General features: G+C 42.5%; 8 protein-coding genes, 1 long non-coding RNA gene and 1 pseudogene across 23 annotated transcripts; 8 read left to right on the top strand and 2 right to left on the bottom strand.

The window, feature by feature from the left end:
- The first annotated feature begins 19,649 nt into the window (after positions 1 to 19,649).
- LOC139533639 (acetylcholine receptor subunit gamma-like) lies at positions 19,650 to 29,563 on the top strand. 2 transcript variants are annotated; one of them, XM_071331838.1, is made up of 11 exons: positions 19,650 to 19,885; positions 20,369 to 20,502; positions 23,276 to 23,320; positions 23,533 to 23,642; positions 23,839 to 24,098; positions 24,349 to 24,549; positions 24,993 to 25,107; positions 25,228 to 25,342; positions 25,563 to 25,770; positions 27,759 to 27,892; positions 28,144 to 29,563. In XM_071331838.1, exons 1-11 carry the CDS (start codon positions 19,804 to 19,806, stop codon positions 28,309 to 28,311), a joined length of 1,572 nt encoding a protein of 523 aa, XP_071187939.1. In that variant the 5' UTR covers positions 19,650 to 19,803; the 3' UTR covers positions 28,312 to 29,563. The 2 variants fall into 2 exon arrangements, with proteins under 2 accessions (XP_071187939.1, XP_071187949.1); XM_071331848.1 differs by lacking the exons at positions 27,759 to 27,892; positions 28,144 to 29,563 and adding an exon at positions 26,947 to 26,993 and having other exon boundaries at positions 19,676 to 19,885.
- Positions 29,564 to 31,519: 1,956 nt separating this feature from the next.
- LOC139533628 (phospholipase D2-like) lies at positions 31,520 to 61,969 on the top strand. 2 transcript variants are annotated; one of them, XM_071331825.1, is made up of 24 exons: positions 31,520 to 31,619; positions 33,895 to 34,048; positions 34,207 to 34,337; positions 36,036 to 36,178; positions 36,349 to 36,442; positions 43,835 to 43,900; positions 43,986 to 44,044; positions 44,178 to 44,423; positions 46,912 to 47,055; positions 47,188 to 47,271; positions 47,634 to 47,712; positions 49,064 to 49,174; positions 49,349 to 49,567; positions 49,705 to 49,879; positions 50,003 to 50,121; positions 50,286 to 50,402; positions 50,534 to 50,638; positions 51,036 to 51,124; positions 56,092 to 56,205; positions 56,428 to 56,474; positions 56,815 to 56,949; positions 57,713 to 57,866; positions 59,759 to 59,876; positions 60,014 to 61,969. In XM_071331825.1, the coding sequence occupies exons 2-24, from the start codon at positions 33,907 to 33,909 to the stop codon at positions 60,236 to 60,238; spliced, it is 2,916 nt and encodes a 971-aa protein (XP_071187926.1). In that variant the 5' UTR covers positions 31,520 to 31,619; positions 33,895 to 33,906; the 3' UTR covers positions 60,239 to 61,969. The 2 variants fall into 2 exon arrangements, with proteins under 2 accessions (XP_071187926.1, XP_071187918.1); XM_071331817.1 differs by lacking the exon at positions 31,520 to 31,619 and adding an exon at positions 31,838 to 31,997.
- A 7,348-nt stretch (positions 61,970 to 69,317) lies between these two features.
- On the top strand, positions 69,318 to 103,722 carry LOC139533609 (misshapen-like kinase 1). 5 transcript variants are annotated; one of them, XM_071331767.1, is made up of 32 exons: positions 69,318 to 70,394; positions 73,035 to 73,100; positions 73,549 to 73,731; positions 73,919 to 74,029; positions 74,182 to 74,272; positions 75,126 to 75,256; positions 75,331 to 75,385; positions 77,717 to 77,795; positions 84,451 to 84,626; positions 85,338 to 85,407; positions 85,582 to 85,795; positions 86,973 to 87,080; positions 87,673 to 87,759; positions 88,105 to 88,284; positions 88,597 to 88,767; positions 89,212 to 89,475; positions 93,988 to 94,067; positions 94,594 to 94,697; positions 94,807 to 94,907; positions 95,222 to 95,245; positions 95,442 to 95,593; positions 95,834 to 95,951; positions 96,136 to 96,252; positions 96,426 to 96,537; positions 96,844 to 96,999; positions 97,217 to 97,360; positions 97,612 to 97,746; positions 97,914 to 98,014; positions 98,145 to 98,294; positions 98,610 to 98,769; positions 98,867 to 99,006; positions 99,144 to 103,722. In XM_071331767.1, the coding sequence occupies exons 1-32, from the start codon at positions 70,338 to 70,340 to the stop codon at positions 99,225 to 99,227; spliced, it is 3,921 nt and encodes a 1,306-aa protein (XP_071187868.1). In that variant the 5' UTR covers positions 69,318 to 70,337; the 3' UTR covers positions 99,228 to 103,722. The 5 variants fall into 5 exon arrangements, with proteins under 5 accessions (XP_071187868.1, XP_071187894.1, XP_071187887.1 ...); XM_071331793.1 differs by having other exon boundaries at positions 69,319 to 70,394; positions 89,320 to 89,475; XM_071331786.1 differs by lacking the exon at positions 87,673 to 87,759 and having other exon boundaries at positions 69,319 to 70,394.
- A 2,482-nt stretch (positions 103,723 to 106,204) lies between these two features.
- On the bottom strand, positions 106,205 to 114,493 carry LOC139533600 (guanine nucleotide-binding protein G(I)/G(S)/G(T) subunit beta-2-like). The gene is made up of 10 exons (XM_071331756.1): positions 113,630 to 114,493; positions 110,200 to 110,307; positions 109,853 to 109,891; positions 109,504 to 109,610; positions 109,304 to 109,367; positions 108,737 to 108,899; positions 107,912 to 107,978; positions 107,541 to 107,742; positions 107,144 to 107,360; positions 106,205 to 106,826 (listed from the first exon to the last, which is right to left on the bottom strand). Exons 2-10 carry the CDS (start codon positions 110,254 to 110,256, stop codon positions 106,720 to 106,722), a joined length of 1,023 nt encoding a protein of 340 aa, XP_071187857.1. The 5' UTR covers positions 110,257 to 110,307; positions 113,630 to 114,493; the 3' UTR covers positions 106,205 to 106,719.
- A 20,395-nt stretch (positions 114,494 to 134,888) lies between these two features.
- On the top strand, positions 134,889 to 140,389 carry LOC139533592 (uncharacterized). The gene is made up of 2 exons (XM_071331744.1): positions 134,889 to 135,890; positions 138,607 to 140,389. Exons 1-2 carry the CDS (start codon positions 135,239 to 135,241, stop codon positions 139,356 to 139,358), a joined length of 1,404 nt encoding a protein of 467 aa, XP_071187845.1. The 5' UTR covers positions 134,889 to 135,238; the 3' UTR covers positions 139,359 to 140,389.
- A 5,117-nt stretch (positions 140,390 to 145,506) lies between these two features.
- LOC139533548 (solute carrier family 12 member 9-like) lies at positions 145,507 to 166,496 on the top strand. Of its 5 annotated transcripts, none has more exons than XM_071331706.1 (14): positions 145,508 to 145,884; positions 146,390 to 146,649; positions 146,857 to 146,991; positions 158,086 to 158,223; positions 158,414 to 158,713; positions 158,869 to 158,976; positions 159,622 to 159,733; positions 159,870 to 160,027; positions 160,139 to 160,221; positions 160,314 to 160,438; positions 160,643 to 160,835; positions 161,114 to 161,288; positions 163,905 to 164,051; positions 164,262 to 166,496. In XM_071331706.1, the coding sequence occupies exons 2-14, from the start codon at positions 146,448 to 146,450 to the stop codon at positions 165,116 to 165,118; spliced, it is 2,733 nt and encodes a 910-aa protein (XP_071187807.1). In that variant the 5' UTR covers positions 145,508 to 145,884; positions 146,390 to 146,447; the 3' UTR covers positions 165,119 to 166,496. The 5 variants fall into 5 exon arrangements, with proteins under 5 accessions (XP_071187816.1, XP_071187807.1, XP_071187800.1 ...); XM_071331689.1 differs by having other exon boundaries at positions 145,520 to 145,552; positions 145,766 to 145,884; positions 159,870 to 160,221; XM_071331715.1 differs by having other exon boundaries at positions 145,507 to 145,884; positions 159,870 to 160,221; positions 160,784 to 160,835.
- A 662-nt stretch (positions 166,497 to 167,158) lies between these two features.
- LOC139533577 (E3 ubiquitin-protein ligase RNF144A-like) lies at positions 167,159 to 179,165 on the top strand. 2 transcript variants are annotated; one of them, XM_071331733.1, is made up of 4 exons: positions 167,159 to 167,232; positions 177,718 to 177,784; positions 178,099 to 178,144; positions 178,449 to 179,165. In XM_071331733.1, the coding sequence occupies exons 3-4, from the start codon at positions 178,118 to 178,120 to the stop codon at positions 178,947 to 178,949; spliced, it is 528 nt and encodes a 175-aa protein (XP_071187834.1). In that variant the 5' UTR covers positions 167,159 to 167,232; positions 177,718 to 177,784; positions 178,099 to 178,117; the 3' UTR covers positions 178,950 to 179,165. The 2 variants fall into 2 exon arrangements, with proteins under 2 accessions (XP_071187834.1, XP_071187828.1); XM_071331727.1 differs by lacking the exon at positions 167,159 to 167,232 and having other exon boundaries at positions 177,539 to 177,784.
- A 27,083-nt stretch (positions 179,166 to 206,248) lies between these two features.
- LOC139533542 (retinal guanylyl cyclase 2-like) lies at positions 206,249 to 217,631 on the top strand (annotated as a pseudogene).
- A 4,484-nt stretch (positions 217,632 to 222,115) lies between these two features.
- LOC139533534 (uncharacterized) lies at positions 222,116 to 226,592 on the top strand. The gene is made up of 3 exons (XM_071331660.1): positions 222,116 to 222,467; positions 224,603 to 225,619; positions 225,739 to 226,592. The coding sequence occupies exons 2-3, from the start codon at positions 224,612 to 224,614 to the stop codon at positions 225,748 to 225,750; spliced, it is 1,020 nt and encodes a 339-aa protein (XP_071187761.1). The 5' UTR covers positions 222,116 to 222,467; positions 224,603 to 224,611; the 3' UTR covers positions 225,751 to 226,592.
- A 4,840-nt stretch (positions 226,593 to 231,432) lies between these two features.
- Positions 231,433 to 241,475, bottom strand: LOC139533530 (uncharacterized). Of its 4 annotated transcripts, none has more exons than XR_011666804.1 (4): positions 241,120 to 241,475; positions 233,919 to 237,312; positions 232,914 to 233,393; positions 231,433 to 232,629 (listed from the first exon to the last, which is right to left on the bottom strand). It is a non-coding gene; the product is annotated as an uncharacterized lncRNA (long non-coding RNA). The 4 variants fall into 4 exon arrangements; XR_011666806.1 differs by having other exon boundaries at positions 241,222 to 241,475; XR_011666785.1 differs by lacking the exon at positions 241,120 to 241,475 and adding an exon at positions 237,425 to 240,800.
- Between the last annotated feature and the right edge of the window lie 1,123 nt (positions 241,476 to 242,598).

The raw sequence follows: 242,598 nt of genomic DNA, 5'->3' as shown, positions 1-242,598 counted from the left end.
CCGCAAAAACACAACACTTTTTTAACTATAGTAAATACTACAGTTTTTAATTAGCATACAGTGGCTTGCGAAAGTATTCACCCCCTTGACATTTTTTGTCACGCCCTGACCTTAGAGAGCTTTTTATGTCTCCATTTTGGTTTGGTCAGGGTGTGATTTGGGTGGGCATTCTATGTTCTATTTTCTATGTTTTTGTATTTTTTTAGTTTTGGCCGGGTATGGTTCTCAATCAGGGACAGCTGTCTATCGTTGTCTCTGATTGGGAATCATACTTAGGCAGCTTTTTTCCCTTTTGTGTTTGTGGGAAGTTGTCTTTGTGTGGGATACTATAGCCCTCTTAAGCTTCACGGTTGTTTTGTATTGTTTATTGTTTTTGTTGGCGACATTATCCAAATAAAAAGTAATGTACACTTACCACGCTGCGCTTTGGTCTTCCTTCAACGACGGCCGTGACATTTTTACTATTTTGTTGCCTTACAACCTGGAATTAATATATATTTTGGGGGGGTTTGTATCATTTGATTTACACAACATGCCTACCACTTTGAAGACGCAAAATATTTTTTCTTGTGAAGACAAAAAAACTGAACAGGGCAATACTTTTTAGAGCCACCTTTTGCAGCAATTACAGCTGCAAGTCTCTTGGGTATGTCTCTATATGCTTGGCACATCAAGCCACTGGGATTTTTGAAATTTCTTCAAGGCAAAACTGCTCCAGCTCCTTCAAGTTGGATGGGTTCCACTGGTGTACAGCAATCTTAAGTCATACCACAGATTCTCAATTGGATTGAGGTCTGGGCTTTGACTAGGCCATTCCAAGACATGTAAATGTTTCCCCTTAAACCACTCGAGTGTGGCTTTAGCAGTATGCTTATGGTCAGTGTCCTACTGGAAGGTGAACCTCCATCCCAGCCTCAAATCTCTGGAAGACTGAAACAGGTTTCCCTCAAGAATTTCCCTGTTTTTATTGCCATCCACCATTCCATCTATTCTGACCAGTTTCCCAGTCCCTGCCGATGAAAAACATCCCCACAGCATGATGCTTCCACCACCATGCTTCACCGTGGGGATGGTGTTCTCAGGGTGATGAGAGGTGTTGGGTTTGCGCCAGACATAGCATTTTCCTTGATGGCCAAAAAGCTACATTTTAGTCTCATCTGACCAGAGTACCTTCTTCCATATGTTTGGGGAATCTCCCACATGCCTTTTGGCGAACACCAAACATGTTTGCTTATTTTTTTCTTTAAACATTGGCTTTTTTTCTGGCCTCTCTTCCGTAATGCCCAGCTCTGTGGAGTGTATGGCTTAAAGTGGTCCTATGGACAGATACTCCAATCTCCGCTGTGGAGCTTTGCAGCTCATTCAGGGTTATCTTTGGTTTCTTTGTTGCCTCTCTGAATAATGCCCTCCTTGCCTGGTCCGTGTGTTTTGGAGGGCGGCCCTCGCTTGGCAGGTTTGTTGTGGTGCCATATTCTTTCAATTTTTTAAATAATGGATTTAATGGTGCTCCGTGCCACTTTCTTGGTGGTGCCCCTTGCTTAGTGGTGTTGCAGACTCTGGGGCCTTTCAGAACATGTGTATATATACTGAGATCATGTGACCGATCATGCGACACTTAGATTGCACACAGGTGGACTTTATTTAACTAATTATGTTACTTCTGAAGGTAATTGGTTGCACCAGATCTTATTTAGGGGCTTCATAGCAAAGGTGGTGAATGCATATGCACGCAACACTTTTCCGTTTTTTATTTTGTATAATATTTTTAAACAAGTAATTTTTTTACTTGTTTAGTCCAATTTGGACTATTTTGTGTATGTCCATTACATTAAATCCAAATAAAAATTATTTAAATTACAGGTTGTAATGCAACAAAATAGGAAAAACGTTAAGGGGGATGAATACTTTTGCAAGGCACTGTATACCCTGCCCATTCCTCTTACCCAATTCGCAATTTGTGACACCCAGAAGTGAGAAACCTGCATGCCAAGTATAGACCATATTGTGTTCCCTACAGGTTATAGAAAAGAGCAGAAGCTCTGTACTATCCATTTAGACCCCAGACCCCAGTATTTCTCTAGTAGGTTTCCTGAAGGAGGAAGCCTCCACTTCTATGACAAAGATAATAAAACACTATAGTAAATACTACAGTAAAGTCTGCAAAATCTCTACAGTAATTTCCACAGTCCGCAAAAACACTACAGTAAATACTACAGCATAGTACAGTCCTAAAAAACACAACAGTAAATACAATAGTATACTACAATCTGCAAAAACACTATGTTAATTATTATAGTATATACAAAAGTTTTCTTTTACTAACTGTTAATACTTCAGTAAACTACCGTATACTACATTAAATACTACAGTAAAGTCTGCAAAATAGTGTTTATACCATGTATGTTATAGTATTTGTTAATGTGGGCTGTAACAGAATCATTCACAAGTCGATTCTCAAATATTTCAACAATGAGTTCTGTAAAGTCAACAGCAATCTAACAAAACTATTTGATGATCCAAACTGATTTTGTATAAAGACGAAGCTACCCAATACTGAGGCTCTGGGGAAACTAGGTTGAAAATGTAAATTATATTTTCAACCTAGTCGGGAAAGGGGAAGTAAGGTACCAGGGGAGTCAAGAGGTAGCGTCAGGCAGATGGATGTAATCTAATGTAATCTCATTCACCATGATAATCCCTATGCAGCTCCTCCAACACTCATGTATCCTATTCTCTGCTCTCCTCTGGCAGATGATGACCACTTACCTAGCCTGACATCAGGACAAGGCATCTAGCCAAGTACCCAGAGTATAAATTCCCGCCATCCAGGACCTCTATACCAGGCGGTGTCAGAGGAAGGCCCTAAAAATGGCCAAAAACTCAAGCCACCCTAGTCATAGACTGTTCTCTCTGCTACCGCACGGCAAGCGGTACCGGAGCGCCAACTCTATGTCCAAAAGGCTTTTGAACAGCTTCTACCCACATGCCATAAGACTGCTGAACAGCGAATCAAATGGCTACCCGGACTATTTGCATTGACACCCATCCCCACCTTTTTTTATACTGCTGCTACTCGCTGTTTATTATCTATTATCTATGCATATTCACTTTACCCCTACCTACATGTACATATTACCTCAATTACCTTGTTCAACCGGTGCCCCCGCACATTGACTTGGTACCGGTACCCCCTGTATATAGCCTCATTGTTGTTATTTTATTGTTGCTCTTTTATTTTTTACTTTAGTTTATTTAGTAAATATTTTTTTCTGAACTCTTATTTTTCTTAAAACTTCATTGTTGGTTAATAAGGGCTTGTAAGCAAGCATTTCACAGTAAGGTCTACACCTGTTGTATTCGGCGCATGTGACAAATAACATTTGATTTAAATACCTTTCATGGGAGACATTGGCTTGTACTGTAGATCACCTAAATTACAATGTATAATTTGAACCTCGAAACAATTGAACTAAAACCACTACATTTTAGTACTTTCTTCATAGAAGGTGCAAGATAAGTAAATGTGTTAGAATCTGAATGTCAGACTTGGACTCTGTTCTCAGATTGGACAGTGCTTCATGATGTTAAAATGTCATTGTGGTTCTGACTTGTCTACCCTGCTCTGACCACTTTACAAGTTTATAACAGAACTTGACACCCAGTCTTTGACCTTCACCTCAACTCTCACCACCCTGTACATTCTCTCTCTCTCTGTCTCTCTATCTCTCTCGCTCACTCTCTCTACCTCACTTCCTCCTCTGCGCAATGCCCTTTGGCTCTCTCCTTGCCTCTCTCTTCCGTTCATCCTTTCTGGGAATGAGATCCAGTGGAGGACGACAGGGAGAGAGAGCAAGGATTACATAGCATTAGAGGTATTTGTGGGTTTAAAATAGTGTGATCAAGTGTAACACAGGTGGCTGATATACTGAGCATGCAACAGCTCTCTCTCTCACACACACACAAACACAGACACACACAGACTCACAGACATACAGTGATTTATGTTGACTCTCCATGAACAACCTAAAGCAATATTTCTGTCTCCATTATCAATCTCAAGAGCATTTTTTTTTCTTCTAACCGTCACAGTACAGTCAGACACTTGGTGGTTATTAATAGTTTTTTAAATTACAGTTAATTCCCTCAAATATATTCTGAGGTCAAAAAGTCATTGTAGCTTACATTCAAAAATCTCTTCAATGGTGGTATTATGCCATTCACAGCATGTGTCCAAGTGAGTGGTGAGTGCTTGTGAGGTAGAAGGGGGATTATGTCACAAATGCTCATTTAAATGACTTGTCACTCACTTCAAGGTTGAGTGAGAGTGATGTGCTTCTGTAGTATAGCACTATGACCTCTAGTGGAGATAGTCCAGTACTGCAACAGGAGATCAAAAAGTAACTAATTGTCATATTTGAGTAAAAGAAAAGATACCTTAATAGAAAATGACTCATGTAAAAGTTAAAGTGAACCAGTACTTTTTCTACTTGAGTAAAAGTCTAAAAGTATTGGGTTTTAAATATACTTAAGTATTAAAAATAAAATAATAAAGTCAAAGTATAAATAATTTCAAATTCCTTATATTAAACAAACCCAAAGGCATGTTTTTTTTTCACGGACAGCCAGGGGCACACTCCAACACTAAACAATAATTTACAAACAAAGCATTTGTGTTTAGTGAGTCTGGCAGATCAGAGGCAGTAGAGATGATTGGAGATGTTCTCTTGGTAAGTGTGTGAATTGGACCATTTTCCTGTCCCGCGAAGCATTCAAAATGTAACGAGAACTTTTGGGTGTCAGGGAAAATGTATGGAGTAAAAAGTACATTATTTTCTTAAGCGATGTAGTAAAGTAAAAGTAAAAGTAGTCAAACATATAAATAGTGGAGTACACTACAGATACCCCCAAAACTACTTAAGTAGTACTTTAAAGTACTTTTACCTAAGTACATTACACCACTGTATATCATTGTGTGATTGCTTCATTTTTTCAAGTCAGAGATTCATTTAGATAATGTAAACATATCAAAAATATTATTTGTACAGTGTAAAATGTGTAGGGCTGCTTAAACCATGACAACAACAGTAGCAAAGATCCTAGTGAATCACTGCATTGTAAATGTGGTTTTGATTACCATGAATAATGTCCATCTGATGTGTACTGCAGCCCTAGAAAATATTTACAAATGACATAATGACAGTGTGGGGCATGGATAAAGTCCTTGGGATTGGCCTTTGAGTCAACGACGGCAATGCCGAATTACGCATAAACATATCAGTCACTCACAACAATCACTGACCTATGGAATTAAATTGTCAGCATCATCCTAATTTACAACAATACCTAATAAATTAGACTTCTTTTTCAACCAGACATAATTCATATGTTCTCCGGTCTTCCAACGGTATAAAAAGTCCATTACATGATCTCACACAAACAGTGACATGACAATGACTTATCAGTTGTACAACGAAGATGAAGTTTAGATTCAGTTGATTGCTTTCACCTGCACATTGGTCATATGGCCACCTTGGTCATATGGCCCTTAATACAATTTAGTTAACGCTGTTGGGAGCACTCACTCATGACTACTTGAGCAGCTCATTGTTCTTGCTAGTGAACTTTAGCCTGATAGTAGAAGGTGTGTTGATAGTACAGCATATGAAACAAGGCACCAGGGGATAGACTGTAAGACCTAGTTTCCACTATTGTGCTGACCCGAGCCATACTGTGCTGGTTCTAGTTTATTTTCACATGGTCCATTCCAGCATGATTCCAACCTCTGTGGCGGATGTGTAACCAGGCCAGTGCAGTACAGCTCAGCTTGGCTTGGTACAGTTCCACTCAGTAGTGTGAAAAGAGTATTACTGTAATATCCAGATGTGGCTGGTCTCTCAGGAACAGAACCACCCCCTTCTCCTACGGCAGGTCCAGCATGTCATGCTCCTCCAGAGCCCCCTGAGTTCTGTCATACACCTCTCCGATGGCCCGGACCACCGGAGAGGGGGGAGAGGGAGGGGGAAAGGGAGAAAAAAAGAGTAAAAGATTAATTTGAGTAAATTTGGTTATCCATATTCAGTCCATTCATATAAAATCAGCTGTACAAGTAAGTTTAGAATTGTTTTAATTGTATTTGACCATACTTCTCTCTCTCTCTCTTTCGTTGATTTACCCTGTTTATCTAACTTTAACATGTATGACACAACTCCCATTGGTAATCCAAATATCTGTAAAGAGAAAGAAGACTGCTAAGAGTAAGATACAATGTCTTCAAAGATGAGGAAAAAAAATTTTTACTCCCCACTGGGCACACCACGTCATTTCAACGTTGAAATTAGGGTAATATTTGGTTGAGATGTTGCTCAATGAGATTTCAAACGTTATTCACCCACTCAAAAAGACAGCCAGAAGTATGTTGAATTTTCAATATTGCTAACACTATGCTTTCCCCCATCTAATAGCACAACCAAATTCTAATGGTAAAACAATGTCTGATTTTTGGTTTAGTTGTCATCTAAATGTGTTATCACTGCACTTTCAACCATTTGAAAGCGCAACAATGTTCAAATGGTAATACAATATCTGATATTTTGTATTTATACAACAACTTAAAACCTTTTACTGCAGTGGGCTAAATCAAGGTCACACAGAGTGTTTCTTGGTAGTCTTAAACAAATCTACTTTGAAACCAAAGTATAAACCTCACACACATTATGGGCTTAAAAAATGAAGACACCTGTACCATGTCAGATATAGAGTTGAAATGTATAAAATGTTGAGTTTGCATCCCAATTTTACACTTTATACACATCACAAATTACTGAAATATAACAAAACCATATCTTTGGCATTTATAAAATAATTATGTTTATTAATTCGGAAATTAGGAAAAATATTAACAACATTCCACCCATTTGACTGCAGGCAAGGGCTACTGTGTTATCACTGTGCTTCATCTAATAGCAGAACCAAATGGCCTGGATTGCAGTTGAGATTACATTAAAAGTACATGGTGCAAGTGATCAATGCTGTTCAAGATTCTGCGCAGATTATTACAGCAATTGTGAAGATCTCCACAGACCTGCGACCTGTGCATGCTATCTGGAACATGCATGCTGTCTATGAATACATTAGAATTTATAGTTACTCTAGACTAACTCAAAATGTGGCCATGGATGTGGTACTCATTTTAAGGTTGAATACTGTTACATTAGTTTGTAAGATAGACTTAACTTCAGACTATTTACTGTATTACAAAAGTAATGAACTGTGTTTAGTTGACAACCCAACCAAATAACAACATTCCAATATCTAATGACTGCGTATACTCGTAGAAAAAAAGGTGCTATCTAGAACCTTTAAAGGGTTCTTTGGCTGTGCCAATAGGAGAACCCTTTGAATAACCCTTTTTGGTTGCAGGTAGAAAACTTTTGATTCCAAGTAGGACCCTTTCTACAGAGGGTTCTACATTGGACCCAAAAGGGTTTTACCTGGAACCAAAAAAAGTTCAACCTGGAACCAATAAGGGTTCTCCTATGGGGACAGCCAAAAAAAGTGACAACATTTTTACTGTTAAAAGCGTGTGCACAAATAGGCAATCCAGTGAAAAAAAAGGATCCAGCCGGAATGTCACGATATAATTAGCACTCTGGTTATTACACAGTAATTACAATGAATCATGTCATTTCTAAATAGATACCTGTTCATTTCTGAACTGTAAAACAAAGTGCAACCAAAACATCTAATCCTTCAGAATAGTGACGAAACCTCACTCTGTTAGACAGACAGACATGATTTATAATCACAACGTTATTAGTTTATGTCCTTCTTCCTGACCATTCTACCAAGCTGTCACACACTTTCATGACCTCAGGCACAATGTGTACTTGATGGGGGTTAATAAAGGCTTATTAGATCACTCATATGTTCCGTCTCATATCATGAGACTGACATCTGTGATAGTGGGAGACGCATGACAATAGGCCAGCCACCCTACTGATCTAAATAAGATTCAAGAGCAAACTGATAATTACAAACTTGTGTATAGCACACATCCTTGCATCATGAACTGAAGTTAACTGCTTGGAAATTGAATATTTCTTGTGCTTCACTCCTATCTCCTTCTCTATTCTAATACCTTTGTTAAGTGTATGTTTTCCTCACTGCAACTAAAGTTATGGTGCTGGATGACGTTAGAATAGAGGCAAAGCTTGCCCTGATTATTGTGTAGAGTAGCAAGATGTGGGGGTGTGTGGTGTTAACCCAGCCTAACCAGCAACCTAACCACCACAGGAGGAAATCCAAACTTCTAGAGATTCCTAGGTTAGCAGGTGTCACGGATCCCTCCGGAACTTTCATTACGGACACCTGTCCCCTATTCCCACTGATTAGTACTTGTGTAAGTGTGCCCTTATGTTTCCATTCGGCTGTCGATTATTGTTACAATGTCCGTTAGTGCGGGGTGAGTACCTCTGCTGTGTGTTTTGACTTTCGTGCCCTTGAGGATTGCGCAGATGATAATCATTGTGCGCCAGTGTTATTTATTCGAGGTACTCCTCGCTCTTTTGTTTGGGTTTCAACCCTGTGTTTTTGTTACGTGTTTGTTTGGTCTTCGTCTCCGTGCCTTTACACAGCACACCGTAATTTGGGGCTTAATTTAAAAAACTATTATGCATTCCTGCGTCTGTCTCCCGAATCTCTTCATACCAACGTGACAGCAGGCACCATGTAATATTATTATATACATTGCAAACAAGTGAGGCATGTGTAAATCAATAAAGCTACATTACATAGGCTGGCTAACACATGGAATGTTTACTATACCGGACACATGCTCAGCCACACATGCCCCTCAGTGTTGGCTTGAGACAAATACGTTACTTTTGGCTTTCGTGCCCTTTTTGCTTTCGTGCCTTTTGGCTTTCGTGCCCTTGTCACATGGCGCTGAGCAAGAGCATTAGAACCCCGGTGGCCACAGCTGCCTTGCCCTTTACTCCCATGCTCACACGCGGCTGGGTGTGAGTCAGCCTGGCCCTCTCTCTCACCCCTCTCTCCCGGAATATGCTACTACGCCTGCCAGCCTCTATCTATCCATACCGCTGCCTCTTCCTCATGTGAGTGAGTTCTTTGATCTCCCCACTCAGATTCTGTTTCTGTCTCTCTATTGGCCCCTTTACCTCTGACCCCCACTGTCTTCCTAAATCTGTCACCCTAACTTCTCCTTTTTCTCTGTTTCAAAAACCATCCTGGACCTGCTCTCTTTCTCTATGCTCTGTCCTTCTCCTTTCCTGGCTCCCTCTTTATTTAAGAAACTGTTGGTCTCTCTGTGTCAGTCTTCAGCTTTGTTGATCAATGGAAGGGTCCAGAAATAATCTGAGTTAATCAGCCGCTAGCTGATTAAACAAGTGTGGTCTGTCCCACCAAAGCAATACCCATTCTCCACACCAGCTAACACAACCAAGACTTTTCTCTAATCACCCCCCTGTAAAAACACAGTCCTACATTCAGGCTTCCCAAATGTCTGACAGCATGTTTAAATATCAGAGGGGAGGTAGTGTAAGAGAACAAATTGACCACAGAAGTCACAGTTCAGTAAATAAAGGACAGGTTATGCTCTATGTAAATACGTTGTTTGTTGTTCCTGTCTGTTGCTTGTTTATCATCCAACGTGGACTCTATACTCTGACAATGTTATCATGCCCTCTATACTATTAAAATTCCACTATTGATCCAATGGCAGGTCAACACAGTCCACACACTCATCGTGCACTACTGAGTCCCATGGTCATCTACATACTACTGAACTCAATGTTTTGGGGATTTCCAAATATATGCGCCAAGACCAATCAATTGCAGATAAAAGAAAGCAGCAGGGTCACTTAGATGTTTTTTGCTGTCATGGTGATGTTAACCATGTTAAAACCCACACACAACAAAGGAGGTTTGTCATAGGATATTTTCCTGCAATTGATTAAATTGCATAATTTGCCAATGAGTTTGCCAAATGAGCTTGTCAATCAATAACTCTGCCCTTTTATTGATTTTATTCAATCAATCCCTATCCCAGTCTGCTGTCCCCACATGCTTCAAGATGGCCACCATTGTTCCTGTTCCCAAGAAAGCTAAGGTAACTGAACTAAATGACTATCACCCCGTAGCACTCACTTCTGTCATAATGTAGTGCTTTAAGAGACTAGTCAAGGATCAAATCACCTCCACCCTACCTGACACCCTAGACCTACTTCAATTTGCTTACCGCCCCAATATGTCCACAGACAATGCAATCGCCATCACACTGCACACTGTCCTATCCCATCTGGACAAGAGGAATACCTATAGTAAGAATGTTGTTCATTGACTACAGCTCAGCATTCAACACCATAGTACCCTCCAAACTCATCATTAAGCTTGAGACCCTGGGTCTCGACCCTGCCCTGTGCAACTGGGTCCTGGACTTCCTGAATGGCCGCCCCCAGGTGGTGAAGGTAGATAACAACATCTCCACTCCCATGATCCTCAATACTGGGGCCCCACAAGGGTGCGTTCTCAGCCCCCTCCTGTACTCCCTGTTCACCCACGACTACGTGGCCATGCACGTATCCAACTGAATCATCAAATTTGCAGAAGACACAACAATGGTAGGCTTGATTACCAACAACGACGAGACAGCCTACAGGGAGGAGGTGAGGGCCCTCGGAGTGTGGTGTCAGGAAAATAACCTCTCACTCAATGTCAGCAAAACAAAAGAGATGATCGTGGACTTCAGGAAACAGCAAAGGGAGCACCCCCCTATCCACATCGAAGGGACAGCAGTGGAGAAGTTGGAAAATGTTAAGTTCCTCTGTGTTCATATCACCGACAAACTGAAATGGTCCACGCACACAGACAGTGTGGTGAAGAAGGCGCAACAGCGCATCTTCAACCTCAGGAGGCTGAAAGAATGTGGCTTGTCACCAAAAACTTTTACAGGTGCACAATTGAGAGCATCCTGTCAGGCTGTATCACCGCCTGGTACGGCAACTGCACCGCCCACAACCGCAAGGCTCTCCAGAGGGGGGTGCAGTCTGTACAACGCATCATTGCTGTTTAACAATCTGATGGCCTTGAGATAGAAGCTGTTTTTCAATCTCTCTGTCCCAGCTTTGATGCACCTGTACTGACCTCACCCACTGGATGGAAATGGGGTGAACAGGCAGTGGCTCGGTTGGTTATTGCAGTTGCCGTACCAGGCGGTGATACAGCCCGATAGGATGCTCTCGATTGTGCATCTGTAAAAGTGTGTGAGTGTTTTTGGTGACAAGCCAAATTTCTATGTGACTAAAATTATAAATGCTGTGATTGGCTGTAGACCTACAGTATTTTGACGTACGCTGACGTCAGATATATCCTGACAAAACCTGATGACATATCCTGTAGATAGTAGGCCCCATCTTAGATGTATGGGTTGATAAACTACTGGGGTATAGGGGAAATAGTGTAAGTGTTCCTCCATTATCACCATTACTGATTGACTTTGGATATTATCAGTGGCTGTGCTGCTGTTGGGGTGGAGGAGGGGCAGAGACATAAGCTGTGTTCGAATACCTGCTAGCCGAATACCTGCTAGCCTGCTAGCCGCGGCCCGCTAGCTGTCTAGAGCATATCGGACTGTTAGCTGAATGGGTCCATCGGCCAATTTCTTGGGCCACTATACCTATTTTGCCAATTGGCATGGACCCCTTTTACTCCACGGAACCCTACTAATCCATCACGACTGGTCTGCTGACATAACCGCACGAGGAGGCTATAACAGACTTCTTCTGTCGCGACGTCCCTCTAAGGCCATTCTGCTAGCTTGCTAGGCCCGGCCCGCTAGCTGTCTGAATCGCCGTGTCTCTAGCCAGCCTAACTACTCACTGGACCCCTATGATCACTCGGCTACGCATGCCTCTCCCTAATGTCAATATGCCTTGTCCATTGCTGTTCTGGTTAGTGATTATTGTCTTATTTCACTTTAGAGCCTCTAGCCCTGCTCAATATGCCTTAGCTAACCCTTTAGTTCCACCTCCCACACATGCGGTGACATCACCTGGTTTAAATTATGTTTCTAGAGACAATATCTCTCTCATTGTCACTCACTGCCTAGGTTTACATCCACTGTATTCACATCCTACCATACATTTGTCTGTACATTATGACTTAAATCTATTCTACCGTGCCCAGAAACCTGCTCCTTTTACTCTCTGTTCCGAACGTCTGACGCCGGTCTGACGCCTTTTAATGGCGTCAGACCGAGGCTCTGCATCTGTCCTCGTGCTACTAGACCTTAGTGCTGCCTTTGACACCATCGATCACCACATTCTTTTGGAGAGACTGGAAACCCAAATTGGTCTACACGGACAAGTTCTGGCCTGGTTTAGATCTTACCTGTCGGAAAGATATCAGTTTGTCTCTGTGAATGGTTTGTCCTCTGACAAATCAACTGTACATTTCGGTGTTCCACAAGGTTCCGTTTTAGGACCACTATTGTTTTCACTATATATTTTACCTCTTGGGGATGTCATTCGAAAACATAATGTTAACTTTCACTGCTATGCGGATGACACACAGCTGTACATTTCAATGAAACATGGTGAAGCCTCAAAATTGCCCTCGCTAGAAGCCTGTGTTTCAGACATAAGGAAGTGGATGGCTGCAAACTTTCTACTTTTAAACTCGGACAAAACAGAGATGCTTGTTTTAGGTCCCAAGAAACAAAGAGATCTTCTGTTAAATCTGACAATTAATCTTGATGGTTGTAAAGTCGTCTCAAATAAAACTGTGAAGGACCTCGGCGTTACTCTTGACCCTGATCTCTCTTTTGACGAACATATCAAGACTGTTTCAAGGACAGCTTTTTTCCATCTACGTAACATTGCAAAAATCAGAAATTTTCTGTCCAAAAATTATGCAGAAAAATTAATCCATGCATTTGTTACTTCTAGGTTAGACTACTGCAATGCTCTACTTTCCGGCTACCCGGATAAAGCACTAAATAAACTTCAGTTAGTGCTAAATACGGCTGCTAGAATCCTGACTAGAACCAAGAAATTTGATCATATTACTCCAGTGCTAGCTTCCCTACACTGGCTTCCAGTTAAGGCAAGGGCTGATTTCAAGGTTTTACTGTTAACCTATAAAGCGTTACATGGGCTTGCTCCTACCTATCTTTCCGAGTTGGTCCTGCCGTACATACCTATACGTACGCTACGGTCACAAGACGCAGGCCTTCTAATTGTCCCTAGAATTTCTAAGCAAACAGCGGGAAGCAGGGCTTTCTCCTATAGATCTCCATTTTTATGGAACGGTCTGCCTACCCATGTGAGAGACGCAGACTCGGTCTCAACCTTTAAGTCTTTACTGAAGACTTATCTCTTCAGTAGGTCATATGATTGAGTGTAGTCTGGCCCAGGAGTGTGAAGGTGAACGGAAAGGCTCTGGAGCAACGAACCGCCCTTGCTGTCTCTGCCTGGCCGGTTACCCTCTCTCCACTGGGATTCTCTGCCTCTAACCCTATTACAGGGGCTGAGTCACTGGCTTACTGGTGCTCTTTCATGCCGTCCCTGGGAGGGGTGCGTCACTTGAGTGGGTTGAGTTACTGACGTGATCTTCCTGTCTGGGTTGGCGCCCCCCCCTGGTTTGTGCTGTGGTGGAGATCTTTGTGGGCTATACTCGGCCTTGTCTCAGGATTGTAAGTTGGTGGTTGAAGATATCCCTCTAGTGGTGTGGGGGCTGTGCTTTGGCAAAGTGGGTGGGGTTATATCCTTCCTGTTTGGCCCTGTCCGGGGGTTTCTTCTGATGGGGCCACAGTGTCTCCTGACCCCTCCTGTCTCAGCCTCCAGTATTTATGCTGCAGTAGTTTATGTGTCGGGGGGCTAGGGTCAGTTGGTTATACCTGGAGTACTTCTCCTATCTTATCCAGTGTCCTGTGTGAATTTAAGTATGCTCTCTCTAATTCTCTCGTTCTCTCTTTCTTTCTCTCTCTCGGAGAACCTGAGCCCTAGGACCATACGTCACGGCAAACCGGGCATGATGACTCCTTGCTGTCCCCAGTCCGCCTGGCCTTGCTGCTATTCCAGTTTCAGCTGTTCTGCCTGCGGTTATGGAACCCCTACCTGTCCCAGACCTGCTGTTTTCAACTCTTAATGATCGGCTATGAAAAGCCAACTGATATTTATTCCTGATTATTATTTGACCATGCTTGTCATTTATGAACATTTTGAAAATCCTGGCTCTTTCTAATTCTCTCCTTCTCTCTTTCTTTCTCTCTCTCGGAGGACCTGAGCCCTAGGACCATACGTCAGGACTACCGGGCATGATGACTCCTTGCTGTCCCCAGTCCACCTGGCCTTGCTGCTATTCCAGTTTCAACTGTTCTGCCTGCGGTTATGGAACCGCCACCTGTCCCAGACCTGCTATTTTCAACTCTTAATGATCGGCTATGAAAAGCCAACTGAAAATTATTCATGATTATTATTTGACCATGCTTGTCACTTATGAACATTTTGAACATCTTGGCATAGTTCTGTTATAATCTCCACCCGGCACAGCCAGAAGAGGACTGGCCACCCCTCATAGCCTGGTTCCTCTCTAGGTTTCTTCCTAGGTTTTGGCCTTTCTAGGGAGTTTTTCCTAGCCACCGTGCTTCTACACCTGCATTGCTTGCTGTTTGGGGTTTTAGGCTGGGTTTCTGTACAGCACTTCGAGATATTAGCTGATGTACGAAGGGCTATATAAAAAAATAAAAAAATAAAAAAAATAAATAAATAAACGTACTAGACGACCAGTTCTTATTGCCTTTAGCCGTACCCTTATTTATTTCATTTTTACTTTTGCGTTTTACTAAGAAAGGCAATGTTTTTTATTTAAGTAGTATGTGTTCAGGAAGTGGAAATTAGTCTAAGCTATAAGAAGTTTGTTAATGGATATTTATATTTTGTGTTTTAAGTTATCATTTCAGTTTTACTTGGTGTTATCACTGTTACACACAATTACTCCTCCTCTGTTCCTCTGGTGATGTAGAGGTTAATCCAGGCCCTGCAGTGCCTAGCTCCACTCCTATTCCCCAGGTGCTCTCATTTGTTGACTTCTGTAACCGTAAAAGCCTTGGTTTCATGCATGTTAAGCCTCCTCCCTAAGTTTGTTTTATTCACTGCTTTAGCACAATCACTGCTTTAGGAAGACCACCAAAAACCCTGAAATTTCCATCCCTAACTATAACATTTTCCGACAAGATAGAACTGCCAAAGGGGGTGAAGTTGCAATCTACTGCAGAGATAGCCTGCAGAGTTCTGTCTTACCATCCAGGTCAGTACCCAAACAATTTGAGCTTCTACTTTTAAAAATCCACCTTACCAAAAACAAGTCTCTCACCGTTGCCACTTGCCATAGATCACCCTCTGCACCTAGCTGTGCCCTGGACACCATATGTGAATTGATTGCCCCCCATCTATTTTCAGAGCTCATGCTGCTAGGTGACCTAAACTAGGACATGCTTAACACCCCGGCCATCCTACAATCTAAGCCTGATGCCCTCAATCTCACACAAATGATCAATGAACCTACCAGGTACAACCCCAAATCCGTAAACACGGGCAGCCTCATAGATATCATCCTAACCAACTTGCCCTCCAAATACACCTCTGCTGTCTTCAACCAAGATCTCAGCGATCACTGCCTCATTGCCTGCATCCGTAATGGGTCTGCGGTCGAATGACCACCCCTCATCACTGTCAAACGCTCCCTAAAACACTTCAGCGAGCAGGCCTTTCTAATCGACCCTGCCCGGGTATCCTGGAAGGATATTGAACTCATCTCGTCAGTAGAGGATGCCTGGTTATTCTTTAAAAGTGCCTTCCTCACCATCTTAAATAAGCATGCCCCATTCAAAAAATGACCCCTACCCCGGTCAACAGCCCTGCACCCCCCACAGCAACTCGCCCAAGCCTCCCCCATTTCTCCTTCACCCAAATCCAGATAGCTGATGTTCTGAAAGACCTGCAAAATCTGGACCCCTACAAATCAGCCGGGCTAGACAATCTGGACCCTCTCTTTCTAAAATGATCTGCCGAAATTGTTGCAACCCCTATTACTATCCTGTTCAACCTCTCTTTCGTATCGTCTGAGATTCCCAAAGATTGGAAAGCTGCCGCGGTCATCGCCCTCTTCAAAGGATGAGACACTCTAGACCCAAACTGCTACAGACCTATAACTATCCTACCCTGCCTTTCCAAGGTCTTCGAAAGCCAAATTAACAAACAGATCACCGACAATTTCGAATCCCACCGTACCTTCTCCGCTATGCAATCTGGTTTCAGAGCTGGTCATGGGTGCACCTCAGCCACGCTCAAGGTCCTAAACGATATCATAACCGCCATCGATAAGAGACAATACTGTGCAGCCGTATTCATCGACTTGGCCAAGGCTTTCGACTCTGTCAATCACCACATTCTTATCGGCAGACTCAACAGCCTTGGTTTCTCAAATGACTGCATGGCCTGGTTCACCAACTACTTCTCTGATAGAGTTCGTGTGTCAAATCGGAGGGCCTGTTGTCCGTACCTCTGGCAGTCTCTATGGGGGTGCCACAGGGTTCAATTCTCGGGCCGACTCTCTTCTCTGTATACATCAATGATGTCGCTCTTGCTGCTGGTGATTATTTGATCTACCTCTACACAGACGACACCATTCTGTATACTTCTCAAATCAAATCAAGGTTTATTTGTCACATGCGCCGAAATACAACAGGTGTAGACCTTACAGTGAAATGCTTACTTACAGGCTCTAACCAATAGTGCAAAAAAGGCGTTAGGTGAACAATAGGTAAGTAAAGAAATAAAACAACAGTAAAAAGACAGGCTATATACAGTAGTGAAGCTATAAAAGTAGCAAGGTTACATACAGACACCGGTTAGTCAGGCTGATTGAGGTAGTATGTACATGTAGATATGGTTAAAGTGACTATGCATATATGATGAACGGAGAGTAGCCGTAGCGTAAAAGAGGGGTTGGCGGGTGGTGGGTGGCGGGACACAATGCAGACAGACCAGTTAGCCAATGTGCGGGAGCACTGGTTGGTCGGCCCAATTGAGGTAGTATGAATAGTTAAACTGAATATGCATATATGATAAACAGAGAGTAGCAGGGGGGGTTGGGGGGGATTGGGGGGGGGCACACAATGCAAATAGCCCAGGTAGCCATTTGATTACCTGTTCAAGAGTCTTATGGCTTGGGGGTAAAAACTGTTGTAAAGCCTTTTTGTCCTAGACTTGGCACTCCGGTACCGCTTGCCATGAGGTAGTAGAGAGAACAGTCTATGACTGGGGTGGATAGGGTCTTTGACAATTTTCTGGTTAGGCAGTTTTCATGAGACCGTTAGTGACTGTAACCGTGCTGCTGGCAACAATTGAATTACGCTTTTTTGACGAAATTTACTGCACCGGCCACATTCAACGGGTGTTGAGCATTCATAAATTCATCAGTTATTCTGCACTCTGGCAAGTTTGATGTATTAGTAGCCAACTAACGTTAGTAGGTAGCTAACATACCCGGTACATTACTGCTGTAATGATATGCAATGCAGTTCGTAAGGATAGCGTAGCTAACACATTGTCAGCCAACATAACATGTAACCTAACTTATTTGAAAAGTCATTATTTTATTACATTGCTGAAAATTTTCTTAACATCTGTCATAATTAGTTAAAGCAACAAATTTGTATGCACTCTCGTCGGACTTCAGCTGCATATTTTCCACCATTCTCTTCAAATCTGAAAACGTTGTGAAGCCATGCCAATTTCCTGAAACATTGCATTATGGACCCTAAAAGCACGGAAAGAGTGTCCATTGCTTGTATACTTCAAACTTCAGCAAATGTAGTACAACATCTGGGAACCTTTGGCATACTAACTATATCCATATTGTGACTAATAAGCATACTACATACTCAATTTACGTTAGTGCGGTTAGTATGAGTATTCGAACACAGCTATAGACTAATCACACTCATGTGCTCAGGAGAGAATGGGGATGCATAATTGTGCATTTGTTGGTGGAGAGAAAAGTGAAAGCATTCATTAGGGAAGGATGTGGGGAAGGAGGGGTGGGTCATGTGAAGAATTTAGCCGACTACTTAGCCGAAGACACCAATTGAGATAAGTCTTAAGTGTTGATGTGTGTGTGTGTGTGTGTGTGTGTGTGTGTGTGTGTGTGTGTGTGTGTGTGTGTGTGTGTGTGTGTGTGTGTGTGTGTGTGTGTGTGTGTGTGTGTGTGTGTGTGTGAGCGCACGCGAGAGAGAGATGGGGTGTGTGAGAGAGGGTGTGGGGTCAATCAAAGTATAAATATAATTTAGACTATTGCAACATTGAAGGTAGGTGTGCATGATAATAGTCTATGTTATGTGGGACATGTGTCCTGCTCTGTGGCTTGAATTTGTGAACTCTGCGACCGTGAGATACGTTTTGGTCTCCCAGATACAGAGGTCCCGGTTACCTCAAAGGAGCGCATCTCCGTTTCACTCATGTATTTTTAGAGGCACTTCGCAGACGGCGGAATTCACACGGAACACATTATACAAGGCATAAATTATTGTCTTGTTGTTTAACATAGACAACTTCATCAACATTTTCTTAATATCCAGGCAGCTGCATGATCAAATTTGAGGAAAAAAATCGAATTGACCAAAAGCTGCAACAAATTTCGGATTATACCTCCCGGTATCGACAATAAATGTTCATTAGACCTTCATTTTATTTATTCCATGGAAATGTTAATTAACGTTGGTTGACGTCGTTATCAAATACCAACGACAATTGTATGCTGATATGCTGATGATTGGATTCTTACCTCTCCACGGCATTTTGCGCACATAGTCACTGCAGCGCCTGCTCTGCTGCCACTGGTTGGTGTTTGGTCACTCAACGAAATGTAACAGGCGCATCCGGCGTCTCCAATCTGAACACACACACACACACACACACACACACACACACACACACACACACACACACACACACACACCCCCTGGTACATAATTCATCTTCACGGGACCCCGTCCTATCTGTCGTCTATAACCAGCCGTCATCGTGACAAAATCCTCCCACCACACCCCACCCCACCCCACCCCACCCCAATCCCCCAGAGATTGTTCCCGTTTCACCGGAGCCAGCATAGACACTATTTATTTATACCCTCCCCGGGTAGAGAGTGGGGGCAGTGCAATGGAACGGCTTCCAAACTGGATCCCGGTCACCTGTTCACTTTGCTCACCAGTAGCGTCGACACACACACACACACACACACACACACACACGCACACACACACACACACGCACACACACACACACACACACACGTTTTCGAAGTGGTCAGCTGTGGTCTAGGCATATTGGGCCTATAGATGCAATATTTGTAAAACAGAGATAGGCTACTTTGTAAATGGACACTATCCCATTCCATCCTACATTCAGAACGGTGTGGGCTATTACTAGTTTGAAACCCGCTGACATATCAAGCAGAAAAGGTCCCCTTCATAATCGGAGTATTGTCATAACTACACCATAGAATAATGATAATGATTATTATTATGAACGACCCGAGTGTGACTTTAAGACCGAGTTTAGCGCTTCCCGGTTGGTGTGTAACCCGAGCCAAGGGTAGCGACAGCTGGAGAAGCGAGACGAGGGGCAGCGGGATAAGGGAGACGGCGAGCCATTCGGAAATAACCTCTCGCTTTCTCTTTCTTTGAATTTGTACTTCACTCAAATCTGGAACTGTGCGTAAAGAGCAATGAACTTTGCGATGGCAACGCACTCCTTTTGGACGTGTTTGATTGCAACTGCAGGCCTACTCTGGGGTGTGACAATACCAGGTAAGTGCGTATATTGAAAGTTTTTTCTCATGGCCAGGATCAAGGCTCTTGGCAATGGCACCTCTCGGTGTTTTGACTATTAATCTCCGTCTCCATGCCAAATGTGTCTGCGACTGTTGTTTTGGTGTTCCTATGGGCTTGTTATTATTGTTCCTGTGAGGCAGATGTCATGTTCATGTTTTTATAGGTGCTGTGAAAACTTTCACAAACATTGTTACAACTTTTGGTGTTAGGGTTGACATGCCTAAATGTCAAACATGTAAATTGAAAAGGGTTCAATGGGTGATTTTAGCAAAGCAATCGGTCACTGATCATTTAAGGTCATTTGGCATTTTAAGTGTTATGGGTCGTTTGAAATGGTAAGTGTTATGTGTTGTAGTCCCTATGGGTTTTACTCCACCCATATCTCATCATATATTGCCATGGCACTCTGCTGTGTCCTCTTGCTCTTTCTCTCTCTCTCTTTCTCCCTGCCTTGTGCAGTGAGTTGTAATGAGGAGTCTAAGCTGATTGGGGACCTGTTCAGAGGCTACAACAAGAACATCCGTCCAGCGGCGCACCCCACTGACAAGGTGGAGGTGCAGGTCAAGCTGATCCTCACCAACCTCATCTCCCTGGTGAGAGACAAACCACACCTGATGCAGTATAACGCCAACAACACATAGTACACACACACACATTACACACATTATACATATCAATAAGAATTTCATTGTACCAAGCATTTCATTGTCCTGTTTACCTTGTGTATCCTGTGCATCAGAGGAGGCTGGTACGAGGAGCTATAGGAGGGGCACATTGTAAAGGCTAGAATGGAATACATGGAACACATCAAACATATGGAAAGCACATGTTTGACTCTGTTCCATTTATTCCATTCCAGCCATTACGATGAGCCTGTCCTCCTATAGCTCCTTCCACCAGCCTCCTCTGCTGTGCATATGCAAATAAACTTGACTTTACTTACTGCTGCAACATAACAATGCCATATAACAACACACAACACATTCCAAACATATTACACACACATATTATACACACACATATTACACACCTGCTGCAACCCAACAACATTCCATACACATTACCAAACAGTCCTGTGCTTCAACCATTCGGGGTGCACTTAGAGCTGTGGTGGTCACGAAATTTCATCAGCCAGTGATTGTCAAGCAAATAACTGTCGGTCTCACGGTAATTGACCGTTAATTAACAAAAACACATTTATCATCTCCTGGCTTCCACACACAGACCGTTGGAATGTCTACATTTTAAAAAAGTCTAATAAATCCATGTAATATAGCCTACACTTTCGCAATAAATCATTTTATTTTTTATTTTAGACAGGTCTAAAGAAGCATGATATGAAGAAAATGTAGTCTATTTCAGAAGAACAGAATAGCATACTCTGAGTTGTCCTTATGTTATGTCCTGATCTGGCTATGCCAAATGGCTGTGGGTTACACTAGTTCATTTAGCAGACAAGATTTGCTTAGAATTCCGTGGCATTATTTTATATTATTTTATAGTATGAAGAATACAATTGAACAAACCTGAATAAAATAGAAAGGATATTTTCTCCAAACTATGTGAGGGAGTGTACTCATGCTGTTATTCTGTGTTGAGCAGTTAACAAAGAAATAGGTTCTCCTATATGCTTAATTTAGAGTTATTAATGTAACTTTAGTTGTTCTACAAACATTGGGGTATATGTTTTGATTTTTAATACACTGTAAGGCTGCATGATGTGACTCTAATGATATTTTTAAAAGCTCTTAGTCCTGTATTGACGCTTTGCCTGTTTGATGGTTTGTCGGAGGGATTTCTTATACGCTTTCGGGTTAGAGTCCCACTCCTTGAAAGAGGCAGCTCTACCCTTTAGCTCAGTGCGGATGTTGCCTCTAATCCATGGCTTCTGGTTGGGGTATGTACGTACAGTCACTGTGGGGACGTCACTTAATGCACTTATTGATGAAGCCAGTGACTGATGTGGTGTACTCCTCAATGCCATCTGAAAATATCCCGGGACATATTCCAGTCTGTGCTAGCAAAACAGTTCTATAGCTTAGCATCTGCTTCATCTGACCGCTTTTTTACTGACCGAGTCACTGGTGCTTCCTGTTTTAATTTTTGCTTGTAAGCAGGAATCAGAAGGATAGAATTATGGTCAGATTTGCCAAATGGAGGGCAAGGAAAAGCTTTGTACGCGTCTCTGTATATGGAGTAAAGGTGGTCTAGAGTTTTTTCCCCTATGGTTGCACATTTATTCCCCTATGGTTGCACATGCTGATATAAATTAGGTAAAACGGGTTTTAAGTTTCCCTGCATTAAAGTCCCCGGACACTTTAATGCCAGCTGTATGTTATTCATGTCGTCGTTCAGCCACGACTTGGTGAAACATAAGATATTACAGTTTTTAATGTCCTGTTGGTAGGATATCTGTGCTTTTAGTTCGTCCAATTTATTTTCCAGCAATTGTACGTTGGCCAGTAGTATGGATGGCAAGGGCAGATTAGCCACTCGTCGGCGGATCCTCACAAGGCACCCTGATCTCTTTCCGCGATATCTTTTCAGTCTCTTTCTCCTGCGAATGACGGGGATGAGGGCCTGTTCGGGTGTCTGGAGTAAATCCCTATCATCTGATTAATTAAAGAGAAATTCTTTGTACAGTTCAAGGTGAGTAATCGCTGTTCTGATTTCCAGAATCTATTTTCGGTCATAACAGACGGTAGCAGCAGCATTATGTACAAAATAAATGACAAAAAATGCGGAAAAGTAACAGAAAAGCACGGTTGGTTAAGAGCCCATGAAACGGCAGCCATCCTCCCCGGCGCCATCTGTAGTTGGAAAGTTGAGAAATAAATATGGTAGGCCTAGCCTATAGAAAGCTGATGGCATCCTTTTTATTAGTGGTCATCACTGTGTTTTCTCCCGCAATTGCATAGCCTATATAAATGTTGCGCAACATGAGCTCATGGGCTCTCATGAAGTGTTTGATTAGATTTTCGAATACATTTGAATGGATGTCAATAGTGATTAGAGTGACAATATAGTGCTGAGTACCAGGCAGTTAGCAAGTTTGGTAGGCTACTAATGACCAGCAGCTGCATCATAGCTTGGAGAAGCCTAATTACCATGACTAAACGGTAATGTGGAATTTGACTTGTGACCGCTGGTATGGTGGCAACAGTGTGGCCGCAACAGCCCTAGGTGCACTACAGTATTATCACATATCAAACTGCCCAGCATAATTCCATAGAGCTGCCACAGTTACCAACTACCCTTTCACAATCTCACTGCACCTCCACATGTAGTCCTGTAAGGTTATGTAGGCTACCCAAATAAAATAGACAAATGTCTGCATCAGACCATCATATATCTCCTCTGTTACAGAACGAAAAGGAAGAGACTCTCACGACTAATGTCTGGATTGAGATTGTGAGTGTTTCTCTCATTGTTAACCACATTTATTTTGATATTGTATCTTCTCAATTAGTTTATCATGTGTTTCCTGCATACGTCTTTGACTAGATTATTTCAGTTTTTTAATTTTCTCCTACTTTTACCTGATTTCTAGCTGTGTGTCTTTTATTTCCCTCTGATCCTCTCACGCTCTCTACTCTACCTACACCCTCTGCTCCCTCTCACAGCAATGGAATGATATTCGCCTGGCCTGGAACACCTCTGAGTATTTTGGCATCGAGGTTATCCGTGTGCCTTACAACACAGTGTGGCTTCCTGACATTGTCCTTGAGAACAAGTGAGTCAGTAGAGGAGGGCTTTCAACGTCTTTTTCCTTTGGCTTTTTTCCTCATTCTGATTTCCGCCCTTCTGTGGCACTGCTATGTTTTGACCAATAGACTCTTGAACTCTTTTCATCGCCCTCTCTACCCTTTCTTTCCACCTCCTCTCTTCCCCTCCTCTGTTCCCTCTCCTCTCTCCCTCCTCCTCTGCAGCATTGATGGCAAGTTTGACGTGGCCTACTATGCCAATGTGTTAATCTACTCCAGTGGCTACATGTACTGGCTGCCTCCAGCTATCTACCGCAGCACATGTGCCATAGAAATCACCTACTTCCCCTTTGACTACCAGAACTGCACTTTAGTCTTTAGGTCCCAGACATACAGTGCAAATGAGTTGGAAATCATGCTGGCTGTTGACACGGAGACTGAACAGCCCATTGAGTGGGTGGACATTGATCCTGAGGCCTTCACTGGTATACACACACTAATGTTGCAATGTTTTGTTTTTATGGATTTTAAACTTACTACCCCCCTCGATAGTTTTCCACTACTACTCTGGTCCTGTATGTGTGACCAAAATACAGTATATGAAACTTTGTAGTTCCTCAAAATCAATCTGTAGGCCTACACCTATCTGCAAACAACTGACACAACCAGTCAACTGGTCCAATCCTAATGAAATGGTTTCTACTCATCCCAGTGTCTTTGTTTCCAACCTGTTAGAGAATGGTGAGTGGGCCATAAAGCACCGGCCAGCCAGGAAGCTGATCAACTCACGCTACACCCCTGATGACCTGGAGTACCAGGAGATCTCCTTCAACCTGGTCATCCAGAGGAAACCTCTGTTCTACATCATCAACATCATTCTGCCCTGCTCACTTATCTCCTCCCTGGTCGTACTGGCCTACTTCTTACCTGCACAGGGTCAGTGGTATAAGAGTGTAACTTAGAGTTAGTGAAACGGGAAGATGATGGAGTATGCCATCACCAACTGAAGTTAGCAGTTGTCCGCTAGTGTTACTAGTGTTGCTAGTGTTGCTTTGTATATTGACTATTATTTCAAATTGTTTATATTTAAGAAATGCTCCAACATAGATTTAATGGTTTTGAGTTTCAAACTAGAGAATGCACTGTATGCTGTTGGACTTTAGTTGGACTCGGTTAGCCTGTGCAATAGAATGTCAATAGATTTCTGCATCCCAACTAAAGCACTTGGAAGCATTTGGAAACACTTGAACAATCTCATGTTATGTCTGGAATTGCTAGAGTACAATATAATATGCCTGTTGTCATCTATGAGGATGATGATGGGAAAAGCACTGCACTCCCTTCTGTACCCCTCTGACTCTCCATTGTCCCCTTCACAGCTGGGGGACAGAAGTTGACTGTGTCCATCTCTGTCCTGCTGGCTCAGACTGTCTTCCTCTTTCTTATTGCTCAGAAGGTCCCTGAGACATCTCTCAATGTCCCTCTCATTGGCAAGTGAGTAAGAATTTCTCCAGTCTCTTGCTTACTGCCTTCCTCCATATACAGTATTTCTGTAACTCCATAAGAGAGCCCAATCCCCTCTCCATCCACATCTGTTTGTTCTTCTCTTCCCAGGTACCTGATCTTTGTCATGTCTGTGACAACGCTCATCGCCACCAACCAAATCGTGGTGCTCAACATCTCCCTCCGCAGTCCCAATACCCACACCATGTCTCACACTATCAAACACGTATGTATACAGTAACTGTGTAATATCATGGTAATTCGAAATCAAAACCAAAATCAAGGCACCTGTAACATTAGCCCAAACAAACATAGAATGGACAAAGTAAATGTCATCTGTATTAAGAAACAATACGATATGATAAAATGCTACTTTATCAGAATGAATATTCAACTTTTTTCTTGCCAAACTAATACCTATTCCACCTTTCCTCTCCTCTGTTCAGGTCTTCCTGGAGCTTGTCCCTCGATTCCTGGGTATGGATCCTCTGGTGGATGATGGAGAGGCAGAGGCGGAGGTGAATGGAGTGAGGGAGCGACGGCGTAGCTCTTTCGGCCTGATGCAGAGAGCGGAGGAGTATGTGCTAAAACAACCACGCAGCGAGATGATGTTTGACAAGCAGAGAGAGAGGCATGGCCTCACACGATCTTTTGGTAAGATGAAGGAAAGAGATACTGGTAGGGAGCGAAGGGTAGCACATGGGGGAATGTTTATTTGAGGCGACAGTACAGAATGTTACCTTTTATTTTAGGGTATTTTCATACATACTGTATCTGTTTTACCATTTAGAAATGAACACATTTTATGTATCTAGTCACCCCATCTGAAGGTGTCATAACTATTTGGAGAAATGCACTTATAGTGTATTAATTAAAGTAGTAAAAAGTTTAGTATTTTTTCCCATATTCCTAGCATGCAATGACTACATCAAGCATGTGACTCTACAAACTTGTTGCATGTGTTTGCAGTTTATTTTGTTTTGGATTAGGTTGAATCGTGAATAATGATGAGTGAGTAAGTTACAGAAGCATAAATATCATACCCCCCCGAAAATGCTAACCTCCCCTGTTATTGGTAATGGTGAGAGGTTAGCATGTTTTGTTGGAGCCTCTGTTATTGGTAATGGTGAGAGGTTAGCATGTTTTGGTGGTATCTTTGTGCATCTGTAAATTTCATTAATGATTATCTGTAATCAAGGTAAGACCCACATTATTCTAAAAGTGTTTAGAAACATATTATATTCTTATTTACAATAAAAGTGACTCCACAATAACACAATACATTATATACCATTAATTTCTATTGGGCACAAGATAATCCTAAACAGAAACTTAAAAAATTGCAAATGCATCCAACAAGTTTGTAGAGTCACAAGCTTGATGTAGTCATTGTGTGCTAGGAATATGAGAACAAATACTAAACTTGGGGGATTAAATACGGGGGACTAAATACGTAAACTGCTTTCATTTCTAAACGGTAAAACAGATATGTATGAAAATACCCTCAAATAAAAGGTAACATTCTGTACTATCGCCTCATATTAAACATTTGATCTCAAATCCAAAATTCTGGAGTATAGAACTAAATTAAACGTTTTAGCCTCACTGTCCAAATAAATACGGAGTGTAATGTATGTGCATTATCCAGCAAGCCACTTTTCTGAATAGATGTCTGGCTCAATTTGAATTGGTTTTATAAAGCATTTTGCTTGTATTTGGTATTATAAATAAGTATCACAATCAATGGGAAAAGGAGCGGGGATAAAGATTAGCACTGTGGTCCATCATCAGTGTACCTTTAGGTAACTGTATGTGTCTCTGCTACACTAGTGGATGGTATTGATGTGTCTCTGCTACACTAGTGGATGGTATTGATGTGTCTCTGCTACCCTCTAGTGGATGGTATTGATGTGTCTCTGCTACCCTCTAGTGGATGGTATTGATGTGTCTCTGCTACCCTCTAGTGGATGGTATTGATGTGTCTCTGCTACCCTCTAGTGGATGGTATTGATGTGTCTCTGCTACCCTCTAGTGGATGGTATTGATGTGTCTCTGCTACCCTCTAGTGGATGGTATTGATGTGTCTCTGCTACCTTCTAGTGGATGGTATTGATGTGTCTCTGCTACACTAGTGGATGGTATTGATGTGTCTCTGCTACCCTCTAGTGGATGGTATTGATGTGTCTCTGCTACCCTCTAGTGGATGGTATTGATGTGTCTCTGCTACCCTCTAGTGGATGGTATTGATGTGTCTCTGCTACCCTCTAGTGGATGGTATTGATGTGTCTCTGCTACCCTCTAGTGGATGGTATTGATGTGTCTCTGCTACCCTCTAGTGGATGGTATTGATGTGTCTCTGCTACCCTCTAGTGGATGGTATTGATGTGTCTCTGCTACCCTCTAGTGGATGGTATTGATGTGTCTCTGCTACCCTCTAGTGGATGGTATTGATGTGTCTCTGCTACCCTCTAGTGGATGGTATTGATGTGTCTCTGCTACCCTCTAGTGGATGGTATTGATGTGTCTCTGCTACCCTCTAGTGGATGGTATTGATGTGTCTCTGCTACCCTCTAGTGGATGGTATTGATGTGTCTCTGCTACCCTCTAGTGGATGGTATTGATGTGTCTCTGCTACCCTCTAGTGGATGGTATTGATGTGAGCACCACAGCCAGCCTGTACAAGAGCCTCGCCCAAGCTGCTCCTGAGATCAAGGAATGTGTGGATGCTTGCAACTTTATCACCGAGAGCACAAAGCAAGCAAATGACATTGGATCAGTAAGTATTGCTTTTACCCTGGGGATCAGGGGTAAATTTCATCTGAATTCAGCCAGTTCAAGGCCGTATTCACAGAGTGCTGATCCAGATTTATTTGTGATAAAATAAATAATTATGATTAAAAGGCCTACTCTGAGACACTTTGTGAATACTGGCCCATGATGAGCTGAGAGAGAAATCCTGATAGAACATTGTGGGTTATTATCTCCCCACTTCTACCCCCTTCTGACTCACTGTTAACTGTCCCATAGGAAATGGAAAGCTGGGTATTGATTGGGAAGATGATTGACAAGGTTTGTTTCTGGGTGGCCATGGCTCTCTTCTCCATCGGAACGGTTGCCATCTTCCTCACGGGACATTTCAACTCCGTCCCAGATTTTCCATTCCCTGGGGAAAACAAACGATACCTCCCCAGTTAGGAGGGCAAGGCAAGCCCCCCCCACCCCCACCCTTAACCTGGTCACAGGTTATAGGACACATCCTCATCGTCTTCATATCATTGAGAGCTAAGATTTATTCACTTCTTACTCTTACTTACTTATTTGTTTGTCTTTTTAGCAGTAGATGACTGAAAATGGTATCGTCTTGATATGACGTCATCCTTTTTGATAAATATTTCATACTGTGTTTTGAGTTTTAGCTTAACCATTTCTTGTTATGTGTGATTTACATGTGTGCATTTTATTTTTTATAAGGCCTGTGACATGAAAATGCCAAAAACCTCAAACAGTTTGTAGCAAAGCAGTTGTGAAATTAATTCAACAAGTCTGCTGTGGGCTTTTGTGGGCTTTGTTATGTTAGAACAAAATGAAGAAGTTAGATCTCTGTTTTTGCCTTCAACCTTATTCATACCTTAGTCTTTACACACCACCTTAGGAGGACGCTGCAGATCACCTATACCCTGCAGAATTCTTGTCTTTCTTGTATCTCACTGTATGGTACACTGAGTACACAAAACACCTGCTCTTTCCATGACATAGACTGACCAGGTGAATCCAGGTGAAAGCTATGATCCCTTATTGATGTCAATTGTTAATCCACTTCAATCAGTGTAGATGAAGGGGAGGAGACAGGTTAAATAAGTATTTTTAAGCCTTGAGACAATTGAGACACGGATTGTGTATGTGTACCAATCAGAAGGTAAAATTAAAAAAAAATGTAAGTGACTTTGAATAGAGTATGGTAATAGGTGTCAGGCACACTGGTTTGTGTCAAGACCTGCAACGCTGCTGGGTTTTTCATGCTCAATGGTTTCCCATGTGTATCAAGAAATCAAGAATGGTCCACCACCCAAAGGACATCCAGACAACTTGACAGAACTGTGGCAACCATTGGAGTCAACATGGGCCAGGATCCCTGTGGAACGCTTTTGACACCTTGTAAGAGTCCATGCCCCAACGAATTGAGGCGGTTCTGAGTGCAAAAAGGGGGGTGTTCAACTCAATATTAGGAAAGTGTTCCTAATGTTTGGTATACTCAGTGTACATGTAACACAGGTTTTTACTGATGGATACAATGCCATGTAAGAAGACCGTATACTGTAAGAATATTTGATTTAACTAGTTACTTTCATTTACACACAATACATTTTCATGGTTAAGTGAATTGTTCTGTTTAATTTCTAAGAATGACACAATGACACAGAGACTTAATTAAAAGTTAGAAACTGAGGCCTTGCCTTCCTTTCTGTCCAATTTGTGCCTCATTTTTAAAATGTTATGTAGATATATAATTTATTTTTTGTATACAATTACAATCCTACACAATTAAAACCCCTGTGCTGCTGATGTTAGCATACACAAATCAAATCTATGCAATCATCATGAACAACAATGCATATAATAATTTGTGTATTTTGAAATTTATTTTGAACCTTTATTTAACTGAGCATTCGAATAGGCAAGTCAGTTAAGAACAAATTCTTATATACAATGACGGCCTACACAGTCCAAACCCGGACAATGCTGGGCCAATTGTGCGCCACTTTATGGGACTCCCAATCACGGCCGGTTGTGATACAGCCTGGTTTTACATTATGGACATTGAATATGTTGAGTTTTAGTATTAAGAGGATGTGTTGGATGGTACATAGAGTCAGTACAAACTTTTGAGATTCAAACCATTACTTGAAAGTACTGTGTTGTACTTGTTAAAGACAACAACAAAAATATTGTATAATGAGTGTTATTAGTATTTTATGTTATTAATATTGTAATAATTAAATCTAATAAATGTTTCATCGAAAGACTTTTGGGATCATTGTAGAGAGGGTGCACATACAATATGTGGCTATTCAATCTTGAAATGGCAGTTTGAGATAGTCTTCAACATTGTCTGATATTTAAAAACCAAGGTAGCTCCAGACCACCTCCAAAACACTGCTTGCCTGAGTCCAAGTCTTGATTAGAATCATATGGGAATCCAATCACAACCCAGCTTTCCCAGGGATTAAATGGAGCAGTAGCATGGCATCCTACCATGCAACACAACAGTTTGAAGGTAGTTTTAATATTAAAGGCAAAGTAAATATTTCTTCAACCCCTGACCTTACCAACAACTCACATGCAAGTAAGGCTGTATTGATTCATTTTGTCTACTACTGTCAAGTACTGTAATGTTTAAATGTTTTGTTTCACTAGAGTATTATTAAAACCTTTGGGAATGAAGATGAAGGTGTTCTTAAGGCATATTAATGGGATACAGTTTCTGATCAGTGAGTGTAGTGTGTACGGTGAAAGTACACATAGGTTCTAGCCTATAGGGGTAGGCTCTACAAGTCTGAGAAATTTCACACCACTATTATTATGAAACTTTTGAGTGACATAAGAATAGGCTACACACCTTTAAGATCATGTTTTGATGTTTCTTTGGGCAATAAATAATGTGTTTTAAACAAAAGCTTTTTGATCTTCATATTATTTAGATATAAATTTGTTTTTCTATTTACAATATTAAAACAATGTAACCTGAGATAAAAAAAAATATTTTCAGGTTGAACACATTTTATTTACTACTTCCACTGAGTGTACAGGGTGTGCTCAGTCCGACTGACCTTGAATGACTGACCATCATGTGAGCACTATGGCTGGACAATGTCTGCTGGTTCACCCTAATTTGCAGTCTCCACCCAAAGATTTTATGTTAAAAGTAGTTGTTACTTCAAAATGTTAAAGGCCTAGTTCAGTCAAAAACATGATTTCCCTGTGTTTAATATATATTTCCACACTATGAGGTTGGAATAATACTGCGAAATTGTAAAAAAAATAATATGATAATGCACTTTTAATGTAGGAGCTATTTGAAAAGAGCTGTTTTGGTGGGGTGGAGTTTTTGCCTGCCTGGTGTCATCACCAGGCGGTAAATTTGCTAATAGACCAATAAGAAAGAGAGTTCCAAATTCCACACCTCTCTGCCAATAACAGCTAGTTTTCAGTTTCCCCCTCCCCACTCAGACCACTCCCAGATAGTCCTAGAAAAATTATTGCTTGGTAAATTGCTCTTTGCTAAGAAGTTATATATATATTTTTTTTTTTACCATTTTAATAGAAAACAATAAACAATTTGATATTGAGATAAGAATGGCTGCATTGGACCTTTAATAGAAGAATCGCAATTCAGGCTAATGTTGTGTGCTGACAACCACCGACAACCTGGCTACAACAGGAGCGCTGCTGTCTCCTATGCCAGCCACAATGCAACATTTTCTATGATCATGGATAGGTCATGTGTAAGGAAAATGTATACATTGTTGATACAGTAATGAATTTGTTTATGCGAACAACTTTTCGCGCGCTATTGTATCATATTGAAACTCCTTTATGACTAATTATGCTACAGTAGTATCTAGTCTCGGTGAATGATTTCATGAATAATACATACATACCATGCAGCCGGAAGAAACATTTACGCGTGCATCATTTAGAGTGAGTACGGTATCGGGCGTGTCTCCCTCTTCTCTTTTACTTAAAAAAACTACTGTTAAGTGTACTAGGACGGAGGAACTACAATGAAAAACGATAGAAGTTAATTGATTTTTTGATTCAACAATACGGAATTATTTGGAATTTGACCATCATCTTTCAGATGTTTTCTGTGTGACGCTTTAGTAAGTAGCATACGCCTCTGCCAAATTACCCGATCTAACTTTTTAAAGGGAACTACCGTGATTTAGAAATTGTTTTAAACAACACGTAAATAGGCCTGTTAAAAAGGGCCTATGCGACATTTTTACGGGACTCTTCATTATTGTCTCACATTGCCAAATCTGCTCCTACGCTCGCATGCCAAGATTTTAGGTTTTTCCCTAGAGTGTTTTGGAACTCTGTAACTACAATGGTGAAACTGGGATGAGTGGAGGGTGTGACAAAAACTTTCCATAGGCTATAAAGGTGCTATGAAGAATTATGGCTTAAGCAGGGAAATCTTCTAGCTAGTCAGTCATTTTAATGACAAACTAGCTAGAATATAGAACCTTTTTAGAAAGTGTTGATTATGGTGTAATAAATTAAGCAAATATCTGGCTGATCATAGATTTTCGTTCCATGGGAGTACTGGTTGTTTTACAATAATTATGGAGCCACCAGTTGTGTGAAAAGTACTCAATTGTCATACTTGAGTAAAAGTAAAGATACAGTACCTTAATAGAAAATGACTCAAGTAAAAGTCACCCAGTAAAATACTACTTGAGTAAAAGTCTAAAAGTAGTCCTATCTGGTTTTAAATGTACTTAAGTACAGTGTCTCAAATTGTCATACTTGAGTAAAAGTAAAAAGTAAGAGTAAATGCTATAGATCAAACTCCTTATGTTAAGCAAACCAGACAGCAACATTTTGTTTTTATTTATTTATGGTCAGGGGCAGACTCCAACACTCAGACAATTTACAAATGCAGTATTTGTGTTTAGTGAGTCTGCCAGATCAGAGGCAGTAGGGATGACAACGTGTTATATTGATAGGTGTGTGTGAATTGCTGTTCTGCCTGAGCATTCGAATTGTAACTAGTACTTTTGAGTGTCAGGGAAAATATATGGGGGTAAAAAGTACATATTTTCTTTAGAAATGATACTCTGCATAGTAAGAGACTTGTAGGAGAAGGTGATGCACATTCTGCCAATGCTTTCTTTCTCTCTCTCTCTTTCTCTCTCTCTCTCGCTCTCTCTCTCTGGATTGTGTTCCACCTGGAACCTGGTTGCCCTAGAAACAAATCTTGTCAGCCAATCGGATCCCTCAACCCACATGCATTTGCACACACCCTTCTTCTCTCTCATTGTGTCCCAGGCTTCTTATGTATCACACTGTCGATGATAAACCAGGTAAACACCACCAACACATGATTGCGGTGATTGCTCTCTGTATTTGCTGTTTAAAGCTGTTATCTCTTATTTTTTTCCTCTTCAGCTCCTCAGTACCCACCCATATGTCATTGTGCACACATGATATTTAGCTGTTGACACTAGTCCCTCTATACCTGCTTGCTGCTGTGGTGTGATCGGTGTGAACTGTCTGGTTTACTGCGGTGTCTGAGGCACTTGAGAGGTCCCCAGTTTCTCCTAGTTCATAGATCAATTTTCCCATTATTTATTACTTAGCTGTGTTATGTATCCTTTATGGTACTGTACTTCCTACATAACGTGTCTGAAAAATTGTTCTCTGCCTTATTGGCACAGGCCTGAAATTAGTCTAAATGACTCTGTCATAGTGTTGTATAGTCCCGCTATTGGCCTGTAGTGGGACTCCAGCTAGATTTGAGAGTTTCTCAGTTATTTAGCCATGTTTGCATTCCCCTCTCTCATAGAGAAAAACAATACTCCAACTAATCTTGCAAACAGTGTAGCCTCTGAAGAAATATTTTGGCAGTAGCAGTCCTAACTTAGTCAAACTTCAACAACACTTTTGTTGAGACACCTGTGCTTTTAACTTTTTGGACACCATAGCTAGATGTCTTGAAGATTATGATGATGGACTGTGATTCATATTTAGTGCTTCTTTTCTGTGTGATAAAAGGGATAGACCACCATGGCCAGTCCAGCACCAGCATGCTGCAAAACCCCTTCCAGTCCAGAGGGGGGAGCGGCGGAGACCCAAAAGACAAAGCGCTTCATCACGGACAACTATGAGCTAAGCAAGGAAGAGCTAGATGGTCTCATGAAGGAAGGAGGTGAGGAAACACAGACATAAGTTGTTGATATAGCTTATACATTTTTTTATTCCCTCCATCCAAATACCTTTACATCACATCAGACTGATGAGAGATTCCAGTTGTGGTGTTTTATTCATCTGTGATGATGGATTCCCCCCCTCCCCCCCCCCCCACAGAAGAAGAGCGTCCCTTCCTGGTGGTCCATCATCTGTTGGATGTAAAAGAGGCAGGTGTGCCGGTATTATTGCCTGGGACCCAGGTCATCTGCAGAGTGGACAGCACTGAGAGATACACCACACGCTCCAAGGTGTGTGTGTGTGTGTGTGTGAGAACTGTAAATGTGTATATACAGTTGAAGTCGGACGTTTACATACACCTTAGCCAAATACATTTAAACTCAGTTTTTCACAATTCCCGACATTTAATCCTAGTAAAAATTCCCTGTCTTAGGTCAGTTAGGATCACCACTTTATTTTAAGAATGTGAAATGTCAGAATAATAGTAGAGAGAATGATTTATTACAGCTTTTATTTCTTTCATCACATTCCCAGTGGGTCAGAAGTTTACATACACTCAATTAGTATTTGGTAGCATTGCCTTTAAATTGTTTAACTTGGGTCAAACGTTTCAGGCTTCCCACAATAAATTGGGTGAATTTTGGCCCATTTCTTCTGACAGAGCTGGTGTAACTGAGTCAGGTTTGTAGGCCTCCTTGCTCGCACATGCTTTTTCAGTTCTGCCCACAGATTTTCTATAGGATTAAGGTCAGGGCTTTGTGATGGCCACTCCAATACCTTGACTTTGTTGTCCTTAAGCCATTTTGCCACAACTTTGGAAGTATGCTTGGGGTCATTGTCCATGTGGAAGACCCGTTTGTGACCAATCTTTAACTTCCTGACTGATGTCTTGAGATGTTGCTTCAATATATCCATATACTTTTCCACCCTCATGATTCTATCTATTTTGTGAAGTGCACCAGTCCCTCCTGCAGCAAAGCACCCCCACAACATGATGCTGCTACCCCCGTGCTTCATGGTTGGGATGGTGTTCTTCAGCTTGCAAGCCTCCCCCTTTTTCCTCCAAACATAACGATGGTCATTATGGCCAAACAGTTCTATTTTTGTTTCATCAGACCAGAGGACATTTCTACAAAAAGTTTGATATTTGTCCCCATGTGCAGTTGCAAAACGTAGTCTGGCTTTTTTATGGTGGTTTTGGAGCAGTGGCTTCTTCCTTGCTGAGCGGCCTTTCAGGTTATGTCGATATAGGACTCATTTTACTGTGGATATAGATAGTTTTGTACCTGTTTCCTCCAGCATCTTCACAAGGTCCTTTGCTGTTGTTCTGGGATTGATTTGCACTTTTCGACACCAAAGTACATTCATCTCTAGGAGACAGAACGCTTCTCCTTCCTGAGCGGTATGACGGCTGCGTGGCCTCATGGTGTTTATACTTGCGTACTATTGTTTGTACAGATGAACATGGTAACTTCAGGCATTTGGAAATTGCTCCCAAGAATGAACCAGACTTGTGGAGGTCTACAATTCTTTTCTGAGCTCTTGGCTGATTTCTTTTGATTTTCCCATGATGTCAAGCAGAGGCACTGAGTGTGAAGGTAGGCCTTGAAATACATCCACAGGTACACCTCCAATTGACTCAAAGGATGTCAATTAGCCTATCAGAAGCTTCTAAAGCCATGACATCATTTTCTGGAATTTTCCAAGCTGTTTAAAGGCACAGTCAACTTAGGATATGTAAACTTCTGACCCACTGGAATTGTGATACAGTGAATGATAAGTGAAATCATCTGTCTGTCAACAATTGTTGGAAAAATGACTTGTGTCATGCACAAAATAGATGTCCTAACCGACTTGCCAAAACTATAGTTTGTTAACATGAAATTTGTGGAGTGGTTGAAAAACAAGTTTTAATGACTCCAACCTAAGTGTATGTAAACTTCTGACTTCAACTGTAGGTGTATGACATATACTGTATTCTCTGCTAGGTCAGTGTGTGCTCTCTGTACACTGTGAAGCTGACCCATGGCAAGTTCACCTGGACGGTCAAGAGGAAGTACAAGCACTTCCAGGAGCTGCATCGTGACCTCTACAAGCACAAGATGATGGCTCACTTCCTGCCTCTGGGAAGGTCAGACTCAGAGCACCAATCAAAGCTCAGACATGCAAAGCAACCCATTATCTGAGTGGAGAGTAATTTGTTTAGAGGGGATGCAATTCAAATAAGAGTGAAGGCCTGTTTTCATTTCTGTATGAGTTTAAGAAGGAACATTTTTAGAATATTCAAATATTTCTTTTTAGATTTGCAGCCCAGAGAGCGCAGCTGAGGGCTATGACAGAGGAGATGCCAAGTCTACACGGCACTGAGAGGATGAGACAAACCTCCAGTAAACCGGTATCACTCTTACATTCATTGACCCACCCAAACTGTATACAGTATGCACAAAGACAGACTCTGATAAACACCATGGTATACACGCAGACAGAGACCCACACATAACTCAGTCTAACACAAAGGCTCACTCCACTGGGCACACCATGTCATTTCAACATGGAAATGTGGGTCATATTTGGTTGAGATGTTGATCAATGAGATTTCCACCTTTATGCACCCACCCACCCACTCAAGACAGACAGAAGTTTGTTGAATTCCCAATGTGTTATAACTTTGCTTTCAACCGTTGAAAAGCACAACAAAGAAAGGAATAAAATGTGCTTCATATAATAGCACAACTAAATGACATGGATTGCAGTTGAGATTACATAAAAAGTACATACAGATGTAGGATCTTAATTTGAGCCAGTTTGCTACAGCAGGAAAATAATATTGCAGCAACAGGAAATGTGAATTATTATGTGGATTATAATTAATGGAATTTTTTGTAGGGGTTGATACATTTTTCAGTAGGGCAAATCAAGTAATTTTAAAGTGGAAATTACATACCATTTAAGCCTTTTTAAACCTTGAACATACTACAAGTTTGCATTTCCTGCCGTGCAGAAAAATTGTGATCCTACATTTGTAGTGCAAAATTATGGACAGATTATTATAGGAATATTGTGAATATCTCCACAGACCTGCAAATTTTGCATGATATCTTGAACATGCACAATGCACACCTTCTATGATTACATAAGACATTTATAGTTACAGTAATCTCAAAATGTGGCCATGGGTGTGTTACTCATTTTAAGGTTGAATAAAAATGGTTACATTAGTTTGTATCTTTTGTTCCACTGACTTAGTCTGGCTTTAATTCCAGTTTGTCTACAAATTAATAGTTTATATTTTGTATTCACGTCTCCATCTCAACCAAAAAAAGTTAAAGAATAGGACTAAATCAAATCAAACTTTAATTAAAGTGCATTTAAAGTTTGATTTTATTTAGTCCTATTCTTTAACATAGATTTTTGGTTGAGATGGAGACATGAATCCAACATATTAATTAACAACTTGAAGATAAAATTTAAAAACAACCAAAGCTTGAAACCCTAGGCCTATAATGGTTTGTATATTTTTAGTTGAACCCTGAGTTGAATTGAAACAATAGTTGTTGATGACTTTGCAAATGCTATATAGGCCTAAATATTGATGATATATGACTTATAAAGTATGGTTACATTTTATTTTGCTCTGTTAAACTGACCCTTTGGAATGACGTCAATAGCAACAGGGAATCTATTTAGTTATTAAGAGATCGCTCATAGGACTGTTACCGTGACCCTATTACCGCCACACCGGCGGTCACGAGTCATGATGGCAGTCAAATTCCATGTGACCATTACGGTATTTAGGCTTCTCCAAGCTCGGATGCTGCTGATGGTCATTAGTAGCCTACCAAACTTGCTAACTGCCTGGTACTCTGTAGTCTATTGCCCCTCTAATCACTGTGACCTCAATGCAAATGTAATCAAATGTAATCAAACACTTCATGAGAGCCCATGAGCTCATGTTGTGCAACATTTCTATAGGCTATGCAATTGCGTGAGAAAACAGAGTGATGGCCTCTTAAAAAGAGGAGGATCCCATCAGCCTTCTACAGGCTAGGTCTAGTATATTTATTTCTCAGCCTTCCTAATATTGAGCACATTGCTTCTCTTTAAAACAGGAGTATAGCCTACCTGGCTGGCATAAAAATTAACCACTGGAAAAGCGTCCTCCATTCGCTATTTAATTGCATAGCTGACGTATTTTTCCCCCCGGTGCCCCTGTTTTGAGATAGCTGCATGATAATGATCCATTCTAAATCAAAATAAATTTCACACATATATTATTGAGTATATGTAAAGACAAGATTAAATCAAGAATAGTGTGATTTTTGTGACTTTTTCAAATCATAGTCACACACCTAATGTAGCCTAGCACATTGGACTATATGTTTTCATAAGGTTTGTATCACAACTAAAGTGACCAAATAACTTCTTCAAATTTAAGCACATTAATCCGGTTTACAACGGGTGTAGAGCCTAACTGGCATACATACGCAGCGCGTGAGTTTCAAGTTTGGGGAAGATAATTTTCAGCATAAAAATGCACCTTTATAATAAAAGATTACATGCATCATCACATTTGTGGTCACTTTGGATAATGGTGTTCTTTCGGACTATGGAATATTTCATTCTTGGACAGAATAGAATAACTAAACTTTTGTACTATGGGGGATAGTAGATTGACATAGGCTAGTGCTTTTGCTGTTCGTTAGGCCTACTCATCTTGTTGGCTGACAAAAAGTAAATGTGGACAGTTCTTCCAATATCTTAAATATGCACCTCTGAATTGGATAAGGACGCGTGCGGTTGCATCCCCAATATGTCTGTCTTCACTAGTAGCCTGTGAGAAAGACCCGATCACGTGACTGAGAACCATGAGAGGTGCTTTTGGACACAGCCGGGAGAAGGATATTCTAATTATTATATTCAGCCCAAGGGCACAATGGCCACTGGCCGCAAAAGTCATGGATTTTTCTAGGGGGCATTACGGCCATGCAAAGGGTATGCAGCCGGGAAATTCAAGGCATTATCAAGTGCTTGTCAAATTGTGAATGAGAGACTGATGACGTGTGTACAGCCTGCGCAAAAAAACAACGCATAGCTCATGCCTTACATGCAACTTTTTTCAAATCATCATTAGAGTCGCATCATGCAGCCTTAGAATGTATGAAAGATCAAAACATATAGCCCAACATTTTTAGCACAACTAAAGTTACATAATTAACTCTAAATTAAGCATATAGGAGGACCTGTTTCTTTGTTAACCGCTCAACACAGAATATTCGCATGTACGCACTCCCTCAAATCATTTGGAGAAAATATCCTTTCTATTTTATTCAGCTGTGTTCATTTGTATTCTTCATACTTTAAAACAATATAAAATAATGCCACGGAATTCTAAACAAATCGTGTCTGCTAAATGAACTAGTGTAGCCCACAGCCATATGGCATAGTCAGATTAGGGCCTAGCATAAGGACAATGCAGAATATGTTTTCTGTTCTTCTGAAATAGACTACATTTTCTTCATATTGTATTTATTAGACTTTTTTCAAATGTAGATGTTCCAAAGGTCTGCATCAGTGGCTTGTAGGCTATGCGTGGGATCCAGAAGATGCTAAATGCGTTTATGTAATGAATGTAATGACCGCCATATCCCTAATCGCTCAATAATAATTCTGCCGATAATTAAAAAAATATGTAATCTTTATTTAACCTTTCATAACTAAGTCACTTAAGAACAAATTCTTATTTACAATGACTGCCTACCCCGGCCAAACCTGGACGACGCTGGGCCAATTGTGCACCACCCTACGGGACTCCCAATCACAGCCAGATGTGATACAGCCTGGAACAGGGACTGTAGTGACGCCTCTTGCACTGAGATGCAGTGCCTTAGACCGCTGCGCCACTCGGGAGCACATTAGTAACACATTGGTAGTAGTGACAAATGTCATAGCTAAGCAGGGCTGGGATTGGTTAAACCCTGGATGGGAGACCAAATGGACAGCTTTAGGTAGATCAATTATCCTAGGATAATGATAGTGAATATAACGTTGAAGATCTGACGGTATTTCAAGGTACAAATAGACAAACCTTTTATAAGATATGTTCTATGTTGAAAATTGGTTAACCAATGATGATATAAGTTCGTAAATTTGTACTGTTAGGTGACCTAAACTGGGACATGCTTAACACCCCGGACGTCCTACAATCTAAGCTAGATGCCCTCAATCTCACACAAATCATCAAGGAACCTACCAGGTATATCCCTAAATCCGTAACCATGGGCACCCTCTTAGATATCATTCTGACCAACCTGCCCTCTAAATACACCTCTGCTGTCTTCAACCAGGATCTCAGCGATCACTGCCTCATTGCCTGCGTGCGTACTGGGTCCGCGGTCAAATGACCACCCCTCATTACTGTCAAACGCTCCCTAAAACACTTCAGCCAGCAGGCCTTTCTAATCGATCTGGCCCGGGTATCCTGAAAGGATTGACCTCATCAGGTCAGTAGAGAGTGCCTGGTTGCTCTTCAAAAGTGCTTTCCTCTCCATCTTAAATAAGCATGCCCCATTCAAAAAATGTAGAACTAAGAACAGATATAGCCCTTGGTTCACCCCAGACTTGACTGCCCTTGACCAGCACAAAAACATCCTGTGGCGTTCTGCATTAGTATCGAATAGCCCCCGCGATATGCAACTTTTCAGGGAAGTCAGGAACCAATATACTCAGTCAGTTAGGAAAGCTAAGGCTAGCTTTTTCAAACAAATTTGCATCCTGTAGCACTAATTCCAAAAAGTTTTGGGACACTGTGAAGTCCATGGAGAATAAGAGCACCTCCTCCCAGCTGCCCACTGCACTGAGGATAGGAAACAATGTCACCACTGACAAATCTACGATAATCGATCATTTCAATAAGCATTTTTCCACGGCTGGCCATGCTTTCCACCTGGCTACCCCTACCCTGGCCAACATCTCAGCACCCCCTGCCGCAACTTGCCCAAACCCTCCCTCCTGCTTCTCCTTCACCCAAAACCAGACAGCTGATGTTCTGAAAGAACTGCAAAATCTGGATCCCTACAAATCAGCTGGGCTAGACAATCTGGACCCTCTCGTTCTAAAATCACCCTCCGAAATTGTTGCAACCCCTTTTACTAGCCAATTCAACCTCTCTTTCGTATCGTCTGAGATCCCCAAAGATTGGATAGCTGCCGCGGTCATCCCCCTCTTCAAAGGGGAAGACACTCTAGACCCAAACTGTTACAGACCTATATCCATCCTGCCTGGTCTTTCTAAAATCTTCGAAGCCAAGTTAATAAACAGATCACCGACCATTTCGAATCCCACCGTACCTTCTCCAATATGCAATCTGGTTTCTGAGCTGGTCATGGGTGCACCTCAGCCACGCTCAAGGTCCTAAAAGATATCATAACCGCCATCGATAAAAGACAGTACTTTGCAGCCGTCTTCATCGACCTGGCCAAGGCTTTCGACTCTGTCAATCACCGCATTCTTATCGGCAGACTCAATAGCCTTGGCTTCTCAAATGATTGCCTCGCCTGGTTCACCAACTACCTCTCAGATAGAGTTCAGTATGTCAAATCGGAGGGCCTGTTGTCCGGACTTCTGGCAGTCTCTATGGGGGTGCCACAGGGTTCAATTCTCGGGCCGACTCTTTTGTCTGTATATATCAATGATGTCGCTCTTTCTGCTGGTGATTCTCTGATTCACCACTACGCAGACGACACCATTCTGTATACATTTTGTCCTTCTTTGGACACTGTGCAAACAAACCTCTAACAAGCTTCAACGCCATACAACACTCCTTCCATGGCCTCCAACTGCTTTTAAATGCTAGTAAAACTAAGTGCATGCTCTTCAACCGGTTGCTGCCTGCACCCTCCCGCCCGACTAGTATCACTACTCTGGACGGTTCTGACCTAGAATATGTGGACATCTACAAATACCTAGGTGTCTGGTTAGACTGTAAACCTTCCTTCCAGACTCACATTAAGCATCTCCAATCCAAAATGAAATCTAGAATTGGCTTCCTATTTCGCAACAAAGCCTCACTCATGCTGCCAAACATAAAACTAACCATCCTACCGATCCTTGACTTCGTCATTAAAACTCGTTTTTCAACCACTCCACAAATTTCTTGTTGACAAACTATAGTTTTGCCAAGTCGGTTAGGACATCTACTTTGTGCATGACTCAAGTAATTTTTCCAACAATTGTTGACAGACAGATTATTTCACTTATCATTCACTGTATCACAATTCCAGTGGGTCAGAAGTTTACATACACTAAGTTGACTGTGCCTTTAACAGCTTGGAAAGTTCCAGAAAATTATGTCATGGCTTTAGAAGCTTCTGATAGGCTAACTGACATCATTGAGTCAATTGTAGGTGTACCTGTGGATGTATTTCAAGGCCTACCTTCAAACTCAGTGCCTCTGCTTGACATCATGGGAAAATCAAAAGAAAAAAATTGTAGATCTCCACAAGTCTGGTTCATCCTTGGGAGCAATTTCCAAACGCCTGAAGGTACCACGTTCATCTGTACAAACAATAGTACGCAAGTATAAACACCATGGGACCACGCAGCCGTCATACCGCTCAGGAAGGAGAAGCGTTCTGTCTCCGAGAGATGAACGTACTTTGGTGCGAAAAGTGCAAATCAATCCCAGAACAACAGCAAAGGACCTTGTGAAGATGCTGGAGGAAACAGGTACAAAACTATCTATATCCACAGTAGAACGAGTCCTATATCGACATAACCTGAAAGGCCGCTCAGCAAGGAAGAAGCCACTGCTCCAAAACCGCCATAAAAAAAAGCCAAACTACGGTTTGCAACTGCACATGGGGACAAAGATCCTACTTTTTGTAGAAATGTCCTCTGGTCTGATGAAACAAAAATAGAACTGTTTGGCCATAATGACCATCGTTATGTTTGGAGTAAAAAGGGGGAGGCTTGCAAGCCGAAGAACACCATCCAAACCGTGAAGCACGGGGGTAGCAGCATCATGTTGTGGGGATGCTTTGCTGAAGGAGGGACTGGTGCACTTCACAAAATAGATAGCATCATGAGGGCGGAAATTTATGTGGATCTATTGAAGCAACATCTCAAGACATCAGTCAGGAAGTTAAAGCTTGGTAGCTAATGGGTCTTCCAAATGGACAATATCCCCAAGCATACTTCCAAAGTTGTGGCAAAATGGCTTAAGGACAACAAAGTCAAGGTATTGGAGTGGCCATCACAAAGCCATGACCTTAATCCTATAGAACATTTGTGGGCAGAACTGAAAAAGCGTGTGCGAGCAAGGAGGCCTACAAACCTGACTCAGTTACACCAGCTCTGTCAGAAGGAATGGGCCAAAATTCACCCAATTTATTGTGGGAAGCTTGTGGAAGGCTACCTGACACGTTTGACCCAAGTGAAACAATTTAAAGGCAATGCTACCAAATACTAATTGAGTGTATGTAAACTTCTGACCCACTGGGAATGTGATGAAAGAAATAAAAGCTGTAATAAATCATTCTCTCTACTATTATTCTGACATTTCACATTCTTAAAATAAAGTGGTGATCCTAACTGACCTAAAACAGGGAATTTTTACTAGGATTAAATGTCAGGAATTGTGAAACTGAGTTTAAATGTATTTGGCTGAGGTGTATGTAAACTTCCGACTTCGACTGTATGTATATTCTATATATATATACTTTTTTTTCTTCTCAGAACCCCCTGCGGCCTAGTAGGCTATAAGTCCTGATTTCTGATTTCTCTGTTATAGAAATACCTTGAAAAATATCTAAATGGCCTCCTGGAGAATTCCTTTTGTAAGAACTTCCACGGCATGGTGAGTGATGACACACACACACACACCAATTATAATTCAGTGTCAGGATGTGCTGTCATCAATGTCTATCTTGTTCTGATTCCAGCTGGAATTCCTTGATGTCAGTGCTCTCTCTTTTGTCAGTGAGCTTGGACCCAAAGGCCTGTAAGCAATATTAATTGTCTATCAGAGTGTGTGATGGTATACGAGAAAGTGAGAGTGAGTGTTATTCACTATATTTTAATGCGACTAATTCTATGTCCGTGTGAGCAATGTGAGTGATGTCATTGTATTTCAGGGAGGGTTCCATCTTCAAAAGGTCAGGAGGTCATCGTATCCAGGGGCTGAACTGTATTGGTCATCACCAGTTCTGCTTCCGCTGGTCAAAGCGCTGGCTGGTGGTCAAGGACTCCTTCCTGCTCTATATGAACCGGGAAAATGGGGTCGTCTGCTTTGTACTGGTCTTTGACCCAGAGTTCAAAGTTCAAGTGGGCCGTGCATACACTGATACCAAGTATGGGGTCTGTATTCAGAACTTCAACAGGTAAGTCCACAGTGGTGTCCAAAATGTTATTATCTATTTGTAGGCAGACACCCATAAAAGTGTACACTCAAATACAGATCACACTTGTGAAGTACACATTTGTATACCTAATTGTTTATTTATGAGTCAATCCCTAGCTGTGTGTGTATTCGTGCAGGCAGGTAGAGGAGAGTGTGGTAAATTGAGATTTCTTTTTACATTCCGCATCACTATGTCAAGGGGAATACAGTATGTGACCCACCTCCTTGATTCAGTCCTATATAGCAAAATTTGAATTTGTTTTTTTACATTGGATAAAAGTAGAGACACAGAGATAGAACATTGTATATCATACACTGCAGTAGAGGAACAATGGGAAAGTAATTCTGCTTTGAAAGTTGATAAACGAGTAACACTACTTTTGAGAAAATTTTGTGTTACACCAACTGGAGAGCTCTTATTTTTCCACACCCATTCAGCATCGTTATCACCCGTATAAGCCTTAGCCCCACCCATCTTAAGGGTTCACGTGTGAGGCCATGTACTTAACAGAGTGAGTAAGTTATTGTAGTAAACAACCAAAGATTAAGTCTAAAAGTGGTGAAAAAAGTATTAGTACAAATATACTTTATCTAGTCCTTGTTCTATATCCTATTCTGACTTTGGTGCAGGTCATGTTGTTCTTCACGTTACCATCTCTGGTAAACACACACTAAATAAAATAAAATCTAAGTAGTCCATCACAACTTCTTCCCACTGATCTTTGTCTATAGCGCCTGTTAAATTCAGCAGTAGCAACACTTTTTCAGTTCTTCATGATATCTTTAAAAAAATCCTTGGTAGAAAGGATTATCTACACATAATGAGCAACTCGTGTTATAAACAGAAGCATGCTACATGGCAGACCAATCCGAACTCATGTCCAGCCCATCCATTATCTCAGCCAATCATGGCTAGCAGGAAGGTTCCTGTCTTTTTTCGTTGTCAAACCAACTAGGCTTGTAATTCATTATTTTAAATGTAATTTAATTTATTTACATATGGCATACATGTTTGTTATTAAGGCAAATGACAGTCCACATGTTCGAGAAGGCATTTCTCCCACAGAACTTATTTTGATTAAAAAAAATACAAATAAAAACGTTAAAATGCCTCTCCTGTGTAGTAGTGACGTGCAACATACACATAGATTCCTGGAACGTGTCACATACAGTAATATTTCTAACAAAGATATCTACATATATTTCAGGATGTTGTGTATCCCTGGAAATAATCTGAATTCATATAAACATAACCGTTTTGAAAACATAGCTTGTCCAAAAGAAATGGTCTCTTGGCACAACTTGGGGTAAGTTGAGAATGGGACAGGGTAAGTTGAGTCACCTTGGGGTGTGTGGTTGATGGTGTCCTGTGACAGTGGGTAATGGTGCTGATAGGTCAACGTTTAATTAATTAATGTGGTGTATTGTATATCTTAAATGTATGCCTAAATTCAGATATAGATCTTTCTGTTCAATATCACTTACCCTTCCATTTCTTGACCAGTTGTGTGGGACAGGGATGTTTCAATGTGTCAATTAGTAGGCAAGTTCTCTGCATTTGAGGCTACAAAGCCCATGAAACTGGTCCACAAGATTCTTGATATGTTTAGGAAGTTCAGACTCCATGTCGTCAGATAAGACCTTGTGTGCCTCTGCTACTCTATCATAGCCTCATTCGCACAGGTACATGTTCATTTTGGTTTTTGTCATTGAACCTCTTCTGTCATTCAGTCTATTTTTTTCATCCCTTGCTGCTGCTCAAATGGACTTCCTCCTTTCTCACTTCTTCCTTCGCTGCTCTCTCAAGAATCTCAAGGGGGGCTAGACCCCTGCTTGTTTTATGTGTGTATACAGGGGGCATGAAGATGTCTGCTATGTAACAATAAAATATGCATCTTGAGTTCATACATGACACATTGCAAAAAGACCATGCATATTATGCACGAAACTGACTAAATGTGATGATAAAATGTATGGGGTATGGTGGAGATTGGCTCAACTTACCCCATGGCCATTGGCATAACTTACCCCAAAGCAAATATGTTGACTATATTAGCCCACACAGCTACAAGGATACACTTTCATGCTAGGTTTAGGACCTCATATTTTAGCTTATAGTCTCAACTGATGTATAAAACATTATTTAAACTATCTACTTTGGTTTAGATATAAGCATCATGAAACCTATAACACAATAAATTCATTCGACTTTGTGAAAATCAGTTTTTTTGGACCTAACTTGCTTACCACTTTCCCCATATGGCTTCTTACTTTACAGACTCTATGAAATTATGAACTCTTCCTAAATATTTGGCCACATGATTATTTTTGTGTATGGTTTTCTAGAAACAATTAGGGTGGCTCAAATAATTATTTGGTTCAACATACCCCACTCTCCCCTATTGCCTCGCTGTGTTGCCTCATATGTGTATGTGTGTTCTTACATGAGCATTGTATGTGTGTTTTAGGAATCTGGTCATCAAGTGTAACAGCTACAGACAGGCTCACTGGTGGAGCCATGAGATCAACAGGCTGGCTGAGCCTTGTGAATTCCTCCAGGTCCAACGCTTTGGGGGCTTTGCCCCACCACGGGAGAACACACTCACTAAATGGTCAGATGTGTGTGTGTGTATTACTTCACATTAGATGATGATATGGTATTTGTACATACTGTATACATCCATAGATTTGTGCTCCCTTAACTTGAATGTAATGTCTCTGTTTATGAATTGGTTGTATTAAAGGTATGTAAATGGCAGTGGCTACTTTGCAGACCTGGCTGATGCTCTGGAGCAGGCCAAGGAGGAGATCTTCATCACAGACTGGTGGTGAGGAGCAGAGCTAGCACAATCGAAATAGAATAGAACGTTATATTATTATACAGTATATCTTTATGGCTAGTAGGAATACTCTGTGTTCCAAGTTTCATGTCACTTATGTCAATTACAGAGAGTGGTTATCCAGAGCCCTATACGGTATACTGTATACATGGCTCTGCTATGCCGTTAGCTAAATTAGAGCATACAGCAAACAAAACAAATATTTGATTTCACTCTCTCAATAACAACGGAGACCACTTTTTCCAACATTTATTAGGTTTGTTTCTAATTAGTCTGTAAACAGCAGGACAGAGTGTAAATATGTACATTGTTAATATTGCATGGTGAATATTTATTTCCCTCCCTCCAAGGCTCAGCCCAGAGGTTTTCCTGAAGAGGCCAGCTACAGGAACATACTGGCGCTTGGACCAGATCCTCAAACGCAAAGCAGTACGGATTTACTTCCCACCTTTCTCCTGACAACATATGTCTATAGTCTCTCTTATACCTGTCCTCCTCCCTCCTCTCCTCTGAAAGCACTGAAGGTTAATCCCTTCCCAGCCAGCACATAATGTTCTCAGAACCATTTGTTTCTTAGAGCTTGGTGAGAGCGTAGTTATCCTATTGGTTATTTTGCATACAACCTTTCCCAACTTTATGGGAATGGTGCAGGATAATTGCTTGGCTTTGGAACATTCTCAGCACATGTAAGGAACTTCACACAAAAAATACATTATTTACTTGGTATTTCATTTAACAGAACGTTTTCCAAAAGTTCAAACATGGTTACATTTAATTACATTTTTGGTAATGTTCTAGGGACGTTCTCCAAATGGTTTGACATTGGGAATGTTCTCAAATAGTTCAGAGAATGTCAAGAAACAATGTTATTCTGTGGGAATTTCAGTACTTTCTGCATAACGTTTCCTCATGGTTCTATTTAAAGCCATGTTCTCAAATTGTTCAGAGAACTTTAAGAAACAATGTTCTTCTGTGGGAATTTCAGTACTTAACAGATCATTCCACCACAAGTTCCCATGTGGTTCTATTTTATGTCATATTTTTACCACATTCTGGGAATTTTCTAAAAAATTATGTGACTTAAGTGATGTTCCCAGAACATTCAGAGAATGTATGGTTGGTTCTCTTTTATGCAGGTTCTTGGAAATGTTCCGAAAAATGTATCGTACCCATTACTCTCAATAAGCTCTACATTTCGTTAACTGAACATGAAGAAAACCTTCCATAAAAAACACAATAAAACTTTAGTAACATTCAGAGAACATTCTAAGAAAAAAAAGTTAACCCAAAGTAAGCTAGCAGGGTTATTAAGTCTTAATGAAACATTCAGTGAAAGTTATTAAAAAAACTCTAACCTAAAAATGTAGTTCTTAGAGTCAATAATAACCATAACAAAACTTTCACAACATTTAGAGAATGTTCTCAGAATGTTATTTAATTACCTACAAATAACCTATATTTTCAGATCTCAGAATAAAAAAATAAAACCTCCCAGGAAAACGTTCAATGAACTTGAGTAAAGCTTTCTGCAAACCTCCCTGCAACTTAAAAATAAACAATCCCAGAACAGGTAAAATTTAAAAAACAGATTGTTTAAAAAAAACAATGTTTACAAAAACGTTCAGTTTTACCTGTCAGGAAACTTATGGCTTTGTTCCCACAACCAATTTGAAACCAAAAACATACTTTCCAGCAACATCCAAGGAGCCAAATGTTCTAGCTGGGTCCTTTCCTCCTTCCCACCTTTTGTGTATATCCATCCTTTCTTTTATCTGTGCAGGAACAAGGTGTCAAAGTGTGTGTGCTCCTGTACAAGGAGGTGGAGATGGCACTGGGTATAAACAGTGGCCACAGCAAGAAGACACTGATGGACATGCACCCCAACATCAAGGTCTGTCTGAGACACTAATCTCTGCTCTGCAATCAGGTGGTGCTATACACCTCATAAACCAACCCACATAGCATCATCATGCTTTCATTGCTGGTGTTATATTGTGTCATTATTTAAAATTCAAAAAACGTTATTAGATTTGTGTCCTTAGCTTCACTGATGTCTCTCCAACAGGTGATGCGACACCCCAACCACATGTCTGCTGTGGTATTTTTCTGGGCCCATCATGAGAAGATGGTGGCCATCGACCAATCAGTGGCTTTCGTTGGAGGCTTGGACCTGGCCTTTGGGAGGTGGGACGACAGCCAGTACCGGTTGACTGATACAGTTCCCACGGAGACAGCCAATCACATCTCTGAAGAAGTGCCAAAGGCTCCAATTTCTGAGCCAGAGGTGATACATCTCAAGACAAAGTCAAGATGAATCTTTCTTTCTCTTTCTCCTGTGTTGTTCTGATAATCCATAGTTCATATTGATACCTGGTGTTAAGCAGTGACTTCATTGCCAGACTGTCCTATTCTGCCTCCTAGGCAGCTGATTCAGGTGACCAGGTGGATGGGTCAAACTCAGCCCAGGATCCAAAGCCTCCAGAGCCGGAAGAGGTCAATTCTGAGGATCTGAAGAACAACACCCAGCTGTGGCTTGGCAAGGACTACAGCAACTTCATCAAGAGAGACTGGGTCCAACTGGACCGCCCATTTGAAGGTACAGTATACACATTATACCCCCATTCATAACACCCACTACCACTCTCTCTGTCACTTACTAACATACACACACACACACCGGAGGGATAATCCTTCATTTTAATGTGTTTTGTTTCCCCAGACAACATTGACCGCACTGAGGTGCCCCGTATGCCGTGGCGTGACCTGTCTGCTGCCCTCCATGGCAAAGCTGCCAGGGACGTGGCCCGCCACTTCATCCAGCGCTGGAACTTTGCCAAGGTCAGAGGTCAAATGAGAGGTTCCTAAGGATCTTTCTTTCATGGCTTTACTTGGATGTACGTACACTACTTCTAAACTAGGTTCCAAAGGACAACCCTAGACAAAAATAGGGTTATGTGAGAGAGACATCTGGCTCTTATTGTCTTTGTTTTGTCTGCCTACAGATCTTTAAGTACAAGAACATTAGAAGCACGTTTTTCCCCTGCCTTCTGCCCAAGTCTCACAGTACTGCTGATGCACTGCCATTCACTGTGCCTGGCTCTGGGAAGGCCTCCGTGCAGGTACACATGCTCACACATAAGAGTGAACAAACTCACTCGGACACATACAAGCTCACAGAAATGTCTCTCATTCTCCTTTTTTTGATGATCAATTGTTTATTGATTTTCATTTTCTCCTCTCTTTCTCTCAGGTGTTGCGTTCTGTGGATCGCTGGTCAGCTGGAACTTGTGACAACTCTATCCTCAATGCCTACATCCATACCATCGAGAACAGTGAACACTACATCTACATCGAGGTAACTCTGCTACCAGCACACTACATACATTATATACACATTATTTAATTGCACCCATTTACCAGACTCTTACCAGTCTCATTGCACCAATTTACCAGAGTCAAACCCATGCTAAATTATGCCATATCTATCTTCTCTACCTATCTGTTTGATTGCTGTAAAAGCATAGAAATCAACCAGGAGACGAGGTTGTTTTTTGTAATGCACGACGGTATTCAGTGCCCTGACCTCCCCCATGCTGTCTTGTGACTGTATCTCTGTACTAAAGTCAACTTGGAGCTCAAGGTTGCGATAACGGCAGTCCCCTATGCCTTCACAGTCCACATGGTCCTATCAAGTCCAATTGAATGTATGGGTTGTGGTATAAATTCTCAAATGTCACCCTCTCTGCTCTCAGAACCAGTTCTTCATCAGCTGTGCTGATGGGAAGAACGTGCACAATGGCATCGGTGACGCAATCGTGAAGAGGATACTACGTGCACACAGGTGTGGTTCTACCACCATGTCTCTCGCTTTGTCTGTCTGGGTTTAATCAGTCAGCACACGGCTGGGTTTACTGTATAACATGATTTTACTGGACTGATCATCACACTGGGTTATACACAGGGGTGAAAGTAGAATTAATTTCTTCCTGGTTCGGGACCTCCTATATGTGCTCGTGCCCAATCATAAAATTACATACAGAATCCCTATTCATTCAATAGCACCTCTGTGGGCCTAGTCGTAAATGCTTGTCATTTAACTTTTAAAAAGTATTACCTTTTATTGTGGCATAAACAATCAATCATGATGTTTTCATCTGATTGTCAAAGTAGTCACGTCAAAGGACTCCTTCACTAGGCTCCCCGCGCACCTTCATCCACTCACAACATATTTCCAGCCTCCAAACAAAGTGGTGAATGAAAAGAGACATCTGTTACACAAAACACCAAAAAGTGTCATGACATTTGGCGATTGCCATTAGGCCAGAATTTATGAGTCTACTGCTGTCCACGTAGATCTCCGTGTCGGCCACTGAACTCTGCCTTGGCAAAATCTCAGTGTTCATGTCTAACCACATTGCATTTTGAACTGTAGGCTATACCACCCGTTTTCAAGTCCATTCTCAAATTGTTCATGCCTCTGACATGCGGTAATGATAAAAAGTGGTGTGATAGCTTACAGTTTGATTTACATTTTGTTTTAATTAATGTGATAGGCTCATGTTTTACCGGTATGGCGTACCCGCACTATTCATTTTGCCGGGACGCCATACCAGACCGTACCTACTTACTTTCACACCTGGTTATACATGTTTTATACTTGCTTGTCAGTTGATGGTCTGTATCGAGTCAAGTTAAATAATCATGATTCAATATTGTTAATGTCACATACCACATTGTTGCCAATGTTTTTACATTTCTTAAATGTTTTACTTAACCTTTATTTGAACAGGGAAGACATATTGAGACCTAGTTCTCTTTTCCAAATGCGCCCTGTATAATATAAATATAAACAATATACTATATATATATATATATATATATATATATATATATATATATATATATATACAGTGGGGAGAACAAGTATTTGATACACTGCCGATTTTTGCAGGTTTTCCTACTTACAAAGCATGTAGAGGTCTGTAATTTTTATCATAGGTACACTTCAACTGTGAGAGACGGAATCTAAAACAAAAATCCAGAAAATCACATTGTATGATTTTTAAGTAATTAATTAGCATTTTATTGCATGACATAAGTATTTGATCACCTACCAACCAGTAAGAATTCGGGCTCTCACAGACCTGTTCGTTTTTCTTTAAGAAGCCCTCCTGTTCTCCACTCATTACCTGTATTAACTGCACCTGTTTGAACTCGTTACCTGTATAAAAGACACCTGTCCACACACTCAATCAAACAGACTCCAACCTCTCCACAATGGCCAAGACCAGAGAGCTGTGTAAGGACATCAGGGATAAAATTGTAGACCTGCACAAGGCTGGGATGGGTTACAGGACATTAGGCAAGCAGCTTGGTGAGAAGGCAACAACTGTTGGCGCAATTATTAGAAAATGGAAGAAGTTCAAGATGACGGTCAATCACCCTCGGTCTGGGGCTCCATGCAAGATCTCACCTCGTGGGGCATCAATGATCATGAGGAAGGTGAGGGATCAGCCCAGAACTACACGGCAGGACCTGGTCAATGACCTGAAGAGAGCAGGGACCACAGTCTCAAAGAAAACTATTAGTAACACACTACGCCGTCATGGATTAAAATCCTGCAGCGCACGCAAGGTCCCCCTGCTCAAGCCAGCGCATGTCCAGGCCCGTCTGAAGTTTGCCAATGACCATCTGGATGATCCAGAGGAGGAATGGGAGAAGGTCATGTGGTCTGATGAGACAAAAATAGAGCTTTTTGGTCTAAACTCCACTTGCCGTGTTTGGAGGAAGAAGAAGGATGAGTACAACCCCAAGAACACCGTCCCAACCGTGAAGCATGGAGGTCGAAACATCATTCTTTGGGGATGCTTTTCTGCAAAGGGGACAGGACGACTGCACCGTATTGAGGGGAGGATGGATGGGGCCATGCATCGCGAGATCTTGGCCAACAACCTCCTTCCCTCAGTAAGAGCATTGAAGATGGGTCGTGGCTGGGTCTTCCACCATGACAACGACCCGAAACACACAGCCAGGGCAACTAAGGAGTGGCTCCATAAGAAGCATCTCAAGGTCCTGGGTTGGCCTAGCCAGTCTCCAGACCTGAACCCAATAGAACATCTTTGGAGGGAGCTGAAAGTCCGTATTGCCCAGCGACAGCCCCGAAACCTGAAGGATCTGGAGAAGGTCTGTATGGAGGAGTGGGCCAAAATCCCTGCTGCAGTGTGTGCAAAACTGGTCAAGAACCACAGGAAACGTGTGATCTCTGTAATTGCAAACAAAGGTTTCTGTACCAAATATTAAGTTCTGCTTTTCTGATGTATCAAATACTTATGTCATGCAATAAAATGCAAATGAATTACTTAAATATCATACAATGTGATTTTCTGGATTTTTGTTTTAGATTCCGTCTCTCACAGTTGAAGTGTACCTATGATAAACATTACAGACCTCTACATGCTTTGTAAGTAGGAAAACCTGCAAAAATCGGCAGTGTATCAAATCGCAAATACTTGTTCTCCCCACTGTATATATACTGTAGATGAAGTTTACAATTTAACAGATTGACCAATGCGGTTTATATAAATGTAGAAAAAATCTACCCGTGGTTCACCTTTATGTACAGTACCAGTCAAAAGTTTGGACACACCTACTCATTCAAGGGTTTTTCTTCATTTTTTACAATTTTCTACATTGTAGAATAACATCAAAACTATGAAATAACACACATGGAATCATGTTGTAACCAAAAAAGTGTTCAACAAATCAAAATATATTTTATATGTGAGATTCTTCAAATAGCCACCCTTTGCCTTGATGACAGCTTTGCACACTATTGGCATTCTCTCAACCAGCTTCATGAGGAATGTTTTTCCAACAGTCTTGAAGGAGTTCCCAAATATGCTGAGCACTTGTTGGCTGCTTTTCCTTCACTCTGCGGTCCAACTCATCCCAAACCATCTCAATTGGGTTGAGGTCGGGTGATTGTGGAGACCAGGTAATCTGATGCAGCACTCCATCTCCTTCTTGGTCAAATAGCCCTTAAACAACCTGGAGGTGTGTGTTGGGTCATTGTCCTGTTGAAAAACAAGTGATAGTCCCACTAAGCGCAAACCAAATCGGATGGCGTATCGGTGCAGGATGCTGTGGTAGCCATGCTGGTTAAGTGTGCCTTGAATTCTAAATAAATCACACATGCAGAGATCATCCGTTCACCTACTCTGTGTCTCTCAAAAACACGGCGGTTGGAACCAAAATTCTCCAATTTGGACTCATCAGACCAAAGGACAGATTTCCACCAGTCCATTGCTCGTGTTTCTTGGCCCAAGCAAGTCTCTTCTTCTTATTGGTGTCCTTTAGTAGTGGTTTCTTTGCAGCAGTTCAACCATGAAGGCCTGATTCACATGGTCTCCTCTGAACAGTTGATGTTGAGATGTGTCTGTTACTTGAACTCTGTGAAGCATTTATTTGGGCTGCAATCTGAGGTGCAGTTAACTTTAATGAACTTATCCTCTGCAGCAGAGGTAACTCTGGGTCTTCCTTTCCTGTGGCGGTCCTCATGAGAGCCAGTTTCATCATAGCGCTTGATGGTTTTTGCGACTGCACTTGAATTTTTTTTGAAAGTTCTTGCAATTTTCTGCATTTTTTTGTCATTTTTATTTTTATTTCACCTTTATTTAACCAGGTAGGCTAGTTGAGAACAAGTTCTCATTTACAACTGCGACCTGGCCAAGATAAAGCAAAGCAGTGCGACACAAACAACAACACAGAGTTACACATGGAATAAACAAACATACAGTCAATAATACAATAGAGAAAGTCTATATACAGTGTGTGCAAATGAGGTAGGATAAGGGGGGTGGGGCGCGTGCTGCGGATGGGTTGACTGAACTTCATGTCTTAAAGTAATGATGGACTGTCGTTTCTCTTTGCTATTTGAGCTAGTTCTGGCAAAATATGAACTTGGTCTTTTACCAATTAGGGCTATCTTCTGTATACCACCCCTACCTTGTCACAACACAACTGATTAGCTCAAACGCATTAAGAAGTAAAGACATTCCACAAATTAATTTTTAACAAGGCACACCGGTTAATTGAAATGCACTCCAGGTGACTACCTTATGAAGCTGGTTGAGAGAATGCCAAGAGTGTGCAAAGCTGTCATCGAGGCAAAGGGTGGCTGCTTTGAAGAATCTCAAATCTAAAAAAAAATTGACACTTTTTTGCTTAATACACGATTCCGTCTGTGTTTTTTTCATAGTTTTGATTATTCTACAATGTGGAAAACAGTAAAAATAAAGAAAAACCCTGGAATTAGTAGGTGTGTCCGAATTTCTGACTAGGATTGTATCACGATGGCCATAGTTCTTTCACTGAGATAATCATGAAACCATGAACCAGGCGTCAGAGCTCAGGCAACAGTATCAAAAGCTTTTGACAGGTCCACAAACAAAGTAGCACATTTCATTTTAGTGTCAAAAGCATTGACAAGATCATTAACAACTAAAGCTGTTTCTTTAATAGTGCTGTGCCCAGGTCTAAACCCTGATTTTACATTTAAAATACATTTCACTGATACATTTTTGGGGATATATTTTACATTTACCCAGGATTCAAGAATCTTAGCCAGACGTGGAGCCTTGAAATGGGCCGATAATGATTAAGATCACTACTATCCCAGCCCTGATGGAGTGGCAGCACAAGAGTGGATGTCCATACTCTTGGAATATTTCCTGAAAACAATGTTGAATTAAATGATATATAACCCCCTCCTCTTCTACCCCATTCCCTGACTATATTGCTCTTCCTCAGTGAGCAGAAGAAGTACAGGGTGTTTGTGGTGGTGCCCCTGCTTCCTGGGTTTGAAGGAGACATCAGCGAGGGGGGTGGGAAAGCCATCCAGGCCATATTACACTTCACCTACAGGTCAGAACCCTCCCTTATGGGCCTACACACACACACACACACACACACACACACACACACACACACACACACACACAGTAAAAAGTAGCACACCATCACTTACAGTATCATACTGCATAATTTTTAAACATACATTTTGTGTAGTGATTTGTGTTTTAAGAAAACAACTTTAAAGATTGTTGTCGATTTGATGATGTAAGTAATATGTATTTTTCACGACAGGACCATGTGCCGTGGAGAGTACTCCATACTGATGAGACTGAGAGAACGTGAGTTTTGTTTCCTTATTTCCAATTCAACCTAATATCTGGAATTACTGTCTGTCTGTCTATCTCATCTCTGATAATATTTCTGCTTTTTTTTCTCTCCTGTGTTTGGCTTACCCTTCTGCTAACTGAAGGCTCATACTAGGTATCTAACTTTACTATCTATATTATCTATAGTATTGTTCTCCATTCTCCCCATACTTAATCATTTCATCCTCTTTTCCTATAACGCCCATCTGTCTTCTCATGTTTAAATTGTGGTCCTGTTTCGTTAGCGTTCATTTATTCATTGGCTTTAGCTCTATGCCAGTGTGTCAGCCAACCAGTGTCTCCCTACCCCCAGTTGAGGACCAGTGGAGCGAGTACATCACCCTGTGTGGCCTGCGCACACACTCCCAGCTCTCACAGTCCCTGGTCACAGAGCTCATCTACGTACACAGTAAGACCCTCATAGCTGATGACCGCCGCTACATCATCGGTGAGTCACTGTCATCACAGCCACACTTACAGATGAGACAGGATGGGGCATCACTGTGGCTGTTTCCAAAATGGCCCCCTATTCCCTATATACTGTAGTACACTACCTTTGCTCTGGCCAAAAGTAGTGTACTATAGGCAATAGGGTTCCATTTCCGACACAGCTTGTGACTGTGACTCATCACTGGGATCAATCACAGGCTGCTAATTACTGTCTCTGCATAATAATCACAAGGTGAATGATATGCAGAGCTAATAAAATATTCAGCTATAAAAACACACTGGACTTTAGGGGAGGGAGGGAAGGGGAACTTAAAAGGCACCACCCTCATTGAAGATGAATGCATTTTTTCCCGAGGTAGATTGTATTGGAATCGTTATATAAAAACATGCACTCCACACTGTGTAATGTAGGTACAACCCACTGAACCCACCTTTAGGTACAACCCATTGAAACTCTTGCGCTTGCATGGCTCCATGCTATGATATTATTAGGATTACACTGGGACTGGGTAGGGTACAGTAATTATGATGCTTCTGTCAGCTAGATAAGGATGAGTCCTTGAGACACAGAAAAGTTTTATGAACAATGTTTTTTGATTTTGTTGTAAGTAAGTTGCTGCAGCATCTATGGCCATCGTCACTGATATTAGTGTCACAACACGCTCCTCTTTGCTCTCTCTTTCTGTCTCTGGCTCTGTCTCTCTTTTTCTCTCCTCTCCGGTTTCTATTCCCTCCACTCTCTCTGTGCTCTCTCCATCCAGGCTCAGCTAACATCAATGACCGCAGTATGCTGGGAAGCCGGGACAGTGAGCTGGCTGTGCTGGTGGAGGATGAGGAGAGGATCCCCTCCATTATGGGGGGAGAGGAGTACCAGGCTGGACCCCTCACTCTGGCCCTGCGCAAAGAGTGTTTCAGGTTAGGACTCAGCAAAAGAGTCCATACACTTCTGCACTGTCTGTGATTTTACATTAAATTAGTTCACTGATAGAGAGGTTTACTGAGGTTGAGTGGTATGGGAATGATATACACTATATATACAAAAGTATGTGGACACCCCTTCAAATTTGTGGATGTGTTTATTTCAGCCACACTCGTTGCTGACAGGTGTATAAAATCAAGCACACAGCAATGTGATCTTCACAGACAAACATTGGCAGTAGAATGGCCTTTGTTACGTATACTCCCTCTCCGGCCTCTAGGTCATCAGGCTGCTGATTATCCCGCACAACTGTCACCATCGTCTCGCTCACCTGCGCCTCATGACACTCAACTGGACTCCATCACCTCCTTGATTATCTTCCCTATATCTGTCACTCCCCTTGGTTCTTTCCTCAGGTGTTATTGACTCTGTTTTCATGTCGATGCGTTGTTTGTGTTCCGTGTTTCGTGGTTCTTTTATTTATTAAAACACTCACTCCCTGAACTTGCTTCCCGACTCTCAGCGCACTCGTTATAGCCTTACTGAAGAGCTCAGTGACTTTCAACGTGGCACCGTCATAGAATGCCAGCTTTCCAACAGTTCCTCAAATTTCTACCCTGCTAGAGCTGCCCCGGTCAACTCTAAGTGCTGTTATTGTGAAGTGGCAATGTCTAGGAGCAACATTGGCTCAGACTCTGCAACAGTGGAAACGTGTTCTCTGGAGGGATGAAACACCCTTCACCATCTGGCAGACCGACGGACTAAGCTGAGTTTGGTGGATGCCAGGAGAACGCTACCTGCCCCAGTGCATAGTGCCAACTGTAACGTATGGTGGAGGAGGAATAATGTTCTGGGGCGGTTTTTCATGGTTTGGGCCCCTTAGTTCCAGTGAAGGGAAATCTTAACGCTACAGCATACAATGACATTCTAGATGATTCTGTGCTTCCAATTTTGTGGCAATAGTTTGGAAGGCCCTTTCCTGTTTCATCATGACAATGCCCCCGTGCACAAAGCGAAGTCCATACAGAAATGGTTTGTCGAGATCGGTGTGGAAGAACTTGACTGGCCTGCACAGAACCCTGACCTCAACCCCATCGAACACCTTTGGGATGAATTGGAACGCCGACTGCGAGCCAGGCCTAATCGCCCAACATCAGTGCCCGACTTCACTAATGCTCTTGTGGCTGAATGGAAGCAAGTCTCCACAGCAATGCTCCAACATCTAGTGGAAAGCCTTCCCAGAAAAGTGGAGGCTGTTATAGCAGAAAAGGGGGGACCAAATCCATTTTATTGGCCATGATTTTGGAATGAGATGTTCAACAAGCATGTGTCTACATACTTTTGGTCATGTAGTGTGTCTGTGTTGAACCTGGGGGTGTTTGGACATGAAAGGTTTCTCACGAGATGAACCACTCTCACATAGCCGTCCTTATATTAGCGAGGGAGGTCGTAACCAGGGTCCCTACACTGACATACTAATAACGCTGACTCCACTGCTAGTGGATGGATCTATTGATTAGCAATTGTTGGCATTTGTGATGCACTGAAACTGTCCCTAAAGATCCTAGACAGAATATGCATACTTCTCACAGAGCTTGTCTGCAGCCTATTATGCCAGCAGAGCTATTCATTTCAAATCAGCAGCTACCAAGTATATCCTCTAGTTTCCAAGGGAACCATCTCAGATGACAATTTTGCGCAGGCGTAGTCATCATTCTCTGTATGAAGGAATTCTCTTTTTTTTTTTTTTTTTTTCAATATGAATTTTTGCACCAACCTCTACTCAGATACTGTATTATGAACTGTCACTCTAGCAACAGTTTGAATGTGCAGTTAACATAGCTGCTTGGCAGTAACTGACTTACAACTATGTGCATGTGCTTCCCAGGGTGCTTTTAGGAGCCGATTCTGAACCCCAGATCGACATCGATGACCCGATCAGTGACCAGTTCTTCTTTGTGGGGTGGAACACGACGGCAAAACTGAATGCTAAGATTTATGACAAGGTATGAATAGAACTAAAAGCTATTTTTGTTCTCTTTTATGTGCATCCTCAATTACATCCACTCTCTCTTTCCCTTCTCCCTGTCATCTCTGCTGCTCACCTTTCCCATGGACTGTTCCTTCCCTTTACCCGGAACAGGTCTTCCGCTGCCTCCCGTGCAACTCTGTCCACAACATGAGGGAGCTGAAGGAGCATTCAGGCCTGGAACGCCTGTGTGACACATACCCCCAGCAGGCTAAAGAGGAGCTGGAGGCCGTCAGGGGGCTACTGGTCCACTTCCCCCTCAACTTCCTGTCTGAGGAGAATCTGCTCCCCCCACTGGGCAGCATGGAGGGCATGGCTCCAACAGAACTCTGGACATAAGAGTACCAGGCTACCAGCCACAAGGACCAAGATGACACTGGAAAAGCCCAGTCTAGCAGGAGAGAGCTTTATAGATTTGTATCGCATTGACCAGATTCCTCTCCATTGGAAATCAAAAGATTGGAACAAAATGTATACTCAACTCACCTAGCTAAAAAACACTAACTGATGTGTCTTTGAAGAATGCAAATAAATGCAAGGCATTTAAGATGTTTACATAGATGATACAGAGTGAATTTGAACTCTTTGTTAAAATGGAAGAATAAAAAATTCAACACTAGATGGTAATGTATACTAATGCATTATGAGCCTTGTATGTGCTCCAAGTGACTTTGAGACATAGGTATTTGAAGGATTACCACTCTTGTAATGTTAAAAGTAAATTTTTATGATGTTGGATCATTGCTATACTCAACTGACCAAATTTGTTTGTTGATATAATACTGAACCTGAGTATTTCTTTTTTCGAAGGGCTTAGGCATGGGTGTGCCATTATAGAACACAACAGGAACAGGATGCCACTGTATGATAGGCAGGGGGAGGAATGGAGATCAGAAGTCAAGAGTCTCAGATGATTGAAGAACATAGCGTACATGTATTGTTGCAAGGTTGTGGGTGGATAGCTCTCCTCTCTCTCTCACTGCCTCTTTCTCTCTCTGCCTCTCTCTCTCTCTGCCTCTCTCTGTCTCTCTGCCTCTCTCTCTCTGCCTCTTTCTTTCTCTCTGCCTCTCTATCTCTGCCTCTTTCTTTCTCTCTGCCTCTCTATCTCTGCCTCTTTCTTTCTCTCTCTGCCTCTGTCTCTGCCTCTTTCTCTGCCTCTCTCTTACCCTCTCAATGCAGTACCAGCAAATCTGTCAGAACATTTGTGGTTGTTATGGTGACGGTTACAAAGAGCTGACTAGATTGTGGCCAAAAGAGGAAAGGAGAGCTAAACAGAGGGGCAGAGTACGATGAGCTATGGACTGAATCAAACAGAGGTTTATGAAAAGATTGAAGGTGATATGGAAGACATGGATGTGAGAGAGAGCCCATGACAAAGAGGAAGGCAAAGGACCATAAGAGGGTCATGGAGTGAATAGAGGGGAATGAGGAAAAAGATATTCAGGGGGTGCACCTGGCGTGCTTTAATTTTTGCGTATTTTTGCTGTCACCATGGCAGCCAAGTACATTATTGTTACATTACTTACCCGGTTGTCAGTGGTCCAGAACATTCCACCTCATTTTGAGATAGGGGAGCAAGGAAATAGTGTTTTTGTAAAGCACAGTTTCTAATCTGGGATGGGAGGAATCAAGTGACAGGTGAACAAGGAGCAGGGATGTTCTCTTTTCTGCCATAGTCTTTATATGCATGTAACAGGTTTATGTTTCCATTGATAGTCTCATGTGCATGCTGAATTCTAGCATGTTGTCCCTATCTCAGCATAATCAAATTATTGAGCTTAACCAATTTATTTTACCAAATTATTTAGACTAAATGAAATGGTAATGTTTATTTAGTGATACTACTTCTACCAGTACTTAATCTATCACCACCACTACTACTTCTCCTCTTCCATCTAATCCTCCTCCTACTACTGCTACTGTTTCATCTGCTAAGTATGTCTATGTGACCAATAACATTTGATTTCATTTGATGATACTATGCCTACTACAACTACTACTAATTTTGTTTTAGATTTTGGCATTGGTTTCATATTTTCATTTCACCAAATAAAATGTGTAAATTCTCAACTCTATCAATGGTAATTATATTCACCATACTACTTTATGCAGAGTCTAAACCCCATTTATAGATGGTAATGTTAAAGATTTACTGTTTATTCACAAACCTGTCTGCCACCTTTTAAACAGTGTAGGCCTACCTTTCACTATGTTTTTAAACATTTTAATGTGCATCAAATGTATGTATCACTTATCACTTAATTATTATAATAACTAGGTTATAGCCTCTGCTTTAATTTTTTTCAATGATCATTTGTGAGAATGTATCTTTGTAACATTTAATAAACATCCTAACATTTAAACATTTAAAGTTTTAGTATGAACAGTATTAGTTAACTTGCCTCTGGTTTTGGCTTTTAAGTCTCATGTCAATCTGATTTTCCAGCCAGGTAAACAGTAGGCTAGCCGAGCCGACAGGCCAAGGCACTAGTATGCATTACTGATCACCTCTCAGGTAATTTGTCCCCGATGGTGTACCGTAGCACTCTTCAGTAGGCATAGGGGAGTGGGAAGAGAAAACAAATAAAAGAGTAGAGAGGAAAGGGTGTTGTATACACACTTGCTGGAAAGGGATGAAATAGCTGACAACACAGATGAAAAGGGTTGTACAACAGCGATAGAGGAATTTTAGTGCCCAAATGCATGTTTGAGCAGGGCAGCGCCAGTGAGCACTTTCACCATTTTGAAATAGTCAGCTGGGTGGGACTATCTTTGTGTTATTGAAGGATCACATAATTCAATCCAGGTCATCAGGAGGGGTCAGCCAGTGAATTATCCTCATGAGAAAACATTTCATAACTGCAGGTAGCAGCAAATCGCCAACCTTGGCTTTATATCTGTTCAAACAACACACTTCTGGTGGCAGTAGGCACCCTTTCAGATTGTTAACCAACTCATAGAAGTAGTGGAAGAAGAACATTGACTACTTCAAAATGGAGATGGCCTCATTGGCACTGCCCATGGGGAGGGAGGATGACGGTTTCCGGAGTAGGGGACTATGGGAGGTGGATGGACGGCAGGAAGATGGCGGAAGCGGATGGTGAACTTAAATCTTATGGCGGTGGAAACAAGGAAGAATGGACAATTGTCTAAAAGAATGGGAAAAGCGACTTGGGACTTACCTGAAGTCGGTACAGCCGATCTGCCAACTTCTGTCTGTAACATCCAAACAGTTTGGACTACACCCCGATGTGTAAAGATGAGACTGTCACGAACACGTACAGTACCAGTCAAAAGTTTGGACACACCAACTCATTCAAGGATTTTTCTTTATTTTTACTGTTTTCTACATTGTAAAATAATAGTGAAGACATCAAATCTATTAAATAATACATATGGAATCATGTAGTAACCAAAAAAGTGTTAAACAAATGAAAATGTATGTTGTATTTGAGATTATTCAAAGTAGCCACCCTTTGCCTTGATGACAGCTTTGCACACTTGGCATTCTCTCAATTAGCTTCATGAAGTAGTCACCTGGAATGCATTTCAATTAACTGGTGTGCCTTGTTAAAAGTTAATTTCTGGAATTTCTTTACTTCTTAATGCGTTTGAGCTAATCAGTTGTGTTGACACAAGATAGCCCTATTTGGTAAAAGACCAAGACCATATTATGGCAAGAACAGCTCAAATAAGCAAAGAGAAATGGCAGTCCCATCATTACTTTAAGACATGAAGTTCAGTCAATGCAGAACATTTCAAGAACTTTTAAAGTTTCATCAAGTGTAGTCGCAAAAACCATCAAGCACTATGATGAAACTGGCTCTCATGAGGAACACCACAGGAAAGGAAGACCCTGTAACGGCAGTCCTCCTCCTCTTTATCTGAAGAGGAGGAGTATTGAGGGAACCAAGGCGCAGCGTAGTGAAATGACATACTTTATTAACGAAAACACGAACTTGACTAAACTAACAAAACAATAAACGGTGTAGACAAACCTAGACGACGAACTTACATAAAACAAGAACGCACGAATAGGAAAACATAGGCTACACAAAACGAACAAACCGTAAACAGTCCCGCGTGGTGTACAGACACAGACACGGAAGACAACCACCCACAAACAAACACTGTGAACAGCCTACCTAAATATGACTCTCAATTAGAGGAACGCCAAACACCTGCCTCCAATTGAGAGCCATACCAGGCAACCCTAAACCAACATAGAAACAGACAACATAGAATGCCCACCCAAACTCACGTCCTGACCAACTAACACACAAAACTAAACAGAAAACAGGTCAGGAACGTGACATAACCCCCCCCTCAAGATGCGTACTCCGAACGCATCACCAAAAAGTCCAGGGGAGGGTCTGGGTGGGCATCTGACCACGGTGGTGGCTTAGGCTCCGGGCGTGGTTCCCACCCCACCATAATCAATCCCCGCTTCCTTAGCCTCCCCACAATGACCACCCTCCAAATAACCCCACCTAAATTTAGGGGCAACACCAGAATCAAGGACAGCTCTGGGACAAGGTAGTTCAGGACATAGGGATAGCTCAGGACAGAGGGATAGCTTAGGAGAGAGAGGTAGCTCAGGATAAAGAGGTAGCTCAGGATAGAGGGGCAACTCCGGACTGAAGGGCAGCTCCGGACAGAGAGACAGCTCTGGACTGAGGGGCAGTTCTGAATTACTAGCCGCTTCTGGCTGAGGGACAGCTCATGGCTGACTGACGGCTCTGGACGCTCATGGCAGGCTGACGGCTCTGGACGCTCATGGCAGGCTGACGGCTCTGGACGCTCATGGCAGGCTGACGGCTCTGGACGCTCATGGCAGGCTGACGGCTCTGGACGCTCATGGCAGGCTGACGGCTCTGGACGCTCATGGCAGGCTGACGGCTCTGGACGCTCATGGCAGGCTGACGGCTCTGGACGCTCATGGCTGGCTGACGGCTCTGGCCGCTCATGGCTCTCTGACGGCTCTGGCCGCTCATGGCTCTCTGACGGCTCTGGCTGCTCATGGCTCTCTGACGGCTCTGGCTGCTCATGGCTTGCTGGCGGCTCTCGACGCTCATGGCTGGCTGACGGCTCTCGACGCTCATGGCTGGCTGAAGGCTCTGGACGCTCATGGCTCACTGACGGCTCTCGACGCTCATGGCTGGCTGACGGCTCTCGACGCTCATGGCTGGCTGACGGCTCTCGACGCTCATGGCTGGCTGACGGCTCTCGACGCTCATGGCTGGCTGACGGCTCTCGACGCTCATGGCTGGCTGACGGCTCTCGACGCTCATGGCTGGCTGACGGCTCTCGACGCTCATGGCGGGCTGACGGCTCTCGACGCTCATGGCGGGCTGACGGCTCTCGACGCTCATGGCAGACGGGCGGCTTTGCAGGCTCATGGCAGACGGGCGGCTTTGCAGGCTCATGGCAGACGGATGGCTCAGACGGCGCTGGGGAGACGGATGGCTCAGATGGCGCTGGGGAGACGGATGGCTCAGATGGCGCTGGGGAGACGGATGGCTCAGATGGCGCTGGGGAGACGGATGGCTCAGATGGCGCTGGGGAGACGGATGGCTCTGGCCGGATACGGCGCACTGTAGACCTGGTGCGTGGTGCCGGAACTGGAGGCACCGGGCTAAGGATAAGCACCTTCCTACTAGTGCGGGGAGCAGGGACAGGGCACACTGAACTCTCAAAGCGTACTCTATACCTGGTGCGTGGTACCGGCACTGGTGGCACCGGGCTGAGGGCACGCACCTCAGGAGAAGTGACAGTGTGTACAGGACTTAGGAGACGCACAGGTGGCTTAGTGCGTGGGGCCGGAACTGGAGGCACCGAACTGGATACACGCACTATAGGGAGAGTGCGTGGAGGAGGAACAGGGCTCTGGAAATGCCCTGGTAGCCTAGTGCGTAGTGTAGGCACTGTAGGTACTAGGCTGGGGCGGGGAGGTGGCACCGGAAATACCGGACCGTGCAGGCGTACTGGCTCTCTTGAGCATTGAGCCTGCCCAACCTTACCTGGTTGAATGCTCCCGGTCGCCCGCCCAGTGCGGGGAGGTGGAATAACCCGCACCGGGCTGTGTAGGCGAACCGGGGAAACCATGCGTAAGGCAGGTGCCATGTATGCCGGCCCGAGGAGACGCACTGGAGACCAGACGCGTTGAGCCGGCCTCATGACACCTGGCTCAATACCCAATCTAGCCCTCCCAGTGCGGGGAGGTGGAATAACCCGCACCGGGCTATGCACACGTACAGGAGACACCGTGCGCTCTACTGCGTAACACGGTGTCTGCCCGTACTCCCGCTCTCCACGGTTAGCCTGGGAAGTGGGCGCAGGTCTCCTACCTGCCCTTGGCCCACTACCTTCTAGCCCCCCCCCAAGAAATTTTTGGGAATTACTTACGGGCTTTTTGGGCTTCCGTGCCAGACGCGTTCCCTCATAGCTCCGGTTCCTCTCTCCGGTAGCCTCTGCTCTTCTCAGTGCCTCCAGCTGTTCCCATGGGAGGCGATCCCTACCAGCCAGGATCTCCTCCCAAGTGTAGCAACCCTTTCCGTCCAATATATCGTCCCATGTCCATTGCTCCTTCTTTTCCTGTCCCTTACTCCGTTGACTCCGCTGCTTGGCTCTGGTATGGTGGGTGATTCTGTAACGGCAGTCCTCCTCCTCTTTATCTGAAGAGGAGGAGTATTGAGGGAACCAAGGCGCAGCGTAGTGAAATGACATACTTTATTAACGAAAACACGAACTTGACTAAACTAACAAAACAATAAACGGTGTAGACAAACCTAGACGACGAACTTACATAAAACAAGAACGCACGAATAGGAAAACATAGGCTACACAAAACGAACAAACCGTAAACAGTCCCGCGTGGTGTACAGACACAGACACGGAAGACAACCACCCACAAACAAACACTGTGAACAGCCTACCTAAATATGACTCTCAATTAGAGGAACGCCAAACACCTGCCTCCAATTGAGAGCCATACCAGGCAACCCTAAACCAACATAGAAACAGACAACATAGAATGCCCACCCAAACTCACGTCCTGACCAACTAACACACAAAACTAAACAGAAAACAGGTCAGGAACGTGACAGACCCAGAGATACCTCTGCTGCAAAGGATGATTTCAGTTACCAGCCTCAGAATTTGCAGCCCAAATAAACGCTTCTCAGAGTTCAAGTAACAGACACATCTCAACATCAACTGTTCAGAGGAGACTGTGTGATTAAAATCAAATCAAATTTTATTTGTCACATGCGCCAAATACAACCTTACAGTGAAGTGCTTACTTACAAACCAACAATGCGATTTTAAGAAAAATAGATATGTAAAAAATAAAAGTAACGAATAATTAAAGAGCAGCAGCAAAATAACAGTAGTGAGGCTAAATACAGAGGGTACCGGTATAAAGTCAATGTGCGGGGGCACCGGTTAGTTGAGGTAATTGTAAGTAGAGTTAAAGTGACTATGCATAGATAATAAACAGAGAGTAGCAGCACTGTAAAAGAGGGAGGAGGGGGGCGGCAATGCAAATAGACTGGGAAGCCAATTGATTAGCTGTTCAGGAATCTTATGGCTTGGGGGAAGAAGCCGTGTAAGAAGCCTTTGGAGCCAGACTTGGCGCTGCGGTATCGCTTGCCTTGCGGTAGCAGAGAGAGCAGTCTATGACTAGGGCCTTCCTCTGACACCGCCTGGTATAGAGGTCCTGGATGGCAGGAAGCTTGGCCCCAGTGATGTACTGGGCCGTACGCACTACCCTCTGTAGTGCCTTGCGATTTTTCAACAGGACAATGACCCAACACACCTCCAGGCTGTGTAAGGGCTATTTGACCAAGAAGGTCAAAGTGATGGAGTGCTGCATTAGATGGCCTGGCCTCCTCAATCGCCTGACCAATTGAGATGGTTTGGGATCAGTTGGACAGTTGAGTGAAGGAAAAGCAGCCAACACGTCCTCAGCAAATCAAATCAATTTTTATTTGTCATTTGCGCCGAATACAACAGGCAGAGTTGCAAAGAAAAAGCCATATCTCAGACTGGCCAATAAAAAGAAAAGATGAAGATGGGCAAAAACACAGACACTAGACAGAGGAACTCTGCCTAGAAGGCCAGCATCCCGGGGTCGCCTCTTCGCTGTTGACGTTGAGACTAGTGTTTTGCGGGTACTATTTAATGAAGCTGCCAGTTGAGGACTTGTGAGGCATCTGTTTCTCAAACTAGACACTCTAATGTACTTGTCCTCTTGCTCAGTTGTGCACCAAGTCCTCAAACTCCTATTTGTATTCTGATTAGAGCCAGTTTGCTCTGTTCTGTGAAGGGAGTAGTACACAGCGTTGTACGAGATCTCCAGTTTCTTGGCAATTTCTCGAATAGAATAGCCTTAATTTCTCAGAACAAGAATAGACTGACGAGTTTCAGAAGAAAGTTCTTTGTTTCTGGCCATTTTGAGCCTGTAATCGAACTCACAAATGCTTATGCTCCAGATACTCAACTAGTCTAAAGAAGGCCATTTTTTGCTTCTTTAATCAGAACAATAGTTTTCAGCTGTCCTAACATAATTGCAAAAGGGTTTTCTAATGATCAATTAGCCTTTTAAAATGATAAACTTGGATTAGCTAACACAACGTTGATAATGGGCCTCTGTACGCCTATGTAGATATTGCATTAAAAACCAGCCATTTCCAGCTACAATAGTCATTTACAACATTAACAATGTTGACTTGTTAACTTAACTAGCTAACATAAACAAATGGTTGCAAAAATGGCAAGGTAAAACGCAGTTATCTAGCTAGCATACTAAGTTCAATTGCGTTACAGAGACCCAATCGTGTGCTGCACTCTCTTACTGCGTTCATTTTGGCAATAACGTCACTGCGTATATGCTGTTTGAAGGTCGTCGACAGATAATTTGAATGCTTCTGAATGCTTCTGTATGTCTGATCAATTTGATGTTATTTTAATGGACAAAAAAATTTGCTTTTCTTTAAGAAACAAGGACATTTCTAAGTGACCCCAAACTTTTGAACGATAGTGTATATATATATATATATATATAAAAAATGACAACTTCAAGGGGTCTTAAAATTCCAAATCATTTAAAAATTCCAAATCATTTAAAACAATACCATATAGCTTAGTAGAAAATATTAAAATATTTGAAGAGCTGCTTAGAGTCTCGAGCAGTCCCACCCTCTCAGGCCCCAGAGCCTGAGTAGGGAGGAATGAGTTATCTGAAGGAGTGGGAATGTTTTTGTTGATTATCATTTTGGGGTATTTTTTTTTAGAGATTCATGTTTTTTCTTCCATTCCTGTAATGAATTTACATTTCTTTTGTGTATTTTTTCACCCCCGTCCAGTTGGTAGCGGCATGCACCTCTAACGTTTGTTTACGGACCCCCATAACACCATAGAAGAAGAAGACGCTGCCCATGCGATCACAGATGCCATAGAACATATACAATGTTGAGTCCTCTGACTATTCATATGGGCCATACCAAAACATGGCGAGGAAATAAGTTTATGCACTATATTTGTCGGAAAATTACTTGCCTAGTCATTGGTACCAACTACTCTAGCTAAAGTATCTATTTTAGAAGTACGAACCAGCTCCATGACGCGTATCGATCGAGGGTCAATTGGGACTGCACAGAAACTGTTTGTTTTTTCACGGTCGGTACAGGCAGTGCAAGGCGCGATCACTGACAACGCGAAAGGAATGAAAGTTTGTGTACGGATATCGAACATTTGACGTCGCTAGCCGTACATTCCACACTGATCGCGCTGCTCGCCATTTGCTACTTCATTTGTGGAACATTTTAAGTATTTGCCAGATGGGAATTGCGAGTAGTTATAATCCATGTATAAATACAATAAATCTTATTTTTGATTTGTGCGTGGGTAGCTAGCTAGCTAGCTAATAGCGTTCATGTTGTGGCAGACTGAAAAGTGACAGCTCTGCTGCGGACCACCTTTGTATTACGCTGTTATTATCTAGCCTGCTAATTTAGCAAGCTAGTTATCTACTTGTTTAATCTCACAAACATTAACATTATAATTGCATTGTATTTGTAGTTAGAAGCATTCGAATGATCTGTCGACGACCTTCAAACAGCATATACGCAGTGACGTTATTGCCAAAATGAACGCAGTAAGAGAGTGCAGCACACGATTGGGTCTCTGTAACGCAATTGAACTTAGTATGCTAGCTAGATAACTGCGTTTTACCTTTCCATTTTTGCAACCATTTGTTTATGTTAGCTAGTTAAGCTAGCAAGTCAAGTCTCATCAGGGATTGATGTTCTGAGCGGGACTTGACAGCTCAGGACACAGTTAAGTTAAACATTGGGCCACCTGGATTTTCTACTGGCTGCTGCTTTTATTTTGTAGCTAAATTATTAGCTAACGAACGTTAGCTACGACTTTTGCCAGCATGTCTGAAAACGCCACCACACGAAGCTTGGATGACATAGACCTCGCAGCTTTGAGGGTAAGTGGCTACTGTACATCTAGTTCAAAGCTGCAGCCAGTTGTCACAATGCGCGTGACAAAAGTTCCCTGATAATACATTTTTTGGAAACTTGCAACAACTAGAACTGTAAGTTTGAGGTGCTTGCTTGAGCTAACTAACGTTAGCTACCTAATGTTATATTTAGGTAAATGGCTAGTTGTGGGTTACGCACAGAGAGGGTTGCGAAATTTGGGTGTCACTACTGACTACACTATCTTGCTTTTTTCCCCCATATCACCTTGGTCAATCTGAGTCCATTTTTGTAAGTGCATGAGTGAGCAGGATGAAGGCCTGATTCGTTTGATCGACGGCTTTTAAAATAGGCCTGTATCTACGTTGCATTTATCCTTTTAAAACTAGCCCACATCGATCTACTTCTAGTCTATCTATCAAACAGTTGAACTGTATCTTGTGTACTTTTTACCCGTATCTTATCATACAACTTCACAGACCACAACACACAGGTGTTGACAAACGTATTTACCACAGTGTGTTGCGCTACAAGACTTCCTCGTAGGCTTTTCTTTTTTGTATCATTAGAAGTAATAACAACGTAATCTCAAAAACATTTATTCCAAGAGCTATCAAAGCATGATTTTAAATAGATTTGGGGGCACTCTCTCTCTGACATGCACACAATGGTCCACAAGTGTATTGTGAAACTCCCGTTTTGCATATTCCAAAACCATAAAAATTTGAAGTTGAACATAAATAATTAATAAACCCAGACCTGGGAGCTCACTCTCCAGGACCATAGACATTCAAGTTATCTATTTGTAATGTGGACCGTCATGGAGGTTGACCGTTCTGATATCATGATCCAGTGTCAGTATATCATCAAAACAAAGACTAGTGGCATGTAACAGAGTAGAGGCACTTTAGTTTGAGAAAGGGAGATTTAATATCTACCGGTATATCTCACCTACACACTTTTGCGATTTCAGTACAGCGAGTTACAGGCCAGACCTCTCCAGGCAATGCTATTTAATTTTCCATTCTGAGAGAAGAGGGATGAGAGAGAGCTCTGAGAGGGATGATTCACTGGAGCTCATTGTTTGATGGCTGTCCTATATAACACCCACTCTGCCTGCTACACATAAACACACACATACACACTCACATAGCCTACAAGTACAATCTAGGCTAGTACTAGTGCATGACTGTTTTCTGTGGAAGACTCAAAAGTTAGCTAGTAGAACAGGCTTTGTGTAATGGATTTTTTTGGGGATGCCTTGGATTCTTTGAGTCCCCACATCAACAAATGTCAGGTGGTAGGACAAGTGTCAACACACATTGAATCAACGCTTACCTTCCAACTTCCAAATCTGTTCTAGGATATTTCTTGAGCAACCGACCCCTTTGCAGACAGTTGTTTTTCTCGATTTGACATTTTTTTATGGTTTCTGTGAGTTTATTTTTGATAGTAGACAGTGAGTCTAAAGGCCTAAATATTTGTGAATTTGATAGGCCTATTTGTCGAGGGAGAGAGGAAAAGCTGTTTTTCTTTAGGTAAGTACAGACATTAGGGGGGGTCTTCTGACGGACACAAAGATCCAACAGCATTATTAATGGGTGAAGTTTGCACTTCTGCACCCAAGTTAAGTTAACTGAAGTGACGTTAACAGGTCCACAGTGTGTCTCATGCACTTTCTGATCAATGTTGACAGTTTTGTTGCTGGTACAGCGCTCCACACTCCCTAGCTTCCCCCCCCCACCTTCATCTCTTTCTTCCTTCCCTCTCTCGGCGTTGGACGTGGGCGATGCTGCCATCTCTCCCTTCCCTCTGGATAATTGCATTAGCCTCCTCCATGCCATCGTTCCCTCTTCCCCCCCGACCCCTGTCATCTCATTCTTTCCCTCTATTTTGTACACTTGTACTCCAGCGCTTTTACTCCAGCCCTTTTGTCAGTTTGATCCTGCTTCTCCTGCTCTCAGTGCTCCTCTTACACACAGCATAGATGCACTAATTGGACGATTTGTCATTCCCATTATGTTTTATTTCATTTCTCTCTCAACCCCCTTAGCCCTAATGCTCACATCTATCTATGCCTCATTCTCTTGTACACCTCTCTCCTTTCCTTATATGCGTTCTCTCTGTTAAAGACAAACACTTGAAAAAGTCAGGAGACAGACCCATTATTGGAACCAGATGAAAGCAGGATGATCACGCTGTACGCTTCCAACCCAAAGCAGCCCCAACGCCCACAGATCCTACACAGGCCATAATGAATCACACTGTGAAAGTGGAACTGGGTGTCTTTTTGCCCTATCCAGGGAAAAAAGCGATGGCTAATTTTAGCATTTAGCTAGAAGTAGCCATTATGACCATCACCTGTGGTTTTATCTTATGGTGGGGAAAAATAGAAACGTTCTTGCAAATGTTTCTATAACATAAGTGGTGGATGGATGTCTAGAGCTTCTATGTGTCTCAAAACATCTCAAAAGCGCTCAGGCCTCCTTGCTTGTGTGGTCTAGGCCTATATATTTAAATGATATAGATTCTATTTAAATGTACCATGTCTGTCTGCATCTTGTCTCCCAGTCTGTCTGGCCTGGTGTTCTGGTCTCAGTCTGCCAGAGAGCAACCAATCTTAATGAATCTATCACTCTTTCTTTCAGGACCCAGCAGGGATCTTTGAGCTGGTGGAGGTGGTGGGAAATGGGACCTATGGACAGGTGTACAAGGTAAGACGAGTTTGGGCCAGCGACCCAGTTTAGGAGCTGAGAGACACTGAGGGGATGAGTCAGATGAACCACCTCAGTTACTCCCCTGAGTGTCTCAAACTCCAGCTGTGGTAGTAAATCTGAGATTAGGCCAAATTAGTGCACCTGTGCTGGACCACGCTAAGGCTGTCAGTTTGAGGAGCCCAGGAGACAGGTAGTGGTAATGAGATAATATGGAGAGAACTAAAAAGTAGAGGGGAGAGAAGAAGAGTAAATGACGTGGTGAAACATACAGCATAATCACTCTAAAAACGGATTAAACCAGGGCAGGAGTTCCTTGAACTATTAGAGATTTTTGGCTCAAATTTAGGATATATTTTTTTTAGAGCTGACATCTGTTGTACTCACTTAATTTTCTCGTTTTCGATTGACCAGTTAAGATGATCAAGTATGCTCTGCCTTTAATCAGGGGCGTCACGTGAAGACAGGACAGTTGGCTGCAATCAAGGTGATGGACGTGACTGAGGAGGAAGAGGAAGAGATCAAGGCTGAGATCAACATGCTGAAGAAGTACAGCCATCACCGCAATATCGCCACCTACTACGGAGCCTTCGTCAAGAAGAGCCCACCTGGACATGATGACCAGCTCTGGGTCAGTCTGATGGATTCTGCCCCTGTCTGGTGGTATAATCTGAGAGCGAGCTTCATCATTTATAGGGCTCTCTCTGATATCCATGAACCCCATAATGCACAGAAACTAGATTAGGGTTATTGCATGCAGCGTATATTATTTATTACAGACATTTATGTGTGCTAAGTTCCTTCCTGTCTGTGTATAGCTGGTGATGGAGTTCTGTGGGGCGGGCTCAGTGACAGACCTGGTAAAGAACACCAAGGGCAACTCCCTGAAGGAGGACTGGATCGCTTACATCTGCAGAGAGATCCTCAGGGTGAGGAACCACAGTGCACCCACTATAGAACCATTACAAAAGTCTTAGGCCAAGCACCAGTGTAAATCCCTGCTTTGGAAAAGTGCCATTACAGACGCCCTCCAGAGGGCCTCAAACCCCTGACTGAACTCTGACCCCTCTCTAATACCCAGGGCCTCTCGCACCTCCACCAACACAAGGTCATCCACAGAGACATCAAGGGCCAGAATGTGCTGCTGACAGAGAACGCAGAGGTCAAACTCGGTGAGATGATTGATTCTTAACTGTTAATGTGTTTGCTCTGCTGCTGCTTGTTGTTTACATGTGTTTCTGTACAGTGTGTGGGCTTGTTGTAATCAAACATTTGTATGTTTTCTGTTCCAGTGTTCCGTCCAGAAAATACATTTACAAAATTGGTTCAAACCAAGAGAAAGTGACTGTTCATAGTACATTTTCGTTCTTTTTTTGAACCTGTGAAATCAACATAGTTTTTACAAAATGGCTCATTAATTTACTCGACACATTAGCACAGATAGAGAAACTTGCCATGTAACGCGTAAGCTAGTTGTTTGCACGTTTAATTGGTCAGAAAAGTGCAGGCAGATGCGATTGAAATTTCACTGGTGGGGAGAGCTCGAGAGGAGGCGGGGTGGACATGGAGGGGGCTTGGCTTGATGCGCTGAACATCATGACGTCATTTGAACTGAACTGTGTTTAAGCTATTACTAGCATTATAACTACACCAAATGACAATTATATACTAGACAGGAATATTTTTGTAACAAAAAAATAACATTATTAATCGGTTCTCAAGATTTAAAAATAACGGTTCTGTTCCAGAACATTAGAGATCACTTTCGTTCCCACTTTCGTTCTCTGAACCGGGTCCAACCCCTGGTTGTGATGAATATGTAATCGTGCTCTTTGTTTCCATATGTGATCTTTCAGTCTGTGTTTTATAGCAGCTTCCCTAAGTCTGAATAAAGTGCTCAATTGTCTCACCATCAAGCACACTACATATTTGTATTATGGTTTTATCTACAACTTAACTTAATCAAGACTTGAAAAATGTAACTGTAGCCAGTAATACTAAGTCTCTGTCCTCCGCTGTGTGCAGTGGACTTTGGGGTGAGTGCTCAACTGGACAGGACCGTGGGGCGCAGGAACACCTTCATCGGCACACCTTATTGGATGGCCCCTGAGGTCATCGCCTGTGACGAGAACCCCGACTCCACCTATGACTACAGGGTAATGACCCCTTTCCATCCTAACGTGTCTGTCTGTGTGTGAGAGTGGGTAGTAAATCTCACATGTCTCCACAGAGCGATATCTGGTCCCTGGGGATCACAGCCATAGAGACAGCAGAGGGAGCTCCTCGTAAGTACATCTCAATGCACCCACCCACACACATCTATCTCCACTTTATTACCCTTTTCATCCACACCCACCCACACGCATCTATCTCCACTTTATTACCCTTTTCATCCACACCCACCCACACGCATCTATCGCTACTTTATTACCCTTTTCATCCACACCCACCCACACGCATCTATCTCCACTTCATTACCCTTTTCATCCACACTCACCGACACGCATCTATCTCCACTTTATTACCCTTTTCGTCCACACTCACCCACACACTCAAACAGCTGATATTTATCTCCTAAACTCTCAAAAGCACATTCTGCATAACATAAGCCTGCAGTGGAGAGATTTAATCATCTCCCACATTATGAAACTCCTGTCTCGTCACTGGCTCATAAATCAAGCCATGTGTTTGAGATGGCTCATTCACCACTGTGCTGCTCATGTTAGATACGAGGTGAGGGGGCTATTGATCTGTGGTGTTAGAGAGCCTTCTCTATATCAAACCGCATAACACAAGCACATATCACTGCACACTGCTCCCACCGTAGGCAGCTTTGAAGTGGGAAGCCTGCCTGGAGAAGGATTCTCTCCCTGGAGCTCCTGCTGTTGCTGTATCCACCCAGTATGCGTGACACAGCCCAGACAGGCAGACAGTCGAGGGCTGTTGTCGTCAGATGCCTGTAGTCAATGAATTATGCAATATGGACTTTCTCACATTCTCACTAACACTGAGTTTCTACTGGTGACTGGGAGGCTACTGGCTAATTGTTAGCTAGCATTGCTGTTGTTTTTCAAAACCTGATAAAACCACCCTCTGGTCTGACATGAGCAGACTGATTAAACTCATGTGAACAAACCAACATTCGTTCTGTTGTGATGACTAAATGTGCAAAACGCTGAAGTGTGCACGTTGGTACATGTATCACCATAAAAAGTTCCCACAGATGCACATAAACTGCTTTTATACTTCACAAACATTGTCAAGAATGACATACTTAAACTGGTCGTGTAATCACCATGTATCAAATTTTATTGGTCACATACACATGGTTAGCAGATGTTAATTTGGGTGTAGCGAAATGCTTGTGCTTCTAGTTCCGACCGTGCAGTAATATCTAACAATTTCACAACAACTACCTTATACACACACAATTGTAAAGGAATGAATTAGAATATGTACATATAAATATATGGATGAGGGATGGCTGAACGGCATAGGCAAGATGCAGTACATGGTATAGAGTACAGTATATACATATGAGATGAGGAATGTAGGGTATGTAAAGATTCTATAAAGTGGCATTGTTTAAAGTGACTAGTGATACATTTATTACATCCAATTTTTAATTATTAAGTGGCTAGAGATTTGAGTCAGTATGTTGGCAGCAGCCACTCAATGTTAGTGATGGCTGTTTAACAGTCTGATGGCCTTGAGATAGAAGCTGTTTTTCAGTCTCTCGGTCCCAGCTTTGATGCACCTGTACTGACCTCGCCTTCTGGATGATAGCGGGGTGAACAGGCAGTGGCTCGGGTGGTTGTTGTCCTTGATGATCTTTTTGTCCTTCCTGTGACATCGGGTGGTGTAGGTGTCCTGGAGGGCAGGTAGTTTGCCCCCGGTGATGCGTTGTGCAGACCTCACTACCCTCTGGAGAGCCTTACGGTTGTGGGCGGAGCAATTGCCGTACCAGGCGGTGATACAGCCCGACAGGATGCTCTCGATTGTGCATCTGTAAAAGTTTGTCTGTTTTTGGTGACAAGCCAAATTTCTTCAGCCTCCTGAGGTTGAAGAGGCGCTATTGCGCCTTCTTCACCACGCTGTCTGTGTGGGTGGACCATTTCAGTTTGTCCATGATGTGTACACCGAGGAACTTAACTTTCCACCTTCTCCACTACTGTCCCATTGATGTGGATAGGGGGGTGCTCCCTCTGCTGTTTCCTGAAGTCCACATGTAGTCACTGAAAGTACTGAAATGAAACCCACTGCATGCCTTGGGCAGTATCAGAACTAACGTCAGTGTATTCGTCCTAACAAAGGGCATTTTATTGTTGTGCTGATAACCTAACCAGACAGGTTAAGCTAGCTATGCTTGGAAGACAATACGTACGTGTTGCTCAAACAAGACAATGGAGCAATAGGTGTGAGGCAACAAAGGAAGGATAAGGATCGGGTTTATCAAGAGCACATTATATTGATTGGGACTACAGTTGTATGCATAAGGATTATGTGATCATTACATGTTTATACTGTATAGTAGTGTACAAGCAGTATTTAAATGCTCTTTTGATTTAAATGCTTTGTACCAATCCATCATTATCTCCCTCTCTCTCTCCCCCCAGCTTTGTGTGATATGCACCCTATGAGAGCTCTGTTCCTCATCCCAAGGAACCCCCCTCCCAAACTCAAGTCCAAGAAGTGGTGAGTGCTGCGGTTTGGTTTCTGCTGTTGTTTTAACGTTTTATTTTAGGACATAGCTATTTTCTCCACCCTCTATTGCCCTCCCTTTTGTAGTGATAAGATTCCTTCCTTACCATAGCCCTGCTGCGCTTTACTGAGTTATTTACATTCAACACCAGCTGGCCATGGTACAGTGGCATGACAGAAATGTTATCACTAGGGGCTGTGGTGGTCACGAAATTTCATCAGCTGGTGATTGTCAAGCAAATAACTGTCGATCTTAAGGTAATTGACAGTTAATTAACAAACACATTTAGCATCTCCTAGTTTCCACACATAATAAATCCATGTGATATAGCCTACACCTTCACAATAAATCCATTATTTATTTTAGATAGTTCTAAAGAAGCATGATATGAAGAAAATGTAGTCTATTTCAGAAGAACAGAATAGCATACTCTGAGTTATCCATGTTAGGTCCTGATGTGGCTATGACAAATAGCTGTGGGCTACACTAGTTCATTTAGCAGACAAGATTTGCTATAATTCTGTGTCTATATTTTATAGTATGACGATTACAACTGAACAAAGTTGAATAAAGTTGAATAAAATATACATATTTTATCAATGATTTGAGGGCGTGCAACTATTCTGTGTTGAGCAGTTATCAAAGAAGTAAACTCAGCAAAAAAAGAATGCTTGTTCAATGAACCATAAACAATTAATGAACATGCACCTGTGGAACGGTCGTTAAGACACTAACAGCTTACAGACGGTAGGCAATTAAGGTCAGTTATGAAAACTTAGGAGACTAAAGAGACCTTTCTACTGACTCTGAAAAACACCAAAAGAAAGGGTGCTCAGGATCCCTGCTCATCTGTGTGAACGTGCCTTAGGCATGCTGCAAGGAGGCATGAGGACTGCAGATGTGGCCAGGGCAATAAATTGCAATGTCCGTACTGTGAGACGCCTAAGACAGCGCTACAGGGAGACAGGACGGGCAGCTGATCGTCCTCGCAGTGGCAGACCACATGTAACACCTGCACAGGGTACATCCGAACATCACACCTGCGGGACAGGATGTCAACAACAACTGCCCGAGTTACACCAGGAACGCACAATCCCTCCATCAGTGCTCAGACTGTCCACTATAGGCTGAGAGAGGCTGGACTGAGGGCTTGTAGGCCTTTTGTAAGGCAGGTCCTCACCAGACATCACCGGCAACAATGTCGCCTATGGGCACAAACCCACCGCTGCTGGACCAGACAGGACTGGCAAAAAAGTGCTCTTCACTGACGAGTCGTAGTTTTGTTTCACCAGGGGTGATGGTCGGATTCGCGTTTATCGTCGAAGGAATGAGCTTTACACTGAGACCTGTACTCTGGAGCGTGATCGATTTGGAGATGGAGGGTCTGTCATGGTCTAGGGCGGTGTTTCACAGCATCATTGCCTGCAATGACAAGCTCAGTCCAATCTCAACGCTGTGAAGACATCCTCCTCATGTGGTACCCTTCCTGCAGGCTCATCCTGACATGACCCTCCAGCATGACAATGTCACCAGCCATACTGCTCTTTCTGTGCATGATTTCCTGCAAGACAGGAATGTCAGTGTTCTGCCATGGCCAGCGAAGAGCCCCGATCTCAATCCAATTGAGCACGTCTGGGACCTGTTGGATCGGAGGGTGAGGGCTAGGGCCATTCCCCCCCAGAAATGTCCGGGAACTTGCAGGTGCCTTGGTGGAAGAGTGGGGTAACATCATACAGCAAGAACTGGCAAATCTGGAGCAATCCATGAGGAGATGCACTGCAGTACTTAATGCAGCTGGTGGCCACACCAGATACTGACTGTTACCCCCCCCCCCCCCCCCTTGTTTAGGGACACATTATTCAATTTCTGTTAGTCACATGTCTGTGGAACTTGTTCAGTTTATGTCTCAGTTGTTGAATCTTGTTATGTTCATACAAATATTTACACATGTTAAGTTTGCTGAAAATAAACGCAGTTGACAGTGAGAGGACGTTTCTTTTTTTGCTGAGTTTAGGTACTCCTATGTGCTTAATTTAGAGTTATTATTGTAACTTTAGTTGTTCTACAAACGTTGGGCTATATGTTTTTTTTTTTTTTTATACATTGTAAGGCTGCATGATGCGACTCTAATGATGATTTGAAAAAAGTCGCTTGAAAGGCATGAGCTCTGCTTTGTTTTTTTGCGCAGGCTGTACACACTCCAATAGTCACTCATTCACAATTTGACAAGCACTTCATTATGCCTCGAATTTCACGGCGGCATCCCCTTTGTGGCCGTAATGGACCCTAAACAAATCCATGCCTTTTGCGGCCCGGAGTGCTGTGTTGTGCCGTGTTGTGCCGTTCTCCCTGAGTGTGCTGCACAATCCGAAGCGTCTCTCACTCGCATGGCTCTCCGTCACCTGATCGGGTCTTTCTCATAGGCTGTAAGTTAAGACAGGCACATCTGGGACGCAACTGCCCGCGTCCCAGAATTATCCAATTCCGAGGTGCATATTGAAGATATTGGAAGAACTGTCCACGTTTACTTTTCGTCAGCCAACAAGATGAATAGGCCTAACGAACAGCAAAAGCACTAGCCTATGTCAATCCACTGTCCCCCATAGTACAAAAGTCAACCTATTCTGAGCAAGATATAAATATTTGCTTATATATGACAGTTAGGCTCTACAACCCTTGTAAAGCAGATTAATGTGCTTCATTCTAAGAAGTTATTTGACCACTTTAGTTGTGCTACTAACCTTGTTAAAACATACTGGCCTATGGGCTATGATTCGAACAAGTTGCAAAGAAAAAGGCATTGTTTCTTATGCTGGGCATCATTCTCAAGTGATAATATTAGCCTATCACTTGTGAATTATATATTATCACCCATCAGACTATACTAATCTTGTCTTCACATATACTAAATAATATGTCACATTTGATTTATAATGGACCATTATCAAGCACATGTATCGAAACGGGCAGCGGGAAAAATACATGTCATCTATGCACTTAAATAGCGAATGGAGGATGGTTTCCCCTATGTTTTTTTCCTTCATGCCAGCCAGGTAGGCTGTACTCCTGTTGTAAATATAAGTAATGTGCTTAATATTAGGAAAGCTGAGAAATAAATATTGCCTAGCCTATAGAAAGCGAATGGGATATAAATGTTGCGCAACATGAGCTCATGGGCTCTCATGAAGTGTTTGATTTAGATTTTCAAATACATTTGCATTGATCGTGGACTATAGGTGTCATGGTCCAAATACACTAAGGCCGTTGTGAAGTGTAATGTGTATTGGCGCCGGAGGGGATGGCTGCCGTTTATGGGCTCTTAACCAACCGTGCAAATTTTTTGTTGTTGCATTGTTTGTAACTTATTTAGTACATAAAGTTACTGCTACCGTCTCTTATGACCGAAAAGAGCTTCTGGACATCAGAACAGTGATTACTCACCTTGAACAGGACAAATAATTTTTCTTTAATGAGTCGGACGAGAGGCATTTACTCCAGACAGCTGAACAGGCCCTCATCCCCATCATTCACAGGAGAAAGAGACTGAGGTTTCGCGGAAGGAGATCAGGGTTCCTTGTGAGGATCCGGCGATGAGTGGCTAATCTGCCTTTGCCATCGATACTATTGGCCAACGTACAATCGCTGGGAAAAAAGTGGACAAACTAAAAGCACCTATATCCTACCAACTGGACATTAAAAGCTGTAATCTTTTTTCACCGAGTCGTGGCTGAACAACAGCTGGTGGGTTATACACTGTACCGGCAGGATAGAACATCAGCCTCTAGTAAGACAAGGGGCGGCGGTCTATGTATATTTGTAAACAGCTGGTGCACGATATCTAAGGAAGACTCAAGGTTTTACTCTACCTCCGGCGAGCATCTCATGATAAGCTGTAGTCCACACTATCTACCTAGAGAGTTTATCTATATTCTTCGTAGCTGTCTGTTTACCACCACAGACCACCACAGATGCTGGAACTAATACCGCACTCAATGAGCTGTATACGGCCACAAGCAAACAGGAAAACGCTCTTCCAGAGGCAGCGCTCCTAGTGGCCGGGGACTTTAATGCAGGGAAACTTAAATTTGTTTTACCTAATTTCGACCAGCATGTTAAATGTGCAACCAGAGGGGAAAAAACTCTTGACCACCTTAACTCCACACAGAGACACATACAAAGCTCTCCCTCGCCCTCCATTTTAAAAATCTGACCATATTTCTATCATCCTGATTCCTGCTTATAAGCAAAAATTAAGCAGGAAGCACCAGTGACTCAGTCAATAAAAAAGTGGTCAGATGACGCAGATGCTAAGCTACAGGACTGTTTTGCTAGTACAGACTGGAATATGTTACGGGTTTCTTCCCATGGCATTGAGGAGTACACCACATCAGTCACTGGCTTCATCAATAAGTGCATCGGTGACATTGTCCCCACAGTGACGATACGTTCATACCCCAACCAGAAGCCATGGATTACAGGCAACATCCGCACTGAGCTAAAGGGTAGAGCCTTCCGCTTTCAAGGTGCGGGACTTTAACCCGGAAGCTTATAAGAAATTCCGCTATGCCCTCTGACGAACCATCAAACAGGCAAAGCATCAATACAGGACTAAGATCGAATCGTACTACACCGGCTCCGACGCTTGTCGGATGTGGCAGGGCTTGCAAACTATTACAGACTACAAAGGGAAGCACAACCGAGAGCTGCCCAGTGACACGAGCCTACCAGACGAGCTAAATTACTTCCAGGCTCGCTTAGAGGCAAGTAACACTGAAACATGCATGAGTGCATCAGCTGTTCCGAACGAGTGTGATCACACATTCCACAGCCAATGTAAGGCCTTTTAAACAGGTCAACGTTCACAAGGCCGCAGGGCCAGACGGATTACCAGGATATGTACTCCGAGCATACGCTGACCAACTGGCAAGTGTCTTCACTGACATTTTCAATCTCTCCCTGTCTGAGTCTGTAATACCAACATGTTTCAAGCAGACCACCATAGTCCCTGTGCCCAAGATCACTAAGGTAACCTGCCTAAATGACTACCGACCCGTGCACTCACGTCTGTAGCCATGAAGTGCTTTGAAAGGCTGGTCATGGCTCACAACACCATTATCCCAGAAAGCATAGACCCATCTCCAATTTGCATACCGCCTCGTGAAGAGGGCACGACAACACCTTTTCCCCCTCAGGAGACTGAAAAGATTTGGCATGGATCCCCAGATCCTCAAGAAGTTCTTCAGCTGCACCATCGAGAGCATCCTGACTAGTTGCATCACTGTCTGTTATGGCAACTGCTCGGCATCTGTCCGTAAGGTATGCGTATGGCCCAGTACATCACTGGGGCCAAGCCTCCTGACATCCAGAACCTCTATACAAGGCGGTGTCAGAGGAAGTCCCAAAACATTGTCAAAGACACCAGTCACCCAAGTCATAGACTGTTCTCTCTGCTACCGTATTACAAGCGGTACCGGAGAAACACGTTTGGGACCTTAACAGCTTCTACACCCAAGCCATAATACTGCTGAACAATTAATGAAATGAACACTTGGACTATTTACATTGACACCCCCCCCCCCCCCCCCCTTGTTTTTACACTGTTGCTACTCGCTGTTTATTATCTATGCATAGTCACTTTATAAATTACCTTGACTAACCTGTAGCCCCGCACATTGGCTCGATACCGCCTGTATATAGCCTCGTTATGTAATTTTCTTGTTACTTTTCGAATTGAAATGTACTTTATTTAGTAAATATTTTCTTAACCAAAAATGCAGTTCAATAAATGGACTTAAGGGGCTTGAAAGTGAGCATTTCACGTAAGGTCTACACCTTTTTGTATTTGCGCATGTGAAATAAAATTTGAATTGATGTCAGAGTGATTTTAGAGGGACAATAGTGCTGAGTACCAGGCAGTAGTTAGCAAGTTTGGTAGGTTACTAATGACCAGCAGCAGCATCAGTTCTTGGAGAAGCCTAATTACCGCGACTAAACGGTCATGTAGAATTTGACTGCCTTCCTGACGCCGGTGTAGCAGTAATACGGTCACCACAACAGCCCTAACTTAAACTAATGTAGCCTGTTTTTTACTTGCACAGTTTTTTCCTGACAAACCAGGCATGTAGGAAGAAATTCTTAGACCTCAAACAAGCGAGTCATCTGCAAATCACATTTAAACTACTCATATAAATTATTCAATGACTAAGACAAGAATGTATTGAATGAAGTTGTTGCTCAATGCACATGTTTCATTTGGTTGACCTATAGTTACATACCTTAGGGATAGCTATTGGCCTCCAGACAAGTCATGTGGACAACTTTACTGCAATTGATACACCCAAGTACATCCTAATGAAAATAGCAGTGAAAAATCTACCGAAAGAGGCACTGTTGTACATTTAATGTATGGATACTCGGACTGTCTTTTTGTCTCTCTTTCACTCCCACGCACACAGACCTTCCCTGTTCTTCTCCTTTCTTTCTGAACACTCATCTTGGAATAGTTTTCATTCCCAAATACATGCGACCTACAGGAGATACCAGGCCTCCTAAAATTCCCACTCACACCAGCTCTCCCATCTCTCTCCACCAACACCTGTTACTCAACACTCCCCTCTTCCTCACCTGACCCACCCACCCCACCTCCAGGTCTAAGAAGTTTATAGACTTTATAGAGGGCTGCCTGGTGAAGACGTACACCAGCCGGCCAACCACAGAGCAGCTCCTGAAGCACTCGTTCATCCGGGACCAGCCCACGGAGCGCCAGGTCCGCATCCAGCTCAAAGACCACATCGACCGCACACGCAAGAAGAGGGGCGAGAAGGGTGAGCGAGGGAAGGGCCGGCCTGAGCCCGACTGAGGCCTCTGTGGGTTTGGGTTGGGCATGAGATATTGTGTTTTGCACATGTCTGTGTGAGTAATGGTTGGAGGGTTGAGGTTGACTGAGAAGATTGGGTGGATTATTGTCATTATATGTACATACAGCCAAAATAAAGGAAGCACCAAAATAGTGTCTTTAATAGGTCATTGGGCCACAACAGCTTCAATGCGCCTTGGCATAGATTCTACAAGTGTCTACAATTCTATTGGAGGGATGTGATGCCATTCTTCCACAAGAAATTCCATAATTTTGTGTTTTGTTGAGGGTGGTGGAAAACGCTGTCTCAGGCACCGCTCCAAAATCTCCTGTTAGTGTTAATTTGGGTTGAGATCTGGTGACCGAGTCACAACCACACACCCTTTAAACCCCCTGTGATCCTTTAAAGCCCTTCTTTCAAAGTCACTGACATCTCTTCTAGCCACGGTAGCCAAAATAATGGGCAACTGGGCATTTTTATACATGACTAATCATGATGGGATTTTAATTGCTTAATTAACTCAGGAACCACACCTGTGTGGAAGCACCTGCTTTCAATATACTTTGTATCCCTCATTTACTCATGTTTCCTTTTTGGCAGTTACCTAGTATGTTTTCACTACTATATGATATGCTTTCTCATTTCTGTTCATTCTTTCTCTCACTCCCTTTGTTTCAGAGGAGACCGAGTATGAATACAGTGGCAGTGATGAGGAGGATGAGAACCGTGGGGAAGACAGGGAGTCCAGGTAACACAACACTACCCATATAACATTACTACTCCCGTAATATAATACTATAGTGTCCTGAGATTAATGACACAATCTCCTGATTCTCTACTATGATCTCTCATCACCTCATCATGCTATATTCCTCCCTGTCTAAATCCTCCTTTCTAACCCTTCCACCTCTCTCTCCTCCAGTACCTCCATCCTGAATGTGCCGGGTGAGTCGACGTTGAGGCGGGACTTCTTGCGTCTTCAGCAAGAGAACAAGGAGCGCTCGGAGGCTCTGAAGAGACAGCAGGCCCAGCTGGCTGCTCAGCGTAGAGACCCAGAGGAACACAAGAGACAGCTGCTGCACGACCGACAGAAACGCATCGAGGAGCAGAAAGAACAGCGCCGCCGCCTGGAAGAGGTAATACACACACACACACACACACACACAGAGACTCACTCACACACACACACAGAGACTCACTCACACACACATACAGAGACTCACACACACACACACACACACACACACACACACACACACAGACACACACACACACACACTGACAAACAGACAATTTTATCAACTGCGGCTTGTGTTCTTTAGCTTGCTTAAGCAAACCACGTTTTTACCCTTTGAGGTAAAACCTGTGACCAACATGGTTCAGCTGACTTGATCCCACCTTACAAAGAATGAATCATCACAAGCCTTTTATCTAGCTATTTATGTCACTCCAAGTCTAAGGCTTTCACAGTAGACAGGTTTACTGGGATTGTACTAAGCTGTTATGTACATTGCGACTGTTTAGGGAGATACCGTAATACAGCAGGATATGAAGCTTGCTAATTTAGCAAGTTGGTAACACCAACGGTTTGACGATATCTATAATACATTTTTTATTAATGATAATTATGAATAATTGCACATTTCTGTGCAATTAAAATATTTCCACTGGATTTAAATCTCAATTAATGTTGGATTACCTGCATACAGTGTGCAGTAGATGGGAATTGATTATCACAAGGTCAGAAAGCAACTTACCACCAGGGAGAGAACTAAAAATGATAGCTCAATATTCTCTCGAGATTGTTAATCATTAATTCTCAACAACAAAAGAGAAGACGAGCATTTAAATGTAAAACATGTCATTTGCAAGTGCTATCTTAATTCTAAGAGGCATCCTCTCTTAAGGGAGTTGTTTTAATAGGGAGGCTGTAGTGTCTTCAGAAGGCGGCTTAAAACTATTCAGGGTGATAACAATTAAAAGAACAACTGGCCAAGTGTTTGAATCAGGGAGCTGTGCGGTCTCAGCAGAGGAGCAGGGCTGCAGTGGCTGTTGGTAACGGGGGCTGGCAGTGACTCACAACTAACATCTCGCTCGCTTGCTCTCTCTCTCTTTCACGCTCGCTCACTCTTTTGCTCTCTCGCTGTCTTTTCTTTTGCTCTCTCGCTCTCCATTTCCTCTCTCTTTCTTTCCATTTCCTCTCGCGGTGGAGGGGAAAAAAACTAAAGGTTTATGCAAGGCATCCATTATAACCACAACTAATGTGCAAAAGTGGCCTCCACACTGATTTCTCTCTCCTGTCATCCCTCTCAGCAACAGAGAAAAGAGCGAGAGATGGTGAGACAGCAAGAAAAGGGCCCCCATCGGAGACTTGACGATATAAGGAGGGAGGAGGATAGGAGGCTGGCTGAGAGGGAGCAGGTAACCAACCAGGAGAAGCACAGGAGCACAATCAGCCAATTGGGAAGAGGTGTGGGTGTAGCCTACTCTGCAGCCTACTGCAAGCCATTCAGCTGTGGAATGTCCGTGCGCTGGTTGCCATGGCAGCCGGGATCTAAATTAGTGTGTTTTCTGTTTTCTGTGCAAGAGCTCAGTTTCTGCTGCTCCGTTTCCGCTCTACCTCTACCACACAGTGACTGGCATTATATCACAGTCAACCTACGTTTTATAATCTACTCTCCTAGTCTTCTTTTCTCCAACCTTTTAACTCTCCTACCATGGCCCGTTTCTTCACGATAACTAACCTGCATCTAGTACTGATAGAAGACGTGATGCCTATATGGAACTGTATTGTAGTCTTAACAGTAGATATTCAATAGAAAAAAGCTAATACCATTTAGCTTTTAGTGTGAATGTAGAACTTTAAAGCCATGACAAATCACTAGGGCTGTATACTAACTAGTGTATGACAGTCATAAATCCCCCCCCCCCCCTACATCGTGGTCTATTTATATCTATCCTCTTCTCCATTGTCTTTCCTTTCCCTCTTCACCCCTCCTCCACCTCTCTTCAGGAGTTCATAAGAAATAAGTTAGAGGAAGAACAGCGGCAGTTAGAAATCCTTCAGCAGCAGCTGCTTCAGGAGCAGGCGCTGCTCATGGTAACTCTCTTCCTTCCTTTATCCTCCTCTCCTCAGCCCTAGTCTACCCCTACCTCTGCCTGCAGGGCATACTGCTCACCCTCTTCCTCCTTCTTGCACTTCACACCTCTCACCACTAGAGGCATCAAACACTCCATGTTCTGTATGTTGCTTTTTACTTGATGAAAACGTTTCTTGAGAGAACTGGAGAATCAGCCCTTGTCTATGTATACCCTGCATGATGTCCCCATCTTTGTATGTGGGATTGTGTCTGTTTTGGGGGCATGTCAAAGCGGTGTGTATTGTGTACTAGCCATGCTTAGTCCTTAGTAAGTCTGCTTTGACCGTATCATGGTGTGTGTGCAGGAGTACAAACGTAAGCAGCTGGAGGAGCAGAGGCAGTCTGAGCGTCTGCAGAGGCAGCTGCAGCAGGAGCATGCTTACCTGGTGTCCCTGCAGCAGCAGCAACAGGATAAGAAGCCCCAGCCCCTCTACCACTACAGCAAGAACCTGGAGCCCAACAACAAGCCTGCATGGGCCCGAGAGGTACAATAACCACACAGACAGGAACAGTGGAACATGCTCTTACTTCACCTTAGATAACCCTAGGGACCACACCTTTCATTACATAGTGTTTTATAACCTCGAGTAATATAGAGTAATACCAGTGGAATACATTTAGCTATTTCCCTGTAACAAGCTAGCATATACAAGCAGTTATGTAGTATCACCTTAGGTGTCATCTTTTTTCCTGGAAGTTAGTCTGAATCGACATCTCTGTGATATGCTCTCTCCCTCCCTCTCCCCGTCTCCTGTCCCCCGTCTTTGCCTCCCTTTCATTCTCTCCCTTTGTCTCAGGTGGAGGAGCGCAGTAAGCTCAACAGGCAGGGCTCACCCAAAATCTGCACCACTGTCTCTGACACTGCCATCCAATCACGCTCCGACTCCATCAGCCAATCCGGAGGGGGCCAGGCTACTCAGACCCCGCCTATGCAGCGGCCTGTTGAACCTCAGGGGGGACAGGGCAAGGTGTGTTGGTGTTCATCTGGGAATGTATTAGTCAGTGTGTACTTTATTTGTATGTTTTCCCTTGTTACAACATTGCAGACATTTTGGTCAAATACTGGTTTAGCACAGTGGCGACTGCGTTGTCTTTCTTTCTTGAGCTGCATTACCCCCTGTCTAATAATGCTTCTTTGAATTTTATTTATTTCCAATCTTATTTACCTTCCTTTTCTCCCTTCTCCTCCTGGACCCACTGTCTTCCCTTCTTATTGCTTTCATATTGTTTTATTGCCATTTCATAAAATGGCAAAAATCCCTCTATTCCCCATCTTAAAACATACACAATCCTAAATCCTCAACATGCACAATCCTGTCCCACTCTATCCTGCCTGCTCTCACTGCCCTACCCTGCCCGCTCCTCCACCTTCACACTCCCTTCCCTACTTCCTCACCGCTGCCCCCCTGCAGTTCCAGATGGCCCACTTGGTTCCGCTGAAGCCCTACGCTGCCCCTGTCCCCCGCTCCCAGTCCCTGTGTGACCAGCCCACTAAGACCATGTCCGCCTTCCCCACTCAGGACCCATCCCCTACCCCCACCCCCCGCCCCGTCCACTCCAGGGAGCTGGTCCGACAGAACTCCGACCCCACCTCCGAGAGCCCCGCCCCACAGCCTCGCACAAGGGAGGACCGCGGCCCCTGGATCCGGCTGCCAGAGATGGAGCAGCCGCCCAAGGTCAGAGACCACCTGCTGGGTTTTAGTCTTTAGATGTTGAAAAAAGACAGTGCTCCAGACTAATATTTTCCCTGGTGGCGCTTGTGCCACTACATTTTTCAGTTGGTGGCACCAGCCCAGGATTTGGTCACACCAATTGTTTTCACAGCGTTACGTAATATACAGTGGGGAGAAGACGTTTTTGATACACTGCCGATTTTGGAGGTTTTCCTACTTACAAAGCATGTAGAGGTCTGTAATTTTTTATCATAGGTACACTTCAACTGTGAGAGAGGGAATCTAAAACAAAAATCCAGAAAATCACATTGTATGATTTTTAAGTAATTAATTAGCATTTTATTTCATGACATAAGTATTTGATCACCTACCAACCAGTAAGAATTCGGGCTCTCACAGACTTGTTCGTTTTTCTTTAAGAAGCCCTCCTGTTCTCCACTCATTACCTGTATTAACTGCACCTGTTTGAACTCGTTACCTGTATAAAAGACACCTGTCCACACACTCAATCAAACAGACTCCAACCTCTCCACAATGGCCAAGACCAGGGAGCTGTGTAAGGACATCAGGGATAAAATTGTAGACCTGCACAAGGCTGGGATGGGCTACAGGACATTAGGCAAGCAGCTTGGTGAGAAGGCAACAACTGTTGGCGCAATTATTAGAAAATGGAAGAAGTTCAAGATGACGGTCAATCACCCTCGGTCTGGGGCTCCATGCAAGATCTCACCTCGTGGGGCATCAATGATCATGAGGAAGGTGAGGGATCAGCCAGAACTACACGGCAGGACCTGGTCAATGACCTGAAGAGAGCTGTGACCACAGTCTCAAAGAAAACCATTAATAACACACTACGCCGTCATGGATTAAAATCCTGCAGCACACGCAAGGTCCCCCTGCTCAAGCCAGCGCATGTCCAGGCCCGTCTGAAGTTTGCCAATGACCATCTGGATGATCCAGAGGAGGAATGGGAGAAGGTCATGTGGTCTGACCAAAAAGCTCTATTTTTGTCTCAACTCCACTCGCCGTGTTTGGAGGAAGAAGAAGGATGAGTACAACCCCAAGAACACCATCCCAACCGTGAAGCATGGAGGTGGAAACATCATTCTTTGGGGATGCTTTTCTGCAAAGGAGACAGGACGACTGCACCGTATTGAGGGGAGGATGGATGGGGCCATGTATCGTGAGATCTTGGCCAACAACCTCCTTCCCTCAGTAAGAGCATTGAAGATGGGTCGTGGCTGGGTCTTCCAGCATGACAACGACCCGAAACACACAGCCAGGGCAACTGAGTGGCTCCGTAAGAAGCATATCAAGGTCCTGGAGTGGCCTAGCCAGTCTCCAGACCTGAACCCAATAGAACATCTTTGGAGGGAGCTGAAAGTCCGTATTGCCCAGCGACAGCCCCGAAACCTGAAGGATCTGGAGAAGGTCTGTATGGAGGAGTGGGCCAAAATCCCTGCTGCAGTGTGTGCAAACCTGGTCAAGAACTACAGGAAACGTATGATCTCTGTAATTGCAAACAAAGGTTTCTGTACCAAATATTACGTTCTGCTTTTCTGATGTATCAAATACTTATGTCATGCAATAAAATGCAAATGAATTACTTAAAAATCATACAATGTGATTTTCTGGATTTTTGTTTTAGATTCCGTCTCTCACAAATGAAGTGTACCTATGATAAAAATTACAGACCTCTACATGCTTTGTAAGTAGGAAACACTGCCGATTTTGCAGGTTATCTAATACCTGTGCTCCCCACTGTTTATATATATTTTGATCATCTTATAAAGTCACTCTCAGTGTGTTATTTAAGTGTAATAGACTACTGTTTCGTCATCTTTTCATGTTTTGATTCAAAATATTTGAATGTGCCACCTAATCCAGTGATTGTCATGCATTTTGGGTTGACAATTAAGCTATTGTTATATTTTACTGTTAAAACAGGGCTACAGAATTATCTATATTTACATTTATTTGGGGCTAGTTCACTGCCTGAGTAAGTGGAAACTGAAAACACATTAGCTAGATCGTTAACTGTAAATATAATACCCACTGCTAGTAACCACGTAATAATCTAACATTAATGTCCCAATAAACATAAGGCCTGTGCAATCGCAGTGGCCTATGCGCATCTCGTGCACTCCGTATCTCAAAGCCGTATCAAACAGGCAAAGCGTCAATACAGGACTAAGATCGAGTCGTACTACACCGGCTCTGACGTTTGTCGGATGTGGCAGGGCCTGCAACCCATTACAGACTACAAAGGGAAGCACAGCCTAGAGCTGCCCAGTGACACGAGCCTACCAGATGAGCTAAACTACTTCTATGCTCGCTTCGAGGCAAATAACACTAAAACATGCATGAGAGCACCAGCTGTACCGGAAGACTGTGTGATCACGCTCTCCGCAGCCGATGTAAGACCTTTAAACAGGTCAACATTCACAAGGCCGCAGGGCCAGACGGATTACCAGGACGTGTACTGCGAGCATGTGCTGACCAACTAGCAAGTGTCTTCACTGACATTTTCAACCTCTCCTTGTCCAAGTCTAATACCAACATATTTTAAGCAGACCACCATAGTGCCTGTGGCCAAGAACACTAAGGTAACCTGCCTAAATGACTACTGACCCGTAGCACTCACGTCTGTAGCCATGAAGTGCTTTGAAAGCCTGGTTCACATCAACACCATCATCCCAGAAACCCTAGACCCACTCCAATTGACATACCACCCCAACAGATCCACAGATGATACAATCTCTATTGCACTCCACACTGCCCTTTCCCACCAGGGCAAAAGGAACACCTATGTGAGAATGCTATTCATTGACTACAGCTCAGCATTCAACACCATTGTGCCCTCAATCTCATCACTAAGCTAAGGAGGTGGTAAGGGTAGGTAACAACACATCCGCCACGCTGATCCTCAACACAGGGGCCCCTCAGGGGTGCGTGCTCAGCCCCCTCCTGTACTCCCTGTTCACTCATGACTGCACGGCCAGGCACGACTCCAACACCATCATTCAATTTGCCGATGACACAACAGTGGTAGGCCTGATCACCAACAACAACGAGACAGCCTGTAGGGAGGAGGTCAGAGACCTGGTTGTGTGGTGCCAGAACAACAAACTCTCCCTCAACGTGATCAAGACAAAGGAGATTATGGTGGACTACAGGAAAAAGAGGACCGAGCACGCCCCCATTCTCATCGAAGGGGCTGCAGTGGAGCAGGTTGAGAGCTTCAAGTTCCTTGGTGTCCACATCACCAACAAACTAACATGGTCCAAGCACACCATGACAGTCGTGAAGCGGGCACGACAAAACCTATTCCCCCTCAGTAGACTGAAAAGATTTGGCATGGGTCCTCAGATCCTCAAAAGGTTCTACAGCTGCACCATCGAGAGCATCCTGACTGGTTGCATCACTGCCTGGTATGGCAACTGCTCAGTCTCCGACCGCAAGCCACCACAGAGGGTAGTGCAAATGGCCCAGTACATCACGGGCCAAGCTTCCTGCCATCCAGGACCTCTATACCAGGCGGTGTCCGAGGAAGGCCCTAAAAAGGGTGTCAGAGGAAGGCCCTAAAAATTGTCAGACAACAGTCACCCAAGTCATAGACTGTTATCTCTGCTACCGCACGGCAAGCTGTACCAGAGCGCCAAGTCTAGATCCAAGAGGCTTCTAAACAACTTCTAACCTCAAGCCATAAGACCCCTGAACATCTAGTCAAATGGCTACCCAGACTATTTGCATTGCCCCCCCCCCCACACCACTGCCACTCTCTGTTGTGATCTATGCATAGTCACTTTAATTAACTCTACCTACATGTACATACTACCTCAACTAACCGGTGCCCCCGCACATTGACTCTGTACCCCCCCCCCCCCCCCCCCCGTATATATATATATATTATTTTTTTTACTGCTGCTCATTAATTACTTGTTACTTTTATCTCTTGTTCTTATCCATATTTTTTTTAACTGCACCGTTGGTTAGGGGCTCGTAAGTAAGCATTTCACTGTAAGTTCTACACCTGCTGTATTCGGTGCATGTGACTAATATAATTTGATTTGAATTATCTTGGTTGTAAAATAGTTGCTATTGAGCTCAAAGTTGAGAGTTGAGAAATATAAATTATACTACAGAAAGCTGAGAACCACCTCTTTGACCGTGACAACCGGATAGCTGTGTTTTCCCCGCAATTGGATTTTGAAATCTTATACAATCAGAAAGAAAAATTATCCCGCAGCATTTTTTCACCCCTCGACACAGCAGCAGTTTACAGGGGCAGACAGACACTTTAATTACAGGAATCATAAGAATAATGTGCTTTACTGTTTTGACCAAATCGTGGTTTTAGACGTTTTGAGTGAAGCGACCATGTAGAATAAAAACAATTGCTCGCACAGCCAAGTCAAGGGGTCACAAAATGTGACTAAATGGTCGCAGTCTGGAGCTCTCTAAAGGGCATATAGATCTATATGTTAATGTGGTATTTCACTGTATCTTTCCCAGATTCCCCAGAGGACAGCCTCCATTGCCACAGCTCTCAACACCAACCTCTCGTCTGGCATCAGGCATCCAGTCAGAGCCAGGTAACTCAGGCGGACACATTTGAGCTAATCTTGTCTAATCTCGGTGTCAAGAACGCACAATTTCCCACTACTTGATTTAGGTTCTGGAGGAAAACACTTTCCAATCTGTCTCAACAAAGTCCGTGCCTCCCTCTGCCAAAGCCCAGTCCCTCCTTCCTTCTGCAGAAAGTCCACCTGTGTTTATTAATATTTTTTTGCTGCATGCTGACAACATGGAGGTATCTGACGTTTTCCACAAAAATATTTTACATGTAAGCAGTGTTTATTAGATTTGTGGCTAAAATCCCTGTTCCCACTCTAAGCAACACATCTGGGATATCGTGATTCATCAAAATAATCAGCTGACGGTGTTCCAACACACCCATCAGAAACTGTTTTACTCCCTGTCTCACAGATTTGCCTTTAAATGCATGTCAGGGGAGATTACTCTGTTTCTAATCATGACACATGCATGATGGTAGATCATGGCACAGTTATGATATTGACTGCTGAGACCAGATAACTGATTTGGTGTCTTCCTTTACAGCAACCCAGATCTCAGCCGCAACGACCGCTGGGAGAGAGGAGATAGCATGCACCTTGTATCCAATCTGCCCCAGACTGGCTCTCTGGAGAGGCACCGCATACTCAGTGAGTAAATCACACTGTTGCTGACTCTGCTTCTCTCCATCTCTTGATCCCTCTTACGAAATGAAAGCAAACCCCAACAATGATGTGATATTTAGTGTGTTGGTTTCAGGCTCCTCCAAAATGGACTCCCCCATACTAGGCCATGACGGGCGCATGAAGGGGCACAAGCCAGGGGAGTCTCGCACCTCGTCCCGCCCCAGTCGCCCTGCTGTAAGTACCCCTCACCTGTAAACCCCCCCCTCACTCTGAACACTGCGTGATGGATAATCAGACAACACTTTATACACCCTTATCACACTCATCTTCTTTTAAGCTTATCACTTGTAGAAATCTATATTGCTCTCTTCACGGACTATTCTGCACTATTGTAATATCTGCACTCACTCCCCAATCCCTACACCTGGATATTGACACCTGCACTAACAGTTGCTCTCTTTTTATGATCCTATTTTCTGTACCTGTTGATCACACCCTTTCCTCTGCACTCACTTCCCTGTTTGTCCACTGCTTCTTCCAATGCACAGAGTTACAAGAGAGCAATAGGAGAGGTTAGTATCTCTGTGTGTGCTGTGATATGTTTTTGCTTCCACTATGTCAGGCTGCTGTGTTAAAAGTTACACAAGCCTGCCATAGTCCTGGTATGCTGGCAAAGTATGTTAACTATTGAGGAAACGCCCAGCTCTATGCTTCCCTAATGTCTGTTGCGTGTCTGTGTCGTCTGCGTGTGTGCCTGTTTGTGTTCAGGACCATGGGCTGTATGCTAAGGAGCGCCCTGAGGAGCAGCCCAGACCTCCGTTGAAGGCCAACGACTACTCTTCATCCTCAGAAGGCAGTGAGAGCAGTGAGGAGAGTGAGAGTGGAGAGGGGAATGAGGAGGAGGACAGCCCCACAGACCGGTCAGTACCAGGGTGGGAGAGGCACACAGACAAACAGGAAGAAGAAAAAAGGAACAGCTTTTTAGAGACATAGCTCTTAATGTTATTGAAAGCCCATTGTCCACTTTTACCGCCACCCTGACCATTCCTTGTCTTTTTATTTTCCTGTCCACTCCATATCCTCCACTGCACTCTGCTCTGTCACCTTCCTCTGTTTCCTTCCCATCTTCCCCCCTGACTTCCTCTCCTGTCTTTCTTTAGTCCCCGGGATGCAGACTCTGACTCAGTCAACACCATGGTGGTTCATGAGGAGGAGGGGGAGGGAGGGGAGGATGGGCAGGCTGGAGGCTACGGGGACCAGACCATGCTGGTGCAGAGGGTGAGTCATCTGTCTCTCAGGAAGTAGCCTACTGGACTAATCTGCATTAAACACACACCTATAGGACTGACGTGAGGGGGTGTGTGGGTGGTCAGCTTACTCTTATGTAGCGGTTGTGTTAGCTTACTCTTATGTAGCGGTTGTGTTGGGAGTTTGACTGTGGTTTGTCCCCGTTGCCTGGCAGACACCAGAGAAGCGGAGCCACAATGGATACACCAACCTGCCTGACGTGGTGCAGCCCTCCCACTCCCCCACTGACTCGGCCTCCCACTCCTCCCCTGGGAAAGACTCTGTCTATGATGTAAGTCTGTCTCTCTGTCTGACCACCTGTCTGTCTCTGTCTGACCATTTGTCTTTCTCTCTGACTGTCTCTCTGACTGTCTCTGACTGTTAATCCGTCTCTCCATGTACATGTTTCTCTGCCATAAACCCCATTCCCAGTGGTATTTCTCACTCCCTTCCTGTTTCCCCCAGTATCAGTCCAGGGGTCTAGTCAAGGCGTCAAGTGGCAAGTCCTCCTTCACCACCTTTGTCGACCTGGGCATGTACCAACCACCAGGCCCTGTGGATGCCATCTCTGTGGGCAGTAAGTACAGACAATAGAACTGGTCATTATCATAAGGGGTTAAATGAGGTTCCCCTATATACCTTCACTTACCTAGTTTCCAAATTCTAGTCCCTCTATTTTCAGTACTCGGCTCACAATCATCAGCATCTCTTATTTACTGCTGTTGGTAAATCTAAGTCATGGAAATGTCTAACAAGCAGGAGGGCAGCAGTTGCCCACAGTAGCTTGATTCAATATTATCATTCCCTTAAGGAAGTTTTAGCATTCATAGAGAACGGCTTGTGTTTCTCTCCTCCCTCTAAACTCTGCTCCTTCTGTGTCCAGGCCTGGGCTCCAGGTTTGAGCAGCTGAAAATGGAGGTGAGGAAAGGCTCCATGGTGAATGTGAACCCCACCAACACACGCCCCCACAGCGACACCCCCGAGATCCGCAAGTACAAGAAGAGGTTCAACTCTGAGATCCTCTGTGCTGCTCTCTGGGGTGAGACAGACGGCACACTGGTCTTGGCTATAGCCCACACTCTAATCATATGAGCCACAGAATTCAAATGAAATATAGAATGATATGCATTTCAATGACCACATGTAACACGCTTTGTTCCACCCAGCTTGAGTATCACATTTTTCACATAATGCAATCAATCAGGACGTACAATAAGGGGGATATTTGTATCTAAGCGTGCATGTGTGTTCCCCAGGTGTGAACCTGCTGGTGGGGACAGAGAACGGTCTGAAGCTGCTGGACCGTAGTGGTCAGGGGAAGGTCTACTCCCTCATCAACTCCCGCAGGTTCCAACAGATGGACGTCCTGGAGGGACTCAACCTGCTCATCACCATATCCGGTGATTGATTAGTACTGCTCTGCACTTTAACACACTCTGCACTCACCTGGGGTCTGTTTAGGAGAGTGCAACGTCACAAAACCTTCAGATAGAGCTAACAGGATTCTAACTTTAGCATTTCTATTTGCGACGTTCTGAACGTTTCACTTCATTTAATAAGCCCGGGGAAAATGACCTGTGCATCGCAAACTCCATCTGTTGCTACTAAGCCCCTTATCCACTAAATAACTGTGTGTGTGTGTCCATCCCAGGTAAGAAGAACAAGGTGCGTGTGTACTACCTGGCCTGGCTGAGGAACAAGATCCTTCACAATGACCCAGAGGTGGAGAAGAAGCAGGGCTGGACCACTGTAGGGGAGATGGAGGGATGTGTCCACTACAAAGTGGGTGAGTAAAGGAAGGGAGGAGACGGATTAACAGTGATGTGACCCGTTATTGAACCCATTATTGAAGTTTTTCTAACAATGTATATTTACACATTTGGCTTTGCCTTTTTGGCACTGTTTATTTGTAGCGTCACATAATGGCTCTAATCCCGCTTTGTATTTGTCTAGTGAAATATGAGAGGATCAAGTTCCTGGTGATAGCTATGAAGAACGCGGTGGAGGTATACGCCTGGGCTCCCAAGCCTTATCACAAATTCATGGCCTTCAAGGTAGGTCTCACCTTTCCTGCCTCATTGTTCTAAATGCCAGGAGTTCTATTTCCCCTCAGCCAGTCGACCAGAACAACATTCAAAACACCCCATGTTCTCCTCTCTCTTTGCCTCTCTCACTCTCCTCTAGTCCTTTGGTGACCTGCCCCACAGGCCCCAGTTGGTTGACCTCACAGTGGAGGAAGGACAGAGGTTGAAGGTCATCTACGGCTCCAGTGCTGGCTTCCACGCTATCGATGTCGACTCTGGGAACAACTATGACATCTACATCCCAGTGCATGTGAGTGGAGGAGTTCCTCATGGGACAAGACGCACGCAGACAAATTCTTCCACATCAAATATAGCTTTGGAATTAATTCACACCTAAAATATCTGTAAAACATGAATAATGATAAGTTTAATTGATTAGATGCCCAGACCTGAAAGGTATTGATGTGAAAACCTCCTCACATATTCTACCACTTTCTTTCAAGATGTACATATATTTAATATTTTAGTCACTTCACACTCTTATTCAGAGTGACTTAGAATCAGTGCATTCAACTATATTAGGTAAAACAAGATTCTAGTCCTTCGCCCCTGTGTGTGTCCCCAGATCCAGATCCAGATAATGCCCCATGCCATCGTGTTCCTGCCCAGCTCAGACGGCATGGAGATGCTGCTGTGCTACGAGGACGAGGGAGTCTACGTCAACACCTACGGACGTATCATCAAAGATGTGGTGCTGCAGTGGGGCGAGATGCCCACCTCCGTTGGTATGGCACATGTGTACCTGCACGCAGTCACAGGCACACACACTTCTTTCTCTTGAAATTGGCATGTTCTGAGTTCTCTCTCTCTCCCTGTGTGCAGCACATATCTGCTCTAACCAGATCATGGGCTGGGGAGAGAAGGCCATAGAGATCCGTGCTGTAGAGACGGGCCACTTGGACGGAGTCTTCATGCACAAGAGAGCCCAGAGGCTCAAGTTCCTCTGTGAGAGGAATGACAAGGTGGGTCACACACACATTGGTATTCAAAATATCACTTAAGTGATCTATGTTTATGCCTCCGGTACGTACAGCTGTAGGCACTGGAGTCTCATTGAATATGAGTAATAAGCCTAATGTCTTGTTAATGTGTGTCTCAGGTGTTCTTTGCCTCTGTGCGCTCCGGAGGCAGCAGCCAGGTCTACTTCATGACCCTGAACAGGAACTGCATCATGAACTGGTGAAGCAACATAGTCCCATACACAGACACAAAACACTCATACACATATATACACACACACGCACGGGCGCTCGCCAACACACAAGCATACTGTAAATCCATTCCAGCCTAAATCTTCACGACAAAGAGTCCATCTCACCTGCCATCTTCTGACTCCCCTGATCTGATTGATCTCCCTCTGGAATGGTAGCTACCTATGAGACATCACTACAGGCTTCTAATGTAATATCTCTACTTTGTACTGTATATACTTGTCCTGTAGTATTGTACCTCAGTCACTTGGTGCGCCTGTGTTTAGTTGTAACTACCGTAGTTAGTTCCTTCTTATTGGGGGTATGTTAAAAACATTCCTTCCTGGTGAAATACATTTTAAAGAAAGCAAGATTCAACCAATATAAGTCAAGATTGAATTGTAAATAGCCAGTATCTAACATGTTTAAATGGAAGAGAACATGGGTAGATTGATGTCACTGGCAGACGTGTATATAACGCCTCCATTCAGGGTGTGACCACTGACCTGATATATATATACTGCACTGGCACACCCTAAGGTATTGTTGCAACACTCAAAATGCTAAGCTTCAGGTTCACTATGGTTTAATTATTCAACTCATCATTCAAAAAGAAAAATTGGTATTTGATTAAAACTTGATTTCATGTTTTTATTTTGATGTTTTTTTTGGAAGGAGGTTTTAAAAAATTAAATAAATAAAAACTCCTAGGAAGACAGACTATCCATTATGTGAACATAGTAACATTCTAGTCCCTAGTAAAATGGAACATATTGCTGTGTTCTAGCGTCATGCTTTCTAATTCTTTATTCTCCCCGTGTTTCATATCGGGGATGGAGCTATTTACCATTTTAGGAGCCTATCGAACAGTCTTAAGATATTAAACTTTTCTCTTGTCAAGAATTTAAACAATATCACTGCAAACAATTGATATTATCTGTACTGTTTCTGTATTTGGTATTAGCCTAACTGGCATTCTTACTTTTACTCTCTACTGTTATATTGCCATTATATTGCAATATATATGCTGTTCTAGTGCAGTTCTTGTTCAGAGAGGGGAGTTTAGGTTGAATTAATTTGTTGTGTGTAAAATGTACCAGAGGTAGACAGTGAGGTGACTTAAGATGTGGGGGTCGAGGGGTGATGAAGTATGAAGGTTTTGATGTGACCGTAATATAGAGGACATAGGAATTGGGTGAGCGAGTGATGTGCTTGTTAGAATATTATAATGGCAGCAGGTGTACATGATCCTTACCTGGGGGATAGTGCTGGGGTTCAGGCTCTCATCTGGCGGCTGTAATCCAGTGAATAATAGTTCCCTCTTGCTAGATCTACTCTGTCTGTAACCTCTGTTGTCGATGTATTTTATGTTCATTGGTATGGATCTTGTTACGTTTGTACTCAGAGATGTTGGTTTGTAGGGATAGGGCTGCAGTGGATAATACTGAGCTATCAGTGTGGTTCCAAGCAATAGCTGTGTGATTCTTGAGCCAGTGTTGAAATCCACTGACTGATGCTTTAGCAGGCCCAGTTTTGTGTCATATTTGTCACTGCAATACTGAACCAGAGGACTCAAACTCATTGGGCACTTTCATTTATCATCTTACTAAACTAGTTGAAAGGCAACAAGTTGTTGAATATAGTGTATTTGCTCTTGTTTTCCCTACCAAAGTTCCCAATTGTCCTCTGAACATACATGAATCTGCTTTGATTCTTTTAGAGATCAGGGGAAATGCTTAAGCTGTGGGTATGTTATGTAGTTTATGCTAAATGAATGTTATAAATATATTTAGTAAATATAACATTAAATATATATTAAAATATATAAGGGAGTAAAGAACAGAATCGATTGACACACTTTTAGTACAGTTACAATTTGTATATTTTACTCTTATGTGAGCATGCTTGCATGCACATATCTGAGCCATTTATCCTGTATCACAATTCCGTATCAATTCTTAGATTAGTTTCTCGCTAGCCTAGTGCATTCAATATCAGCTGTGTGCCATTTGTGACTGATATCGCAAATGTCACATTTTACACACACTCAACAAGTAGCTCTGGCAGCTGTGAAAAAGTCCTCTTATCTTAGTTAGCCAAACTGCCATGTTTACAGTTTAAGCAGTGCCTTGGAGTAGAGAGGGGCTGGGAGGGGGGTGTTGGGGGGGTGAATATGACCCTCCACTCAATCCTCTAACTCTGAACTTCATGAAGAAGAGGTGTTACTGACAGACGGATCAAAATAATAAATAGTTGCCTCCCTCGTTAAGAATGGTGTTCTGTGCCAATTAAGTGCACTTAAATAGAAACCAGAACGTCCCAATATGTTTAAACAACTTTTAATGTTTTACATTGTCAATGATTATATATTTCATTCTGTAATAATAACTGCAATGTTTACCCACTGCTCTTTAAACATTGAATGGACTCACCAGTTACAGGGATTGTGTCTGTTGCCACCATGTGGAAGAGGAAACATTCTCTAGAGAATTTCAACCAGCGTTAATTTCATGCAATTTCATTCAATGCATACAATCTGCTGGTATGACACATTCATGTGACTAGAATATAGGCACAGGGAGAATGTGCAGTTGATGGCAGCAAACCAATTTGGAATGTAGAAAATGATATGCCTATAAAAATGCATCTCTCTTGATATGATGGTTCTCTAGACAGTGGGAGGGGGGCCAAAATACCATAGAAAAGCCATATGCTACTTCACATTTGTTGCGAATAGTTTTAATAGTATTTCATATGTTCAAATGAAACTGAAGCCAGTGACCTGGGTTTTGTTATGTGGTGTTAGAGGGGCTAGGAACATGGTGATAAAGAAGCAGGTTTTTGCTGGTGGTCAAGTGTGTGGACTGGCTGAGATGCAGTGGGAAAGTAACCAACTTAATATATTCTGAAAGGACTATTTTATTAAAGGATATGTAAATTATATTGAGAGATTTAAATAAATGAATGTATATCTATAAAACAGATTTCTATAACATACTTTACTGTCTGGTATATTAATTAATCTAAGCACAATGTATTCTAATCTACAGTAGAAAGGGGAAGGCTATGAATGTGGGTGTGTACGTTAAGACTGAATGTTTGGACTGTTTTGGTGGGTGTGACAGATGCATGAGAGTGATGGCTGAGCTGCATGTATTTCCAGTGGAAGTACAGACTCCTCTTGATACAGCCTAACTAGTAGTCATGCTATTGGTTGAGAGGGAGTGACCAGTCTATTGAGGACATGTACTGTTCAATGCAGGAGTAGCCAGCTGAGACAGAAAGGTGGGTGGATGGAGAGGGTCAACAATTTGTCATCAAGTGTGCCATCACATTTTTGTATAGCAACATTTCTATTGTCAATCCTAAATATAAAGTATCAGTCAAGTGTAGTGTTATGACAAAGTTGTAACAGTAAAATGGGCTTTGTTACATTAATCAAAATTTTCAGCCCCACAAAACAGGCATATCACGAAGGCTGTCCTTGCCATATCAAACGTTGACACTTCTCCTTCATAAGCAATATGAGTGTTAAGTTGAGTTCTCTGCTGTCTCTGTCTGTGTGACTTTGGTGGGAGGGTGTTTATCGTGGCCTTTAGCAAACTGAATGTAAGATGGACGGTTTGTCTGTGTCTCATAATTGAGAGATACCCATACACTGCTTAATCTGTTTTTTTTGTCTTAATCCCAAGAAAATATACCTTGTAATCCACAGTCAGCATAATACACAAACATCACTTTAACAGTTGTGATACTAGTTTTGCATTGATGTGTTTATCCAGTAATTGCCTTTATGAGGAGGATCAATAAATTCATGATAAATGATAATACATGATAATCAGTTGGGTGGGTTTCCTGCTTCTGTGTAGTGTTTTATTACCTTCCTCTTGAGGCAATGACCTGCTCCACCCAATGTAGTCACACACTAATCAGACACTCCATTCACATATATGATATAGTAATACTGTACAACAGGGCTTTTGCCCTAGTACTACACATCTGATTCAAATAATCAAAGCTTGATGATTTGGTTATTTGAATCAGCTCTGTACTGCTAGGGCAAAAACCAAAATGTGCACCCAGGGGTGGCCCCAGGACCGAGTTTGGGAAACCCTGCTGTACAACATAATCTTGGATCTTGTAGAATAAGATTAAAGTATGAATGGATTTGTGGTTTTTAATAAGTGCTTGTGGGAACCAGTACAGGTGAAAGTCTGAAAGCTGAAAAAGCTGATATCTTTGGATGGGTCTATAATCTCTTCTACTTTTTTTTCATTTTTTTTTTTTCAATCTCTTGTTTTTGAGAAATGAAATGTCTTTTACCATGTTTGTTTAGTGTTTCTGTTTTGAGGGGTTAACTTCAGATTGTATTAAATAGACTGATGAACTTTAATATTTTAAAAGATTGTGTTGAATGAACTCATGAGTCTGTAAAAGTCTTGATGAAGAATTGTTTGAAAAATAAAACTATATTGATCTCATCTTAAACGGTCTATAATAGTTTCTGTATTCATAGATTGGGTGTAAAGCATGAGGAACAATGAATCCAATGAGAGAATGGGCTAAGCATGTGTTGTATAAATGGCCTCCAGGTCCCAACCACCATCATGCAGTACTTCATTCCAACAGACACATTTACCATGCTTGCAGTCCAATATTCAACCATTTCCCTGAAGTGTGGATTTATACTCCACCTTGTGGAATTAAAAGGAATAGACTGGTTTAAAGAACATGGTGGAAACCAATGATGTATATAAACCCTATATTGCTGATGCTATGTATTGGCGAATGAGATGCTTTGACACCACTGGTCGGCCATATTGGCACTCTCCGGATGAAGCATTCCAAATGAATGAATGGAATTCTACAGTATTTCAATTAAATGTTTCAAGGACAAAATTACATGTATTTAAATAATGTTGTAGTGGGGACAGTAACATTAGAACTTTAAACAATTATACTTTAATAAGGAAAACATTTAAATATTTATTTTATTTGTATGTTTAGCTCACATATAAGTATGCATCAAAGCGTCTAATATAATAAACTTGTCAATAAAAATGTAGATGTTAAATAAATGCATTTCTTTAGCTTCCAAAGTATGTTTTACGACGGTTGGGTGTGCCAAGATGGAGGTACAGTGTCTTCAAAACAGGTTATCATCTAGTGTATATATAAACCATTGTTGGGAACTCCCTCTGGTCTTGGTATGCACCAATCCAATCCCCATGTGGGGGAGTGAACGGGTGCACACTTCTGGAAAAAGGGTAGAGAATACACTTCGACATGAATACATTATCTGAGCATTCTAAAAATGACCAGTAACTATTTATATCATTAATCAGTCTATAGTAAGTAGTGTGTTGAGAAATTAGAGCAGAAATCTGGACATCAGGTATGTTTCATCAAGGTTAAATTGGGTCATCAAAGCATGTAAAATTCACTGTATGTTCAAGTTGTGTGCTGAACAGGATCCCCATATATCTCCCTTGAAAACTAGCATGCATGGTTTTAAACACAGAAATTACTATGTTAAAAAAGAAGTACACACAACTGGCCAAAACTGGCAAGAGAGGCTACGTGTATTTATTAATAGTATGTACAATGTATACCATCATAAAGTTGACATAATATATTGACAAAGTCAAAGTATGAATATTGCCCCCTGCTTATTTGAGAGTTGTCTCTTGATAATCTCGCTCACCTTATGAATCTCTCATTTTATTGATTTCATTTAGTTTAATTTCATCATTATTCTCTATTAATTATCCTTAAAGTGTATCTGAGGCACACAGGGAAAACATGAATAAAATAGGCGTAAAAAATTAATACAACAAAAACATCAAAATCAAAACTATCATATATTTACTTATATATGTGGGTGTACATATCTATAAAAACAGTAACTACATGATAGCATTTTGTTTGAGCCAGAAGAAACTTTAAGAATTGATGGTTTATCTTGATTTTCCTTTAACAGTGTCACTGTGGAAAGTTGGGCATTCTTTCTGCTCTCTATCTATCTCCCTGTCTGTAGTGTCTTGAGTGTTATTGGATTCACTTATTATCATGCTTTTCCAGCCCATCACTCTCTATTCCTTCAACTGTGACTTTTTTCACCCTGTTACAGAGACACACAAACCTACTGTAGTACAGAAAATCAGATTGAAGGATATTTGGGACTTCAGAGTAAACAAACGAAAAACAGAATTGCCTCCCCCATTTAACTCAAGGGTTGGAGTTTCACTCAGAAATAAACATGTACTGTAGATGTGTGTGCATGTATATATTTTTGTATGTTTGTGTGCGTATGTATGTGTGTATGCACTTAAAGTGTGTGTGTGTGTGTGTGTGTGTGTGTGTGTGTGTGTGTGTGTGTGTGTGTGTGTGTGTGTGTGTGTGTGTGTGTGTGTCTGTCTGTCTGTCTGTCTGTCTGTCTGTCTGTCTGTCTGTCTGTCTGTCTGTCTGTCTGTCTGTCTGTCTGTCTGTCTGTCTGTCTGTCTGTCTGTCTGTCTGTCTGTCTGTCTGTCTGTCTGTCTGTCTGTCTGTCTGTCTGTCTGTCTGTCTGTCTGTCTGTCTGTCTGTCTGTCTGTCTGTCTGTCTGTCTGTCTGTCTGTCTGTCTGTCTGTCTATCTGTCTGTCTATATGTATATATGTATGTATGTATGTATGTATGTATGTATGTATGTATGTATGTATGTATGTATGTATGTATGTATGTATGTATGTATGTCTGTATGTATGTATGTCTGTGTGTCTGTCTGTCTGTCTGTCTGTCTGTCTGTCTGTCTGTCTGTCTGTCTGTCTGTCTGTCTGTCTGTCTGTCTGTCTGTCTGTCTGTCTGTCTGTCTGTCTGTCTGTCTGTCTGTCTGTCTGTCTGTCTGTCTGTCTGTCTGTCTGTCTGTCTGTCTGTCTGTCTGTCTGTCTGTCTGTCTGTCTGTCTGTCTGTCTGTCTGTCTGTCTGTCTGTCTGTCTGTCTGTCTGTCTGTCTGTCTGTCTGTCTGTTGAAAAATCTGGTAAATTGTGACATTTCAAATGCGTGTTTTAGTTTAGCATATGTCAGGATTTTATTTAATTTGTTCACGTCATTAATGGTAGTTCCAATTACAAATGTATTATAACTGTGTGTGTACTGTGTACATATATATCTGTTGTGGGTAGTGTGGGCATCTGTTTGTAATTCTGGTGGACTCTTCCTGCATACAATGTGATTGGTAACATGTACAATTGCAAGTGGCATTTGTGTGTCTGTGTAAACTCATACCTAATTGGCGTTATATATATATATTATGTACAATGTTTCAATGTGTATGTGTGTATGTGTACATCTTTACGTACAGTGTGAATACAGTGTGCAAACTATGTGTACCAAAATGTGAGATGTGAATACTTTGTATGATCAATATTGTGTTTGCGTGTGGGTATGTGTGTGTGTCTATGTGTGTGTAATGTGTGTGTGTGTGTGTGCATGGCTCAGGTAACTTGTCAGTTCCAGATCTTGAGGAAGCTGTCCCAGGACCCAGTGGCCACCGCCATGCCATCATCAGTCACACCTAGACAGCTCACGCGATTGTCATGGCCGGCTAACACTCCTGACACAGAGAGGGACAAACAAACAAGTGTTATCATATGGTGTCCTGGTTAGCTCTCTCATCAATCCACCATCTTGAAATACCCCTGAACTGTTAACACAGGGATCCCTTAGAGGGTTGAATTACATTTGACTGAGATCAGCTTGTGAATTGAAGTCTAACATCTCAATGAAATCAGAAGATATAACATTCCCTTTTAAGTTATCAGTTGTTTTCAGTCACGGGTCTGATGCATAGCCAGACACAACTATACAACAATGGCTGCCAGCTAAATGACAGCCGCTCGCTCCTACTCCACCCCACCACACCCCACTGACCTGCTCGATCTCCCTTCATGGCATCCCAGATGTTGCAGTTGAAGTCGTCGTAGCCGGCCAGCAGCAGCCGTCCGGAGCGGGAGAAGGCCACGGAGGTGATGCCACAGATGATGTTGTCGTGAGAGTACAGGCTGAGCTCCTGGTCAGCGCGCAGGTCAAACAGCCTGCATGTGGCGTCGTCGGAGCCGGTGGCAAAGGCGCTGCCGTTGGGAAAGAACTGTGGAGGAGAGAGGGAGTGACAGCCATGGGTTAGATCAGCTAGCATTAGGTACATTAGACACTCAGAATTAGCTAGTGCAGCTAACATGAAGGACTTTGGGAACGGTGACATGTCTTAGAGTATGGTTTCCTGGCTTAATGCCATGACATGAACCAGAAAGCAGGTCAGCACACTCACACAGACTGCGTTGATGTCAGACTCATGGCCCGTGAACGTCTGTCGGCACATGCTGTCCCTGATGTCCCACAGCTTAATGGAGGCGTCACAGGCTCCGGACACAAAGGTGCGGAAGTCTGGAGACAGGGACAGGCTCATGACGTCACCGCTGTGGCCCGAAAACACCGTGGTCTGCTGGCTTGTCTCGATGTCCCACAGTGCACTGGATAAGAGAACAGAAGAGCGACCCACTGGATTTAACAACTGCTATCAGATCATTTTGAGTGTAAGGTTAGGCTAGCTCATAGCTAGTTACAGTATAGACAATATACTGTAGTATATTTATATTTGCATTCTCCATCAGCCTTGGTTACTGATCCATCAGGACTCACCAGGTAGTGTCTCCTGAGCTTGTGATGATTTGATTGTCATCGATGAAACGGCAACAGGACAGGTAACCTGTAACACAAATAAAAACATCTAGTAGAACACTGACCACACCATATCAATGTATGGTGCTCCTACTAACGCCTCGATCACACCAACAGCTTCATTGCATTTTGGTACACCAGAACTACATTCATTTCCAATGGAACGCTGCGTTTGCCTTGCAGCATTGCGTTGCAGAGGCAGTTTCAGTGCGTTCTGTGCTGTGCATACGTTGGATTTATTGAACGAATGCGTCAGACTGTATGCGTAGACGGCTTGACAGAAATGGTAGCAGAAGGTGAATGTTGAACTTTTGTTGCACACATATCCAGATGATGCTGCGTACCATTTTGCGAAATGACGCTGTAGGTGTGATCGAAGAGTAAGACTTAATTTCAACAATTCTCGTCCTCCCGAATGTGAGTAATTTAAAAGCCCCAGGTGAGCTAGCGCTGTAACACAGCTAAGGGACTCACTAGGTTTTCTGGCTGATGTCTCAGCTCGTTATAATTGTGTTGCCCTGTGACTAATTAGCCATGTGAATTAAAGTCTTCCTTGTTTAGGGGTTTGGGACCTGGGGATCCCAGTGGGACAGGGAACAGGTTGGAATACTCAACTGAACTGCATACATAACCATATGTAGTGTCACTGGGGAAGTTAGAATCAAGGAGGTTCAAATAAACTTACATAACCTAGCTAAGACACTTCCATGATTTCTCAATAAAAATGAACACAAAATGACTCAAGCTTAGTCACATAGGTATTTGTGTGTAGTAATGCTTCTTCACCTGTGTGTCCGGGTAATTCCCTGCTGACCCTGACGTTGCCCTCGCGGGTCTTCAAGCAGTAGATGGAACAGATGTTGTCCAGACCTCCACAGGCCACGTAGTTACCAGAGGGGGCATACGCACAGGTCATCACCCAGGAGGAGCGCAGGGGGATAGCATGCATCTGGAGGGGGGATAAGAGTTGGTCACTGTGTGTCACAGAATAAAGGCCTGGCCATGGACAAGGAGAGAGTAGTATCATAAACAGGACCAGGCAGGAGTCCAGAGCCAAGTCCACATCCAGACAGAGCAAGAGCGAAATAGTAGTTCATTTTGCTTCCTCTATATTGAATTTGTGGGATCTTTTCAGGGAGAGCCATTGCATAATATAATTTACAATGTTTGAATGGCAAAGTGACTCTGGTAGGTTATGATGTAAGTAGAAGTATGAGATGAGTCAAAACACACAGTCGGCTCCCATTTCATTTCCAATCCCTGAAGGCTGCCTAGTTTGCTGAGAGTGAGTCAACCTTTCCAGGCCCCTTGGTGAGACCAGGGGAGATGTTGTTATTTGGGTGCAGCTCTCACCTTGTTAGTGGTGTAGCTGTCCCAGATGATCAGTTTTCCATCTTGAGAGGCGCTGACCAGGAGCCTGCGGAGACAAAGAGGTAGAGCCATTGTGTTATACCTCATCAAAAAAGTACCGCTTGTACCGCCATGTGTGGTATATGAGTGAGTGTGAAGAGAGGGAGAAGCCCCCTAAGGGGTTGGCATAACGTTACACCCACCTAGAGTCTGTGCCCCAGTGCATGGCATAGATCTTAGCCAGGTGGCCACGGAGAGTGCGCCTCGTCCGCATCTGAATCCTCCCCACGGGATCCAGACCTGACGTTATCTGGTTGACACACAAACACACAGAAAAGCAATGTAAAGAAGACAAGTTCATCACAGGGTTACTGTGTCAATGTAATGCACTATATTCAGATCTTTTTTCGCATATCAGATCTTTTCACATTAGATCTTTTACAGAGCTAATCTAACTGGGCAAAATATCAATTAGTGAAAAAAAGATGAGAATTGGGCTGTCTGTCAAAACGCAGCCATACTCTCTTTTATGCGGGTATGTGTGATACTTACCTGTGTCAGGGTTGAGTCCCCACATGCTTTCCTGGCATCCTAAGAGACAGAGAAACAGAGAGTGGTTAGACAAGCATTAGCACTCTCTCTGAATCTCACCCAGGCAAATATCCCACCTCTCAATATGGTGTGTTAGGCCTACTCCCTTTTCCACCAACCCCCTTCTCTTCTAGACCCAATGGTTTTACTGCTTTCATTGAGATCATAAAGCGTTTCAGAGTAGGATTGCTGATCTAGGATATATCCTGTAATCTAAAAGGCAAAACTGATCCTAGATCAGCATGCCTAGCCTCTGGGACTCTTTGTAAATGTGTGCCCAGATCAGTAACATTCTCTGACACACGTACTCTTATCTGGTTCCTAAGTTGCTCCGCCTCCTGACGCAGCTGCTCCAGCTCACTCATTTTGGATTGGTCCCTGGCCTCGTCGAAGTCTTCTGTCACTCAGTCAGTCACCTGGTGGGAACAAAGGATGGAAAAACAGCATGAGAATTTAAACTTAAAACATTCATGTAGATCGCCCAGACTGAGATATCAAGTTCAAAATTAGGACTCCATCTAAGAGCAGAAATGTCCAATTAGAATGATGGACAGTGCCTGCGTCAGAACAAACCAATCTTCTGCTTGTAATGTAATATGCGCTATGTTTGTACATGGCATGCGTATCAGATTGCATGATTTGATTGCAGTGTTATCATGGTGAGTAATCGACTCCAACTACATCAGAGGTCTCGTAGTCCTCTGCTGGTCTCAACCTGATCAATGGGTTTGATCTGATCATAATCATTTTGGCATGTTTCACCTGGAGGCTAGTTGTTTAACACCATCACAAACATGGCTGCAGAGCGGCAGCTAGAATCAGAGTAAATTGGGCATATAAAATAATACTTAATTCAGTATTTTAAGTGCACGGTTTACTAACATAGCACATCTAAAATACGTAAAGCTCTGTAATCTGTATATTTATGCTAGTACAGCCTTGTCTGGTTTAACTGTGGAGAATAATCTCTAATCTGGTATAATCTGAGAGAGCGCTTCATCATTTAATGGGCTCTCTTTGATATCCACGAACCACTTAATGCACAGAAACAAGATTAGAATTACTGCAGGCAGGCAGGCATTTATCATTCATTACAAGCACATTGAACAAAATGTATGTGTGTTTGTGTTGTGTTCTAAAAGGGGGCTCCCAAGTGGCGTAGCGGTCTAAGGCACAGTATCTCAGTGCTAGAGGTGTCACTACAGACCCTGGTTCGATTCCAGGCTGTATCACAACCAGATGTGATTGGGAGTCCCATAGGGCGGCCCACAATTTGCCCAGCGTCGTCCGGGTTAGGCTGGGGTAGGCCGCCATTGTAAATAAGAATTTGTTCTTAACTGACTTGCCTACTTGAATAAAGAATAAATAAAATAAAAATGTTAAAAAAGCAGTTTTGAATCTCTATTTAGCATAGCTATCATTACATTTGGAATTTGCCAGTGGGATATTTGCATAATTACTATGTTATTACCTGGCTATTACTATGTTTTAACAATGACTTGTTAATGATTCAACATTGCTGCGATTATGGTCGATTCTAGTGGACACAAAATGTCATTGTTCAAGCTGCAGTATCAAAACGAATTAAAACTATTTTACAGCAAGATCTCGATCATCTAGTGAAATACACTGAAAATGGCTGACACTAGCATTATAACTACATTTCCAAATTACAAAAATGTTCACCCGCTATACCTCGATTGTTACCGTCACAGTTGAATGTGACTGAAAATACTATGGTAGGCCTATTTGTATTATTTAAATTCACCAAAACAGTATTGGCTGTACCATACACTTCCATATCAACATGATTAGCACTACAGATGTGTTTATGATCACATGCACAGGGAATTCGAAGAGAGAGAGAGGTTTCACATTCAAATCCTATTCAAAAATGGGCACTAGTATTTGCATGAGTTTGTGGGCCTATTCAAATCCGTAAAGACACTGATGAAATACCTCTGACCATTGTACTCTGCTTTGCACATTCTAATTTGCATCACTGTCAATACTGTACCTCTTTCGGTGGCGGTGTACCGGTACTTGTAAAACACGCATATTAAAAAAAGAAAATGCATTCACAGACAGGTACACTGCCCATACAGCAGTGTCAGGTAATATCACATTTAGTGTTCACATTTTCCATATTTCCTCTAATTCCAGTGCCTCAATGTTAACATTACCTAACACTCACATCACATGTGCCATGTTATTAAAGGCCTCCAACTCCACATACACAAACAAATAAACAGGAACATCCACATCATCACCATCTACTAGGCTAGGGAGAGGAGCAGTTAACTGGGTCATTGTTCCCGGTGGGAACCTCCAACCAGATGGATCACACAGCACTAATGGAAGGCGACCGGGGAAAATTGGTGGGTCCCAGTCTCCTGGCACAGCTGCTCATTTAGCCAATAAAGCACTGAGGGGTTGGTGGTGGTGCATCACCATCAGATACCAGGGTGGGAGAGGAGAGGACTGGGCATCATGGGATGGGATGATACACCATCGCCCACTGACATCATCAAATGACCCTTCTTTGGTTTCCTCCTTTCCCCAATGCTTTCTGGACAGTATGTGCAATGCAATCCACCTTGCAGGCAGTCACCAACCCAATCCGTTGTTGTCTGGACACACGTTCCAGTTCCTAACCCTCCCTCAAGAACATAATTTTAAGGGAGCATTTCTGGTAGAATTGGTTCAAGAAGTGTTTGTACACTAGTAAAATAATTTTGAAAGATGTATTAAATGATGCAAAACACAGGGCAGGGCTGGATGTAAATGATCCTTATTGACTATACGTGGTTGTGGACCTCAGCACGTGTCCTGTGCTGAATAGGTGGCCATCAATGTCACCATAATAGCTTATTAAGCATTTTCTCCAAGACAATATATTACCCATGACAACTGACAGACAGAAGCTACCTAAACTATAGGTCAAAGACTTGCTTGTCATTTGGAAAAAATAATGCAAAATACAGTATGGCCCCACCCCTTATGTTCATGCACAGTAAACGATAGCCTACTTGGTCTATTCGGTTGACATTTCACAGCGAACCAAGAGTGCTAAAGTAATAAGCACATTATATTAGCGTTATTGGATTGAGTGCATTACAGCATAATTTTCTATTATAGAATTCTAAATAAATTCCTTGCTTAAAATGTAAAATCCATTTTAAGGTCAAATTGCAGCATAGACACTGTAGAATAGCCCTCCCTCATCAACAAATAGGTTGCTTACATCGGCCTTGGGGCGCAGCTCAGACGGCTAGGCTACTCCCTCACTACAAGCAACAGTAGCCTACCCAGTACCCACAAATGTATGGAGGCTGCTTGATATAGGTAGCTGTTAGGCTACTTGATGAATTTAAGGCCATAATTCCACGACTATAGCAGTAAACCCCTGGCATTCGTGGTTAATGGCACTGACACCCTGGCAACCGTGTAATTTTTCCAAGCCGCTAAATATGCAAACACTTTACGGGGTTGCCTGTGTTAATATAGGTTATCACAAGAATGTACAGCAAGTTATGCTATATGCAAATAGAAAAACATTTGGTACAGTGGGGAGGTTCGTCCATATGTCTATATTTAGGCTACCAAAACATACAGATGAAATATAATTTCAGCGAAATGATGAGCCTAGTCATGAATAGGCCCATCACTGGTAGGCTACATCATCCAGCCATCTTACATCCATGACAATTCTGACAGCATTTTATAATGGATGGCTACCTGTTAGGTAATGTTTCCGATGAGGTTGGTAGTCTTTCTCGAATACAGTCTGGATTTAATGTTTCAAAAAGGCTGGGGATGTTTATTGGCCCCTTTTTCCTTAGAAAAGAAAACAATATAGGGACAGAAATATGCAGATATTTTCAATATCCTCTCTGCTCCTTGTCTTCTCTAGATTTTTGCTCAGTGAATCTCCAATGTAGGCTACACATCAAATAAATATTAGATCGAAGTACAGAGACACCATATCTCCGTTTGACTGGACCCCTTGAAAAGATGAGTTCTGCTGTTGTGTTCCCGTTTCCTCTTTAGAATGGTTTGCCTTTCTACGCCCGAGACCTTCATAAACTCGAAAACATCTTTGTTGGAGCGGATTGAACACAATTGCAATCTGTCCACGCATCAAAGAAAATGCATTGAACCATATGAAATTAGTAAATAGCTTTTTTATGACTCAGTTTTTCTCTTGATTGTGGTTTTCGTGATCCTCGCTTCCTTCCTCCTCTGCTAGTTCGCGGATATCTTCCTCCTCCTTCTCTCCCCTCACTCCCTCGCTTCGTAATGACCGTCGCCTCCTCGTCAAAAAAATGAATTATTAAATAAATTGCCAAACACAGAGGCTTAAACTCTTGAGAGAAAAATGTAAATGATATTTTAAAAGCGACTGGGCTATCTTGCCGGAGGAGCAGGAAACCCACCCATTGGTACACAAATTAAAAAAACATGCAATAGGCCTAATGCATATTCGCATGCGGTGTTCTTGTATTCAAAGCTCTAAATTGCAGTATTGTAATAAAATAACGTCGTTTCAGATTAAATCACCCGGTCTGCGCTTGCTAACGTTAGATCTCGTAAGCACGATTCAACCACACCCATTTCGGAGAGACTATACCATTTTAAAACCCCCCTCTGATGTCTACTCGATAGGCTACGGGTGGGATGACTCTCAGATGGTCCTCGATCTACTGCAGATCTTGAACATCACAGGGCCGCATTTGTCTCCTTTATGAGAACCCTTTTCGTGTCTTAGTTATTGATTAGGCCTACGACTATATCTCTCAGTACAGTGTGCACTTATAGCGTTAACTACTTCCACTGTAGGAAAATTACTGCAAGAGCCCACCCACCTAGAAAAAAATAACTGTTGAAGTGGCTCCAATCGGCCTCAATTCATCACTCATAGCAGATTTCTTACTTCGTCCCCTTCACGTTTTGATTAAACTACTTGTGTAATTAATACCTCATAGTAGACTAATTACTCCGAAACACTGTATTATCCCTGGAGATGTAGGCTATACACCTAAGGATTATTTTATAATTAGCAGATGTGTGTGTGCGAGAGCAAGGCCATAGGCTGGTGAGAGCTGGGTTTTTATCAAGCCATGGTTTTATATTCATGATAGTGAGTAATCCGCTCATTTCTAAATCCTCTGTCTGTCCAGATTTTTTTTAAACCTTGGTCTTTATTTACTGTCAAAAGACTGTGTGAAGGTTACAGTGTGATAAAAAGGTCAGAGACCTGTGCACACACACACACACACACACACACACACACACACACACACACACACACACACACACACACACACACACACACACACACACACACACACACACACACACACACACACACACACACACACACACACACACACACAAACACAATTCATAATATGCATAATCATTATTCTTATATCTAATGCATTTTTAAACTGTCATTGAACTTAGAGACCCACACAACACACACACAATATATACATAATAATTATATTCTTATATTTTAATGCATTTGTAAGACAGGAGTAAACCAGAACCAAGCAGCTGGTACTAAATGGCCATATGGGCCTGAGAAATATATTCCCATGGTTTGACTAGAGCAGACCATTGTTTAACCAAACATACCATTAATGATCATTTATAATAATGCCCCTAGGGTGGGGGGTTACCTAGGCCCTCGATCAGTCAAAAAAGCGAACTCAATTTCAATTTGATATAAGTATGCTTACTCTCAGCAAACATAATCTGATTTGGTGGGCTGACCCCAGAAATCTAGTGACTGGTTTTGGTTGAATGGGAGTCGGGATCTGCCATAGTCTGTGGATAGGTAAATGATCAACACACATCTAAAGAGAATGCATGATTTGCTCTTGTTGACACTCTGTGTGTCAGTGTATTCCAAAAGGTCATTGGAAAAGTCGAAAGGTGTACTTTGAAGTTCAACAGAATACAGTAGACTCTACCATCTCTGGATCTGGCTGCAGTGCATTCTGTCAGACAAAGGGGTGATATGGCTTGGACATCCAAGGAAGTGAAACAGCGAGGCTGCAATATTATAGGCAGGGACAAGCATCCTTCCCCTACACAAAGTAAGGCAATGGTATATCCCACCTGCCCTGTCCCTCTGCAGGCCATAAGGGACTGTAGTAAATGAGGATAGGTTGCCTAGCAACAGCAAGGGCTTGAGCAAAGAGATGGACACAAGGAGCCATACATCCACAGATTGAAAATACACATGCATGCAAATATTATATATGCCACTAAAAATGTCTTACTTAACTACACATAAGCATAAATTATCAGATGTTTTTGTTCCAATAGGGGCTCCCCTAATCAGAGCAAAGTCCACATTTAAAATGCTTTACTTTTAAAGGCATTGTTAACCGGAATTGCATCCCAAAACCAGGTGACCGCTCTTATGTTTTCACCATAAAGCTTTGATTAAACCTTTAGATAAACACAATGGTGCATTTCGCTCTCCATTTTTTTTGCAAGCAAGAGAGGCTGATGCTGATTCGATGCTCAGTTCTTTGCTTAAACAGTGGGTGGCAGTGAACATTCAACAAAACAGAGACCATCATTTTCATAAAATGCAATGTATTCTTATTTTAAGAGAATGTCACCTACTATGGCCATGAAGTCCTTGGATACGTTGTTGGGTCACATCAATATGAAGCCCAGTTCCTAAGGACACTGACTGCAAGAGTAGGATAGGAACAGTGTTGGTGAAGCTACTCTGAAAATATAGTTTACCAAGCTACCAATTACTTCTCACTGGAAGAAGTTAAGCTAAACTAAACCTACCCTTAATGGCCCAGTGCAGTCACAAACGTGCATTTCCAACCTGGACTCAGGGGTAGAAGTAACAAAGTAAATGTAAATCCAAGACAACGGTCGCAACAACAGGGTCAAAGTTGAATGTCTCTTGCTCCTTCCCGGAAAAAGCAATGGCTATATACATTTCTGAGCACACAGTCTCTCCTGGAGCTCGGTGTCCTGGCTCAGCCTGGTCTCCAGCAGCTCCAGTCCTTGCCGGTCCCCCATCGGGAGATTGAAATCATCAGGCAAGGACAAATCTCCTACCGACCCATTGGCCCATCGGTCCGATACCACCCGGACCTATAGAAAAAAAGAAGCACTTAATCACTGTCACACCCCTAAAAACAATTATACACCAAAAATAGATATGCAAGTTATGTTCTCACCTGATTGCCCACTGTTTTCTTTCTGGTCTTTGCATTTCTACCCAGAAAAATTCAAGAAAATTGAAAAAGGTTAAAAGTAAATTGCAGGTTACTTTTTAATATAATTACATACTGTGCAAAACAGGACAGACAAGCATAGTCTCATCTGTGCTAAGTGAATGTACTACATACCTCCATGGCTGTCATCCACATGCTGCTGTGGTGAATATGATCCTGGGGCTGTCCAATCTCCTAATTGAAAGACAGATTACACAAATAAAGGGTCTTGTGTCTCCTCTGAATGTACACACTCATTCATACATGGTGCAAAAAAGTTACTGTTCATATTTTAAGTCAGTATGTTCTTACCTTCATGTCTACCGCCATCATTTGGCACGTTGAAGTGTCTCAATGTAGGCCCTGTTTGAAACAATACATTGAAATTAAATACTGTGCACAAAAGAACAGATAGGATAAGTCATCTGGGAAAAGTGAATGTATTACATACCTCCATGGCTGTCCTCCACATGCTGCTGTGGTGAATATGATGCTTGTCCTAATTGAAAGAAAGATTACAATAAAGGGGCCTGTTTCACCTCTGAAATTCATTCAGTACTTAGCAGGAGAGAATACATCCTCCAATGGATTTTTTCATGAATAATGCTTCACTTACTTGTATTCGACCTCTTGGCCCCTTGAAGTGTTATAGGGGAGAGAACTAATTCTAAGAAGAAAAAATACATAAGTACAGTACATTTGGAAATTGACCAGGAAAGCTGATTATGGTTCAGAAATGGAACTTTGCATATAATCAAGCATTTAAAAAAATAAATTTTCTAATTTTCTAAAGTCTACGACCCCCACAAGCGTCTTGGGACTTGTCTGAAGTCGGTACAGACGATCTGCCAACTTCTGCCTGTAGCGTCCGAACAGTTTGGGCTACTACACACTAAAATGACCCATCTGTGTAAAGGTGAGTCTCTCTCACGAACACATACCCTTGTCTAAAGGTCTCCCGGTACCAGTCAAAAAAAATATGGAAGTTTATGGAGACTGTTTTGTGCCAAAAATAAGGGATTACATACATGTAAAAAAATGAATAAAATGTTTCCTGACCTTTTTTAATATCTATCAGATATAGGATAGAAACTTCCTTTAGATTGTTTTGGGGGATATCTGTTGTTCAATGTAGAGAATCTGTTATTCAATGTGTTTGCTTTGGCTAATAGCAGTAACGGCCCCAAAAAATGTATCAAATTTTCAAAATCAACTTCTTAAAACAATTCCATATACAGTGCATTCGGAAAGTATTCAGACCCCTTCCCTTTTTCCATATTTTGTTACGTTACAGCCTTATTCTAAAATTGATTACATACATTTTTTTCCTCAATCTACACACAACACCCAATAATGAAAAAGTGAAAACAGGTTTTTAGAAATTTTTGCAAATGTAAATAAAAAAATGAAACATCCTTGAGATGTTTCTACAACTTGATAAATTGAATTGATTTGACATGATTTGGACAGGGACACACCTGTCTACATAAGGTCCCACAGTTGACAGTGCATGTCAGAGCAAAAACCAAGCCATGAGGTCGAAGGAATTGTCCGTAGAGCTCTGAGACAGGATTGTGTCAAGGCACAGATCTGGGGAAGAGTACCAAAACATTTCTGCAGCATTGGAGGTCCTCAAGAACATCCATCATTCTTAAACATCCATCATTCTTAAATGGAAGAAGTTTGGAACCACCAAGACTCTTCCAAGAGCTGTCCGCCTGGACAAACTGAGCAATTGTGGGAGAAGGGCCTTGGTCAGGGAGGTGACCAAGAACCCGATGGTCACTCTGACAGAGCTCCAGAGTTCCTCTGTGGAGATGAGAGAAGTTTCCAGAAGGACAACCATCTCTGCAACACTCCACCAATCAGGCCTTTATGGTAGAGTGGCCAGACGGAAGTCACTCCTCAGTAAAAGGCACATGACAGCCTGCTTGTAGTTTGCCAAAAGGCACCTAAAAGGACTCTCGGACCATGAAAAAGAAGATTCTCTGGTCTGATGAAACCAAGATGGAACTCTTTGGCATGAATGCCAAGCTTCACATCTGGAGGAAACCTGGCACTATCCATATGGTGAAGCATGGTGGTTGCAGCATCATGCTGTGGGGATGTTTTTCAGCGGCAAGGACTGGGAGACTAGTCAGGATCGAAGGAAAGATGAACGGAGCAAAGTACATAGAGATCCTTGATGAAAACCTGCTCAAGACCTCAGACTGGGGAGAAGGTTCACCTTCCAACAGGACAACGACCCTAAGCATACAGCCAAGACAACGCAGGAGTGGCTTCAGGACAAGTCTCTGAAAGTCCTTGAGTGGCCCAGCCAGAGCACGGACTTGAACCCGATCAAACATCTCTGGAGAGACCTGAAAATAGCTCTGCAGCGAAGCTCCCCATCCAACCTGACAGAGCTTGAGAGGATCTGCAGAGATGAATGGGAGACACTCCCCAAATACAGGTGTGCCAAGCTTGTAGCGTCATACCCAAGAAGACTTGAGGTTGTAATCGCTGCCAAAGGTGCTTCAACAATGTACTGAGTAAAGGGTCTGAATACTTATGTAAATGTGAAAATTCCGTTGTTTTTTTTAATACATTTGCAAAAAAATTATGAATCTGTTTTTGCTTTGTCTTTATGGGGTATTGTGTGTAGAATGATGAGGATTTAATCCATTCTAGAATAAGGCTGTAATGTAACAACATTTGGAAAAAGTCAAGGGGTCTGAATACCTTCCGAATGCACTGTAGCTTAGTAGTGCCGTCTCCCAATTGTCTAGACCAGTGAATAATAAGGTAGAGGCGTGAATTATCCCGCAAAAGATTGACCTTCATATCAGGCAAGTAAATTACACTAACAGTTAAAATGAGAATTTATCAGAGACATACACTACCGTTCAAAAGTTTGGGGTCACTTACAAATTTCCTGGCTTTTGAAAGACAATGTTAATGTTGTAAATGTCTACTGTAGCAGTACTGTAGTCTACTGTAACGGCAGATTTTTTATGGAATATCTACATAGGCGTACAGAGCCCATTATCAGCAACCATCACTCCTTCACTCCTGTGTTCCAATGGCATGTTGTGTTAGCTAATCCAAGTTTCTAATTTTAAAAGGCTAATTGATCATTAGAAAACCCTTTTGGAATTATGTTAGCACAGCTGAAAACTGTTGTTCTGATTAAAGAAGCAATAAAACTGGCCTTCTTCAGACTAGTTGAGTATCTGGAGCATCAGCATTTGTGGGTTAAATTACAGGCTCAAAATGGCCAGAAACAAAGAACTTTCTTCTGAAACTCGTCAGTCTATTCTTGTTCTGAGAAATGAAGGCTCCATGTGAGCCTTGTTCAGCTCCATGCGAGAAATTGCCAAGAAACTGAAAATCTCATACAAAGCTGTGTACTACTCCCTTCACAGAACTGGGCAAACTGGCTCTAAACAGAAGGGAGGCCCCGGTGCACAACTGAGCAAGAGGACAAGTGCATTAGAGTGTCTAGTTTGAGAAACAGACGCCTCACAAGTCCTCAACTGGCAGCTCCATTATTATACCTTTATTTCAACAAGGAACACAGACTGAGACCAAGGTATCTTTTACAGCTGGGCCCTGCTGCCACGCCCTGACCTTAGAGATTCTTTTTATGTCTCTATTTTGGTTGGTCAGGGTGTGCGTTGGGGTGGGCATTCTATGTTTTTGTTCTATGTTTTCTAATTCTATGTGTTTGGCCGGGTGTGGTTCTCAATCAGAGGCAGCTGTCTATCGTTGTCTCTGATTGAGAACCATACTTAGGTAGCCTTTTTTCCACCTGTGTTTTGTGGGTAGTTGTTTTCTGTTTTGTGTGAGTACCTGACAGAACTGTTGCATTTTGTTCCACTTTTGTTTTTTGTTTCAGTGTTCACATTATAATAAACATCATGAACACGTACCACGCTGCGCTTTGGTCTAATCCTTCTTCCTCAGACGAACATCGTTACACCTGCGTATACATGTTTACACATACAGTTTAGGTACAATGATTAAGAAACTACACAAGACAAACAAAACGATCACAGATAACACAAAAAATACAGCAGTAGATTGTTACATGTTCACACAGGTTATTCCCCTAACAGCACAAGAACTTGCATTACCCGAAGCAGTTACAAGCAATACAAAAATAAAAATCCTCCAATAAATGTTTAAAATGGGCAAGGGGGACAAGAGTCTCAAGTTTAAGTTTAGTCTGCAGGCTATTCCATAGGCAAGGAGCTTAACAGGAAAAGGCAGCCATACCCAACTCTGTGGAAATCGCATGGGCCTCAAGTGTAATCCATGCTTGAGACCTGGTTTTAGGAATTATAATTATAATGTTGATGAGTGATGATAAATAAGAAGGTAGTTTATTCAGAAGTGCTTTTACATTGAATAGTACCTGCAAAACACCAGTCTCAACGTCAACAGTGAAGAGCCGACTCCGGGATGCTGGCCTTCTAGGCAGTTCCTCTGTCCAGTGTCTGTGTTCTTTTGCCCATCTTAATCTTTTCTTTTTATTTGCCAGTCTGAGATATGGCTTTTTCTTTGCAACTCTGCTTAGAAGGCCAGAATTGCAGAGTCGCCTCTTCACTGTTGACATTGAGACTGGTGTTTTGTGGGGTATTGTGTGTAGATGGGTGAGAAAACAAGTTAATTTAATCAATTTTGAATTCAGGCCCTAACACAACAAAATGTGGAATAAGTCAATGGGTATGAATACTTTCTGAAGGCACTGTATGTACAGCACACATATCTAGGAATAAAGGATAAATAATTAAACCGTAAACAGTAGCAGCAGCTTATGTGATGAGTCGAAACCAACAGGGCAAAAATGGTCAATGCAGATAGTCCGGGTAGCTATCTGGTTAACTATTTAACTCTGATGGCTTGATGATCAGTCTTGTTTCGGGTCCTGTTGGTTCCAGACCTGCATCGGTACCGCTTGCCATGCGGTAGCAGAGAGAACAGTCTATGATTGGGTGGCTGGAGTCTTTGGTATCTGGTATAGAGGTCCTGGATGGCAGGTAACTCGGCCCCAGTGATGTACTGGGCCATATGCACTACCCTCTGTAGTGCCTTGTGATGAGATACCAAGCAGTTGCCATACCAAGCAGTGATGCACCCAGTCAAGATGCTCTCAATAGTGCAGCTGTAGAACTTTGAGTATCTGAAGGCCCATGCCAAATCTTTTCAGACTCCTGAAGGGGAAGAGGCGTTGTCGTGCCCACTTCATGACGGTCTTGGTGTGTGTGGACCATGATAGATCCTTAGTGATGTGGGCACATCACTACAGCCCTTTTGATGTGAATAGGGGCATTTTTTGGCCCTTTGTTTCCTGTAGTTCATGATCAGCTCCTTTGTCTTGTTGACTTTGAGGGAGAGGTTGTTGTCCTGGCACCATACTGCCAGGTCTCTGACCTCCTCCCTATAGACTGTCTCATCGTCATCGGTGATCAGGCCTACCACCATTTTGTCGTCAGCAAACTTAATGGTGTTGGAGTCGACATCCCACGGCCTAATTTTTTCTGGTTCATATACAGTCACTGAACTTGGCAGACCAGACCCAGCTGCCATTTCTTTGGTGCCTAATGGAGAGCCACAGCAGATCGGAACTGTGACCATTTTGTCCAACGTTAAACAGACTGAGTAAGGCATCTTAATTTATCCACCTTTGATGCGGCCCTATGTCTGATGGAGTTTCAGTCTTTTCTGCTGAGGTGATGGCACTAGTGTGGGCATTGGGGTGTGTGGAAGAAGTGGGGCGTAAAAGGGTTATTTTGGATTCAGACTCTGCCACTGCCCTGGTCGGGCTGAGATAAGGGAGGTGTAGAACACAGACCAGCTCATGTGGGGGTAGGGAGAAATGAGGCAGTGGATAAAGTAGCTAAGGAAGCTCTGAAGAGGGAAGAGGGAGGAGGTAGATGTGGTGGTCCCGTTAGGGGGGATGGAATGCAGAAGTATTATAGCGGAGGGGACGACCCAGAAGTGTCAGAGTGAGTAGGAGATAGAGGAGAGGGGGTGGCAGTTTTTCAATATTCAGAAGTCAATAGGCACCTGGGGAGTGAAAGGAGAGATGGGGTTCTGTTGACAAGGATGAGATTGATTCATTGTGGATTGGGAAGTGGGTAACTTTTAGTCTGGAAAGACCTAGATGGGAAGTGTGGGGAGGTGGAGACTGTGAAATGTTGTATTGCAGGCAGTATGGGGAGATAGGAGGATATTTTTATGTGAGCTGGCTGAGTTGGGGGTAACCACCTTTTCACTTGTAACCACAACAAATGTCCGGCAGACTGAGATAGGAAGTTGTTGACATTTCTCTAGTCTATTCCACTGGCCAGCATCTTCCAGTGTTAGGCTAGTAGATACAAAATGTTAATATATAATATTAAGGCACAGCAAAAGACTGAGCTGATCAGAAAAGCTTTCAAGGACCTATGTTTATTTTGTTCTCCTGCCTAACCAACTGTGCTATTGTGTGTGTTTTTTCGCATTGTTTGTAACTTATTTTGTACATAATGTTTAATGTAGGCAAACTTAAATCCATTTTACCTCATTTCTACCAGCATGTTACATGTGCAACCAGAGGAAAGAAAACTCTAGACCACCTTTACTCCACACACAGAGACGCAAACAAAGCCCTCCCTTGCCCTCCAATCTGACCATAATTCCATCCTCCTGATTCCCGCTTACAAGCAAAAACTAAAGCAGGAAGCACCAGTGACTCGCTCAATATGGAAGCGGTCAGATGACACGGATGATACGCTACAGGACTGTTTTGATACCACAGACTGGAATATGTTCCGGGATTCATCCAATGGCATTGAGGAGTATACCACCTCAGTCACCGGCTTCATCAATAAGTGCATCGACGACGTCATCCCCACAATGACAGTACGTACATATCCCAACCAGAGCCATTGATTACAGGCAACATCCGCACTGAGCGGAAGGCTAGAGCTGCCGCTTTCAAGGAGCGGGACACTAATCCTGACGCTTATAAGAAATCCTGCCTTGCCCTCAGACGAACCATCAAACAGGCAAATCATCAATACAGGACTAAGATTGAATCATACTAAACCGTCTCTGATCCTCGTCGGACGTGGCAAGGCTTGCAAACTATTACGGACTACAAAGGGAAACACAGCAGCGAGCTGCCCAGTGATGCAAGCCTACCAGGGCGAGCTAAATGCCTTTTATGCTTGCTTCGAGGCACGCAACACTGAAGCATGCATGAGAACACCAACTGTTCCCGATGACTGTGTGATCACGCTCTCTGTAGCCAATGTGAGCAAGACCTTCAAACAGGTCAACATTCACAAGGCCACGGGGCCAAAAGAATTACCAGGATGTGTACTCAAAGCATGCACGGACCAACTGGCAAGTGTCTTCACTGATATTTTCAACCTCACCCTGACAGAGTCTGTAAAACCTATATGTTTCAAGCATACAGTACCACCATAGTCCCTATGCCCAAGATAGCGAAGGTAACCTGCCTAAATGACTGCGGCCTCGTAGCACTCACGTCGGTAGCCATGAAGTGCTTTGAAAGGCTGGTCTTGGCTCAAATCAACACCATCATGCCGGACCCATTCCAATTCGCATACGGCCCCAACAGGTCCAAAGACGACGCAATCGCCATCACACTGCACACTGCCCTATCGCATCTGGACAAAAGGAATACCTATGTAAGAATGCTGTTCATTGACTACAGCTCAGCCTTCAACACCATAGTACCCTCCAAGCTCATCATCAAGCTAGAGGCCCCCGGTCTCAACCCCGCCCTGTGCAATTGGGTCCTGGACTTTCTGACAGGCCGCCCCAGGTGGTGAAAGTAGGAAACAACATCTCCCCTTCGCTGACCCTCAACACTGGGGCCCCACAAGGGTGCGTGCTCAGCCCCCTCCTGTACTCCCTGTTCACCCACGACTGCATGGCCATGCACGCCTCCAACTCAAATCATCAAGTTTGCAGACTACACAACAGTAGTGGGCTTGATTACCAACAACGACGAGACAGCCTACAGGGAGGAGGTGAGGGCACTCTGAGTGTGGTGTCAGGAAAAAAAAAACTCTCACTCAATGTCAACATGTCAAAAGGAGATGATCGTGGAATTCAGGAAACAGCAGAGGGAGCACCCCCCTGTCCACATTGAAGGGACAGCAGTGGAGATGGTGGAAAGTTTTAAGTTCCTCGGCGTACACATCACAGACAAACTGAAATGCCCCATCCACACAGACAGTGTAGTGAAGAAGGCGCAACAGCGCCTCTTCAACCTCAGGAGGCTGAAGAAATTTGGCTTGTCACTCAAAACCTTGACAAATTTTTACAGATTCACAATCGAGAGCATCCTATCGGGCTGTATCACAGACTGGTATGGCAACTGCACCGCCCTCAATCGCAAAGCTCTCCAGAGGGTGGTGCTGTCTGCACAACGCATCATCGGGGGCAAACGAACTGCCCTCCATGACACCTACAGCACCCGATGTCACAGGAAGGCCAAAAAGATCATCAAGGACAACAACCACCCGAGCCACTGCCTGTTCACAATGCTACCATCCAGGGGCGAGATCGGAGTGCCTCCCGGGTGGCGCAGTGGTCTAGGGCACTGCATCGTATCGCAGCGCTAGCTGCGCCACCAGAGTCTCTGGGTTCGCGCCCAGGCTCTGTCGCAGCCGGCCGCGACCGGGAGGTCCGTGGGGCGACGCACAATTGGCCTAGCGTCGTCCGGGTTAGGGAGGGTTTGGCCGGTAGGGATATCCTTGTCTCATCGCGCTCCAGCGACTCCTGTGGCGGGCCGGGCGCAGTGCGCGCTAACCGAGGGGGCCAGGTGCACGGTGTTTCCTCCAACACATTGGTGCGGCTGGCTTCCGGGTTGGAGGCGCGCTGTGTTAAGAAGCAGTGCGGCTTGGTTGGGTTGTGCTTCGGAGGACGCATGGCTTTCGACCTTCGTCTCTCCCGAGCCCGTACGGGAGTTGTAGCGATGAGACAAGATAGTAATTACTAGCGATTGGATACCACGAAAATTGGGGAGAAAATGGGGTAAAAATTTAAAAAACAAAAAAATTAGAAGGCGAGATCGGTACAGGTGCATCAAAACCGAGAGACTGAAAAACAGCTTCTATCTCAAGGACATCAGTCTGCTAAACAGCAATCACTAACTCAGAGCGGCTGCTGCCTACATTGAGACCCAATCACTAGCCACTTTAATAAATGGATCACTAGTCACTTTATATAACGCACACTAAATAATGCCACTTTAATAATGTTTATATATCTTACATTACTTATATCACATGTATATACTATATTTTAGACCATCTATTGCACCTTGCCTATGCCGCTCGGCCATCACTCATTCATATACTTACATGTACATATTCTAATTCACCCCTTTAGAGTTGTGCATATTAGGTAGTTGTTGGGGAATTGTTAGATTACTTGTTAGATATTACTGCACTGTCGGAACTAGAAACACAAGCATTTCGCTACACTTGCATTAACATCTGCTAACCATGTGTATGTGACATGGTATGGCAACTGCTTTGCATCCGACCGTAAGGCGCTACAGAGGGTAGTGTGTACGGCCCAGTAAATCACTGTGACCAACATTACTGCCAACAAGGACCTACAGTTGAAGTCGGAAGTTACATACACTTAGGTTGGAGTAGTTAAAACTCGTTTTTCAACCACTCCACAAATTTCTTGTTAACAAACTATAGTTTTGTCAAGTCGGTTAGGACATTTACCTTGTGCATGACACAAGTAATATTTCCAACAATTGTTTACTGACATATTATTTCACTTCACTATTATTTCACATAATTCACTGTATCACAATTCCAGTGGGTCAGAAGTTTACATACAGTAATTTGACTGTGCCTTTAAACAGCTTGGAAAATTCCAGAAAATGATGTCATGGCTTTAGAAGCTTCTGATCGGCTAATTGACATAATTTGAGTCAATTGGAGGTGTACCTGTGGATGTATTTCAAGGCCTACCTTCAAACTCAGTGCCACTTTGCTTGACATCATGGGAAAATCAAAAGAAATCAGCCAAGACCTCAGAAAAGAATTGTAGACCTCCACAAGTCTGGTTCATCCTTGGGAGTAATTTCCAAACGCCTGAAGGTACCACGTTCATCTGTACAAACAATAGTACGCAAGTATAAACACCATGGGACCACGCAGCCGTCATACCGCTCAGGAAGGAGACGCGTTCTGTCTCCTAGAGATGAACATACTTTGGTGCGAAAAGTACAAATCAATCCCAGAACAACAGCAAAGGACCTTGTGAAGATGCTGGAGGAAACTGGTACAAAAGTATCGATATCCACAGTAAAACGAGTCCTATATCGACATGACCTGAAAGGCCGCTCAGCAAGGAAGAAGCCACTGCTTCAAAACCGCCATCAAGAAGCCAGACTACGGTTTGCAACTGCTCATGGGGACAAAGATCGTACTTTTTGGAGACATGTCCTCTGGTCTGATGAAACAAAATAGAACTGTTTGGCCATAATGACCATCGTTATGTTTGGAGGAAAAAGGGGGAGGCTTGCAAGCCGAAGAACACCATCCAAACCGTGAAGCACGGGGGTAGCAGCATCATGTTGTGGGGGTGCTTTGCTGAAGGAGGGACTGGTGCACTTCACAAAACAGATGGCATCATGAGGAGGGAAATTATGTGGATATATGGAGGCAACATCTCAAGACATCAGTCAGGAAGTTAAAGCTTGGTCGGAAATGGGTCTTCCAAGTGGACAATGACCCCAAGCATACTTCCAAATTTGTGGTAAAATGGCTTAAGGACAACAAAGTCAAGGTATTGGAGTGGCCATCAGAAAGCCCTGACCTCAATCCAATACAAAATGTGTGGGCAGAACTGAAAAAGTGTGTGCGAGCAACGAGGCCTACAACCTGACTCAGTTACACTAACTGTCAGGAGGAATGGGCCAAAATTCACCCAACCTATTTTAGGAAGCTTGTGGAAGGCTACCCAAAACGTTTGACCCAAATTAAACAATTTAAAGGCAATGCTACCAAATACTAGTCGAGTGTACGTAAACTTCTGACCCACTGGGAATGTGATGAAAGAAATAAAAGCTGAAAGAAATCATTCTCTCTACTATTATTCTGACATTTCACATTCTTAAAATAAAGTGGTGATCCTAACTGACCTAAGACAGGGAATTTTTACTAGGATTAAATGTCAGAAAAACTGAGTTTAAATGTATTTGGCTTAGGTGTATGTAAACTTCCGACTTCAACTGTATATACTAGGAAGGCCCAAAAGATTGTCAAAGACTCCAGTCACCCTATTCATAGACTGTTCTCTCTGCCGCACAGCAAGTCTAGGTCCAAAAGGCTCCTCTTAGCGCACGGATCCCGCTAGCGGGATCAAAATCGACAACATCCGGTGAAGCTGGAGCGCGCCAAATTCAAATGACAAAATCGTAATATTAAACATTCATGAAAATACAAGTGTCTTTCATCGTTTAAAAGCTTAACTTCTTGTTAATCCAAAAGCTGTTTCAGATTTAAAAAAGGCTTTACGGCGAAAGCATACCATGCAATTATCTTTGGACAGCGCCCCACACCAAAATACTTTTCCAAACCAGCACAGGCGTCACAAAATCCCAAATAGCGATAAAATAAATCACTTACCTTTGAAGATCTTCCTCTGTTTGCAATCCCAAGGGTCCCAGCTACACAACAAATAGTCGTTTTGTTCGATAAAGTCTTTCTTTATAATCCAAAATGTCAGTTTAGTTGGCACGCTTGATTCAGTAATCCACTCTTTCAACATGCATACAAACAAATCCAAAAGGTTACCAGTAAAGTTCGTCCAAACAAGTCAAACGATGTTTCTAATTAATCCTCAGGTACTCTAATATCTAAATAAACAATAAAATTTTAGACGGACAATAGTATTTTCAATAGGGAAGATAAATAACGAAGAGCGCCCACCTCATTCACGCGCAATAAGACTACATTTCTAATGAGAGACACCTTGGAAAAACTACAACTACTTAATAATTTTTCAAAAAACAAGCCTGAAACCCTTTCTTAAGACTGTTGATATCTAGTGGAAGCCATAGGAACTGCAATCTGGGAGCTATTTATTTGTATATCCCATAGACAAGCATTGAAATGGACTGTGACCTCAAAAAATCTTTTTCCGGGTGGATTTTCCTTGGGTTTTCGCCTGCGATATCAGTTCTGTTATACTCACAGACATTATTGTAACAATTCTAGAAACTTCAGAGTGTTTTTTATCCAATGTTGCCAACTATATGCATATCCTAGCTTCTGGGCCTGAGTAACAGGCAGTTAACTTTGGGCAAGTCATTCAGCCGAACTTCCGAACACTGCTCCCTAGCCCTAAGAGGTTTTAACGGCTTCTACCCCCAAGCCAATTAATCATATAGCCACCCAGACTATTTGTTTGTTTTTACACTGCTGCTACTCACTGTTTATTATCTATGCATAGTCACTTTACCCCTACCTACATGTACAAATTACCTCGACTAACCAGTACCCGCGCACATTGACTCGGTACTGGTACCCCCTTTATATAGCCTCGTTATTTTTATTTTATTGGGTTAATTTTCAAGCACTGCATCGCAGTTTGGTAGGCCCGGGATTACCTTGTCCCATCGCGCCCTAGTGACTCCTGTGGCGGGCTGGGCGCATGCACACTGACACGGTCGTCAGTCGTATGATGCTTCCTCCGACACGTTGGTGCGGCTGGCTTCCAGGTTAAGTGAACAGTGTTATTTATAAAAAATAAATAATTTAAAATATTACATTTACATAAATATTCAGACCCTTTACTGAGTACTTTGTTGAAGCACCTTTGGCAATGATTACAGCCTCGATCCTTTTTGGTTGTGACTCCACAAGCTTGGCACACCTGTATTTGGAGAGTTTCTCCCATTCATCTCTGCAGATCCTCTCAAGCTCTGTCAGGTTGAATTGGGAGTGTTGCTGCAGAGCTATATCCAGGTCTCTCCAGAGATGTTTGATCGGGTTCAAGTACAGGCTCTGGCTGGGCCACTCAAGGATATTCAGAGACTTGTCCCGAAGCCGCTCCTGCAATGTCTTGACTGTGTGCTTACGGTAATTGTCCTGTTGGAAGGTGGACCTTCGCCCCCGTCTGAGGTCCTGAGAGCTCTGGAGCAGGTTTTCATCAAGGATCTCTCTGTACTTTGCTCTGTTCATCTTTCCTTCGATCCTGACTAGTCTCCCAGTTCCTGCCACTGAAAAATATCCTCACAGCATGATGCTGCCACCACCATGCTTCACCGTATTGATGGTGCCTGCCAGGTTTCCTCCAGACTTGACGATTGGCATTCAGGCCAAAGAGTTCAATCTTGGTTTCATCAGTCCAGAGAATCTTGTTTCTCATAATCTAAGAGTGCTTCAGGTGCCTTTTGGCAAACTCCCAGCGGGTTGTCATGTGCCTTTTACTGAGGAGTGGCTTCCGTCTAGTCACTCTACCATAAAGGTCTGATTGGTAGAGTGCTGCAGAGATTAGGGGTTAATTAGAACAGGTTAAAACCAAATGGCAAGAGTTTTGGCACAGGGAGAGAAAGGGAAGACACCTGTATAAGATTCAGGAAGAGAAGGGGGCAGGATGTCCTCAGGCCAAGAGAGAAGGGAGGAAAGTGTAATCACAAGGCTAAGACTGGGACACACAAGGCTCAATAGTACATTGAAATTGGTCGGAAAACATCCGACTGGGAGGAGAAGATGGAGACAGTGGAACCTGTTCTAGTTCAGTGCCAGAAATATGCGAGGAAAGTGAGCGATTGTTATTATATTTGAGGAGTAATGCGGTTGAAGAGTCAGGATTAAGTGAACTGTTGGGTAAATCTTCAGGGGATGTGGTATTTACTTATGTATTTTGTTTCCCTTTGGAGATGAGAATTTTGGGTAGGATTTAGACCTTCACTGTCTCTGGTCCACTCTCCAGTCCAGTTGATGGCAGTAAGGCACCTTAAAGTTGTTTGCCAAATGCTATTGAACAGGAATATGTGATGGTGGAGGTGTGGTTGAGAGGAGGGGTGCTAGTGGTAATGAACTACTATAATGTCAGATATTGAAGCTGGAGGTGCTGGAGAGGGTGGAGGGCCAGGATAGAATTAAGGTAATGTGGTGTGGGGATTTTAATGCATACAACACGCTTTAGGGAGGGGGGGTGAAGTCTGCCTTGAACCTCGACAGTAGGGAGTGATCATTACCCCATAGTATGCACAGTAGGCCGGAGGGAGGAGGAGGTGCCAGTGGATAGAGTAGGCAGTGGGATTCGTTTCAGGAGCTGAGTGAGCAGGTGATGGCTCGGGTGGATATGAGAGGGGATGTGGATAGTATGAATAACTGGGTGAGAACTGTGTTAATGGAGGCAGCTACTGAGGCTGTACCTAAGAGTTCAGGGAGGAGGAGGAGGAGGAAAAGAGTCCCATGGTAGACGGAGGAGTGTGGGGATATTGTGAGGAGTAGGAACAGGGCATTTAGAGTACTGAAAAGGACACATAACTTCCAACATCTGATTCAATATAAGCAAGCTCTGGTGAGGAGAACTATCCGTCAAGGAAAGAGGTCATGTTGGCGTCGGTCCTGTGACGCCATTGGAAGGACGACACCTGTGGGAGAAGTGTGGGGGATGATTAAAAGGATGAGTGGGGTCAGAAGAGAGTGGGATTATCCACTGTTGATGAGTGGGAAGGATGTGGCAGTAACAGATGAGGAGAAGGCAGAGATGATGGCCTAAGCGTTTGTCCAAGTGAATAGCTCTGTGGCAGAGGGGGAGAGAGAGAACGAGAGATTAGAATCCTGGAGTGCTGGATAGGAAGGAGAATGTAAATGATGCCTTGAATGCACCATTTACCATGACAGAAGTGAAAAGGGCAATAGGTAAGGCAGGGTTAACTTCACCTGGGAAAGATGAGGTGTACTATGTTATGTTGGCCCATCTTAGTGATGAGACACACTACAGGTGGAGATGGGGGATATGCCATTGCAGATTAGGAGACAGCAGCTGGCAATTAATTATTGGGTCAACCTACAGGGACATGGGGTGTCTCATCCTGCGAAAGGGATTTTAGAGGCATGCTGGGTACATAAGCGAAGACAGAACATAAGTTTTGGGTGGGTGGGTAATGCCTAAGCGAAGGAGATGGGACTGTATGGAAGGGAGTTTAGTCCATCGGGAGCTATTCCTGTAAATTCAACATGGCTAGTATTTGATCTAGAAGTGTTGGAGAGACTACAGAAAGATAGGGAGGGTGTTGATCCATCTGATTTGTTTAAGAGACGTCTGGATACTGTGTATCAGGATTAAGTGGCCATTTATACAAATGGTTCAAAAGATCCAAGGACAGGATGTACTGGGTCAGCATTTGTAGTGCAGGCATGTGGGGTGGTAGTCAGGAAACGTATTACAGATCATCTGGCTGTATATACAGCGGAGCTGATGGCCATACTGTTGGCCTTTTATTTTATTTTATTTCACCTTTATTTATCTAGGCAAGTCAGTTAAGAACAAATTATTATTTACAATGACGGTCTACCAAAAGGCAAAAGATAAAAAATAAAATATAACATTTAGGACAAAACACACATCACGACAAGAGAGACACCACAACACTACATAAATAGAAACCTAAGACAACAACATACCATGGCAGCAACACATGAAAACACAGCATGGTAGCAACACAACATGACAACAACATTGTAGAAACACTACATGGCAGCAGCACAACATGGAAGCAGCACAAAACATGGTACAAACATTATTGGGCACAGACAACAGCACAAAGCGTAAGAAGGCAGAGACAATACAATACAATACATCACATGAAGCAGCCACCATTTTCAGTAAGTGTCCATGTTTGAGTCTTTGAATGAAGAGATGGAGAGACAACGGTCCAGTTTGAGTGTTTATTGCAGCTCGTTCCAGTCGCTAGCTGTAGCGAACTTAAAAGAGAAGCGACCCAGGGATGTGTGTGCATTGGGGACCTTTAACAGAATGTGACTAGCAGAACGAGTGTTGTATGTGGAGGATGAGGGCTGCAGTAGGTATCTCAGATAGGGAGGAGTGAGGCCTTGCAGTGGATGGAGGAAGTCAAGCCAGACAGAGTAGTTATTTTCTCTGATTCATGTGCAGTGTTGCTGAGTCTCCAGTCCTTTAGCTCACGTAGCAGACAAGACCTGCTTTATGAGGTGCAACAAACCCAGCCCATGTGGGGGTGGAGGGGAACGAGGCAGTTGATGTACTGGCTAAACAAATAAAATAACATTTAATTTGTCACATGTGCTGAATACAACAGGTGTAGACCTTACAGTGAAATTCTTACTTACAAGCCCTTAACCAACAATGCAGTTTCAAGAAAATCCCTAAAAAAGTAAGAGATAAGAATAACAAATAATAAAAGAGCAGCAGTAAATAACAATAGCGGCAGGGGGTACCGGTACAGAGTCAATGTGTCAATGTGCACCTCAACCGGTGTCGAGGTAATTGAGGTAATTATGTACATGTAGGTAGAGTTATTATAGTGGCTATGCATAGATAAAAACAGAGTAGCAGCAGCGTAGGGGGGGGGGGGGGGGGGCAATGCAAATAGTCTGGGTAGCCATTTGATTAGCTGTTCAGGAGTGTTATGGCTTGGGGGTAGAAGTTGCTTAGAAGCCTCTTGGACCTAGACTTGGCGCTCCGGAACCGCTTGCCGTGCGGGAGCAGAGAGAACAGTCTATGGCTAGGGTGGCTGGAGTCTTTGACAATTTTTAGGGCCTTCCTCTGACACTGCCTGGTATGGAGGTACTGGATGGCAGGAAGCTTGGCCCTGGTGATGTACTGGGCCGTACGCACTACCCTCCTTGCGGTCGGAGGCTGAGCAGTTGCCATACCAGGCAGTGATGCAACCCATCAGGAAGCTCTCAATGGTGCAGCTATAAAACCTTTTGAGGATCTGAGGACGCATGCCAAAACATTTCAGTCTCCTGAGGGGGAATGGGTTTGTCGTGCCCTCTTCACAACTGTCTTGGTGTGCTTAGTTTGTTGGTGATGTGGACACCAAGGAACTTGAAACTCTCAACCTGCTAGGAACAGTGGGTTAACTGCCTTGTTCAGGAGCAGAACAACAGATTTGTATCTTGTCAGCTCGGGGATTTGAACTTGCAACCTTTCGGTTACTAGCCCAACGCTCTAACCACTAGGCTAACTGTCACCCCAGATCTGTGGATCTGTTGGTGCGGTATGCAAAATGGAGTGGGTCTAGGGTTTATGGGTTGATGTGAGCCATGACCAGCCTTTCAAAGCACTTCATGGCTAAAGACAGAAGAGAGGAGGCTATTTTTACAAGATTAGGGGTGGGACACAGCCGGTTGAATAAGACCTTAAATGTGATAGGAAAGCATCCAACAGGAAAGTGTGGTTATTGCCAGGAAACACAGACCGTGGAGCATGTATTGCTACAGTGTGGGCAGTATCAAAGGGAAAGAGAGGCTGAGATCTAGTATGAGGGAGAAGGGGATACAGGAAATTAGTTTAAAAAGTATATTGAGTAGAACGTCATTAGATATAGTCTCAAATATTTTGTTATCTTTTTTTAAGAGCAACGGGGCTGGCAGATAGGATTTCGTTTCTCCCTGTCTCTGGCCCACACTCCAGTACAGTAGGTGGCGGTAATGCACCTTAACATTGGATGCCAACCGCTGATAAAGAAGAAGAAGACACCGTTTGACGTCATAACTGTGCGACACTCAAAAGCTGATACGTGGGGAGGTGACTTGGCGAAAGAAAAAAAAACGATTTTGAGTGAGATTGTTTGAGAAACAAGTTGACTCATTTAGCTGTTCATTTGTTTGATTTAAAAGCTAGTTTCTTAAGAATTGCAAACAGTCAGTATGTTGTCTGGCCAGAGGCTAACTAGACGGCTTGCTATCGAACCAACGTTAGCTAGCTAACACGGTGGCCAGTTAACGTTAGCTACCTTGCTTACCAAACAACAAGGACTGAATCCCGAGGCTTCTGTTATTTTGCATTTGTAACTTTTTCGAACTGTTGGAAACATAACATCGAGCTAATCACTACCATGAGTTTGACGATGGAGACCAGTGTCTCTTTCCTCAAATATGAACTTGCATCGACCATCGAACAGGCAGTGAGGTGTGCAGTAGAAGCCGTTTTGAAGGAAACTGCTAGAGTAGTCGGTATCAAACTGGCCGCTGCTCGGACTGCTGCTGCTGAGTCTCATCGTGAGAACCAAAGTTTGAGAGAGAGACTTGACGTATCTGAGGGTGAACTCAAAGCAACACGGTACTACATGACAGCAGCCGAGAAGAACATCAAACAGTGTTTACTTCTTAATCACAATCAGCCTAGATCAGGTGCTTTAGGACCTGGTTCCGAAGAGTCTCCTTTTCTCTTTCCCCCCACTGCTTCGGGGAGTCCTTCCAATATGCTCACGACCCGTGGCCCCAAGTCGTTTCGAGCCTCATCCACACGATCACAGTTTTCTAAGTCACTCCCCAGTGTCGGTCTTTGCTTACCAACAGTGCAGCATGAATGGCCCAGGAGCAGCGAAAACTTGAGAAGAATACGGACATCCTCCTCCACTGTCTCTTCTACCAATCCCTCACGAACATCCAAAGTGCCACAATTAGAGGTTGGAAACGCATCTCATCACAATGAGGAGGATACAGAGGGTCAATTCTACATTACAGACGATGGCGTTGCAGAGAAAGGTAGGCTTACATCCTACACATATACATTTATACTGGGCGATTCCAGCTCAGCCCAAAAATATTTTGGGCATCTCAGATTTTATAGTCAATTCTCACAACTTCATTGGGAGAAAGGATGTTTAACATGCATTTTACCCTTTTCACAAACAATTTGAGAAAATATGACACATGGTTCCTGAAAGACTATGATCTGTGAACCGTACACGATTCAGACATGTTGGTGTCATTATACTCCTAATAGTGTGCTCTAAAATATGGAGTGTGGCTATATTCTTAAGAAGAAAAAAACACAAATGTATTCAACATAAAATGCCCTTTTTGATTTAGCTTATTCTTTAGACATTGTTTGCAACAATATTTTTATTTTTATTTATTTCACCTTTATTTAACCAGGTAGGCAAATTGAGAACACGTTCTCATTTACAATTGCGACCTGGCCAAGATAAAGCAAAGCAGTTCGACACATACAACAACACATAGTTACACATGGAGTAAAACAAACATACAGTCAATAATACAGTGAAAAATAAGTCTATATACAATGTGAGCAAGTGAGGTGAGAAGGGAGGTGAAGGCAAACAAAATATATAAAATATATATATAAATAAATAAAAATATAAAAAAGGCCATGGTGGCGAAGTAAATACAATATAGCAAGTAAAAAAAAACACTGGAATGGTTGGTTTGCAGTGGAAGAAAGTGTAAAGTAGAGATAGAAATAATGGGGTGCAAAGGAGCAAAATAAATAAATAAATACAGTAGGTAAAGAGGTAGTTGTTTGGGCTAAATTATAGATGGGCTATGTACAGGTGCAGTAATCTATGAGCTGCTCTGACAGCTGGTGCTTAAAGCTAGTGAGGGAGATAAGTGTTTCCAGTTTCAGAGATTTTTGTAGTTCGTTCCAGTCATTGGCAGCAGAGAACTGGAAGGAGAGGCGGCCAAAGGAAGAATTGGTTTTGGGGGTGACCAGAGAGATATACCTGCTGGAGCGCGTGCTACAGGTAGGTGCTGCTATGGTGACCAGCGAGCTGAGATAAGGGGGGACTTTACCTAGCAGGGTCTTGTAGATGACCTGGAGCCAGTGGGTTTGGCGACGAGTATGAAGCGAGGGCCAGCCAACGAGAGTGTACAGGTCGCAGTGGTGGGTAGTATATGGGGCTTTGGTGACAAAACGGATGGCACTGTGATAGACTGCATCCAATTTATTGAGTAGGGTTTTGGAGGCTATTTTGTAAATGACATCTCCGAAGTCGAGGATTGGTAGGATGGTCAGTTTTACAAGGGTATGTTTGGCAGCATGAGTGAAGGATGCTTTGTTGCGGAATAGGAAGCCAATTCTAGATTTAACTTTGGATTGGAGATGTTTGATGTGAGTCTGGAAGGAGAGTTTACAGTCTAACCAGACACCTAGGTATTTGTAGTTGTTCACATATTCTAAGTCAGAGCCGTCCAGAGTAGTGATGTTGGACAGGCGGGCAGGTGCAGGCAGCGATCGGTTGAAGAGCATGCATTTAGTTTTACTTGTATTTAAGAGCAATTGGAGGCCACGGAAGGAGAGCTGTACGGCATTGAAGCTCGCCTGGAGGGTTGTTAACACAGTGTCAAAAGAAGGGCCAGAAGTATACAGAATAGTGTCGTCTGCGTAGAGGTGGATCAGAGAATCACCAGCAGCAAGAGCGACATCATTGATGTATACAGAGAAGAGAGTCGGTCCAAGAATTGAACCCTGTGGCACCCCCATAGAGACTGCCAGAGGCCCGGACAACAGACCCTCCGATTTGACACACTGAACTCGATCAGAGAAGTAGTTGGTGAACCAGGCGAGGCAATCATTAGAGAAACCAAGGCTGTCTCAATATACTCATCAAACACATCACATTTCCAGAGTGGGCTCTGCCACTTTTGAAGAAATTATCATTTTTATACATAGAAATTGACATTATAGTTCATTAACCAACCACTGCCCTCCTGTAGGATTCAGCAAATCACCATCAGAGGGAGTTATAATATATGCCATTTAGCAGATGCTTTTATCCAATGCACCTTGCAGTCATGCGTGCATACATTTTACACGTGGGTGGTCCCGGGAATCTAACCCACTATCCTGACATTACAAGCACCATTCTCTACCAACTGAGGTACAGAGGACCACTGAGTTCCCCTTGAATCCATTTTTGCATTCACTGTGTTGGTCATAAAATTTATCAGAACTTTAAAAGTAACAGTCCCTAATCAGGAAATGTGACGTACTTGTATATTGTTTAAAACAATGTCTAACAATTTACCAAATCAAAAAGGGTACTTTTGAAATATTAATATTATTTTTAATGTTGAATAAATGCATGTGTGCAATTTGTATTTTATAATATAGCGATTCTCCATATTTTAGAGCACTCTATTATGAGTATAACGACATTAAGCTGTTGTCTGTATCATGTACGGTTGGTTCATGGATCATTGGGTCCATGTATAGGTCTAAAAAGTGCCGAAATTGCCACTTAAATGTATTTTAAATTTTTATCATGATTACAAATGTAAAAAACATATCAAACATCCATCTTCCCAATGAAGTTTCTATGTGATAACTGCCAGAACAATCTGAGATACCAAAAATATATTCAGGCTATGCTGACATGGAATCGCCCTATTTGCATGTACTCAACAAATGAAAAGTCTCCTGCTCACTGATCATGATGATATCATTTATCTCTTTCAGAGTACAAAGTCCGTGCAAGTGGAGGAGAGGACTCTGGAATAATTCAACAGGAGCAGGAGGGAGGAACAGTGGCAGCAGAGGACCTTCACAGAACTTCTGATATTACCAACTTTGAGTTGGAGATGGACCAGAGTCACCCAGCAGGCAATGTGAATGACCTGGGCCTGATCCAGGTGCTGGATGAGGTGGATGAAGTCAAAAGAACAGTTAAAATTGAAAACGACCCTGAGGTCCCAAGTATGCTGGAGTCCCACCTCCCTGGGTCATCACAACAACTGCCACAGACGCCAGCTCACATTGATAATGATGGTGACAATGATGGTAACTTCATGGGGTTTGTCCCACCCTCTGCAGGGGACGCTGGTCTTCTAGGGGCTTTTGAAGTCCGAAGGGAGAGCTCGGATAAGGTGCATCGTTGCAATGTGTGTGGCCGGGGATTCCGCCGCTTCTACTGCCTGAAGACACACCAGCGCATTCACACGGGTGAGCGGCCATATCCCTGCAGGTATTGCGAGAAGCGTTTCCGACACCTGGACAGTTTGCATAAGCACCAGCGCATCCACACTGGGGAGAGGCCCTACCGCTGTGCCCAGTGTGGCTGCTGTTTCAGGGAGCTAGGCCAGCTCAAGAAGCACAGGCTGACCCACTCACCTGCTCCCACCACAACCCACCCGGCAGTGGCACTGTCTCTACTCCAAGCAGGGCCCTCCTATACATGGCCACACCTCCACTCACAGTCCCTGGATTCCTAATCAGGATGGATTTGGTACACACATTCATACAAACATATTTTGATGTTTGGGGTGACATGATATGATGGTACTAATTTTGTGTGTTAAGTTCACCCTAATCAAAGTTAATATTATTTAATTGACAATGTACATAAGCTGATCATGTAAGAATCATCTATTTCAGGTAGGCTAGTGGTTAGTTACCCTTTCCTTTTCTGGGCCTCTCGAGTGGTGCAGCAGTCTAAGGCACTGCATTGCGGTGCTAGAGGTGTTACTACAGATCCGGGTTCATTCCCGGGCTGTGCCACAACCGGCTGTGGCCGGGAGCCCCATAGGATGGCGCACAATTGGCCCAGCGTCATCCAGGTTAGTGCTCATCGCACTCTAGCGGTTCCTAGTGGCGGGCCGTGTGCCTGCGGACTGACCCCGGTTGCCAGTTGAACCGTTTTTTCCCCAACACATTGGTGCAGCTGGCTTCCGGCTTAATTTGGCGGGTGTTAAGGAACGCGATTAGGCAGGTCATGTTTCGGAGGACGCATGACTCCACCTTCGCCTCTCCTGAGCCCGTTGGGGAGTTGCAGCGACGCGACAAGATCGAAATTTGGGGAGAAAGGAGGGTAAAATACAAAAAACAAGTAAAGAATAATCTATTTCTATTACTGCTTGTTCACAATGTTCTTAATTGGCATAAAAGGGTGTTCATTATGCAGTCACAGATAGGAGCAGGTCTGCAGATTCCACCTGGAAAGGTTTATACAACAGTTTGGCATCAAGGGTTGATTTTCGTTAACTACACACACCTGGTAAAATGGAAATAGAGAACACTTTGGCTGAGTTGATAGCACAATACAGAAATTAAGTGTTTTTGTTGGTATTAAATGCAGATCTTTATCAACAGTTTAACACTATAATTATAAATCCTAAACTGAAGGGAAAATATGTATTTAAAGTGATGCTTCTGTTGTATATTGTTTTCATTAGCCTGTTCATTTTGAACAGGAATGAATTTATTTTGTACATTTTTGATTTACCAATAAAAAGTCACATTTTCAGAGTGTTATTGGATTATTTTGTTTAATATTGTTACATTAAAATATGACTTCATAAACAGTACACTAGACACCAAGTTTATTAATTATAAAATATGGTTATTACAATATGTTCTACACATCATAAAACGCAGATAACTATACTACCCTGCCCTTGCTGTCTGGCATTGCTCATCTAGGGCCCTGTGTTTTGTACAATCATGTAACAGCAAGATTGTTCTACATTGTAGAATAATAGTGAAGACATCAGCTATGAATAACACATGGAATCATGTAGTAACCAAAAAAGTGTGAAAAAAATCTAAATATATTTTAGATTAAAGATTCTTCAAAGTAGCCACCCTTTGCCTTGACAGCTTTGCACATGCTTGGCATTCTCTCAACCAGCTTCATGAGGTAGTCACCTGGAATGCATTTCAATTAACAGGTGTGGCTTAAGTTAATTTGTGGAATTTCTTTCCCTAATGCATTTGAGCCAATCAGTTGTGTTGTGACAAGGTAGGGTTGGTATACAGAAGATAGCCCTATTTGGTAACAGACCAAGTCCGTATCATGGCAAGAACTGCTCAAATAAGCAAAGAGAAATGACAGTCCATAATTACTTTAAGACAAAGGTCAGTCAGATAGCCTAGTGGTTAGAGCGTTGGGCCAGTAACCGAAAGGTTGGATCGAATCCCTGAGCTGACAAGGTAAAAATCTGTTGTTCTGCCCCTGAACAAGGCACTTAACCCACTGTTCCTAGGCCATCATTGTAAATAAGAATTTGTTCTTAACTGACTTGCCTAGTTAAATACAAAAAATAAAAGTCCATCCTGAAACTTTGAAAGTTTCTTCAAGTGCAGTTGTAAAAACCAAGTACTATGATGAAACTAGCTCTCCATGAGGACTGCCACAGGAAAGGAAGACCCAGAGTTACCTCAGCTGCAGAGGATATGTTTATTAGAGATAACTGCACCTCAGATTGCAGCCCAAATAAATGCTTCACAGAGTTCAAGTAACAGACACATCTCAACATCAACTGTTCAGAGGAGACTGAATCAGGCCTAAAATCTAAAATATATTTTGATTTGTTTAACACTTAATTGGTTACCACATGATTCCATATGTGTTATTTAATAGTGTTGATGTCTTCACTATCATTCTACAAAGTAGAAAATTGTAAAAATAAAGAAAAACTTTTGACTGGTACTGTATTTGTTGTGTTTTCATCATAAACCACATTTCCATCCACAGTTTTTATGCAGGTAAAGTCATACCATATAAAAAATAATAACGACAGCTGCGATGGAAACAGGACGTTTTGGTACAATTTTATAAATGCTGACAGATCATTTGTTTGTTCAACATGGTAGGATCTTTTTGTGTCGGTAAAATTAATTATGCGAATTATGGCGGTGGAAACGCCTTTATGCGCATATATTGATATAATAACCATCATATCAAAGTAAACTTGATATGGTGTGTGGTCCTCCCACTACGACTCGTCTGGAAAGCATGCAGCTTATTAGACTACAGATGAACAGTGGCATAAAGTATGCTACATGACCAAGAGTATGTGGACTATTGTCGGAATATGGAATGTGGAATATGTTTTACGTGTTTCAGCATTTGGCGGTCCCGTTCTGTGAGCTTGCGTGGCCTGCCACTTTGCGGCTGAGCCGTTGTTGCTCCTAGACGTCTCCACTTCACAATAACAGCACTTGCCATTGACCGGGACAGCTCTTGCAGGGCAGACATTTTACGAAATGACTTTTGGGAAGGTGGCATCATATGATGGTGCCACGTTGAAAGTCACTGAGCTCCTCAGTAAGGCCATTCTACTGTTTGTCTTTGGAGATTGCATTGCTATGTGCTCGATTTTATACACCTGTCATGTGGCTGAAATAGCAAAATCCACTAATTTGAAGTGTATTTGATATTTTGGTATATGATTGTAATACCCCTTTATTTATCCATACTGTTTCCCACATATGCTCTACAGTACATTTAATAAACTCTTATTTAAATGTACAGTGGCTTGTGAAAGTATTCACCCCCCTTGGCATTTTTCCTATTTTGTTGCCTTACAACCTTGAATTAAAATTTATTTTGGGGGGGGTTTGTATCATTTGATGTACACAACATGTCTACCACTTTGAAGATGAAAAATATTTTTTATTGTGAAACAAACAAGGAATAAGACAAACAAAAAAACATGAGCGTGCATAACTATTCACCCCCCAAAAGTCAATACTTTGTAGAGCCACCTTTTGCAGAAATTACAGCTGCAAGTCTCTTGGGGTATGTCTCAAAGGCTTGACACATCTAAACACTGGGATTTTTGCCTGTTTTTCAAGGCAAAACTGCTCCAGCTCCTTCAAGTTGGATGGGTTCCGCTGGTGTACAGCAATCTTAAGTCATACCACAGATTCTCAATTGGATTGAGTTCTGGGCTTTGACTAGGCCATTCCAAGACATTTAAATGTTTACCCTTAAACCAGTCGAGTGTTGCTTTAGCAGTATGCTTATGGTCATTGTCCTGCTGGAAGGTGAACCTCCATCCCAGTCTCAAATCTCTGGAAGACTGAAACAGGTTTCCCTCAAGAATTTCCCTGTATTTAGCACCATCCATCATTCCTTCAATTCTGACCAGTTTCCCAGTCCCTACCGAGGAGACACATCCCCACAGCATGATGCTGCCACCACCATGCTTCACTGTGGGAATGGTGTTCTCGGGGTGATGAGAGGTGTTGGGTTTGCGCCAGACATAACGTTTTCCTTGATGGCCAAAAAGCTCAATTTTAGTCTCATCTGACCAGAGTACCTTCTTCCATATGTTTGGGGAGTCTCCCACATGCCTTTTGGCGAACACCAAACATGTTTGCTTATTTTTTTCTTTAAGCAATGGCATTTTTCTGGCCACTCTTCCATAAAGCCCAGCTCTGTGGAGTGTATGGATTATAGTGGTCCTATGGACAGATACTCCCATCTCTGCTGTGGAGCTTTGCAGCTCCTTCAGGGTTATCTTTGGTCTCTTTGTTGCCTCTCTGGTTAATGCTCTCCTTGCCTGGTCCGTGAGTTTTGGTGGGCGGCCCTCTCTTGGCAGGTTTGTTGTGGTGCCATATTCTTAAATTTTTTTATAATGGATTTAATGGTGCTCTGTGGGATGTTTCAAGTTTCTGATATTTTTTTATAACCCAACCCTGATCTGTACTTCTCCACAACTTTGTCCCTGACCTGTTTGGAGAGCTCCTTGGTCTTCATGGTGCCGCATGCTTGGTGGTGCCCCTTGCTTAGTGGTGTTGCAGACTCTGGGGCCTTTCAGAACAGGTGTATAAATACTGAGATCATGTGACAGGTCATGTAACACTTAGATTGCACATAGGTGGACTTAATTTAACAAATTATGTGACTTCTGAAGGTAATTGGTTGCACCAGATCTTATTTAGGGGCTTCATAGCAAAGGGGGTGAATACATATGCACGCACCACTCTCCCGTTTTTTTTAATTTTTAAAGAAGTTATTTTCTTCATTTCACTTCACCAATTTGGACTATTTTGTGTATGTCCATTACATGAAATCCAAATAAAAATCAATTTAAATTACAGGTTGTAATGCAACAAAATAGGAAAAACGCCAAGTGGGATGAATACTTTTGCAAGGCACTGTATCTTTGCTCTGTGCAACAAATGCAATGTGTTGAAGACAGACAGTGTCTCTCCGACTTTTATTTCTCTGACGTTTATTTGTGCAATGTGGATCAGCACTCTTGACAGGACACATGGGGGGGATGCGACAGTCTCGGTCAAACGCACCCCTAACCCATCCTCTCCTCTCTACCAACCTGCTCTTTTCACCTCTCTGGTCTTTAACTCGAACAGGTAGGTGGAGGACTGGGCAACACCACACATCTGTGGAGAAAAAAATCTCATTTACTGTATTATCACTTAAAAGGATATTGTAAAATCAGCACAATGGGTTTGTATGTACCTGAATTGACATCACTCACATTACAAACCATTTGGGGAAATAAAGTAATTGTAAATCTAGAATTTGATAGGTAAACCAGGCGCACCTTACAGGCTGCTTATTCCTCCACATAATGTTGTATATTTAGTGTATGTAACAATAATTTAAAGTACTAAAGAAATTTTTTGGGGTATCAGTACTTTACTATTTATGTTTTTGACAACTTTTACTTCACTACATTCCTAAAGAAAATAATGACTTTTTACTCCATACATTTTCCCTAACACACAAAAGTAGGTCTAGTCGTTACATTTTGAATGCTTAGCGGGACAGGAAAATGGTCCAATTCACGCACTTACCAATAGAACAGCCATGGTCATCACTACTGCCATTGATCTGGTGGTCTCACTAAACACACATGCTTCGTTTGTAAATGATGTCTGAATTTTGGAGGGTGCCCCCGACTATCCGTAAATATAAAAAAACATGTTGCTGTCTGTTTAGCTTAATATAATGAATTTGAAATTATTTATACTTTTACTTTTGTACTTAAGTATGTTCAAAATGTAATACTTTTAGACTTTTACTGAAGTAGTATTTTATTGGGTGACTTTTACTTCAGGCATTTTTTTAACTTTTAATCAAGTATGAAGATTGGATACTTTTTCCACCACTACAGATTAAATACATGATGATGACATTCACAGGGTGGTGAAAGTGATGATTTTATTCTGGTGACATAATAATCGATGTTTTGCTGCCGTTTAAGAAAAATAAAAAATCTCGCTCTTTTGGCCATAATAATCTCATGTAGGTTACACATGCGCTCTAGCCACAAGTGTGCAGGTTAGCTATTTGTTAGCAGCAATTGTTAGCTAGAGCGCACGTTTGTGAGAAAACCATCAGTAGAGTTGGAAACCCATTTAACTTGTATTTTTTATTCGGTACATGGGAATTTAATCGCAAACGGTATTTGTATGTGCACAACGTCATCACGCACATGTTCTATCAATTTGATAGAAATACATCTCTGGTGGGAAAATGCGCATATTGTTTTTATGCGCAGTTTAGAATATTCGCATGAAAATCTGTCGCCAATTGGATGGAAACTAGCTACAGACAGATTTTCACCCTCCCCTTTTTGGCAGTCACATGAACAGTTTTTACTGTCCCGTGACCAGCACATAACAAATAGCAAGTAACTAGATGAGTGTGCAAGTAGGTCAATGTTCATTGTAATAGGGGGAATACGCATGTAGATTTGAATGAAAACTGGTCAGATTGCGGCATTATAATTTCTACCTTTTATGAGCTATTGGAGAATTTATCTGTAGCCTATGCTAACTATAGCCAGTAGTTTTCTAATCTAGTTAGATCAACTAACAAAGCACAGTTGTGTATGCTTTTATATTACTTTGTGATAACTTGCAGAGATCATTCAGCTGTAAACTGAAATAACGGAGCAGTGGGCTACAGTAGGCAGCCAGATGCAGACGGTGAGTGTTTAACAACCGGAAGTGCGCGCGCTTATTCCCACTGACGGAGAATAGGTGAGTGGCTGATTTCATCTGGCTATAGCTACAATAGCCATGATTGCAAAGTAAACAAAAATGTTATCATTAGTCAAACACCAAGTGTACGGAATTGCGAGTTTGAATTGTTGCATGACCTCACCAAGAACCGTTCTGTGTCACAGCTCCACTTCCCCTTTTTGGATACATGAAAGAAACGTCAACTCGATACTATCGCGTAACTCTTGTTAATTTGTAACAAATACAATATGGTGTATGTTGATGTTGCATGATGTGTTGTGTAGTCAAGTGTTTTAACTCGCGCGTCATTGAAGTATGCTATTTATTTTGACTTTTTCTGGTGGATCGTAGCCTGAAGATGTTGTTTTTCCAATGTAAAACCCTCCCCTCTCCCGTTATTTTTTTGTTTGTAGAACCTACTATTTTTCGTAAATATGTTTTCAGTAATCTGTCAAATTGTCAGTTTTGTTACCAATTTATTTTTATAATCTAATTTATACAAAGAATGTCAACATTTTAACAGGGTTACAAAAAAGGACGTCTAGACCATCTAAATATACAATAGGCTTCTCCCGAAGGCCATGTCTAATGAACACGCACCCCTCCTCGCCCATGGGGTTTGTGGTCTGTCTGTAGACACAGCAGTATGTGGCATGGGGGGGTCCGAGGGCACTGGGGAGGCCAGCACTCCTAATGCCGTACCCCGAAAACTCAACACATTCTTCGGGGTGATAGTGCCCACCGTCCTCTCCATGTTCAGCATTGTCCTCTTCCTCAGAACTGGTGAGTGCAGCATCGATGTCAGACATATACAAATATAGACTGTGAATGTGGAATTATTCACCATGCAACATACAGTGATGCTTGTTGGCTCCAAGCTATGCTAGATATTTTTAAGAAGGTGTATGTGTGTAACTGTGTGAATGCATTAGTCTACTGTATTGTGTTCCTGTAACAATACTAATACTGTATAATGATGTTTCCCCATAGGGTTTGTGGTTGGTCATGCGGGGCTCTTGCAGGGTCTTGTGATGCTGCTTGTAGCCTACACCATTATCTCCCTCACCATCTTGTCCATCTGTGCTATTTCCACCAATGGTGCTGTGCAGGGAGGCGGGGCCTATTGTATCCTTAACTCTGGTTCTTTCTCACACCACAAAAAAACCTATACAGTGCCCTCAGAAGGTATTCATACCCCTTGACTTATTCCACATTTTGTTGTGTTACAGCCTGAATTCAAAATAGGTTCAATTGATTTTTTTTCTCACCCATCAACACATAATACCCCGCAATGACAAAGTGAAAACATGTTTTTATAAATGTTAGCAAATTTATAAAAAATGAATTACAGAAATATGTAATTTACATACAGTACAAGTCTAAAGTTTGGACACACCGACTCATTCCAGGGTTTTTCTTTATTTTTACTACTTTCTACATTGTAGAATAATAGTAAAGACATCAAAACTATGAAATAACACATGGAATCATGTAGTTACCAAAAAAGTGTTAAGCAAATCAAATATATTTGAGATTCTTCATTGATAACAGCTTTGCACACTCTTGGCATTCTCAAACATTTTCATGAGGTAGTCAGTCACCTGGAATGCGTTTCAATTAACATGTAGTCCTTGTTAATTTGTGGAATTTCTTTCCATCTTAATGCGTTTGAGCCAATCAGTTGTGTTCTGACAAGGTAGGGGTGGTATACAGAAGATAGCCCTATTTGGTAAAAGAACAAGTCCATATTATGGTAAGAACAGCTCAAATAAGCAAAGAGAAACCATAGTCCATCATTACTTTAAGACGGAGTTCAGTTAATCCGGAAAATTTCAAGAACTTTGAAAGTTTCTTCAAGTGCAGTCGCAAAAAAACATCAAGTGCTATGATGAAACTGGCTCTCATGAGGACCGCCACAGGAAAGGAAGACCCAGAGTTACCTCTGCTGCAGAGGATAAGTTCATTTGAGTTACCAGCCTTAGAAATTGCAGGCCAAATAAATGCTTCAGAGTTCTAGTAACAGACACATCTCAACATCAACTGTTCAGAGGAGACTCCGTGAATCAGGCCTTCATGGTCGAATTGCTGCAAAGAAACCACTACTAAAGGACACCATTAAGAAAGAAGAGACTTGCTTGGGCCAAGAAACACGACCAAAGGACATTAGACCGGTGGAAATCTGTCCTTTGTTCTGATGAGTCCAAATTTGATATTTTTGGTTCCAACCGCCGTGTCTTTGTGAGACGCGAAGTAGGTGAACGGATGATCTCCACGTGTGGTTCCCACTGTGAAGCATGGAGGAGGAGGTGTGGGGGTGCTTTGCTGGTGACACTGTCTATGATTTATTTACAATTCAAGGCACACTTAACCAGCATGGCTACAACAGCATTCTTCAGCGATACGCCATCCCATCTGGTTTGGTCTTATTGGGACTATCATTTGTTTTTCAACAGGACAATGACCTAACACACCTCCAGGCTGTGTAAGGGCTATTTGACCAAGAAGGAGAGAGATGGAGTGCTGCATCTGATGACCTGGCCTCCACAATCACCTGACCTCAACCCAATTGAGGTGGTTTAGGATGAGTTGGACCGCAGAGTGAAGGAAAAGCAGCCAACAAGTGCTCAGCATATGTGGGAACTCCTTCAAGACTGTTGGAAAAGCATTCCAGGTGAACCTGGTTGAGAGAATGCCAAGAGTGTGCAAAGCTGTCATCAAGGCAAAGGGTGGATACTTTGAAGAATCTAAAATATTGTTGAACACTTTGGTTACTACATGATTCCATATGTGTTATTTCATAGTTTTGATGTCTTCACTTTTATTCTACAATGTAGAAAATAGTAAAAAATAAAGAAAAACCCTTGAATGAGTAGGTGTGTCCAAACTTTTGACTGGTACTGTAAGTATTCACACCCCTGAGTTAATACTTTGTAGAAGCACCTTTGGCAGCGATTTCAGCTGTGAGTCTTTCTGGGTACGTCTCTAAGAGCTTTATACACCTGGATTGTACAACATTTGCCCATTTATTCTTGTCAAAATTCTTTAAGCTCTGTCAAATTCATTGTCCATCATTGCTAAACAACCATTTTCAGGGCTTGCCATAGACTTTCAAGCAGATTTAAGTCAAAACTGTAACTTGGTCACTCAGGAACATTCACTGTCTTCTTCGTAAGCAACTCCCATGTAGATTTTGGCCTTGTGTTTTAGGTTATTGTCCTGCTGAAAGGTGAATTCATCTCCCAGTGTCTGATGGAAAGCAGACTCAATCAGGTTTTCCGCTAGGATTTTACATGTGCTTAGCTCCATTCTGTTCATTTTTTATCCTGAAAATCTCCCCAGTCCTTAACAATTACAAGTGTCGTGTCTTTGGCTATGCCGGATTAATTGCTATGACATGCTATTCTATAAAATACTTTCTCCGTAATTAATATCACCTGATTGAGCTAATCGGGTACATGTAATTAACTAGAGAGTCGGACACCACGAAAGAATATTTATAGAGCCGTTATCTTCCGAATAAACTCTTAAAGATTTAGCAATATTTTACATCAATAGCAGTCAACATCAATCGTCATCTTTCTTCAGTCTCATATTCTGAAAGTTGTAAATTCTTGGTTATCTGCAAGAATCCTGGCTAACAAGTTGAATCAGCAATACAAAATTGGGTTTAATTATTTATTTACTAGATACCTAACTAATCACACAGAATCACACATACACAATTAAATCATAACTTGATTACAAATTGCCGTCATAAAGGAAAACGTCCCTAGCGGGCGGAACAGATATGACAGCTTGTTACACAAAGGAAAGGGGGCTGGGTTTTAGTGAAAGAGCGGGAGACTGGAACAGAGGCGAAGCTGTGCTATCGTAAATACAGTATCTTATGCATTCTAAATTACCGCCCATTTGGAAAAGGAAAATGCAATAAATATTTACTCTGAGCTGCGCTTCAGTAGGTTGGTGGTAGATGGAAGACCGTGTTGCCAAACCGAGTCCTCTGTCCTTTGAAGAATGTCTCTGGTGGTCACTGGATACGTTGTAGTAACGTCGTTGTGTAGTAGACGGGATACTCTGACTGTCCTTCCTAACCTGCGTTTGTAGCAGCTGTTGCTAACTCAACGGCTAGGAGGTATCACTTCTGTAGTGAATACGAGTTCAAAGTTCATACCATTCACAACCAATGTTCATGCTGATGTTGGCTTAGTTCTGTAGTTATTATCTGAACCATTCTGACATGGGATCGTCACCCTCATATCCTCGGAACGGAAAGTTATATTTTTGTCAATGGCTTTATATAGTGGAGGGAGAGGGGTGTGTCTGAAAAGTTTATTACCCATGTCTCTTCACAGGGGCGGGCCACTGGTTGAGCAGAGGTCCAAACTTATGAAAATCCAAATCTCTCATTTGGAAGCTAAAATTACATTTATTCTCTTCACAAATAATTTCATATTCAAACATTTGAATTAAACAACAATTCCATGTGAATCTGATACCTCTGATGTTTAGACTTTCCACAGTAGAGTTTATGTCATTCTATCATTGATGAGAATGTGTCAGAGGGCAACCGAACTGACATAATATACCTTAAGTACCACCGCATATGTTCAGTTGGTCGGATTACCAGAATATAGTTCATTTCCCCCCAACTTCTGATGTTCCCAGAATCTCTATGTTAACCAAGGGGTTTTCTTATGTCACATCAGTATAGTAGGGAGAGGGAAAAAGGGGGAAAGAGGTATTTATGACTGTCATAAACCTACCCCCAGGCCAACGTCATGACACAAGCATACCCAAAACATGATGCAGCCACCACTATACTTGAAAATATGGAGAGTGTATGGATTTGGCCCAAACATAACACTTTGTATTCAGTGCAAAAACGTAATTTCTTTGCCACATTTTTTTTGCAGTATTACTTTAGTGCCTTGTTGCAAACAGGATGTATGTTTTTTAATATTTTTGTGTACAGGCTTCCTTCTTTTCACTCTGTCAAGTAGGTTAGTATTGTTGCGTAACGACAATGTTGTTGATCCATCCTCAGTTTTCTCCTGTCACAGCCATTCAACTCTAACTTTTTTCGTCACCATTGGACTTATGGTGAAATCCGTGAGCGGTTTCCTTCCTTTCTGGCAACTGAGTTAGGAAGGATGCCTGTAAATCAAATTAAAATCAAATTGTATTTATCACGTACATGTGTTTAGCAGATGTTATTGCGGATGTAGGGAAATGCTTGTGTTTCTAGCTCTAACAGTGCAGTAATAGCTAACCGCAATATCTAACAATTTCACAATACACACATCTAAAGTAAAGGAATGGAATTAAGAATATATACATATTTGGGTGAGCAATGTCAGAGCGGCATAGACTAAGATACAGTTGGATAGAATACAGTATATACATATGAGATGAGCAGTGGCGACCCGTCATTCAGGGCAGGTGGGGCTCTGTTTGAGGCCCACATTTTTAGCAAAAAAAATAATGTTTGGGGTCTTGCCTGTTTTGCATGTTCTTTTGGCATTAATATGTGTCACACATCAGTTTGCCAACAATGTAAAAAAAAATACAAATATATAATATAATAAACCTGCATACAAACATGGTCTCTTTTTTGATTTCTGAGTAAGGCAGCTCCAACATGCAGGTGTTTCAGCCTAGCTCAGTGCTTTCTGTGGTGGTGGGGCAAGCCAGCAGAAAATACGGAGTGTTGAGCCGCAATCATTAGCCTGCTTTTCACAGTGGAGTGGCTGTGTGGTCCCAAATCTAAGATTTAAGGGTATATTTTCCTATTATAAACATTCAACATTGGCCATGCTGTCAATGAAGCGTTATTTGTGCTGCGCTCAAAACAACTGTTAAGCCGGAATTGCAAAGTTTGACTTTAGTGAGTTCAAGACAAATGGGAACTCGGGGGGGAAAACGAGCTACGACTGGGAAAATATGTTTTCATTTTTCATCCAACTCGGAATTGTAATTCAGGACTCGGGCCTTTCTAGAGCTACGACCTGAAGATCACTGACGTCATCATGGTTCAACTTTTTTTCTCAGAGTTCCAAGTTGTCTTGAAAGCACCATAAATCCAGAGAATGCCAGACTTTGATGACAAAATTTGCCCACGAAGGACCGCCGCACCACCTTCCTGTTCAAGTGAGCACAGCACAACAAGGTGAGTCCAAAAATGTCTTGTATGCTGCTGCATAAATTATGCAATATGTCAGGGAGATATGTATACTGTAGTTAAGAAAGTAATACTAAGTGTATGTTGTGTAGTAAACTGTTCGTAGCCCATGTGCCTCACCCTAATAATTTGGTCTATTTTCACCTCTTAATTTCACCTACTGTTCTGACTTGGTGGTGTACGTGTAGCCTATAACCTGTTTGTGAGAAATGTCATCATCGGATATTGTAAGAGCTTTCATTGTCTGCTTATATCCCCCCTTTATTTATCCTATGGTTCTGACTTGGTGTACAGGGAGAACACTGTAAGAACGGCCCATGTTCTGAATTCTGTCGCTGTACATTTCAAAAGTGCTGAACAAATAGTTATATTGACTACGTCCGTCCTAGCTCGCTCATTGTCTTAATCGAAATTACGGATTGCCATTTATCCGCTTGTCGTCCCCTTCTGACATAGTTTGTACATCTCAATTGTCAGTAGAAACCACATTTGTTTATTAAGCAAGTCAGCTATATTAGCTATGTTTTTTTTTAAAGGCAGTAAATGAGGCTGAATGAACTGTTTCGCTGCCAGGCTCCGCTCATAGCCAGGTGTATCAAATCAAATGTTATTGGTCACATGCACATGGTTAGCAGATGTTATTGCGAGTGTAGAAAAATGCTTATGCTTCTAGATCCGACAATGCAGCAGTATCTAACAGGTAATATCTAACAATTCCACAACAAAACCTAATACACACAATCTAGTAAAGGAATGGGATAAGAATATATAAGTATAAAATATATGGATGAGCAGTGACAGAGCGGCTAAGATGCAATAGATAGTAAAGAATGGATAGTGAAGAATACAGTACATTATATATACATATGAGATGAGTAATGTTAGATATGTAAACATTCTTAACGTGGCATTATTAAAGGGACTAGTATTCCATTTATTAAAGTGGCCAATGATATCAAGTCTGTAGGTAGGCAGCCGCCTCTCTGTGCTAGTGATGGCTGTTTAACAATCTGATGGCCTTGCGATAGAAGCTGTTTTTCAGCTTTGATGCACCTGTACTGACCTTGCCTTCTGGATGGAAGCGGGGTGAACAGGCAGTGGCTCGGGTGGTTAATGTCCTTGATGATCTTTTTGCCTTCCTGTGACATCGGGTGTTGTAGGTGTCCTGGAGGGTGGGTAGTTTGCCCCCGGTGATGCGTTGTGCGGACCGCACAACCCTCTGGAGAGCCTTGAGGTTGTGGGCGGTGCAGTTGCCATTCCAGGCGATGTTACAGCCCGACAGGATGCTCTCAATTGTGCACCTGTAAAAGTTAGTGAGGGTTTTTGGTGACAAGCCACATTTTTTTTCAGCCTCCTGAGGTTGAAGAGGCGCTGTTGCGCCTTCTTCACCACACTGTCTGTGTGGACCATTTCAGTTTGTCTGTGATATGAACACAGAGGAACTTAAATGTCCACCTTCTCCACTGCTGTCCTGTCATTGTGGATAGAGGAGTGTTCCCTTTGCTGTTTCCTGAAGTCCACGATCATCTCTTTTGTTTTGCTGACATTGAGTAAGAGGTTATTTTCCTGACACCACACTCCGAGGGCCCTCACCTCCTCCCTGTAGGCTGTCTCGTCGTTGTTGGTAATCAAGCCTACCAATGTTGTATCGTCTGCAAACTTGATGATTGAGTTGGAGGCGTGCATGGCCACGCAGTCGTAGATGAACAGGAAGTACAGGAGGGCTGAGAACGCACCCTTGTGAGGCCCCAGTGTTGAGGGTCAGCGGAGTGGAGATGTTGTTTCCTACTTTTACCACCTGGGGCGGCCCGCCAGGAAGTCCAGGACCCAGTTGCACAGGGTGGGGTCGAGACCCAGGGTCTCAAGCTTAATGATGAGTTTGGAGGGTACTATGGTGTTGAATGCTGAGCTGTAGTCAATGAACAGCATTCTTACATAGGTATTCCTCTTGTCCAGATGGGATAGGGCAGTGTGATGGTGAATGCATTGTCTGTGGACCTATTGGGGCGGTAGCAGTGGTATAGTGCAATTCATGTATTGTTTCATGTTGTTGTGTAGTGGCTTTGTTGGCATGCATCCCACAAAATGTTTGTCTTGCACCACCAAGATTTACATGCTAAAATCGCCACTGGAGATGGGTAATGCAAAATATGTAAACGTTATTAAAGTGACTAGTGTTCCATTTATTAAAGTGGCCAGTGATTCCAAGTCTATGTATATAGGGCAGCAGCCTCTAATGTGCTAGTGACGGCTATTTAAAACTATTAAACAGTCTGATGGCCTTGAGCTAGAAGCTGTTTTTCAGTCTCTCGGTCCCAGCTTTGATGCACCTGTACTGACCTTTCCTTCTGGATTATAGTGGGGTGAACAAGCAGTGGCTCGGGTGGTTGTTGTCCATGATGATCTTTTTGACCTTCCTGTGATTTTGGGTGCTGTAGGTGTCCTGGAGGGCAGGTAGTTTGCTCCCGGTGATGTATTGGGCAGACAGCACCACCCTCTGGAGAGCACTGCAGTTGCGGGCGGTGCAGTTGCCATAGCAGGCGGTGATACAGCACGACAGGATGCTCTCAATTGTGCATCTGTAAAAGTTTGTGAGGGTTTTAGGTTCCAAGCTGTTGCGCCTTTTTCACCACACTGTCTGTGTGGGTGGACCATTTCAGTTTGTCAGTGATGTGTACGCCAAGGAATCTTTCCACCTTCTCCACTGCTGTCCCGTCAATGTGGATAGGGGGGGTGCTCCCTCTGCTGTTTCCTGAAGTCTAAAATAACCTATCATTTGTTTTGTAGACGTTGGGTGATAGGTTATTTTCCTGGCACCACACTTCCAGGGCCCTCACCTCCTCCCTGTAGGCTGTCTCATCATTGTTGGTAATCAAGCCTACTGTTGTCGTCTGCAAACTTGATTGAGTTGGAGGCGTGCGTGGCCACACAGTCATGGGTGAACAGAGAGTACAGGAGGGGGCTAAGCACGCATCCTTGTTTTTTCCTACCTTCACCACCTGGGGGCGGCCTGTCAGGAAGTCCAGGACCCAGTTGCACAGGTGGGGTTCAGACTCATGGCCTCAAGCTTAATGATGAGCTTGGAGGGTACTATGGTGTTGAATGCTGAGCTATAGTCAATGAACTGCATTCTTACATAGGTATTCCTCTTGTCCAGATGGGACAGGGCAGTGTGATGTCGATTGCATCGTCTGTGGATCTATTGGGGCGGTAAGCAAATTGAAGTGGGTCTAGGGTAGCAGCTAAGGTGATATGATCCTTGACTAGTCTCTCAAATCACTTCATGATGGCAGAAGTGAGTGCTATGGGGCGGTAGTCATTTAGTTCAGTTACCTTTGCTTTCTTGGGTACAGGAACAATGGTGGACATCTTGAAGCATGTGGGGACAGTAGACTGGGAAAGGGAGAGATTGAATATGTTTGTAAACACTCCAGCCAGTTGGTCTGCGCATGCACTGAGGATGCGGCTAGGGATGCCATCTGGGCCGGCAGCCTTGCGAGGGTTAACACGCTTAAATGTCTTACTCACGTCGGCCACGGAAAAGGAGAGCCCTCAGTCCTTGTTAGCGGGCCTCGTCGGTGGCACTGTTATCCTCAAAGCGGGCGACGTTGTTAACTTGTTCGGAAGCAAGACTTCGGTGTCCCTTTGTAGTCCGTGATTTTCTGTAGACCCTGCCACATACGTTTCAGGTTTGAGCCATTGAATTGCGACTCCACTTTGTCTCTATACTGACGTTTTGCCTGTTGGATTGCCTTACAGAGGGAATAACTACACTGTTTGTATTCGGCCATATTCCCAGTCACCTTGCCATGGTTAAATATGATGGTTCGCGCTTTCAGTTTTGCGTGAATGCTGCAAACTCTCCACGGCTTCTGGTTGGGGTAAGTTTTATTAGTCACAGTGGGTACAACATCTCCTATACTCTTCCTAATAAACTCAGTCACCGTCAGTGTATTCGTCAATATTGTTCTCGGAGACTACCTGGAACATATCCCAGTCCGCGTGATCAAAATAATCTTGAAGCGTGGATTCCGATTTGTCAGACCACCGTTGAATAGTCCTTAGCATGGGTACTTCCTGTTTTGAGTTTCTGCCTATAGTAAGTGAGGAGCAAAATGGAGTCGTGATCAGATTTGCGGAAAGGAGGGCCTTGTAGGCATCCCGGAAGTTGGAGTAGCAGTGGTCGAGTGTTTGAGCAGTGCGAGTACTACAGTCAATGTGTTGATAGAACTTCGGCAGGCTTTTTCTCAAATTTGCTTTGTTAAAATCCCCAGCTACAATAAACGCGGGCTCAGGATATGGTTTCCAGTTTACATAAAGTACAGTGCAGTTCTTTGAGGGCCTTTGTGGTATCGGCTTGAGGGGGTTATACACGGCTGTGACTATAACTGAAGAGAATTCTCTTGGGCGATAATACTGTCGGCATTTGATTGTGAAGTATTCTAGGTCGGGTTAACAAAAGGACTTGAGTTTCTGTATGTTATCACAATCACACTATGAGTAGTTCATCTTGACACATAACCCCGCAATTCTTCTTCCTGGAGAGATATTTATTCCTTTCTGCGCGATAAACTGAGAACCCAACTGGCTGAACGGACTCAGACAGTATATCCCGAGAGAGTCATGTTTTCGTGAAAAAGAGTATGTTGCAATCCCTTATGTCTCTCTGGAAGGAAATCCATTCCCTGAGCTCGTAAACTTTATTATCCAGAGACTAAACATTAGCGAGTAATATACTTGGAAGCGGTGGGTGGTGTGCGCGCCTCCTAAGTCGAACTAGAAGACCACTCCGAGTACCTATCCTCCTCCTGCGGTGTTTTGGAATGGCCTCTGGAATCAGTTCAATTGCCCTGGGGGCTACGAACAGAGTATCCGATTCGGGAATGTCGTATTCCTGGTCGTAATTCTGGTAGTGCTGGTGAGTTACCGCCGCTCTGATATCCAATAGTTCTTCCCGGCTGTATGCAATAACACAAACATTTCCGGGCTAATAATGTAAGAAATATAACAGAAAACTTTGCAGTATTTTGTTTTTTTATAATGCGCTAGTAGCACGGCAGCCCTCTTTGTCGGCGCAATTTGTGTACCTTTGTAGAGACCTTATCTATGTAGTAACTAGGTGTATTGATTTACCATCCAAAGTGTAATAACTTCACCATTCTCAAAGGGATATTTAATGTCTGCTTTCTAAAAGAAAAAAACCATCTGCCAATAGGTGCCCTTTGCGAGGCCTTGTAAAGCCTCCCTGGTCTTTGTGTTTGAATCTGTGTTTGATATTCACTACTCGACTGAGGGACCTTACAATTATCTGTATGTGTGGGGTACAGAGATGAGGCAGTCATTAAAAAATGATGTTAAACACTTCTTGCACACAGTCCATGCAACTTATTTTGTTAAGCTAAGTTTTACTCCTGAGCTGCTATAACAAAGGGGTTGAATACTTATTGACTCAAGACATTTCAGCTTTTCAGATTTGATTAATTTGTAAACATTTCTAAAAACATAATTTCACTTTGACATTATGGGGTATTGTGTGTAGCCAGTGACAAAAAAATCTAAATTTAATCCATTTTAAATTCAGGTTGTAACACAACAATGTCGAAAAAGTCAAGAGGTGTGAATACTTTCTGAAGGTATTATATTTTGCAAATGTGTATTGGTCTGAAGTATGAGTGCAGTTTAAAAGTTCTTACTAGTCAAACTTGATGCCACATTATTTTATAGACAATTCTAGCCCTTATATCTCTAACGGGAAATTTCATCAATTTTCAACCTCATATTCATCATGTCCAGAACCACCCTAACATCATCATAGTGCCAGCGGGTGTTTATGTTTTGTAGTCAAAAAGATAGAAGATAAGTGTTTTGGATTACATCATCTGAATACACTGATGACAACATCTGGTGTGCATCATGTGATTTAACCAGCTGAGCAGAGTGACTTTGTGATTTAACCAGCTGAGCAGAGTGACTTTGCTTACCTTTATCAATGAAGCACACCAGATCAGTAATATTTAAACCCTTGACCTAATGTCTGCCAGTCATGATCAGTCGATCGTTGGGCCCAGAGTTTGGAGGAAGCATTGGCCTCATGTTCTTCCTTGCTAAGGTGTGCGCGTGTGGAGTGTATGTGCTTGGTCTGGTAGAGGCCATACTTGACATATTTGGTCAGGATCCAGGTTAGTCTTGACATTCTATAATTACTAGTTTAAGGCCTAATACTTAAAATTCCAAGCATGCTAAGATTTTGTACTTCTGCTGAAAACAAATTCTATATAATATTTCTTAGATTGTTGGTGCCACATGCATTCAAATGAGTCATTCCACCCAGTGTTTTATCTTGTCCTCTTTGTCCACCTCCCACTCTAGCGTCGTCCTCTGCATTGCGGGTGCTTCCCCAGGGCTACTGGTACACAGTGCTGTATTCTTCCATAGTTCTCCTGCTGGTTCTGTTGGTGTGCCTAGTGGGCGCCCACATCTTCGCCCGCACCTCCTTTCTCATCCTTCTGGTGGTGACCATCTCCTTGCTGTCCATCTACATCAGCCCCCTGGCGCTGACCACGCCCCTAAACTTCCTCATCTCCCACCAGGGCCCTGGCAACCAGACCCTCACCTACAACGCCAGCTACACAGGCTTCAACGGCACAACACTGAGGGACAACCTGGGCTGTGAGTACTGTCTGGCTGGGGTCATATTTCAGATGCATTATAGGAGTAGTAAGCCTTGATGGGGAGGTGAAACTGTACATGTATAGAGTTGTTAGTTTTATGGTTTGAAAAAGAGCTGTAATAGCAACAGTGTTCTTCCTCTTTTTCCTCTTCAGCGAGCTACACTGTGGACTATAGCACCGGTAAAGTAATGTCATTCGCCTCCGTGTTCGCTGTCATGTTCACCAGCTGTACCGGAATCATGGCCGGAGCCAACATGTCAGGTACTCTCCACACGCATCATACTGAGTATACCCCCCCCCCCTTTGCCCTCAGAACAGCCTCAATTCGTCAGGGCATAGACTCTACAAGGTGTTGAAAGCGTTCCACAGGGATGCTGGCCTATGTTGACTCCAATGCTTCCCACAGTTGTGTCAAATTGGCTGGATGTCTTTTGGGTGGTGGATCATTCTTGATACAGACGGGAAACTGTTGAGGGTGAAACCCAGCAGTGTTGCAGTTCTTGACACAAACCGGTGCGCTTGGCACCTACTACCATACCCTGTTCAAAGGCACTTAAATCTTTTGTCTTTCCCATTCACCCTCTGAATGGCACACATACACAACCTTGAAAGTCAATCTTTAAGCTGTCCCCTTCCCCTCATCTACACTGATTTAAGTGGATTTAACAAGTGACCTCAATAATGGAGCATAGCTTTCACCTGGATTCACCTGGTCAGTCTGTCATGGAAAGAGCAGTTGTTAAAGTTTTGTATACTCAGTGTAGCTGTTACTTTACCTGTGCCATATGCATTCTGACTCAAGGTAATGGAATATTTTACTTCCGTTAGTTAACATCTTATTAAGCTTCACATACAGACTCAAACTTGACATGTTCAACTATCTTTCCCTTAATCTGTTGTCTGTAGGAGAGCTGAAGAACCCCAGTGCTGCCATTCCCAAAGGCACCATTATTGCAGTCCTCTACACCTGCATAGTCTATGTCCTGCTCTTCATCCTGGCCAGCTCCACATGTGAAAGGTCTGAATGGATGAGGCTGGGAGTGGTGGGAACTCTGTCATCTATCTAATTTGCTCATAATTGACTGCCCGAATATTCATCATACTGTAGCTACTATATACTTTAAATAGTCAACTAATTAATGTATTTTGTGTAGGACCCTGTTGGTTCAGGATTACGGGTTCTTCCAGCGTATAAACATTTGGCCGCCATTTGTAACCATTGGGATCTACTGTTCCGCCCTATCAGCAGCCATGTGCTCTCTGATTGGGGCATCCCGGATCCTCCATGCCCTTGCACTGGACCAGCTGTTTGGTAAGGATGTTGTTGAACACGTTTCGCAAAGAGTAACAGAGCAAAGGACATGTTTTGGGCTGACACAGAATAAGGAGCATAATGTTGATGTAATGTTGATGTTACCCATAGGTTTTCCATTGGCTCCTGCTGCTATCACTTCCAGCTCTGGTAACCCATGGGTGGCAGTGCTGTACACCTGGGGGTTGGCACAGGTGATGAGAGGACATGGGTGTATCGTATTGACAGTTTTTTTTGAATTTTAAACAGGCTCTGAGACAGTGTCTTTGGTGTGACTGTGTTGCAGTGTGTGGTGTTTGCAGGCCAACTTAATGCCATAGCTGGCCTTGTGACAGTGTTCTACCTGCTGGCCTATGCTGCTGTCGACTTGGCCTGTCTGGCTCTGGAATGGGCATCGGCCCCCAACTTCAGGTAATCAGATCCTAGTATCATGTTGTACAATCTGATTTAAAAAAAGAAGACAATGACCTTGCGCTGATGCTCCTCTTTTTGTGTTTTGATGTCGTTGTCCTTAGTGAAGTAGCGTTTATCTGGAATACTTTTGACCATCATTGTGTCTAGTTTTTACCTGTCTTTCACCTTTCCCCGGTTTCCCTTGCCATTCTATCTCCCCAGGCCCACCTTCCAGGTGTTCTCCTGGCACACATGTCTGCTGGGCATTCTGAGCTGTCTGGTGATGATGTTTGTCATTAATCCTGTCTACTCTTCAGCCAGCATCATCCTCCTCTTGCTGCTGTTGCTCTTCCTGCACTACAGATCACCCACCAGCAGCTGGGGATACATCAGCCAGGCTCTTATCTTCCATCAGGTACCCACACATGGAGACACGCGCACACACACCACACGCATATACTTGTACCAAAGCAAACATGTGCTCATGGGCCAGTTCCACCCATGTTCAGCAGGGAGGAATCATTTTGAAACGGTGAAGAACTATCTGAAGGTGTTCAGTTTAGAAAACAGATTTAGGTTTTCTGATGCAAAATATTTTGCTACGGTGTTCCCCACTAAACAGGACCCTGGGGTGTCACCGCTGTCATTCTTGGTGCTTTGAATCTACTTTCCCCCATTCCCCCTCTCCTGTAGGTGCGTAAGTATCTGCTGATGCTGGACGTGAGGAAGGACCATGTGAAGTTCTGGAGGCCCCAGGTGTTGTTGATGGTGGCCAACCCTCGCTCCTCCTGCCAGCTCATCAACTTTGTCAATCAGCTGAAGAAGGGCGGCCTGTTTGTGCTGGGACACGTGAAGCTGGGAGATCTGGGTAACATTATAGGGACCGTGACTGGGGTTCTGGTCCCAGTGGTATCATATAATTATGACTCTTACAATAAATGCTTGTAATTTTTATGACTGCATGAAACCTAAAGCTTCCACTATTTGATTACAAAAGGAGTAATCTGAGTGTGACATTTCTGGGGTCCAAAATGATTGACACCCTTGCTAAAAGATGTGCAAAACATACGGTATAAAATATATAGTTAAAATACTGAGCTATATTGTATGCTCCAAAAATTGGGAAATTATTTTATACTAATGCTAAGAGCTGCTCTATTTTTATGTTATCCAACAAATGTAAACACCTGGAGTTTGCTAAATGACATTGGCACTTGGATTGGAAACAGTCAGATGACATAAAAATTGAGCTTTTAGGCCATGCACACTAGTGGTGGGTTTGGCTTCATAATAAGAATGCATAAGCAGAAAAGAACCCCATATCTACTTTAAAATGTGGTTGTGATTCTTTGATGTTGTGGGGCTATTTTGCTTTCTCTGGTCCTGGGGCCCTTGTTAAGGTCAATGGCATCATAAACTTTACCCAGTACCAGGACAGAGGCTGAACCTTGACCACTTGCGGATCTTCCAGCACGACAATAACCCAGAGCACACATCAGTACCTACAAAGAAATTGTTAATTGACCACAAAATCAACATTTTGCCATGGCCTTTTCAGTCGCCAGACTTGAAACCCATTGGAAACCTGCGGTTTGAATTGAAGAGGGGAGTCCATAAGCGCAGACGAAGGATAACAACGATCCGGAAGGATTCTATATGGAGGAATGGTCTACGATCCCTTCCAAAGTGTTCTCCAGCTCATAAAACATTTTGAGAAAAGGCTCAGTGCTGTTATCCTCGCAAGGTCAGGCATTGAAAAAAGTGGTGTCAATCATATTGACCCCTACCATCTGAGCAATTGCATCAGTTTAAAATAATATAATTTACAAATTTTTTTTTTGGGGGGGGAGCATAAAATGTCAACTGAGTATACCAAATATTAGGAACTCCTTTTGTCCTCAGAACAGCCTCAATTCGTTAGGGCATGGACTCTACAAGGTGTTGAAAGCGTTCCACAGGGATGCTGCCCCATGTTGATTCCAATGCTTCCCACAGTTGTGTCAAATTGTCTGGATGTCTTTTGGGTGGTGGACCATTCTTCATACACACAGGAAACTGTTGAGTGTGAAAAACACAGCAGCATTTCAGTCCTTGACACAAACTGGTGCGCTTGGCACCTACTATCATACCCTGTTCAAAGGCACTTAAATCTTTTATCGTGCACATTCACCCTGTATGGCGCACATACACAATCAGTGTCTCAATTGTCTTGAGGTTTAAAAATCCTTATTTAACCTATCTCCCCTTCATCTACAATGATTTGAAGGGGATTTAACAAGTTATTATACCTTTATTTTAACAAGGAACACAGACTGAGACCAAGGTCTCTTTTACAGCTGGGCCCTGTGTATACATGTTTACACATACAGTTTAGGTACAATGATTAAGAAACTAAACAAGACAAACAGATTATTACATTTACACATAGGTTATTCCCCTAACAGCACAAGAACTTGTATTACCCGAAACAGTTACAAGCAATACAAAAATAAAAATCCTCCAATAAATATCTAAAATGGGCAAGGGGGACAAGAGTCTCAAGTTTAAGTTTAGTATGCAGGCTATTCCATAGGCAAGGAGCGTAACAGGAAAAGGCAGCCATACCCAACTCTGTGGAAATCGCACGGGCCTCAAGTGTAATCCATGCTTGAGACCTGGGTTTAGGAATTATAATTCTAATATTGATGAGTGATGATAAATAAGGTAGTTTATTCAGAAGTGCTTTATAGACAAACACGAGAGTATGTTGTTCTCGTCTCATGGACAGCGAAGTCCAACCCACACTTTTATATAGAACACAGTGGTGAGTACTGTAGCTAGCACCCGTAATAAACCTGTGCGCAATGATAAATAGCATCCAGCGATTTAAGTGTTGATGCCGTAGCATGCATGTAAATAATATCCCCATAATCTATAACAGACATAAAAGTAGCTTGCACAATTTGTCTTCTATTTATAGAGGACAAACATGTCCTGTTTCTATAGAGGAAGCCTAGCTTGATTTTTAGCCATTTACAGTTCGTCAACATGCATTTTAAAAGACAGTTTATCATCCAACCATATCCCTAAGTATTTATATGCAGAGACCTGATTAATTGTAAAACCATCTAAGCTCGTAAGTGCAAGTGTATTTTCAACAAACTTTTTTAACCTATTAAAAATCATAAAATGTGTTTTGTTTGCATTTAAAACAAGTTTCAGCTGTATAAAAGACCCTTGTAATATCTTAAAATCTGTCTCCAATAGTGACATCAATAAGGGATCATAGTTTTCACCTGGATTTACCTGGTCAGTCTATGTCAGGGAAAGAGGTGTTCTTAATGTTTTGTATACTCAGTGTAGGAATATGAATTATTTGTTTTATTCAGTCATTTTTGCTCATCTTTATCAAGTCATTTCAGACCCCATAGAAAATTTAAGGGAAACTAGTTTGGCTCTGCTCTTGTTTGGGAATCCAGGCAATCCAGCCTCTCTTCTGTTTCAGACACCCTGCCCTCAGACCCTGTCCAGCAGCAGTATAACTTCTGGCTGAGTCTGGTGGATAAGCTGGGAGTGAAGGCCTTTGTGGATCTGACTCTGTCCCCCTCTGTGAGGCAGGGCACACAGCATCTGCTGCGCATCACTGGCCTGGGTGAGTCACACAACCTCCTATTTACCATTCTGGATCATTGTTTGTTGTTTTCCTCCTCTTCACACACAACTGTGTCGTAAAGAGCATTGACATACTGTATTAATAATAATATTACTACTTTGGAAAATGGAATATAAAACAGTTTAACCCGTCAAGCAATGTACTCTTTAATCCATTTGATTATCCTCCTTCACTCTTTATCTCTTCAAGGCGGCATGAAGCCCAACACTCTGGTCTTGGGGTTCTATGACAGTTGCACCCCTGAGGACTACTTCCTCCAAGACCCTGCCTTCTATGAGTCAGAAGAGGCCGGAGGGGATGATTTTGGGGTAGATCTACCCTCTCTGCAAGCCCACTTCCCTCCAGTCCGCCATGTGGAGAGTCCACGCTGGCTCACGCCAGAGGAGTATGTGGGAATCATCTCGGATGCCATCAAGATGAGTAAGAACGTGTGTCTGGGCCGCTACTTCTTCCAGCTGCAGGGGGAGAGCATGGGGACCAAGATGGACGGGGCTGGGAGGATCATCGACGTGTGGCCCCTCAACCTGCTGCGTCCGGGCAGCACCTCAGCAGCCTCTGTTGACGTGTGCAGCCTTTTCCTGCTGCAGATGGCGTGTGTCCTCAACATGGCCAGCAGATGGCGCCATGCCAGAATGAGAATATTTCTGTGTGTGGAGGCAGAGTCAAGCGACCAGGGCTGGGTGGTTAAAGAGGAGACCTTCCGGGAGCTGTTGAGGAAGCTGAGGATCAGGGCCTCCATCAAGATAGTGCCTTGGGACTCTGTGGTGCAGCTGTACGGACAGAAACAGACACAGGACGCAGGGCTGGGGGAGCTGGGCCTGACGAGGCCGGCCCCAGCCCTCTCAGAGGACTTCTTGTCTGCAGTCAACTGCCTGCTGATGGAGCACAGTGCTCAGGCTGCTGTCCGCTTCCTGTATTTACCACGCCCCCCTACTCACTCTAGCCAATCACAACAATACCTTAGTCAGTTGGAAGCTGTGACTCACGGTTTAGGCCCAACCCTCTTGATTCATGGTCTCACCCCAGTCACGTGCACTGAGCTTTGAGTGTGTCACTGTGTGTTTATGGGATCAATATGTCATGTAGCTAACTTAATCCTGAACATAATAGAAAGGGCAGTCTGTTGATTGCTTAACATATGAGGTACATGATGTATGTGTTAGTTAGACAATAAACACACAGGCACGCTACACAACAGGACCTATTGGTATAGCTCTGTTCTGTAGGCACATAGTTTCACATCTTGTAATGTAACTCATTTACACATCTACTAATTTCAGAAATGAACACATTTGGCACCTAGTCAGTCGCAGTAAAAGCATCCTTCTTTAAGCTGTCTCCTCCCTTTCATCTACACTGATTAAATGGATTTAACAAGTGACCTCAATAAGGGATCATAGCTTTTACCTGGATTCACCTAGTCAGTCTGTCATGGTTTGCACACTGTGTATATTTATTTGTTCATACTATAATTTAATGGAGTAGAAGAAGAGTTGAGTTCCAACTCTGGATTCTGAAATGGAGAAAAGGCTACATATGTTTACTAGCTATGGAAACTAGAATTTTGTGTTCTTTTATTTGATGTTGAACACATTCTCTTTCCATTGACCCCTTTTCCCAGCATATTCCTCTTCAGATTGTGACCCAGTTTGGGAGAGCTCACGACTGTCTGGACCACATGATCTCTTAGGATTTTAGGTAATTCACCAATTGGTCATGTTGAAATGCTGCTTTTCCGGACTATTATCTGGTCCATGATGGAACATGAATTCAAAGTTCCTGACCCCGCTCTTAACAAGATGAGTCCCTAATGCTTGACAATATTATGTAATGTTAAACAATCACAAAGGCACTAACAGGCAGATTAAATATCAATTGCTAATTTATTTTGTCACATTTTTTATGTATCAACTTTATGCCAAATGCTACGGCGCATTCCATTAATTTATTACTTGGGGAAAGTATTTGAATTCTTCTGCTGTGCTTTTCTTATGTACAGATGTAGGAAACAATGTTACGGAGTTACTGCAAGGAGTTTTGTATTCATGCAAGCTATTTTTAAATACTAATTGAAGCATGTATTAGGCGCTATGTGAAAGCTTCTACATTTAACAAGACTTGTGGGACTTTTGTGCTTTAAGCAGAAATAGGACTATAAAGAGAACTGAAGTTACTATATGTTTCTGACTGCTCAGAATCCATGTACTGTTCTCTCGTTGTGTGACAGACTGTTCTCCAGCGTCTGTGGATTTCTTATTGAGTGCCAGATAGGTCACAAGCTAGTTTTGCAGAACATACTTTATTCAAGAATAAGAATAGACAACGTATAGCATACTGAGTAACATATGTGTAGAGGAAACAGTAACAAATATGACAGTAATTTGTGAATGGGTTTGTAATATGCAATAAAATAAACAATAGTAATTTGTATTTTTTATTTAAATTAAAGATCACAAAAATGAACACGCACATTTTCAACAGTCCAGTTATGTTGTAGTCTATATCCCTATTGGTATATTACTCCAGTATATAGCTAGAATATGTAGTATAGAAGTTTGTTTGAGAGTTGCATCTGTATCCAGGCAGAATACAGGCTTTGGAAGTGATTACCTACAGATCATTCTCTGCTTCAATCAGGCTATATAGGTCAGGACAAGACATGATAGATTTGGGGTCAGCTTGTTTAGGCTACATCACAATATCATCAACTTTACAGTCTTCCTATTACCAATATATTTCAATGGCAGTCAATGCAAATACAGGACATGAAGTAAAACATATCTCATCTCAATTTCCAATGTGACCTATAGCACCACATACAGTGCATTCGGAGAGTAGTTAAACCCCTTTTTGCACAATTTGTTACTTTAAAGCTTTATTCTAAAATGAATGAAGAAAGTGCCTCAACATACACACAATACCCCATAAAAGCAAAAACCGATGTGTTAATTTATAAAAAATAAAACAAATACCGTATTTACATAAGTAATCAGATGCTTTGCTATGAGACTTGAAATTGAGCTCAGGTGCATCCTGTTTCCATTGATCATCCTTGGGATGTTTTTACACCTGTGGTAAAATCAATTGATTGGACATGATATGGAAAGACACAGTGGGTCACTTCAGAAACACCAGCGGCTGTCTCACTTGCACTCTTCAGGTAGGAACTCTTTATCAACTCATATAGTCCAATCAAACTACTGTATACTGTTTGTTACTTAAGCCAAAACGGAGCCAGCAGAATGTACAGTATATACATTTAGACTATTTTGTGTGATTGTAAATATCTTTGCCATCTTCCCTGATTGGCTGTGCCCATCTTCCTACTGTGTGAAGCAGAGAGAAGCTTCTGCTAGAAAAGAGGACTAATGAGTGCAAAGGAGGTTGCTACTGAATTGCATACAGTGCAATCAGAAAGTATTCAGACCACTTGACTTTTTCTACATTTTGTTACGTTACAGTCTTATAAAATGGATTTAAAAAAAAATCTACACACAATACGCCATAATGACAAAGCAAAAACAGGTTTAGAAATTGGGAATTTATAAAAATTTAAAAAAAGAAAATTTACATAAGTATTCAGACCCTTTACTCAGTACTTTGTTGAAACAACATCGGCAGCAATTTCAGCCTCAAGTCTTCTTGGGAATAATGCTACAAGCTTGGCACACCTGTATTTGGGGAGTTTCTACTATTCTTCTCTGCAGATCCTCTCAAGCTCTGTCAAGTTGGATGGGGAGCGTCGCTGCACAGTTATTTTTGCTCCGTTCATCTTTCCCTCGATCCTGACTAGTCTCCCAGTCCCTGCCGCTGAAAACCATCCCCACAGTATGATGCTGCCACCACCATGCTTCACCATAGGGACGGTGTCAGGTTTCCTCCAGACGTGATGCTTGGCATTCAGGCACAGAGTTCAATCTTGGTTTCATCAGACCAGAGAATCTTGTTTCTCATGGTCTGAGAGTCCTTCAGGTGCCTTATGGTAAACTCCAAGCAGGCTGTCATGTGCCTTTTACTGAGGAGTGGCTTCCGTTTGGTCATTACCATAAAGGCCTGATTGGTGGAGTGCTGCAGAAATGGTTGTCCTTCTGGATGGTTCTCCCATCGCCACAGAGGAACTCTGGAGCTTTGTCAGAGTGACCATCGAGTTCTTGGTCACCTCCCTGACCAAGCCCCTTCTCCCCCGATTGCTCAGTTTTGCCGGGCGGCCAGCTCTAGGAAGGGTCTTGGTGGTTCCAAACTTTTTCCATTTAAGAATGATGGAGGCCACTGTGTTCTTGGGAACCTTGAATGCTACAGAAATGTTTGGTACCCTTCCCCAGATCTATGCCTCAACACAATCCTGTCTTGGAGCTCTATGGACAATACCTTTGACCTCATGGCTTGGTTTTTGCTCTGACATGTACTGTCAACTGTGGGAGCTTATATAGACAGGTGTGTGCCTTTCCAAATCATGTCCAATCAATTGCATTTACCACAGGTGGACTCCAATCAAGTTGTAGAAACATCTCAAGGATGATCAATGGCAACAGGATACACCTGAGCTCAATTTCGTGTCTCATAGCAAAGGGTGTGAATACTTATGTAAATAAGCTATTCATGTTTTTTATTTTTAATACATTTTTTTTTAAATCAAAAAACCTGTTTCCACTTTTTCATTATGGGCTATTGTATGTAGATTAATTAGGATTTTTATTTATTTAATCCATTTTGGATTGAGGCTGTAACGTAACACAATGTGGAAAAAGGGAAGGGGTCTGAATATTTTCCAAATGCGCTGTATATGTAGAAACTGCTTCTTCAATATAAATCCTAGCTCACACTTGTAGGCAATGTTAAGATCACTTTATTGATCAATTGTACATAAGGTCTCCAACGAAAATGTGACTTCTGTTTTTAACCTAACAGATCCTAAAGACATGCACAGATTTTGGAGCAGCGCGGGGGGCTGCTACATTGGACACCCTGGGAGTTGTTGTTGTTCGGGGTTAAGTGCCTTACTCAAGGGTATAATAGCAGACAAATCTAGGATTTGAAACCAGCAACCCTCCGGTTTCCAGCTCACTTCCCGATATATATTTTTTCCCGTCGGACCCGGAATTCAAACTGGTAACCCTTCGGTTTCTGGCTCGCCCCTCTAACCGCTAGGCTACCTGCCTCCCTATTTAAGCTCATGTGCAGAAACACGTCATCGGTCTAACGGTCGGGCCCTGCTATCCGGGGTCCTTGGAACGTCCAACTCTGACATCACGTCGTTGAAGTTTTCATTTAAAATGGTTAATGTGAGGGTTAGAGTTAGTTAAGGGTAGGGTAGGGTAAGTGTAGGGGTTAAGGCGTCTGCATACTACGTTTGGTTTGGTCCTAGCAGAACTCGGCGAGACGAACGGTCTTGTTCGACAGTGCAGATGACTGCCGACTGAAAGATCTACAAATCACCTTGCATCATAAATAATAATTATTATTTGGCAATCAGTCACAATTTTCCCATCATACATCATGGTTGTGATGCTTTCAAATGGCCAACTTCTGTGCCTCACATACTCGCTTAAAGCTGCAATATATAACTTTTTGGGCGACACGACCAAATTCACATAGAAATGTGTGTTATAGCAATGTCATTCTCATTGAAAACAAGTCTAAGAAGTGGTAGATCCGTTCTATGTATGCTATTTCTATGCATCTCGTTCCTAATTTTCGTTTTTTGCGTCTTTTGCTTTCGGTTTTGAACACCAGCTGAAAATACAATCTTTTTGGTTATGGAAAATATATTTCACAGCGGTTTAGATGGTACAAGGTGCGGCAGGTAGCCTAGTGGTTAGAGCGTTGGGCCAGTACCCGAAAGGTTGCTGGATCGAATCCCCGAGCTGACAAAGTAAAAAGCTGTAATTATTCCCCTGAGCAAGGCAGTTAACCCACTTTTCCCCGTGCACTGAAAACGTGGATGTCGATTAAGGCAGCTCTCTGATTCAAAGGGGTTGGGTTAAATGCGGAAGACACATTTCAGTTGAAGGCATTCAGTTGTACAACTGACTAGGTATCTCCCTTTCCCTTACAATGATTGTCTATACATTGATTGTTTTGTCACATGAATTGAAATTAGGCCACTATTAGAATTTTAGCAACCAGGGAATGGCGGAGCCAACAAATCAAAATCAAATCAAACTTTATTTGTCACATACAAGTGTAGGCCTTACCGTGAAACATGCTTACATGCCCTTAACCAACAGTGCAGTTCAAGAAGAGTTAAGACAATATTTACCAAATAAAGTAAAGTAAAAAATTATAAAAAGTAACACAAAATAACAATAACGAGGCTATACCGGTACCGAGTCAGTGTGCAGGGGTACAGGTTAGTTGAGGTAATTTGTACATGTAGTTAGGGCTGAAGTGACTATGCATAGATAATAAACAGCAGTAGTAGCAGTGTACAAAACAAATGGAGGGGGGGTGTCAATGTAAATAGTCCGGTGGACATTTTATTAATTGTTCCTAGACTTGGTGCTCCGGTACCGCTTGCCGTGCAGTAGCAGAGAAAAGTCTATGACTTGGGTGACTGGAGTCTCTGACAATTTTATGGGCTTTCCTCTGACACCGCATATTATATAGGTCCTGGATGGCCGGAAGCTTGGCCCCAGTGATGTACTGGGCCGTACGCACTACCCTCTGTAGTGCCTTACGGTCGGATGCCGAGCAGTTGCCATACCAGGCAACCAGGCAACAAAATTGTCTTTGTGTGTTTGGACCATGATAGTTTGTTGGTGATGTGGATACCAAGGAATTTGAAACTCTCGACCCGCTCCACTACAGCCCCGTCGATGTTAATGGGAGCAGCAAGGCTTAGTGCAACATGGCAGTGTTGCCATTGTTTTTAACAGTTGTTCATTATATATATGTTTTATTTCACCTTTATTTAACCAGGTAGGCCAGTTGAGAACAAGTTCTCATTTACAACTGCGACCTGGCCAAGATAAAGCAAAGCAGTGCGACAAAAACAACAGAGTTACACATGGGATAAACAAACGTAGTCAATAACACAATAGAAAAATCTATATACAGTGTGCAAATAAAGATTAGGGAGGTAAGGCAATAAATAGGCCATAGTGGCAAAATAATAAAAATGTTGCATTAACACTGGCGTGATAGATGTGCAGATGATGATGTGCAAGTAGAGATACTGGGGTGCAAAAATAAATAACAATATGGGGATGAGGAAGTTTGGTGGGCTATTTACAGATGGGCTGTGTACAGGTGCATTGATCGGTAAGCTGCTCTGACAGCTGATGCTTAAAGTTAGTGAGGGAGATATGTCTCCAGCTTCGGTGATTTTTGCAATTCGTTCCAGTCATTGGCAGCAGAGAACTGGAAGGAAAGGCGGCCAAAGGAGGAGTTGGCTTTGGGGATGACTAGTGAAATATACATGCTGGAGCGCGTGCTACGGGTGGGTGTTGCTATTGTGAGCTGAGATAAGGTGGGGCTTTACCTAGCAAAGACTTATAGATGACCTGGAGCCAGTGGGTTTGGCGACGAGTATGAAGCGAGGGCCAGCCAACGAGAGCATACAGGTCGCAATGGTGGGTAGTATATGGGGCTTGGTGAAAAAACGGATGGCACTGTGATATACTACATACAATTTGCTGAGTAGAGTGTTGAAGACTATTTTGTAAATGACATCGCCATAGTCAAGGATCTGTAGGATAGTCAGTTTTACGAGGGTATGTTTAGCAGCATGAGTGAAGGAGGCTTTGTTGCGAAATAGGAAGCCAATTCTAGATTTAATTTTGGATTGGAGATGCTTAATGTGAGTCTAGAAGGAGAGTTTACAGTCTAACCAGACACCTAGGTATTTGTAGTTGTCCACATATCCTAAGTCAGAACCGTCCAGAGTAGTGAGGCTAGTCGGGCGGACGAGTGCGGGCAGCGATTGGTTGAAGAGCATGCATTTAGTTTTATTAGCATTTAAGAGCAGTTGGAGGCCACGGAGGGAGTGTTGTATGGCATTGAAGCTCGTCTGGAGGTTTGCTAACACGGTGTCCAAAGAAGGGCCAGAAATATACAGAATGGTGTTGTCTGCGTAGAGGTGGATCAGAGAATAACCAGCAGAAAGAGCGACATCATTGATATATACAGAGAAAAGAGTCGGCCCGAGAATTGAACCCTGTTGCACCCCCATAGAGACTGCCAGAGGTCCGGAACACAGGCCCTCCGATTTGACACACTGAACTCTATCTGAGAAGTAGTTGGTGAACCAGGCGAGGCAGTCATTTGAGAAACCAAGGCTATTGAGTCTGCTGATAAGAATGTGGTGATTGACAGAGTCGAAAGCCTTGGCCAGGTCGATGAAGACAGCTGCACAGTATTGTCTTTTATCAATGGCGGTTATGATATTGTTTAGGACCTTGAGCGTGGCTGAGGTGCACCTGTGACCAGCTCGGACACCAGATTGCATAGCGGAGAAGGTACGGTGCGATTCGAAATGGTCGGGTATCTGTTTGTTGACTTGACTTTCAAAGACCTTAGAATGGCAGGGCAGGATAGATATAGGTCTGTAACAGTTTGGGTCTAGAGTGTCTCATCCTTTGAAGAGGGGGATGACCGTGGCAGCTTTCCAATCTTTACGGATCTCAGACGATACGAAAGAGAGGTTGAACAGGCTAGTAATAGGGGTTGCAACAATTGTGGCAGATTGTCTAGCCTGGCTGATTTGTAGGGGTCCAGATTGTGCAGCTCTTTCAGAACATCAGCTATCTGGATTTGGGTGAAGGAGAAGCGGGTGGGGGGGGGGGGGATTGGGCAAGTTGCTGCGGGGGGTGCAGAGCTGTTGGCCGGGGTAGGGGTAGCCAGGTGGAAAGCATGGCCAGCCATAGAAAAATGCTTTTTGATATTCTCGATTATCGTAGATTTGTCGGTGGTGACAGTGTTTCCTAGCCTCAGTGCAGTGGGCAGCTGGGAGGAGGTGCTCTTGTTCTCCATGGACTTTACATTGTCCCAAATTTTGGGGGAATTTGTGCTACAGGAAGTAAATTTATGTTCTGAAAAAGCTAGCCTTTGCTTTCCTAACTGACTGTGTATATTGGTTCCTAACTTCCCTGAAAAGTTGCATATTGCGGGGGCTATTCGATGCTGATGCAGTACACCACAGGATGTTTTTGTGCTGGTCAAGGGCAGTCAAGTCTGAGGTGAAGCAAGGGCTATATCTGTTCTTAGTTCTCTTAGTTGAATGGGGCATGCTGATTTAAGATGGTGAGGAAAGCCCTTTTAAAGAATAACCAGGTATCCTCTACTGACGGGATGATGTCAATATCCTTCCAGGATACCCGGGCCAGGTCGATTAGAAAGGCCTGCTTGCTGAAGTGTTTTTGGGAGCGTTTGACAGTGATGAGGGGTGGTTGTTTGACCGCGGACCCATTACGGACGCAGGCAATGAGGCAGTGATTGCTGAGATCCTGGTTGAAGACAACAGAGTTGTATTTAGAGGGCAAGTTGGTCAGGATGATATCTGAGGGTGCCCGTGTTTACGGATTTAGGGTTGTACCTGGTAGGTTCCTTGATAACTTGTGTGAGATTGAGAGCATCTAGCTTAGATTGTAGGAGGGCCGGGGTGTTAAGCATATCCCAGTTTAGGTCATCTAACCGTACGTACTCTGAAGATAAATGGGGGGAAATCAATTCACATATGGTGTCCAGGGCACAGCTGTGGGCTGATTGGGGTCTATAACAAGTGGCAACAGTGAGAGACTTATTTCTGGAAAGGCGGATTTTTAAAAGTAGAAGCTCGAGTTGTTTGGGCACAGACCTGGATAGCATGACACATCTCTGCAGACTATCTGCAGTAGATTGCAACTCCTCCCCCTTTGGCAGTTCTATCTTGACGGAAAATGTTGTAGTTGGGGATGGAAATTTCAGAATTTTTGGTGGCCTTCCTAAGCCAGGATTCAGACATGGCTAGGACATCAGGGTTGGCGGAGTGTGCTAAAGCAGTGAATAAAACAAACTTCGGGAGGAGGCTTCTAATGTTAACATGCATGAAACCAAAGCTTTTACGGTTACAAAAGTCAACAAATGAGAGCGCCTGGGGAACATCACCAGAGGAACAGAGGAGTAGGATAAGGGTACGGCTAAGGGCTATAAGAACTGGTCGCCTAGTGCGTTCGGAACAGAGAGTAAAAGGAGCAGATTTCTGGGCGTGGAAGAACAGATTCAAGGCCTAATGCACAGACAAGGGTATGGTAGGATGTGAGTACAGTGGAGGTAAACCTAGGCGTTGAGTGACGATGAGAGGTTACATCTTTGGAGGCACCAGTTAAGCCAGGTGAGGTCTCCGCATGTGTGGGGGGTGGGACAAAAGTGCTATCTAAGGCATGTTGAGCGGGACTGAGGGCTCTACAGTAAAATAAAACAATAAGAATTAGCCAAGACAGCAGTAGACAAGGCATATTGACATTAGAGAGAAGCATAAAGCAATCACAGGTGTTGATCGGGAGAGCTAAGACAACAACGGGTAAATGGCGATGAATGGGCAGAGCGGGTCAGTTAGGTACATACAGGACCTGAGTTTGAGGCTGGGGCCGACAGATAAGCAAAATGAGGTACCGTGTTATTGAAACAGTCCAGGGGGCATCAGCTGTGTAGCCGAGGGATCATAGGGTCCAATGAGCAGCAATAGGTAAGTCAGGGAGACGTTTGGTAGTCACTACTACGCTAGGCGAGTGGGAGACACGGCGTTCAGAAAGCTAGCGGTCCGGGGCTAGCAGATGGGTCTTCGGTGACATCGCAACGGAAAAGCCTGTTGAAACCACATCGGACGATTACGTCGGCAGACAAGGCGAAATGGATTGGCGGGGCTCCGTGTCGACAATAAAGGGTCCAGGCCAATTGGCCAAAGAGGTATTGTAGCCCAAGAATTAGCTGGTATATGGGCCTAGCTCGAGGCTAGCTCAAGGCTAACTGGTGCTTGCTTCAGGACAGAGGCGTTAGCTAACAGTAGCCACTCGGTTGCAGCTAGCTAGCTGCGATGGTCCGGTTTAATGATCCAGAGCGGCAGGAATCCGGTGATGTGGTAGAGAGAAGCAGTCCGATATGCTCTGGGTTGATATCGCGCTGTGCAGACTGGCAGGTATTGTCCGAGGTAAAGCTGGCTGCTGTCAGAGCTAAAGGTGAAGACCGCTAGCCGTGGCTAACAATGGAGGTTCCAGTTATAAGGAATAAAAATAGCAGATCCGTACCACATTGGGTGAGGCGAGTTGCAGGAAAGTATATTTAGTTCGTAGATAGAAAGTGAGATTAAAATATATACAAAAAAACGGCTATTTACACAGGTTAAGACACAGGATAAGACAAACACACGTCCGACTGCTACGCCATTTTGGGGAAAAAATAAAGATGTCTCCAACCCCCATTTCACACACTCACAAACTGAAAATATGTGTGTACAATAAATTGGGGAGAGAGACTTAAACATCACATTAATTTGTACATAATGGGCGTGTTCGAGCAGATCACTTTTGTCAAATCAGTGAACATTGTTGGTCACCGTCTTTCAAAATGTGTTGCACTATGGGGATCAGAATTTACCGACTTGCACATACATGTCGACTGCATGAACTTTACAAAAATCAAGTGATCACGATTGAGGGTATTTTCGTCCATATCGGCTGAACCGTTTAGAAATTACAGCACTTTTTATACATAGTCCCCTCATTTTAGGGGACCAAAAGTACTGGGACCGAGAGACTGAAAAACAGCTTCTATCTCAAGGCCATCAGACTGTTAAATAGTCATCACTAGCCGGCTGCCACCCGGTTATGCAACCCTGCACCTTCCAGGCTGCTGCCCTATGTACATAGACTTGGAATCACTGACCACTTTAATAATGGAACACTAGTCACTTTAATAATGTTTACATACTGCTTTACAAATCTCATATATATATACTGTATTATATTCTACAGATTTTTTGTCAATGCCACTCCGACATTGCTCGATCTAATATTCTTTACTTTTAGATTTGTGTGTATTGTTATGAATTGTTTTAGATACTACTGCACTATTGGAGCTAGGAACACAAGCATTTCGCTACACCTGCAATAACATCTGCTAAATATGTGTATGTGACCAATATGATTTGATTTGACAACTTGACTGATGTGTATTAAAGTTGTCAAAAGTTTAGTAGGTCCCATATTCCTAGCACGCAATTATTATATCAAGCTTGTACAAGCTTGTACAAAATAATCTGAAACACAACCTAAAACAAACAGCAAATGCAGTCAATGTTAAATAATGTTTTGTTCATTTTGGATTCAGTTTTAGTGTAAATAAGAATAGAATATGTTTCTAAACATTTTTACATTAATGTGGATGCTATCGTGATTAGGGATAATCCGTAATGAATTGTGAATAATGATGAGTGAGAATGTTAGACATACAAATATCATACCCCCAAGATATGCTAACCTCTCACCATTACAACAACAGGGGAGGTTAGCATTTTTGGGGGGATATGACATTTATGCCTAACTTTCTCACTCATCATTATTCACGATTCATTCATTCAAAACAAACAGCAAATGCATCCAACAAAGCTTGATGTCATTTCGTACTAGGAATATGGGACCAAATACTCAACTTTTGACTACTTTAATACACTACAAATTAATTTGTCTCAATACTTTTGGTCCTCTAAAATGGGGGGACTATGTACAAAAAGTGCTGTAATTTCGAAGCGGTTTACCCGATATAGATGAAAATATCCTCAAATGAAATTGTATCATTTAAAATCCAAAGTGCTGGAGTACAGAGCCAGAACAACTAAAACATTTTCACTGTCGCAATACTTTTGGAGCTCACTCTCTACCACAAATACCTTGTACCTCTGCATATTGATCTGGTACTGGTACTCCCTGTATAAAGCATAATTCTTGTGTATTTAATTTTATTTCTCTTTTGTTACTATTTTGTGTTATTATTTTTTAATTCTGCATCATTGGCAAGGGCTCGTAAGCAAGCATTTCACGGTAAAATCTACACCAGTTGAATTCGACGCATGTGACAAATAAAATTTGATTTGATAAAAGTCCGACTGTAGACGCTACACAACACTAGAGGGAGCCAGCAGCATTGCTTTTACTGGCACCTCAGCCTAGAAGCAGCCAACAGAGAGACTGATAGGAAGGCTACTGGCACCTCAAAAGTTTTACAGGTGTCATATCTTAATTTGATCACTCTGTTGTCACTGAGAGTGTTCCTGCACCTCAGGAAATTAAAATAAACCATATGATTTACATAAATTCACTGAAAACCCGCAGTTCTTTCTCTCTCGTGTTCAACTACACTTTTAAAAGTTAATGGAAAGAGCCAATGGCACTTTAACGATTCATGTTCACAGCAACAGGAAATAAATGTATACTGTATGTACTGTAATTACCAGAGTTTATAAATGTGCAGGGTGTCATGTATGTATTACAGGGTTCAGAAAGTATGGTGGTGTAGTAGTGAACAAAAATCCAAGATCACTCTGCATTAGACCCAGTTTGTTCAAAGTGAAAGTGAAAATGTAATGGCCATGTCAAGTAACTTTCAGTTCAAGTCCTGGAATTACCCCCGCTCTGTGAAATGAAATGCAAAAGCACATATCGTCCTCTCACAGTGGATTCGTGAAGAGAAAGGAAGACGAGCTGACGTTTTTTCTGTTGGGACTGACTTATGATTAAAAGGTAATACAAAATGATTGTATGTCATTGGTATGTTTGCAGATTGATAGATCGATGTCTAATAAGGAGTGTACGTCCAAGTAAATCAAGTAGTTCATAATCAATCTTTGAACTGTGTTCTTTGATTCATGAGATATGTGTTTTGAAATGACAGTATGTACTGCATCTTCACAAGGAATCTCTTTAAATGTGGTTAATATAGCAATCAATAAAAAGGCATGTTCCTGGAAGTTTCATAGAATAGAAGAGCCCTTTACTTAGAATACATCTACCTAATTTCACTTGACCCTCTTTACTGTAATGTTCTATTTCCCTAGCCTCTGAGGACAGTTGATAATGAGTGGCTCACTCCTGCTCGCACAGGTAAGCTGTGTAACACTTCCACAGAGACAAAGTACGGCTTCAGCGCCTTGTACTCACTATTTTTGGTGCCAATCAAGTCGGGCTGTCCAGAGCCACTATAGGACAGCATTAAGTTATTAAGATGTATTCTTGTCCACAGTGTAAGGTTGAGCATTTCAATGGCTATGTGTTATGTGCACATGTCAAAATGTGATATGTTTATTGACCCACACTATTTACAGACAATTGAATCAATAGGTTGTTCATCTTTATCTCACAACTAATGGTTTATGACATATGTCTCTCTCTTTCCCCGCCTCACCAGTCCGTTCCGCCAACCCCACTGAAGTGCCCCAGGTGCCACCAGGCTGGGGCCAGAAAGGTCAAAGGTCAGTGTGCTGTGTGTCAGCGCTGCTCCGAGGCCCTGCGCCGTGTCTACCAGTTCTGCTGGGCCTGTGGGAGAGAGTGGCACCAGTCAGGAGGAACCCTGGAGGGTCAAGGGGTCCATTTCTCCTGCCCTCTGCCAGGCTGTGCCCTCAGGGCTGCCCTCCTCTCCCCAGAGGTCATAGTTGATCCATGCAGTTCAGCCCAGGGATGCCCCTTCTTCAGGGCCTGTCCTCAGTGTAAGGCCATCCTCACTCACACTGGAGAGGGATGCTCCAATATCATCTGTCCACACTGCCAAAAGGAGTTCTGCTTCCGCTGCTTGAAGAAGGAGTGCTATTATTATGAAGAGGAAGATGATGATGATGATGATGATTTTGAGTATCCTTTACCATGCACTGTGGTGGATAACAGTCAGTCTCTCAGAGAGTTGGAACTGTAGGGGCTATGCAACGGTCTGTAGAACATAATTTACGGCCGCATTCATTACCACTTGCAAAAGGAAATCATCTTGATTGTAATTACTATTGGAATTATTATATTAGTTCTATGGTACAAAGACATCATATTGCTATGCTGCATTGCTTCTATGGATGCCAAGGGAAGCCAGACTTCTCAAAAAAAATAAAAAAAAAATAAACATAAAAAATCATTTATATATAGTTTCTCTGTGTTTTCATATTTTTTTTTCAATTCGCAAAGGCTGAATGCACAGTATCTCACCTGAGAAAGCATCAGAGTGAGCAAAACAGCGCCCCGTGATGGCCATCTATCTGATTCTGTCTGGTCATAAAGAGTATGACATTGTTGCCGTCCAAAACATTGAATGCAAGGGAAAGAATAGCCAATCAGCGTTAAGCTAAACTGAGTGAGCTCAGCTGTGAATGGTCCTTGCACACCAAAAAAAGTCTCAAGGGAAGCCAGTTTAGATTTGACTTTACTCCTATCACATCGCATGAAGAAAAATATGTCATTGACAGAAACAATTTGAATTGTTGCATCTTATTGTGTTGTTGTCCTAGCTAATATGTTGTGTTGTTAGCTAGCTAAAATCGTCCCTTTCCTAAATTAGCCATGGATGAAGATAGGGATTTGGACTTGTGGTTTTACTTATTTCTCCGTACTGGCCAGTGATCATGGCTCACATTAACATCATCATGCCGGAAACCCTAGACCCACTCCAATTAGCATACCGCCCCAACAGATCCACAGATGACGCAATCTCAATCGCACTCCACACTGCCCTTTCCCACCTGGACAAAAGGAACACCTATGTGAGAATGCTGTTCATTGACCACAGCTCAGCGTTCAACACCATTTACAACATTAACAATGTCTGCACTGTATTTCTGATCAATTTTATGTTATTTTAACGGACAAAAAATTAGATTTTATTTAAAAAACAAGGACATTTCTAAGTCACCCCAAACTTTTGAACAGTAGTGTATATTCTAGATGGTGTCAGAGGAAGGTCCAAGAAATGGTCAAGACTCCAGTCACCCAAGTCATAGACTGTTCTCTCTGCTACTGCACGGCAAGCGGTACCGAAGCGCCAAGTCTAGGTCCAAAAGGCTCCTTAACAGCTTCTACCCCCAAGCCATAATATTGCTGAACAATTAATCAAATAGCCACCTGGACTATTTACATTGCCCCCCCAATCCCCAGCCCCCCTTTTGTTTTTACACTGCTGCTACTCACTGTTTATTATCTATGCATAGTCACTTTACCCCTACCTACATGTACAATTTACCTAGACTAACATGTACCCCCACTCATCGACTCGGTACCGGTACCCCCTGTATATAGCCTCATTATTGTTATGTAATTTTATTGTGTTACTTTTTCATATAATTTTTGTACTTTTGTTTATTTAGTAAATATTTTCTTAACTATATTTCTTGAACTGCATTGTCGGTTAAGGGCTTGTAAGTAAGCATTTCACGGTCAGGTCTACACCTGTTGTATTCGGCGTATCAAATTGTATTGGTCACATACACATGGTTAGCAGATGTTAATGCGAGTGTAGCGAAATGCTTTTGTGCTTCTAGTTCCAATAGATTACTTGTTAGATATTACTGCACTAACAGTTTCCCAACAACTACCTAATACACACAAATCTAAATATATGTACATATAAATATATGGTTGAGCGGTGGCCGAGCGGCATAGGCAAGGTGTAATAGATGGTAAAGTACAGTATATACATATGATATGAGTAATGTAAGCTATGTAAACATTATTAAAGTGCCATTATTTAAAGTGGCATTGTTTAAAGTGAATAGTGATCCATTTATTAAGTGGCCAGTGATTTGGTCTCAATGTAGGCAGCAGCCTGTCTGAGTTAGTGATGGCTGTTTAGCAGTCTGATGGCCTTGAGATTGAAGCTGTTTTTCAGTCTCTCCGTTCCAGCTTTGATGCACCTGTACTGACCTCGCCTTCTGGATGTCACGCCCTGATCTGTTTCACCTGTCCTTGTGCTTGTCTCCACCCCCTCCAGGTGTCGCTTATTTTCCCCCTGTGTATTTATCCCTGTGTTTCCTGTCTCTCTTTGCCAGTTTATCTTGTTTGTCAAGTCAACCAGCGTTTTTGTTTCTCAGCTCCTGCTTTCCCAGTCTCTCTTTTCTCGCCCTCCTGGTTTTGAACCTTGCCTGTCCTGACTCTGAGCCCGCCTCCCTGACCACTCTGCCTGACCTCGAGCCTGCCTATCATCTTGTACCGTTTGGACTCTGACCTGGTTTATGGTTACCTGGTTTCGCCTGTACCCGTCCTGCCTTTTGCCTACCCCTTTTGTCATAATAAATATCGGAGCTCAACCAGCTGCCTCCTGTGTCTGCATTTGGGTCTCGCCTTGTGCCCTTATACTGGATGGTAGCGGTGTGAACAGGCAGTGGCTCGGGTGGTTGTTGTCCTTGATGATCTTTTTGGCCTTTCTGTGACATCAGATGCTGTAGGTGTCATGGAGGGCAGGTAGCCCCAGGTGATGCGTTGTGCAGACAGCACCACCCTCTGGAGAGCCTTGCGGTTAAGGGCTGTGCAGTTGCCTTCTCCATTGCTGTCCCTTCAATGTGGATAGGGTGGGTGCTCCCCCTGCTGTTTCCTGAAGTCCACGATCATTTCCTTTGTTTTGTAGACGTTGAGTGAGAGGTTGTTTTCCTGACACCACACTCCGAGTGCCCTCACCTCCTCCCTGTAGACTGTCTCGTCGTTGTTGGCATTCAAGCCCACTACTGTTGTGTCGTCTGCAAACTTGATGATTTGAGTTGGAGGTGTGCATGGCCACGCGGTCGTGGGTGAACAGGGAGTACAGGAGGGGGCTGAGCACGCACCCTTGTAGGGCCCCAGTGTTGAGGGTCAGCAAAATGGAGATGTTGTTTCCTACCTTCACCACCTGGGGGTGGCCCGTCAGAAAGTCCAGGACCCAATTGCACAGGGCGGGGTTGAGACCCAGGGCCTCCAGCTTGATGATGAGCTTGGAGGGTACTATGGTGTTGAATGCTGAGCTGTAGTCAATGAACAGCATTCTTACATAGGTATTCTTTTTGTCCAGATGGGATAGGGCAGTGTGCAGTGTGATGGCGATTGCATCGTCTGTGGAGCTGTTGGGGCGGTATGCAAACTGAAGTGGGTCTAGGGTGGCCGGTAAGGTGGAGGTGATATGATCCTTGACTAGTCTCTCAAAGCACTTCAAGATGACAGAAGTGAGTGCTACGGGGCGGTAGTAATTTTGTTCAGTTATCTTTGCTGCCTTGGGTACAGGACCAATGGTGGCTTTCTTGAAGCATGTGGGGATAGCAGACTGGGATAGGGAGTGATTGAATATGTTCGTAAACACACTAGACGGCTGGTCTGCACATGCAGCCCTGTGAGGGTTAACACGTTTAAATGATTTACTCACGTCAGCCATGGAGAAGGAAAGGCAGTCCTTGTTAGCGTGCCGAGACTGTGGCACTGTATTATCCTCAAAGCAGGGAAAGAAGGTGTTTAATTTGTCTGGAAGCGTGACGTTGGTGTCCGTGACGTGGCTGGTTTTCTTTTTGTAGTCCGTGATTTCCTGTAGACCCTTCCACATACATTTTGTGTCTGAGCCGTTGAATTGCGACTCCACTTTGTCCCTGTACTGGCATTTCACTTGTTTGATTGCCATACGGAGGTAATAACTACACTGTTTATATTCAGCCATATTCCCAGTCTTTCTAAGGTTAAATGCGGTGGTTCGCGCTTTCAGTTTTGCTTGAATGCCGCCATCCATCCATGGTTTCTGTTTAGGGTAGGTTTTAATAGTCACAGTGGGTACAACATCTCCAATGCGCTTCTTTATAACCTCACTCAGCTAGTCAGCGTATAGATCGATGTTGTTCTCTGAGGCTGACCGGAACATATCCCAGTTCGCGTGATCAAAACAATCTTGAAGCGTGGATTCCGATTGGTCAGACCAGCGTTGAATGGTTCTAGTCACTGGTACATCCTGTTTGAGTTTCTGCCTATAAGACAGTAGGAGAAAGATGGCGTCGTGGTCGGATTTGCCGAAAGGAGGGGGGGGGGGGGGGGGGGACTTTGTATGCATCACGGAAGTTAGAGTAGCAGTGATTGAGTGTATTACCCCTGCGCATAGTGTAATCAATATGCTGATAGAATTTAGGTAGCCTTGTTCTCAAATTTGCTTTGTGAAAATCGCCAGCTATAATAAATGCAGCCTCAGGATATATGGTTTCCAGTTTATATAGAGTCCAGTGAAGTTCCTTGAGGGCCGTCTTGGTGTCTGCTTGAGGGGTAATGTACACAGCTGTGACGATAACTGACGAGAATAATATGACCAGGTAATATGGCCAGCATTTGATTGTAAGGAATTATAGGTCAGGTGAGCAGAAGGACTTGAGTTCATGTATGTTGTTATGATTACACCATGAGTCGTTAATCATGAAGCATACACCCCCGCCCTTCCTCTTCCCAGAGAGGAGTTTATCTCTGTCGGCACGATGCATGAAGAAGCCCGGTGGCTAAACCGATTCCGACAACATATCCCGAGAGAGCCATGTTTCCGTGAAACAGAGAATGTTACAATTTCTGATGTCTCTTTGGAAGGCAACCCTTGCTTGAATTTCATCTACCTTGTTGTCAAGAGACTGGACATTGGCGAGTAGTATATTTGTATTTGGGAGCGGTGGGCGATGTGCACGTCTACGGAGCCTGACCAGGAGGCCCCTTCTGCGGCGTCGTTGTTTTGGGTCGGCTTCTGGAATTAGATCCATTGTCCTGGGTGGTGGTGGTCCAGACAGAGGATCTGCTTCGGGAAAGTCGTATTCCTGGTCGTAATGTTGGTAAGTTGACGTCGCTCTTATATCGAATAGTTCTTCGCGGCTGTATGTAATAAGACTTAATATTTCCTCGGGTAACAATGTAAGAAATAATACATAAAACAAACTAAATACTGCATAGTTTTCTAAGGACTCGAAGCGAGGCGACCATCTCTGTCGATGCCATCTTGATTATGTGCTAAAAATAGAGAGCAACCTCTGCATGTGACAAATGGGTTCAGCAATCATATCATGTCACAGACAGTTTATAATCAGGTGGCCATTTCTCGCATCCACAGATGGTGGAACTTCCATTCCAGACTAGTGTTCTAACAATAATTATTTTGGCCTCTGACACTATATACTGTCATGTTATAACATAATCATATATGACTGGCACCTGGCAGTGGCACTTTAAATAGCCTATATGTCTGAACTATAGGGACTTCACCACTATTTTTAGCACAGGATTATTTGCTGTTTAGGGACTTAAAGCCATCTACATTTAATCTGGAGTAAATTCAAGGCTTTATAGAACACAGAGCAGGGTTACTATTGCTGGAAAATATTAGTAGGCCTACTTTTTAGGGTGAAATAAAAAATAAAAAAATATTTTACTATATGCAGTACTAGATAACTGGATAATGCTTTTGGATTTCATACATTTCCATGCAGATTTTTCTGAAAGGTGTTCAAACCACTTTATAAACAGGGTGGTTCGAGCCCTGAATGCTGATTGGGTGACAGCCGTGGCATATCAGAACGTATACCACGGGTAACCACGGGTATGACAAAACAGTTATTTTTACTCCTCTAATTACATTGGTAACAAGTTTATAATAGCAATAAGGCACCTCAGGGGTTCGTGATATATGGCCATATACTCCACGTTGTGTCGTGCATAACAGCCCTTAGCCATGGTATATTGGCCATATACCACACCCCCTTATTGCTTTAGTATGCTACTTACCCCATCACTTGTTATTTCAGTAAGTACACTACTAGAAGTCTTTGTTCTTGTGTGCGTGAGAGAGATATTCCCAGTGGCAAGGTATGATAATAGTGTGTATGAAGGGGTTAGGTGTCTGTGTGTTCACATTAGTGTGTCTGGCAGCAGGAGGTAATCTGCAGGTGAAAAGAGGTCACTGAGATTAATAATCAGGCGTTTTCCAATGAGACCTAAGTTTGTTTCATAAGGCCTTTATTTATGGAGCGAGACCAGAGATAGCTGGCTGCCCCACTTGGTTTCAGCAGCCTACTCTTAAACATTGTAGTCATTTAGCAGACACTCTTATCCAGAGCAATTTACAGTAGCAATTAGGGTTAAGTGCCTTGCTCAAGGGCACATCAACAGATCTTTCACCTAGTCAGATTGGGAATTCGAAACCAGTAACCTTTCGGTTACTGACCCAACGCTCTTAACCGCTAAGCTACCTGCGTCTTTAGATGCCGAATGTGTCACAATGATGCCTTATACATAAATGTAGGTCCTCAGACCCTCATAGTGACCCTTTAACAGTTAAACATTTGCCCTGTAGTTCTACTCCAACATTGCATGTCAGTATATCATTCACACACGCACATCTATTTTTAGCCTGCTTATTCATAGTCGAGTAACTCCATATAGCCTACAGATTAATGCTGGAGCCAGAATAGCTCCTTTTACTTCACTAAGATCTTTGATGTAGTCACCCAATCAATAGGAGGAGGGGGGGGGGCTGTCTGCTGTGTACCTAAGCTGCTTTCATGTTCCCTCCTACAGGTCTGCCGGTGGCCACTTTGACTTAAAGCTTAGGGAGAAGGAAAGAAGAAGAGAGAATTCAGTCCAAGACAGATGCTCCAATAGTATAGTGCACCTTTCAAGGATTGTGTACTACTTACTACCAGTTATCAGCCTTCTACTCTATTCTGATTTTAGAGAGTTGCCTCCAGAATTGAATATTTAAGTGTTTCTATTGTAACAATGTGAGACATTGAAACAATAGAATTACATACCTCAAACAACTGTCCATGACAATAAATCAAAAGGCATTGTTATATGTGATATATTCCAAGGGCCCTCTCTTTGGCAGGTAGATGTTTCAACGTCACTTTGCAATATTTGTTACAATTGTACTTTTTTACATGTGATGTGGATGGATGTGTGTTTGCCCTAGATGATCTGACTTTACAGCGCTATTACTGGGCTGTATTAAGACCAAATTACAGTTTGACCACGGGTCAAAAGAGCATGTTCTCTCATTGCACCTCCTGGGTGCTCTCTGTGGTTGCTACAGTTAAAGGGCTTTGCTAGCTTTTTGAGGCTTTATCCCTAAGTGTGACCTTGCAGTGTCAGTGCAGTCAGCCTGTCCCACATGCTGCTAAGAGGCTTGCAGGTAGCGGCTCAGTTTAGCAGGACCCCATCTGACTAATCTGATTACTTTAACTGGACTCTATTAGTCACGACATAGAAGAACACACTTGTGTGACAGCATTCTCCCAATATGTGAGTGTATGTGTGCGTGTGTTTGCATGTGTGAGAGATTTCTCCTAAGAAGCAGCCAGTCACAGCCCAATAAACTGTGCCATTCCCCCCTCTATCTGTATAGCAGGCCATTTCCAGGCATCCATATACCTACCATGCACATTGCTGCATCTGAATCTATAGGCTGGCTTGTGTCAAAAGGCCAAAGACAGACGTGTAACTCACCCCAAGATATTTTCAGCCGTGGTATCTTTAGCACTGTCACCACTTTGCACTTTGTCCTCTAAATATAATGGCATCTTATGGTCCTGAGTAAAGTCATCGGTGTGGTTAGATTTGCCTTTCTCTGGTTAGCTGGTGGTTAGATGCACAAAGAGTGTTGTTCTCTCGTTGTGGTGTGCCACAGTAGGTAATGACATTATGCTAAGCATTGTCCACGCATTGTGAACTGTCCAAGGAAAGAATAGTTCAGTTATTTTCATATCTTTAAAAGTTGTCAATCATCTGTTTTCAGATGAAACATTTTCAGCTCTCTAAGATTCACCATTTCAGACCACCATTGATGTCTGTAAATTGAAGGTGAGAATGTTCTCACAAAACATCCTCTCATACTAAATACCACTTAAACAACACTAAAGCCCATACCTGTACATAGCCAGGACACTCTTTGTCCACTTTAAATACAAGCTGCTCTCTTTCCTTAAGCCCCCCTTTTCATCCTCTGCCATTATGTAAGGAGCACCTGTAACCACCTGTAGATAGCACTCAGACATCATATGAACAATAGAGTAAATAAACAATGAATGAAACAAATGGCGGACTCAGTGGCCTGTGTGAAATTGTGAGAATGAACTCATGGTAGCATGCATTCAAGATCTCAAAGTAATTGGTTTGGTGTAATGGCAAAGGAAGCTAGACTTATCCATTCCAGGAAGTGGAATCCCCTTCGCCATGTCAAACAGCCGGTACAATGCCAATCCAATGGAACCTTTGTTAGGCAATCGATCCTAGCTGAAGAACAGGGGAGGGAACAAGGAGGGACATCTAAACCAATCAAAGCCCATTAGATTTGTTTCATGCTACTTTCGTAACCAAGTGGAAGGTGAGAATTTACCAGTTGTGAAGTCGTAAATACCAGTTGCATTCACATGCTTTGAACTCGTAAAGAAACACTGATTGCTGATAGCCAACAAACTGTGTAAACCATAAACTCAAAGTACCGCTATCATGCTTGTAAACAAATGATAGTGTTTCAAAACCATAGTAATAGTTTGCTTTTTATAAATAATGTTTTGTTGTTGCATTTAACTGCCAAAAATGCTGTTATCAAGGTAATTTCCTTAGTAGGTGACGTCAGAGGTCAGCATGTGGATAAGTGGGAGCTCAGGATGATAGATGAGTTTCCCCAGTTGGAGGGCCGTTCAAGTGGATTTCCCAATCGTATGTGTTAAATTCCCACTTCCGACTCAGTTAGGAACGCAGCATTGGCATGCAATGTCAGTGTCACACTAACTGTAGTCCATGACTCCAATCTCACCACCTGATCAGTGTAACCACTAATGGGGATTTCCAGGTTCAGGTTGAGTTATGGCAGCAGTCTGCAATGTTGGTGCACATAGCATAATCCAAACACATGTAAGAATGCAATTTTACATGGTTCCTGCCAGAACTAGCACTTTGTAGAAGACGAAAATGGCCTCTACCATAATTTTTTTTCTGCCAAATTTCTTAGTTATTCTTTTTTTGCGGTTTGACACTGCTAATCAATGGGGGAATTCCGCCCCCAGTCAAGCACATGTACAGTATATGGAACGTAATTCATTTTTTGGGCAATTTTCTCTACATGCTTATTCTGACCTTGAATTTAAGCATGATTTTGGGGTGCTATTCAACCACTATTTGTTTGGGGTGGAGATCCAATAAATGAAGGTGTGGTGGAAGTCTGTCTATAGATATGCAGTTTTCTGACCTTTACTTAATTCCCTAATAATTCCAGCACCTTTATGCGCGAGGAAACCATGAATAAGGTCGAACGAACCTACTGGTTCCAAGTGGGAAAACCATTTACTACATTTTTTCATATAGAAAAAAATACCATTCTCCATGCACTGTAATTTACAATTTGACAAGAGCTATTGATAAGAGTAAGGTAACAGAATACTCTGTTTGGATGAGGGAATTGTACATATAAATGACACTTGTTTTAGATCTATTTTACCTTATAATAGCTGGAGACAAATGTGAAACCAAACTGAAGGATATCAAAATATCAACTTTCCCACAGTAAAGTTTATGAAATGTTGTGCCATTATGCAGAATATAAATGGTACATCCTTTTAACTTGCAGGGATGGGCACTCTTGAATGTCTTAATTATAGGCTACACAGACTTTCTCTGTTTACTATTTCTATCATGTTAAATATTAGCCACTATCAGTATCGACAGTCTGTAGGCCTAATAACCACCCATAATCATTTCCCAAACAATAAATGAGGGTAAAGCCTATTATTGTACACTATTCCCCCTATTATAAGTATATTTGCAATAATCTTCCAACAATACCATGGGTTGAAGAACTGAATGTGGCAATTTTCAGAATGAATCAAAATACTGTTTTCTTTTTTTCATGTGTAAAGGCTCTACAAACCATTTTTTAACCATTTTAATGATTCATGAACACTTTCCTAAACCTAATAATTATATTCTTTATGTATTAATTGGTGCTGAAAAGGAGACAAATATGCATACAGTACCAGTCAAAAGTTTGGACACACCTACTCATTCAAGGGTTTTTCTTTTTCAAAATATTTTCTACATTGTAGAATAATAGTGAAGACATCAAAACTGTGAAATAACACATATGGAATCATGTAGTAACCAAAAAAGTGTTAAACAAATCAAAATCTATTCTATATTTGAGATTCTTCAAAGTAGCCACCGTTTGCCTTGATGACAGTTTTGCACACTCTTGTCATTCTCTCAACCAGCTTCATGAGATAGTCACCTGGAATGCATTTCAATTAACAGGTGTGCCTTGTTAAAAGTTAATTTGTGCCGGTCTCCCAGGTGGCGCAGTGGTTTAGGGCACTGCATCGCATCGCAGCGCTAGCTGCGCCACCAGAGACTCTGGGTTCGCACCCAGGCTGGGCGGTCCGTGGGGCGACGAACAATTGGCCTAGCGTCGTCCGGGTTAGGGAGGGTTTGGCCGGTAGGGATATCCTTGTCTCATCGTGCACCAGTGACTCCTGTGGCGGGCCGGGCGCAGTGCGCCCTAACCAAGGGAGCCGGGTGCACTGTGTTTCCTCTGACACATTGGTGCGGCTGGCTTCCGGGTTGGAGGCGCGGAGTGTTAAGAAGCAGTTGGTTGGATTGTGTTTCAGTTGGTTGGGTTGTGTTTCAGAGGACGCATGGCTTTCGACCTTTGTCTCTCCCGCGCCCGTACGGGAGTTGTAGCGATGAGACAAGATAGTAATTACTAGCAATTGGATACCACAAAAATTGCGGAGAAAAGGGGGTCAAATTTAAATAAAATAAATAAAATTAAAATTAAAAAGTTAATTTGTGCAATTTATTTCCTTTTTAATGCATTTGAGCCAATCAGTTGTGTTGTGACAAGGTAGCGGTGGTAAACAGAAGATAGCTCTATTTGGTAAAAGACCAAGTCTATATTATGGCAAGAACAGCTCAAATAAGCAAAGAGAAATGACAGGCCTTCATTACTTTAAGACATTGAATGTCAGTCAATACAGAAAATGTCAAGAACTTTGAAAGTTTCTTCAAGTGAGTCACAAAAACCATAAAATACTATGATGAAACTGGCTCTCATGAGGACCACCACAGGATTGGAAGACCCACAGTTACCTCTGCTGCAAAGGATATACGTTTATTAGAGTTAGCAGCCTCAGAAATTGCAGCCCAATTAAATGCTTCACAGAGTTCAAGTAACAGACACATCTCAACATCAACTGTTCAGAGGAGACTGTGTGAATCAGGCCTACTAAACACTACTAAAGGACACTATTAAAAAGAAGAGACTTGCTTGGGCCAAGAAACACGAGCAATGGACATTAGATAGCTGGAAATCTGTCTTTTGGTCTTTGTGAGACGTAGAGTAGGTGAACGGATGATCTCCATATATGTGGTTCCCACCTTGAAGCATGGAGGGCTTCCCGAGTGACACAGTGGTCTAAGGCACTGCATCTCAGTGCGAGAGGCGTCACTACAGACCCAGGTTTGATCCCGGGCAGTTTTTTGTATGCTATTTTAATATATGAGAATTAACCAATGATATCAGGCCACACCCAGCCATGATTACAGATACCTGTGTGTGTCTTTTGACACTATATAAACGAGTCACCCCGCAGTGTTTGTCATTATACCCTGATGAAGACAGCTTGTCTGTCGAAACGTTGGACATGACATTTTTGCATCTGAGCTCCTAGAGTGTGCGGCTTGCTTTTATTTTTTTTTAAGGGTTCCACTCCTCTAGCCAGCACCTTGCTTAAATAGGTGTGCGTTTCTTTCGCCTCTAGATTTATCCCAGGCTGTATGACAACCGGCCGTGATTGGGAGTCCCATAGGGCGGCGCACAATTGGCCCAGCGGCGTCCGGGTTAAGGGAGAGTTTGGACGGGGTAGGCCGTCATTGTAAATAAGAATTTGTTCTTAACTGACTTGCCTAGTTAAATAAAGGTTAAATAAATAAATAGAGGAGGAGGTGTGATGGTATGGGGGTGCTTTGCTGGTGACATTGTCTGTGATTTATTTAGAATTCAAGGCACACTTAACCAGCATGGCTACCACAGCATTCTGCAGCGATAAGCCATCCCATCTGGTTTGCACTAATCTGTTTTTCAACAGGACAATGACCCAAAACGAACCTCCAGGCTCTGTAAGCGCTATTTGACCAAGGATAGTGATGGAGTGCTGCATTAGATGACCTGGCCTCCACAATCACCCAACCTCTACCCAATTGAGATGGTTTGGGATGACAGCCAACAAGTGTTAAGCATATGCGGGAACTCCTTCAAGACTGTTGAAAAAGCATTCCTCATGAAGCTGGTTGAGAGAATACCAAGAATGTGCAAAACCGTCACCAAGGAAAAGGGTGGCTACTTTGAAGAATCTCAAATATAAAATATATTTTGATTTGTTTAAATTTCTTTTAGTTACAACATCATTCCATATGTGTTATATCATAGTTTTGATGTCTTCACTATTATTTTACAATGTAAAAAGTAGTAAAAATAAAGAAAAACCCTTGAATGAGTAGGTGTGTCCAAACTTTTGACTGGTACAGTATATTTAGATGGATTTATTTTATTTATCCCTAATATTCTGAACCCTTTCTCTCGAAATACAGTGCATTCGGAAAATATTCAGACCCCTTGACTTTTTTCACATTTTGTTACGTTACAGCCTTATTCTAAAATGTATTAAACAATTAAACAATACCCATAATGACAAAGCAAAAACTGTTTTTTAGAAATCTTTGCAAATAAAAACAATAAAAACTGAAATGTCACATTTACGTAACTATTCAGACCCTTTACTCAGTACTTTGTTGAAGCGCCTTTGGCAGCAGTTACAGCCTCGAGTCTTCCTCGGTATGACACTACAAGCTTTGCACACCTGATTTGGGGAATTTCTCCCATTATTCTCTGCAGTTCCTCTCAAGCTCTGTCAGGTTGGATGGGGAGTGTAACAGCACAGCTATTTTCAGGTCTCTCCAGAGATGTTCGTTCGGGTTCAAGTTCTGGCTCTGGCTGGGCCACTCAAGGACATTCAGACACTTGTCCCAAAGCCGCTCCTGCGTTGTCTTGGCTGTGTTCTTAGGGTCGTTGTCCTTTTGGAAGGTGAACCTTCGCCCCACTCTGAGGTCCTGAGCGCTCTGGAGCAGGTTTTTATCAAGGATCTCTCTATACTTTGCTCCGTTCACCTTTGCCTCGATCCTGACTAGTCTCCTAGACCCTGCCGCTGAAAAACATCCCCACAGCATGATGCTGCCACCACCATGCTTCACCATAGGGATGGTTCCAGGTTTCCTCCAGACATGACGCTTGGCATTCAGGCCGAAGAGTTCAATATTGGTTTCATCAGACCAGAGAATTTTGTTTCTTATGGCCTGAGAGTCCTTTTAGGTGTCTTTTGGAAAACTCCAAGTGTGCTGTCATGTGCTTCTGTCTGGCTACTCTACCATAAAGTCCTGATTGGTGGAGTGCTGCAGAGATGGTTGTCCTTCTGGAAACCTCTCTCATCTCCACAGAGGATTTATGTTGCTCTGTCAGAGTGACCATCGAGTTCTTGGTCACCTCCCTGACCAAGGCCCTTCTCCCCCGATTGCTCAGTTTGGTGTGTGCCTTTCCAAATCAATTTGATTTACCACAGGTGGACTCCAATCAAATTGTAGAAACATCTCAAGCATGATGAATGGAAACAGGATGCACCTGAGCTCAATTTCGTTTCTCGTAGCAAAGGGTGTGAATACTTATGTAAATAAGGTATTTCTGTTTTTATTTTTAATACATTTGCAAAAATGTCTAAAAACCTTGTTTCCCTTTGCAATTATGGTGTATTGTGTGTAGATTCATGAGGAACATTTTTGATTTAATCAATTTTAGAATAAGGCCGTAACAACCAAATTTGGAAAAGGGGTAGGGGTCTGAATAATTTTCCGAATAGACTGTATTCTAGTGAGTATATCGACAAAATTCTAAATAAAAGGTACACCGTATTTAAAGGGATGGCTTAAGATAAATATACTCAAAACCCTATTGAACAGACAGAAAATCTGTTGACCAGCAAGTGGGGGGGGGGGGGGGTTTCAGCGGTTGAATGAAATGTATTCCGAGCGCACAAGGTAGTCACACCTGCGGAGCACACTGATCTAACTGCACTGTCCAATTTACAGTAGCTATTACAGTGAAAGACTACTGTGCTATTGTTTGAGGAGAGTGCACAATTATGAACTTGGAAATGTATTAAGCAAATGGTACCAAGAATATGCATATCCTTGCTTCAGGGCCTGAGCTATAGAAAGTTAGATTTGTGTATGTCATTTTATGTGAACATTTTAAGAAAGGGGCCGATCCTTAAGAGGTTTAATAAACCAATTGTGCAGTCTTTATACAACATTTTGAACATATATGCAATGGTTCATTGGACCAGTCTAAAACTTTGCACATACACTGCTGCCAACTAGTGGCAAAAAATTGTGCCTGGCCTGGAAAAATACATTATGGCCTTTCTCTTGCATTTAAAATAAAATAAAATAAAACTTTTTTTTTTTTGTATTATCTTTTACCAGATCTAATGTGTTATATTCTCCTACATTAATTTCACATTTCTACAAACTTCCTTTCAAATAGTATCAAGAATGTGCATATCCTTGCTTCAGGTCCTGAGCTACAAGGCAGTTAGATTTGGCAAAAAAAACAAAAAACGGTCTGATCCTTAAGAGGACTGAATAAGGTAAGTTTGGATACCAAATACTGAGAAGTGCATAAGAAAGGCGAGCGTAGGAAAGGCGTTAATTTTCTAAGTCTGAATTGGCCCGCAAGTCATTAACAGCCTCCTCAAATGAAACTTCCATTGTTACTCTTGCATTGGTGGAAGCCACATCACCTTTGAGTTTTAAGTTTTTAATAAAATAACATTTATTGTGTGCATCTTAAAGATATAGTTAACCCAAATTACAAATGACACATTGGTTTCTTTACCCTGTAAGCAGTCTATGGACAAGGTATGACAGCAATCCATGCTTTGGTTTAATTTCTCTGTCAATGTTTTCGAATGCTAACGTTTTAGCATTTGTGGCACAAATCCCATTCAGGTCATGGCATCGATATTAGCTTTTTTGTGCATCATGTTCAAATGCAGTGATTTCAACCTGTGCTCCATGGTGGTACTGTGGTACTGCAGGTGGTCCGCAATTGTTTGAAAGATTTTGTATTCTTCTTTCAAAAATAGTAACAGTTGGGAGTATTAATGACATTTTAAGCAATTTACATGACTATTTACAATGTAATTTGTTTATAATAATAACAAGAATAATTGGCATATCTGTTACATTCACTGAGACAATCGACACTAAATTTGTCCGGCAAGATATTTTATGTGAAACATATCTGCGACTCTGCGATGGTGGTCCTCAAGAGCCTTTGACAGTGATTTGTTGGTCCCCGGAATGGAAAGGGTTGGGAACTGCTGCACTACTGTATGACCCTGGGAGTGGGTAGAACACATTCCTCTATTTTCACCTTCTTTCTCTTCTATCTGATCCCTTATTTCTTTCCCTCCCCCATGAGCCTGAACTGCACACTCACACTCCCACACTGTTAATTATGGATTAAAAGCTAAAGCGGGTTGAGAAGTCAAAGCTTGCCTGTCCTGCTCAGCCCTTCCCTACCCTTCACCTGTTTTCTCTTACCAACTATCAGTCTATATACTGTATCTGTTATCAGAATGGGTGAATCTCACCCTTCTTCTTACATCCCTCTTAGTCCCTTGCTCCTAGGTTTGGGGCAGGTCCCAGTCCAAAACAGGGGCAGCAACTACTAGGACTAAATTACATGAAGCCTGTGAATTTGCTTGGATTTGTACAAAACAGATTCTTACAAGAGGATTCTAAAAACAAGAGGAACAATTTTAAACTGTTCTGATTTCCCCCATCCCCTTTCTTGGAATACTTTTTATTTTATATTTTCATGCGAAGATACTGTACCTGCTCTATTGCTGAATTTCAATCTCCTCGTCATCTGGATCCCTGCCATTCGAAGACCGAGAGCATCGATATGGCACTGTTATAGATAAACTATTCCAGGTCAGCAACACTTCCAATCTATATGATTTTGTTTTATTATGTTTTAGTACTTACTGTTTTTATTTCAATACATTCTAACCTAACTTGTATGCTGTTGTGCTGTCTTATAATGTAATTTATAATGTATACATATATCACTGTAAATGAATATATACAATTATAATGTATTTTTCTTTAATTCAAGGCTCATTTGTAAAAGAGACCATGGTCTCAGTATGACTCCCTGATAAAATAAAGGTTATATAAATACAAATTAATTATTCAGTCACTGGTTGAAATACTTAAAAAAGACTGAGCTTTTCAGGTAAAATTTTGTGAAATTTTTGTGCCCACCTGCATAGGTGTGTGTTCAGTAGGTGCTAATGTTTTCACTCCACAGAGATGGATCAACTTCATCTATTGCAGCTGCAGTGATATCAGGATACCTGGATTACACAGTTATATTACAATTTCAGATTCATAGAGGAATTTGTTTATGATGGATTCAATAATCCTAGAGTCACAGCATCACATTTTTGTTATACGATCAGTAAAGGTTTTATCACCAAGAGACTTGGTGCTGGATTTTTCATTCTATATTTATCCAGTATTCCTTCTTATAATGTGTTTCGTATCTCAAATCTTCACAGCTAATGTCATTCACTTGAATGTACTGGATGTCAAGTCATAATTTGATTTAAATACAACTAACATTGGATATGTTTCTGACATCAATACTGTAAATGGGACCATGAGGCCTGCATCACTTTACAGCTCATGTCATCACTACAGCTACTCTCACCAAAATGCCTGATGTTAAGCTGCCTGGAAAAGTCATGGAGATTCAAAAGTGGTAACTGAAACAGAAAATGCAGAAATCTGTGTCAAGATGGCACAAAGGAAACTTTTGTTGATATGCAAACTCAAACACTGAAGAAATACATTTATAATGGAGATTTATTGGTTGAGTGGTTTAGATGGCTTATACTTGTACTCGGGCTACAGCAATATTTTATGGTAACGCATCAGAGCAAGGGGATAGCCTACTGTAGGCCTTAGCCATTGCCATTATTAACTTTTGATGATAGCCATGTAGCTTAGCTATGGCTTGTACACTCTGTGCTAGCTGTATGTACTAGCTGCAACGCACAATAAACAATAACTTTATTGTTGTACACTCACCCAATTCAGCAACTTTTGACTTTAATAGACTAGAGATTTTTTGACACTGCTCAGACTTGCTCAGACTTTACTGAGAACCGGTCATGTTTTGTCATGTCAGCAGGGCAGAGTAAAAATAAAAAAAATCACTGAGGACACAGCTGCGGGAAGTAGGGTTGCTGAGGGTGATGCATCACTCCGTGAAAAAATCTGAATAATTTTTTTTTTTAAATAAAAATAGTTTTTCACAAAAGTAGTGCACTGGGCCTTTAATAATCCTGTATTAGCGGACTGATATAGCCGTCAACACCAGTGTCTACATATATGAAAATGGCACATCTCTACATTTTGTAGAAAAAAATATATAAAGTAAAAGAATTCTACCTGATGACATCTTCAAAAGTTAAAACGTTTTAAAAACAGTGATTTTCAAACACTATGCGGTGATGTGGGGAGCAAAAAAGTACCCTACCATTAGCTAGAAACTCGTTGCATTTAAAATAAATAATGTAATCCAACCCTGTGATGTCACATAGAAGCATTTTTTAGGACCTGTCTTCTTATCTTTTTAACAACAGATAATAGAAACACACTTTTCATATGTACACTGGTTTGGTGCTGGAAATATGGAATATGAGCTTGAAAAGTGGCAGAATTTCCCTTTAAAAAGAGAGGAACAGTAGGCCTTCACTTTTTCTGTTTAACAAATACACTACATTAAAGTAAAACTGATAGTGAACGAGAGTAAAAAGCTTCGGAAAGCCTTAAATGAAATTTTGGGCAAAAAGGCTAACTCCGCTCCATCATTCATTGAATCAGACGGCTCATTCATCACAAACACACTGATAACTGCTTTAATAATTTTTTCATTGGCAAGATTAGCAAATTTAGGCATGACATAACAGCAACAAACGCCAACACTACACATCCAAGTACAACTGATCAAATCCTGAAAGACAAGCATTGTAATTTTGAATTCCGTAAAGTGAATGTGGAAAGGTGCAAAATTATTGTTGTCTATCAACAATGACAAGCCACCGGGGTATGACAATAATAGGATAATAGCGGAAGATATTGCCACTCCTATTTGCCATATCTTCAATCTAAGCCTACTAGAAAGTGTGTGCCCTCAGGGCTGGAGGGAAGCAAAAGTCATTCCGCTACCTATGAATATTAAAGACCCCTTTTGAATTTTCATTTTTGAAATTGTAACTTTATTTAACTAGGCAAGTCAGTTAAGAACAAATTCTTATTTACAATGACGTCCTACCCCAACCAAGCCCTAACCCGGACAACGCTTGGCCAATTGTGCGCTACCCTATGGGACTCCCAATCACGGCCGATTGTGATAGAACCCAGGATCGAACAAGGGTCTGTAGTGACACCTCTAACACTGAGATGCGCCACTCGGGAGCTCAAAGAGCTGACCAATCAGCCTCTTACTAACCCTTAGTAAACTTTGGGAAAAAATTGTATTTGACCAGATACAATGCTATTTTACAATAAACAAGTTGACAACAGACTTTCAGTATGCTTAAAGGGAAGGACATTCAACAAGCACAGCACTTACACAAATGACGGATGATTGGCTGAGAGAAATTTATGATAAAAAGTTTGTGTGAGCTCTTTTGTTAGACTTCAGTGCGGCTTTTAACATTATCGATCATAGTCTGCTGCTGGAAAAACGTATGTATTATGACATTATACCCCCTGCTATATTGTGGATAAATATTTACCTGTTTAACAGAACACAGAGGGTGTTTTCTAATGGAAGCTTCTCCAGCATAATCAAGGTAGAATCAAAAGTTCCCCAGGGCAGCTGTCTAGGCACCTTACTGTAATGTTTGGAAAATATTTGGTAAAAGAGGATGATAGCGGTAAAAGTGGTAGAAGAGGATGATAGCAGTGCCGGTTATGTTATGTGTGATGATTGTGAGGTGCTATACATATTCGACAGTCACAAGACGGAACTTCAAATAACCTTATGGCATGTCAAGGAAACTGTAGCCTACAGTTTAGATTGGTTAAATGGAAACTGAAATCTGGACATTGACTAACCAGAATAACCTATGAATCAACATCCCTGTGTTTTGAGTTTTACAGGTGCTGCTCGTGGTTTAAACAAGAAAACAATAACTGGTTTGATAAAATGAACGAAGTTCTGCGCATGGCCTATATATGAAGGTCCAACATATATCAACTTTCACAGTGAATGCTTTTGTTTATACGTTTTGTGCAAATTAATTGAACATCACCTAATGCATCATAAAAAAATATTTTGCCTATTTAATGCAACCCTTGCTGTTAATAGATCGCAAAGCAGCATACAACTCAACTAAGCGTTTGGAACAAGTTCACTTTCTCATCCATTGCCTAAAAACGCATATCAAGTGCAAGTTAGCTGTTTAGCTCATATCTGAAGGCTGGGGGCATTTAGGACGTCTTCTGCGGATCGCTAAAATATCCCATTAATTATGATCACACTTCCCCAATTCAAATATAATGGCGACACTATACCAATGATGGTTTGGTATGTTTTAGAAACTTTAGAACCAAGCTCGAGTTATCAGTGTAGCCTGTTATCGCCTGGATTTGTTGAAATATATTCACACCTAGAAAAAAACCTTCAGGATTCCGTCATAACTGTCCAATGGTCCAAAAAAAAGAGAAAGAATTACAGGGGGCAGTTTGGAAAAAAACGCATGCCGTCTGAATCGTCCTCTAGAATAACATATATTCTGGCGTAATAAATACATAACCAACGTTCTCTACTTTTGTCCTATATTTATATTGTATTTTATTTTTATCCCAGGCCCTCGTCCCCGCAGGAGGCCTTTTGCCTTTTGGTAGGCCGTCATTGTAAATAAGAATTTGTTCTTAACTGACTTGACTGGTTAAATAAAGGTTCAATAAAATAAAACATAAATAGTAATACTAGTCCCGTGAAAATAGGGCTATAGCCTAAATAATAACTCCTGCAGAATTAAGCAACACTTGCAGTAAAATTATAGACCAAATGTTGGCAAAATTTGGATTTGGGAACAGGAGTGGAGAAATATGATTTATTTCTTTCTGCATCTTGAGAGAATGCCATGCTCAGTTAGATACAATCTGTAGAGGTGTTGTCTTCATCATAAAACATAATAAAATCTGATAGCATTTCAACCACATAAAATATGCATCGAAGGTGATCTGAAATCTAATCAGAAACACTTTGAGCCGTTTTCACAGCTTTGTATTTCCTTACAACCGGTCAAACTGATGTCATTTGGACATTTTGCACAGAAAATCTTATCGTGTTTGCTCCGCAAAAGGTGATAGAAAACTTTACAGATGTCAACAAGATTGAAGCATTAGTTCTATCAATCTATTTGAGCAAGGGTTTAGTTAGTCTTCTAGGCTAGGGCAAAAGAGAAGCTACATGTATCTAATTATAGATCCTGGGAATGGGTAGAACACATTCCTCTATTTTCACCTTCTTTCTCTTCTATCTGATCCCTTATTTATTTCCCTCCCCCATGAGCCTGAACTGCACACTCACACTCCCACACTGTTAATTTGGATTAAAAGCTAAAGCGGGTTGAGAAGTCAAAGCTTGCCTGTCCTGCTCAGCCCTTCCCTACCCTTCACCTGTTTTCTCTTACCAACTATCAGTCTATATACTGTATCTTTTATCAGAATGGGTGAATCTCACCCTTCTTCTCACATCCCTCTTACTTCCTTGCTCCTAGGTTTGGGGCAGGTCCCTGTCCAAAACAGGGGCAGCAACTACTAGGACAAAATTACATGAAGCCTGTTGATTCAAGTTTACTAACAAATAGCCTATCAAAATGTAAGAAATTATATACAGAAACATATCTAAACCTGACAAAAAAATGTGTTCTTCAGTCTTTGACTGTAGACGATAGCACATTTTCTATGTTTGCGGGTTAGGGTTGGTTGCGGGACTCAGATATTCACTTTATCACATATAGTCAGGTGGCTGCAGATGGGTTATTAGCAATTGGAGACTGGTGCAGATGAACAAACAGTTGACCACCTACTATACAATGCTATACACGTTAGATACTACAGCGACTGAAATGACTGCAACACAAAGAGCTGCAGTTAGTTTCAGAATAGGTGGCAAGAAATAAATATTTCAAAAACTACAAGTGTTGTATTTGGAAGAAATCATTCACTAATCCCTAAACCTCAACTAAATCTTGTAATGAATAATGTGGAAATTGAGCAAGTTGAGGTGACGAAACTGCCTGCAGTAACCCTGGACTGTAAACTGTCATGGTCAAAACATGTTGATACAACAGTAGCTAAGATCCAGGAGAAGTCTGTCCATAATAAAGCACTGCTCTGCCTTCTTAACAACACTATCAACAAGGCAGGTCCTACAGGCCCTAGTTTTGTCACATCTGGACTACTGTTCAGTCGTGTGGTCAGGTGCCACACAGAGGGACTTAGGAAAATTACAGTTGGCTCAGAACAGGGCAGCACAGCTGGCCCTTAAATGTACATGGAGAGCTAACATTTGTATCAAGACTGCCCAAATTTGCCTAATTGGTTTATTAATACATTTTCAAGTTCATAACTGTGCACCCTCCTCAAACAATAGCATGGTGTTCTTTCACTGTAATAGCTTCTGTAAATTGAACAGTGCAGTTAGATTAACAAGAATTTAAGCTTTCTGCCAATATCAGATATGTCTATGTCCTGGGAAATGTTCTTGTTACTTACAACCTCATGCTAGTCACATTAGCCTACATTAGCTCAACCTTCCCGTGGGGGACCCACCGATCCTGTGAAGGTTAGAAAAATTACAGTTGGCTCAGAACAGAGCAGCACAGCTGGCCCTTAAATGTACATGGAGAGCTAACATTAATAATATGCATGTCAATCTCTCCTGGCTCAAAGTGGAGGAGAGATTGACTTCATCACTACTTGTTTTTGTAAGACGAGTTGACAAGCTGAATTTACATTTACATTTAAGTCATTTAGCAGACGCTCTTATCCAGAGCGACTTACAAATTGGTGCATTCACCTTATGATATCCAGTGGAACAACCACTTTACAATAGTGCATCTAACTCTTTTAAGGGGGGGGGGGGGGGTTAGAAGGATTACTTTATCCTATCCTAGGTATTCCTTAAAGAGGTGGGGTTTCAGGTGTCTCCGGAAGGTGGTGATTGACTCCGCTGACCTGGCGTCGTGAGGGAGTTTGTTCCACCATTGGGGTGCCAGAGCAGCGAACAGTTTTGACTGGGCTGAGCGGGAACTGTACTTCCTCAGAGGTAGGGAGGCGAGCAGGCCAGAGGTGGATGAACGCAGTGCCCTTGTTTGGGTGTAGGGCCTGATCAGAGCCTGAAGGTACGGAGGTGCCGTTCCCCTCACAGCTCCGTAGGCAAGCACCATGGTCTTGTAACGGATGCGAGCTTCAACTGGAAGCCAGTGGAGAGAGCGGAGGAGCGGGGTGACGTGAGAGAACTTGGGAAAGTTGAACACCAGACGGGCTGCGGCATTCTGGATGAGTTGTAGGGGTTTAATGGCACAGGCAGGGAGCCCAGCCAACAGCGAGTTGCAGTAATCCAGACGGGAGATGACAAGTGCCTGGATTAGGACCTGCGCCGCTTCCTGCGTGAGGCAGGGTCGTACTCTGCGAATGTTGTAGAGCATGAACCTACAGGAACGGGTCACCGCCTTGATGTTAGTTGAGAACGACAGGGTGTTGTCCAGGATCACGCCAAGGTTCTTAGCACTCTGGGAGGAGGACACAATGGAGTTGTCAACCGTGATGGCGAGATCATGGAACGGGCAGTCCTTCCCCGGGAGGAAGAGCAGCTCCGTCTTGCCGAGGTTCAGCTTGAGGTGGTGATCCGTCATCCACACTGATATGTCTGCCAGACATGCAGAGATGCGATTCACCACCTGGTTATCAGAGGGGGGAAAGGAGAAGATTAATTGTGTGTCGTCTGCATAGCAATGATAGGAGAGACCATGTGAGGATATGACAGAGCCAAGTGACTTGGTGTATAGCGAGAATAGGAGAGGGCCTAGAACAGAGCCCTGGGGGACACCAGTGGTGAGAGCACGTGGTGCGGAGACAGATTCTCGCCACGCCACCTGGTAGGAGCGACCTGTCAGGTAGGACGCAATCCAAGCGTGGGCCGCGCCGGAGATGCCCAGCTCGGAGAGGGTGGAGAGGAGGATCTGATGGTTCACAGTATCAAAGGCAGCCGATAGGTCTAGAAGGATGAGAGCAGAGGAGAGAGAGTTAGCTTTAGCAGTGCGGAGCGCCTCCGTGACACAGAGAAGAGCAGTCTCAGTTGAATGACTAGTCTTGAAACCTGACTGATTTGGATCAAGAAGGTCATTCTGAGAGAGATAGCAGGAGAGCTGGCCAAGGACGGCACGTTCAAGAGTTTTGGAGAGAAAAGAAAGAAGGGATACTGGTCTGTAGTTGTTGACATCAGAGGGATCGAGTGTAGGTTTTTTCAGAAGGGGTGCAACTCTCGCTCTCTTGAAGACGGAAGGGACGTAGCCAGCGGTCAAGGATGAGTTGATGAGCGAGGTGAGGTAAGGGAGAAGGTCTCCGGAAATGGTCTGGAGAAGAGAGGAGGGGATAGGGTCAAGCGGGCAGGTTGTTGGGCGGCCGGCCGTCACAAGACGCGAGATTTCATCTGGAGAGAGAGGGGAGAAAGAGGTCAAAGCACAGGGTAGGGCAGTGTTTGAATGAATTGAATGCACCGAGCTGTCTGTTTGATCTACTGGCACACAGCTCGGACACCCATGCATACCCCACAAGACATGCCACCAGAGGTCTCTTCACAATCCCCCAAAATACACCTTATGGAACAGCGGGGAGTGTGAAGAGACATATACAGGTACAGACACATGCATACACACACTAGCACACGCACTCTACACACACGTACATTGTAATATTGTTGTACGGTGGTATTATACATTTTGTTCTGTAGATATGTAGTGGTGTAATAATGTTATATGATGTACGGTTTTATATTTAGTTTTATGTGTGATGTAAGTGCGTTAATGTGTTTGGACATTGGCAGCAGCTAATGGTGATCCCTAATATATGCAAATACTACATACACAACACAATTTTAGCAAATAGTACTTTTAGTTTGAAATGAGCACTTTTCATTTGAAAACGTTTAGTTTGAAATGAGTACTTTTAAGCCCCACTTATGCCTGGTTCTAACATATATCATTATTTTTGTCCACATTCTGATTGTGCCCACATTTTCAGACAGGTGTAGACGATTAAAAGACTTATTGTGATCTGACTGTGATCAGATCAACCTGACCACCTCCGGAGGTGCTGTAGGTAGGCACGCATTCTGTCTGGATATCTTAAAAGTCTAGATGGATCTGGACAGTGACACCAATTAAATCATCATAATCCCGCCTTCTAAAATGATTGACAAGTGGCACCATTGAATTATGGCATCAATATGTGTTTTAAAATAAATTTTTAAAAAATATTGATAAAGAATAGCTGTCAAATAATTTGCATACAGTGAGGGACCAGGAAATCTGGTCACAATGCGGACACAGCGGACGGATATGAGACACATTTTAATACCATGTGTAGACATATTTCTGAAAATGTGGGCACAATCAGAATGTGTACAAGATCAGGACAAAGGATGCATGTTAGCACAAGGTATAAATGAGGCTTCTGTTAGAAAGTGAGAGGGCATGGGTCAAGGTGGTGACAATTTTTATTTTTTATTTTTTTATTTCACCTTTATTTAACCAGGTAGGCTAGTTGAGAACAAGTTCTCATTTGCAACTGCGACCTGGCCAAGATAAAGCAAAGCAGTGTGACACAGACAACAACACAGAGTTACACATGGAGTAAACAATAAACAAGCCAATAACACAATAAACAAGTCAATGACACAGTAGAAAAAAGAAAGTCTATATACATTGTGTGCAAAACGCATGAGGAGGTAGGCAATAAATAGGCCATAGGAGCGAATAATTACAATTTAGCAGATTAACACTGGAGTGATAAATGAGCAGATGATGAATTGCAAGTAGAGATACTGGTGTGCAAAAGAGCAGAAAAGTAAATAAAATAAAAACAGTATGGGGATGAGGTAGGTAGATTGGGTGGGCTGTTTACAAATGGAATATGTACAGCTGCAGCGATCGGTTAGCTGCTCAGATAGTTGATCTTTAAATGGACTTCTCTCTCAAAATCCAGTTAACTCCATCAGGGTTAAGGGTAAATTCCATTTAAATTCAGGAAATATTTAATTAAAATAAAATCAAATTGTATTGGTCACATACACATATTTAGCAGATGTTTTTGCGGGTGTAGCGAAATGCTTGTAACATTTTGCTACACACGCAATTGAGAAAGGAAACTGAAATTCCAAATTTCCTCAAAGGAATTTCAGTTTACTTCATGAATGGTCTGGATTTAAATGGAATTGACCCCAAACCTTAACTCCACAGTTCCATTGACAGGACATGATCTCATAAAAGGTAAGTGATTATCAGATCAAAGTTTATTGATGGTCTTCCTAATCCAGTTATTTCTGGAGTTATTACAGAGCGAGATAGAGGCCACCAGGGAAGGACAGGCTGACCACAGGGTCACAGGGGGCGAGTGACTTCAGAGAAAGAGAAAGCGATAGGGACATGGAAGACAGATTACGAGCCACGTTATTTGGCACCGCTCACACCATGGCTAATGGCCCCCACCTGTGTCAGCAGCTAATCTGATTGCCACTTGCATGTCATGGAAGCTGCCTGGGCACAGAGCTGAGCATTGATTCAGCCATGGTTTCAGGGCACCCTGGTCTGAAGAGACAGATGGACTGAGCTCCTCCAACAACACATTACATTCTTATAATGGGGATAGTCTTTGTCAGTCTTGTTTACCAGTGATTTCTCTTACATCATTACTTCAAATGTTCATACAGTATTTTTGTTGTACAAAAGCAGTTTAGGGCTCTATTCAATCCGATCTGCTTTAGCTGACATCCGTATAGTGGTTGTTTTTGCAGTGTCAGAGGTGGAACTGCGTTGGATTATATAGCCTACCTAAAGCGGACATTGCCATTGGCTGCACGGAGTCGCATTAACAGAAATCCCACACAGCCTTGTTTGCAAGTTCGAACAATGGAATGTGAGATGTAGAAATCCTAATAGAAATCCTAATTGAGCATAATTGTTTATATATAGCCTACACGTTCTCGTTCTGCCATTCTAACGCAAGTGGGGCGGGTGTAGCTTCGTGACAATGAGAGCAAGAGCAACTGCTCACCGATTTCGGTTCCAACCCAGTTCCACCTCTAACACTGTCTAAACATACACTGTCTAAACATACACTGTCTAAACATACACTGTCTAAACATACACTGTCTAAACATACACTGTCTAAACATACACTGTCTAAACATACACTGTCTAAACATACACTGTCTAAACATACACTGTCTAAACATACACTGTCTAAACATACACTGTCTAAACATACACTGTCTAAACATACACTGTCTAAACATACACTGTCTAAACATACACTGTCTAAACATACACTGTCTAAACATACACTGTCTAAACATACACTGTCTAAACATCTGCTATGCAGGTGTCTGCTATCGCCAGTTAACGCTTGATCTGATTGAATCTAGACCTTTATATGTTGTGTAATGAAACTATATTAATGATAATACAATTATTATGGAAACAGTGCATTTCTGAGCTTCTGATGACATTGTAGCTCACCGACAAAGACAGAGCTTTCTCCTAGAAAATTGAGACAGAAGAAAAAAAATATGCTTCAATATGTCTAATTTTGTTTTCTCTCACTCATATGTTCCATGGAAGCAGTGATGGCTGGGAATCCAGAGGTGACCTTCACAGCTCTGGGCTAATGCCCTACAGAGTTCTAGGGGGCAAAATCCCTTTCGTACACACACACACACTTCCGTCACTTCCAACCCTCCATTCCTCGTCTGTGGTGTCTGACTCTAGATAGAAGCCCTCTGGGACAATGGCATCTCACAGAAACTCTAGTTTCCTCCTCAACCTCTCCCACCACCCACGATGGACACAAGATCCCTTAATGAGGGAGAGAAGGAGACAAAGAAGGACAGAGGATACAAAAACAATGAACAGTCTGACCCCCGCATCGTCATCTGCGGTGCTACGCTCCAGAAGCTCGTGGGGAAACTGGCTGATGTTGCCCCTGCTGATGGCCACCTATCTACCCTGTGAGGCCTGGGGCGCCACTTTCACTGTGGCCATAATTGGGCCCTGGACATGTGACCCTATGTACTCCAAAGCCCTCCCTGACCTGGCTGCACGCCTGGCCACCGCCCGCCTCAACATGGACCCCTACACTAAGAAAGGCTACTGGTACGACTATACTCTTGTCAACGAGGACTGTAAAACATCCAATGCCCTGGCCCGCTTCTCCTCTCTGGAAAGCTATGGCTCGGCTTTCCTCGGCCCTACTAATCCAGGCTACTGCTCATCGGCTGCTCTGTTTGCGAAAAACTGGAATAAGCCCTTTCTGTCCTGGGGTTGCCTGAAACCAAACATGGAGGATGGACAGTATCCCACCTTTCACAGGCCCCTGCCTCTGTCCTCCCGGGTTCTGTTTTCTGTGCTGCGGTACTTCCGCTGGGCCCATGTGGTCATCGTGACGTCAGAGGCTGACCTGTGGGAGGCTACAGGACACGAGCTGGCAGCCTCTCTTATGGCCCTGGGCCTGCCGGTTATCAATGTGGTCACCATGGAGCCGAACAAGGATGGGCCCACAAAGGCCTTGAAAAGGATACGGGAGTTAGACCGTGTCAGAGGTGTGTATGCGCATTTGTATGTGGTTGTTTATGTGTGTGTGTGCATGCATGCGTTTGTGTGTGTGAATGTGTGACTTACTGTCATCTATTCCATTATAACACACTGCCACACTGCAATGACTAATAATGGTCTATTCTATTCCCTTCTTCTGTCCCCTACTTCCAACTTTACTACCTTCTTACTTTCCTCCTCCTCATCCTCCATTCTCCCTTCTCTGTCTCTGCAGTGGTCATCATGTGCATGCACTCAGCGTTGATCGGTGGTGAGGCCCAGTATCAGCTCCTAACCTCTGCCTCAAACATGCGCATGATAGACCGGGGCTATGTTTTCATCCCCTACGACACCCTCACATACTCGCTGCCCAAGGGCACAAACCTTCATGCTCTGACCAATGACAGCTTGTTGAGAAAAGCCTACGATGGAGTTCTCACCATCACCATGGATTCTGGTGAGAACACTTTCTATGAAAGCTTCAAAGATGCTCAGGAGAAATTTGAGATTCGCACCAGCACTCCACCAGATCAGGTGAGACATCCCAGAGCACAGCTCCTGAGGCATTCATCTAGTCATCATTCATCATTAGCCACACATGCCATGGACATGCAGTACTGTAGCAAGCACATTTGGTTGCACAACAGTCCTACTGAGTTGTAGTTCTTCAGAAACAGGTAACCTTAAGGTATTTGGACCTCTTAAACCTTAAAACCAATGTTGTTGGAATGTTTCAGTATTGATGATAATGACCAGTGGTTTGTCAGTGTCTTGGCAATGGTAAATTTATCTATTCCTGTACTCCCTGCTTACCATCATCAAAACTCCTACTGCCAGTCTAAAGAGTCTACAGACAGATTCTTCAATAACAGCTGGTCAGATCAATGATTGATACATTGTCACCACTCTTCTCCCCTGACCTAGGTGTCTCCATTCTTCGGCACCATCTACAACATGATATTTTACATGGCCTATGCAGTAGAGAAGAGTCGCATGGTGGCTGGGCGCTGGGTGGATGGGGAGACCATGCTCCAGAGCGATGGAGGGGTTGACTTTGAGGGCTTCAACCAGCACATCTCATCCGATGAAGATGGGTTGGGGATGCTGGCTCGCTACGTGGTACTGGACTCTGACGGGGGAGACAAACTCTACATGACACACACTCTGGAAGCCCCCCATACCCTTGGCAAATTTGGGGCGGTCAAGTACAATGGGCGCTCCATCCACTTTGCTGGCAGTAGCCCCAGCACAGACTCCCGTTGCTGGTTCAGTCCATACATCACCTGCAGTTGGGGTAGGTGGTCTAGCATTGGGGTCAGTGATGTACCAGTAGCCTATGGTAAAATGAGGTTCGTGTTCCCTCAAACTCTTTCTCTTTATCACTCCCTCTATCCCCCTCTCTGCCTTAAGGAATGGACGCAGGTACTATCTTCTTTCTGTTCATCCTGTTCTGTGGGTTGGTTGGAGGTGGAGCTGCCTTTTATATGAAGTAAGTTAAGCTCAAACACATTGAGGAGTGTGTCAATCAGCTGCCTGTTTTGTCTTCTGCGTTGAACACATGCTTTTGTTTGTAATGAGGTTACTGATGTTTTGTGGTCTTGCCCTTTGTGTCTGTCCAGGAAAGGTGGCCAGATTGGAACTATCTTTGGAGGATCAGGGGGAGGAGGAAGGCCCTTAAAAGTAGTCTTGAATCTGGATGACCTGATTTTCATCAATACCCAGACCAGCCAAAAGGTCAGTGTGAGGTCTATGATACCATAAAGGCCAATTTGTGTGTGTGTGTGAGTTTGTGTCTGTTTAAAGTCCCTTATCTTTGATGGACTGTCTATTCTGAAGCCCTTGTAATCTCTCTCTGTAAGTAGAAGCTGAATGAGGACAGTATGGTTAACAGTCAGCTGGACGTGAAGACGCCTCGCCACTCAGTGTCGGGACGAAGCTACTTTGGCTCCACCCCTGACAGTTCCAACGTCGCTGTCTTTGAGGTGGGTCACATGTCAATGTGGGGAATCTACTGTAAAAGGACAGAGACAGCAATCCAATATTCAAATGTTTGATGCCCTGCATGTAAGAAATAGTACTAATATGTAACTGGACCAAGTTCATATGTGATGATGCACACACTCAATGTTGATACTCTTGTCTTCTTGACAAACAGCAATGAACAAAAATATCTCTGTTTAGTGTCCTTGTTCCTAGCATTTTGGGTTTTCCAGATAAATATTTGCTAAACCTGTATATTCCACTAGGGTGACTGGGTTTGGTTGAAGAAATGTCCCAATGGAAACACTGTGTCAAGTGTCAGTGATGGCACTCAAAGTATTTTCACCAAGGTGAGTGACTGTCTGAGTGAGCCAGTCAAAACAGCAAGACATTGAATCTGTCTGCCACTGCACTGTTCCTCTGTCATAACCTACCTCTCTCTCTGTCCTCTCCCTCTCTCAGCTCAGGGACATGCGGAATGAGAATCTCAACCTGTTCCTTGGCCTGTTCCTCGACTCTGGTATCTTTGGTGTTGTGACAGAGCACTGTACCAGGGGCAGCTTGGAGGACCTTCTCAACAACGAGGACATGCGCCTCGACTGGATGTTCAAGTCCTCCCTGTTGATGGATCTGATCAGGGTAAGGAGCGAAACAACTCTCACGTTCATAGACATGTCTGACTATATCTCTCTCCTCATTGTTTAGACTCTGTCTCAATCCTTCCTTTCCCTCCCAGGGAATGAAGTACCTGCACAACCGTGATGTCATCCATGGGCGCCTGAAGTCCCGAAACTGTGTGGTGGACGGACGCTTCGTGCTGAAGGTGACTGAGTACGGCTTCAACGAGATCATATCGACCCAGGGCGTCGACTTTGACGAGGGCAGGCCTGAGGGTAAGTCCATAAGGACACATACACTACACTGAACATATCAGAGTCAGCAAATCCTCCTCCTTATCATTTACCAAGTCATTACACGAACAAAAGACATGTGTGTCCGTTTTCCCCCCTGGTCAGGTTATGTGATCACGAAAAACTCATGGCCTTAGTAATGTTCACTCTTATCACCATGATCCTTTTATGGGGCGGCAGGTAGCCTAGTGGTTAGAGCGTTGGACTTGTAACCGAAAGGTTGGAAGATTGAATCCCTGAGCTGACAACGTAAATTTTTAAAAAATAAATAACTGCCCCTGAACAAGGCAGTTAACCTACTGTTACTAGGCCGTCATTGAAAATATGAATTTGTTCTTAACTGACTTGCCTAGTTAAATAAAGGTAAAATAAAAAAGAAATAAAAAATCAAGATGTTTGAAGGAAGGTGAAACAAACCAGCCCTCTCTTGTCCCCTCCCTCCCTGGTCCACCTTGCAGATCAGCTGTGGACGGCTCCAGAGCTACTGAGGGACTCCAGTTTGATGAAGAGAGGATCGTTCCCAGGGGACGTTTACAGTTTCGCCATCATCATGCAGGAGGTCATCGCCCGCTGCGCTCCCTTCTGCATGCTGGACATGCCTCCCAAGGGTGAGAACTCATATCAAACAATACCACCATAACCTCATGTCAGATGTAAAACAAATACAGAAGGATGACCACCATGCCAATATGAACAGTACAATTATTGGAGATCATAGGAACCACCAAAGGTTTGAAAACACACAAAAAAATGCATCAGAAGTTGACAGTGTGTGTGTGTGTGTGTGTGTGTGTGTGTGTGTGTGTGTGTGTGTGTGTGTGTGTGTGTGTGTGTGTGTGTGTGTGTGTGTGTGTGTGTGTGTGTGTGTGTGTGTGTGTGTGTGTGTGTGTGTTTGACAGAGATCATCAGTAAGTTGAAATCCCCCCCACCACTGTGTCGGCCCACTGTGTCAGTGGATGAGGCTCCACTCGAGGTGATCCAGGTCATGAAACAGGCCTGGAGCGAGGAGCCAGACAAGAGACCCACCTTCGAGGAGATCTTCAAACAGGTACTTTACTGTACACAAACATACACAAAGCTACACATATACAGTCAGGTACAAAATTATTGCATAAAATAAATAATACAAATACTGAACTATATTGTATGCTAAAAAAATGGGAATATTTTATTATTTTATACTAATACAATTACTCAGAGAAAGATTTTGTTTAACAAGTAACATTTTTTTCTCTCAAAAAGATAGGGGTTAAAATTATTGACACCCCTGTTTTCAATACCTTTCAATACCTCACCTTGCGAGAATAACAGCACTGAGCTTTTATCCCAAAAATAGTATGAGATTGGGAGGGAGCTTGGACCATTCAGAATCTTTCCAGATCCTTGATATTCTTTGTCTGCACTTATGGGAGGCCCTCTAAATTCAAACCACAGATTTTCAGTGGGGTTTAAGTCCAGAGACAAATGATCATTACAAAATGTAGATTTTTGTGGTCAACTAACCATTTCTTTGTGGATTTTGATGTGTGGTTTGTGTTATTGTCTTGCTGGAAGGTCCACTTGCAGCCATGTTTCAGCCTCCTGGCAGAGGCAACCAGGTTTTTGGCTAAAATGTCCTGGTACTGGGTCAAGTTCATGACGCCATTCACCCCAGGACCAGTGAAAGCAAAATAGCCCCATAACATCAAAGATACACCACCATATTGTACAGTAGGTATGGGATTCTTTTCTGCTTATGCATCCTTATTTCAATGTCAAATCCACTACTGGTGTGCGTGGCCAAAGAGCTCTATTGCACCGGTTCCAATGCCGTTTAGCAAACTCCAGAGGTTTGCATTTGTTGGATGACATGAAAATAGAGCTATTTGGCCACGCACAACAGCGGTGGGTTTGGCGTCAAAATAAGGATGCATAAGCAGAAAAGTACCCCACACCTAATGTAAAATATGGTGGTGGATCTTCGCAAGGTGAGGTATTGATAGGTTTTGAAAACAGGGGTGTCAATAATATTTTTGGGTGAAAAATATTATTATTTGTCAAACAAACATATAATGTAGCTCAGTATTTGTATTATTTATTTTATACAGTCTTTTTTGCCCATCTTAATCAAAGGTGCCAATAATTTTGGACCTGACTGTACATAAACACACAAATATACTTTCATAGACACGCACAAACCTGAACACAACAAACCTGAACACCGTCGTCTCAAGCTAACAAAAACTCATTAAAAAAAAATTGAGGGGGGGGGGCGGGGGTTACATATACAAAAAAACAATCAAAGAAATGCATATTAAGATAACCCAAACCCATCCCCCCTCAGTCCCCATCCACCTGCCCGCATCCTCCCTCCCCATCCGGAAACCAGGCCTCCTAACAAGAACTCAAAATGACATGCTTTTGTGAACCATATTACAGTAATATGTAACACACTTCACCCCCTCCTTACTGCATGCTGTATGTTTTCCCTTTCATCCCTTAGTTCAAGAGTATAACCAAGGGAAAGAAGACCAACATCATAGACTCCATGCTGCGTATGTTGGAGCAGTACTCCACTAACCTTGAGGACCTGATCAGGGAGAGGACAGAGGAGCTGGAGGTGGAGAGGAAGAAGACTGATAACCTGCTGGCCCAGATGTTGCCCAGGTCTGTGCCCCTCTCCTGACACTTCAAATTAAAAGCTGCACATGTCTATTTGCGACATCACTTTTTATTTTATTTTATTTTTACTGTATTGAGAATATAGTGTTTTCGTCCATTGGTTGCGTGTCATGTATTCTCTACCTACACTCCTAACCTCCATCCTATCCACATCTGCATCCCTCTATCCACTCCTTTGTATTGTCTAACCCAATAGGTCTGTGTGCCTGGCCCTGAAGACGGGCAAGCCTGTGAGACCAGAGCACTTCTCTGAGGTCACTCTGTACTTCAGTGACATTGTGGGCTTCACCACCATCTCTGCACTCAGCGAGCCCATTGAGGTGGTAGACTTACTCAATGATCTCTACACACTCTTTGATGCCATCATCGGGCAGCATGATGTCTACAAGGTGAGTATCCTGTCCTGCTGCAAGAGAGTTGTGTCCTATATTAGTGATGCAATGGAAGCTTGTTCTAGTTTTAATACAAATCCTGGAAGTAAATGGGTGCATTTCTTAGTGTGTACGAGTTTGTGTCACTGACTCCTTCCTATGTGATAAAAAAAATCCCAATTGGGACAATAAAGATATTTCATTTATTTTATTGAACCTTTATTTTATCAGAGAGTCATACTGAGACCAAGGTGTCTTTTACAGATGAGCCCTGATTTACATAAATTATAGAAAATACACTCATCGAAAGATGAGTACAAAATGCAACCAGTAAGAAAAACACAGTCATACAAAACAAACACATTCATCAGTAATAAGGTCCTAAATCAGCTTTCTGAATTGCCCTAGAGGCACCACAACATCACATTTAAGAACATTTTGAAGATTGTTTCACAAATAAGATGCAAGAAAACTAAAAGCTGATTTCCCTAACTCAGTAGAGACCAAAGGACTTTTTGTAAAAAGGCTTTAGAAATTAAAACATAAGAATGTATCAACCTATGTGACAACAGAGGGCCAACCAACTTTCTGGTAGAGAATGCAGTGATGAGTACTAATAATAAATAATAAAGCGCAGTGCACTATGATAAACTGCATCTAATGGGTTTAATGAAGTGGCAGCTGCGTTCATATAGATGATGTCGCCATAGTCTAGGACAGATAGGAACGTCAACTGAATAATCTACTTTCTACTATTTAGCGAGAGTCAGGACCTATTTAGACTATTATTATTATGATATTATTATATTGATATATAACATTGATTGATTGTGTGTACTTCAGGTGGAGACCATCGGAGATGCGTACATGGTAGCCTCTGGAGTTCCAAACCGGAACGGTAGACGCCACGCAGCTGAGATGTCCAACATGTCCCTGGACATTCTCCACTGTATTGGAACCTTCAAGATGAGGCACATGCCTAACGTCAAGGTCAAGATTCGTATCGGCCTGCACTCTGGTGGGTGACCCATCTCAAATCATTTGTCATATTGTTATCCTCTGAATCACTGTTCATAATGTAGACAGATTGACTATCCTTTTGTCTTTAAAGCCATAATTCTTCATTTGTTTTTCAGCCAAACGGTAACCCCGCTACTTAGTTTGCTAAAAAGCTGGGTGATAATATAATAATAATAATAATACATGCCATTTCGTGCTTACATGAGGCTGAAGAAATGTTACTCTCAAATTCATAGATGGAGCTATGGATAAAATGACTGTCAGTCCATGAGGTCAACTGCTATAGATTGCAGTTCATGCATGAGCAACAAAGTCAACAGATGAATTGTAAAATTCAATACATAAGCAAACTACACTTTTGCTACATTATATTGGAAAAAAAACTGAGAATGAGTACATTCATTCAATCCTTGTATTGGAATTCTCTGGAACATGGCATTAACGTCAGAGTATTGGTCAAAAGTGTATTTTTACCTGATCCCCGTCTAGAACATATTCCTGGAACTGTGAAATGTCATCCACTTAGCCCTGTCATCCTATTAGTCTCCACTGCCTAATGCTTTCCTGTTACTCTACCCTACCAATTAATATGGAATGTTTTACACATTTCTAGTAACACAGAGATGGCTACTTTTAGGTATGAAAAAGGACAACTCAGAAATAACACAATGGCATAAAATACAAATATTCTGACGTCTCTTCTAAAGATATTCTGCAATCAAACTGATCAAATGAAGTTAATTTGCTATTTCTTTGCTCCAGACATATTGTAGGCTCTTTGAATAACTCATGAATCACAAGTTATAAATCAGGAATTATGTTGCTTCTGATCTTCTTTATTTTTTTTAACCTTTATTTAACTAGGCAAGTCAGTTAAGAACAACTTCTTATTTACAATGACGGCCTATCAAAAGGAAAAAAGGCCTCCTGCGGGGATGGGGGCTGGGAGAAAAATAGAAAAATAGGACAAAACACACATCACGACAAAAGAGACACCGCAACACTACATAAAGAGAGACCGAAAACAACAACATAGCATGGCAGCAACACAACATGACACCAACATGTCAGCATGTGTATCATCTGTGTTTGTGTCTGTGTCCATCAGGCCCTGTGGTGGCAGGTGTGGTGGGTCTGACGATGCCTCGGTACTGTCTGTTCGGGGACACTGTCAACACAGCCTCTCGAATGGAGTCTACGGGGTTGTGTGAGTACCTCACATTCGTTCTTTGGCCACTCACCACTGAAATCACGCTGTGTGAGGCCACTAAGGATAGGGACAGGTGTATGGCAGTTTGTGTGCCTGCAACACTAAAGAGGTTTATTGTAAGCAGTGCTGACTAATCCTTTAAGACTATCAGTGGAATTAGTGGGCAAATTCAGGGTTTAAAGGCCCAGTGCCATTAACAACATGATTTTTCTGTGTTTTATATATACTTACTCACCATGAGACCTTCAGTTTCTTGGCAATTTCTCGCATGGAATAGCCTTCATTTCTCAGAACAAGTATAGACTGACGAATTTCAGAAGAAAGTTCTTTGTTTCTGGCCATTTTGAGCCTGTAATCGAACCCACAAATGATGATGCTCCGGATGCTCAACTAGTCTAAAGAAGGACAGTTTTATTGCTTCTTTAATCAGAACAACAGTTTTGTGCATAATTGCATAACATAATTGCATAACATAATTGCAAAATGGTTTTCTAATGATCAATTAGCCATTTAAAATTATAAACTTGGATTAGCTAACACAACGTGCCATTGGAACACAGGAGTGATGGTTGCTGATAATGGGCCTCTGTACGCCTATGTAGATATTTCATAAAAAATCTGCCGTTTCCAGGTACAATAGTCATTTACAAAATTAACAATGTCTACACTGTATTTCTGATGCATTTGATGTTATTTTAATGGACGAAAATGTTGCTTTTCTTTCAAAAACAAGGACATTTCTAAGTGACCCCAAACTTTTGAATGGTAGTGTATATCTAGGGTATTTCTAGAGGTAAGGGGCAAACAGTATAGTAGCTATAGTAAGTATTTACTATTGTAGGTGGCAAAAGAGAACAGTACAGCTCACTTCTACTCCCACCAAGTGGCCATAGATATGAATTGCTGCACAAAGAGGCAATGGACTCTTTCTGTCAAAAATGTTCTTGTGAATATATGGGCTCAAACACAATAGATTACCTTGTGTTGCTCTACACTAAATCAGTATATGGTCAACCATATAAATGAATCAAAGTCTAAATATATGTAGGATATGTGAGTGCTGCATGAGTTCATAATGTTGATACTCTTTAGACAAATAACTAATGGTAATTGTTTACATTGAATTTGTTCTGTGTTTGAGTATTTGAAGTCTAATGCTGCCTTTGTGGTTGCTATTGTTGTTTATTATCCCAGCTTACAGAATCCATGTCAACCAGAGCACAGTCGATATCCTGCATGAACTAAAAATGGGCTACAAAGTAGACACCAGGGGCATGACAGAGCTGAAGGTAAATACACACACACACACACACACACACACACACACACACACACACACACACACACACACACACACACACACACACACACACACACACACACACACACACACACACACACACACACACACACACACACACACACACACACACACACACACACACACACACACACACACACACACACACACACACACACACACACACACACACACACAGAGAGAGACAGAGACAAGACAGAAAGACCCAAACAGTAAATTAATCTAACTCACTACTTATTCTGTTATTCCCTATTTCTATTTCAGGGGAAGGGAGTTGAAAACACTTACTGGTTGGCTGGGAGAGCTGGGTTTGACAAGGTTCTGCCCATACCGCCTGACCTTACTCCAGGGTAAGATTTAACATGCCTTCCTGCTCTATTTACATTGTGCTTTATGTTTGCCCTAACTAAACTGTCATTGACTCTCAGTCCTGCTGGGTCCTTCTGCCAGCCCCCTTGTCAGTAATACTTATGCAACCCTGTTTGTGTCAAAACAGTTGATTTTCATCTAGCTAAGTCACTGTGGATATAGAGGATAAGATGTCAGAAAATAATTGAGAAAAAACTGATAATGTGCTGACCCATTTGTCAGATTGTGTGGTTGGAACTAACAGTTTTCTAAATCATAATTTCTCATTCTATTTCTATGTGCTGCTGACATGACCATTGTGTCGTGGTTCAGTTCACACGCTGACCCAAATGTACAATTCCTCATCTACCACCTGTTTAATCCATGTTTAATTCATCTGTGTCTCCCACTGCACTACGTAATGTGTGATGAACGCTCTGCCTGGCAGGCAGCAAACATGTAGTCTTTCAACACATTACCCTGGTGGTCATTTAGCCCTGTCCACATTTTAGAACTGTGTTAAGAGTTCAAACTGAGACACGGTTGTCACCAGCAGTTGCTGAAAACAGTTGTCATTGTGAACAGGGCTTTTGTTGCTTCATATGCTGGGATATTCTGAGTGCTCAGTGTGCACTACCAATCGAATAAGCCTTCTTTCTTTGACTTTCCTCAGGGCAAGTAACCATGGCATCAGTTTGGAGGAGATTCCTCCAGATAGAAAACAGAAATTCCTTGACCGGCAGGCGAGGAATAAGTAGCCTGTAAGGTACGCCTGGTTTACCTATCAAATTCTAGATTTACAATGACTTTATTTCCCCAAATGGTTTGTAACATGAGTGATGTCAATTCAGGTACATACAAATCCATTGTTCTGCATTAACGATATCCTTTTAATTGATAATATATGAGATTATTTTCCACAGATAGTGTGGCCCAGTCCTACCTGTTGGAGTGAAAGACCAGAGAGGTGAATAGAGCAGGTTGGTAGAGAGGAGAGGATGGGTTAGGGGTGCGTCTGACAGACAGTCTGTCGCATCCCCCCATGTGTCCTGTCAGGAGTGCTGATCCACATTGCACAAATAAGCCAAAGTTGGAGAGACACTGTCTGTCTTCAACACATTACATTTGTTGCACAGAGCAAAGATACGTTTAAACAAGAGTTTATTAAATGTACTGTAGAGCATATGTGGGAAACAGGAATGATAAATAAAGGGGTATTACAATCATGCACCAAAATACCAAATACACTACAAAAGTATGTGGACACCCATTCAAATTAGTGGATTCGACTATTTCAGACACACCCGTTGCTGACAGGTGTATAAAATTGCACACACAGCCATGATATCTCTATAGACAAACATTGGCAGTGGAATGGCCCATACTGAAGAGCTCAGTGACTTTCAACGTGGCACCATCATAGAGTGCCACTTTTCCATCATTTTCCATTCCCGCTCAGCCCAGTCAAAACTGTTCGCTGCTCTGGCACCCCAATGGTGGAACAAACTCCCTCACGACGCCAGGTCAGCGGAGTCAATCACCACCTTCCGGAGACACCTGAAACCCCACCTCTTTAAGGAATACCTAGGATAGGATAAAGTAATCCTTCTAACCCCCCCCTCCCCCTTAAAAGAGTTAGATGCACTATTGTAAAGTGGTTGTTCCACTGGATATCATAAGGTGAATGCACCAATTTGTAAGTCGCTCTGGATAAGAGCGTCTGCTAAATGACTTAAATGTAAATGTAAATGTAAGTCAGTTCTTGATTTTCTGCACTGCTAAAACTGCCCCGGTCAACTGTAAGTGCTGTTATTGTGAACTGGAAATATCTAGGAGCAACAACAGCTTAGCCGCGAAGTGGTAGACAACACAAGCTCACAGAACGGGACTGCCGAGTGCTGAAGTGCTTAGCGTGTAAAAATCGTCTGTCCTCGGTTGCAACACTCACTACAGAGTTCCAAACTGCCTCTAGAAGCAACATAAGCACAAGAACTGTTCATCAGGAGGTTCATGAAATTGGTTTACATGGCCTAGCAGCCGCACACAAGCCTATGTTCACCATGCGCAAAACCAAGCGGCGGCTGGAGTGGTGTAAAGCTCGCCACCATTGACCTCTGGAGCTGTGGAAAAGTGTTTTCTGGAGTGATGAATCATGCTTCACCATCTGGCAGTCCGACGGACTAATCTGGGTTTGGCGGATGCCAGGACAACGCTACCTGCCCGAATGCATAGTGCCAACTGTAAAGTTTGGTGGAGAAGGAATAATGGTCTGGGGCTGTTTTTCATGGTTCGGGCTAGGCCCCTTAGTTCCAGTGAAGGGAAATCTTAATGCTACACCATACAATGACATTGTAGATGATTATGTGCTTTTAACTTTGTGGCAACAGTTTGGGGAAGGCCCTTTCCTGTTTCATCATGACAATGCCCCTGTGCACAAAGGGAAGTTCAGTGAGATCGATGTTGAAGAACTTGACTGACCTGCACAGAGCCCTGACCTCAACCTCATCGAACACCTTTGGGATGAATTGGAACATCAACTGCGAGACGGTTCTAATCACCAAACATCAGTGCCCAACCTCACTAATGCTCTTGTGGCTGAATGGAAACAAGTCCCCGCAGCAATGCTTCAACATCTAGTGGGAAGCCTTCCCAGAAGAGTGGAAGCTGTTATAGAAGCAAAGGTGGGACCAACTCCATATTAATGCCCATGATTTTGGAATGAGATGGTCGACTAGCAGGTGTCCACATACTTTTAGCCATGTAGTGTATATTGATGTACTGTAGGAGTCACTGTAGAATGAAAGCATCACAGGACAAACATGGGAAGAGATGGACTTCTTGAAAAAAACGTTAAATGTCCATTATATCATGTATAATATACTGTATTTATCTCTACTGTCTATTTTGCTTTGTAGAAATATTGGACAGATTTCATTTTAAACACCCCAATGGTGAATGAAAAGTATTCATACTCAACTATATGACATGCGTATATTAAAATGTAGCATGCACTGTAATGTATCTAACCTGTTATATTTAAGTTTGGTACCGTCGTCTCTCACAATAATACAGTACATCGATCTTAGATTATTTATTTTTTACAGGTATAAGGTAGACTGTTACAGAATTTGGTCCAAGGCGTTCTCTGTTTTTTATTTTCTTATTGTCCTGCTTCAGTAATTAACGCCTTCTAATTGTTTGAATGATAATTTAGAAAATTCAACCCATTAGAAAATATTCATTCATATTATTTTCACAAATTTGCCAGTTGGGACATTAATTGAATCATTTTCAAATCAAATAAATATGTTGCAAAATCACTGTTCCCAGAAATTAAGCTTTACTTCAACAGATTACTAATAAACGTTGACTCAGAGATCTAAACTCTTATCTATTGAGACAGAATCATCTCTATGCTCTTCTCTATCTTTCTGAAATCATGCTTTATTCATGTTTTCACTATATTTTCTTATTCAACCAAATTCAGGTATGTATGTATAGACACATTTTGTTTTATGGTATTTATATATCAGTATTGTTTTATGGTATTTATATAACAGTATATCCCAATTTTCTTTTTTAAAGAACTGTACATTTGTTTTAACATGAAGTGATATGCAGTTTCTTACAACAATGACATTGAATGAGCAATGGGATTAATAAATGTTCCAATGGGAAACATTTGAATGAAAAATATGTAAACCCACATTATAAAATGATAAGGTCACAATCTCAATTCTTACAGGGTCATGTCATTCAAGCTATTTTCTGCTACATATATTGGTTCAAATAGTACAAAATGCAAGGGAATAATAATGGCTGCAGTCATTCTTAGTTTATTTCTACATATGCTACAATACACCTTGGAGTCATAGGGGACTGCTTACAAATCAAGAGCAGAGACTGGAATACACACCAGCTTGTACTGTACATGGTTCCTAATAGGAAGTGATGTATTCAAAGGATGAGCTACACGTATTTTGTCTGAAAGATATAGACTGTCTATCAAACCCAAATAGCAATGTTTTATTTTGTATTATGATGACTGAATTGTAAATCTTGCGGTGTGGTCTCATTGTGTGTGCTTGTGTAAATAAATAATGGTTTTAGTGATGTCTGAATGTACTTATTTTTTTGTTTGTTGCATACAACACTTTTACATACAACAACACGTAACACGATCTCATTACCAACTGCACATATAAACATGGCCGGAAATCCTTGACCTTTGGCTGATGGTTTTAGGATTTAGAGAAAATCTTAATGTTGAACTGATGGTTCACAGTATTGTGAATGACTACATACAGTAAAGGTAAAATAGTTTAAATTGTCATGACATGATCAGTGATTATCTTTTTCTATATTCTCTGTATGAAACATACATACTTTTAGCTGAATGTCAAAATCCTGGCTGGTTTAGGAAAAGGCATTCATTGTGAAAGTAACAATATAAAAACACAAAACCATATAGTTTTATCAAAAGGTATAGATAAGGTTTTAAAGATGGTGCTGTTCGGGAAGGCCTATATCATGACTGCACAGTGGAAATAAGCTACATAAAACAATTTGATCAGAGCTAGGAATCATACTATCCAGTGAAATTGTAGTATGCCTATTTAGGATGCAGACTGATCCCCACCACTTGGTTTCGTAGAAAGCTGAGGAATAGGGCTGGAGAAATGTAACCACTCTCAAATTCAAAGACAAAGCGATTGATGCAAGGACTCATAGTCATGAGAGCATATTTATATATTTTGAAGCTATACATTCACTCATCTGAAAACAAAAGACAACATCACTTTATATTTTCTTTGGATTATAATCGGGAAATTAGGCAGTTGTAGCCCTAAACCATTAGTCTTATATTCCTAAAGAATAAATGGTTACTTATATCATCATCGGAAATTAGTAATAAATGTAATAATCAATGTAATAAATTAGTCATTACATTGGTGTGAGTTCAAGATAAATTGTATGGTCATAAAGCGTTACTGATAAATGTAGCATCAACTGAACGCTATTTCTGTTATTTGCCAACGGCGGTAATATATATTCTGGGTTGTAGGATTATACGAGTGATGCGTGATATTGCCCATCCTAATGGAGAGGACTCAATCTGAACTGTACCACAACCAGAGCACGCAGGCTCCGCCTACTCAGCTGGAACTAGCTCGAGCATTGGTCTGCATTGTGTTATATAGATAAGGATTCTGTGGGAGTGATTTGACTGTACAAAAACTCTGATTGGTTTGAGACTTTATCAGTCAAGGTAGCAGTAGCAATAGATGCTTTCAGAGATAAATCATTTGACACAATATAACAACTGTTTCTGGTTAGCTGTCATTGACATCGAGTGATTAAACCTGTTATTTCTCGGAAACTAATAGCAGGTGTCATCAACCACGCTCGAAGAGTCAACCATCAAGCCTTGCCTTTTTCTATTCGATTTGCTGCTAAACCGAAACGTCTGAGCAATTACTGGTTGATTCACATCTTGTAACACTATTTAATTGCTCACAATGCAGGACACAGCATCGCCAATAAGCAGATTCATTACGCGTTTCACGGATTTCCAGGAAGACCGATAACGAAAGGTAAAACTTGGATGAAGAAATGCATGTCATAGCCACATATTTTCTTGTATGCTACTTCTATTAAGAACAATGATTAATTTGGAAATGTACTATGTTTTGCTGTGTGTATGCGCCAGTCGCTCTCTAGAACTTGCTTTAGGCCTATAGCCCAGTGGACTTTGTCGGTGTCTAATATACATATTTATACATTGTGTGAAACAGTGTGATCATATGGAAATAATGTAACCGTCCGCCGCTGCAGTTATTGCGACGTGTCATTATGTCTCTAATACGAATCTAGGGTAAATATGTTATAAAATGGGTATGGAAGTTTTCCAAATTTAAAGGTCCTTTTTCGTTTCAACTATGTATATTTCTGTAGCCTAGTTACTGTTGTGCTGTTGAGCGCACGAGGGCGGGGCCAACCCAAATAAATGTGGGGAGGGAAAAACGAAGACAACAAACCCTCTAAATGTAGGCCACCGTGCGTGACCCAATTCCTCGTAACACAGCGAGTGAATATGGAACACGGCGTTCCCCCGCCCCTCGTCACGGCTCGGCACAGTTCCAGGGCAAAACTCTGTGTTTTACTGTGCCAGGATGATAGGTTCAATAAAAATGACATTACAAGAAGTAGGTTATCACTATATAACACTGGATTCTAAAGCGATTCCTCATATTGCTGTTATTTCACAGTCTCTACTGATGATGGCAACAAACACACTAAGTATTTAAAAGAAACAAAATAATAGATTCACTATTGGATTGTGAATCAGAATGCTTAATAGGGGTCAAGTTTATCTTCTCCGTCTTCCCTTGAATCAAGCCATACTTATAAAAGTGAGCAGGGTGAAGAGTTTTGTATTAAAGTATTGGGTTTTCTTTGCTCAAGCAGCTGTGTGACAGATATTTTGTTTTGGGCCCCTGGCAGTGTGATCAGTCTGGCTCTGACCTACTTTCCTCCTAACTTCATACCTGCAATGCTATTAATATCCCTGACATGGGGTTGGAGGAGCAGCACACAGCATATTCAACTGGACCTAGTTTTACCCTTATTATCAGCATCTCATCAACATATATATGTATTATACAGCTGCCTAGAGCTATTTCCTATTAATTATTGTGGTCAGGTCAGGACAACCTACTTCAGGGATCTTCAGCCCTGTTCATGGAGACCTACCCTCCTGTAGGTTTTCACTCCAACCAACCTGGTTCAGCTCATCAACCAGCTACTTATTAGAATCAGGTGTGCTAGATTAGGGTTGGAGTGAAAACCTACAGGACAGTAGCACTACAGGAACAGAGTTGGCGAGCCCTGGCCCACCCACTGAGGAGCCAGGCCCAGCCAATCAGAACACGTTTTTCACACAAAAGGGCTTTATTACAGACAGAAATACTCCTCAGTTTCATCAGCTGTCCGTGTGGCTGGCCTCAGACTATCCCGCAGGTGAAGAAGCCGGATGTGGAGGTCCTGGGCTGGCATGGTTACACATGGTCTGCGGATGTGAGGCCGGTTGGATGTACTGCCAAATTCTCTAAAACAACGTTGGAGGTGGCTTATGGTAGAAAAATGAACATTCAATTCTCTGGCAACAGCTCTGGTGGACATTCCTGCAGTCAGCATACCAATTGCACGCTCCCTCAATACTTGACAGATCTGCGGCATTGTGTTTTGTGAAAAAACTGCACATTTTAAGTGACCCTTTATTGTCCCCAGCGCAAGGTGCACCTGTGTAATGATCATGCTGTTTAATCAGCTTCTTGATATGTCACACCTGTCAGGTGGATGGATTATCTTGGCAAAGGAGAAATTCTCACTGGCAGGGATGTAAACAAATTTCTGCACAAAAGTTTAGAGAAATAAGCTTTTTGTGCATATAGAACATTTCTGGGATCTTTTATTTCAGCTCATGAAACATGGGACCAACACTTTACATGTTGCGTTCATATTTTTGTTCAGTATACATACATTTGATTGACACATCTTGGGAAAAAAGCTGGAGATACATTTAAGAGAAGTAGAGCAAAGTTTTATGAATAACCTCCATTATCCTTCCTCAGTAATGTTACTGGATATATTTGGAAATGCTTAAAAAAAATTCAAGCCTGATTTTACCAACGTAGGTTATCTTTAATTGTGTTTGATGTATTTTCAGAGGCCAGCCATGGAGGACAGGAGAATTCTCCCTACAGGGGGAGCAGGTGATCCAAAAACAAAGGGCATACCCTTAGTGGTCAAAACTGAGCCGGACACAAAAACCCGTAGGGTGAGAGAGGAGGCACAGCCTACCATACCCATCAGGGTTAAAAAAGAGGACGTCTCTGACGTGCCCCTCAAAGTGCCCAGATTCCAGTACGTGGACTTTCCTTCGCTGCACCAGTGCATCCAGCAGCTCACCGTGCCACCCCTGGACAGCTGGCTGGAGGGTTACCCTCTGGCCCTGGGAAGACCCTCTGGAGGATGTGCCCCTCTCACTTCCAAGGAGAAGGTTCCCAAGTTTAAGTATGTGGATTATCCCTCTCTGCACCACTGCATCCAGCAGTTGTCTGTGCCGCCTCTGGAGAGCTGGAGCTCGGGGTTGGCCAGGCCAGGGAGTGCGGCGACAGGGGGACCTGGATTCACCACCTCTCAGCCCAGCTTTGTGAGGGGGAATCAGACAGGACAGGGAGATGTTTCAGCATCGGCTCAAAAGCAGGACAAGTACACTGCTTTCCCCTTCCCTGGTCCTGACCCCAGTTCCATCCAGTTTGTGAACTCCTCAAACCAGGCATCCCATAAGCCTCAACTGCCTCAGATGCGCTTGAGCAGTCCGCCCCGAGCCAGGCCCGCAGTAAGCTCACAGGGGGAAGAGGCTCGCCATAAAGTGGTGTGTTCAGATCAGCTGTCTCAAAAGTCCTCTAATCCCAAATCTTGGGTTGCTGGAATGAAGCGTGTCAGAGGAGCAGGGCTACTCCATCAGAGTAATAGGAAGTCAGCTGGTGATGATAATTGGCACGCAGACCTAAAGAAATCTCCAGAAAGTCATCAAGAGGCCAAAGTGGAGCTCAGTGACTCTCCTGACCTAGGGCAAGGTTTTTGGAGAACCATCCCAGAGTCTGTCTGCCCCTTTTGCCAAAATATGTTTTCAAATCCAGAGGAATTGCGGATCCACCAGAAGAGTCACAGAGAAAAGGTGAGTCTGTAGTACCTCGAAAAATGTTCTGAATATGTGACAAATCCTTCTTTATCCGATCAAATTGTGTATCACAGAATAATGAATCGTGTCTCATGATGTTTGTCATATAATTTCAGAAGCCACATTGATGTCTTGACCAAGGACACGTACAGCTGACAACAAGGAACATCTTCACAACTGTGCATCTACTTCAGTACTTACTACACAGGCGTGGACTGTGGCAGTCATCTTCACAAATTATTGGTCACCTGAAAGGGGTCCACTGAGGTGGTTTTGAGTGTTGTGTGTTTATCTTGATTACCTACTGTAAGTGAGGGACTACAAACAAACTCCTTTAGCTAAGAGCTTAATTCATAATTCAGTTTAGGAATTAAATGTGAAATGAAATGTAATAGATTGACCTGCAGTGGCTCTTGATAGTCTTACAACTCCTCATTTACTTCTGGGTTAATTTGCCAGGAGGTGGTACATATTAGATTAGCTATAACAGGAAAATCAACCATTTGATGTTTCAATTCAAATGTCAGGAATTCGATTGAAATGCAAAGCAATGCATTCATTTTTGTGCTGCGGTAGTTGAGAATTTAGTTATAATTTATGTTCCTTAAAAGGATGCCAATGTTTTCCTGTTTACAAGCTCTTGTTGGTGAAGTTTCGCTTTAAGGCAAAAAAGATTAGTAAATTGGGGTATCAGCACCTTGTTCACTGGAGATGGCTGCCTGTTCAGTATTTTTAACATAATTATCCAGCTTTGGATGCCTATAAAACCATTAGCGTTTGCTGCGAAACAACACAGGCTTCTTTATTATTATCTAATGTTTTTATGCTTTGTATTTTTATGTTTATTTTTTTACAATGGTAATTACATATTATTGCTTGTAATGTCAAGAAATAACTTTACACTTTTCTTAAACTTTGTTTTCAATTGTCTGTGTGCATTAAAGCTTTTCTAGTAAAGATTATTACTCTACTTTCCAGCAAATGCTATACGCATACAAGTGTCACATTATTTTCAGTACATACTATGGTAGCCTACACTACACTGTTCTCTAAAAAAAAAAGCCAAGAAAACAACCATGATTATTAAGAGCTCAATCCATCAACAACATCATTACAAAACTATTTGTGATGATGTACGGCTATGCCATTTAGAACTAGGCCTAAAACAATCAAAGTTGTAAAGTAAACCAGTCAAATCAAATGTTATTTGTCACATGCTCTGAATACAACAGGTGTAGTAGACCTTATCATGAAATGCTTACTTACAAGCCCTTAACCAACAATGCAGTTCAAGAAATAGAGTTAAGAAAATATTCTAACCAAAAGTAACAAAAAAATTACATAACAATAACGAGGCTATATACATGGGGTACTGGTACCGAGTCAATGTGTGGGGGTACAGGTTAGTTGAGGTAATTTGTACATGTAGGTAGGAGTAAAGTGACTGTGCATAGATAATAAACAGCGAGTAGCGGGGGGGTCAATGTAAATATTCCGGGTGGCCATTTGATTAATTGTTCAGCAGTCTTATGGCTTGGGGGTAGAAGCTGTTAAGGAGCCTTTTAGACCTAGCCTTGGCACTCCGGTACCGCTTGCCGTGCGGTAGCAGAGAGAACAGTTTATGACTTGGGTGACTGGAGTCTTTGACAATTATTTGGGCCTTCCTCTGACACCGCCTAGTATATAGGTCCTGAATGGCAGGAAGCTTGGCCCCAGTGATGTACTGGGCCGTACGCACTATACTTTTTGTAGCACCTTACGATCAGATGCCGAGCAGTTGCCATACCAGGCGGTGATGCAACCAGTCAGGATGCTGTTGATGGTGCAACTGTATAACTTTTTGAGGATCTGGGGACCCATGACAAATCTTTTCAGTCTCGTGAGGGGGAAAGGTGTTGTCATTCCCTCTTCAAACTGTCTTGATGTGTTTGGACCATGATAGTTCGTTGGTGATGTGGACACCGAGGAACTTGAAACTCTCGACTCTCTCCACTACAGCCCCATTGATGTTAATGGGGGCCTGTTCGGCCCTCCTTTTCCTATAGTCCACGATCAACTCATTTATCTTGCTCACATTGAGGGAGAGGTTGTTGTCTTGGCACCACACTGCCAGGTCTCTGACCTCCTCCATGTAGGCTGTCTCATCGTTGTCGGTGGTCAGGCCTACCACTGTTGTGTCGTCAGCAAATTTAATGATGGTGTTGGAGTCGTGCTTTCCCACACAGTCATGGGTGGAAAGGGAGTACAGGAGTGTACTAGCACACACCCCTGAGGGGTGTGTGTTAGTGTTAAGGATCAGCGTGGCAAATATGTTGTTGCCTACCCTTACCACCTGGGGGCGGCCCATCAGGAAGTCCAGGACCCAGTTGCAGAGGGAGGTGTTAAGTCCCAGGGTCCTTAGCTTAGTGATGAGCTTTGTGGGCACTATGGTGTTTAATGCTGCGCTGTAGTCAATGAACAGCATTCTCACATACTGTAGGTGTTCCTTTTGTCCAGGTGTGAAAGGGCAGTGTGGAGTGCGATTGAGATTGCGTCATCTGTTGGGGCAGTATGCCAGACCATAACTAAATGCTTTCATGTATACAATGTGGCATCACTTGCATGGGACTTTCCATTCAAAGAATAGGGATATTCCGCTTGGGATACAATGTTTCACTTACACAATACAACTATAGCTGAGAGCTGTGCAGCAAAGGTTTGATTGATGAAGACTATGCGGAGAAGACCTAAAGTTAAAAGTCTGTCAACCGAAAACCCTCAAAATAATAGATTTTAAGGTAAGGGTTAGGGTTAAGGTTAGGGACATCCCAAGAATCCAGAAAAGGGATCTGGTAACCCAGAAGTAAATTTGGTCAGCTGCGTGATTAACTCTTGTCTGTGCTTCTGTGTTCATACTGTAACGCCCCTGGGTTTATAAGCGTGGAAATCGACTCTGCCGCTTGAGCATGCTTTTGCGGCACAGTCGATAGCGCGCTGGACTTCGGGCTAGAATGTCGAGGGTTCGAGACCTGCTCCCTGCTGTTTCATTACAATACTGTAGGTGCAGAGGAAAAGGTGAAGCGAGAGGATTTACTCTGCTCAAAATCCAGTAAAAGGCCTCGCTGGCTTCTGGTTGGCAGGTCATTTGACAGTCACCCAATAGCGCCCAAAGGGATGTGCGGGTACTACACTTGGTTTGTTGGCAGGTGCCGCTGCAGCTGCAAGTCACTGGATAAACCGGTGTCAGTGTCAGATCTGACTGCCTAACTAATCTAACTCACTGTCGCGCCGAACTGCGATGTGCAGTTTCGCTGATTCTCTTCCATAACTCCATCCCATAGTTACTGTTGCGATGACCAGTAGCTACTGTTGCTCATCTGTGTGCGAGCAGTTCGTGGGGAAAGGGGAGAGATTGGGCAAAGTACTGCAAGCTAACGTTAGCTAGCAGCTAATTCTGTGGCTATATACTGCATGTAGCTAGCTAACTAGTTAGCAACTCGTTTGTTATTGTATAAAATAGTAGATGGACGTGTTGATTGTATCCTCTGAACTAATAGCTCCAGCACCTTGGTCCGTTAGCTTCCAGGCCAATAAGCTAGCTAGCAAGTTGTGTGGTCATTTAGCTAGAAAGGTGCTGTGCAACATAATCAAAGCCATTTACAACCTCTAAACACATCATTGGCTATGCGTATGGAAAGTGTCAAGTTGTGTGTATATGTCAGCATTTTAAGGGATAAGTAGATAGACATAATCTACTGAAATCATTCTGGTTGAACACATTTTGGCACACAGTGACTGGGAGAAGAACCCCTTAGGTCGCCTTTCATTACAGTCCTCGGTGAGACAGTCTTTACAAATACTGCTGGTTGACATCTCTGCCAGTGTGCATCATGAGGTTATCATTTGATCAAGTTTGTGCAGGTCCTGTTCTGACTGGAGATGCCCACCTGACTGCCCCTCCAACACCATATTTTGTGAAACAGTAAAACTTGCTTGACTCAATACTGTCAAAGCCACTAGCCATCAGTATAGCTATACTGCATAATGACTTTTTTCTTGCAAATGTCGACTGGAAATTGAGAGGCATAATAGCCGATAAGTGTTTAGTTAGTTCATTGCTTTGTCATGTCCATGCCATAGCAATCAGTCTGCACAATTAACAAATAATTGTATTAGTGACCTGTGATAGAGACATTGTTCTACAGGTAACAGTTATTCTTGTCCTTTGAATCACTGGTGTTCAAGAAACATGTTACAATTTACACAACGTGTTCAACTAAGTTTCCTTGATAATGGTTTACAGCATACAATTGGCAGAACTTCACTGAAGAGCAAGACCATTTTTGTATTGTAATTCTATTTGCAGAATACCTTATTGAACATGTGACTTGTTTCTGGTAACAAAGTGGCAATGTAAACAGTTTCACAATAGTGGATAAGTCTGCCCTCTTCTTCCTCATCAGTACAGTTAGAAACATTAGCAGTAGAATTGGGGACAAAGTGATGTTCCTCCTCTGTTTCTCTCAGCTATGGAGACAGGTCATCAGCCTGAAACATCTGTGAAAAAGGAGCACAACTTATGTATTGGTTAGCATGTGTGGAAACTTAAAACAGAAGAGGTCAGTCAAATGCACCAGGGTGGTCAAGGGCAAATGAAGTGTGAATGAGACTTTCTGTTTCCCGATTCACCACTCTTCTCCCCCACCATAAATGTATAAACATTGAATTGATCTAGTCATTGGCTATAGAGGGAGTTTCCATCATACAATTCATGACATTGCACATTTTGGGAGATGGGTGGACAATCAGGACATAAGCCTACTCTTTACCCTAAGTCAAAGTAAGCACTCATACAATCACCTTCATGGGCTTAAAAGGAATAGACTGGTGTAAGGAATATGGTGGAACTGCAGTTGGTCAGTGGAACAACTACTTTCCTAAGGGTTGGAACACAAAATAGATCAGTTGAAAGGCAGTGTCAGGTCTCGAGCAAATTAACTTGAATAGAAAATACTTTTCTTCCAAAGATAACTTTTGTAGCCTTCAAATATCACATCAGAAAAATGAAACTGAATCAGACTATTTCCAGTCCATATCATAGGTCATCCCCTTTCAGAGACTCTGGTACTGTCTCCACTGTTAACAATTGACAATATTTACTTGGTATGTATACAAGGCAAAGGTAAACATGTCGTCCCCCACAAATGATTCAGTCCCCTTGGGCCAATTGAGATATTGCGTGTGACTAACACATTTCAGTTATTTACTATAGTTCCTGCCTTGGGCCAATCAGTATAATTCTCTAAATGCTGGATCTCTATGGCAAGTGCGGGCCAGTGCTGTCTGAGAATTGCGTGTGACGAACGTATGAATGGACAGAGACAGATCCACTTCCCCATTTCATTGCGGGGGACAACAAAACCTTGACTTGTGTGGCGGAAAGTAAAAAACAGCATAGTATGCCTAATTAAACAGCATAGTATGTAATGAATTAATTTCCTCCACATATCCTCCCTTTTGAGACTAAGTCTCAACCTAATAGGAAATGACTTACGAGCATTTCCATCAAACAAGCATTAACATGAGGGGAAAGAGGGAAAGTAGAAGACTGGTCACCATGATGGTAGTGGCCCTTAACTTCTTCACACCAACCAACAAACGGGTGTGATCATTCTACAGTGGTCCCTGCAGCGTACGCTCAAACTGATGTGATTAGAATGCTTATTTAGAACGTCCAGTTTCGATTGATGCAACAGTCAGCATTTGAGCTGGCCACACTGTTTTTTTTCACAGAAACATTTTGCACAAACACAGTCCTTGTAAAGTTATGTCCAGAATGTGACCAGTTTATTTTTGGATGCAATGTTCAGACATTCACAGAAGTAGCTACAACATAACACAATCATCCAAACCGGAAAATGTAGGCTAAATATATCCTAGCGCTAACTGAGGAAAGATTGACGTAACATAAGCATTCATATTTTCATAACTCTCGGTTGACAGAAACTACAGCAGGAATTAGCTAATAGATATTACTATAATAGCTATTACTAAAAATAATCACATCACGGGTGAGCTCACCATTGATCGAAATAATTGAGTAAAACACTTTCTAGAAATGGAAAGTAATCCAATGATGGGTAGTTTGTGCGCGCCGCCATGTTTGTTTTTTCTCATCAACCAAAGATAAGAGGAGACAAGATGAGTTTGGTCTGTTTATAGTATGCATGTTGAAGGGGGTGTGTCGTCTACCATCGTTCACATCCCATCATTCACTACTGGAAGTTTACTCAAAAAGTGAGTGAACCCTCCCTCACCTCATTTTGTTATAACATCCTTGGTCCGACAGACGTTTACGTGAAACCCAGAATGCGTTATATTTCAACAAACATGGCTCCACACATAGCTGGAATTAGCTTAGCTCATCATAATCAATATAACCTTCAAAAAAGTATTTTACACACATAATATGTGTCCATTACAATCTATGCAAGAATCCGAATGCATGATTTGTCATTAGTACTTGAAAACGTGAATAAAACAGTAAATAAATTATTACCACACAAAACATTTTCTGATAGTGATTTATTGATACAAATGGCGCATGCAGGCAGTCAATCACGTAACCTCTCACTCCCACTCTGAGCGATTCAGTGTTGTTCTTTATGTATGTAGCTAGTGAGCTAAGCTGTAGCATTAACAATGTCTTTCAAAAGGAGACAACTCACAAATGCGGAAAGATTTTTTACAATTCTGACAAAGTCAGGAATCAGATTCTGACAGTGACAGGAACAATGAGGAGCTGCCCCTGTTAACGGAGGCAGACCAACAGTGGATAATGTACAGGAGGTCTGTGGTAGCTGGAAGGCTGCCAGCCATTTCCTGGCCCTGCTGTTTGCTTTGATGAGTCCCAGTCTGGATTGCAAAGCCCCTTGCCATTTCCCTCTGAGGCAGAGAGCTTCAAGCTGTTTCTGACAGAGGAGCTGGTGGGAGACATACTAGAGGAGACCAACCGCTATGCCTTGGAGCTGCAGGAGAAGAGAGAGCCAGGAGTGAGGGGGAAACTCGCTAAAAAGGTGACAATCACAATTAATGAAATGCATACCTTCCTGGTGACAATTCTTTTCATGGGAATAGTAAAGAATAACTCCCTAAGAGAATACTGGAGCACAGATCCTATGTTCGCAACTCCCTTCTTTGCCACCCTCTTTTCCCAAGGCCGCTTCCTATTTCTGCTGCGATGCCTGCATTTTGTCAACAAATCTACTGCCAACCTAAATGACCCGTTACACAAAATACGAAATGTTCTTACCAGCTTGACATTAGCATTTGGTAGGGTCTTTGTGCCATACAAGGACCTATGCATTGATGAGTCCCTGATGTTATGGAAGGGTAGGCTGGCGTTCCGTCAATATATTCCACCCAAAAGGCACAGGTTTGGGGTCAAGTGCTTTGTTATGTGCGACGTGAAGACAGGATTTGTCCAGGACATTATAGTCTACACAGGATCAACCACTGATATCCAACATTATGAGGGGCTTGAGGTGTCCGGTTCCACGGTGATGACCATGCTGGCTCCTCATCTCGGCAAGGGACACACTTTGAATGTGGACAATTGGTACAGCAGTCCTACACACTTCCAGCAAGTGTTTTCTTGCTGTGTTTTTATCCAGTACTGTTAAGGAGTGTACGCTGGCATACAAAATCTGGCCTCAATCTTCAGCTTGAAAGATGTCCAGCTCCAGTTATGATATTGGCAAATAATGTTCAATACTGTTTGTATGTGTGGTTTCTGAAAGTACACAATAAAGAGGAATTATTAGTAATTAGAATACAATATCAGGATATAGCAATCAAACAATATTACAAGGAAGTAACATAACACTGCTATACAAATTATAAAATTGCATTGACAAAATTAATAATGAGTCATATAACAGTAAGAAACAGCAACTGTTGAGCTCCACAAGGGTGCAGGGCAGGGCAGAACAGGGCTATGCTAAACAGGCCAATTGAAAACAAACCATGGTCATAAGGCCAGGGTAGCTTCAAAAGACAACACAAGCTAATACTTCACCGACACAATTATCATTGTTTAACAGAGTTAATAGAAGAACGTAGGTAGCTACATAAGCACGATTTACTCAATCGATTTATTCAAACACTATAAAGGTTATGAAATTAGTAATGTTACCTTGCGTGTCCGCGGTTATAAGGAATACACACACATATATTATGCTCCATACATACTGTGAGCTATAGTAGAAACAACATAACACAACATACAGAAACTTTTACAGTGTAATAAGGCACTTACTTTGTTAGAAATGCACACATGTTCAAAGTTATTATCGTTTAGTAATGAAAACAACAATGAAGGTGAAGCGGGCACCAGCCGGAAAATGCGAAAAAGTTTGCGCAGGTCCTGTTCTGACTGGAGATGCGCAAATGTCTGCATACTTGATCTGTTTCACCTGTCTTGTGCATGTCTCCACCCCCCACCAGGTGTCTCCCATTTTCCCCTATTATCCCATGTGTAGTTATGCCTGTGTTTTCTGTTGGTCTGTTGCCAGTTCGTCTTGTCAAGTCTTACCAGTGTGTTTTCCTGTATCTCTAGTTTCTGTTTGCTAGTCCTCCCGGGTTCTGACCATTCTGCCTGCCCTGACCCTGCCTGCTGTTCTGTCTGATTTAAACTGCCTTGGATTACTGACCTCTGCCTGCCCTGGACCTGCCATTTGCCTGCCCCGTTTTGTAATAAACATCTGAGATTCGAGCGCCCTAGCTTGAGAGCAGTGCAGACTAACTATCCTGTTGTGTAACTGACATCATGTGTATTAAAAACTCACGCTGGGGCAACCGTTAGAGATATTTGGAAGTCAAGTGTGAAAGGTTAACTCTACCTTGGGAGCACCATTTACAGAATTTTCACTGTGGGCATGGCCTATGCACATGCTGCACCATTAACTCAATGTTTTTAGCTGGGTGTTATGGATTATCATCATCTCCATCAGACATGTAATCAGGCATAGGAAATTAATCAAGTGTCAACAGTTTTGCTGCACAATTTCTTAACACAAGATATAATAAGCATTATTGCAAAAAAGATAACTAAGCCATAAATCAACCAATGGAATATTGTAGCTCCAATAAGACCAAATAATGACTGAACCCATCCAAACGGATTCCAATCGTTGTCTGGTTGGTGTTCATTTGCGAGATCACAGCTGAGCTCTTTCAGATGTTTCAAATTTTTCTCTTATGTCATTGTGCCAACTCACAATAGCATCTCTGAATTCTTTATTAGATTGAAATTTTCCGTCAGCAGGGAAATGCTGCCCAATTTTATCCATGATTAGATTTCTTTTCATATTCGAGCTGAATTTGTAGAATGTTTTCACACTTCTTTTAGTGCCTCTATGGCTTTGCTTTAGTTTACCTCTTCTTAGAGGTAGTTTACATTTCAATGGTGGTTATTTCTGTGCCTCTCTCAACAGTGTCCAGGGTGTTAAGATTTCCTCACTCACGGTTTTAATATATGCCAATCTTAACCATTTTCCAAGGTAGTGATACCCACTTCCCCGGAGAGTAGGTATGGTATTTGTGCATGTTGATTGGTCACGGCACCTGATACCTTGTATTAGAACCAATATTGAAGCTTCTGCCAATTTACTACTGGAGAATATGGGAGACCTAATGTCTTATACCATTCTCACGCTTCAAATATCACTGCTATTGACAACACATATTACCAAAATTAGGGTCCATCGTCCATCCATAATACAAATCTCTCGTCTATACACACACACACTCAGGAAAAAACAAACACACAAACACACTCCCTCAAAATATTTTTTCATCACTCTATGTAATTTTACATTTTGTACCCACATGGTAGTTCCTCCAATGCAAATATCCATGTAGGGTTTACATTTATAGCTGGTTTCCCAATCATAACCAACTGTTTTACCAGTCCACTGATTCATTTATTTTCTTTTACAATGTTTTCTAACCTGCAGGAATGTTTTTCTAACTTCTATCTCGGGATTGTGCTCTGGGATCACATAACTCGTAACCATGTCATGTCATCCCATGTCCGCTTCTGTGCTCAACAGAGAAAGCCCTTACCCTGCTCCAACAGGGCAAGTCGTCCCAGAATTTCTCCTTTAATTAAAGATATCTCTGCTGCAACAGAGTTCCTAATTAAAAATTATAGGACTTCCCCTATTAGAAATAACTGAGTTTCTAATTAGGGGTGTCTTTTGCTCCAACAAAAGACCTAAAGTGCACAATCTGTTCCCAGAACAGAATTTTCTATGATGTTTGAAAGAAAATCAGTCTCAGCCTTAACTCTGTATGTTCGGGATGGCGTATCCGTCCACTAACGCTCCCTGCCGGGTTCGAGGCAGGTCCCTTTCTGCTCCGCTTAGTGTGGGCTCCCCGAGCCACGTCTAACGCAGCCCCTGCGCGTAGATAACCTCGGTCACCCCGGGAACGATTAGCAGACGGAGTTAGCCATCCTATGTCTTTGCCAAATTGTGATGGGAATTCTAACCAAAAGAAGAGAGACTGTAGATTACTTCAAACAGCAAGATTTGCAACAATGAGATTTGCAACAATGGAGTAATCAATAATTACTCAAATAGTTCAGAGTTGAAAGCCCAATGAACAGTTGTCTCTCTCCTTTTATAGAAAGTACATCCTCTTTTCTATGTGACAGTTAGCAGATGTAAAAAGATAAAACAAGTAGTTTAGCTCATCTGTGCAGATCAAGATAGCTGATATCGCCACCATTCTATGTTCCTCCCTGCAATTCCCACATAGCTAAATTCCTGCCGATTGTAAACACAGGTCACATACTGCGGTCGTACCCAAACGGCTCCTAAATCTGTACGCTCTGATTTATGACTACGTCACACAAGACAAGTTTGTAACAGTAAAAAATACTAGCATATAACAATGGACAATTCTTTAAGTAAAAAACAGCATAGTATGTCTAATTAAACAGCATAGTATGTAATCAATTAATTTCCTCCACACTTGCAACAAGCAACATGTCATATACAAGAACCCAGTGGGAGAGGATGGGACTACAATATGAATAGAATTAAATGTCGTGCCGTAGAGTATCCCGTATGTTCTTTTGTTGGCATAGAGGTGGTTGAGAGAGCACACAAGGGCTACATCCCAATTCTCCGCCCTTCTCCCTAAGTGTGCACTTCTTGTCATAAATTGAAAAGCATAGGATTGGTGTAAGCATTGAAAGAAGGGAGTTTCCATTGCTAACTCCATGAAATAAATGATAGAAGTGCACACTTTGGGTGAAGGAAGAAAACCTGGACGCAATTCAGCAACATAACTTCAGCAACACAATGTAAGTCCAACTCATTTGAGTACTGCCTATGAGGAGAAAGGGTGTTTCACACACAGTCTTTTCACAATGTGTGACAGTGTGACACATGTGTCTTTGGGTTGCACAATTAGTGCCAAGTAATGGCTAACAAAGACTTGGAATCATAGAGTTAGATACAGTACAGAATCTATACCTGTATGCTTGCAACCCCTCTACCTCCTATCTATCCAAGCAGTAGTACTTAATATGGGACACCATGTTGCAGGGCCGGGCGAATCAGTTAGACAGGCCTTTGAATTCCATAGGCGGGCACATTTTTCACGGGATCTCCTATGTGCGCACGCCAGTGCTACCTGTTTAGCTAAAAGAAACAAAAGAAATGTGCATGTTATTTTGGCATTATTTCATGCATATCAGTTTGCAAACAATGTAAAAACATGAATAATAATCCTTGAGTTAATAAAGCCGCATACAAACATGGAGGCGTTTCAGCCTAGCTCAGTGATTTCTGTGGTGGAGGGGCAGCCAGCGAAAGCACAGAGCGTAGGTGTTATTAATTTTCTCTTGTTGCGCCGTGATTGGCTCAGTGTTCTGTCACTCATGGGGACACTACATCACTGCAGAATCTTCAGGAAGAGCTAGGCAGTTCAAGCTCCCTTGGGTGCTGCCATTGATTTACATTAGAAGTGCTCATCCACGAAGGCTCAAGGTCATTGGCCATAGATATAATGATGCCAAATCACGTTATATCTAAGGTAGCTTTGATTGGACTGATCATGTCAACATCATACTTTCAAAATCTTATCTAGCAAGGTAGCTAGCTAGACAAGCAGTCATCGTCATGAATATGCTTGACAATCTACTGGCAAATCCTTTTCAATCCTTGTCATATGAAGAGAAATTATAGATAAAACGTATCGGTGCTCATCGCCATTGGACATAAACATTAAACAAAAAGTTGGAAATCCCAAATTCAACAATGAGTGGTTTGGAAGGAATCAGTGGCTAACTGCAATTCAAAGCAATCACTATTTTGCTTCCCCTGCCTGCTATTCGAGGAGAGAGTGTGTGGTCCAAGTCTGGGTTTAAGTATTTAAAACATCTGTCTGAAAGAGTCACTTTTCCAAGCTTAAAAGGATAAACATTCACACGCAACCACATGGGACAGAAAAGGTTGAATAGATTGGCCAGCTGTCAATCCAGCATGACTTCTGCCGTGTTCAAAACAACTGGGAACTTAGAAATCAGAACTTGGAAATATCTGACTTCGGTGCATTCAAGACAACTGGGAACTCTGGAAAAAACTAACTCAGACTGGGAAAATACGCTTTGAACGGTCAACCAACTCGGAATTCCAAATCGCAAACTCTTTCAAGAGCTCCGACTTTAAGACCTGAAGATCACTGACGTCATGATTCAACCTTGTTTTTTTCTGAGTTCCCAGTTGTCTTGAAAGTACCATATATCCAGAGAATGCCAAACTTTAATGACAAAGTTTGATGACAAAGTGTGCCCACAGAAGGTCTGCCACGCCACCTTCCTGTTCAAGTGAGCACAGCACAACAACGGTCCAAAAATAAGCCGATGTCTTGTATGCTGCTGTATAAATTATGTAATATGCCAGGGATATATGTAAACTGTAGCTAAGACAGTAATACTAAGTGTATGTTGTGTAGTAAGCTGTTAGTAGCCCATGTGTCTCACCCTAAGCATTTAGTCCCCATCTCCCTCTCAGATCTTAGCCTATAGTCTACAGTTCTGACTTGGTGGTGCACATGTTAAATAAAGGTTAAATCAACAAAAACATATTTTTTTTAGCCTATAGCCAGTTTTAGAAAAATGTCATCATTGAATATTGTAAAAGCTTTCTGCTTATATGCCGCTGTTATTTATCCTACATTTCTGACTTGGTGTACAGGGAGAATACTGTCGCTGTCCATTTCAAAAGTGCTGAGCAAATAGGCATATTGTCCGTCTGAGCTCGCTCATTAATGTCTTAACCGAAATTACGGCTTGCCTCTTATCCTCTCATCGTTCCCTTGTTATATTGCCTATATAGGTCTATCTCATTAGTATCTAATTCATATTTTTAGGCAATGTTGGAATGATGCATTTCTTTGTTTTCCTTATTTTGTTTATTATAATTAGCTCATATGCTTTTCTCCACAAGGAGGGGATACTATAATGTTGTTCGGTCTGTAACCATGTTTTCCCGAGAAATCTCAGTAATAGACCCATGTAATTCAAGTTGATTTTGCGAGGGTTGTGTTGATTGCGCAATGCCCTGTCTCTGCATCGGTATAGGCATATTGCCTGTAGGTGGATCCTCGTGATTGTTCCCTTCCTTTTTAGACCACATAGGCATAATAAAGTACTTTAAATGGTAGGGTAACCGCATTTCTCTCTTTCTCTCTCAAAAACCAGCAGTATTTCAATACTCTCGATGCGGTAACACATGGCAGCCGGTGCCAAATGTAATATCTAAATTATCTTGCAGTAAACGCCTCAACATCTTGCTGAATTTATCTGAACTAACACCGATCTGAATTTCTGTCGGTGTCCAGTTTGAAAGTGCTGAACAAGGGCCTATGTCGTCGCAGCTCGTTTGCTTGCACTTGCTTATACGTAGAGCTTAGTGTTAATTGATGGCATAACTTCACTACGTCATCAGAGTGCGCAGCTGAACTAGTGTATGCTGGAAACACTCGGTTTGTTATTTTAACTAAAACATAACCAATCTTTGTTAAATATAAATACCAAACTCCCCCATCTGATAGCGGAGTCGAAGGTTTTTGCATGGATTACGGAACGCGGTTAGCTTTTAACAGCTAGGACCGCTATTTCTTGTCCCGGAATCGCGCTTTACTGACCGGTTAAAATTTGCTCGAAAGAGCCGCTAACCTAGCTAAGATGCTAACATAGTTAGTCAGCGCTATAGGAGCTGTATCTACTACATTTGGTTTCGGGACAAACTGGATCACAGATTTCCAATGCAGCAATTGTTTGCTTGCCGAGGATTATAGGCTTGATGTGGCTTCCTTGATCACGCAGGTCGCCAGCCTACGTAAGAAACTGGGGGAAACGCAGAGTGGCATATTTACCTTTTCTACGCCGGTGGGTGGAAGGCGTTCGCGCATGTTGGATGCATCTCTGTCTTATCGTTTGTCGTTATCCGACTGACCGGTGTTGCCCGGAGTTTGTTCGCCAGGGAAGCCATCTTCTGCCTTTCCTCCCCCATCTGATAGCGGAGTCGAAGGAGCACAACAAGCGGAGCATGGCAATCAATGATGGTCGCATGTCGTGAGCCATGGAAGCCGAAGACAGCACTGCAAAGCAGTCTCCACTCCCAATGAGAAATTGATGATAAAACGATTGCGGGGGCTGCTTTGTTAGACTTCAGTGCGGCTTTTGACGTTATCGATCATCGTCTGCTGCTGGAAAAACTTATGTGTTATGGCTTTACACCCCTGCTATATTGTGTAAAAAGAGTTACGTGTCTAACGAAACACAAAGGGTGTTCTTTAAACCCAGACTTGGACCACACACCCACTCCACTGAATAGCAGTCCAGTGATTGTTTTGCAATGCTTGTAGTTAGTCACTGATTCCTTTCAAACCACTCATTGTTGAATTTGCGATTTCCAACTTGTGCGATGCTTATGGCCGATGAGCACCGATTCGTTTTTATCTATAATTCCTCTTCATATGAAAAGGATTTGCCAGTTGATTGTCGACTTGATTCATGATGATGGCTGCTTGCTAGCTAAGATTTTGAAAGTATGATGTTGACATGATCAGTCCAATCAAAGCTACGGTAGATGTAACGTGATTTGACGTCACTTTATATGTAGCAGGTGAGTCTTCTTGGATGGGCACGTCTAATGTAAATCTATGGCAGCACCCAAGGGGCTTGAATTTTCAAGCTCTCCCGAATCAAATATTATTGGTCACATACACATGGTTAGCAGATGCTAATGTGAATGTAGCGAAATGCTTGTGCTTCTAGTTCCCGACAGGGCAGTAATATCTAACAAGTAATCTAACAATTCCACAACAACTACCTAATACTCACAAATCTAAAGGGATGGAATAAGAATATATACATATAAATATATGGATGAGCGATGACCGAGCGGCATAGGCAAGATGCAATAGATGGTATAAAATACATTTATCTGTGAAGTGTCTCAGCCAGAGAAATCATCAATTCCGATAATAAAACGTTGGTGGCGCCCTCTTGTGGCGAAATGCGATATAGCACTATACTGCACCAGCAACGTCTTATCTGGTTCTTCAACGGCAACCACGGCGAAGTTCTGAGATGGAAATCCAGCGAAGGATGATCCGATCCAGAAGAACGGTCACGGCACCACTGTAACAGTACTCTTCTTGCGTTGTGTACAATCAATCCTCGACACGAACTCCAAAGTGTAGCACCAGTCATGGAGATTTATTCTGGTAGGAACAGCACAAAATTGCACGTCATGCAATGCACGGCTCACCATCCAAACTCTGCACTCACGCACGCTGGTTTGGTGCTTGTTCACTGGGCCATGTAGTTACCAAAATAATACAATTACAATATAATATCTTTAACAATGTACCTGGTAGGAACAGCACAAAATTGCACGTCATGCAATGCACGGCTCACCATCCAAACTCTGCACTCACGCACTGTACAAAATATATGAACCCCCCCACCAGACACAGTAAGTTGCTAGCTAGTACTGGCGGGAATTCTTTACAACAAAATGCACAACCAATATTCTCCAAAAAACACTGCATCTTATGTGTGATGTTCGAATAACATTTACAAACCGGTTGATATAAATTATACATTTAAATCATCACTTGGGAGTATAAAAATCACTTTTGAGTACAGTGCTTTGCAACCAACAACTTACCGCTGGTTTGGTGCTTGTTCACTGGGACGATTCTAACTGAAACATCCTCCCTCGTAAGCAAGCTACGCAAACCAGCCAATAAGATGCCATGTTGAGTACCAGTCTGGACAGGGTTGATCTTTATGCATGGATGTTTACATATGTTGTGTATATATTATTGTAATATTGTATTGCGAATAACCTTTAGTATAGGCCTAAACAGTAACAAAGGAAAAACGTGGCATGCTGGGAGAACGGCTGTGGATTAGTTTCTTCCAAATCATTGATCAGTGATAATTCACTAACGGAACCTTTAATATGATAACCTATAGCAAAGACGCATGGTCAAATTATGAAAATGCATGGATAAAAGCGGCAATTGATGAAAAACTGCAAAGGATTACGCATGTTAAGCAATACTATGTATTCATAAAGGAATAAAGTATCAATCTAAAAGTAGCCTACAGTGTCCCAGGCATTGTAGGCTTTAATTAAAGTCGACTTTCATTTTCTGCAGTTGCTCCTCACCAGCTGCAACTTGCAGCCACTGCTTGCATTTTGGGAGGCACTATTTGTCAAACAATGATTAGAATGTTTTTGTTTGACTCACGCAAACTGGACCAAAGACATGACTGAAACAGGAAAAGTTGCGATTCATATGTATACAGTGGATATGTACAAATGATCCCCAAATTGATAGTACAATGTACACACATATATGTCCAATTTGTGAGTGTGTGATATAGGAGTTGGAGACATTTACAA

This window comes from Salvelinus alpinus, chromosome 1 (assembly GCF_045679555.1).
Source record: "Salvelinus alpinus chromosome 1, SLU_Salpinus.1, whole genome shotgun sequence".
NCBI classification, from domain to species: Eukaryota; Metazoa; Chordata; class Actinopteri; order Salmoniformes; family Salmonidae; genus Salvelinus; species Salvelinus alpinus.
The sequence above is the reverse complement of the archived record's forward strand: the minus strand, read 5'-3'. Positions and strand labels throughout refer to the sequence as shown.

Excerpts from the sequence above, each read along its gene's own strand:
- LOC139533639 (XM_071331838.1), top strand. The coding sequence starts at position 19,804 with ATGAACTTTGCGATGGCAACGCACTCCTTTTGGACGTGTTTGATTGCA. Across the intron at positions 19,886-20,368 it reads CTGGGGTGTGACAATACCAG|TGAGTTGTAATGAGGAGTCT; the intron begins GTAAGTGCGTAT and ends TGCCTTGTGCAG. Across the intron at positions 25,771-27,758 it reads TGGCCTCACACGATCTTTTG|TGGATGGTATTGATGTGAGC; the intron begins GTAAGATGAAGG and ends GCTACCCTCTAG.
- LOC139533628 (XM_071331825.1), top strand. The coding sequence starts at position 33,907 with ATGGCCAGTCCAGCACCAGCATGCTGCAAAACCCCTTCCAGTCCAGAG. Across the intron at positions 43,901-43,985 it reads GTAAGAACTTCCACGGCATG|CTGGAATTCCTTGATGTCAG; the intron begins GTGAGTGATGAC and ends TTCTGATTCCAG. Across the intron at positions 47,713-49,063 it reads AGATCCTCAAACGCAAAGCA|GAACAAGGTGTCAAAGTGTG; the intron begins GTACGGATTTAC and ends TTATCTGTGCAG.
- LOC139533609 (XM_071331767.1), top strand. The coding sequence starts at position 70,338 with ATGTCTGAAAACGCCACCACACGAAGCTTGGATGACATAGACCTCGCA. Across the intron at positions 75,386-77,716 it reads GACAGCAGAGGGAGCTCCTC|CTTTGTGTGATATGCACCCT; the intron begins GTAAGTACATCT and ends CTCTCCCCCCAG. Across the intron at positions 77,796-84,450 it reads AAACTCAAGTCCAAGAAGTG|GTCTAAGAAGTTTATAGACT; the intron begins GTGAGTGCTGCG and ends CCCCACCTCCAG.
- LOC139533600 (XM_071331756.1), bottom strand. The coding sequence starts at position 110,256 with ATGAGTGAGCTGGAGCAGCTGCGTCAGGAGGCGGAGCAACTTAGGAAC. Across the intron at positions 108,900-109,303 it reads ACAGCTACACCACTAACAAG|ATGCATGCTATCCCCCTGCG; the intron begins GTGAGAGCTGCA and ends TCCCCCCTCCAG. Across the intron at positions 106,827-107,143 it reads CATGAAGGGAGATCGAGCAG|GAGTGTTAGCCGGCCATGAC; the intron begins GTCAGTGGGGTG and ends TCTCTGTGTCAG.
- LOC139533592 (XM_071331744.1), top strand. The coding sequence starts at position 135,239 with ATGAGTTTGACGATGGAGACCAGTGTCTCTTTCCTCAAATATGAACTT. Across the intron at positions 135,891-138,606 it reads CGATGGCGTTGCAGAGAAAG|AGTACAAAGTCCGTGCAAGT; the intron begins GTAGGCTTACAT and ends TATCTCTTTCAG.
- LOC139533548 (XM_071331699.1), top strand. The coding sequence starts at position 146,448 with ATGTCTAATGAACACGCACCCCTCCTCGCCCATGGGGTTTGTGGTCTG. Across the intron at positions 158,977-159,621 it reads GGCCGGAGCCAACATGTCAG|GAGAGCTGAAGAACCCCAGT; the intron begins GTACTCTCCACA and ends TGTTGTCTGTAG. Across the intron at positions 164,052-164,261 it reads GCTGCGCATCACTGGCCTGG|GCGGCATGAAGCCCAACACT; the intron begins GTGAGTCACACA and ends TATCTCTTCAAG.
- LOC139533577 (XM_071331733.1), top strand. The coding sequence starts at position 178,118 with ATGAGTGGCTCACTCCTGCTCGCACAG. Across the intron at positions 178,145-178,448 it reads GCTCACTCCTGCTCGCACAG|TCCGTTCCGCCAACCCCACT; the intron begins GTAAGCTGTGTA and ends CCGCCTCACCAG.
- LOC139533534 (XM_071331660.1), top strand. The coding sequence starts at position 224,612 with ATGGAGGACAGGAGAATTCTCCCTACAGGGGGAGCAGGTGATCCAAAA.